Genomic DNA, 251,613 nt, shown 5'->3' on the forward strand with positions numbered 1-251,613 from the left:
TGAACTGCGGGGTTGGAGAAGACTCTTGGGAGTCCGTTGGACTGCAAGGAGATCCAACCAGTCCATTCTGAAGGAGATCAGTCCTGGGTCTTCACTGGAAGGACTGATGTTGAAGCTGAAACTCCAATACTTTGGCCACCTGATGTGAAGAACTGACTCATTGGAAAAGACCCTGATGCTGAGAAAGATTGAGGGCAGGAGAAGAATGGCACGACAGAGGATGAGATGGTTGGATGGCATCACTGACTCAATGGACACAGGTTTGGGTGGACTCCAGGAGTTGGTGATGAACAGGGAGGCCTGGCATGCTGCTGTTCATGGGGTCGCAAAGAGTCGGATACCACTGAGCAACTGAACTGAACTGAAAATACATGTAATTCAGTCTTAGGTGATGAAATAAGGAATAATCATTTAATTATAGGAGGATTTTTTACTTCTTAAAAAATATGCTTCTATGGAAAGAAAACTTGACTTTTTGAGGTCCCACGTTTTCAAGTAGATACTTTTGTAACCCTAGACCCCCCAGCATAGACTACAAAGCTAATTATAAGAAATAATAAAAACGTTTTTGAGACCACAATGATTATAAATTTAATTGAATGTAAAGCCCAAAGGAAAGGGATCCAAATGCATTTATGGAAATGGCATTAACTCAAGGAAAATAATCCAGGAAACTGAGACAGGAGGAGAGGTTCCCAGAAGCCAGTAGAGAAGAACCATAGCACTATAAAATCAGAACATGTGAGCAATTTCTCCCTGAGTGCCTGGAGGAATAACTCTACAGATGGTGGTCACACCCTGCTGACCCACCAGCTCAGGGCACCTACCAATGCATCTGAGTCAGTCCAGAAGAACTTTATAAGACCGCTGACCCAAACATGTACTCAGTCGTGTCCAACTCTTTGCGACCCCATGGGCTTTAGCCCGCCAGGCTCTTCTGTCCATGGGATTCTCCAGGCAAGAATATTGCAGTGGGTTGCCATGTCCTCCTCCAGGGGATCTTCCCAACTCAGGGACTGAACCTACATCTCCTGTGCCTCCTGCATTGCAAACGTACAAGGGAGATTAATAGCACATCTGACAGCGGGGGCCGCTCCCAGAGGCCCTCAAGCCTGCTGAGTAGGGACTGCCTGTGTTGGGTGATTTTCACGTCCAGAAAGTGGGTGCACCCAACCGGCTATGATGTATCACCATTCTAGTTCTTCCAGGTCACACAAGTACAGGACATACTCTGTAGTAAGGAACACCAACACTCTGACACAGAGTCATGAGTCATTTTTCTGCCATGAGGTAGAAAAATCAGATGCTATAAATCATGACTCTATCAAGAAGAAACTGATCCCTCACACTGGGATTCTACATCTAAACACACAGTCTTGGAAACAAAGGGAAATTTTTAACTGAAGTGTTACTGAACAGCTTTCTACTGAAACTTGCTTGGTTTCTGCATTATCTATGTGAACTTTTTCAGACTTCTGTTCTAAGTGATCACAAATACAAGCTGGACAATCTGTGTTGTGTAAGGGGAGATGCCTTTCTAAAACTTTGTCACTGAACTGCCCAGATCAGTGAGGAAAGCTTCTTTGTAAACAGGGTGTTTATATGTATCTTTAATCAAGACAACTTTTTCAATAGGAAACTGAAATCTGGGTAATGAGCTCACAAAATCTATACATACTTAACAAACATCTCAATGTCAGCACGTTGCCGATGTCTTTCTGGCACGTGCCATTTGACCCTGTCACATAAATCACCTCTGAATTTCATAGGAACATAATTGTTTTTCAGACTTTGTAGCAACAGTAGCAGAAGCATGTCTAAGTCAACTTCATGACCACCATAAATCTCCTCCCAGCAGCGGGAGAACTTGCTCCAGCATTCTGGACAGGAGAAATCTGGGTCTCTAGCAGGTTATCAGGCTTTTATTCTCTTCATATATATTTCCTGTGTGGTGAAGGAAAGAATCAGTGACTTTAGGCAACCCTCCCCAGAAGAGAAGTGGCTACTCCCTAAGCAGATTGTCAATATATTCGGCTAAGGCTATTTGAAACCTACTTGTGTAAATCTGAGGTTTATGATGGTTTTGTTTGTTTTTAAGAATTCAGATAGCACAGTGCAAATAAGAGAAGCAGAGGGAGAAGAACTATTAGTGGGCCCCATTAGTTCATTCAGCCAACATGTCTTTAATACCCTGATGTTCCCAGGACTACTTACATCAGCACATAATAGAGAGGCTGGAGTGCAAACCAGAGCACATGGTCTGGGATGCATGAGTCACTACTTTATCTGATCATTTGGAAAATTACTGTGCTCTGCTGCCAGAGCATAACAGCATTCCTGAAGGAGGAGAAACGCTGAACCTTCCAAAGTTGAAGTGCTACAGCAGCCTGTTTCTGGGGACAGCCTCTTGCTTTGTTCGTAGGTTGCCTGGTTGAAACTGTAGGAAGAATGTGAACTGTGGACTAGAAAGAGCACCAAGAAAATCTGGTTATTCTAGAAGTAAAGAGACACGGGAAACCACCTTGAGATATCACTGAGCTCCACACTCCCCAGCAAATCTACATTAAAGATGAGAAAAACCTGTATCATTGACTTTTCCTTAAACAATTCAGGAAGGATGTATTGTATTATTCAAAACTTCAGAAATAAATTCAACTATTAACTTTACTGTTAAATGCTTTCCCCTTCTTTCCTTTACCTAGATTCCTTTGAAGAAAAATTTTTTAAAATCCAAGTCATTTATAGAATGAGATTCTCATATTCATTAAAAGATGCTAAAAATGACTGTACTCTAGTTTTACTAAGGGAACATTATTATCTATTCATTATTTTTCCAGCTTTGGAGATTAAAACAGTTTCTCTAATCCTGTAACCTCCTCTTCCTTACAGATACACAGCCTGGACCTGCTTCAACTTTCTTGTCTTTGCACACACACTTCTTTTGAAATGAAAACTAATAACTTTCTATTTCAAATAAAACAAAGAAAGCAAGCAATGAAAACTCTCAGCACTCAGATTTGGATCATAGGTCTTGAGTCAGCTAGTACAACCTTATTACACTTCAGACAAAAGCAAAAGACCTTTGATAAGATTCTAGAGTATGTTTGACAGGGGTAGCGGGGAGGGAGAAGGAAGGAAGCAATGAAAAAGGCTTGAAATTCTCCAAAATTATAAATCCCATTAAGCCTTACTATAAAGTCCCTCAAATTAATGTGCTCCTAATATTAGCATTAAATGAGGTTGGTGTATTGAGTATAACTATTTGCATAATGATGACAAAAATCAAAGTTTTAGGGAAGCAAAATTGACTCATTTTGAAACTTAAATTCTAATTCCTGAGCAGTTTCTGACTAATGAGCCTGAACAAGTCAGAACTGTCCTGGCCCTCTTCTTCAACAGTGGAAAACAGATTATGTAAAATGTTGGGGGAAATTTATAACATACACCTATGGTTTCTTAAACTTTCCAAATAACCACACTAGGGAGGGGTTCATATATCCTCCAGTAGTCCTAAGAGCTTAGCCTGAAGTTGCAGGATGCGAGCACCAAGTTTTTTTGGAAATTTCCCATTTTCTCTGTAACTTTTATATGTACTTCCAACTAGATTGTTGTTGTTTAGTTGCTAAGCTGTGTCCGACTCTTTTATGACCCCATGAACTACAGTCCACCAGGCTTCTCTGTCCATGGGATTTCCCAGGCAACAATACTGGAATGGGTTACCATTTCCTTCTCCAGGGGCTCTTCCCGACCCAGGGGTTGAACCCACGGTCTCCTGTGTTTCCTGCATTGGCAGGCAGATTCTTTACCACTGTGCCACCTGGGAAGAGCATTTCCAATTACATGCTGTAAAATATTCATCTCTTTTTAAAAATACACATGCTCTAAATTACTGGCTAATTAAAATCATGGTACTCCATTGAAGCTACCAGCTAAGATGCTGTACTAAAATGACACCAAATACAGTTGTTAAACAAAATGCTTCTCTCTCATGTAAGGGTCTGGAGGCAAAAGCTTGTCAAGGGCATATCAGCAGTACTGCCCCATAAGCACATTTGGGGACCAGCCTCCTTCCATCTTGTTGCTCTCTATCCCTTAAGGCATCATCCTTATCTTCTCAGTTAAAACCGTGTGTGTGATAGTCACTAAGTCATGTCCAACTCTTTGTGATCCTGTGGACTGTAGCCCGTCAGGCTCTTTGGTCCATGGAATTCTCCAGGCAAGAATACTGGAGTGTGTTGCCATTCCCTTCTCCCATCAAATCTATGTTTTAGTCAGAATGGGCAAAGAAAAGTGAAGATGAATATAATTTCCACTCACTTTCATTGGTGAGACCTAGTCACATGGCTGCAGATTGTGAAAAACCACAGTGTCTTAAGTGGATGGCCATGTGGCTGGCAAAAATGAAAATAAAAGTGATGCTACAGAAATATATACCATATCTGTCTTACGAATTTACATACCTACCAACTGCAATATTCCTCTAGGGATACCTTAAAAATGTGTGATATATAAGAAATGGCTCTGTAACTGTTGCATGTAAAGAGCCAGGTAATAAATATTATGGGCTTCCCAGGTGGTTCAGTGGTAAAGAATCCACCTGCCAAGCAGGAGATGTGGGTTCGATCCCTGGGTCGGGAAGATCCTTTGGAGAAGAAAATGGCAACCTACTCCAGTATTCTTACCTGGGAAATTCCATGGGCAGAGGAGCCTGGTGGGCTGTAGTTCATGGGGTCGCAAAAGAGTTGGACACAAGTTAGCAACTAAGCAACAAGTAAATATTACAGGCTTCCTGGGTACATGCTCTCTGCTCCAACTACTTAACTCTACTACTGTATTGCAAAAGCAGCCATGGACTGTATGACTATATGTAAATGAAAGAACATGACTAGTTTTAGTCATCTATTACAACACAACAAATTACTATAACATTAGAAGTTTAAATTGACATGCATTTATTACCTTACAATTACCATGGATCAGGTCCAGAGTCAGGGTCCTTCATATAGGCTCTCACAAGGCTGCAATCACAGTCAACTGGAGTATGCTCTCATCTGGAGGCTTGACTGGGAAAGAATCTACTTCCAACCCACTCCGGTTGTTGGAGGATTTATTTCCTTGTGGCCGCAAGACTGAGGGCTTAGGGCTTCAGCTTCCTGGTGGCTGCTGGCTGCCCTTAGCACCTAGAGGTCACCTGTAGTTCCTTGCCATGTGGTTCTGTCCAGAGTCCCTCTTACAATATGGCAGCTGGTTTCTTCAAAGTCAAGAAGGGAGAGAGTCTCTAAATGAGTTTGGTATCATGACAGAATTTTATGTAATGTAACAGTCACAGGAGTGACATCCCATTACCTTTATCATATTTTATTGGCTAGAAGCAAGTTAACAGGTGCTGCCCACACTCAAAGGGACAGGATTTGACCTGGGTATAAATATCAAAAGACAAAGATGACTGAGCGTTTGTCCACCAGAGCTGTGTTCCAATAAAACTTTATAAAAACAAATGGTGGGGATTAGGCCCACAGGGCATAATTTACAGACACCTGGTAAAATAAATAAGGTGCAGAAGCCATTGTTTAAGGTGAGAAGAGGTAAGAAATCATTGAATAGCGTTAGAGAGGAAGAATCCTCAGAGCTAGGAGAGCTATGGAGAAAGATGGTACTATCTTATAACATACCTATTACCTTGTTATTTAAAAGAATTAAGAATGGGATAGTTGGGCAATATGCTCAAATCTAGTTATCATAAGATAGAGTTGTTATTAGAACACTAATTAACTACAAAGTGAAGGGGCTTCATAGTAAGCTTTCTCCAGGTTTAATTCACACTTTACATGGAATAATTTCAACAGAAAGCCTAGTCATTTTCTTAGTGATTATGAAAATGACAGTGAACACTTATGATTATTGTAAATCAGGAATTATGCTAAATGTTTAATTTGAAATATCTCATTTAATCTTCATAATAATTCCATGTAATTTAGATTATTATTATTCCCATCACAAAGATTAGGAAACTGAGCTTAAGCAAATTAAGTAGCACACAAGGCAATAAAACTAGTATACGACTCTTAGTCTGTCCTGAGGTTCTAAACACTTAAATTTTACTTGGAAGTTTAACGGGAAGTCTTTGAAGTTTTAATGCAGGGAGGTAGTGTAAATTAACATGGCTAATGTTTGTAGTGATAGGGATGGAATCAGAGTGTCATACAGTGAAATGAGCCAGAGAGAGAAAAATATATATCATATATTAATGCATATATATGGAATCTAGAAAAATGGCACAGAGGAACCTATTGCAGAGCAGGACTAGAGACACAGACATGTGGACACAAGGGGGAAGGGGAGAGTGAACTGAACTGAGAGAGCTGCACTGACATATATGCTGTACATACACAATGTCTATGTACAACAGATAGCTAGTGGGAAGCTGCGATATGGTACAGGGGGCTCAGCTTGGTGCTCTGTGATGACCCAGAGGCATGGGACGGGGTCGGAGCAGGGGCAGGAGGGAGGTTCAAGAGGGAGGGGATATATGTATATGTATAACTGGTTCACTTTGTTGTACAGCAGAAACTAACACAACATTGGAAAGCAATTATACTCCAGTAATAAGAAGAAGAATATTAGCTCCGTGTGGAGGCTGGACTGAAGTGGGGCTGGAGAAAGCAGGGTAGTCAGGGCAAAGATGATGGTAGCCTGCAGAAGGCAGTACCCTGGGGATACATGTGTAAGACATTAGGTGATAGCAGTGGAAACAGTGGCTGACTTTCTTTTTCTGGGCTCCAAAATCACTGCAGATGGTGACTGCAGCCATGAAATTAAAAGGCGCTTACTCCTTGGAAGGAAAGTTATGACCAACGTAGACAGCATATTGAAAAGCAGAGACATTACTTTGCCAACAAAGGTCTGTCTAGTCAAGGTTATGGTTTTTCCAGTGGTCATGTATGGATGTCAGTTGGACTATAAACAAAGCTGAGCACAGAAGAACTGATGCTTTTGAACTGTGGTGTTGGAGAAGACTCTTTGAGAGTCCCTTGGACTGCAAGGAGATCCAACCAGTCTATCCTAAAGGAAATCAGCCCTGAATATTCATTGGAAGGACTGATGCTGAAGCTGAAACTCCAATACTTTGGCGACCTGATGTGAAGAGCTGATTCACTGGAAAAGACCCTGATGCTGGGAAAGATTGAGGGCAGGAGGAGAAGGGGACAACAGAGAATGAGATGGTTGTATGGCATCACCGACTCAATGGACACGGGTTTGGATGGACTCCGAGAGTTGGTGATGGACAGGGAGGCCTAGCATGCTGCGGTTCATGGGGTCACAAAGAGTCGGACACGACTGAGCAACTGAACTGAACTGAAAACCACTCCAGTATTCACTTGTCATGACATTCCAACCACACTCATCTTTGGTTCCTGGAATGTGCTGAGCCTTTTCCAGTCTCTGGGATTTTGCACTGGCCATTCTATCTACAATGCTTTTCACTCTATTCTGCTACGGCCTCATTCTAACTCATCCTACAGGACTCAACCAAAAACTCACTTCGTTTGAGAATCCTTCCTTGATGCCCCATATAAATTTGGTCCTATCTTTTATTTTCTCTTAAAAGAATCCAATTATTTTTCAACCCATACTTGTTCACAATTTATTACATTTTGCTTGTTTTTATACTGACTGTCTAACACATTACACTTCAAGAAGCCAGGAAGTGTATTAGTTTTGCTCATCATTGTTAGCACAGTACCTAGAGTACGCACAGTTCCTGCCACCATAGGCAGTCATACAATATTTGTTGAGGAAGGAAATAAATAAATAAATGTCTGACTTCACTTAGCTACTGGGCAACTGTTTTTCACATTTCCTGATTTTAGAAGAAATTTTCCTCTTCTATATCTCTGGAATTATCAACATAATAAATGCCAAGTAATTAGTGACACTCCAATATCCAACCCACTCTCACTCCACACTCTTCCCAAAACCCACCCCCAAACTGAAAATAATGTTGAGAATGAAACGTACAGTAGGAAGAAGGGCTGATTAAGTTGGCTTGAGGCAGGTGAATTTCATTTATTGTTGGTATGAGCATAAACTGATATGAACCTTTGGGAAAGTAATTTATCAGTATGCAAAAATGGCCTTAAAATAAATATAAATTAAAAAAACAAATACAAAGAGGGATGTGTGTTTACATTTACATGAGACCTATGAAATGATAAAAACCAAATGTTTCCAATGAGTTAGGTGGGTACTCCTGGGGAGAAACCTTTTTTTTACACATTTAAAAAAAATAGGCAATTTTATATTTACAATAAAATTCCATTAAAAGTAAAAATAAAAAGTAAATCTTTATACTTTTGGCATAATAATCCCACTTCTAGGAATCTGTATTAATTAATAAAATAATGAAAAAATGTGGTCTAGGGTTTATTTAAAATGATCTTCACCAGTGAGTTCTTTAGTATTTTTTAAAATTGAAAATCATCTAAATGGCCAACACTGATAGGTTGGATAATTAATAATTATCCATTCAAATGAAGAACTACTTAATGATAGTAGAGAAAGATATGTGAATAGAAAAAAAAATAACTTTCAATAAAATCTACTGAAATGTCATTAATGGCCATTTCTGAAAAATGAGAGTATATAACTTTAGGTTACTCCTTTATGATTTTTTGGTGTTTCCCAATTTAAAAAATCAGATTTTCTAATCAAAGAATTGCAAATATTATTTGCAATACTTCTTTCTAACAAGTAATTATATTTTTATTCAATCCTCATGACAAGCATTCACATAAAACATGTTTATCTGCTGAGAAAGAAGGTTTCGGTTTCTACTTGTCACTCCACCCACCTTATTTCTGTGAAAAAATAACACACAATAATCTTTGGGAATGATACCTTCTTTTTTACTTGTGTATCATAACAATGGTAGTGACTGAAGAAGTAAAATTATCTGCAACTAAATATGCTTCAAGAATAATTATGTTCTTAGCTGGAATTAGACCTCCAATGACCTATCCTTCCTTCAATGCCTTTGGTCAGACTTTCCTGAACTAAACTAATGGAGAGAAAACTATTTACCACTATTTTAAGCTACAATAGAAAATTTCATTATGATGTGTCACATTTCACTTAGATACCTACACTGGGAATTAAGTCGGCATCATATCAATGAAAGTGTCTACCTATTCATATGGTCACTGTCAGGAAGGCCTCACAAAGTCAGCTTGAAATGATGGATGTCTATTTGTACATAGGAAGAAGTCTGAAAGAATATTTACCAAAATGTTTATAGCAGTCAGGTACATTCCTCTGGGGACCAGCAGAACAGTGCATAAAAATATAAGACAGGTCCTGCAAGCTATATATGGAAACAAATCCTGTTATATTATAAAAGTGTCTTCTAGATATGCTATCGATGGAAGTTTAACAACTTTTCAAATCAATCAACTATGGACAGCCACTATAATATTTACATTCTGAAATAATCCAAACACCCAATCCTTCTAAGCAACAACATACAAACACACATATAAATAAATAAGGGCATAAATTCCATATACTGAACATTTATTTGGGAGACATTTAACATTTGTATTACTCAGATACCTCATGTAAGGACTGTGATTTAAATTCAATGGTTCTGTTTAACCATAGGCTATTTCTGAAATCAAATTCTTTCATGTGAAGTCATATTTGAATCTCTGTTGTTCTCGCTTTCTCTCATTTTCTCCTTCTCTCCCGTTTTCCTTCTTTCCTCCCTCCCTTGCTGTCTGCCTGTCTCCCTAGAAAAAATACAGTACAGACTTTTCATTCATAAAAACTTCAAGTGATTATTTTCTGCTGCCAACTATACTCATATGTATATATAGCCATAGCATAAAATACTGTGCACTTAAGTTCAACTAATTCTAAGACATAAAAATCTCATTGATTGAAATTAATTAACATCTTTACAGAAAGAGAATATAAAAATGTTTTAAAAATTTAAGGATATTCATTTAGCACTCATTACAATTATTTTTATTCATGATCTGAATCTGTCTCCCATGCTATGAATTATTATTAATTTGCAGTACAAAGAAAAGCACACAAAAATGTAAACTGTTATTAAATCATTAAACTCAGAGAAAAAAATTAAGCACACAGAGATGCTCATTAGAGTTGACTTATAAACTAGTACTAGCTTCTTTAAAATTTCAAAATATACTCATTATATTAAAGGAAAAAAAATGCCATAATGTATTTAATTGAATGTGGCTACTGTCTTATGTTTATTAATGTAATTAATGACATTCTGTGTTCTAAGGTACACATTATATTGTATCCACAGGTCCTCCTTAATACACCCAAGTATCATCAAGTATGTAGAAAATAAACAGGTCAGGCAAAAAAGCAAAAAATAAGCAGTAAAAAACACATGATAGCCACTTTTGTTTCCTTTAAAACAATGTTCTTAAACAACTGCTTGCTTTTGGCACACAGAACTAGAGAATGTATATTAGAACATCGGTACTCAGAACAATGATCTTCCTCGGCTGTTATTTGTCTATGAAGCAATAAGCCATATAATTTACAAGAAGAAAGCAACTGAATCCTTCAGAAAACACAACCTGGCAGTTAATCTTCAAAGTAAAATAAGGAGGTGGCAGAAGTGTGATAGAGAAACCAGTCTTCAAGAACATCATGTAAGGGAATCCAGCTGTGCTTGTATGGTCTCTAGCTGTTTACAGAGACAAAAAGAAAAAGAGAGAGAGTTGGTGAAAGGAGAGAAACTCATATGAAGTGTTGTTTAGAAATATGCAAATGAAGGAAAAGAATGCAACTGGTAGCTCTGCATTTTAAATCTACTCACAGAGCAATAAATACACCACTTGGAAAATTTTTCTTTTTATGTGAAGCTATTAGAACCCCAGCTTGTGAAGTTTCCAAATTTGTAAAGAAGGATTTCTAAATACTATTGCTTAAAATGCACCTAGCTGTTTTATTTTAAATGATCACTACATAAAATTTGTATGGGGTGTTGGAGGGGAGGGTGGTAGAGGGAACAGTGCATTTTCCTGGGTTACAAAAATCAGCATTTAAAAAGAAACATGAAATATCCTCAAAGATAAATCTTTATAGACCTGGTTTGTTCCTTTTCCCTTGGGCCAAGAAATTAAAATATTTAACATTATCTAAGGGCCAGTGTGGCTAGATACTACACAGTTTATTACTCAATGCTTTACATTAAAACAACAATCCTATTGTTTTAATTAAAACCATATCCATTTTCTTTCTGATTTAGTCTGTCAGATCTTCCTCATCTCAGCAATGCTTCCTACTGTGAAACACGAGGTATTCACAAGGGAAGTTTAAGGAACTCAAGCTCCATAGCTCCATAATAGGGCATTTAAAAATAAGAATTCATGAAATAGAGGAAACATTGTGAAAAACCCCCATATAGGAAATTATTGAAAAAAATACATACCTTGTTATAGAAATCAAACAATTCCTTGTGACTGAATTCCACAAGAACTTTCTGCAGGCTCTGTAAAGAAAAGAAAGGAAGGAAGGGAGAAAGAAAAAAAAAATTTAGTTTTATACAGTTTACACTGCATTTCTTTTCTCTCCAGCTAGCCTCAGAATATGCCATATTATTCTCTGAGTGGTTTAAAAAAGGAAAAAAAAAAAAAAAACATCTTACCTGGTCTACTCAACCCCACTGTTCCAAGGACTCAAAATATACATTTAATAACACTCCACTGTAACAAAAGGTTTCAACTCTACAGGGGTATCTGTTCTTTAAGTTGATTTCCACAAAGGTTAACAAAATACAGGCCAACAAGGGAACACTTTCATTATCTATTTTTTTCAAGACAGAGATAATACATGAGATTATATTTCATCTTTCTCAGCAGTCCATTTGAAATCTGGTAAATACCATTACACAAAGACACTGGCGGCAGCATATCTGATTGAACTCATCCAGCCATTAATGCCGTGCACCAGCACAGCTGCTGCCTCCAAGCATCAACCAACAGTTATGATCTTAACCTGCTGAGATGGTTACCTTTTTAAATGCACAGACTCAGCAAAAGTTAACAATTAACACAACAGCTTCAAAGCTGGGACTTAAACATGCTCCTTCCTTTCCCCTCATATGCAATAGAGAACTCTTTAAGGATGCTACAGATACTGAGTGATATTACGTATGTACACAGGATGGTGGAGTAGAGGGCAACATTTAACTCAACCCACCCCAATCTGCTTGGGGTTGATTTTGTAAACTGAGGAAACAAACTAGTTTCTGAAAAGTGTTCCAACATGTTTATTTTACTCAAGGTACCTTTGGGAAGTGAAAATTAACGAGGAGAGAACATCAGGAATGTGTTGCCCACTCCGACCACACTGTCGTGCTCATGTGACGTAACAGGCACCATGAACTGAACAAGTGGAAAACTGCTGCCAACAGACATTGATTCATGTGCTTAACTGCCTACAGTCATTGCCAACATTATATTAATTCCAAGTTTCTAGGCTCACTGTTTTTTGGTTTTACTTGTTTTAATGATTTCCATTTCTATTTAGAAAGCCAACATTTTTCAAACCAGGTCTTCTCTAGCTAACTTCAGGAGAGTCAATGGGGCTCTGCTCAGAAATGGCACGTCCCTTTAGATGTATGTAGCCTAAGCACACAGGCTCAAATTCCTTTCTTTGGTTTCTCTTACACACTCACATAAGTACTTAAGTTTTAAAATGAATGAAGCAGCATACTGGCTTTAAAGCTGTATCCTTTACAAATGATTTTTTAAAAACTATCAATTTTTCAATCATATTAGAAAAATCAGTTGATTAATTGGCTCATAACATGAAACCTCCAAAGGCTGAACCAGCATTATCCAGCTATTCCATATTTCCTCCAGCAGTTAAAGAGATGATAAGCCTAGGTTTACCCTAGGGAAAAGTGAAGCAAGTTCATTTCTTTACCCCCACAGCCAAAAGTTAGGAGAGACTGAAGACTGAATCAGCGTGTAAACAACTGATTTGCTGTAACTTAGAGGTAGCAGCCAAGCTAGGCTCTTGTTTCCTCTATTTTGTTTTGCCATCTTTCAAGGTGGTATTTTCTAGTCATGTTACATTTAGGAAAGGAAAGGAAGGTAACTTAAAAAAAATACTTCTTAAAATAACAATATCTGAAACAATGTGTGTGTGTGCGTGTGCGTGATGAGTGTGTGTGTGTGTGTGCATGTGCATAAGAGTGTGTGTATATATAGAGAGATGTTTATTTTTATACACACACATCCATCCATAACAGTAGACTCTAGGTACCCTTGGGAGACTGGATCCAGGACTTGCTGTGTATACCAAATTTTGTGGATGAAGTCCCATAACTGCCCCTCCAGTTCTGTGGCTCCCAATCTTAGACTCAAACAACTGCAGATGATGTAGTGCCACAGCATTTATTGAAAAAAACCCACATGTAAGTGGATTACATGTGGATTTTTTTCATCTGCATAGTTCAAACCTGTATTGTTCAAAGGTCAACTAACTTGAGCGTCTTGCCTTACTGAAATAGCTCCAAGAAGGAAAAGAACTGATACCTTGATATAAAACTCCCTATGTTTGGCATAACAACTGGTAGCTATTAACCATGGTGATCACTTCCCATTAGACATACAATGACTTAGAGAAGACCATGAGAATATGAAAAAGTGAGGGAATGGTTTTGTTTCATGTCTATATGTAAGGAGGATTATCCTAGATTTTAAGAATCTGTGTTTACCAAAGGGGTAGCCAGGGGCAGTGGTTAAAAGTTTTAGGGAAATAAGGATGGAGATGAGGTGTGTAGGATAAAAAGGAAAGGGGAGTGGGGCTGGCCAGGGTCCAATTTCCCACTATGTCATGTTCTAACATGGAAACCCACAGAGTCCAAGAAGATTAAATGCAAATCTGACCTTTCAGGATATTATAGAAGTACTTTACTGAGAAAAAAGTATAGATCACACTTCATTTAACAGTTTGGTAGCTTTATTTATGACTTTAAGTTTAGAATGAACGATGGCCTCCCTTTTTACTCTTCCTTCAGGTTCCACAAATATTATGAGTACACCTGATCAAAATCTTTCCTGGGATTATACCATTTTTAAGAAGAAAACACACACTTGAGCTTTCCTTGAGAATATAACCAGAAAGTCACAAATTTGCTTATCAAACGAGAATAAACTCTTTAATTTCATTGTTTACTCTTCAGAAAATGTACAGAAGGTTCAAATCATTATGTTGTACACCCAAAACCAATATTATGTTATGTAAATTATATCTCAATTAAAAAAAAAAAAAGTCACATGGGTGGTAGCATTTGGCTGGAGAGAAGGAGCAAATCATCAGGAGACCCTTAGAGGCCAAATTTGATTTAGCCAGTGTGAATGATATGAAAGTCTGGCCAGTGATGGAATGCAAGGACTGGGGGTGAGGGACAAATAATTAGGAACAGCCTTTTTCTTGGGAGGTTTCCTGGCAGTTCTCCTAGCTGAAAGGCTACTCATGGGCAGTATGGACTGACAGGCTTGATCTGATTTAAAAAAAAAAAAAAGAGCAACAAGAAGACTTGAATAGGCACTTGCAAGAAGAGGATATCCAAACAGAGAAAAACATGAAAATATATGTTGAAAGGGATAAAATTATGTATAACTATCTTGCAAACTTGTCTGGAATTATTTACTAAAGCTGAATATTTATATACATCCTATGACCCAGAAATTCAGTCCTAAATATTAATATTGAGCTCAAAAGAAATATACACATTTGGGCACCATGAGACAGATGCAAGAATAGTGACAGCATCATGATTCAAAAGAACCAAAACCGGAAATAATAAAAATTTGTTTCAACAGAAGAATATGTAAGTGAATTGTAGTACAGGAATACAATGGAATGTTATTCAAACAGATAACAAACTACAGCCAAATACAGGATCATTCATGACTCTAACAAAACCATGTTAAACATTAGGAGTGGGCACAGAAGAACATGTGTGACTAATTTCGTGCATAAGAAGATTCTAAAAAAACAACAGAAAAGGTTTTAGAAACACTTAGGTGGTAAAACTGTAATGAAGCAACAAAAATATTATTGAAGTATCACAACACTGATCACCTCTGGGTGACTCGACAGAGGAGGCAGTAACTGGGAGAAAGCATAAGGGAGGCTTCTCATTTCTTCTGATTATTATTATTACAAATTAGGCAATAATTATTTCTTGATCTTGGTGTTGGATATAAGGGTGTCTCCTTTTTTTGACAAATTACTGTGCTATTTTTCTGCGTGTGTGCTATATTTTACCAATTAAAAAAAAAGCACTGTTATGTGTTAAATTCATGCATTTTTATTCAATAAGTTTTTATTAAAGGTGTAAAAAGTCTGTTCTAGATACTACATAAATAGCAAGGAGCAATAGAAATCAAAATCCCTCACATTCTAGTTGAAGAAAGCAGACAATAAGAAATGTAATAAAAAACAATAACAACAATAATAAAATTATCACCATAATTCACAACATACACATAGAAATGTTTATTGATGACAAGTGCTGGGAAGAAAAAGCAAGAAGTCATGTGTGTCTGGGGGTAGGTAGGTAGAGATTCAAGGTTACGTGGTCAAAAAGGGTCTCAAAGGGATGATAACATTGAAGATTTAAGAGAAGATTCTATCCCATGGAATAGGAGAAAATATTTATGAATCATTACCTAATACGAATATGATACCCAGAATATATAAAGAAATCCTACAATTCAACAATAAAAAGAAAAACCCCTGTGGGTGGGTCCTAATCCAATATGACTCCTTTCCTTATAAGAAGAGATGAGGATACAGACACAGAAAGGAATGGCTCTATGAAGACAATGGAGGAAGATGGCCATCTATAAGGCAAAGAGTGAGGCCTTAGAAGAAATTAATCTTGAGGACACTTCGATCTCAAAATTCTAGCCTCAAGAACTGTGGGGAGATAAACTTCTGTTATTATAAGCCACCCAGTCTATGGCACTGTTATGGCAGCCCTAGCAAACTAATACAGGCCCCACCGTCTCTTCTGGGATAGAAAGAAGAGAAGATCTTTAGCCTAAGAGCAATGGAAAGTCGTTGGAGAACTTCAAGAATGATGTAACTGTATTTACATATTAGAAACTCACTTCAGCTTTTATTTGTAAATGGATTAGAGCTGGACAAACTAGATGTGGAGAATCAACTAGGAGGTTATATTGCATTTGTCTAGGCAAAGATAGCGACGGCAGCAGTGATAGAGAAAAGTGAAAAAAAAATTTTAATGGTTTAGAGGTAGAAGAGATAGCATTCAGGAACAGATCTGGGTTGGGGAAGGAGGTGAAGGAATAGAAGGAGTCAGAATGACTCTCAGGTTTCCAGCAAGAGAAACTGGCGGATGCAACTGAGATAGGAAACTCTACAGAGGAGCAGATTTGAAGGGAGACTCAAAAGCGCAGTTTCAGACACAGTTAGTTTGATAGTCTGTGATATTCCCCCAAAATATGTGAAATAAGCCTGGGAAGCCAGAAAAAGATACACACTTGGGAGTTAATGATATATTGCTATTTAAACCAAAGAAGACTGCCAGGAGAAGAAAGCAGTGTGAACAGGGAGGGCAGCCTGGGACTGACCCCTTCAGAACACCGATATTTAGGGTAAGTAGGTGTTCCGTAACTGATGATTACCACCAGGTTCATAAATGTTTTTTGCATGGCATGTGAAACTGGAGGTATTTATTACATGAATCCAAATAATTTAGTAAGTTGGCACACAGGCAATAAAACTGGGTGGCCTGCCTTCAATGTTCCAGTAAGACTCATTAAAGTCACTAATACTATTAACTAAATACATACAGACTAGAAGATTTACTCTCTTTCTTCTGCTTTATATATATGAGAATATAACCAAGAGCCCATTTAGGAAATGCATGACTTATGTTGTCTAAGCTGGTCTCATGCATTAATACCAAACAGACTTTCCGCACCCTATCTGAAAACACTGCAAAGTGAAAATGAAGGTACAAAGACTGACATTCTGCCCATTTCTGAAAAGAGAAGGAAAATGTATTTGTTCACCTATTTCCTCTATTTTTGATTTGTAATCCTGTCTATGAGTACCTAGATAATGTTGCTTATACCCATTAGCAAAATTCCCATGGAAATAAAATTTAGTAAGGTCTTCAGAGAGGTCTAACTTGATGGAAGCTGACAGTAAGAATATCATTTGCTTTCCCATTTGTGAGAAATTAGGAAAATATACATATTTTTCAAGACAGAAATGCATTAGTCCTATCACAAATTATCTAATAATAAACTCTAAATAATATAGACATAAACTAGATAAGAATTAAACCAAATTTACATTGCTTAGCTTTTAAAATTAAGTAGGACATCAGAATTAGAAACCATACAATTATATTTATACCTAGAAAATCAGGAGTAGAGGATTCCAGTAAAAGAAATACTACTAATCTCTTGTCTTAGTTAAACCTAAAAATAATTTCCTAGGTACTTAAAGAAATTTTCTCCTCAGTTACAGAAATGGACAGATATAAAATTTAAATAATATTTTAAATTCCACTGAGTGGTTTACAAAACAAAAATCATTAGACACCATTTTTTAAATAAATATATCTATAAATTATACTCTATAACTATATACAGTTACAGATCACTGTAAAAATATTCCACTGTCTCTTATTATTTGCTGACTATCTACACTATTACTGAATAGTCAGTGCCATTCTACTCATATATATGAGCATTAACCATTTCTACCACCCATAATATTCAGTAATTCAATAAACATTTAAACAGTACTGATGCAGAAATGGATAAGCCATAGGAATGAGTACACTCTTGACCAAACAAAGATCCTTTTCTAGGTAGGCAGGTTGTCCTTTATAGCTAAGCTTCCAACTATAAGAATGTACATAGAATAGTGAGAAAAAAAGGATTCCCTATCCATTATCAGACCAATGGAATTAATCCTGGCAACAAAAGGGGTACTAGATGTTATAATCAGCTTGATTCAGAGGATGCCAGCTTGAAAAGGTGCGAGTAAAACATTCTAGGTAGAGGGAAAGAGCAAATTTCCATTTTTCTGCAAGGTGGTTGAACTACACAATTGCCCAAGGTTCTTATCAATTCTATGACTTAAGGATGCTGACAGGCAACCTCCATAAACAAAGTAAACTGGGGAACTGAGGTAGAGGACAACAAAATGTCAGTAAGAAAAAGCTTTAGCAGTAACCTAACTCAACCATCTTATTTAACAGATGAGAAAACTAGTCTCACAAAGTTGAAGTAACTCATGCAAAGTATGCAGCACTGGAACTAGTCATTGTTCTTTCCACTACATTATTATGGTAACAAGATAAAATAGCGCTTTCACCTGTGTATCAAGCTAACTTACAGAAAAAGACTTCTCCCCATGAATTTGCACAATTATTTCCCTTTTCTAATTCATTATATAGAGAAATACATAAATGCTCTACTGAGGGTAAATAAATAGTTCAATAAACATGGCTGATAAGGTGCCAAGTAAGAGATGTAAAATGTGAGGTTCAGTTCAGTTCAGTCGCTCAGTCGTGTCTGACTCTTTGAGACCCCATGAATCGCAGCACGCAAGGCCTCCCTGTCCATCACCAACTCCCAGAGCTCACTCAGACTCACGTCCATCGAGTCAGTGATGCCATCCAGCCATCTCATCCTCTGTCTTCCCCTTCTCCTCCTGCCCCCAATCCCTCCCAGCATCCGAGTCTTTTCCAATGAGTCAACTCTTCACATGAGGTGGCCAAAGTACTGGAGTTGCAGCTTTAGCATCATTCCTTCCAAAGAAATCCCAGGGCTGATCTCCTTCAGAATGGACTAGTTGGATCTTTTTGCAGTCCAAATGTGAGGTTAAGATCTTAAATTTCTCAAAAATTTGCAGGAAAAAAAAAAGCAACTCTTTGTCTCTGTTATATTATTTTTTAAAAAATCTACTGTGAAAATTTCACAAAGTTAACATAATTGCCATGTTTAAAATTCTAATTCCAAACATATAAACAATGTTAGTCTGAAACATACAATGTTAGCCCGACGAATATAATACATCATACAGAGAAACACAGCAAGAAAAATTACTACTTTCACCTGCATATGGAACTGATTTCTGTTGCTCCCTCAAGTCCTGTGATTCCAAAGTCTCTTCATTACAATACTGCCTGGCCTAGCAGGATCCAAAATCTCACAGGCATTGGCCCCGCTGTTTGAGGAGGGCAGTGGGCAAACTGAAAACCCTGAGCTTGTATCCAAGTTTGACAGAAGTTATAAAAGGACAACTGCAACAAACACATGGAATCCAAGCCATGAACAGCATCTCCACAGGGTCAAACCAACCTAATTATAACTTGTCTTCTTCCAATCTTTGCAACGTAAGGTTTGACCAAATGCTTATCTGTTTAGGAATAATGGCAGTATATAAACAGCGAAAGCAAGTTTCAAGGTCATGAGCATGGCATTCAAGACTTCCACGACCTGACCCATGACTCCACCTCATCTCCTAACATCCTCCTCACGCACTGCATGCCCCAGCAGTAGCTGTAGCATTCTGCATGCTTCAGGTCTTCGTTCATGCTGTTCCCTGTCTTCTCCCAGTAATGCTCCCAGTTGCTCTTGGGTGTGCGTGTTGACATACATACATGGACATATACCAGCTATTTCATTTGGCTAGATTCTTTAATACTCAGCTCAGTTGACACTGCAGCACCCGATGTATATTTCTATCTTTCCCTATTTTATTTTAAAGGGTATCCCAGGTGGCTCAGTAGTAAAGAATCTACCCGCCAAAGCAGGAGATGTGGGTTTGATTTCTAGGTTGTGAAGATCCCCTGGAGAAGGGAATGGCAACCCACTCCAGTAATCTTGCCTGGGAAATCCCATGGACAGACGAGCCTGACGGGCTACAGTCCCTGGAGTCACAAAAGAGTAGGATACAACTTAGCAACTGAAACAAATTTTTTAACTCTTTTATACTGTTTTGACGTATAGTCAATTAACAATGTTGTGACAGTTTCTGGTGGACAGCAAAGGGACTCAGCCCTACATATATATGTATCTATCACTGTTGTTTAGTCGCTAAGTCATGTCCAACTCTTTTGCGACTCCACGCGGTGTAGCACACCAGGCTCCTCTGTCCATGGGATTTCCTAGGTGAGAAGATTAGAGTGGGTTGCCATTTCCCTCTCCAGGGGATCCGCCCACCCAGGGACTGAACTCACATCTCGTGCCTGGCAGGCACACTCTTTACCACCGAGCCACCTGGGAAGCCCACCAGGTATCTATTCTCCCACAAACTCCCTTCCCATTGTATGCAATCACTTACATTTATATTGGGTTGGCCAAAAAGTTTGTTCAGATTTTCCCGTTATCTTACAGGAAAACCTTTTGGCCAATCAAATACCGTTGATGGTATGCTGTTCAAGAGAGGGGCTTGCCCTTATTTGCATCTAACAGCTTAGTACAGTACTTGATCATAGTACTTAATAACTTAATAGATGTTTATTAAGCTTAATTTTAAGAAGGGGAGGTTGCTAAATTTAAATATGTTCCCTTTCACCCACTGGGAGAGGAAAATAATATATATGGAGAGTATCAGAATAAATGGATTTTGTCTAACTGACGACAATGTTTTCCAAGTATTCTACAGTGTTTGCCCCCTATGCTGAGAGTAGTTTTCCAGGTCTTATAACTCTCCCATACTCAGTAAATACGTGGACCAAGTAGTACAATAATTAAATTCTAAGAACTGATTCTCTACTTAGCTTGAAGGCTTCTTCCTCAAACAAGTGAAAGCTGAAGACAGGAGGTTTTGTAAATACATACTCAGCTAAAAACACAGTAGTTGTGGCTCTCAACATAACAATGAACCATTTTTGGCCAGAAACTTTTATTTAATATAAAAATCATGTAAAATATATACGAAATATTGTCACTAAATGTTTAATCAGGGATATATACTGCAGCTTTTAGAACATTTACTCTGTTATCTGTATATGCTCTCTTCATTCTGGCTAAAATATTACTTCATTCTTGTGTAGACAGAACAATATGCTTGGCAATCATATCATCACCATATTTTTTCTCCTCTTAAAAATTAACAATGTGCTATGCCTGAGCAGATCACAAACTTGGAACCAATCAAAATGTGGCTCCTATAGTATTCATTAACTATAATTTATTATGTGTATGCTGATATGTCACTATGATTTTCAGCTTTGGTATTGAAATATTTAGCTATGGTTGCTGAATATAATCAGCAAGATAAGAGGTTTTGAATATGATTACATGAAGCTTCTTAAATACAGTAAGAAATTATGTTAAAAAGAGCACTGATAGCAAAAAATGGAGCTTTTTTCCTGTAATAAATATTATAGGTGATGTTATCTTTTTCTGAAAATTATACTTTATTCTAATTATAAGTACTTATCTGATTACTAAAGCATTATCACTACAGATTTAGGAGTAGTGACATTACTTAATTTCTCAAAACATATGCTAGCATCCTAGCTGAGGGATTCCGGGTAAACTAGATACCAAATGGAAATCATATTATGTTTTCAATGTGTAGTTTTAAAGACTATGAGCTCAGTATCCAAGTCTGGGTTTCTCCTTTGTTCATAAAGTCACTTTACCATACCGAGAGTAAATTCACAGAAATTTGGATGGTGCGTGTGTACTTTCAGCAGCTACTGCACACTTTGCATCCTAAATTAAGCAACCTAACGTAATTCACAGTGCTAAAAAAAAAAAAAAAGCAATTAAAAACATATGTTGGTTTAATTTTTTTTCCATCTCATACTGTCAGGTCAGTTGTCAAGGTTTTAAAAAAGAACCAACACGTGCACCTAAATGAGCATTAATTTCACAATTCAGTTACAATTTACAGTTCTTACCACCTAGCTGGAAGCTCTGCGTCTGCATACTAAAAAATGTAGGTTCAACATTTGTTTCATGTTATGAAGGGCATTGGATTCGTCATTGGATTCATGTAAGGGGCATCTGAAAACCTATTGTTAACCTGCAGCATAATAATAGGAAACCCCCTATTTCACCCTCAACACATGTGGGCCCAAAACCCTAAAGACAGGCAGGCACAGTAACTAATTTGATTATGAGGTTAATTTAAGGCAACAACCATCTAGAAGAAATTGTTAACTTGTAATCATGTTGTTCCATTACAAATTTTTAACTTGTAATGCTGACAGATGAAGACTGAGCTGATTTTTTCCCATCCACATTAGTCCCCTGCTAACCTAATTACCTGATTATAATTTGCAAATTCCTCTTGGAATCATCAAATGAACTAATAATGCATACTCTAAAAATGAAACGGTTCTAACAAGCTGGTATTTTTCTATACTCCTAAGTGTATCTGGAGTTCATAAATAAGATTTTCATTTTACATTTAAAATGTAGTGTCTAGGGGTTATTACTATGAATTCAAAATAGATAGCACTGGGAGATTGTTCAGTCTGTACTATGGTACTTGAGCAAAGGGTGGAATGTGAGCTTAATTTTTAACTTGGGAAAAATAACAACATTGGAGAATTTAACTTATAGTCTTTTAACAGCCTTATGGAGATGATCATACATCATTTTGTGTGTGTTCAGTCACCCAGTCATGTCCAACTCTTTGCAACCCCATGGACTGCAGCACTCCAGGCCTCCCTGTCCCTCATCATCTCCTGGAGTTTGCCCAAGTTCATGTCCATTGCATCGGTGATGGCATCCAGCCATCTAATCCTCTGATGCCCTCTTCTCCTTCTGCCCTCAATCTTTCCCAGCATCAGGGACTTTTCCAATAAGTTGGCTGTTTGTTTCAGGTGAGCAAAATACTGAAGCTTCAGCTTCAGCATCAGTCCTTTCAATGAGTATTCATGGTTGATTTCCTTTAAGATTGACTGGTTTGACCTCCTTGCTGTCCAAGACACTCTCATACACCATTCAATGCACCCACTTAAAGTGTATAATTCATTGGTTTTTTAGTATATTCATAAAACTATGTAACTATCACAACAATTAATTTTAGAGCCTTTTCATCACCCCAAAAGGAAGCCATGGGCCCTTCGGCTATCATCTACCAAACCTCCCTCCTAACCCCTTGTCCCAACAGCAATCTACTCTCTGTGCCTACAGACTGCCTATTCTGGAAACAATATAAAATATAAACAAATCGATTCCTAATGCACGCTAATATTTAAGGAACTGGCTATTAAAAAAAAAAAAAAAGTAGAGCCTTGCAAAAACAAAACCTGACAAGTGTCTTGAGAGGTAGGATAAAAACTCACAAAGTGCTATCATGGACCCTAAAGAAAGATAAAAGAATTTTAAGAAGGAGCAATTCAAGTGTCAAAGGCTCCCCAAACCCAACTGAGAAAAGGACTAGGAAGTTTTTATTTTAGACTCAGTGATAAGGAAGATGCTACTGACATTGGCCAAAGTATTTTTGGTGTTTTGGTAAGAAGAAGCCAACACCAGAGGATTAAAGAGGTGCATAGAAAATGAAGAATTCAAATGAATGTAGACCAGGGGTTGGTAAACTATAGTCCACAGGCTAAATGTGGCTTGTTGTCAGTGTTTATAAATAAAGATTTATTGGAACACAGCCACACTCATTTGTTTATGTATGGTTTATGTACGGTCTGTGGTTGCTTTTGTGTTAAAAAAATATTTACTATTTGGCCCTTTGCATAAAAGATGTTTGCCAATCCCTACTGTACACAAATGCCTCAAATTATTAGCTCTACTTAACAAAAGTGACCTAATAAGCATTCCTATTCCAAATTATGTTCACTACTACTAGTTTAAAAGGACCTGTTGTTTATATGCTAGTAGAAGAAAGTAAAATCAGCTGTACTGAATAAAGCATAATTATTCATTTCAAGGATGAAATTTCAGGCCCTCTTCACTACCATTTGATGCACTGCTGTTTTATAGGAAAAGCTAGAGACAGCTACAGACTGTTAGAAAATCTCTTTGGAATAAACAGAATGTATCACTTAGCAGCTCCTATTTATATAAATTTTCAAACAACAGTAACATCTCACATCATGCAAACTTCTTTAAAAGAAGAAAAACGTGATTTTAAAATTGGTAGTTTTAAAAAAGTAAATTGTGCCTCCAGGTTTATCCTTTATCTAAATTTGATTAACAAAAAATGTTTTGAATGAGTATTTCCAAGCATTTTAATGAATTATATATTCATATAAAGTCTATAAAATATGCTTGCATGTCAATTTTAACACTCTATAGTTTATCTACAAAGAGAAATAAAAGCCAAAGGTTTGACTCAGAAACATTAAAACTGGACTGTTCGGCTCTTGCCTGTTACATGTGATGTCTGCCTGAAATGACTCATAACATAATAAAGCTATACAGTCTGGTTTAACATTTTGTATCTGTTGATGATTAGAGAAGCTATATGCCTCAGAAGCCTAGTCATTAATCTTAATGAGCTTTGTGACCTAGGCCAAGCCAATAAAACAAACCTTTAAATAACATATTAAAAAGTTCTCAATAGTAATTGTGAACCTGAAACCGTTTTATATAATTTCTAGCATTTCACAGTTCTAGAAAATAAACAGGGGTTCCAAAGACATTTCTTAACCTGGACGAGAAAAAAATGACAGAATGCTAAGAGTATCCATCAAATATCACTTTTTTTTTTGACAGGTCACATACAGCTGCTTCAAAAATCACAGATTAATGGAACAGGGAATTAATACATAGATTATCCCATAGGTGACTAGAATATAACTTTATTTAAGAACAGGTTAAATTTCGTGTAGCTCCAAAGTGATAAGGGCCTTAAGATAATGGGGCTTCAGAAGCATCACTAGGAACAAAGCTAGTGGAGGTGATAAAATCTCAGTTGAGCTGCACTCAATATGCCAGCAAATTTGGAAAACTCAGCAGTGGCCACTGGACTGGAAAAGGTCAGTTTTCATTCCAATCCCAAAGAAAGGCAATGCCAAAGAATGTTCAAACTACTGCACAATTGCACTCATCTTACACACTAGCAAAGTAATGCTCAAAATTCTCCAAGCCAGGCTTCAACAGTACATAAACCATGTACTTCCAGATGTTCAAGCTGGATTTAGAAAAGATAGAGGAACCAGACATCAAATTGCTAACATCTGGTTAGATCATCAAAAAAGCAAGAGTGTTACAGGAAAACATCTACTCCTGCTTTATTGACTACACCAAAGCCTTTGACTGTGTGGATTACAACAAACTGTGGAAAATTCTTCAAGAGATGGGAATACCAGACCACCTTATGTGCCTCCTGAGAAATCTGTATGCAGGTCAAGAAGCAACAGTTAGAACTGGACATGGAACAACAAACTGGTTCCAAATTGGGAAAGGAGTACATCAAGGCTGTATATTGTCACCCTGTTTATTTAACTTATATGCAGAGTACATCATGAGAAATGCCTGGCTGGATGAAGCACAAGCTGGAATCAAGATTGCTGGGAGAAGTATCAGTAACCTCAGATACGCAGATAACACCACCCTTATGGCAGAAAGCGAAGAAGAACTAGAGAGCCTCTTGATGAAAGTAAAAGAGGAGAGTGAAAAAGTAGGCTTAAAACTCAACATTCAAAAAAATAAGATCATGGCCTCCAGTCCCATCACTTCATGGCAAATAGACAGGGAAACAATGAAAACAGAGAAAGACTTTATTTTGGGGGGCTGCAAATGGTGACTACAGCCATGAAATTTAAAAACGCCTGCTCCTTGGAAGAAAAGCTATGACCAACCTGCTGCTGCTGCTGCTAAGTCGCTTCAGTCGTGTCCAACTCTGTGCGACCCCAGAGACGGCAGCCCACCAGGCTTCCCTGTCCCTGGAATTCTCCAGGCAAGAACACTGGAGTGGGTTGCCATTTCCTTTTCCAATGCATGAAAGTGAAAAGTGAAAGTTAAGTCGCTCAGTCGTGTCCGACTCTAGCAACCTCGTGGACTGTAGCCCACCAGGCTCCTCTGTCCATGGGATTTTCCAGGCGTAAGTACTGGAGTGGGATGCCATTGCCTTCTCCTGACCAACCTAGACAGCATAGTAAAAAGTAGAGACATCACTTTGCCAACAAAGGTCTATCTAGTCAAAACTATGTTTTTTCCAGTAGCCACGTATGGATGTGAGAGTTGGACTATAAATAAAACTGAACACCAAAGAATTGATGCTTTTGAACTGTGGTGTTAGAGAAGACTCTTGAGAGTCCCTTGGACTGCAAGGAGATCCAACCACTCCATCCTAAAGGAGATCAGTCCTGAATATTCATTGGAAGGACTGATGATGAATCTCAAACTCCGGTACTTTGGCCACCTGATAAGAAGAACTGACTCATTGGAAAAGACCCTGATGCTGGAAAAGATTGGAGGCAGGAGGAGAAGGGGATGACAGAGGATGAGATGGTTGGATGGCATCACCGACTCAATGGATGTGAGTTTGAGCAAGCTCTGGGAGCTGGTGATGGATAGGGAGGCCTGGTGTGCTGCAGTTCATAGGGTCGCAAAGAGTCAAACATGACTGAGCGACTAAACTGAACTAAACTGAAAGTTATAACAAGTGATTTTCACTTTCAAGTCAGCTCTAACAAATATAAAATCAATAAGGCTGGTGGAATTTACCCAAAAGCTGTGACCAAAGACTGAGTTGTGTCATGTAGTTGGAAAAAGTTAATGATTTTGTAAAAATACAGATTATTTGTGTGGAGCAATGTTACCTAAAGTGGGGTGAAACAATCATTTAAGAGTTTCTCTTTTAGACATTTATGAAGACACTGGCTTAAATAAAAGTTTGCAGAAACTTGTAGAAGTAGCCAAGGACAATGCTGCAAATCAGAACTCTTCCAAACAGACAAAGGCTCTTTTGAGATGGGCCAGACTAATTGGAAAGCATATTAATGGTAACAGAGCTAACTGATGCCCTTCATAAAAGATGATCTTCCACATGGGTGGCTTAGGATTAAGAACCACATTACTGATCATGCTCTCAGTTTGGTCTTGGTTTGAAATGGAGAGCACTTACATTTATGCAGCAGGAACTAGATATGAGATAGGTTCTGAAGTATATGAAGTACATTAGGCAGGATTAGTAACACTTGCATTTGGGAATGCTTACCAACATTATTATATTAAAGAAAGCAGCAACCCTTCCCCTTTCCTTCCCATTTCACAAGCCACTACTTGGTCTAAGCACCAATTTCTCAAAAATTAGAAAGCTGTATTTGCATTGCTTCTTGACCTTTTGGTTAAGATCAAGTATAGAATGTTGAATTTGCATACATTTTTTTTCTTCAATCTCATCATTCTCTAGATCATGCTAAATACAGATGCCATATTCAGTTTTTTAAAGTGCCACTTTTATCAAGTTGCTCTTCTAATAAAAATGGTCAGTATCTCCCTCATTACCAACACTTAAAGGTCTATCTTTTTTTGACTAGAAGTCAAAGCTCTCCATAAACTTCTCCCAGTATACCTTTTCCTTTCTAACTATGAAATATTTAAAATTTACAGGGACTAACAGAGCTGATATTCAAGTAATCCAACACCCAAATATAATTTAGGTTCCCACTCTAGTCAAGGCTCTGGTTTTTCCTGTGGTCATGTATGGATGTGAGAGTTGGACTGTGAAGAAGGCTGAGCGCCGAAGAATTGATGCTTTTGAACTGTGGTGTTGGAGAAGACTCTTGAGAGTCCCTTGGACTGCAAGGAGATCCAACCAGTCCATTCTGAAGGAGATCAGCCCTGGGATTTCTTTGGAAGGAATGATGCTAAAGCTGAAACTCCAGTACTTTGGCCACCTCATGCGAAGAGTTGACTCATTGGAAAAGACTCTGATGCTGGGAGGGATTGGGGGCAGGAGGAGAAGGGGACGACAGAGGATGAGATGGCTGGATGGCATCACTTACTCGATGGACGTGAGTCTGGGTGAACTCCGGGAGTTGGTGATTGATAGGGAGGCCTGGCGTGCTGCGATTCATGGGGTCGCAAAGAGTCGGACACGACTGAGCAACTGAACTGACTGACTTTGCCCATAAAAAGAGTAGATAAAGAATACAATTAAATTTGCCACCAAGCATCTCATCTCTTTACCTTTAGAAGAAGGATAAAAACTGGCAGAAACAAAAATACAAAGAAGGAAATGAGAAACAAACAAAAGACTTAAAAATGTACAAATATAATTCTTAACTACATCAAGATTAGAATGATTTTTTAAATGCCCTCTAGTTATTAACCTTAGATTAGAAAGTTGAAAATAAAGGGGAAAAATGGAAATTAATATCTTTTACCTTCACTTCAAATTTGTAATAGAGGTAAAATTAGACCTAGTATTTGGAGATGGGACTTGAATATACAGAAATGGAATAAAGAAGAGTATTCACTATTTCTCCCATTCCTGTTCCTTATTTCTCTAGGTAAAAAACTAACACTGGCAAGACATAGATCATTAGGGGTAGAAGATCATTATCTTCTTTAATAATCTATATGTATATGAGCAAAGATGGATTACAATCTAAAGAACCAAAATAATTGTTAAAAAGCATTTCTCAGTACATAGCACATTCATGGAAAGTTGAGAGGTGCTTATTAGGAAGAGGCTAAAATGGCTGAAAAGAATCAACATACTGTATTTAGAGGTGCTTTTATAAAAAGATAAGGGACAAATCTAAAATTAAAAAGACATCATTTTATTACATAAAAATCATAAAAAGCAACATGAAAATGTCTGAAAAAAGATACTGGACAAAAATATGGTTCAAAATAATTCATTTTTTTCTAACTTAATCTAAGTAAGATTTTTATTTACTGCCTGAAATCCAAAGGTCAACATAACCTATAAAGTAAAATGTGAAAATCATTAAGGAGAAATCACAGTCTGCATAATGACCTCAGTATAACTTGGTTCACAAAATGGGTTAGGAAATCATAAGTTTGGTGAGTGGCCCAAATTTCTCCAACTGTATCAGCCTTCCAACTGGCAAGCATGTAGGAAGTCTTTCTTCTAGAAATACTATGTTCAGATAACACTATTACACTGCTTTGAAGTACAGGATATTCATGTGTGACCATTCACATGACTAAAAATAAAATTTTGTTCTGAGTACAACTCACTTTAATGATGTACTTTAAATATTGTCAGGTTATAGAAAGAGATTTAAAGAGCATAATAGGAGTAGTTCTTTAGAAGGTAGATTTATTTCTGTTGCATCAACTCAGACCTATTTATTCAGCTTAAAGGAGTATCTTCTAAGATAGATGTAAAACACTAAAATCTATAAAATATTTTATAACATCATTATAAAAAAAAGAAATGTTAAATCTTGTTGAGATTTCATTTTGGATAATCACTTTCCATTCAAATAGTAGCCTACAGTTAAAAAAGAAAATGTAAAAATTCCATTTTTAAATAATCTATAATTTTAAAAAAAAATCTATAATTTGAAGGTGGTTCAGGCAGTAAAGAATCCACCTGCAGTGTGGGAGGCCCTGGGTTCTATCCCTGGGTTAGGAGGATCCTCTGGAGGAAATAGCTACCACCCCAGTATTCTTGCCTGGGTAATACCAATGGACAGAGGAGCCTGGCGGGCTACAGTCCATGGGGTCGCAAAAGTAGGACACAACTGAACAACTAACACTTAGACTTTTGACTGATATTTTGAATCTATAACTTAATACCAGAAAATTGAGTTTTCAAGTTTAAATGAAAATCTACGCATTTTATTTAAGGGTCTGTGTAAGCACAAAGATTTTTCTTTTCCACATATTCAATTTAACGTTGGCCATCTTAAGTTTTCATTTAGTTACAGAGTAAAAATATATTTTAAATATTCGATGCAATTACTAAATATGCTCTCTGACCATGTTTCAATGTCTCATGGCCATTCTTCTCTTCCTCCTTCAAGCCATCCAATTCTGATCATGAACTTCTTTTCTAGAGTTTAGACCCTCCAAAGATTCTTCACTATTCGCAAAAGTTCAAATTTCCCAGGTTGCTACTTTAGTCTTTATATAATGCAAGTTGAATCATCCTCTTCCTGCTCCCTCTGCAAGGATGCCATACAAATGTGCCAATTACTACCTTTGAACACCTGTGTATTTTCTTAAATCAATGCCTTTATCCCCACTTCCTCTTCAGTGAGAATGTACTTCTCTAACTTACACATGGCAAAATCCTGTGATTCTTCAAGGCTCAACTGAAGCCCCTCTTACATGAGGCCTTCCCCCATCTCCCACACAGGTCTCCTTCTGAGTTCTTCCCACACTTCAGCTAGTGGTACGGCACCTAACACATTCTACCGTGTCCTGTACTTTCCCTGTGAATGTACCATCATTTGTCTAGCAGGACGAAAGTTGCTCTAGGATAGGATCTTAAGTGTGTGACCACTGGTATCAAACTGCTTGTGTTTCAAAGCCATCTTCAGAAGTCACTATCTTGAACAAATTATGAAATGCTCTCTGCCTGTCTCCTCATTTGTAACATGGGGGTAGTAATAGCACCTACTTGACAGGGGTTCAGTTCAGTCATGTCTGACTCTTTGCAACCCCATGGACTGCAGCACGCCAGGCCTCCCTGTCCATCACCAACTCCGAGTTCACTCAAACTCACGTCCATCAAGTCGGTGATGCCATCCAGCCATCTCATCCTCTGTCATCCCCTTCTCCTCCCGTCTTCAATCTTTCCCAGCATCAGGGTCTTTTCCAGTGAGTCAGCTCTTTGCATCAGGTAACCAAATTATTAGAGTTTCAGCTTCAGCATCAGTCCTTCCAATGAATATTCAAGACTGATTTCCTTTAGGATTGACTGGTTGGATCTCCTTGAAGTCCAAGGGACTCTCAAGAGTCTTCTCCAACACCACAGTTCAAAAGCATCAATTCTTCGGCACTCAGCTTTCTTTATAGTCTAACTCTCACATCCTTACATGACTACTGGAAAAACCATAGCTTTGATTAGATGGACCTTTAATACCTCTGCTTTTTAATATGCTGTCTAGGTTGGTCATAACTTTTCTTCCAAGGAGCAAGCATCTTTTAATTTCATGGCCACAGTCATCATCTGAAGTGATATTGGAACCCCCCAAAATAAAGTCTGTCATTGTTTCCATAGTTTCCCCATCTATTTCCTATGAAGTGATGGGACCAGATGCCACAATCTTAGTTTTCTGAATGTTGAGCTTTAAGCCAACTTTTCCACTCTCCTGTTTTACTTTCATTAAGAGGCTCTTTAGTTCTTCTTCACTTTCTGCCGTAAGGGTGGTGTCATCTGCATATCTGAGGTTATTGAAATTTCTCCAGGCAATCTTGATTCCAGATTGTGCTGGACAGGGATATGAGGATGAAATACGTATTATGTATAGAAGCACTTAGGTCAGATGCCTGGCCTGGTATTCAGTAAGAAATCAATGATGCTTGTCATCACCATCACCCCATCATTTTTTATGCTCTACACACGGACCTAGCCCAGGACCTTGAATATAACAAATGTTTAATAAAATGCTTATTAAATTGAATGGAATCTTTTTTGTCTTTTCAAGTCAAGTGGGAAATAAAGCCATGTGGAATATACTGATCAGGGAAAACCAAAATCTCTCTTAAATGTAACATTTTACATGAGCAAGTATTAATAGTAGATTAATAATTAAATACTCAGAGTTACGTAAACATTGCCAAAATAAATTGCATTTTCAGTAAGGGTGTAAAAACCTTTAGATCTCACCTAAATGCAGGTTACAGTTCTGACAGCTATTTTCATACCTGTGGGCTGTCAGAGAGGCCCTTTCCAGATACATTTACATATACATTAGTTGATCCTTCAAGGACTAGGATTTGAACTAAGCGGCTTCACTTAGACATGGAGTTTTTTCAAACACTATGTAGTCGGCCTCTCCATTGGAGGGTTTCTATCCATAGGTTCTGCACCCCGAGGGTTCAGCCAACTGCAGATGTGGAATCAGCAGATACTGAGAGCACACTGTGAGACTGGAGCATCCTCGGAGTTTGGGAGCCGCAGGGAATCCTGCAATCAATCCCCCATTGATACCAAGAGACAACTGTACTATAATGAAGGTCGATTTCAACAGTACTATTAGAACTGCATGAAAAATCCTGACTTTCCAAGAGAGTGATAAAAAGCCAGTAGGTAGAGAATCACATTTTAGGCAGGAGTATGTGGAGGATAGGTCTCCTTTCCCACATAACACTGAAAGTGAAAGTCATTCAGTCGTGCCCAACTCTCTGAGACTCCATGGACTGCAGCCTGCCAAGCTCCTCTGCCTATAGAATTTTCCAGACAAGAATACTGGAGTGGGTAGCCATCCCCTTCTCCAGGGGATCTTCCCAACCCAGGGATCGAACCCAGGTCTTCCATATTGCAGGCAGATTCTTTACCATCTAAGCCACCAGGGAAGCCCAAGAATACTGGAGCGGGTAGCCTATCCCTTCACCAGGGAATCTTTCTGACCCAGGAATCGAACTGGGGTCTCCTGCATTGCAGGCAGATTCTTTACCAGCTGAGCTACACATGACACTGGTTCACACTAAAACCACATCTTCCAGTTATTCTTAGATGTAATGTCTTCTGTATACAGACTACCAAACAATGCAAAAGTGTGTTACTGTTTTGTGAAGTAGATAAAACGTCTTGAATAGGATGAATCTATTTAGATCCATTTTCACTGGTGACCTAATCCAGAGATTAAAACATAATGTTAGTATGAGAAATATTTTCACTACGTGTTTTCACGAATATACGAAAACAAAATGAAATGCCAAATACTGTGAACATAGTATCTTAGGTTTTAAGACATGAACTCATGTATGTTAGCACTATCTGTCATTTACACAGTACAGACTTGCTTTCAGTTCAGTTCAATTCAGTCGCTCAGTCGTGTCCGATTCTTTGAGACCCCATGAATTGCAGCACATCAGGCCTCCCTGTCCATCACCAACTCCCAGAGTTCACTCAAATTCATGTCCATCGAGTCAGTGATGCCATCCAGCCATCTCATCTGTCATCCCCTTCTCCTTCTGCCCCTAATCCCTCCCAGCATCAGAGTTTTTTCCAATGAGTCAACTCTTTGCATGAGGTGGCCAAAGTATTGGAGTTTCAGCCTCAGCCTCAATCCTTCCAATGAACACCCAGGACTGATCTCCTTTAGAATGGACTGGCTGGATCTCCTTGCAGTCCAAGGGACTCTCAAGAGTCTTCTCCAATACCACAGTTCAAAAGCATCAATTCTTCTGTGCTTAGCTTTCTTCACAGTCCAACTCTCACATCCATACATGACCACTGGAAAAACCATAGCCTTGACTAGACAGACCTTTGTTGGCAAAGTAATGTCTCTGCTTTTGAATACGCTATCTAGGTTGGTCATAACTTTCCTTCCAAGGAGTAAGCATCTTTTAATTTCATGGCTGCAATCACCATCTGCAATGATTTTGGAGCCCAAAAAAATAAAGTCTGACACTGCTTCCATTGTTTCCTCATCTACTTCCCATGAAGTGATGGGACTGGATGCCATGATCTTCATTTTCTGAATGTTGAGCTTTAAGCCAACTTTTTCACTCTCCTCTTTCACTTTCATCAAGAGGCTCTTTAGTTTCTCTTCACTTTCTGCCATAAGGGTGCTGTCATCTGCATATCTGAGATTATTGATATTTCTCCCGGCAATCTTGATTCCAGCTTGTGCTTCTTCCAGCCCAGCGTTACTCATGATGTACTCTGCATAGAAGTTAAATAAGCAGGGTGACAATAATACAGCCTTGACGTACTCCCTTTCCTATTTGGAACCAGTCTGTTGTTCCATGTCCAGTTCTGTTGCTTCCTGACCTGCATATAGGTTTCTCAAGAGGCAGGTCAGGTGGTCTGGTATTCCCATCTCTTTCAGAATTTTCCACAGTTTATTGTGATCCACACAGTCAAAGGCTTTGGCACAGACTTGCTTTAAAGAAGTAAATATTCTTTACAATAGCAAGACAAATCATTCAACCAAGCCTTAGAGTAACAGGACTGACCATGTTTTGCATTTAGATGACACATCTTTCAAGTTGCTGAAAACGTTTTGCAAAATCTCACAGAAATGTTCTCTCTCCCCACCAAGCTAACTAGGCAAAAAACATGCTAAGAAAAGCAAGTGAGAAATTAGCAATATGGTGCAAGGCCCAGACCCAAAAGTCATGAAGGAGATCATAATGCTGTCTCCTGTTTGCCAACAGGTGGGTCTCAAGATTGCAGGCTGGTATTTTCAAATTAAACTTTGATTTGTCTTTTACCTGGCACTGCAGCTAATGCCCTCTTCTCTCCTGATAAGACAGGAGACTGAGAATAGTAGAAAATCAAATCTTTGCATGCTAAGTGCTATGGTGGAGGTAACAGTGATGTGTGGTGCTGTGGAATGAATTGTAACATGACAGAGCTAGATTTTAATGAAGGAATATTCTGACTAGTGAACTTTCACTAAGCAGTAATTTTTTAAAATACTAAAAAGAATGAACTAGAATATTAAACAATATTATGGCTTCAAACATACATTCAAAATTTGACCTCAATTACTGTTGAATAAATCTACAAAATAAAACCCTTCTTTTCCCCCAGCACCACGGCCTGCATTTTAATCACTAGGATTCATCCAAGGAAAATGTATACCTGAGAAAGCAGAGCCAGAAGGATCCTAAATGCCAGCAAGTGGTTGGGACCTGAAACTGTTAATTTGATTTAGGGACCATGCTATTATTAGTTAAAGGCTCTGAAGGCAGTATTTTAAACACCAGGGTATAGGCTCACACTCTGGACAATGTCCAGCTCTCTCTACTCTTAATCGTCTCAAGGACTGTTTTAAAGTAAGTCAAATATATCCAGTTTTTAAAACATGCTTTTAAAAGTCCTCAAAGAGCAAAGTAAGAACTACTCACTTTCTAAAACGTGTGTGTGTATAAATAAAAGCCTGCTTATATATTACTAAATTTCTATAAAAACACAGAAATTTTTAGTCATGACAGCCAACTATGAAAGCTTATTTCAAGTTTTTTTTTCCTCGCTACATTAACTGTTCCTATTACAGTGACTAAAGAAATAATTTTCAAAGCACTGTTTATTAATTTTATACTCATTTTTAAAAAAGGAAACAATGGTTCCTGAAAATACATGGTACATTTTAAATGCAAGGTTGTAAAATATTTGACATAGAAATATTGCCAAATATTGTACAAATGGGCCTAACTCGTACCTTAAATTATTTTGGAAATAAGCACTGAAGTCATAAAAAATTATTTTCTTTCAGTTGGTGCAAAATGTAAAGAACAGAATTAATAGGCATTTTATCTTCAGCTCCGTTAAAGTAAAAGAATGGGGATGCAAAGCCAAGAACTTGACAACTAACATTTAGACAGTCATCCATTTTATAATGAGTTGAGTTACACACTCTCAAATAATTAACACTGAGAAATCTGGCCCTAAATTCAGTCTCCACAACTCTAAGAAGATCAAATCTTAACTGCTAATGATGAAATCGAAGCATAAAAATGTCTTGTTATAGTACTAGCAAATAGGAAACTGAAGAATTATGGATATGATTAAAAAAAAAAAAAAACACCTATATAGGTCACTTCTGCATCCTTTTAGGTCTAACTTTGAACCCTTTAATGATTGCTCTCTTAAAATTTAATTTCAAAGGACAACAAAAATAAATTTTTCCATAACTCCAAGTGGGATGAAAACTCCATTAACTGCTATTTGGACAGTTTTGAGGAATACAGAAATACTTAACATAATAGGTAAGAGTGGGAGAAATGAAATCATCAACACCTAGACTCAAACAGAAAAAGATGAGAGGAAACGCTGATTATGAAAGCAATGTAACATCTAGAAGTTGAAAGTACCAGCTCTTGAATCAGGCTGACTGTGTTCCAATCCTGGCTCCATCACGTGTTAGCTGAATGGCTTCACCCTAAGTAATTAATCTCTCAGTTCCTCACTTTCCTTTTCTGTGGCTGGGAATAATAAGAGTAACTAATCTCAGGACTGTAGCAATGATTATATGACATGAAAAATGCTTGGCATAGTGAATGACACAAACTAAGTGCTCAACAAATATTAACTAAAGTTATTATAAAACTAAGGAAAAAAGAACATTTCTGAAGTCAAAACACTAAGAATGACTGGCCAGAAATACCAGAGGTTGATGAGACATCAAGAAGATGCAGAACAGGAGCACTGGGTTTGCTGTAACTATAAATAAGAACAATTTAAGTTAATAAGTGAAGATAAAAGTCAGGCACTAAAAAATCCATGCTGATTGATAGGAATGAAGAAGCCAGAGATATGGATTTATATAAAATATGTCCATATTTGTGAAAGTTAAAAATCAAAATAAAATTGAGAAAATAAAATAAAATGAGAAAAGGATACAAAGAAAAGAAGAGGCCAGAGTCAAGTATTTTTGTCAATAATCAGAAAGATGCCAAATAAATGCAACGAAATGAAAAAATTTCTAGTCATGATAATATATTTTTGGAAATACTCAGCTATAGGCTATACTGATCAATTTGATAAAAGAGTTTTACTAAGATATGATAAAAATACACTGAACATTATCCTAATCTTACTAAAATGATAAATGTTAAATAAAAGCATCACCATCCCCCTACCCCAACAAGAATATCCTCCCAAAACTTGTAGAAGAACCATTTATACTTGGTATTACCCTAGAAGGATTAGTAAAACCTTAAAAGGAAATAGCAATTGTCACATCAAGATTTTCAGATTCAGTATCTCCATAGGCAAACCTCTTATTTCTGATTGTATCCAGCTTTTCTGTTCAATAAACAGTTTTGAACATTGTAATCAACTTCTTTTTAATCAAAAGCAGTCATATTGACAAATTAGGTAGTACTGAAAAATGTGATTCATTATGGCAGTTTTCTTTTTAAGTATGTTTTTAATCAGTTTTGGATGCAGGTGCACTTTCAAAAGAAAAGGAACAAATTTCTACAAGTTACTGAGGTCTCTAAAGTAGGAATTGGTTTTGCTAAAAAAAATGTAAAAGACAAAAATGAAATCATGAAATTCACATACAAAAGCAATCTTAATGATTTATTAATAATTTCTAACTTTTAAAAGAGAACGCTACTCCACGTCTTCCTATTTTTAAAGAATTTAATGAAAAAACATATAGTACATATACAATAAATAAAACACAACTACATAAATAATGTTTATTCTCTTCTAAACACTTATTAGCAAACTTTATTTCAAAAACAATTATGAAAAATATGACATTCAAGTCCTAATTTAAAATTACATTCATTTTCTTAAAAATGTAATTAGTTAAAATGAGGTTATAAAAATCAATCTTTCCATTTTAATAGGTAGTTAATTTACTTGTACAGATGGTTATTACTTTGTATGACTATTAATATAATACCTGATTTTTGTTTTTTACTGAATCTTGTCTAGGACAAAACAGTAAAGTTCTTTTATAATCCCCATTAAACTTCCTAAGGTTTACTTCTTTTAACATTGCTAAGTTAAAATTCATCAATAAAAATGCTGACAAGTCATGTGACTTTTGAAAATAACATGTCCACTTAATAAAATGGGTCAATACTGAATATAGCAAAATGATCCATTTGTTACCATAATAAAAATACCACTTATGCAAGTTCCTCTTAAATAGGATGATGAACAATAAACATTGCCTAAGAAATTACTCCAAAGTCAGTAAGCTTTGATTTGTTTTCTGGGGGGAAGAAAAATGAACTCATGAAGAAGGTTAATGACAAATAAATGGCTTTTATAAACTCATTAAGTACTATAAACATTCAGTACATTTTCCTTCTTTTAAAATGTTGATTAGTCTCCATTAAATAGTTTTTTTTCAGTCTGTCTTCATTTTGAAATCTGTACTTTTAACAAAAAATAAGGACACATTTACCTCTTCCCCTTTCCTTCAAATTGTACACACACAAAAAATATTTTTTAAAGGAAGAAACATTGATAGTGCAGTAAAACAAGAAAGAATACCACTGCAGGCCAGAAAATCTGAGGAAATTCTATAAACTAAAAATCAGAGGAGATTTAATTAAAAGAAAAAAAAATCAAATCAGCAAAACTAAATCTAAAACAAGCAAAAAAGATTGTAGAGCCCCAGAGAAACGTAGAGCGTACAGCCGACAAAAGCATGTGTGTCTTTTCTCAAATGTGATTTCTATCTGTGCAGAGTCCCAGAGTAGATGGTGGGATGAGAGAAACAAAGCAAATAAAGGCAAGCAATTTATGGGAAAACACTCCCAAACCTACAGGTCAAAATCCTGCAACGGGAACACCCTGCCCAGCAGTGCTTCCTCCTTTGGCCCTGCAGTCACTGGATGAAGACTTCTGTAATAAGAATCTTATTACCCGCCCCCGCCCCGCCCCTGAGGGATGGAGTCTCATCTGATTGAAGAGTATAAATACTCTCCAGGCATGAAAACTCCTCCATCTATGCTTTCAACCACACATACTAATAACCAAGAATCACTAACCATTTAAAGAAAAATTAGCAACAACGCCATTGAATTTAAAATGAGGAAGTATCATTCAGGCGGAGTAGAAGACACAGAAGAAAATTTTAAATATAGTTGGCATTCTCAGTGGAATGAAAAGACTACATCAACAACAACAAAACAACAGGCTATTTTGAAAAAGAGTTATATGTAATTAAAAACATGCCTGATAAAGCAATGATAAAACAAAGCCTAAAAAAACAGACTGATAATTTAAAGGGTTCAGCTAAAGGAAAAATTACTGCATTAGACAAGGACAAGAGATCCTCCATAACCAATGTAAAATGAAGAAAACATATAAAGAGAAATGGAAGGTAGATTTAGAAGCTCCAGTAGATTTAGAAACTCCAGTAAAATTACCTAGCAGAATGACAAAACAGAAAGAACTGGATGAAAAAGTACTCAGAGAAATAAAGGAAGAAAAGTTCCTTCTTACCTAAAGATAGATTCAGGGGCAGAGGCATCTGAAGAACACTAACAATTAAAATTAATAACTACACTTAATCATATCCTAAGTGTACTATCAGGATGCTATGGATATAAATTTCAAAATCTTCAGTGGGGGAAATAGGCAGAAGGAAGGAGAAAATGGTTATTTACAAAAGTATAAAAGCATATTGCTATCAGAATTATTTCTAGCAAAATCAGGTAACAGAAGTCAATAAAAAGTGAAAGTGAAAAGTGAAGTCGCTCAGTCATGTCCGACTCTTTGCAACCCCATGGACTTTAGCCTACCACGTTCCTCCGTCCATGGGATTTTCCAGGCAAGAGTACTGGAGTGGGTTGCCATTTCCTTCTCCAGATGATATTCCTGACCCAGGGACTGAACCTGGGTCTTCCACATTGTAGGCAGACGTTTTATCATCTGAGCCACCAGGGAAGTCAGAAGTCAATAAAGGAGTCTTCAATTCTCAGACAAAATTATTTATATGTAGAATTTGGTCAAGCCCTATTAGAAATCAAGCAAGAGATTAAATACACATTTTTCGTCATGCAAAGACTCAGACCTCTTCATTGCAGCCAGTGAAGAGGCTGCCTGCAATCCAGATCTGGGTTCAATCCCTGGGTTGGGAAGATCCCCTGGAAAAGCAAATGGCAATCAACTCCAGTATTCTTGCCTGGAAAAATCCCATGGACAGAGGAGCCTATCTTCATAGGAACTCTCCTATGACAGAGTTCATAGGGTCGCAGAGTTGGACATGATTGAGCGACTTCACTTTCTTTCTTTCTTTCAAAGACTCAGACTAGTTCAAAACCTTCAGGTACAATCTAAATGAATTATTGGAATCCCTTGGTGGTCCAGTGGTTGAGAGCCCGCCTGCCAGTGCGGACCTGATCCCTGCTCTGAGAAGATTCCACATGCCGTGGGGCAACTAAGCTATACACCACCGCTGCTGAGCCCATGCTCTAGAGCCTATGAGCTGCGACTACTGACGCCCACGCACCCAAGAGCCAGCACTCCCTAAGAGAAGTCACCACGAGAAGTGCACATACCACAATGAAGAGGAGCCCCGCTTTCTACAATTAGAGAAAGCCAGAGCACTGCAAATATTTATTCACTCAGCACGGCCACAAATAAATATTTTTTAATATAAAAAAATAATTATTAAATAATCAATTCTAGAAAACCAAAAAATGAGGAACATGTAAAAATACAAGAAACTGTAATGTCCCAAAGCAGTAAAACCAAATTTACTAAATTACTAAATTAAATTTTGTAAAACTAAATTTAAATCATTACTGATACATAATGTTAAAAAGAAATAACAATCTGAAATTAAAGTACAAAAGTATTTTAGAATGACTGTCAGGGAGGAATACAAGCATATATATTAAAACTCCAGACATTTTTAGAAAAGAATAAGAATACAGAGTAAGAGAAAAGCTTTTGGATGTTCTCAAAATATTCCTTTTATTCATTTACACAAAGAGATGCTTGACAATAGAAAAAAGGATCTAATTTCTATGCCTTTAGATTTAATACGAACTTGCTTTTCTTTACATATACCCACACTTGTACATCAATAAGCCCTTACTGATGAGTAAACGTCACCACTGTACTGTTCCAAAAGGTTCTAAACCCTCTTTAAAACTAATTAGACCAAAATGGTTATATACGGCTTTGAATATCCTATATGGAATGGAACCATATAATGAAATCAGGTATATGAATTTCTAACTCAGAAAGTTTCAGTAATAATTATTGGAAAATTACTTCCCCCAAAGTTCATTTGACCACAGAAGCTTTATATTAGAGTTACATTATGTTAAAACAGTCCATATATGAGAATATTCAAACTATCTCTTAAAATGTTCCGATTAGAATTGACCTGAACTACAACAATAGTTTTCATTTTGTTCAGTAAATAAATTTGATGTCTTATTTTTCTTCCTAAGAAATTTACCTAATTTTGAAAAGAACTGCTGCTACTGCTAAGTCACTTCAGTCGTTTCTGACTCTGTGCGACCCCATAGACAGCAGCCCACCAGGCTCCCCTGTCCCTGGGATTCTCCAGGCAAGAACACTGGAGTGGGTTGCCATTTCCTTCTCCAATGCATGAAGGTGAAAAGTGAAAGTGAAGTCGCTCAGTTGTGTCTGACCCTCAGTGACCCCATGGACTGCAGCCTACCAGGCTCCTCCATCCATGGGATTTTCCAGGCAAGAGTACTGGAGTGGGGTGCCATTGCCTTCTCCGAAAAGCACTTGTATTTACAAAAAAGAACTCGAAGACCTAAACTGGCACCATGATTTCAGGCAGAGGGTCCACTGCTAAGAATGTTCATGAAAGTTAATTTTAAAGATATAAACAAACCTTCAATTTGCAATGTATTCATTAAGGACAGGCCAAGTGTCAAAAGCTGTTTTGTCTTCCTTGTTTTGTTAAAATGTGCCCTCTTGTGCATTTTCCTTTCATAAATTTCAGATGAAAATAAATAAATGTTTCTACAGCACAAGGTGTCTGGAAATGGGTTAATACAGAAATTTTAAATATTAAATAGAAGAAAAAAGATCTTTCTACTCAGTAGACAATAACAAGCCATATTTTCAAGTATCTATTAAGGGTCTTCACAAGATCTAAAGAACTTGTTTGTATCTTGTTTCTAAAGTCAAAATAAGACAGAGGGGGGAAATGCCTATCCTCCAACTTCTTGAAACATAAAACTAAGGACCATTAATTAAGACTTTTCAGATCTCAACTGTCATGAGAATGCATGGGAATGGTAATTTCTATAGCACCCAAAGTACAGAATACAAAAGTCTATTACAGATTAAAACCAATATCCAAAATATACTTCAGCATGATCATGTCCATGTTTACTGACCTTTAGGAACAACTATATTTTTCATACACTGAATAACTCCAAAATGAATAGAAGTTGGAAACTACCATTTAAAGTTTCCACTAGTCTCCAAGGTCCGTCTCATTTAGTGATACAAGATCATTTTGGACTTTTAAAACAGTATAATTAACTTTCTTTAAATTTTAGATTCTTTCTTCTGATCATATATCCATCCAGAAAGCTAGGTACAACATTTAAATCAAGTAAAATATTATAGACTTAACCACCCTTGGGATATTTTTCAAATGCTTTTGGAAATTTTTATGGAAGGTAATTAATTTGTCATGCATAGTTGGACAAATTTATTTAGCTGAAAATGAATACAAAAATAAGTCCATATGCATAGCCACGAAAATTTAAGGAAATGAGAAAAATTAAGATTGAGTCTAACTGCAATTTTCTGAACACTACAATTCAATTCACATAACTAAATGTTTTAAAGACAAGAAATATGTTCTTGTCTTCCACTTAAGGAGATCAACATTTTTCACTGCTTTAATAAAGCATTCTATATCTCTTATAGGCAAAAAAAAATGATATAACCCAAGAGGCCAAATAAATCTGAATAATATGTGCACATTATTAAATACCAGTGTTAGCTTATGCTATCATTAAATTTAAGCTAAGATTATGAAATATAAAGACTAACTGTTCCTAAATCATATCCCACTAATATATTAGCAAAATTAAAACATCTTGGGAGGAAAAAGCAGTTTTTTGTAGCTTTCTAAGACTGATTTACCAAAAATGAATTACTCTCGAAAATAAAATCTGCTTCCACTTGTGAAAAATCTGTCACATTGCGGACAAATATTCAATGAACAATCAAAATGATGATAAGAACATAGAAATTTAAGCACTTGTAATAATACGAGGGCTTCAGAGACAATAGACACATAATAATGAAAACAGATTTCATCTGTCTTCTTGCCTCCTTGGCAGCATTAACTTGAGCCCTGTATACATCAGCGTGTTTGGACATAGGCAAGCTTCACTCTAGAGCTACAGTGAGCGTGCAGGAAGCCAGCTGTGAGGTTGCAGTCCCTCAAAGGCCAGAATAATGCAGACTTACTTGTAGAGTGCCAAGATGCACAACAGAAACCTTACTCCTTCCCATATGGATCACTGCCTTCCTTCTGAGATGAGGCTCTGGTTTCTGGCCTGGGGATGAGAAGTGCAGCAGGGGAGCCAACTGTTCTGGTTTCATGGACAGACCTTTGATTAATCCTCCTGTTTCAGCTCTACGTCTTCTTCCTGCCCGACTTCATACTTGGCAGATTCTCAGTTCAGAGGCTCTTTCAGGCTCAGACAGGCTGGTCAGTTTCCTCTCACCTCCTCTGTAGCCTCCTCACAGCTTGCTTCATCAGTCATCTCACTCCCATCTTTCCTTCTCCCGTCATTTGTTGAAAACTTAACAAGTACTAGTGAGTCTCTGATTTTCTTTGCTTCATCAATCTGTTCTTTCTGTGCTTCTACGCTTCTATTTTAGTGACGTCTCAGGAGGGACAGGAAAATCAACATGTGTGCTCAGGCCTCCATCTTACCCTACGTAGGACTACTTCTTGAGCTTGTCAACAAGACTACTTCCATCTGGTGAATATAATTATACACAAAAACCTTACCTGCTCACGTGTATAATAGAATAGCTAACTTTTCTGAGATCCCCCCAAAATTTAAAACTTCACAGCATTTCAATTCAATATAAATTGTCTACAAATGGGAAATCAGGCATTTTTATACCTGAAGGGTAAAAATTTACTATTATGACACTCAGTGCTTAATTAAGAAAACGTAATCCATGTAGTGAATTTCAAAAAGACAGCTTCTGTTTCAAGTTCAAAGGATTCCTTACAAACTAAAAGATAAAATGCATTTTTTCCCCAATTATCTCAACAACTGAGTAATTATCAATAAGCTGCAAGATAATGAAAACTAGATGTCTGAAAGTAAATATTATGCTCCCCCCACCAAAAGAAGGCATAAGTAAAAAGGATCAACTACAATTGCTTAGGGAAGTTTGGGGGGAATATATAGTATCATTATTCATAAAATCAAATTTGAAAAAATAGCAATAGTACAATCCTTAAAAACTGTGGAAACATATTAACTTTATGACAAACATACCACTGAATAACAAATATGACTGTTAAGTGACTTATGTGAAGCACAATTAATTGAATCAATATGTTGATTTAAACTTTACTGCCATTGTCTCATTGCTGGTTCATAAAATCAGATGTGGAACTGGTCTCAAGCCCAGAAACCACAAAGAAACAAAAATATAATAAGAAGCACAAGTCATCTAAAGGCAGCTTAAAATCTGCACTGTATTAAACACTTTAAGATTTTAATTAAGTATAGAAAGAGAAAAACTGTTTTTTAAAATCACAAAATAATATAGTTTACTTGATGTAAATCCACAGACCATCTCAGCCACACTGGAATATCTATTAATCTTTTAGAATTCAAATTTTATGCAGTGGAGAGGGAGGGAGGGCCATGGTGGGGCTGGGGAGAGGAGATAAACTGACCTCAAGTATCTTCCTCATTTCAAAATTCTCTAGTCAACTTCACATTCTCAATTCTTTATTTACTAATACTTCAACAGTTTATTACCATTACAAATAAAAGTTACTTTTTACTTATATCATGATAACTTCAAAATCCTACATCAGACAAATACGTTTAGATTTAAAACCCAATGTTAAGACAAATGAACACTAGAATATGAGACTCAGCAGTTCACCATGGCCAGGTCATCTGATCTACCCAGATGTCTGACAGAATGCTAGGGCACAGTAATCACTGGAATAATGTTTCGGAACCTACTTGTTGTCATAAGACAAAAAGTAAAGAATTTTTCAATAAAAAGGAAGGACCTGTAATCATTCATATATTTGACACAGCCCCAACCACACGAGTCCTGAATATACTAAAGTAAACAGAATAACAGGGTAGGAATTTTGACTTTAAAGGAAGAAGATAATGAACTAACTAGTCTAATATTCCTTCACTACAAACAATAAAAATTGGTAAAGACAGTATTACTGAAATTTACCACAACATAAAATTGTAACAATGGATATTGTACTATTTTTTAGTTTTTGTTTTAGTGTTGTTTTAAAAGATTGGTGGGAAAGTAAAAAAACAAAAAGTAAGATGACTTGTATAGCCATGCTACAACAGTTCTCAACTTCGACTCTAACAGAACCAAAAATTGTAATACAATTTTTCTGTCCTCTGAGCCACTCCCAAAGATGCTGTGCATCTTGAGGCCAGGGCAGATGTATTAAGACAAAACAAAATTACATCAACAAAAAGAAAGCTGCAGAAGGCTATCCTGATGCCTATCTAGGAGCAGGCACACCTGGTCCAACTTATTTTCTCTTAACCTTTCCCAAGTCTTTGTCGTAAAAATCTCCGTTCTGTGTCTGTCATCCAGTTTCCGTTCCTAACTTTCATGTTACATTTTTTCTAACTATTCCTCACAGAGGTGCCTTGCAGTTCATCTATATCAGAACTGAAACTTTCAGTGTTGTCCCAAAGCTACATGGAAGTCAATTTATGCACTCTAAACTTTTATTTATGGAGAATTCAAGGTCACAGAGGTATAACTGTTTAATGAATATTCTGATGTGAGCACAGGACATAGGGGTAAATACTCAGGTTTTGATCCTTTATTCATTGAAGAAAAGCAATACATGACAAAAAGCATGAAATTCTGGTGAAAAGTAGCACAGGTGAATTCAAAGATCAATTTATACCTGGCAGACTTCAGTACCCCAAAATATACTGGTTTGAAACAATCTGAAGGAAAAAAAAAACACAATCTTTTTTTTATCAAAAGCAATCTCTCAGTGATAAGAAAGTCTTCATCAGTTATTACAGGGGATCTCTTACAGTGGCCTTTCATGAGCACCCCTCTTTGGAGTTAAAAAGATTACATGGTCTAGAAATGGCTAGATGCATCATAGTTCAGTTTGAAATTCGTGTTTCAAATCTGTGTTTTACATTTTTGAGATACTTACAATGCTTTTCCAACAGATTTCATTTTACTTCAGTAATTCCTAATTTCTTACCTATTTTGCAATTAGTAAGCTCACTATCCTAATAACTACTACTGCTCTTATGACACTAACATACACAATTTACCAACTTTCAGACTATGTATGAATGTTAAAAAATGTATTATACTCTAGAAGTTGCCTTTAGTACAATAAATTTTAACCATATCAAACTTTTGCCTTTGTTTTCCACTCTTTACATCCAAACTTAAAACTTTTTACTCCGGCTCAAATGCATTAAAATTGCACCTCCTCAGAATTCAATTTTTCTGATAACTGTTTAACTTTTAAAAACTCATACCTAATATGGCAAAAATCATCACAATGATGTAAAGCAATTATTCTCCAAACAAACAAACAAAGAAAACTAATGGCTACATAGTGGAGGTTATTAGGAAACCAGATGCTTGAATAATTCCAGGAAACTTATCTCATTCTTGGCTGTTTTGAAACCTAACTGCTGCTAAGTCACTTCAGTCGTGTCCGACTCTGTGCGACCCCATAGACGGCAGCCCACCAGGCTCCCCCGTCCCTGGGATTCTCCAGGCAAGAACACTGGAGTGGGTTGCCATTTCCTTCTCCAATGCATGCAAGTGAAAAGTGAAAGTGAAGTCGCTCAGTTGTGTCCGACCCTCAGGGACCCCATGGACTGCAGCTTTCCAGGCTCCTCCGTCCCTGGGATTTTCCAGGCAAGAGTACTGGAGTGGGGTGCCATTGCCTTCTCCATGAAACCTAATTAATAGGTTTTCTTCAAACTGTTTTTCTTGGGACCTTACATTCACATAAAGGTTAAAGAAAAAGTTCATAAGACTTTATTTTTGATACAGAGGAATATTCTAACACTAAAAGGATAATAATTTAAGAACCAGAATAGCTCCTTATTTTCTTTTTTTTGCTGGGGGTGGGGAGGGAGGTAAAGATTTCAAATTAAATTGTCAATATATGTATAGATTAGAAGGTCGAATAAACAGCCAAATCTGAGTGTTTAGAGCTGCGTTTCTTTTCTTTTAAAATATGTCAATTCTTGCAGAAAAAAATATGTGATCTAATTCTAAAACACCATTTAAACAGTTTAATATGGGGACTGCCAATCCCACATATAAGAAGCTTTCTGAGACAGAGAGAGAGAGTTGGAGGATATTTATTTGGCTTAGTGACTAAAGCCATCTTAAACCACAAACTTACATACTGAAAAATAGAACAATTTTTTTTAATTTTTTAAGTTATTAAATAAAAAAGAAGGAAATCTGTGCAATTTGTATTCTTTAACTTTTTGTGATTAGTTTCTATCTGAGCAAATCTTATAAAAATAAGAAAACCTTTAGACAAATATTTAATGTAAGGAGATGTCTGTTAAATTTGAGAACTCAAAGCAGGGAAATAAAATGATTAAATCTACATTTTGGAAAAAAAAATCAAGTATTTGCTGAGTCTGCCATATGCTTAACTAATTTGAGACCTAAATTATGGTGTGTGAAAATTGAGGAAATAAATTTTCTCTATAAGGCAGACAGCCTTATAGAAAACATGTTTTCTCAAATTTATATCAATTAAAAATTTCCAAATAAAGTTTTCTGATTGGACTATCAACAGGTTAAGTTTCCTACTCAACAGTTTAAATAACTTACTTGATAATACTATTTGATTCTAAAAAGGCTGACATAAAATGTAGTGTGTATAAATCAGAAAAAGCATAATACTGGTTGTATCATAATACTGCTGCTAAGTCGCTTCAGTTGTGTCTGACTCTGTGCGACCCCATAGACGGCAGCCCACCAGGCTCCCCTGTCCCTGGGATTCTCCAGGCAAGAACACTGGAGTCGGTTGCCATTTCCTTCTCCAATGCATGAAAGTGAAAAGTGAAAGTGAAGTCGCTCAGTCATATCCGACTCTCAGCAACCCCCTCTACTGCAGCCCACCAGGCTCCTCCATCCATGGGATTTTCCAGGCAAGAGTACTGGAGTGGTGTGCCATTGCCTTCTCCAATCATAATACTAGCGTGTGGAAAAAAGGACACAACTCCTTACATACTTACCTAATTATTTTCTATTTTCTTTTTTTTTTTCCTCTTTTATGTAAAAGTGAGTATATTGTACACATATGATCCATATAAATAAATTACACATATATAGAAGGGGGCATACACCTAAATTTTTATTGATAGAGTATATAATCAGGGAAGACTGGAGTAATACAATAAAATTTTCCAACTATAACATTGGAAAATATTCATGACAGAAGATTGTAATTACTTCTTAAATACGGCACAGAGAGTAGGAGCCATGAAGGAAAAGATTGAGAAATACATCAGAGAAATAAGATCATATTAAAATTAAAAATTTATTTTCCTCAAAAAAATGCCTTAAGACAGAAAGCAAGCCACAAAGCATGAAACTATAATCTACAATCAACAATGGATGTGTCTAGGATATCTACAAATAAATATGAAAAACAGCAACTTGATAGATAATAGACTTGAAAAAGCACTCTATATAATGGGTTTCTAAACGGTCAATATACATATCAAAAAGTGCTTAACTCACTAACAATCAGAAAAAGCAAATTGAAAGCTCATTGCAACGTCTCTCTACAAACTCACCAGAACGGCTGAAATTAAACACAGTGATAATATCAAGTTTTGGAGAAGAAATGTATCAACCACAGCTCTCATACACATCTGGTAATAAGCAAATTGGTACAGCAACTTTGGGAAACTTGATTATCTACTAAAATTGAACCCATGATCTAACAATTCACATCTAAGTATATGTTCAACAGAGATGCATGTGTATGTGTACCAATCATAGTACAAACTCAAATTTCCATCAATATGAAAAATGGTTACACACACCATGCTTTGGTCACACAATGGAATACTATGCTGCCAGGAATGAACTGGTGCTATACAAAACATGGAGGAATTACACACATGCCATGTTGTGGGGAAAAAGTACCCAGAGACAAAACAGTGAATTCTGACTGATTCAATTTACACAAAACTAATCCACGATATTAGGATAGATGGGAGAGTGATTAACTTTGGGAAGCAGGAAAGGGGCAGTGGTTAGGAATCAGAAAGAGGGCTTCCAGGGATGCAGATAACACTTCCCTTCTTCAGTGGTTGGTGGTTACACAGGAGTGTTCATTTTGTGATAACTCACTGAGCTGTATGTATGTCATACTTCCTTAAAACATACGGAGACCAAAAGCTAACTTTAGCAGCTTTACTCTGAAGATGAATTTATTATTTTCTTAAACATGGGCAAGTTTTTCTTCTAACTTTTCACAGAATCCTAGAATTGTTTTAGTATAACAGCTAAAATGTCCTCATGCTAAAATGTCCTCATGCAAGAATTGTTTTAGTATAACAGCTAAAATGTCCTCATGCTTTAAAAATCATCATTAGCAAGTATAGTATTTATTTTACTATGTAACTTAAAAAGTTTATGTAAGTCTTTTAAAGTCTATATTACTTAAAAAGTTTCCAAAGAAATCAATCAGGAAATAACAGTTGAACCTGAATACTGGAGTAATTACTTGAATATAATTCAGAAACTAAAAAATAAAGACGATAAAAACGAAATGTTTTTAACAGAAAAGTTCAGTTGGAGATATATAGAACTGTTTGAGATATATAGAAAAATAATTTCTTCTAAACTGAAAGAAAGGCAATGCCAAAGAATGCTCAAACTACCGCACAGTGGCACTCATCTCACACGCTAGTAAAGCAATGCTCAAAATTCTCCAAGCCAGGCTTCAGCAATACGTGAACTGCGAACTTCCAGATGTTCAAGCTGGTTTTAGAAAAAGCGGAGGAACCAGAAATCAAATTGCCAACATCCGCTGGATCACAGAAAAAGCAAGAGAGTTCCAGAAAAACATCTATTTCTGCTTGATTGACTATGCCAAAGCCTTTGACTGTGTGGATCACAATAAACTGTGGAAAATTCTGAAAGAGATGGGAATACCAGACCACCTGACCTGCCTCTTGAGAAACCTATACGCAGGTCAGGAAGCAACAGTTAGAACTGGACATGGAACAACAGACTGGTTCCAAATAGGAAAGGGAGTACGTCAAGGATGTATATTGTCACCCTGCTTATTTAACTTATATGCAGAGTACACCATGAGAAATGCTGAGCTGGAAGAAGCACAAGCTGGAATCAAGATTGCTGGGAGAAATATCAATAACCTCAGATATGCACTGCCCTTATGGCAGAAAGTGAAGAGGAACTAAAAAGCCTCTTGATGAAAGTGAAAGAGGAGAGTAAAAAGGTTGGCTTAAAGCTCAACATTCAGAAAACTAAGATCATGGCATCCAATCCCATCACTTCACGGGAAATAAATGGGGAAACAGTGGAAACACTGTCAGACTATTCTTTGGGGCTCCAAAACCACTGCAGATGGTGATTGCAGCCATGAAATTAAAAGACGCTTACTCCTTAGAAAGAAAGTTATGACCAACCTAGATAGCATATTGAAAAGCAGAGATATTACTTTGCCAACAAAGGTCCGTCTACTCAAGGTATTGGTTTTTCCAGTGGTCATGTATGGATGTGAGAGTTGGACTGTGAAGAAAGCTGAGCGCCACAGAATTGATGCTTTAGAACTGTGGTGTTGGAGAAGACTCTTAAGAGTCCCTTGGACTGCAAGGAAATCCAACCAGTCCATCCTAAAGGAGATCAGTCCTGGGTGTTCATTGGAAGGACTGAGGCTGAAGCTGAAACTCCAATACTTTGGCTACCTCATGCGAAGAGTTGACTCATTGGAAAAGACTCTGATGCTGGGAGGGATTGGGGGCAGGAGGAGAAGGGGACGACAAAGGATGAGATGGCTGGATGGCATCACCAACTCTATGGACATGAGTTTGAGTGAACTCCGGGAGTTGGTGATGGACAGGGAGGCCTGGCATGCTGTGATTCATGGGGTTGCAAGGAGTCAGACACGACTGAGCAAGTGACCTGAACTGAAATGAAACTGAAGGACACTCCCTCCAATGCAAAGAGGTTATCTTAATCAGTGGTATACAACTGTGTCAAGCTAAAAAGCCCCTTCACACTGAACTGAATTGTATATGGGAGCTGGAGAACCACATATTTCACCGCCACATTGCAAAAGGTAGCAACCCTATTTCTGACATGACACAGCCTGTCAGGACTATACATTATATTTCAGAAGTCCAGGTTATGTTTGCATAGTTGTTTTGCTACCAGCAGTAAGTAAGTTTAACCTGCCCTTTATGATTTATCTGTTGTCATACTGGTTTGAACCAAACTGAGTCAAACCAAAGCAACTGTGATTAGAAATGAAGGGCTCTGAGGTGTCACAAGTGGGGGCCCAGTAGTGGGTATATACAGAACATATACAAGTTGAATATTTCTGTCCTAAAAAAGTTTTTTATATTAAAGTATCAAAATCATGATTTAAAAATGGTATTTGTCTTTCTCCACCTAGTTAAAAAAAAATTCAATCCCTGGTGTTGAGACTTCTCCCTTAAAATAGCCTTAGTGTAAATATTCAGAAATAACAATGCTAAGTAAGCTGAAAGAAAAGACAAAACCAACTTTGACGTTGTTGAACATTTCCTTAATATCAAATTATAGAGTACTGTGTGTGCTGTATACTATTAAAATTGCTTTACATACATTAATTCATTTCATCCTCAAGCAACCTATGAGATACAGAATGAGACAGAGAAATTAAGTACTTGTGCAAGGTAACAAAAATGACATTTGAACCCAAGCAATCCGATTGTAATTTCTGCTCATAACAGAAAAGACTGGTCAACTCTAGCTAAAATGTATATCCATATAAAATAGTGAACACAGGAGCATTCATAATATTCATTCATTCAACAAATACTTAACTGAGTGCTTAAGACAGGCCAGGCATTACTCTAGGTGTTTCAAATTCAACAGTTTATAAAACTAAAGTTCCCTGCTCCTGTGGAAGTTTTCATTTGGTGGAAGCTGACAATAAATAAGTAAAATACATAATCTGTCTAATAAAACATATGGCTTGTCTGAAGCCATGGGGCATGAGATACACTGGAAATATGTTGCACTGTTATTCTTAGGGTGTAAAGAGAAGGTTTCGCTGATGAGGTGACATCTGAGTAAAGATCTGCAAGAAGTGAAAGGATAAACCATGAGAATATCTGGGAGTGGAACGTTCTAGACAGAAATATCAACAAGTACCATATTCCTGAGGAGAATGTGTGCATGGTATCTTCAAGAAACAACAAGGAGAAAGAATGTCTGGAATACAGTTAAGTAAGAGGGAGGTGATGAGGTAAGAGAGGGAGAGGGAGAGGCTTTATTTACATAAAGGCACTGTGAGATTTTGGCTACTGTTTTCAGATAGGGAGCCATTTAAGGGATTTGCACAGACAACCAAGACTGAACTTGGGGCTTTAAGGGTTCTAGAAGAATCTGTGGTAACGGGAGAAATATTTTGCATTAACGTTAAGAGGTGAAAAGTAATGAACAAAAACAGAAGGGTCATAATCAGTGAGGTTAACATTTCTAAAGGGTCAGGGTCTTTACTGACAGAGAGAAAGGGAGAGAAAAGAGGCTAAAATTTCCACCAGCACTGTGGCTGGGAAGAATCCAATCTGAATAACATCTGTTATGGAAGCCAAACAGAAAGTGGAGGCAGACACGACAAAGGAAGATAGGGAAACTCCCAGCAGCATGAGAGTCATGTAATGGGTTCCTCCTGGAAATACTTACAGGGAAAGACAGAGAGTGTCACTGAACAGCAATGCCAATCAACAAGGCAGCTTTGCTAGCTAACACTTGCAAGCCAGGCATTTAAAAGACTTGCCTGCTTTAAAAACAGGCAAAAAGTCCTAGATAGCATGAAAAAGAATACGATTTCAATTTTGTAATAATCATTAAAAAAAGGTCACATAAAGAGAAAAAAATACCCCCAGTTCACATATAAATTCTCGAGGGAGTAATAATCTAATGCATATTGTTTTGAAGATGGGTAAAATTATTACTTTAATACCATAAAACGGATGAGTAAGGAATGATATAAGCTGCTTATGCAAATATATTTGAAATGAAGTAAAATTCGGTGTTCAAATGGAGAAGCTATTGAAGTGTCCAGTAATGATACATTTAAATAAGGCAATTTGGCTGGAAGTGCATTCATCTGTAAATAATTTACACACAGATCGAGTTATTAACTAGCTAAAAAAAAAAGTATGAGTTCTGAAAGCATACCCAAAAGGATAATTTCAGCTCTAAGGACAAAGAACGCAGATTTTAAAAGGGTCTTAGAGTTCCTTTCAAGAAGAGATTCTTTGAAGTATAAATGGCTGGTAGGGGCACAGGAAGAAGCTGACATGGAGCCTTGGGAGTCCTGGGAAAGAGAGGACACAACTCTACTAACTCAGTCACTCAGCAAAGAGTCTGGGTCTCGGCCATCTCTGCAGGTCTGAGACTTTTCATTTTGCTGGAAAACCCTCCCCTGGTCTAACCAACTAACCAACTGTCTACATCCCAACCGTGAACTTCCACCTTGAAGGTACTATTTTTGTAAGACGACATAGAGGTCAATCATTTCTATATTTCAGATCTGTGCTTTTTATACCTATTTTGCAGTTTTCTCCATTTGTGAAATGTGCCAAAATCTACTCATTTACTTAAAAAAAAAAAAAAGACACAGGTACAATGAAGAAGAGAGAGTATGAGCTAATAATAAGAAGCTCATCGGTTAAAAACATTAAATGGAGAACAGGCTGATAATGAATACTTTTAATTCCTTTGAGGAAGCTTTCTGGTTCTTCAGGATTCAGCATTATAAAAGCTGTAATTCCCTTTGACTGCTAATCATAGGATTGCTGCTTGTTTGTTAGATTTTGAGTTTCAATTTGAATCAGTTGCCTTCCTGGATAATAACTGCTTACCTGTCACTTATATTTTTGGGATATTTCACTGTATACTTGGGTTAGAGTCACTGCTGCTTTCCTCTCATCACCTAGTATGTTTTATTGGAGATGCACTTTTAGAGTTCTTGCAAGTCTGCCTCATCTATCTTTGCTTTCACATTTCACAGACAGTTTAGCTCAGTATATAAACTTCTAGTTTCAAAATCATTCTCCTATAGAACCCTAACAACATTTTCTCCACTATGGCCTAGTATTCAGGGCTGCCACTGTGACGTGTTAATAACTGTCTAATTCAGGTTTTTTTGTTCATAACTTATTTTTCTCTTCAGGGTCTCAGGACTTTCTTCTTTAGTGTCAGTAGACTAAAATGCCAAAAATATGCATTTACAAGGGAGTATTTTATATTCATTCATTCTGTTTGATACTTGCTCAGCCCTTCTATCTAAAGATTAATACCTTTGTTTAGATCTTATGATTTTGTAATTATTATTTCCTTAACTTCCTCTCTGGATTTGACATACATTATTTGTGCCCATTCATTATCTTTGAATGTGCTTCTGTGTTTTGTTCTATTTCACACTTTATGGTCTTTAAAAATAAGAACATGTTATAGTTTGTTAGAAAGTGAGAGATGCTACTGAAATGAAAAAGTGGAGCACAGGAAGTAAGTTCAGGCGCTGGAGGCAGTGGGAGAGTAAGGTTGTGATTTTTGAACAGGATGATCAAGGTAGGCATGCCTAAGAAGCTGACGTGCAAGCACTGAGAAAAGGCTACATGGCTGTCTAAAGGAAGAAGATTCCAGCGAGAGATACAACCAGTACTAAGACTCTAAAGCAGAAAGTTCCTGGAATGCTGGAGGAACCGTAAGACGACCAGCACAACTGAAGTAAACTCAGTGAGGGAGACAGGGTGGTAGAAAACAAGACCAGAGAGAAAACCTCGAGGGGACCACGTCATTTAGGATTTTGTAGACTACTGCAGAGACCTCCCAGTATGTGTAAAAGGGACTTCCCTTGTGGCTCAGCTCGTAAAGAATCCGCCTGCAATGTGGGAGACCTGGGTTCGATCCCTGGGTTGGGAAGATCCCCTGGAGAAGGGGCCTGGGGAATTCCATAGACTGTGTAGTCCCTGGGGGAGCAAAGAGTCTGAAACGGCTGAACAACTCTCACTTTCACTGCATGGTAGAACAGTAATGGTTAAATTTGAGCATTTCCCCTTTGACTGGTAGTATTATTAAAAACAGATTTAATGTTCCAGTTATAAAAATTATGATTTATTTTTACTTTATTTCCACTGTAATTTCAGGAATTTTGACAAAAAACAATACCCCATCATGCTTTTATTCTAAACTATAGATGTTACAAGAAAAAAAATGTATGCAATATTTGAAACTTAACTACTCTGAGAAAATATTCCCTGCTTTTTATTACATGGTCAAATTATTATTCAGTAAAGTTCATTTGGTTATATTTATTTAGAAAAAAAGACACTTTGCATTTTTTGTAAATCAGCAGTGATGCTAAATCCTACATCTCTCGATTTGTACCAATACCATCATCTCCTACTGAAAAGAGAGGATAACAGGAGAAACCTTGGGAAAGATTAAATGACAGCAAAGCTAAGGGGTCAGACTAGAATATCTTAGTTGTTTCAAAGCAATTTTCTCGGTTGTAATCAAAATAAATTTAATAAAGCTAGAAACAATCTGCCCCTAGAATGTTATAATCTCCTGTTTTGAATAAATTCATATTTTCTGGAAATCAATATGGCTCATGTTGCACACAAATAAGGTCTGAAAATAGTAACACCCCAGAGCTCCAACAGGATGCCATATCCTTGAACTTTTTAGATCAAAATGAAAGTCTATTTCCTGGAAGAAATGATGCTTCTGAGCAAGACATTTCTTAAAATACTATTTCCAGAATTACTTGCAACCACCATAATGAAACATTAAGTCATCAGCCTGATTGTTAACAGCACTGGTGACATAGAAAAACTGCTCATATTTACTGGACCACATGACAATTAAGAACAGAGCATTTTTATGATTAATAGTTTAAAAGGCAGGAGTTTTCAATGAACTAACCGGAGCAACTTTCAATTCTTTGATAATTGCCCTGACCAGTTTTAACTAGATTAAAGTAATTTGAAAATGTTTCTCTAAAAGTTACATCTGTTAATAGTTACAAACCAGCTTAAATTCCCATTAAGTTTTATTCAACAAATCTCAAGATTCTGCTCTGAGAACCTCATAAGTACCCACTATTCTATAACAGGATTAGCAGTACATTTCCACATTATGTTGGTTTGGAAAATTTTTTTAATATGTAGGCTCCCTAGGAGTTCATTTTCAACCAAACAATATCAACCCACTTAAGCCATAAAGACCCATTTCCACTGGCAACAATATGAAAACCAAAACGTATTACATGGGGCAACTCCCAGGGAATAAGCCCAGCAAAGCACAGAACCAGGATTGTGAGGGAGACTCAGCTTTGATAAAATACCACTGAAAAATACTTAAACCAGACATCATTTCTGTTGTTTACAAATACAGGTCTGTTTAACGTCTTCAGTTGTTTAGGCTAACCATTTAGATGATCCTAAACTTCCTTGAAGCCTTTGCATTTAGCTTTCCAAGTATTTGGTTCTGGTTTTGCTTCAAGCTTAAAGTAATTCTAGCATCCTATAGCAACACATTGCAACAACAAGTTGATTTTTAACAATGTCTTCTATATAGAGATCAATGTTTTTAACTGTTGTCTCTTTAAGAGAAGGGAACAGTAAAGTGTGTCTTTACATGTCAAACATATTCTCAGTCTGTATGAATCATGGCTTTCAACCAAAAATGTGATACTAACATAACTCTTCATGCAAGGATCACAGTAGATTTTATATACTTGTAGTTAACAATTCTCACAAGATTTGTTGGAATTAATAACACATATTTTTGTAAAACAAACCTCTATTTCTCCCATCCAAACCTATTCCCCTTCAACTTTGTTTCATAAAAATGAGCACAAGGAAGGGCAGACAAACAAAAAGAGATCACAACATGAGACAGGGCATGTACGTTCTTACATTGTACAAAGGGAGGACAGACGGCAAATGAATGAAGTGCATCAATGTGAGAAAGGAGCTGAACAGAGGCGAATGCAGAAAAATAGGGGAGGAAATGGAAGAGGTAAGATGGAGAAAGAAAGATAGATAAGCGGGAAAAAAACACAGGAAGAGAAAGGAGAGATTTGGAGGGCAAAAAGAAAACAAAATGAAAAAGCAAAAAGAATGGAAAGCCTTCAAAAAATATTTGAAGGTCCATTTAAGGTGGACCTTAATAAGCTGATAAAATTCTGATTAAGTTGAAGGAACTTACTGGGAGCCACATTTGATGAAACTGCTTGAATTTTCAAATACTAATTAAAATGTTTGTTTTTAAAAAAACATTTCCTTTAATCCTCTCATTTATGTTTATAAAATAATGCTATAGACAGGAATTAAGGACACAGCCAGAAGTGACTATGATATCCAAGAACTTTTGGGGAAAAAAAGAGAAAAAACTTGACATATTTTAAAATTATAATAGATACTAACCATACTATGTATAAACTGAGAAAAGTGAAGTTGTAGCTACTATATCGGAGAAGGCGATAGCACCCCACTCCAGTACTCTTGCCTGGAAAATCCCATGGACGGAGGAGCCTGGTAGGCTGCAGTCCATGGGGTCGCAAAGAGTCGGACACGACTGAGCGACTTCACTTTCACTTTTCACTTGCATGCATTGGAGAAGGAAATGGCAACCGACTCCAGTGTTCTTGCCTGGAGAATCCCAGGGACGGGGGAGCCTGGTGGGCTGCCGTCTATGGGGTCGCACAGAGTCGGACACGACTGAAGCGACTTAGCAGCAGCAGCTACTATATATTGCAACACACAGTATCCTAGATATGATTTCAGAGCTTTTAAGACTACTACCCTAAGGCTTCCCTGGTGGCTCAGTTGATAAGGAATCCACCTGCAATGCAGGAGACCCAGGTTCTATTCATGGGTCAGGAAGATCCCCTGGAGAACGGAATAGCAATCCACTCCAATATTCTAGCCTGGGAAATCCCATGTGCAGAGGAACCTGGCAGGCTACAGTTTATAGGGTCAAAAGAGTCGGATATGACTTAGTGACTAAACCACCATACTACAGTTAGAAGAAAGCCAAAAACCATGTGATTAGGGAAAGCATAGTTAACAAAAACACAAATTTTAAATTTCACTCTTTTGAATTGAACTGGAGAATTTCTTATATTCACTGCCAAGAAAAACCACCTAAGAAGTGAAAACCTAGATACCTTCATTGCTGAAATACTGACTTTGAGGAAAATACAGTTCAAAACAATAAAATAGAAGAATTCCCATTTGCCAGAGAGGGTATGATTCTCCAAATAATCTGATGTTTAAGAACTTAAGAAATACAGTTGGGCCAAAAATAAAGTAGCTGACACTAAAAAACTCTTATTATGAAAAACTGCAACAGAAAATTCCAGATGAACTAGCAATTAACTATTTCAATTATAGTTATTTCATGTCAATTATATTTAGCCAAAATTATAGCACTATATCTACCACAAATAGGCTGTAGAATCAGCTTGATCTTATTTTACAAGGCTCTAAGAGCTGGCTTAGAAAAGACCCTGCTGCTGGGAAAGACTGACGGCCAGAGGAGAAGGGGACGACAGAGGATGAGATGGTTGGATGGCATCACCAACTCGATGGACATGAGTTTGAGTAAACTCCAGGAGTTGGTGATGGACAGGGAGGCCTGGAGAGCTGCAGTCCATGGTGTTGCAAAGAGTCGGACACAACTGAGCAACTGAACTGAACTGAAGAGCTGGCAAAACCATTTTTAAGAGTATGGAGAAATAGGGAGTACTATTCCAAGCTAGCCTCAGAAATAACCTTAAAAAAAAAGGAATTAAGGACTAAAAAAAAAAATTTTTTTAATGCAATTTAAAACTGTATCTGAAATCATTAAGTGGTAAACTGGGAGGAAGGCAATGTCATTTAACACTTGAAAAGCTGTTTCTTAAAAAAAAAAAAAAGAAAAGCTGTTTCTAATGAGGATGATATACCACACACATATTATACCTACATATCACATTGATATTTGAACTGATTCAAGTAACTTCAAGAACTGTTGATGGTGTGGAGAAATGAACAACACGGTTTTTTATATTAGTTTTCTTGGAGAAAAGTATATGGCAGAGATGGGGCTGTAAAAGAGGTGGGCTTTTTATTTTTAACTTGTATACATCATTGGATCTTAAAGATCCATATCCACTGGACATTTAATGATAGGAATGTACCCCATGTTTACTGTAAGAACTAAATGCAATAACAGATTTTTTCAGTTCAGTTCAGTTCAGTCGCTCAGTCGTGTCCGACTCTTTGCAACCCCATGAATCGCAGCACGCCAGGCCTCCCTGTTCATCACCACCTCCCGGAGTTCACTCAGACTCACGTCCCTCGAGTCAGTGATGCCATCCAGCCATCTCATCCTCTGTCATCCCCTCTTCCTCCTGCCCCCAATCCCTCCCAGCATCAGAGTCTTTTCCAATGAATCAACTCTTCGCATGAGGTGGCCAAAGGACTAGTATTCTAATAAATAACAAATTCATATATTTTATTCATCCTATAAGTGTTTAAGAGTCTACGATGTACTGAGAAATAAGTGAAGTTCTAGTGATATGGTAAAAAAAAAAAATGTCAATCTAATGAATCAGACAGATTAATTTATTAAAACATATTAAAATACAATGACATATGATAAATGTACAACAGGTCTGGAGGGACAATGGAGAAATACCTAAGGAGAGGCACAGAAGAGAGAGTGTTTCCCAGTCAAAGCTGAGTCTTAAAAGTATCTTAAGAGCATACTAAAGGAAAAAGTAAAATTATCTGTTTCCAAATGACTAAACTCTAGAGACTGCACAAAAAAAACTGAAGAGAATAAAGAAATTGAATAAGACTGCAAGATTAAAAAAAAAAAAAATCAACATGCAAAAATCAGTCACATCTCTATACACTAAAAAGGAACTATCCAAAACAGAAACTAACAACAACAACAACAAAACATTTATAATACCATCAAAAAGAATAAGATAGTTAGGAATAAATTTAACCAAGGAGGTAAAAGATTTGTATACCGAAAAGCACAAAGCATGATGAAACAAATTAAAGAAGATACGAATAAATGGAAAGACTCGGAACATTTAATATTGTTAAAATGTCTGTGCTACCCAAGGTGAGTCACAGATTCAATGGCATTTCAAAATACCAATGCCGTCTTTACAGAAATAGAACAAACAACCCTATAATTCGTATGGAAACACAAAAACCCTGGAGGCCCAAAACAATCTTAAGAAAGAAGAACATGGCTGAAGGCATCACATTTCCTGATTTCAAAATATATGATAAAGTTACAGTAATTCAAACAGCAAGGTACTAACATAAAAACACATATACAGACTGATGGAAGAGAACAGTGAGTCCAGAAATAAACCCATGCATATATGGTCAACCAATCTTCAACAAGAGTCCTAAGGAGAAAAGGAGAGTCTCTTCAGTAAACCGTGTTAGGAAAACTGGATATCCAAATGCCAAAGAATAAAACTGAATCCTTATCTCACACTGTACACAAAAATCAACTGAAAAGAAGTAATGCTTTAATCATGAGACCCAAAAATGTAAAACCACTAAAAGAAAATTCAGGAAAAAAACGCTTCTTGGCAATAATTTCTTGATAGGACACCCAAAAGACTGGTCACAAAAGCTAAAATGGACAAATGCAGGTACATCACACTAAAAAGCTTCTGTACAGTAAAGGGAGGAATTAAAAAGTGAAAACAGAAACTTACAGAATAGGAAAAAATATTTGCAGACCATGTATCTGATTGAGGAGTTAATATTCAAAATATAAAAGAAACTCTAACTTACTAGCAAAAACAATGAAACAGAAAACAAGACCCCAAAACTATAAATTACTAATTAAGAAAAAGGCAAAGGATCTGAATAGACATTTTTCTAAGAAATACTTACAAACGACATGGACAGACCTAGAGATTACCACACTGAGTGAACTAAGTCAGATAGACAAGTATCACATATTACTTATATGCGGAATCTTAAAAAAAAAAAAAAAAAAAAGGTACAAATGAACCTATTTGCAAAACAGAGTCAAAGGTGTGGAAAATATGTGTGGTGGGGGGGGGGATAAATTGGGAGACTGAGATTGACATATGCACACTACTATACATAAAATAGATAACTAATAAGAACCTACTATATAATATCACAAGGAACTGCACTCAACACACTGAAATAAACTATGTGGGAACAGACTCTAAAAAAGAGTAAATCAATTTATATGTATAACTGATTCACTTTGCTGTAGTGCAGAAACTAATACAACCCTGTAAATCAATTATATTCTAATAAAAATTTTTAAAAAGAATACTACAAATGGCCAATAGGTATATAAAAAGATGTTAAACATCACTAGTCATCAAGGAAATGCAAATCAAAACCATAATGAGACAGTTAACAATACTGTATTACACACTTAAAATTTGTTGAGAGTAGATCTCACGTTAACTGTTCTTACCATGATTATCAACAACAACAAAAATCTTCTAGACCATTACCACTGAGAAAGCAATAAAAAAATAACATAAACAGAACGTAATGAGGCTGCTTTGCTACATGGTCTCATTACACAAAGTTAAGCAGATGATTGTGCTCTTTGAGGCCTACTTTCTAAAAAATACGATCCAGAATACCTAGATATTGGAAAAATGAACTGTATTTAGAATATATAGAAGACTTACTGCAAAAATAGAGTGAATGAATTTTTAGGATATTAGAAGCAAAGAGAGAAGGCTATTTTAACTTTATGTCACCACACAGAATTTCACATCACACAGGTATTTCTTTTCACGTGCTGGACAAATAACTGTGCTTGTATTTCTGTTGCACAAACAAATCCACACGTGATTATATATTGTCATATTTTGTTCTCCAGCTGTTTCATATATGAATGACTTGTCTCCCAAATTACATGATAAACTTCTTTAGGGCAAATTATACTGTCTTTTCCTTTTGTATCTATTAGCAGCTAACACTGTGTTGGGCTATAGAACTGCTCAATAAATGCTTGTTGAATTGAATGGTACCCTTAATCACTGCCATTTCTTTTTTCTGAAGTACAGTTGAATAGATTTAATGCTGTGGTGCTGTCAGCTTTTATACTTCATCCTGCTTCTGTGACTACCTTGCTAGGAAAAGGCAAATTCAATCTTCACATTTGTTCAATCAATGCTGCTCCTGCCAGGATTATCAACAACAATGACAATCAATGCTAAATCAAGCAGTGAGTTTTATTACACATGAATATCCATCACCTAGAGATTGAACCCAAAATATCTACGTTAGATAGAGTCATTATTAGTCTGTACCTGATTCAAAACAAATGATCAATCTTAAATATAAGTTCACTACCTGTATCTCATTCTGTAAGTAGGAATAAAAAAAATAGTAAAAAGGGAAATAATAAAAATATTTTTTAAGTTAATAAATTATAAATGTCCTCTACATACTGGCATTTTTATGCCTAAATGTGAAGACAAATTAGTTTCTTATAAAGTGAAATTCTTCTACTCTAAACTGCAACATCTATAAGTACACATTTATTTTATACTATTTCACAGGAAGATAAAACAATCAACCTTAATCCTATCAGAAGTTGGAAGTCAAAATCAAAAGTATGATTCTCAAGTTAAGTTAATCTTCAAAATATAAGGTATGTCTTACTGCTTATTTACTGCAGTGAAGAATTTTTTTCTCTACAAATGCAAAGATTAAACTGAATTAAATAGTTAAAGCTTGCTTATAATCAAGGCTAAGTTATAATATATAACATGTAACTAACAAAGATATAACATGTAACTAATCACAGTGATCCTAGAGGTCCTATTTTAATAAGCATGAATCAGAAAAGCAAAAGGATCAGAATCCAGACATAACTGTCATTCACAATCCTACAATTTATGACAAATCACAATTTATGCAACCATGAAAAGATTCATTTAAAATCATAGTGGGACTATATTATTTCCTCGGGTTTAATTGAAACTTTGAAGGAAAAAAAGAAGTATCGGCCTATTAAAGGTTCTTTGACAAATCTATTTTACTGAACCTTTTATATATATAATTCTTTCTCTTGAAATAATGGAAAAAATTACTATATATGAACATGAAAAATGAGATATTTCCTTTCTTCAATTACTTTGCCTAAATAATTTAAAATTAACATCTAGTTAGTGTTGTACAAAATCAACAACAATGAATAAAATTTTTTTTTAAACTCTGGCCTAGAATATGAATAATGTTAATATAATATCAAGTGGTGGTTCTGTGGCTTACATTAGATCTCATTTCCCTTAACACAGTTTTTAAAGGTGAATTGGAAATGTATTTTTCTATCAAGCAACTACAATGATTTGGCTGAAAAACTCTTATCTATACTAACCTCCCATGGCAAAACTGAGAATTTCTTTCTAATTTAAGGTAACCAGGGATAAGGCCAAATTGAACAGTTAAGAAAAGAGTCACAGTGACAGTAACTATATTCATATTTATTGCTACAATGAAAAAAACACCCTTCTAATCCTGATTCCCATAAAAGATTTTAAGTTCCACTGAAATGTAAGCACGTGTGTATTATTCGGATGACACTTTATTCCCTCTCTCACTATGTTGACATTTATAACATGACCTAGTTGAGCTAAAATTACCATAGTAAAAAAGTAGCTGCATTGTGATAAGTGATTTTACCTAGACATGCTGTCTGGTTCCCACTGGTATACACACACTGACATCCTAGGGTGAGAAAGACTAATTCCTTCTACTTGTCTTTTTCATGACAAAAGGCACTGATAATGACTTTTAAAGTTTCTTGCTTACTAACTGAAAAGCTATGAATGTTCAGCATCACCAATCAAATCAGAAAGCTAAGCCCTGAAGTATCACAAGATAAAAAAAAAAAAAAAATCCTGAGGCCAATACCTTGGGAAATGAAGATAAAAGAAATGAAATCACATAAGTGGGTGGTCTTAGTATTTCGGGTCACATTCCCTACTCCACACAAGTAATAGTGGACCTGCGTCTGGGAGGCATATGACACAAAACATAAATATGGAATTTCTTTTCATTCCAACCCCAAAGAAAGGCAGTGCCAAAGAATGTTCAAACTACCACACAATTGCACTCATCTCACGTGCTAGCAAAGTAATAACTCAAAATTCTCCAAGCCAGGCTTCAACAGTACGTGAACCCAAAACTTCCAGATATTCAAGCTGGATTTAGAAAAGGCAGAGGAACCAGAGATCAAATTGCTAACATCTGCTGGATCACTGAAAAAGCAAGAAAGTTCCAGAGAAACATCTACTTCTGCTTTATTGACTACATCAAAGCCTTTGACTGTGTGGATCACAACAAACTGTGGAAAATTCTTCAAAGATGGGAATACCAGACTACCTGACCCGCCTCCTGAGAAATCTGTATGCCGGTCAAAAAGCAACAGTTAGAACCGTACATGGAACAACAGACTGGATCCAGATTGGAAAAAGAGTACGTCAAGGCTGTATGTTGTCACCCTGCTTATTTAACTCATATGCAGAGTACTTCATGTGAAATGCAGGGCTGGATGAAGCACAAGCTGGAATCAAGATTGCTGGGAGAAATCAATAACCTCAACTATGCAGATGACACCATCCTTACGCAGAAAGCGAAGAAAAACTGAAGAGCTTCTTGGTGAAAGTGAAAGAGAAGAGTGAAAAAGCTGGCTTAAAAGTCAACATTCAAAAAACTAAGATCATGGCATCCAGTCCCATCACTTCGTGGCAAATAGATGGGGAAACAACGGAAACAGTGACAGACTATTTTCTTGGGCTCAAAAATCATTGCAGATGGTGACTGCAGCCATGAAATTAAAACACGCTTGCTCCCTGGAAGAAAAGCTACAACCAACCTAGACAGCATATTAAAAAGCAGAGACATCACTTTATCTAGTCAAAACTATAGTTTTTCCAGTAGTCATGTAAGGATGTGAGAGTTGGACCATAAAGAAAGCTGAGGACCAAAGAACTGATGCTTTTGAACTGTGGTGCTGAAGAAGATTCTAGAGAGTCCCTTGGACTGCAAGGAGACCAAACCAGCAAATCTTACAGGAAATCAGTCCTGAACATTCATTGGGAGGACTGATGCTGAAGCTGAATCTCCAATACTTTGGCCACCAGATGTAAAGAACTCACTCACTGCAAAAGACCCTGATGCTGGGAAAGATTAAAGGCAGAAGGAGAAGGGGATGACAGAGGATGAGATGGCTGGATAGCATCACCAACTCAATGGACAAGAGTTTGAGCAAGCTGCAGGAGCTGGTGATAGATAGGGAAGCCTGGCGTGCTGTAGTCCATGGGGTCGCAAAGAGTCAGACACAACTGAACAACTGAACTCACTGACTATTCTGTTAAATTATCAGGGACTATGAACTGAACAACATTTCTGTGCTGATAGCACCAAATTAAAGATATAAAATAAAGGAGTCTTTCAAAGAAACTCTGAAAGATAGAAAAAGGCAAACTGAAAAATATCTATAATGAACTGCTGGAGAATAAAGAGGATGAGTAATCACAATTTGCCAGAAAGTTATTAAAACTACTAGTAGGAATAATAATGTCTTCTCAAAGGAATCCAAGACATGTTGATTGAAAATGCAAAGCTCCATTAATGAGAAAATTAGGTAAGAGGCTCAGTGCCCTGAAATAAAGAGAAAACATCTTCTGTCTGTGGACTGGATTCAGTACTTAAGTAGACACTTTTCAAGTATCATTCTAACTTATGCCAAGGATAAGTGAAACTGTAATACAGATATAAATGGATCCCGTTTACCACTGCTGTCAACTAGGAAGGCTTTTTAGAGTTAGAGGGAGGCAGATAGAGTATGCGTTAGAGCAGTAAATTTACCTGTACCTTGGCCTAGGGCACAGAAACAATGTGAATCTGTGTGAAATAGATGTGAAATTAGAGAAAAATCTGAAAATAGTGTTTAATGTTTAACTGTCAAAATCAGCAATTTGCCTATATGTAAAGCCCCTAATACCATATTAGGGATTATAATCAATCATACAACTACTATTCTCATGAACAGACACAGAATTTAAGTGCTAAAGTTACTTTAGAATTCAAAGGTACCTTGATGTCTATAGCAGGATAGTAGAGCTGGCGACATATATAAGCTGTGTGTACTGACCTGACTTGCACAGGGACCAGAAGCCTAAGGGAAGCAGACTTGAGAGCAGGGTGGTAGGAGAGGGTAGAGAAAAGATAAGGCCGAACCTATGGGAATGTCTATGTCTACAGACTATGTTTATGTCTATGAATCTATAGCAAAAGTTGTTTTCAGAAAGGACTCTGTGAGACATGGAGTCCAAGCATAGTTATGATAAACTATGATAAATGTAATGCCATTTTACATGCTCCAGAATTTATATCTGTGAGATTATCAAGAGACAGCGTCTCTAATAAGAAAGCAGCTACACAGGGTATACATTACAGAGGTGGTGATGAGGGTGTGCCCTCACGCAACTGCAAGAGAAGACAAGAGTAAAGGAACGTGTGGAGCCTGTGTGCACTCGTGAGAGAGCCCTGGGGACTATCAGAGTAAACTAGGGATACTTTACAGGAAGGTGGATGCCTTGCATCATTCACGCAGGACATGAGCCAATATACCTGAGTTATTACCATTAACCTGACTGTGCATGGATCTCCAGAATGGTGAGACATGGAGACACTGAGGTTGGGCATAATGTATGTCTTGAACCTCTGAGAATGTTCTTATCTGACAGATGTGACAAAGTTAAAAGGATGATTTATAAAAGAGTAGAAGTCAGGGAAGGAGTACATACCCTACAAGAGACGTATTATTCCAGAATGCTTAGAAAAGCAGTCTTCTCCCCTATGACCACTTGATAGCATCCTTAATGGTACTGGCGGTGGGGTGGGGGGAGGTGGTGAGGAGGGGAATGGTTATCTTAATGATGATAACAGCCATAACAAATGATATTTGCCTAGTGCCAGCTGCTGTGAAAAATATTAATACTTTATTATTCGTTAACTCAATGAATTCTCACAATAATGTTATGGTGTTGTTGGTGGTGCTATTATTAAACTTCCTTAATTAATAATGGAGCTGAGCTTAGAATTTACCTTACATAAAAGGTAAGTGGTGGTGGCAGCAGCTTAGGGGCATTCTGGCAGGACCTCTGGCAACCCAGTCCAGTATTCTTGCCTGAAGAGCCCCATGGACAGAGGGGCATGGCAGGCTACAGTTCATGAGGTCGCAAAGAGTTGGACATGACTGAACAACAACAACAGCCCCAGAAGCATTCTGTTCGGCAGCTTCTCTGAGAGTGCACAGAGGGGAAACCTGAGCATATCATCAGCCAAAGCTAGCAGCAGCAACAGAGCTATGAAATTAAACCGTGAACTGCAAGTGCCCTGCATAGAGCTGTGTAGTACCTAAAGTGTTTCTGCTATATGCTGCAATTTTCCAACTTTTCTACCCATACCAAGAAGAGTCAGTACTTTTCAGAAAAAGGGCAGAAGATGAATTTGCTCAAATTCAAGTGACTCAGAGTGAGGGTAAGAAAGGAAGATCACTTATGTCTTATCGGGCTTACCTCTTGTTTCTCCTCAAACCTTAGGAACTCAACATTCCACATCTTGAATGAATGAATGAGAGGGTGGATCCCACAACTTCAAGATCCTTCCCACAACCAAATCACACTAATATATTCAACTGTCTGTATCCATTTCAAACCCAACCACTCCTCAGCTTCTAAAAAAGTGAAAATTAGAAAATTATTTATCATTTGAATTATAAAAACTCTCTTAGTAGTCCATAGGAAACAGACTACATGACAGCCTCAAGATAAGTAATAAATGATAAGCATACATGACACAAAATGCTACAAATGAGAAGATCGAATACAAAATGGTCAAGCTAATTTATGCACAATCATTTAAAAATGATAATTCTTTCACCTTTAAGCAAAAAATTTTTTAGTTGTTAAGTAGTCTGGAACACTAGCACTTAAAGTTTTAAGATACATTTATAGTCTAGTGTTACATTCTGAATGCCAAATTTAAGTGGTAAAATTAAATTATGGTCACATCCAATATGTAAGACTAGATGATTACCTTTTATAGGTTCTTTCAATTAATTAATCACACTTTACAAATCCCCTCCTCTCCCCCACACACAGACTCTAGCTTAAGCTGAGCTACTTGCCCAAAAACTTTAACTTTCACTCAAGCAGTTGGTTAAAAGCCGAACGCTTATCATGAACCTGACAGAGTGCTTAGGGTCTTTTACTCTCATGAAATTTAAATTTTAGAAAGACAAAAATACAAGAAAATAGGCAAAGTAAGTGCAAGCTGGTTAAAAAAAAAAAAAAAGGCAGGAAACTAACAATGAACTGGGACAGACATGGTGCTCAGGGTATGCCTCACTAAGAATATAACATCTGAGTTGAGAAAGTGAGAGAAGTAAACCATGTGCAAGGCCAGAAAAAGAGTTCCAGGCAGATGAAAAAGGATGTGAAATAAACTACAGAAGAAAAATACTACCATTTGAGGAACTAGAAGGACATCAATGTGATTGTGGTCAATGAACAAGATCAGGCTAGGGAGCTAGAGAACTGGGCTCAATCATAAGCCACAGAAAAGAATCCAGTTATTATACTAAGGACAATACAGAGTTACTGAAAAGTGTTTTATGCAGGGAGTAATGTGATTTAAATAACATTTTAAGAAAGTCAACTTTAAACTGTGCATAAACTGTGTATAAACAAATTAGAGGGGCTCCAGTAGGAGTCAGGAAAGTTAAACAATGATAATACTTTGAAGTAGGTGTCAGGAGATACAAAAAGATGAGAGTAGATTCAAGACAAAATCTGAAGAAAAGAAGACATAAAGCTAAGAAATGAATGGAGATACAGAAAAAAGGACATAAGGAATAAATCCTAGGTTTTTGCCTTGAGTAATTTTAAGGTAATATTATACCAAAAGTTCTTCAAGACAAATATCCAAGTCCTAGCACACTCAAAGGGTCATTTAGGAAAAGAAATAAGATTTAGAACAAGTATTTTAAATAACCCACTAATTAAATAAAGAAGGATGAAAAGGAAGGAGGAGGAGGAAAGGAAGGGGACAAAAGGAGGAAGGGAAAGAAAGAAAGAGGGAGAGAGAGTGGAATCCCTCCATCATTTGGGGCATTTCAGTGTCCCCACCATACCTCACAATCATGTCTAAGCTGATTCCTGTTACTTACTTGCTCATCTCCATATTTATTTTCCATTTACAGATAATTTGCATAAAGTAAGCATGCTCTAAAATGAAAATTAATGTTGGAATTAATTTCTTCTACAGTTGTTAGAAAAACCACAAACTTACTGATGTTTCATTCTAAGTAAAAGTTTAAAATATGAACTTGCAGGATTTCCCTGGTGGTACAGTGGTTAAGAATCCACCTGCCAGTGCAGAGGATAGGAGTTCAATCCCTGGACTGGGAAGATTCCACAAACTGGGGGGAGAAGGGGTAAAATAAGCTTGCACCCGCCTGCCACAACTACTGAGCCCACGCACCTAGAGCCCATGCTCCACAACAAGAGACGCCAATGCAATAAGAAGCCCATGCACCACAAATAGAAAGGAGCTCTTTTTATGAAAGTAACACTTTTTATGAAACTACATTAATAGAGATAACATGTTAGACAAGCTAGAGAGACAAAAGGCCCACTTTCATCAGAAAAGCACATTCCCACATGTGAATGGGAGGATTAATCTACATCAAATACTAAGGATAGTAACATACTGTTTACTGATTTAAACTGGGAGTAATTCAACAAATTCGGAGAAGGCAATGGCACCCCACTCCAGTACTCTTGCCTGGAAAATCCCATGGACAGAGGAGCCTGGTAGGCTGCAGTCCATGGGTCGCTAAGAGTCGGATATGACTGAGCAACTTCACTTTTACTTTTCACTTTCATGCATTGGAGAAGGAAATGGCAACCCACTCCAGTGTTCTTGTCTGGAGAATCCCAGGGACGGGGAAGCCTGGTGGGCTGCCATCTATTGGGTCGCACAGAGTCGGACACAACTCTAGTGACTTAGCATCAATTCAATAAATTGATTGCATATTAGTAGGTACAAGGCTAACCTTAGAGAAAATATAAAAATGGTTTTGAACTCTGGTGTTGGTGAAGACTCTTGAGAGTCCCTTGGACTGCAAGGAGATCCAGCCAGGCCATCCTAAAGGAGATCAGTCCTGAATGTTCACTGGGAGGACTGATGTTGAAGCTGAAACTCCAATACTTTGGCCACCTGATGCGAAGAGCTGACTCATTGGAAAAGCCCCTGATGCTGGAAAAGAGTGAGGGCAGGAGAAGAAGGGGACAACAGAGGATGAGATGGCTGGATGGCATCACCAACTTAATGGACGTGGGTTTGGGTGGACTCCAGGAGTTGGTGATGGACAGGGAGGCCTGACGTGCTGCGGTTCATGGGGTCACAAAGAGAGTCGGACATGACTGAGCGACTGAACTGCTAATAGAAGAAAGTATCCAACAACACAGTGTGACACAAAATGTTCCTTTAGGAATAAGAATATTTGCACTGTTTTTTAACTCCCCCAATTAATATCACCAAGACCAATGCCAAGCAACTTCCAATCACATGCCTAGAAATCTAACAGAGGTGAAGAATGAACAATGACCTTAATTAATTAGACTATTAAACACACACGCACACACCTGAACATGCACGCAAACACACACGTACAGACACACCTTACAGAGACTTAAGAGTCTACCAGCTAAAATATAAATTTGCTGTCCCTTGAAAGTATATAAACTGTCAACATGAACCTGGGAGAACTGAGGTGTAAATGAATATTTTAAAACTTCACTCAAATTTCACTGAATGTTTAGTGGCTTTAAAAAAAAAAAGTATCATTAAAATCAATAGAGATTAATATGTTCAACTTCTGGTCACACTAAGTGTCAGAGATAACACTGATAAAATATAAGATTAATACAAACAAACAAACTACATTAAGACACTGGAAAGTATTCAAAAGCATATATAAGGCTGAAGAGAGTTCATTTTAATTTTGAAAAATGAAAGTAGAATGGTTAAGAGTTCATGGCTTACTCGTTCCCAGGCACTGATCAAGCCTCACAGCTACAACTATAGTTGCAGAAAATGGAGGGGGGGGAAAGGCAGCCACTCTAGCTAAACATGTTAGAAATTAAGAGTTTAGGGCTGGAAAAGCAACTGAAAATTTAAAGAGGAAATCCTGACAGAAAGTCAACCTCAGACCCAAATTCAGAACGTAAGCTACACAGATTCCTGGCTGGTATCAAAATTACACATGAACACAGGAGGCCCATAAAGCCTGATAAAAAGAAGGAAGAGAAAAAAGTCAGATTTTTCTTCGTAATGATACTATTCACTGAGTTAATTCATCAGTTATTTGTAGTCTGAGTGTGAGAAAGATGACTCTGGACAGACTTAACTATCAGAGGAGAGAGCCCAAAGTCATCACAGCTACTATCATTTAGGAGGGAACCCTTAGAAGCAAAGAAACAATACAAATGATGAGCACCATTTTAGCCCAAATCTTGGGGCTAATGGCCAAAGTTTGTAGTCACAAGAGAGACCTACAAGGGTTTGGGCTATTTAAAAACAACAAGAACAACACTAACAGGAAGCTGTAAAATGCACAGAAGACAATATTTACAATTTCAATTCAAGCAAGCCTGTATGCTTAGTTGCTCAGTCATGTCCAGCTCTTTGTGAGCCCAGGCTCCTCTGTGCACGGGATTCTCTGGCAAGAATACTAGAGTGGGATGCCATTTCCTACTCCATCAAGCAAGCCTACTGGTTTGAAAACTCAAGGTCCTCTAAAGAATATGACAGAAGGCTGAGTTACTTCAACATAGAACCTACAATATCCAGTATAGGAGCAAGAATTTCCAGACATGTGAATTAATACTCAGCAAAAATGTATACCCTGGTCTCAGAAGGTGAATTTAGCAGATAAGTAATTCAAAGAAGCTATGATCAAGAAATTTAAGGAAAACATGCTATTAGTGAGTGAATACAGAGGAAATCTCAAGGGAAAAAAAAGAAACAAAAAAAATTTAAAAAAAGAGAGAGAGACTCCAGACCTGAAAAGTATAGTAACTGAAATAAAATACCCCCAAATGAGCACCACAACAAAGTGGAGATGGTAGGGGAAGAGTCAGTAAAACTGAAGTTGGAGTGATAGAAATTACCCAAGCCAAAGGTAAAAGAGAAGAAAGACTGAAGTAAGATGAACAGAACATCAGAGGCCTATGAGATAGTACATGTAATACATGTAAGTGGAATCTCAGCAGGACAGGTGATAAAAGAGAAAAAAAAAAAAAATCCAGAGATATAATGGATGGAAAATTCCCAAATTTGATGGAAAATATAGTAGGCTAAGGTAAACACAAGGAAAATTTATACTAAAAATAACACAAACTGCTGAAAGTCAAAGATAAAAAACAAATCTTGAAAGGGGCCAGAGAAATTCCATTAAGGGGAAAATGATAAGACTGACAGCTGAATTCTCTTCAGAAACTATGGAGCCAACGATACTGCAACAACACAGTCAAAGTACAGAAACCAAGAATTCTATTTCCAGGAAGTCCAATCCTTCAATAATAAAAATAAAATAAGTACATGTTCAGACAAAAACAGAGAATATGTTGTCAGCAGGCCTGAATAACAAGAAACACTAAAAGAAATTCTTCAGTCTGAATGACTGAAGGCAACTCAGGTCTACAGAAAAGATGGGTATGAGTAAAATATGGGTAAAAATAAGAGTATGCAAAAATTTTCCTTTCTTCTCTTAATTTAAAGAAGATATATGATTACTTAAAGCAAACGTTACCTCACTGTATGGAGTTTATGTTAATAATAAAGTATTAATGTTGGTTCATCAGTTGAATCAAAAGGACTCACTAAAGCAAGATATTAAAATAGGAGAAACTATGCAGGGAGAGATGGAATAGATGGAAACTCTACTTTCTGTTCAGTTTTTTGGTAAACCTAAAATTGCTATAAAAATAAAGTCTATAAAATTTAATTACTGACATAAGGTAATATAAAGGTGATTATATCATGACTCCAATTTTTAAAAAACTGGTGCAACAGCAATCCTAACATTAAGCAAAATCGTCTTTAAAACAACAACAATAAAATGTCTGTATTCTCAGACATATGTAAAAATTCCTAAGAAAGTTTCAAAACCAAACACTAGAACCAGGAAATGCATTTAGCAAAGTCACAGGCTACAGGGTCAATATTAAAGTATAAATTGGGAGAACAGGATTGACACATACACACTACTATAGAGATACTAAATAACTAATAAGAAACTACTGTATAACACAGGGAACCCTACTCAATACTTTGTAATAATATATTTGGAAATAGAATAAAAAAGAGTAGATATATGTGTATGTGTAACTGATTCACTTTGCTCTATGGCAGAAACTAACACAACATTGTAAATCAACTATACTCCAATAAAAATTAAAAAGTAAATTTTAGTGCTATATACTACCAACAATTCAGAAGTGATATTAAGAAAATAATTCCACTCACAGGAGCTTTAAAAAAATTCCTTAGCTATAAATTTAGCTACAAAAGCACAAGATCTACACACTAGGAACTACCAAACATGATTAAGAGAATTTAAAGAAAATGAAAATACATAGCTACATTCCATATTTATACACTGAAAGACTCAATATTGTTAAAGTGGAAAATTCCCCCACTTCATCTGATTAAATGCAATCTCTAACAAAATCACAATAAGTATATTTTTTTTTAGAAATTGACAAGCTGGTTCTAATTTATATATGGAAATGCTAATGTAAAGCAGGCAAAATAATTTTGAAAAAAAAGAACAAGGTCAAAGGAATTACACAACCCAATTGAAGAAACTTGCTATAAAGTTACAATAATCAGAATAGCGTGGAACTGGTCTAAAGATGAACTTCTACATCAATGCAGCAGAAGAGAAAGTCAAGAAACAAACTCTTTCATTTATGACAAATTGATTTTAGACAAAGGTGAAACCCAAAATCATCTGGAGAAAAGGTTAATTCATGTAAACATCTAACTGTTCCAACATTCCCTGTTGAAAGACTACCTTTTCCTCTATAAAACATCTAGAAGAAAATATACATACAAGAAAATCTTTTCGATCTTGAGCTAGGCAAAATTTTCTAGATATGACACTAAAAACAATCATATAAAAGAAAAATTTGATAAACTGGATCATCAAAGTTAAAAACTTCCGCTTTTGAAAAAGACATCATAAAGAAAGTGAAAAGACACACCACTCACTGGGAGAAAATATTTGCAAATTTGATAAAGTACTTGTATCTAGAATATGTAAAGAACTGTAATAATTCATTAATAAGAAGACAGTGCAAGAAAAATTTAATTCCAATACTCAAAACTAACCTTTTTAAGATCCACATAAGCTGTCTTACTATTTATTCTTTACAACTTTGGGAATACTTTCACGAGAACAAAGAGGTTTCAATTGGACTTAACTATCACTAGAGAGTAAGTCATCATAATTTCTTAACTGTGCTCTATGCCCTCCTCAGTATCCCAGGGAACATTAACATTTTCTTTCTCCCTTTCACCATATCTCTCTTTGGAATTATCACACACTTATCAGTGCTGGCTGATGCGCTGAGGCTTGCCCATATCCACCTTCTCGCTAAAGGGCATGCACAGATCAATGGACTCAGTACATCTCACAAACCTGCTACACAGTTTTGTTTTGTTTTGTTTTGTTTTGTTTTGTTTTTGGAGGGGCGTTGAACTGTCTTCCTGCCTAGTTATTTTCTCTCTGGTAAGAAAAACTCTGAAAAATAAACAAAAGACTCCAAAAATTCACCCTTATTTGCTTCTTGACTTGCTATCCATTTAAACAAAGAATGGTGCCTAGAACTAAAACATTACATCCAAAACAATCAGCTGGACCATCTCAAAGAGTTCACTAAACTGAAAGTATGAAAAAAAAATTAGGAATAATTTTATAAAAGCAGAAGATATCTCATTAACTTTCAAAATGCAGCAATATAAAATTCACAATGCACAGCCCAAGGTCAAAAGATGCAGATATCCTTACTTTTTCAGTTAAAGACTAATAATTAGTACTACAAATCTAGGAACGCTTCTTCATAAAACTTTTAAGGAATCTTGAACACAGAGGCTCTGACCAGGAGTTTGACTGACTAGCAGTGTAAACAAGAGTGACAGCCTAACCATGAACATCCTCAACAGTAAGATAAAGCAATTGGTGTTTAATTAGAAGACAGTCCCTTTAAAACAAACCAAAAATTTACAAACTATCATGGGATAGTAGGCAGGTTAACAGTACTTCAAAACATTAACAACCAAACATACCACAAATTTTAAAATATGATTGTTCACTTGATAGATTTTTTAATGAAATAATTGTGCATATTTGAAAATCTGGGCTAACAGGTGAATGTTAATATTATTTATTTAGTGTTGAGATAAATGCTTGGGAGAAGGGGACGACAGAGGATGAGATGGTTGGATGGCATCACCAACTCGATGGACATGAGTTTGAGTAAGCTCTGGGAGTTGGTGATGGACAGGGAAGCCCAGCATGCTGCAGTCCATGGGGTTGTAAAGAGTTGGACACGACTGAGCAACTGAACCAAACTGAAGGCTTGGGTTACATATGGATCCATGGATCCTCAGTAATCTCTCTCTCTTGCTTTTCTCACAGAATCCAAGGCCACAGTTCAGAAACTCTGATCTACACAGACATTTTTGTATCATCCCCTAACATTCCCAAAGTTTATGACTCTATGATGCCTATAATTCCTATGATTCTCTCCAAGAACAAAAGGGAAAAAAAGAATCAAAAGGCAAAGATAAGTACGGTCACCTTGCAGTCATTCACTCATAAGTAGCTTAGAATTCCTTGGCTTCCCAATGGAATGTTTCAAAACCCATGTAAGTCTCCTAAAGAACATGAACACAGTGGAATATGTTCAAGAAACTCAGTTCCTGGGTTTCTTATATGAGACTCTAAGACTTGACTCTTGTTTTATAGATAACTATAGACAACTATTAAGTGCACTGTTATGTCTTATTTTCTAAACTACCCCTTTCATGAGGCTTCTACTGATTAAGAACCAACAATAACTCTCACAATTGCCTATATCAGAAGATTCAGCTTTGATGTCTGGCTTTCAAAATTAGGATAATCTGGATTCTAGCCACACATTCAACAAATTTGAGATAACCTTAAGACCAAAACTTGACAAAAAAACAGTATAAAAAAGGAAAAATAGAGACTAATTTCATTCCTTAATTAAAAAAAATTCTAACTATCAAAATATTATCAAATTCACGAGTATATTTAAAAAATCAGAAATATAAATTGAGTTTACCCAAGAATAAGATGATGGCTCAACAAGAGAAAAATAACCAACATAATTCCCTACTTTATAAAATAAGAAGCAAATATCACAGGGCACAAAATCCTAAGACTGCTTCAACAGATGCTAAAAATTATTTGGTATTTTTACTAGCTATTTGTTTTAGTTTCCTATGGCTGCTGTAAAAAATTACCACAAACTTGATGGCTAAAAACAACAGGAATTTATTCACTCACAAAACTTGAAAACAGTGACACGGAGCCAACATCGAGGTGTCGGGGGGCTATGCTCCCTCCAGGAATCTATTTCTTGCCTCTTTTGGCTTCTACTGACAGACAGTATTCCTTGACTTGTGGCCATCATCATTCTGGTCTCTACCTGAGGGACACCACCAGCTTCTCTTATGTCCACTCGTGTCAAATCTCCCTCAGCCCTCTCTTATAAGGACATTTTTTTACTGTATTTAGGGCCTATCCAGACGATCCAGAATAATCTATCTCCAGACATTTAACTTAACACTACAAAGATCTATTTTCCTTATAACATTACAGGGTCCACAGATTAGCAACTGATCTCTTTGGGGACCCATTATTCTTTAAAAAGAAAAGACAAAGCAATTTTACTCTCTATTAGTTGGTTAGGGCTATCATAACAAGCTACTGCAGATTGGGTGGCCCGAACAACAGACATTTACTTTCTCACAGTTCTAGAAGCTCAAGATGTAGGTGCCAGCATGGTTGGTTTCTATTGAGGCCTCTCTACTTGCCTTGCAGACAGCTGTCTTCTCGCTTGGTCTTTTCTCTGTCACATGCATGATCTCTTCTCTGTGTGCATGCAATCCTGGTGTCTCTTCCTCTTCTTATGAGGACATCTCTTATATTGGTTTAGGGACTCACCCTTACAACCTCATTTAACCCTTTAAAGCCCCTTCCTATCTCCAAATACAATCATATTAGAGGCTATGGCTTCAGCATATAAATTTGGGGGGAACAGAATTCAGTCCACAAAGCTCTCTAAGTAGGTTCACATCAGGGAGGAGTCAAGGACCTACTCAAGGCTAGCTAAAATTTTCTAACCACAAAAGAATGAATGGAAGTTCTATTTGAGTCTTTAATACTTTACTACCCAAGATTGGGCCTAATGGGTTCTTACGGTATCTATTCCTTCTTATATCCTTCTCTCATCAAGATACTGCTTCCTGGAAATATGGTTCCACTTTTCCTGTTTTCTGAAAATGTTTCCCAAACCTCAATCAGAAAAACTCCTTCCTAAAGCTAGCCCATATTCTGTTCATGAACTTTCAAATAAAAATACTGTAGGTTTTGTCTACCAAGTTGGGTCAATTTATTTAGAAAACTGTGTTATGTTGTCATTAGCAAGTATCTTCAGAAACTGTGTAAAGCAAAACCATTTTTGTGAAAATTTATAAACAACCCAAATCTACACAGGAATCAAAATCTGTAAGTTCACTGTTAAGCAGTTGATTTTGGGTGGTAGAATCAGAGTGGATTTTTTTTTCTTTTATATCTCAGAATTTAAAAACTCTTTCATAAAAATATACACATCTTTGGGTTTTTTACATGGCTATTTAATGACTATGTTTACTCAAAAGGACCTTCAAAAGGATCTATTAAAATCTATCATCTGCACCCCCTCTGCATCTTTCTGAATCTTAGTCCTAATTTAAATGTTCATCTTTTCTGTACTAAAGATACAGCACAGAAATTATAAGCTATAATAAAAACTTAAATAAAATATAGAGCTGCTATATTTAATTTATATCCACTTTAGAAAGTTCTATCTGGACATATATAAAATTTACTGGTGATTAACTATGAAGTTTGTAATAATTTTGGTGAAAATACAAGTCTTAATTAAAAACACAACCTAATATTTTGGAAATTGTTTCAATGAGAACATGAGATTTGTCTTATGTTTCTACTGAAAGCATAAGAACAAAACTTTCTGGTTCATATAAATATTATATACATGCTATGTGTATTTTATGTGATCAGCCTTTCCTCACTCTTGTAAAGTATATCATTCAGAAGTAAAAAATCTCCTGAATCAACAGAAAATCTTACTAACAAATACTACAAAATTTACACTAAAAATTCAAATTTTCCCCTCAATGTAAAATCTTCTGATCAGTTTGCTATCTATTCCTTTTCCAACAATAAAAACTTTTAAATAATGGCTAAAAATATAAATCTAAGGAAAAAGAATTGCCTTAAAAAATGCTTCTTCTATATGCAAAAACCTTGTGTCAAAAATATTGGACACTGTGTTCTTTTATGATTAAACCTCTAATCTAACTGGGAAAAGTTATTAATGCTATAATGGTCTGGGTTGCCTTACTTTAAAACAACTGTCCCTGTGGCATCAATTCTGTAAATGATAAGGCTTCTCCTTTCCCCAGGGGCAACTTCAGGAGTGACTTTTCCAGTCTGAGCTCTATATTAAACAGGAAAAATACTGTTTTTCTTCTACATACTCAGTCTATCTTCTAATACTCAACCAAAATTTCCTTCACAGAGGAAATCTTCATTTGAAATAAAAAAACACACACTAGATTGACCTAAACAATTAGGCCATATTAAAATAGTGATTATAAGGAAATGAGAATAAGGAAAAAAGCCATTTATTTTTAAATACAGCACCAGCACTACATCTGCATAGGCTTCCCTGGTGGCTCAGACGGTAAAGAATCCACCTGCAGTGCGGAAGACCTGGGTTCAATGCCTGGGTTGGGAAGATCCCCTGGAGGAGGGCATGCAACCCACTCCAGTATTCTTGCCTGGAGAATCCCCATGGACAGAGGAGCCTGGAAGGCTACAGTCCATGGGGTCACAAAGAGTCGGACACAATTGAGCAACTAAGCACACACCTGCATAAACAAAATATGATATCTTCACAAACTTTTAAAAACTGCTCCCTTCTATAAAAGTTAGATGGAGTAGGGTATCACTTAATAGTATTTTCTATCATATTCCCTTCAACTAAATGAACTTGACTATAAGGCACTAATACTAGCTATAACATTTAAAATATGCTGAGGTATTATCTATTATATAGACTTTCTTCATAGGCTTAGATCTTTATAAAATGCTCATTATACAACATTTTCATTTCTTTTTCTCATATTCCACAACACACAAATTTGATATCATTCACAGAATTAACTAACCACTATTTTAAAACAAGGTTACAGCAAAATTAGAGAGTGCAAAAGTAGAATTATGGTATATCTACAAAATATACTCTCTCTAAAGAAACCAAATCAAAGTAAAAACTATATTACAGATGGCTTAACTACCCAAATTATTAAGAAAAATAAGGAAACATCTCTAGTGACAAAAAAAAAAGCTATATAGAAAAGACCTTCAGTATTTCAACCAATTTTCAGTCTAGTAATTGGTGATGAATAAGAAGAAACAGAGGTATAAGAAATCTACTGCACTCACCTTTTACACAGAGTTATGTAATATAGGTCACATTTCTCCCAAATGATAGAAAAGCTCGCTGACAGGATGGCATATATTTCACTGGGAACATTTCCGTATATATATATAAAGGCCTGGGAGCCTAGACCTTGATTTAACCACAGATAAATGGGGAAATGGAAACACTGAAAAGGGAAGGGATCAGAGATTCACCAGAGAAGGCAATGGCACCCCACTCCAGTATTCTTGCCTGGAAAATCCCATGGATGGAGGAGCCTGGTAGGCTGCGGTCCATGGGGTTGCTAAGAGTCAGACACGACTGAGTGACTTCACTTTCACTCTTCACTTCCATGCATTGGAGGAGGAAATGGCAACCCACTCCACTGTTCTTGCCTGGAGAATCCCAGGGATGGGGGAGCCTGGTGGGCTGCCGTCTATGGGGTCGCACAGAGTTGGACACAACTGAAGTGACTTAGCAGCAGAGATTCACAGATATCAATGCAATTCAACTTAACAAATACTGAGCACCTATTACTGCCTGGTTTTAAAGGTCTCAAAGAACACCTTGAACAAGCTACTCTGTTTCAGTTTCCTCATCAAAATGGCAGTATTATTTATCTCAAATGAAGTAATATGATAAAGTGCCAGTAACAAGTCAACACCCCTACTAATTCTAGTATTTTCACTAATTAACACAACCATTGTGCTCTGTTTGGTGACAGAATAAAAATCTTGTCCTTAAAATTTTAATTCCTAAGTCAGCAAAATAACTCCACATTTGCTCATTAATGTAGTGATAAATTTTATGACCTTGGGTGTTCGAATTTTGAAATAAATTACTCATTGTCTAATTAAAAATATTAATTAATGTCAGATCATAATTACATCTTCTAATCTTCTTGTTCATCTTCAACTCTAGAGTTCCACTTTCTAGGAAGTTTGTTTCCCTTTAGGCAACACAAAGATCCAAGGAGCAACAGCTAAGTTTTAAAGAATTCTGATTCTATCACCAAGTCCAGTTCAAATAGGACAAAATATTCACATACCCTCATAATAATCAACCATGGTTTAGTCTATATATGATACTACCATTTTCTGTATGATAAGATCCTATTTCTACAGAACGTGTTAGGGTTTAGTACTTCCATAAAAGCCAGTATTTTCTTTATAAAAAAAAAGATAGATATTTTCTGAATATGAAAATTTTATACAGTCCAAAACTTTTTTAAAATTGTTCTACTCCATGAAAAAACTGCATGCAAAATATGATAAATCCCTTCTTTCCCCCTTTAATAATGAACTCAGGTACATAAATAATAAAACTATGCAAAGCATCATTCACATTTTATCAATCACATTCACTCAGTGACACTGCATTTGCATTAAAATATGAATGCACATAAAAAGAAATACCACTATATTATGAAAAGGCCACAAACGTTCTGGACTGTAAAATTAAAATAAGATTGATAAATAAACACATGTGGTATCCTCATTTCTCCAGAGGTACATGCTGTATATCAAGGAAATGAGATGGCAAACGTTTACTCTATATAAGACACTTCTGAAAAGGTTTCAAAATGAACCCACTGGTACTTAACCCTTCTTGGGTTACAGACTTGACAGTACTCATAAATGACACAGACATCTTCTCAGAAAAAAAATGTGTATGTGCACATACACAAAATGTAGCAATTTCAGGACTTTCACAGACCTTCTGGAGACAGAACCCATACAGATTAAATATCCTTACACAGACCTTTGATATTCAGTGAGTATTTTCACAGTGACCCAAAGGGTCAAGGCCGGTGGTAACTGGCCATTCTGTAGAGGCCCACATTTGAATCAAACTAAAATAAAGCTGGAAACGGATATGAAATAGCAAATCACCCAGCTAGTGAAGGAGCCTGGCATTCACCTCTCAGTTTGACTCTGGCATCTTTACAACTCATTATTAGTAGAATAAATATCAAGGAGTGCTTGGTGCTAATCATTAATATATTCAGAAGGTCTTTGAACTTCTCACAATAAAAAGAGTACACTGTGCTTTCATATCCTAAGCCTCCTTGGCAAGTAATATCACGAGTCTCTAAAAGATAACAAGAAATAAAGTATACGATCTCCATAGATAGCTATTTGTTAACATATTTATTAAATTCACATCCTCTAGAAGGAACTTTAATCATAGTGTAGTTTATAGAGATAAAAGATACAAACCCAATCTTCTAAGAGAAATCAATATGATACACCAAGTTTATTCCTGAAAACACTGACCACAAAGAACTGTGACGGATATTTTATTATAGACACCCTAAAACAAGTTAAATATCAGATATATTTACACAATTCTTTATTTCTTATAAAGTTCTAATTGGGTTTACTGATAGCCTTCAATGTCTGTTCTAACTTACACAACAATTTCATGTTAAAACAATTAGAAATCCATTTAATTTTCTTAAAGAAGATTGGGATGAGAAAATGTGATTTGCTGTACCGTGCTTAGTCATTCAGTCATGTCCAACTCTTTGCAACGCCATGGATTGTAGCCTACCAGGCTCCTCTGTCCATGGGGATTTTCCAGGCAAGAATACTGGAGTGAGTTGCCATGCCCTCCTCCAGGGGAGTCTTCCCGACCTAGGGATCAAATCCAGGTCTCCCACACTGCAGGTGGATTCTTTACCATCTGAGCCACCAGGGAAGTCCAAAATGTGATATATTCATTATCTATCATAATTTCAACAAAATACCCAGAGTATTTCTTGAAATAGTGTACAGTTGGAATGATTATTTTTTAAAAATCAGAACTTCTATTACACCTATAACCTTGGCCTACCATTTTATATCTTCCATTACTCACCTCCTCACCCCAAGATCCTTTCCGCCAGGACAACATGGCACTTCAGTGCCTCCTGTCATTGGAACCTCTTTTTTTAATCTTCATTCCTCTTATAAGCCCCAAAAAGCCCCAGCCCCAAGCAAAAAGGGCCACCACCACAGGCTTAGATATGCGGGTATATTCATTCTTACTCCTCACAAGACAGAAGGGTGCCTGGGGAGAGGATTACCACTTTTACTCCTAGAACTTTAAGAGGGGAAAGTACAGTTGACCCTCCATATCAGCAGGTTCTGCATCTGTGGGTTCAATCAACTCCAGATCAAAACACTTGTAAAAAAAATTACAGAGTCCCCAAAAACAAAACTTGAATTTGCCATGCACCAGCAACTATTCACATAGCATTTACATTGTATTCATAACCATTTACATAGCATTTGCATTCTATTAGGTATTAAAAGTAATCTAGAGATGATTTAAAGTGTATGGGAGGAAGAGTGTACGTTACATGAAATACCACACCTTTTTATACAGTGGACTTGAGCATCCGCAGATTTTGAAATCCACAGTAAGTCTGGTAACCAAAGGACAAAGTTTAGGGCTTTTCAAATTGAAACTCTAGCTATATTTTTCCATCAAACCACTGCTAAAGATGCTTGTTTCACTCCAGGTACTATTTATATTACTCTGAGTTACATTATGAATCTCATCAACTTTGAGAGCTAAATCAGAAACTCAAATCATATTTATCTAATTGTTTTTCAGGAGAAAGAAGTTAGAATTAAAATATCAATGGCTTCCTGAGTATGCTGTGTAACTCTACTAAGTAGTTTACACAAATTCTCATTTAATCAACAAAATGAAGTAGAAATTATCTCTATTTAACAAGACCTAAGAAAACCAAGGCTTAAATGGGTAAATTATAACAACTTGCCAGGGCTAGAATTCAAATGCAGTTCAAGTCTCTGCTCTTAGCCACTACACTTCATTATCTTATATGTATATTTAAAGTTTCAAATATCACTGTATAATATAATCTTATATCATGAATTGTTGCATGCAAGTGTGTATATAAAATGCAGTTACAAACAGATATGCATCAAACTTTTCTGACCTTCAAAATCGATGTATTTTAAAATTTCCACATATTTGAAAAGCAACTGAAAAACTTCATCTATGTATGTGATTTGAGCCTCACTAGAAATTCCTTTACATAAATTTATATTAATACACTAATGAATAAAAATAGCAAGCTAAATAATCATTACCAAGCTCTTTCACATAACATGATTTCCCGGTAATGTCCAGTTCAGTTCAGTCGCTCAGCCATGTCCAAGTCTTTGCAACCCCATGAACTGCAACACACAAGGCCTCCCTGTCCATCACCAACTCCCGGAGTCCACCCAAACCCATGTCCATTGAGTCAGTGATGCCATCCAACTATCTCATCCTCTGTCGTCCCCTTCTCCTCCTGCCAGCATCAGGGTCTTTTCCAATGAGTCAGCTCTTCATATCAGATGGCCAAACTATTGGAGTTTCAGTGTCAACATCAGTCCTCCCAATGAACATTCAGGACTGATCTCCTTTAGGATGGACTGGTTGGATCTCCTTGCAGTCCAAGGGACTCTCAAGAGTCTTCTCCAACACCACAGTTCAAAAGCATCAATTCTTCAGCGCTCAGCTTTCTTTATACTCCAACTCTCACATCCATACATGACCACTGGAAAAACCATAGCCTTGACTAGACAGACCTTTATTGACAAAGTAATGTCTCTGCTTTTGAATATGCTATCTAGATTGGTCATAACTTTCCTTCCAAGGAGTAAGTGTCTTTTAATTTCATGGCTGCAATCACCATCTGCAGTGATTTTGGAGCCCCCAAAAATAAAGTCTGACACTGTTTCCACTGTTTCCCCATCTATTTCCCATAAAGTGATGGGACCGGATGCCATGATCTTCGTTTTCTGAATGTTGAGTTTTAAGCCAACTTTTTCACTCTGCTCTTTCACTTTCATCAAGAGCTTCTTTAGTTCTTCTTCAGTTTCTGCTGTAAGGGTGGTGTCATCTGCATATCTGACATTATTGATATTTCTCCCGGCAATCTGGATTCCAGCTTGTGCTTCTTCCAGCCCAGTGTTTCTCATGATGTACTCTGCATAGAAGTTAAATAAGCAGGGTGACAATATACAGCCTTGACGTACTCCTTTTCCTATTTGGAACCAGTCTGTTGTTCCATGTCCAGTTCTAACTGTTGCTTCCTGACCTGCATACAAGTTTCTCAAGAGGCAGATCGGGTGGTCTGGTATTCCCATCTCTTTCAGAATTTCCCAGTTTATTGTGATCCACACGGTCAAACGCTTTGGTATAATCAATAAAGCAGAAATAGATGTTTTTCTGGAACTCTCCTGCTTTTTTGATGATCCAGAGGATGTTGGCAATTTGAGCTCTGGTTCCTCTGCCTTTTCTAAAACCAGCTTGAACATCTGGAAGTTCATGGTTCACGTATTGCTGTAGCATGGCTTGGAAAATTTTGAGCATTACTTTACTAGCATGTGAGATGAGTGCAATTGTATGGTGGTTTGAGCATTCTTTGGCATTGCCTTTCTTTGGGATTGGAATGAAAACTGACCTTTTCCAGTCCTGTGGCTGCTGCTGAGTTTTCTTAGCAATGTATCAGGCATTAAAACTGAATTTGCTTAGTTAATGGCAATTTCAAATAACATAAACTTTTATACTTCATTTTATTTCCCCATACCTCCAGTTATACTCTTGCAGAAGAAAGAAACTGTAGTACAGTATTTTCTCAGTAGAGATACTTTATAAGGTATGAGAATATTTTAGTCTTTATACTTTCATTGAAGGCAAAAAAAGAGGATGGCAGAGGATGAGATGGTTAGATAACATCACTGACTTTGAGCAAACTCTAGGAGACAGTGAAGGACAGGGAAGCCTGGTGTGCTGCAGTCCATGGGGTTTCAAAGAGTTGGACATGACTTAGCAAATATTTTCATTACATTAAAAATTAATACTACTGTATTTTAAATTTTTACACAATTTTTATTTCTTTGCAATTTTTCTTTTTAATATGCACTGATTTTTGAAATTTATTAATCTTGGCAAGATGGAACTGTCATGTTACCATTCTGACTGTTATATGATGTCAACTTTTAAAGAAACCTACTTAACCAGCTAGAATAGGCCATAATACGGTTTCACTTTGTCACTATTGCAAATGTAACAATCATCCTATTGTTACTGAACTCAGGTTCAGCTGCTCACTGCTCAAAAGCCAATAGTGGAGAGGCAAATGTTGGCAGAAAGAAAGTTACTTTAATAAGAAAGCCTACCAACTAAGGAGATGGTGGACTCATGTCCCCAAAACCAACTCTAAAGATTCTGCTCAGCTATGTGATTTTTAAAGGGAAAAGGGGGAAGTGATCTCAGTTAATCATTGAAGCAGATGGTTAGGTTCTGCATCATTTTCCATTGTGTGCAGGATGGCTGACAGTTAACTATCTTTCTTCAGATGTTATTATGCCCATGCGGTCTGCCTGCAGGATTGCTAAGGGGGCTGCTGGAGTTAGAGAGCAAGGCATTCTTTAATTAACTACTTAATTCTTCACTCCTACTTCTTTCAGTCGAGGGAAAGAATCAACAGGTTAGGCAAGGTATTGTGTGCATTTAGTAGAATGTAAATCAGGAGTTAGGTTAAATGTTACCTAGTGATCTCATTTTTATACTTAAGGCTTAACAGGGACAAAAATTGACAAACAGGAAAGGGGCAAAGAGCTAAAAGAGCTACTTACAAATCCCTACTTGTCAGACAACATTTCATTTCTATGCGATTAGGGGGAAAAGTCCATCTTCCATAATTTCTTCACACTGACATACGATGTTGTATAACTAGAGTGGAAGACAGGTCTGTGGTGCCTCTTTGCTCACAATTTTAGTTGCCTTCTTATATATACAGGCAAAACAAGGTACAATTATTTTGATGCCCACAAACATATAGATTATTAAGAGCAATTGTGTTAATTTCATTCTCTGAAGATCAGTTCTTCAAATAGTGCTAGCTATAGATTCAGTACTGCTCACGATGGAGCAGCTTATGTTCCGGTTACAGTTTGGTCATGGTGCAGTTAGCTTTTTCCCTCTGATGGTGGTGATAGCATCTTTAAAACAACTAAGGAATGTGCATCAGACACTGAGTCTATTACTCTATTGTCCCAACCATTAACTGCTCAAGCCTGCTCTTTTGTGACTCAGGGATGACTGAGAGATTTCTGTTTCTCTACAAACAAGAGGCCAGGGACAAACAGAAGCCTTTGTACTTTGGGGAATCCTGCAGGGTTCTGCTCAGTTCCACCATATATGTACAATATTTGCTCAGGTTGACATCTGGAAGGATAACCTGCTGGGCCATAGGGTTTGTGCATCTTCAAACTTACTAGGCATCATACAGCTGCTTTTCAAAGAGGACTGTACCAATTTACATTGACACCAGCAATGTATACAAGTTCTAATTTCCCTGCATAAGTATTTGGCAAATATCAGACCTTCACATCAGAGAAGGAAATGGCAACCCACTCCATTATTCTTGCCTCAAAAAACCCGTGGACAGAGGAGCCTGGTGGGCTGCTATCCATAGGGTCGCACAGAGTCAGACATTACTGAAGCTACTTAGCATGTGTGCATGCCTTGGAGAAGGAAATGGCAATCCACTCCAGTACCCTTGCCTAGAGAATCCCATGGACAGTGGAGCCTGGTGGGCTGCCATCTATGGGATCGCACAGAGTCAGACACAATTGAAGCGACTTAGCAGCAGCAGCAGCAGACCTTCACATCTCTGTCAATATGATGGTTGTGCCAACACTATCTCATCCATGTTTGTCACCTGACATTCCATTGGTTCATCAATGATATTATTGATATAAAATTTTATTTTTCTTAGTGTTGACACTGTATTGTAATAGTGTTTACATTTTTTATTGATCACTTCCAACTTGCTGTGATTCAAAACATTTAAAAACTCAGTTTGTAACTTTTGAAATAAAATTTCTCTCTCTTAAGGAATGTTCTAGTTTGCCATAAGTTATGACTATATCTGTTAAAAAGAGTTTAACCTCTTCGTCATTAAATTACCTGGTTTTTGAGGAAACTATTAAATAAAAAGAAATTATTTCATCCTCTGCTCATTCAAAGCAGTTTATACATCAGTTATTTCACTTAGCCTAATGTTAGCTGCTCCTTCATTAAGTTAATTCTTTTAAGGCTAGGACTGTCATGTTGCACTAATGGCATGTTGTACTATCTTTAAGATATAAAACACCAGAGCACCCTAAAAGTCTCTCCTCATTCCCCTTCCAGGGCCATCCTTTCAAGGATAAACACTATCCTGACATCTAAAAACAGATCTGAACTTTATATAAGTAAAATTATATAATATGTGTTATTTTGCCTCTGACTTCTTTCAGTCAACATTATATTTATACAATTCATTCACAATCTAACAATACTATACTTCATATATTCTCAACGATGTATAGTATTTTGTTATATGACCATACTACAATTTATCCATTGTACTGTTTATATGGGCAGTTTCTACATTTGCGCTCTCGTGAATAGCACTGCTATGGACACTGTCATTCATGGCTTTTGGTGAATATATATATCTGCATTTCAGTTGGGTATATACCTAGAAGTGGAATTTCTGAGTTATATGGTATATGTATGTTCAATTTTAGTAGATAATGACAAATAATTTTTCCGAAGTGGACTACCAAAGCCTAATTTTTGAATTCATTCATTCATTCACTCATTCCCTAATTAAAAAAAAATATGCTAAGCAGAAAATTGTTAGATGGCTCACATCAAGTTTCTGTGTCTCCACAGCACTTGTTCCTTCCTGTATTCATTTTCTTAAATACCTAAGGTGTGCCAAGCACTGTTCTACATTTAGTGACCACTGGATTAATAAGACAGATTCCTCACCCTCATGGTACTTACATTCTAATGGGAAACAAACAATAAATCACAGGTGATAAATAAGTTTTTTAAAAAAGATATAATATCAAAAAGTGGAAAGCTCTACTAAAAAAAATAAAATGAAATAAGGGGAAAGAATATGGAGATGGGAAACAGGGTCCCAATTTTGATAAAATGTGTCAGGTATCTCTAAAAAAAAGTGAAATCTGATTTGAAGTAGGTGGTAGTGAGAATAATTACATTTAGCACATATTCTGAAAGTAAGGTAACAGGATTTGTTGACAGATTTGATATGGGTATGGGGTGTGAATACAATAATTATGATAGTTATTCATACATGTTTGGATGAATAACTCTATCTAATAATAAGTCTGTAGTATGAGTACCTGCCATCAGATACACACTCATTTATTAGGTGGTTTTTAGACAGTTGTTAAAGTACTGAGTATATCTTCTATAGTAATACTTAGAATGTATTTCAAATCTTCCTCTGTTGTCATTCCAACAATCAGTCAACAATAACTCTGTAAATAAATATTCTTCTTCTTAGAGGAAAAAATTTACAAATACCACAAATAAACATAGACCCCACTCCAGTACTCTTGCCTGGAAAATCCCATGGACAGAGGAGCCTGGTAGGCTGCAGTCCATGGGGTCGCTAAGAGTCGGACACGACTGAGCGACTTCACTTTCACTTTTCACTTTCATGCATTGGAGAAGGAAATGGCAACCCACTCCAGTGTTCTTGCCTGGAGAATCCCAGGGACAGGGGAGCCTGGTGGGCTGCCGTCTATGGGTCGCACAGAATCGGACACGACTGAAGCAACTTAGCAGCAGCAGCATATCTGTATGTATTTACATATATATGTGTGTGTATACATAAGTGTGTGTGTATATAAAGATTATATATCTATAATCTTAATAACATCAAGTGCTTAGAAGGTTTCTTTATTTTGTTTTTTTTTTGGCAGTGCCTCATGGCATGCAGGATCTTAGTTCCCTGACCAGGGATCAAACCCATGCTCCCTGCAGTGGAAGTGCGGATTCTCTTTTTTTTAATGTTGATAGTCATTTTACTTATAATTGCCAAAATCTAGGCTAGGCTTCAAAAATACGTGAACCAAGAACTTCCAGATAATCCAGCGTCTTAATCCACACTGGATTAAGAAAAGGCAGAGGAACCAGAGATCCAACATCCACTGGATCATAGAAAAAGCAAGGGAATTCAAGAAAAACATCTATCTTTCCTTCATTGACTACACTAAAGCTTTTGACTGTGTGGATCACAACAAACTGTGGAAAATTCTTCAAGAGATGGGAATACCAGACCACCTTACCTGCCTCCTGAGAAACCTGTATGCAGGTCAAGAAGCAACAGTTAGTATCGGATATGGAACAACGGACTGGTTCCAAATTGGGAAAGGAGTGTGTCAGGGCTGCGTATTGTCACCCTGCTTATTTAACCCATATGCAAAGTACATCATGTGAAATGCCAGGCTGGATGAAGCACAAGCTGGAATCAAGATTTCAGGGAGAAATATCAATAATCTCAGCTAGTGCAGATGACACTACCCTTATGGCAGGAAGTGAAGAGGAAGTAAAGAGTCTTGATGAGGGTGAAAGAGGAGAGTGAAAAGGCTAGCTTAAAACTCAACATTCAAAAAACTAAGATCATGGCATCCAGTCCCATCACTTCATGGCAAACAGATGGGGAGACAATGGAAACAGTGATAGACTTTATTTTCTTGGACCCCAAAATCACTGCAGATGGTGACTGCAGCCATGAAATTAAAATATGCTTGTTCCTTGGAAGAAAAGCCATAACAAACCAAGAAAGCATATTAAAAAGCAAAGACATCACTTTGCCGATAAAGGTCCATCTAGTCAAAGCTATGGTTTTTCCAGTGGTCATGTATGGAGGTGAGAGCTGGACCATAAAGAAGGCTGAGTGCCAAAGAACTAATAATGCTTTTGAACTGTAGTGCTGGTGAAGATTCTTGAGAATCCTCTGGACTGCAAGGAGATCAAACCAATCAATCCTAAGAAAAATCAACCCTGAATATTCATTGGAAGGACTAATGCTGAAGCTGAAGCTCCAATAATTTTGCCGCCTGATGCCAAGAGCTGACTCACTGGAAAAGATCCTAGAAAAGACTGAAGGCAGGAGGAGAAGGGGATGACAGAGGATGACATGGTTGGATGGCATCACCAACTCAATGGACATAAGTTTGAGCAAGCTCCAGGAGATGGTGAAAGACAGGGAAGCCTGGCATGCCAAGGTTCATGGAGTTGCAAAGAGTTGGACACGACTGAGCAACTGAACAACAAAAAGGAAAACAAGTATCCTTCAACAGGTGAATAAACAAACTGGTACATTTATAAAATGGAATACTTTCAGCAACAAAAAAGCAACAAACTACTGATATATGTAATGTCTGGAATGAATATCAAGAACAATACACTGGAAGTGTGGATTCTTAACCACTGGACTACAAGGGAAGTCCCCGAGAAGTTATTTTTTTAGTTAATATGTCACTATTTCAATGAATGAGTAGCTAACAATAAAGACTGACAAACAGATCGATCAATAAAAAGAAATTTTAAGTACAAAATTACAAATCCTTTAAGAGGTACCTTGAGGAAGTTAAAATTTTAAATGTTTTAATGAGCATACTATGACTTAAGGTAAAATTTCACTCCCTGTGCTAATTACCAATTGCCTCTGTATTTTTAATGTTAACTTTTTCTCTTAGTGTTTTTATTTGAATTCATAACAATTCAACAGGAGATAAGAAATTTGGGTTGAGATTCAATAATACCAACACACAGTAGCCTATATTAACCATATGAATGGAGAAATAACACATAAGTCTTTTTGATTCTCCTAGTCTATTTTTGCTCTTAAAAATGAGAATTGTCTCGCATGCTACATCCTAAGAACTAAAAATGGCACAGAGTGCTCTATACTTGGTTTTGTGTTGCCAGGAAATACTAAGTGGAAAATCAGTCTTAACAGACAGATTTGTCACATCAAACAGGCATCTTATATGATTGGTAATCAGGTGACAACCTTTTGCTCTTTAAAAAAAAAAAAGCAATGAAAATATTAAGGGCCAAGTATACAAAGTCTTGTGGGCTTCCCCAGTGGCTCAGCAGTAAAGGATCTGCCTGCAATGCAGGAGATGCAGGTTTGATCCCTGGATGGGGAAGATCCCATGGAGGAGGACATGGCAACCCACTCCAGTATTCTTGCCTGGAGAATCCCCGTGGACAGAAAGCCTGGTGGGCTACAGTCCATAGAGTTGCAAAGAGTCGGGCAAGACTGAAGCAATTGAGTATACATTCACACACATACAAAACCTCAGGATGTACTTATCCGGAAAGTTTTACACTCGATCTCCAGTTTTTTGTACAGGAAGGAAGAAAAATAAATGAAAATGAAATTTTCCATACAGAATTATAAGCAGGAGACTTAATCATTTATTAAATGAGTCAAAATAAAGCATATAATATATAAATTGCAAATAAAAAGGAAAAAAGAAAATATGGCTTAATGATAGGATGGTCAATAAATGTAATCTAATTGTAGAGCTTCAAAAGGCTTCAGAGTAAGACTTGGAAGAAAGCAAGGGGCTATGGGAAAGAAGTCAAAAATGAGCATGCTAACATCACAGAAAACAGAATCAAAAAGCAAAACAAAAGTAAAAAATTTAGAAAATTATTATTCACAATAAAAGAAATTCACAAAGCTTAATCCAACAAATGAGCTACACTGGAGAAACAGTACACAGTTGAAACCGTAAAATACAGTCTAAACTGTGGACGCTTATTTTACAAAGGGTTCAGTTGAACTTGGTACACCCCTGCATCTAAAGGCTAAGACAGTAGAACAGTTCTGATAGTCCTATTCTCAACCACACAGCCTGGTGAAAGAAAGCTATATTCTCCTCTATTGAGAATGGAAATTGTTTCAACTTATTTCAGTTATTAAATGTCTACTGTGCAGACTGCTATGGTTTCCTCCCTTCAAGGTATTTACAACAAGAAACAGATAATAAATAACTGAAAAAGATACCCAGGAGTCACACTTCAAATAAGCAAATGAACAATCCAAAGAAGCAACATGTCAAGGAAGAAGTAACTGTACATCACTGCCACCATGTGACAAGGGTCATGAGTGTTACATGGATAGAAATGTCTGGCCAAGAGATGTTAAATGAGGAAGCTTCCAAGACATGATAGACTTTCAGGAGCTTTTCGAAACAGAAAAGTTGACCAGAGTATATTTCAGAGGGCACTACACTGGGAAAAGGCTCTAAAAGTGAAATAGAAACATTATAACCAAATAAATAAAGCTAGTCAAATCACTTTTTTAAACAGGGTTAGAGATACTAAACTATAAGTTTCCTCTCCTAACATCTGTGCTAAATGTTTTACATGTATTACCTCATTTAATCCACACATTTTTCTCATTTAGAGCTGTTATATTCATTTTAGCAAGAAGGAAATCAAAACCAACGATGAAGAGACTTGTCCAACATCACCAGGAAGTGGTGCAACCAAGAGTAAAACCCAGGCAGTGAGACTCAGGAATCCTGATTTATGGACCTTCTCTACTAATGGTCCATAATGGCTGAAATGATTATGGTCACTTATTGTCAGAGCTTTGTATAATGTCTGGGTCACAGTAGGTCCCTGATAAATAATGGCCAAAAGAAAGAATGGGAATGATAAAGGTGGGCAATGTGATACAGAAAAACTACTGATTTCCCTCCCTCTCTCTCTGATAATGCAATGTTCCAAAAATCAATGAAGAAAACCTGATGAATAAAACACCTGTATCATCTTTATGCAATCTCTTGAAAGACTAATAAGAAGGATCAAGGAAGTCAAGAAATCGCTAATCTTACTGATGTCCTTTCCTGATATAGAGGATTATTCATTTCAGTGGATTGACTTGGATATATAGATATATCTAAACTATCAGTTAAAATAAAATACAATTCACATTAATTAAAAATACAGCTATTGTTATTTGTAATGGCTAAAAATGAAGTGTTTATTCCAAGATTACAGGAGTAAAAAGAACAAGTATTCTAGACTTGCATATAATACAATAGACATGGCAATGCAATAATTGCATCTAATTCGAGTAACTCAACTAAAAGTCAAAAAAAAATGAAAAAGTACTTTTAGATTCTCTCTCAAGTTTGCTAACTTTAATTCTTAAAAAATAAAAAAGCATATTAAAACAGGAAAAGGGAGAAGCTAGATTGTATCTCTGCAGTTATTTGGACACACTTCTATTTATAATTTGGGGGAAAGGAAGGGAGAGGAGAGGGTGATTGCGTACTCATGCCTGCCAGCCCAAAACCACAGGTTTCCCCTGCTTCTCAAAGAAAAGTCAAACTAAATACTCTACTGTGGTTGGACTATATCCCTGATTCAAACATCCACCAAAGAGGTTAGTTTGCTTTTGACAGTCTATCTCCCTTAGGGTGAATATAAATTTTTATTCCACCAATTCTGCTTTCAGAAAAGCTCTCCCCAAATATTCTCCCTCCTTCGAATACAGAGCAAACATCCACTTTCTACATTTTTCCAGTGCTAGAGATCAATGATAAATGTATGTGTGGGTTCATTTACCCATAAGGGAAATGGAAACTGCTGTTCTGACTCGAAGACTACTCCGTGGAACAAATGGATTAGGAAGTATAGACAGTTCCAATGACCATAAATTCATGATAAATCTGTAGAAAATGCCTTCATGAATTCTGCAAAATACACAACCATAAGCCCACCAGAACTCAATGTGAAGTGTCTGGTGACTGACATCCTGAATACCTGACATGCAGATAACTGGGCAACAAATAATAACCTCAGTAAACAATCTCCAGAATTAAGAACAATAAAATGTTATTCAACTTTATGTCTAAATTGCTTTTTGTCTTTTAGATACTACCATGTAAGTGATGTACATAAACAACGGAGGGAAAAGAATCAGTGGAGGGGAAATCAAAGCGTTTTAGAGAAATAAAAAACCCTGAGAATAACAGGAAGCAAATATGTAATTGAGCAGGTCAAGAAAACAAAATAAAAAACAAATAGATGCTAAAAATTTTTTAAACCAAATTAAAAGTCCTCAAGTTTTCTTAATATCTGTGATGTTAAAGGCAAAAAAAAAAAAGTGGTTTAACAACTTAAATTTATCTTCACCTTATATTTTTTTTGTTATTTATATTTTCCAAGGTATGAAACAGAATAGTATTTGGAAAGGAATATTAAGTATATACATACAAACAAAACACACACATATGCATGTGTGTATATATACATATATGTGCATATACAAATACACACATATCCAAATGTATATGTATACATATGTGTATTTTCTCAACAAATCATCTTAACTGAATATGTAACTTTTTCCCCAACAGTAGTACGGCTAATTAAGATTTAATGTACTTTTCTGCTTCAACAATTAAATGAGAGGACTGCACAGAATTGTTTTGTACTGCTAGGAAAACCATACAATGGTCAGAAATGTGAAAATAAATTTCCACGAAAAATTCTGTTTTCTTTCATAAGTTTGAAGAACATTTTCACTTATGAATAATCCTCCTCCTCCCTTTAATTTGGAATTTAAAACTTATGTTGTAGATTTGAGTGTTTCAGAGAAAGAAGATTCTGGACACACCAGATGTATGACCATCTAGGAAACTGATTATTTAATGAAATAAAAAGAAGAACTACAGAAGCTAGGCAGCCATTTTATTAACATCTGATCTAGCAGCATCTAACAGAGATGACAAGTTTTATCATGCATCTTTAACCACTAAATTCACAAAACAAACAGAAGGTTTACCATGGGAGGTACAGAGTGATCAGACTATATCCTCTAGTTACTCTTCCAGTAAAACAGCATGTGTTGTCTAAAATTGCTATGGGTACATGGGAGCTCATAAGAAAAATGAAGTTTTAGTCGAATGTCTTCTTTAATATCCTATACTACGACCTCTATAGTAAATGAAAAGTTCACATACAAACAACCATTATGAGTAAGATCAAATATTAACATTAAGATGGAGTACAATGATGTTCAATTTTGCAACTATGGTGTTGAATCCTTATTAAGCATGTAAGCAGTTTCACCGCATGAGGGTTCTGTTTGCATGTTACAATTGACTTAACATATTCTGTTATTCAAATGAATTTAAGAGGGAAAACATTTATGTTCCAACTCTCCTTCTGATTATAATATAGAGAATGATGGCAGATATTTCTCTAAATAATCAACATAATCAGGAATAAGATCCAAAAGAAAACTTAAAGCAGAAGGTACAGAAAAGAAGGGATGAGAAAATATCTAAGTGAATATGAGATAAGAAACAATAACTTAAAAAAAAAAAAGAAAGAAACAATAACTTAAGACTCATTGTAAATTTACCTAATATGAACCATTCATATTACCGGTAGCTCAGACGGTAAGGTGTCTGTCTACAATGCAGGAGACCCGGGTTTGATCCCTGGGTTGGGAAGATCCCCTGGAGAAGGAAATGGCAATCCACTCCAGGATTATTGCCTGGAAAATCTCATGGACAGAGGAGCCTGGTAGGCTACAGTCCATGGGGTTGCAAAGAGTCGGACACGACTGAGCGACTTCACTTTCACTTTCAAGAAAGTGAATTTAGTGCAGTAGAAAGAGAATTTGACTGAGAATGCAAAAGTCAAGTTCTAGTCCCATCTCTGCTACTTACAGGCAGGGCAACTTTGTTGCTGTTGTTCAGTTGCTCACTAGTATCCAACACTGCTTTGGGACTCCACTGACTGCAGCACACCAGGCTTCCCTGTCCTTCACAATCTCCCTGTTTGTGAAAACAGGAGTTTGCTCAAACTCATGTCCATTGAGTCGGTGATGCCATCCAACCATCTCATCCTCTGTCATCCCATTCTCCTCCTGGGTCATTGCCAGTGAGTCGGCTCTTCCCATCAGGGAGCCAAAGTATTGGAGCTTCAGCTTCAGCATCAGTCCTTCCAGCGAATATTCAGGGCTGATTTGCTTTAGGATTCACTGGTTTGATCCCCATGCTGTCCAAGAGACTCAAGAGTCTTCTCCAGCACCACACTTCAAAAGCATCAATTCTTCAGTGCTCAGCCTTCTTTATAAAGGTCCAACTCTCACATCCATACATGACTACTGGAAAAATCATAGCTCTGACTATATGGACCTTTGTTGTCAATGTGATGTATCTACTTTTTAATACACTCTCTAGGTCTGTGACAGCTTTTCTTCCAAGGAGCAAGTGTCTTTTAATTTCATGGCTACAGTCACCATCTGCAGTGAATTTGGAGCCCAAGAAAATATAGTCTGTCACTGTTTCCATTGTTTCCCCCATCTATCTGCCATGAAGTGATGGGATCAGATGCCATGATCTTAGTTTTTTGAATGTTGAGTTTCAAGCCAGTTTTTTCACTCTACTCTTTCATCTTCATCAAGAGGCTCTTTTTTGTTCGTCTTTGCTTTTGCCATAAAGGTGTTGTCATCTGGCTATCTGAGGTTATTGATATTTCTCCCGGCAATCCTGATTCCAGCTTGAGCTTCATCCAGCCCAGAATTTTGCATGATGTACTCTGCATAGAAGTTAAATAAGCAGGGTGACAATATACAGCCTTGACTTACTCCTCTCTCGATTTGGAACCAATCTGTTGTTTCATGTCTGAGGCTAACTGTTACTTCTTGACCTGCATACAGATTTCTCAGGAGGCAGGTAAGGAGGTATGGTATTTCCATCCCTTTAAGAATTTCCTAGTTTGTCATGATCCATACAGTCAAAGGCTTTAGCATAGTCAATGAAGCAGAAGTAGATATTTTTCTGGAATTCCCTTGCTTGTTCTATTATCCAGTAGATGTTGGCAATTTGATCTCTGGTTCCTCTGCCTTTTCTAAATCCATGTTGTATATTTGAGTGTCTCGGTTCACGTACTGTTGAAGCCTAGCTTGAAGGATTTTGAGCATTACCTTGCTAGCATGTGAAGTGCTGCAACTGTGCAATAGTTTGAGCATTCTTTGGCGCTGCCCTTCTTTGGAACTGGAATGAAAACTGACCTTTTACACTCCTGTGGCCACTGCTGAGCTTTCCAAATTTGCTGGCATATTGACTGCAGCACTTTAGCAGCAGCATCTTTTAGAATTTGAAATAGCTCAGCTGGAATTTTATCACCTCCACTTGCTTTGTGGAGTATACTGATACTTTCTAAGGCCCATTTGACTTTGCACTCCAGGATGTCTGGCTCTAGGTGAGTGATCACACCATCACATGGTTATCCATTAAGACCTTTCTTCGTATAGTGCTGTGTATTTTTGCCACCTCTTCTTCACATCTTCTGCTTCTGTTAGGTCCATACCATTTCTGTCCTTTATCGACCCATCTTTGCATGAAATGTTCCCTTGGTATCTCTAATCTTCTTGAAGAGATCTCTAGTCTTTCCCATTCTATTGTTGCCCTCTATTTCTTTGCATTGTTCACTTAAGAAGGCTTTCTTATCTCTCCCTGCTATTCTCTGGAACTCTGCATTCAGTTAGGTATATCTTTCCTTTTCTTCTTTGCCTTTTGCTTCTCTTCTTTTCTCAGCTATTTGTAAGGCCTCCTCCTAGGAGCTATCTGTAAGACAACCATTTTGCTGTTTTGTATTTCTTTTCCTTGGGAATAGTCTTGATCCCTGCCTTCTGTGCAGTGTCATGAACCTGCTTCCATAGTTCTTCAGGCACTCTGTCTATCAGATCTAATCCCTTGAATCTATTTCTCACTTCCACTGTGTAATCATAAGATATTTGATTTACGTCATACCTGACTGGCCTAGTGGTTTTCCCTACTTTCTTCAATTTAAGTCGGAATCTTGCAACAAGGAGTTCATGATCTGAGCCACAGGCAGCTCCCAGTCTTGTTTGAGCTGACTGTATAGAGCTTTTCCATCTTTGGCTGTAAAGAATATAATCAATCTGATTTCAGTGTTGACTATCTGGTGATGTCCACATGTAGAGTCATCTCTTGTGTTGTTGGAAGAGGGTATTTACTTTGACCAGTGCGTTCTCTTGGTAAAACTCTGTTAGCCTTTGCCCTGCTTCATTTTGTACTCCAAAGCCAAATTTGCCTGTTACTCCAGGTATCTCTTGACTTTCTACTTTTGCATTCCAGCCTCCTATGATGAGAAGGATATCTTTTTTGGTGTTAGTTTTAGAAGGTCTTGTAGGTCTTCACAGAACCATTCAACTTCAGCTTCTTCAGCATTAGTGGTTGGGACATAGACTTGAATTACTGTCATACTGAATGTGTAACTCTGTGTAAACCAAAAACCTTCCTGGCAATTGCTTTAAAGACTTAAAACCAAACAGCAAGCTGTCATTCTTCTCATTTAATTTTGCAGTGTAGTCAGAGTGTCAGTTCATGACAGTTCATGACAGTAAAATGATTTCCACAGCAGCCAATCAGTGTCAATACAGTATATTTACAATTCTTTATATTCAGTCAAAGGCAAGAGACTGACTTCTAAAGGTAGTCACCTACTAAAAGCATACACCTCTAATATACAGCAAGGAAAATACCAAAATGTACTTGAAATTACCCTGCTCCTTCTATGTTCCTCTTATCTCTCCAGCTATGACTACTATTAATGTCTTTCTCTTTAAGACAAGCAATGGACATTTCTGAGGATAACTTGACTTAAGGCTGTGAAACGAAGTTTAAAAAAAAACTCATCAAAACTGTAAAAGGTAATGCATATATGTGGTTGCAGATATATACATATATACATATGTATGTCTCAAGCTAAGACTATGCGTGTGAGAGAGAAGAGAAAGTTAGAGAAGAGAAGCAAAGAGATCCATCTGAGACAACTCTCTTTACATCTCTGGTAATCAAGCCTTTCACAAAATAACCACGAGGAAAGCATCCATGGCTCTGGCTCTGAGCTGAACTGACTTGGGGATTAGAGTCTATGATAATGGAGCAGGACCTTATGGGGCGTTCCCAAGACAGAACCTCACCCTTATCCTCTGCTCTAGTTACTCTCTGAAGTACCTAGATAAGAGTATCTGATGCACATTTTCTGAGTTGTTTGACAAATGCTAAAACCACCACAAAAAGAAGTAAGAACCACTTGATGATCGTGACCACAAAGCTCCTCCCGCGCCACCCCTCCTCAGATCAATCAGTGCCTAAGGGCTAATAATGCTAACCCCTGTGATAGCACCCCTTTTACCTCACAATTATCCAATCAGAGAATTGTGCACGAGATGACCACAGACCCTGGGATGCCCCTCCTTCACTTCACCTTTAAAAATGCTTTGCTGAAACTCCTGGGGAGTTTGGGTGTCTTTAGCCTAGCTGTCCTGACCTCCTTGCCTGGAGCCCTGCAATAAAGACTGCACTTCGCCAAAACCCGGGGTCCACAGTTTGGCCTTAGTGCAAGCAGACCCAAGTTTGGTTCCAGCACACAACAATTTCAATTCTACTCTACTAATAGTTCAATATATAACACAGGCAAATCACGTAATCTCTCTGTGCTTCAGTATCTGAACTGGACTCTACTCAAAGGCTGACTGGCTCTTTCCATAGGTGCCTACATTTGAACGCACTTTTAGAAAAGATAGGAAAAGTAGCAGAGTTCTTTCACAGATTTTTCTATTTCTATAAAAATAAAATTTATAATTCTTATTGGCAAGAAAGACAAAAAAAAGAAAAAACTTGTGTACGTGAAATCAAATGACACTTTAGAAAGTAAAAAAATGTTGCCTAAGGTGTTAATTTCAGATTAAACTGCAAAGTACATTACCATCAAGTGGAAGGGGATGAATGGAATGACCTTTTATGGTCTCTTCTAAAACTGAAGACTATGATTGTGAACTAGACTCTGCAAAATGTGGCAAACAACCCCACATATTAAAAATACCACAAGTGTTTGGACCTCTCTGGTAGCTCAGACAGTAAAGAATCTGCCTGCAATGCGGGAGACCTGGGTTCAATCCATGGGTCAGGAAGATAACCCTGGAGAAGGAAATGGCAACCCACTCCAGTATTCTGGCCTGGTGAATTCCATGGACAGAAGAGCTTGTCAGGCTACACTCGATGGGGTCGCAAAGAGTCAGACATCACTGAGGGACGAACACTTTGACAAGCGTTTACTGCAAGAAAGATTAAAAAAGGATAGGTATTTATTTGGCAGAACAATTACCCTTCCTTAATTATCAACTTCTGGTATAAATTACTGACAATCTATAAAAAGAAAACTTCTATTATCAAGATGTTATTTTTGCACATATTTAAAGGACAGGTATAGTGATGTTTCTAAGCTTTATTTAGAAAATCATATGTCACACAAATAATATCCATTATTTCTTAGGTTTTGCTTAGTGTCTCCTTTTCCCTGGTAAATTTGAAAATCTATCCTTTTATATATATAGAAAAGGTATCCTTTATATATAAAGATAAAAATTAATCACCATTTACAGTATATCACTATTTTTCTGATCATTATATTAGGTGGTGAGAAGCCATCCACACACAGAGATATAGTATTTCTGTGATTAATAATAGCAGGAAGGATCCTTGAACAGAAGTATGCCATGTACTGTCTATAGCCATAAATAAAATATCTTTCTTACAAGTAAGCCACTACAATATCAACTCCATAACTCTGACTTCTTAATATTGTGTGATAATCACGTAAATTAACCAGAGATGGGAATGTTGGCTATTAAGATAGAGTTGGCTACTAAGTTGGCTATTGAGAGTTGGCTATTAAGGTTTTTATACTAGAAAATCATCATTTTAGCTATGTGTGTCTTAGATTATTCATCTATGAATTTATTCTCATTAATAACAAAGCAGTTGAATTCTCTGCCTGCTTACCATAACCACTTTTCCTCATGAGTCAATCACCCCATCACTGTAAAGGGCCACAAGTTATGACAGGACTTTTAAAGCCAAATGTTAAACACCTGACTACAAAAACAAAGCAAAAAGCCTTGAAATTTCATCTGTGTCTTAATTAGGCTCCAGATCAAGCAACACCTCCACAAATAAGTCACATGGCTATGACACAACTTCTTATGGCCATCAACAGTCTCTGCAAATATATTTCATTCTGCTAGGTACACTTTAATTCTAGTATTTTATGAAATAGATTCTGATCCTTACTTATTTGTCTGGCCCTCATAAAGGGAAAAACTAAATATAAACAACAACAACAGAGCAAAGAGAAGCAAATTCCTCTGAAGAATGACTTATACAAAATATATTTTCTTCAATTTCAAGACCATTTTCCCCATAGAACCAATATTATGAACAGCAGTTAGACTTTTTGACTCATTTGTAAAATCTGATGTGAACCTTAATGTAACTGAACTACAGAACCTTTTCAAACTCCTAATCCTAGGTAGTTGGGAACCATTTGAGAACAAGGGTGGCCAAGGACAGTATTTATTACTATTGTTACTACTAGTGGGAATCATAATATCCAGGAAGCTATCACTTACCAAGTACCCACTATGTGCTAGGTATTGTGTTAAATGCTTTACTTGCCTCATTTATTTTTCATAGCTACTCTATGATATATGTATTATTTTTATCCTATAGTTTAAAAAAAATGAGGATTTGAAAAATTAAGTGACTTGCCTAAGGGCACACAGTTAGGAAGTTGCAAAGTCATACCCAGGTCCACATGGCTTTCATGCTATCTACCACTTTGCAACATTGCTAAGTTTCAAAATACTTACTTTCTTTTTCAGAATCAAAATTTCCAGCCCTTCAGAATAGGTGATACCAGCTACACACTATAAGAAACCTTTCTGATCTAATTTGCACTGGATATAAATAACCAAATCCTACCAGAAGTAGCATTTTCATCTTTTCAAAAGGAGGCAATTTAATTCAACTGAACTTAAAAATGGTTATGTTAGATAGTGAAACAAGAGTAACCAGAATAGCTTGCAATAGGAAGCAGATGAACCCTTCTGGAAGAGGACATCCATACCTGTCTGACTAGCATCTTTTCTTTTTGGGAAATATTACAATTCCATTCAGTGCGATACTGACAAAGCCATCAGTCATGGGGCCTTCCATCCCCTAAACCTGGTGGCCATAAGAACTAAGCAAGGTCAATAGTTATTTGGGTCCCCACCCCCACATATTTAATTGTCACGGTATTGAATAGTCATTCACATTCATCTGAAGCCTGGAACTGTAAGAATGACAGACATTAGGACACACAGTCCACAGGGAGCAGTTGCCAGAAAACAAAGTCATCACAGAGGAAAGTAAAATTGAACAATGTGGAGACGAAGCCCTGGTGATATCGCTTGAACCCCTGCATCCCGCCATGATTAGGTTAGAGATTCACCTCTTGTTTCCTAGTAGCTATTTGAGCCAGTAAATTTTGATTAAGTTAATGTGTGTCAGATCTCTGACACACAAACCCAAAACAATCTCTACTAACATGGGTTTCTGAGAGTTTGCTCGTGAGGTCATCTTCCTCCTGGAGTGCTTTCATTAGTTCTTTTCTTTATCCATTCCAAGCAAGAAGGAAATAAAATTACTTCCAATTTCAGATTAAGGATAATTAGCAAAGGGAAAATATAAGGATACTGAATACAGTTTGGACTGTTAAAGGCAATATTAATATATACATTTTCCTATTTAAAATATTTATGTGCAAAAATCTGGAAATAGCCATGACTCTCATCTGTAAGCCCATATTTTCAGTCATGACGTTTGACAGAAAACCACAATGTTATAATGTCAAAACTTTAGAAAGTTATATAAAAGGCAATAATAGAGCATAAAATGTAGCAAAGTGCTTATCACGAATCAAATTCAGCAAATGTTTGAAATGTGTTTAATTTGACTTTTTATTTTTTTTATTTTTTTGGAGAGGAAAGAGGGGGGAAACTACTTTTTGTCTTTTCCTCCCCAAACCCTCTGGCATCGACCGACGGACTGTGAAAATATCACACTACCTAATTTGACTTTTTAAAATATACATTTTATAGGACTTAAAATATTCTTTTTAAGTTTTTGTCTCTCAACTTGTATTTTACAAGGAAGTCATACAGAAAGCAAAAATGCACCTAGCTCAAAGTTTTCTAGAATTTAAGGTGTGAATTTTCATGCTCATTTCTTTCTGGATTAGTTCTTCACCTTCAAGTATTAGTTGCTTTTTCTTATTAATATTTCATGTACAAAAGGTATATGCAACATATAAATAAAAAGTTAACCTTAAACATATGGTGGCAAAAATCCATGACTCCAATTCAAGATAATTTAGCATGTACATTCCAAAGAAACTAGGACTCTTGGTTGCCAAGGACAGATACCTACCCCCTAAACTAGCATAAGCAAAAAAAGGTAATGTACTGGCTCAAAGGATTAAAAGTGTAGAAATGGGAACGGCTTCAGGCATAGCTGGATTTAGGCTTCAAGATACATCATCAGGACTCCACAATGTTCGATTTTGCTTTCCTTTGTGATGACTTTATTCTCCAGCAAGTACTCCCTATAGACTACATATGTCCCACATGGCTCTCTCTCCCCATCCTCTCAGTTCTACTTTCTGATATGTTGGCCTCCTTCTCAAATTGTATGTGATGTGCGAGGCACTGTAGTACTTGAAGCTGCTACAGCCATCTTTCAATGCACACTGATATATACTCATCCAATCAGCCCTTGGTGCCTGTAACGAGACACAGTGTGCTGCCTGCTTAGGTGTAGGTCACACACACCATGTCTGAGTCAGCTGGTAGGTGTGGCCTTACCCTTAAGAGCAAGGAAGGGGTGGATTCTTCAAAGGAAAATCAAAGGGACATTTTTCAGAATACCAGAAATACATCCCCAATACAAATTACCTCTTTGGAAAATAAAAATGATGCGAACAAAAATAACAACTACAAAAACAATGCGAAGGTTTTTAGAGTGCTGAAAATATATGCACAATTTCTTGAGAAGTGTTCTTAATTAGATGCTCGTTGTTTCCTTCTGATACCACTACTGAAATAATTAAAACTTATATTTTCCCCCTTTCAAATTCCCTTTTATTGTGTTAACTGAAACTCAGGGTTTTGACAGCTGTGGCTACCAAAACAAATGGAATATATTTCCAAATAGTTAAAGATTAAGCCCAATTATTGCCACTAATAATTGTACCAGAGTTCTTGGCTGCAAGAACAGTGCAATTTCTGTTAAGTTAAGCAGAAAAGGACACATAAACAAGCTGAAGAAATAGACTTGGGAAACAAGCTGGAACTAAAGAGCACTAGGAGGCTAGAACTGCCACCAAAATCCACGCTGAAGGAAAGAAAAGTTGGCTCACGAAGCCTCTGCCGAGAATGTTGGCACCACTCCCACTGCTGGTCCCAGTGCTTCATCTGTAACTGTCCCCTGTTTCTCTGTATTGCTTTTTTCAGATGTGAAGTTTCACGCAGAGTTTTCTAGCCATCTGAGCATAAATCATGTGCCATAACTCTAGCCGTATCAAGAGCTGTGAGAGGGATGATCTGTAGCATTTTGGCTTCCACAGTAGAAGTAAGACTTTAGGCACTTAGAATAAACCCTAACATATAAACAGCCCTTGATAAATGTGATTTATTATTCTCATAAAAGCATGGCTTAAACCACTATGTGGCAAATAATGTTTTTAACATGATACTATATGACTGATAGATCATCTTCATTAAAAACAACAAAGGTATTTCCCAAATCACATAACTATTGGTAAAAAACAGGTAAAAACTGGACTTCCATGATGGTCCAGTGGCTAAGACTTCACACTCCCAGTGCAGGGGGCCTAGGTTCAATCCCTGGTTAGGGAAGATCCCGTATGCCACATGGCATGGCCAAAAAAAAAAAAAAGGCAAGAATTGATTATTCTGAATCAACTCTTGGCTCCAATGCCAGTAGAAAGAATTCCTGAAAAATAAATTCAATCTCTTTCCCCTCCAAACATATTCTGCCTCTACAACATAATTAAGTCAAATAAGCTTAATAAGGGGTTTCCCTGGTGGCTAAGATGGTAAAGAGTTCACCTGTAATGTAGGAGACCTGGTTCGATCTCTGGATTGGGCAAACAATAAGCAGGAGACAATCAAAATTTGACCTTCTGGGGTAGATTATGGCAGGTCGTGGACAAGTTATTAATATTTCTTTCTCCACCATGAGTATAATGGGGGCGGGGGTAAGGTAGCCAGTCACTTACTGCAAATTAAGTACCAATGTTCATCTAGGTTAGTTTCCATTACAGCTACTGGAAACTGACCGAGTCAACATTCTGTTGTAATCTGACAAAAAGATGTATCTCACTCGTAAAGAAACCCATCCAGAACATGGATCTATACACTTAGAGGGAAAAGCTGTCACTTGGCTCCTATATTACCACACTACTTTTTTTTATTATTACAGGATAAGAGTCTATTATTATTTTCTTAGAATTTCACCCAAGGCATGGAGCTATAATTTAAAGAAAATAAAGTATAAGATATAAAGGAAATATTTAAGAGGAAAAATTGACTTACAATATACAGTCGTTTTAAAGTACTTGGAAGCCAGCAATTTAACTTACAGAAAAGCTATGTTTAAAAAAAAAAAGACAGAATTTAATTACTACAGTATGTTTTCTCAACTCAGTTAAATAAACTACATTCATTCCTACATTTCTATTGTGAGTCTGAATTAGAATATGCTAGGAATATAGTTACATGTAAATGCCAATACATGAAGTAATTAGAGATCATTTAGTCTACTTAGGGGTGATTGTTCAAATTCTGTCACTCTTCTTCATCATAGTCATATGTACATAGGTTGATAGCGATTATTTTTACAGCAATAAGGGAGCTGTGGAAATAATATAATGGTTACTTTTAAACACTAAATATCTTCAGAATTTCACCTGACACTATTTACTAATCCATAATACATGGAAGCAATCTCTGTACATATGTGCAATATTCAATGGTACTTAACTGTACATACTATTATCATTTTGGGCAGAAATGAGAAATTTACAAAATGAGTACAACATCACTGCTATCCACTCCTTTATATACTCATTAATTTATCTTACATACTTGTAGCTATACTTTCAGCTGTCAAATAGTTCTTCATTACAAAAGTTCTATAACATTTTATTTACTAGAGTATTAGGGGCTGAAAAAGTCTAATAAAAGTCTAAAATATAGGAAGAAAACAGAATTACTGTTGTCTCTTTTGGATATATACATTTCTTAACTGCTTTTAAAGTATATTTTATTTTTAGGGAAAAAATTTTAAATAGATAAAAATCTTCTATCTATATGTTAGCTTTTCATTTAGGGGCATACACTTAAATTGCAGTCCATAAACACATGATTTAATTTAAAAGTAACAAAATACTCGGCTTCCTAATAAAAAAGTTGGAAATTATTACATATTTCTAGCTTTTTAAAAAGCAAAAAGCAGCAGAGGATGGTAAAGAAAGAATGTACATGCTATACAGCTATTACGCACTACAGTACACTGCTTAGTACCTCCAGTAGAGGAGCTAACTTCTGAACTTCCACTTAAAACCTATTACGCTGTCAATAAAAAGAAGTTCTTAATGTCAGAGGCCTTCTGATCTACAGAGCTATGGAGAAATAAAGTTGTTCACTTATTCAGTCATTTCTTCAACAAATATTTCTAGAGCTCCTTACAAATATCAGGCTCCATAACCAATGAAATACCTACTCTCTAGAAGCTAAGATTAAAAGATATACAAAGAAAGACATTAAATAAATTACTAGAATTGTGACAAGGGCTATAAAGAGAAAGGTATAAAGTAGGAGGACTACATCAGGTCAGATCTGATCACGGAAAATCTCTTAAGAAATGATATTTTGATAACTGAACAGTATGCTCAAGGACTTGGGGAAGTCAAGGAGAGAGTCCTCTAGGTAGAAGAAACAGAACCTGTAAAACCCAGAGAGGCAAGAAAAAATTTAGGTATGTCTGATGAAGTGAAGGAGTACATATAACGAGAAAAGAGGAAACAGAATGATATGAATATAACACTGGGGATATGAGACTCTCATAAAGTAAAGATAAAGTTGTTAAACACTATTAAGCAGGAAGGTAAAATAAATTTACAAAGCAGAAACAGCACTGGAATGGTCTAAAGACCATGAAAATAAACATTGTGTTGAAAAAGTTTGTGAGACTATGAGAAAGAGGGTGGGATCTCAAATAGCAGATGGATTCCTTACTTCCATTTGATGCCTGGATTCATTTGAACACACTTAAATGTCGATGGTATGACGCCAACAGAGAGAATAATGAAGGAGAGGGAAGTAACTGGTAGAGAAGGAACTCAGAGCTCAAGAAATTATTAGGCAACTCATCATCATTAGTCAGTGTATTATTTTCTCCAACACTTAATGCCTGATGGCAAAGTAAAGTCAGATAGATTTATTCAGAAGCAGAATTCTTGCTGGTGAGTTCAGGGAAGACTAGGACACTGAAAAGAGAGTAAGTGACGGATTTGAGTCTTAGATAAAGAAGAAAACGAAAACAGTAAGGGTCAATTCAAATTTTCGCTTCTGCTTCATGGGGCTTCCCTGGTGCCTCAGATGGTAAAGAATCCACCTGCAATGTGGGGGACCTGGGTGTGATCTCTGAATTGGGAAAAGCCCCTAGAGGAGGGTATGGCAACCTACTCCAGTATTCTTGACTGGAGAATCCCCAAGGACAAGAGGAGCCTGGCAGGCTTGACTATGCTAAAGCCTTTCACTGTGTGGATTACAACAAACTATGGAAAATTCTTAAAGAGATGGAAATACCAGACCACCTTACCTGCCTCATGAGAAACCTGTATGCAGGACAAGGAGCAACAGTTAGAACCAGACATGGACAATGGACCAGTTCCAAATTGGGAAAGGAGTATGTCAAGGCTGTACGTTGTCACCCTGCTTATTTAACTTATGTGCAGAGTACAGCATGTGAAATGCCGGGCTGGATGAAGCAAAAGCTGGAATCAAGATTATAGGGAGAAATATCAGTATCCTCAGATATGCAGATGACACCACCCTTATGGCAGAAAGTGAAGAGGAACAAATGAGCTTGTTGAAGAAGATGGAAGAGTAGAGTGAAAAAACTAGCTTGAAACTCAACATTCAAACAACTAAGATCATGGCATCCGGTCCCATCACTTCATGGCAAATAGATGGGGAAACAATGGAAACAGTGACAGGCTTCATTTTCTTGGGCTCCAAAATCACTGCAGCCATGAAATTAAAAGATGCCTCCTCCTTGGAAGAAAAGCTATGACAAACCTAGACAACATATTAAAAAGTAGAGACATCACTTTGCCAACAAAGGTCCATATAGCCAAAGCTATGGTTTTTCCAGTAGTCATGTATGGATGTGAGAGTTGGACCATAAAGAAGGCTGAGTCCCAAAGAACTGAGATTTTTGAACTGTGGTGCTGGAGAAGACTCTTGAGAGTTCAGTGGACGGCAAGGATATCAAACCAGTGAATCCTAAAGGAAATCAACCCTGAGTATTCATTGGAAGGACTGATGTTGAAGCTGAAGCTCCAATTCTTTGGCTGCTGCTGCTGCTGCTGCTGCTGCTAAGTCACTTCAGTCATGTCCGACTCTGTGCGACCCCATAGATGGCAGCCCACCAGGCTCCCCCGTCCCTGGGATTCTCCAAGCAAGAACACTGGAGTGGGTTGCCATTTCCTTCTCCAATTCTTTGGCTACCTGATGCAAAGAAGTGACTCATTGGAAAAGACCCTGATGCTGAGAAAGACTGAGGGCAGGAAGCAAAGGGAACGACAGAGGAAGAGATAGCTGGAGGGCATCACCAATTCAGTGAGTGTGAGTTTGAGCAAACTCTGGGAGATAGTGAACAACTGGGAAACCTGGTGTGCTGCACTCCATGGGGTCGCAAAGAGCTGGATACGACTAAGCAACTAAACAACAACAGAGTTCTCAAGAAGGGCAATTAGGAGAAAGTAATCAGAGGCAAGATGTCTGTTTTAGTTATTTCAAAGTTGGAAAATTTCTGATGATGGCCCACAATGTGCCTCTGCATGTGTGGAGATCAGTCCCAGAGCTAAGCAGGTCAAGGAACTTTTCCACCAGGAGTGCCCTCTTTGCATAGAAACCTTCTTCTATGATGGTTTGTTGGCTGAGAACTAAACCAAGAAGACAGCCTGGGAAACTCCTCCTTCCTCCTTGCTACTAAGGCTAAGGAGAAAACAGAGTAGCACCTGAAAGAAAGGGAAGTCAAGAAATAGTATGCTTGAGTCTGTTCTTGTTTTTCCAAACTTTTTTGAAAAACACTGATTCTTTTGTGATCTAGAGATCTCTTCCAGAAAATTAGAGATACCAAGGGAACATTTCATGCAAAGATAGGCTCGATAAAGGAGAGAAATGGTACGGACCTAACAGAAGCAGAAGATATTAAGAAGAGGTGGCAAAAAAAAAAAAAAAAAAAGAAGAGGTGGCAAGAATACACAGAAGAACTGTACCAAAAAAAGCTTCATGACCCAGATAATCACAATGGTGTGATCATTCACCTAGAGCCAGACATCCTTGAATGTGAAGTCAAGTGGGCCTTAGAAAGCATCACTATGAACAAAGCTAGTGGAGGTGACGGAATTCCAGTTGAGCTATTTCAAATCCTGAAAGATGATGCTGTGAAAGTGCTGCACTCAATATGCCAGCAAATTTGGAAAACTCAGCAGTGGCCACAGGACTGGAAAAGGTCAGTTTTCATTCCAATCCCAAAGAAGGGCAATGCCAAAGAATGCTCAAACTACTGCACAATTGCACTCATCTCACACACTAGTACAGTAATGCTCAAAATTATGCAAGCCAGGCTTCAGCAATACCTGAACCATGAACTTCCAGATGTTCAAGCTGGTTTTAGAAAAGGCAGAGGAACCAGAGAACAAATTCTCAACATCCGCTCGATCATTGAAAGAGCAAGAGAGTTCCAGAAAAACATCTATTTCTGCTTTATTGACTATGCCAAAGCCTTTGACTGTGTGGATCACAATAAACTATGGAAAATTCTGAAAGAGATGGGAATACCAGACCACCTGACCTGCCTCTTGTGAAACCTATATGCAGGTCAGGAAGCAACAGTTAGAACTGGACATGGAACTGGACATAGGAAAAGGAGTACATCAAGGCTGTATATTGTCACCCTGCTTATTTAACTTATATGCAGAGTCATGAGAAACATCATCAGAGTATATCGTTCTTCCAGCTGGGCTAGAAGAAGCACAAGCTGGAATCAAGATTGCTGGGAGAAATACCAATAACCTCAGATATGCAGATGACACCACCCTTATGGCAGAAAGTGAAGAGGAACTAAAAAGCCTCTTGATGAAAGTGAAAAAGGAGAGTGAAAAAGTTGGCTTAAAGCTCAACATTCAGAAAACCAAGATCATGGCATCTGGTCCCATCACTTCATGGGAAATAGATGGGGAAACAGTGGAAACAGTGTCAGACTTTATTTTTTGGGGCTCCCAAATCACTGCAGATGGTGATCGCAGCCATGAAATTAAAAGACGCTTACTCCTTGGAAGAAAAGTTACAACCAACCTTGATAGCATATTGAAAAGCAGAGATATTACTTTGCCAACAAAGGTCCGTCTAGTCAAGGCTATGGTTTTTCCAGTGGTCATGTATGGATGTGAGAGTTGGATTGTGAAGAAAGCTGAGTGCCGAAGAATTGATGCTTTTGAACTGTGGTGTTGGAGAAGACTCTTGAGAGTCCCTTGGACTGCAAGGAAATCCAACCAGTCCATCCTAAAGGAGATCAGTCCTGGGATTTCTTTGGAAGGACTGATGCTAAAGCTGAAACTTGAATACTTTGGCCACCTCATGCGAAGAGTTGATTCATTGGAAAAGACCCTGATGCTGGGAGGGATTGGGGGCAGGAGGAGAAGGGGACGACAGAGGATGAGATGGCTGGATGGCATCACCGACTAGATAGACATGAGTTTGAGTGAACTCGGGAGTTGGTGATGGACAGGAAGGCCTGGCGTGCTATGATTCATGGGGTCGCGAAGATTCGGACACAACTGAGCGACTGAACTGAACTGAACTGATTCTTTTGTTCAAACAGTATCTTCTACAGAAATACAAAAGGTAAAACAGGAAAATGAAGGTGGAAGTGGAACCAGGGGCCCATTAAACTCCCCTTGCCCATCCTCCATCTTTCCCAGAGACCTTAGAGCACAAATTGACTTTCTGTTCAAAGTGGACAAAAGAGTAAAAATTCCACACCTTCTTAAAACACACTTCCTTGTTGGAGTCATTATGGATCATTAGGTTAAGATAGTATAGAGATCTATGAGCATAAACCTCTAGTAAATCATGAAGAAATATTTTCACACCTCCCTTTCTATACTTACCAATAGGATCTATTTGTCTTTGCAGAAAAATCTGTATGTGCCCAAAGTTTCATTAGGCATTTTATGTATATACTTGCATTTAATTATCTCAAGATTCTGGTAAATAAATATTATTTCCATTTTGCAAAACAAGAAGTTGAGGTCCAATGAGGTCAAGTAACTGGCCCACAGTTACAAAGCTATTAAGTGAAAGGGTCAGGACTCAAAGCATCTGATCCCAAAGCCCCAGAGTCCATTACATCAGACTGCCTCCAAGTTCATAAATGTTACACTGTTCCTCTATTACCATTTATATATAAACTTCCCTGGCTAAAAGCCCATAAAATGTTTTCTCGTTAAAAAACATTAAAAGCAGCTCAATCCTTGAGAATTATCATGTAACTTTTAAAATCTAATAATAGCACAAAACAGAGTCATTCTAACAGATCTCTGCTCAATCTATTTTCTTTTGGTAAATAATGATTCTCTTCACTGCTGCTAGAATAAAAGTTGATGCTGCTAAACACTAAAGAGTGTTCTTTATGTACTGTTCTACATCTACATGATTATGAGGTTCTATCCCAGAGGTGAGGGTAAACCAGCAACATTAATCCAGAAAGGCTGGCTGGAGGTGAAATGACAACCAGTAAAATATGGCTATATAAAACTAACAAAATTCATGGAAACAAATTTTGAGAAATAATTACTAAAAAACAAGATCATGAGAAAAAGGAGCCCAAGTTAATTTTAATTATTCTAGAGGAAAGTTGATTTTAATCAAGAGCTTCAAGGGAAAAAAAGTCAGATACATAACTAAGCAAAATAAAGGAAGTATGGATACATAACTAGGAAGTAAACACAAAAGAACTAACATGCTAGGTTTTTCTTTAATGTAGAACTATGGACCAGGTAGGAATAGCTGTCATTTTTTTACACGTGACTAGAGTAATAAATACATCTACTGAACTTTCAAAAATAATTCAAGTAAAATGAGGTCCTGGGCTATCTTATTATCCATATAACTACTTCCAATAGTATTTCTTCTCAAAAGCATCATGAATTTAATCTTTTCATATTTGGAACGTAGGAACAAGACAGTCAACTATATATTATTAGCTGTAAATAGGAGACTGATCAAAATAATTAAAATTTATACAAATTCTAAAAGGAATTTACATTTGGCTTGAAATAAGACCAGTCTCCTCTGTAATGCATGGAAATACAATCTCAAAAATGTTCTACCCCATTTCTGATCAACACTAATACTATTTAGGTATAGCACCAAAAGTGAAAGTGTTAGTCACTCGGTTATGTCCGACTTTGCGACCCTATGGACTGTAGCCCAACAGGCTCCTCTGTATATAAAATTCTCCAGGCGAGAATTACTAGAGTAGGTTGTCATGCTCTCCTCTTGAGGATCTTCCCAACCCAGGAATCGAACCCAGGTCTCCTGCATTGCAGGAGGATTCTTCACCATCTGAGCCACCAGGGAAGCCTAGGTATAGCCCTACTACTGGACAATACTTGACCACACTAAAGGGAAAGAGATCTCCTCACATACCACAAATGAACTGCTTTGTAGATTATCAGCTTTCCAGAAAGTCCAAAACTGAATGAATTAAAATTTATATTTATTCATTCACTTATCATTCAACTATAGATAAAATGTTTACTATGTGTTCTGGCATTGTGGTTCAGTTCAGTTCAATTCAGTCCCTCGGTCGTGTCCGACTCTTTGCAATCCCATGAATCGCAGCTTGCCAGCCTCCCTGTCCATCACCAACTCCCGGAGTTCACTCAGACTCATGTCCATCGAGTCAGTGATGCCATCCAGCCATCTCATCCTCTGGTCCCCTTCTCCTCCTGCCCCCAATCCCTCCCAGCATCAAAGTTTTTTCCAATGAGTCAACTCTTCGCATGAGGTGGCCAAAGTACTGGAGTTTCAGCTTCAGCATCAGTCCTTCCAAAGAAATCCCAGGGCTGATCTTCAGAATGGACTGGTTGGATCTCTTTGCAGTCCAAGGGACTCTCAAGAGTCTTCTCCAACACCACAGTTCAAAAGCATCAATTCTTTGGCGCTCAGCCTTCTTCACAGTCCAACTCTCACATCCATACATGACTACTGGAAAAACCATAGCCTTGACTAGACGGACCTTTGTTGGCAAAGTAATGTCTCTGCTTTTGAATATGCTATCTAGGTTGGTCATAACTTTTCTTCCAAGGAGTAAGCGTCTTTTAATTTCATGGCATTGTGGTTAAGTATGATGAATACATACTCTTGTGAACAAAACACCAATGTCTGTTTCTTTTAAATGTAAACAGTGTTCTCTCAGAACAGAGCTTTCTTCTGCAAGAAAGTCACAAGTTTAAATTGAACTTGTGAGTTTAAAGACTACTTGGAAAGTCTTTACCCTTATTAAATTCAAGGACGTCTATAATTCACTTTCATAAGGATATGGATTATTTAAATCCTTCGATGGTCCCTTGGAGATCTGGGAAATATCACATGAAAAATAAAAACAAGACTGATTTTCATTTTAATGAGTAGTCACTGAAATTCTAAAGCATTGAGCGAGCTAAACCTAGTTTTTAAAAACTATTTTAGGCATTTACATTTTATTCTCAAGGAGTCTGCTAAGATTTTTAGGTCATAGAAACTGTTTTTTCCTTTCAATTCTGACACTGTCCCTTTAGTATCCTCTATGAATACTAACATTTCATATTTTAACTATCATGTTAGATATTCTGTATCTATGGTAATTATTTTCTATACTCTCTGAAGAGCCAAAGGCCTCTCTTACCAAATCTATGTGATTACATATTATTTTATATTTTCACTTACCTTCTGGACAATCTGCCTTTTTTCCATTTGATTAAGAATTTTAATCTTTCACTTGACTTTTAAACTTTTTAATCTTTGTGGGTACCAATATTGCTTTAAACACCCCCAAAATTAGGGAATTTCTTAATCTTCCTAGCAATAATGAAAGCCCTTTCTGTGTAATCTTACTGTATAATCTGACTTTAATGTAGCAATGATTTTAATTACCTTAACTGACTGCTTCTTCGACCAAAGTTTCAAAACACAGCTGAGCTCTCCCTGACCCTACACACACACACACACACACACACACACTTCTCATTTCCATAAACAAGACCACCATTCATCCATTTACATAAACCAGAAAGCCAAGGATTGCCCTTAATTTCTCTCCTCTTTCTGCCTTACCTCTTCCCCAAATTTATAAGCGGGCTAGTCTACTTTCAGTTCCTAGAATAAAGATTTTCATCTTGCCTTAGGGTCTATAAATATTTAACTGTGTCTACTAAAATAATACCCCACTCCTATCAGTAAACCTAGTTCCTTCTCTTTTGAAGTTTCAACTTCAATGTCATCTCTTCAGAGACCACCATAGCTAACAGAGTCTGGTCTCTGACACTCAGTCTTCCTCCCCTTGTTTGTGCCCTTCATAGACACACTTCGACTGGCAACTACATCATTTGCCTGATTCCCTATTTATCTATATATGGCCCCCAGGAGAATGAAAGCTCCATGACAGCAAGAGCTATGTGAGCTATGTCTGTCTTACTCTTTATCTCCAGTTCTAAATATGCCTAGCCCTTATTAGATATTCAGTGAACATTTACTGAATAAATGAACAAAGAATAGAAAGTTTAGATGAAAAAATACTGAGATGGTGGCCAGGTTCATAACACAATACCTTTGTGGTAAACAAGACCACGCATGCCCAGAAAGTGGAAGATCACTTTCTTAAGTTAAAAAGCCTTCCTTCTCAGTCTCATCTGGATAACTTCAAATGGGTCTGTCAAGATCTGTAACAATGGTCCTCAAAGTATGTTCCTGGATCAGCAGCATCAGGATCACAGTGCTTTTCTAGAATGATAGTTCTCTAAAAATGTTTGTTGAATTCAACTGAACAGACCTCCTATTATTATTTCCTTCTTTCTTTATGTGGATTTTCATGATTAACGGTGCTCTAAGCCTTTAAAATTAGTGACTCAGAAGTAATACACACCGTATGTATGTGTGTGTTAGTTGCTCTACATAGGTTTACACTATCCTGACTTCTACTAATTTCTTCCACACTAGTTACAAATTACTAGCTTAGTTCTAATTCTCTTTATTTTGTTGTTTCATACAAGCTCAAAACATGAAAGATACAAAACACAATCTTGGTCTGTAAAAAGGCCATATTTTTAAAGATCTCAATTTATCTGACAAAGAAGTAAAATTGAGAAATAAAATTATTTTGTGATTAAAATAGATGAATGGCAAGAATAATAAGGATGTCTAAACAAACATTTCTCCATTTTCTCCTCAAAATAACAACAAAAAATTCCTTTTTATATGACAAGAATAAAAACACAGTCAGCCAATAGGATATTACAAGATACATAATCCCCCTGCTGCTGTTGCTAAGTCACTTCAGTCATGTCCGACTCTATGCAACCCCACAGACGGCAGCCCACCAGGCTCCCCCGTCCCTGGGATTCTCCAGGCAAGAACACTGGAGTGGGTTGCCATTTCCTTCTTCAATGCATGAAAGTGAAAAGTGAAAGTGGAGTCGCTCAGTCGTGTCCGACTCTTCGCGACCCCATGGACTGCAGCCCACCCCAGGCTCCTCCGTCCGTGGAATTTTCCAGGCAAGAGTACTGGAGTGGGGTGCCACTGCCTTCTCCAAATCCCCCTAAATGTCCCAAATCAAAAGGACTGACTTTATGAAAATAGTTTTTAAAAACTCACTGTTTTTTAGTCAGGAAAATTTCTCTTTTTTGTTTTATTTTTACTATGTTTATTTTTCAAACAAACTGTATGATTAGATGCCACAAAAAGATAAAAAGCTCATGATTTCTGAAACATTTATGAAAGAATTACTAATAGAAAATGTCACAAGTTGTAATCTCATTTAGGTAATATTATTAACAATGTGAGGAACCACTAGAGTCTACTGTGAAAAAGTTAATCCATATATTCCAGAAAATATAGGATAAAAATGGAACTGGAAAAAAATGTCCATTTCTATTTCACTCACCTCTATTCCATTGGAATTTGGTGCTAAAAGTTCATTCTAAGCAATAGAGCCCTGACAATTACAAATTCAGCTATATTATGGCTATTAAGGGCTTCCCTCGTAGCTCAGTCAGTACAGAATCTACCTGCAATGGGGGAGACCAGGGTTCAATTCCTGGGTCAAGAAGATCCCCTGGAGAAGGAAATGGCAACCCACTCCAGTATTCTTGCCTGGAAAATCCTATGGACAGAGAAGCCTGGCAGGCTACAGCCCATGGGGTCACAAGAATCGGACACAACTTAGCGACTAAACCACCACCATTGCTATTAAATTTAAATCATATTCCATACCACTTTTTATAAACGTCATAATAAGTAGCCTTCCACTCAAAAACATTTATTTGTATAATTGAAAAATGTACACAGATAACCTGTCAGTTTCTAAGTGTACACAACTGGTACAAATGATTATTAACCCTGAATTAGAACAAAAAAAAAAACTTCATTACTGATTGTCCAAAGATTAAAGAAAACTCTCAAATGAAAACCTAAAACCATATTTTAGATTAAATGTTAATACATTTACGGTAAGCCTTCATTAGCACTCAGGATTAATCTTTTTAATATCAAGAAAACAAACAAGTAAGAAAAGCTTCCTTGGTCCTTATTCTTTGATTCAAAATATACTTAATTATACTTCAGAGCTGACTTACCACTATACAACCTACAGAGAAATGTGCTATAACTATACTATGACTCTATTATACTGCTTTATCCAAAATTCACCTTTTAGCTGAATTATTTGTTAGTCTCTTTTTTATTTTTCAGACCCAGTGGCATTCCTTTATTCTTTGAAGATTCTTTTATAAGGTAGATTCTACCTTATAAGGTTTATTGACTATACCTGAGTGTCAAGCACTGAACTAAGCTCTTTATTGACTTTATTTAATGATCACAGTAATTCTTACCTAAAAAGGTAGGTACTATTACTATTTCATTTCACATAAGAAAAAAACTGAGTCTATAAAATAAGATTCTTTACTCAATATAAAGGATGGTAAAGGATGAACTTCAACCTAGGTCTACGTGGGACCGAAGTCGATGGTGCTCGTAACTATTTTCCCTCCACATTTTCTGTCTCCTTTTTAGTTGCTTTACTTCTCCCTCACCCCTTCAATATCTTCTACTGTTTATTTCTATCCGTTTCTTTAGTAAGCTCATATATCTGAACAATTTCAACATGATCATACAGACAAGATTCTAAAAATCTATACTTTGGTCCTTTCAATTTACTGTTATATTTCTAATTCCCAAAGGAATATATTCACCTATATAACCTAATATTATCTTCAAATTCAGCACAGATGATTTCCAAAGTCCTTTACAACTTAATTTCACACACACGAAAAACCCAATTCATCTTAGTCCTCATCCAAGTGATTGTTTCTGTCCATGGAAATACTATTCTTCTATGTTCTTCTTTCCTTCATTCTCTGTATTAAACTAAAATCTATTGCTTTTCCCCCAGGTATGTCTTGTGGATTTGAATTTTCTATTTCATTCCTACAATCACAACCTCGTAACTCAACCTACCCTGCCTTTCTGCCCCCTTCATGCTCACCATCACAGAAGGATCTTCCCCAAATACAATTTGTATTAAGTCATTCTGTTTGAGAAATCTATATAGGCATTCCAGTGTCTACAGCATAAAAACAACATGGTTTTCAAGGATCTCCTTAATCCAACCCCAGGTTACTAACAATTACTACTACGTGCCTTCCACTCTCATTAGGCTGCTCTCTTTATTCTTCCCAAATCTCCTAAGCTCTCTGCCTTAGGGAACACTCCACCACCTACCCATTCCCTTCAGCATCTCACTTTTTCCACATGTCTTGAATGTAGCCTACTCCACATAGGCTCACAGGTGTTTCCAAACAGAAAACACTCAGCTACAGTCAGGAAATGTGGGTTCCAACCCTGGTTCTGCATGACCCAGGAGTGTGACTCTGGGCAGATTTTTGAGGTAACTAGTCCAGACTGCTATTTCTTCATCAGTAAAATGAGAAGCTGAATTAAATTATAAAATCTTTTTTGGTTTAAAAAATTTTTAACTCCAACAATATTCACTGTCTTACTATTTTAATGCTTAATAATATATTAAAGGTGTTATTTAATCTTCCTTACTAGATTATAAACTTCCCAAGGATAAAAATTATGTATTCTATGTTTCTGCAAACTCAACAAGATACAGCATAGTGTTGATAAATAGATCCTTAATAAATACTTGTGACTAATTAACTCTTTTAGGGTAACTAATACCCTTTTAAATAATAAAACCTTAAAATAATTTCATAATTTTCAAAATCATGAAATCAGGGTATGAGGAGGGGTTTATATTTTTCCTTTCCTTTTCTTCTGTTTTCTTCAATTAATTTAAGAAGCAAAAGATAAAACAGGATCTGAGAATTTCTTTTTTAGGAAGCCCATAGTAATGTATTTGCTAATGCTTAATTATAACCAGTATTTCAGAAAATAACTCTGTGGAAAGAGAGGCAAACTGTAGCTCACCTTTTTTAGGAATTTCTATAGCAAAACACTGTTCTTTATATATTGGTTCCTTTCAATTATTTTGTTTCTGGGATTATAAAATTACACATATAAACATGGAGACAAGATTACCTTTTAAAACTTCATTACTTTGTATCCCTTTAACATAGAATATCTGAAATCCGTATGTCTCTGGTCTAGGTGCCTTATAGAATACCATGCAACTGAAGCATTAAGACACAATATTACGTTTTTGAACTCTTAGGAAAGGGAGATATTTCCCTGAATACATTCTGGTGACTGCTTTCATCAATTAACTGTACCTGACCCCCCCTGAGAAAAAGTCAGGGCATCAAACTTTGTGTTAAAATCCTATTATCAAACCAGTTCTCCTTAAGGTTACTAGAAAAAGCAGAACCAACTACAAAAAGCCTTATCTAGGCTAGAAAGCACACTACCCTAGTGGCTCAGGTGGTAAAGAATTTGCCTGCAATGCTGGAGATCCAGGTTTGATCCTTGGGTTGTGAAAATCCCTAGAGAAGGGAATGGCCATCCACTCCAGTATTTTTGCCTAGAGAATTCCACAGACTGGCATGCTGCAGTCCCTGGGAGTCAGACACTACTGAGACACTTGCAGCACTTTCAGCAGGCTAGAAAACAAATTTTGCCATAGAGGCTATATTTCCTGGTACCATAATTTCAAGTGCTTCTTAGGAATTAGAATGGTACAATATTTTCAGAGACAGGAACTCAAAAAAAAGGCACCATTATCCATATTATGCTGTTCAGTCGTTCATTCACATCTCAAAAAAAAGGCAGGAACTCAAAAAAAAGGCACCATTATCCATATTATGCTGTTCAGTCGTTCATTCACATCACATTCACATGTTTGCAACTGCATGGACTGCAGTATGCCAGGATTCCTTGTCCTTCCCCGTCTCCTAGAGCTTGCTCAAACTCATGTCTGTCGAGTCAGTGATGCCATCCAACTATCTTATCCTCTGTCGTCCCCTTCTCCTCCTGCTCTCAATCTTTCCCAGCATCAGGGTCTTTTCCAATGATTCAGTTCTTCCCATCAGGTGGCCAAAGTATTGCAGCTTCAGCTTCAGCATCAGTCCTTCTAGTGAATATTCAGGATTGATTTCCTTTAGAATTGATTGGTTTGATCTCCCTGCTGTCCAAGGGATTCTCAAGTGTCTTCTCCAGCACCACAGTTTGAAAGCATCAATTCTTCAGCACTCAGCCTTCTTTGTGGTCCAACTCTCACAACCGTACATATACTGGAAAAACCACAGCTTTGACTACACGGACTTTGTCGGTAAAGTGACATCTCTGCTTTTTAATATGCTGTCTACATTTGTCTTAGCTTTACTTCCAAGGAGCAAACTTTACATGCTAATTTCAAAAATCATAAATTTATATGCCAATTTAGGAAATCATTTAGGCCGCAAAGAGTCAGACATGACTGAGCAACTGAACTGAAATAGGAAATCATAAATATGCACTCATATGTGAATAAATGTGCATATGCAAACATATAAACAAACATTTGGGGATATCTTCAGGATATCTGTGCTGTAGCACAGAGTTCACTGTATATTATAAAACTTTACTGTATTTTATTTTACTGTATTTATATAACTTCATATATATATATAACTTTACTGTATTTAAATTAATATGTGGTACTTTTACAATAATTTTATAAGTAATTCAAACATTTGATATAACCACCTACTTTAGAAAAATATTTAAATACGTTTTCTTTATTTTCAATATTACTAAGTAATGACAGAATCTTAGATGTGGAAGAGAACCTAGAGTCACAGATCTAAGAAAGCATCACATAATAAGACCTAAGACTCTTGAGAGTCCCTTGGACTGCAAGGAGATCCAACCAGTCCATTCTGAAGGAGATCAGCCCTGGGATTTCTTTGGAGGGAATGAAGCTGAAGCTGAAACTCCAGTACTTTGGCCACCTCATGCGAAGAGTTGACTCACTGGAAAAAACTCTGGTGCTGGGAGGGATTTGGGGCAAGAGGAGAAGGGGACGACAGAGGATGAGATGGCTGGATGGCATCACTGACTCGATGGACGTGAGTCTGGGTGAACTCTGGGAGTTGGTGATGGAGAGGGAGGCCTGGCGTGCTGCGATTCATGGGGTTGCAAAGAGTCGGACACGACTGAGCGACTGAACTGAACTGAACTGACTTGATTTTTAGTACTGCAAAGAGTAAAGGAAGATAATCCAAAAAGAGGTGGTTTCTAATTTCAACTCCACCATTTCACTTAAGCAGTTGTCTCCTTTTCACCTCATTTTCCTCACTTCTAACTTGCTCTCCCTATCGCATAGTAATAATATACATTTAAATATTAGGGAAATGGAAGAACTAGAGAATTAAGTGGACTTCCCTCATAGCTCAGTTGGTAAAGAATCCACCTGCAGTGCAGGAGACCCCAGTTTGATTCCTGGGTCGGGAAGATCCCCTGGAGAAGGGATAGGCTACCCACTCCAGTACTCTTGGGCTTCCCTTGTGGCTCAGCTGATAAAGAATCTGCCTGCAATGCAGGAAACCTGGGTTCAATCCCTGGGTTGGGAAGATCCCCTGGAGAAGGGAAAGGCTACCCAATCCAGTATTCTGGCCTGAAGAATTCCATGGACTGTATAATCTATTCCATGGTAGACTTGACTGAGTGACTTTCACTTTCACAGAAATTAAGGTATTATTTCTTTACAGGTATAAACAAATGGAACTCAAATACTTCTCAATTATAGGGTGTATTCTTCTGAATTTTAAGTTATGAAAATGAAAGTGAAGTTTGCTCAGTTGTATCCAACTCTTTGCGACCCCATGGACCATACAGTCCATAGAATTCTCCAGGCCAGAATACTGGAGTGGGTAGCCTTTCCCTTCTCCAGGGGATCTTCTGAAGCCAGGGATCGAACCCAGGTCTCCCACACTGCAGGTGGATTCTTTACCAGCTGAGCCACCAGGGAAGCCCATTTCAATTTTAAGTTATGGCAAGTGAGTATTTAAAGCTAAGTGTGCCGAGATAGAGTTTATTTATTCAAAGTAAAGCTTTTCTCCAAAGGGGAACTCAGCTCTGTTTCCTAAGGAATCACCCTAAAACTGTAGGACTGAAGAAAAAGCACTTAAATATTTTCTACCTAGGACAGATACCATGAAGTAGTCAGTCTGAGCAAATATGTTAAATTTGAGGGAAGTCCTATGCTTCTGTAGAACCAAAAAGCTAAAAAGGCCTTATAATTCAAGGTAGTAAGTTTAGAGAAAGGAAAAAAAGGCAGCATCAACATTCCTGCAAAATATAACTAGCATCAAAATAGAATTTTTCCTCATATAATATCTCTCCCTCTCCCTACCTCGCTCACTCTTGCTATCACTGAGGTAGTTAAATAATATGCTTCCTACTCCTGTCATAATCAAAAGCTTTTCTCTGCTTTTCTCCCCACTTCTATCCAGCCTGAGATATTAACTTAAATCAGATTTCTCTCTATAAAAGTGCCAGTTAGTAAGCCAATATGGGATATTGCCTTAACATTTTACAGACTTCTCAATGCAATATATAAAGTGGCTGGGCTAAGAGATGCTTTTTCCCAGTCTTGGATTATTCTTCTATAAGCTCTAGACATATCATTACTATTTTCAGCACTAATCACCAGCAGCTAAATTTAGATAAAATTCACAAAACAAAGCACAGCATTTTGGTTTATTTGCATGAGATGGTATAAACAAAATTAAAGGGGACTTTCCCCAGATGAACTGGCCATAGAGAATTACAATTATTTCTGGGGAAATAGGCATATTTGATCACTTATAGAGTTCTACTCTTGGAATTAGGAGGCCTGGTTCAAGTCCTTAAGTCTACAAATAATAAGAAAATAACACTGCCCATCTTTACAAAAAAAACCTCATCTTTGCATCTTACTTTACAGTTTTTAACATATTTTCCTCTTAAAGAATCATGACCAATAAAAACAGACTCAAGTTCATAGAGCTACAGGTTCTAGAGTCAAACCTGAAGCAGAAATATTTTAATGTGCTGGCTTTTCCAGCCATATAGTGTGTAAGTGTGACACAAGTGATGCAGAATAGCTTCCAAAGAGCAAAAAAGTGATATGCATAGCAAGTGTGCCACCAGAGTTTGCCACTCTTAGCAGTGGAAGTCCCCAAACCTAATATGATTAAAAACAAACAAAAAAAAGCTATAAGGGCGGGTCATCTCTCTGGGACGGACACATGGTAACCAAGCATTACAGACTAAATGTTTATGCCCCCAAATTCACATACTGAAGCCCTACCCCAGTGTGACTGTAGCTGGATGAGACCCCTACAGAAGTAATTAAAGTTAAATGGAGCCATAAAGGTGGGGCCGTAATCTGAAAGAATGAGCATCCTTTTAAGAGGCACCAGAGAGCTACCCTGCTCTCTCTGAGCACATACACTGAGAAAAGTCCATGCAGGACCTAGTGAGAAAGCAGATGTATACAAGCCAGGAAGAGCCCTCTTGATGCTGTTCAGTCACTAAGTCATGTTTGACTCTTTGCGACCCCACAAACTGCAGCACGCCAGGCTTCCCTGTCCTTCACCATCTCCCAGGGCTTGCTCAAACTCATGTCCATCGAGTCGATGATGTCATCCAACCATCTCATCTTCTATTGCCACTTTCTCCTCCTGCCTTCAATCTTTCCCAGCATCAGGGACTTTTCCAATGAGTCAGCTCTTCCCATCAGGTGGCCAAAGTACTGGAGCTTCAGCTTCAGCATCAGTCCGACTGATTTCCTTTAGGATTGATTGGTTTGATCTCCTCGCCGACTCTTACCAGAAACTAAATTTACTGGCACCTTCATCTCGAACTTTCCAGTCTCCAGAACTACTAGAAATAAATATCTGTTGCTTCAGCCACCTACTCTGGGCTATTTGTAATGGCAGCTTTAGCAAACTAATATATATGTACATAAGACCTATAAGAATAGCTAATTAGTAATAAGAGGCACTTCGTGGCAAATAGTGGAGAAGGCAATGGTACCCCACTCCAGTACTGTTGCCTGGGAAATCCCATGGATGGAGGAGCCTGGTGGGCTGCAGTCCATGGGGTCGCACAGAGTTGGACACGACTGAGCAACTTCACTTTTACTTTTCACTTTCATGCACTGGAGAAGGAAATGGCAACCCACTCCAGTATTTTTGGCTGGAGAATCCCAGGGATGGGCGAGCCTGGTGGGCTGCCGTCTATGGGGTCACACAGAGTCGGACACAACTGACACGACTTAGCAGCAGCAGTAGCAACAGCATGGCAAATAGATGGGGAAACAGTGGAAACAGTGACAAACTTTATTTTCTTGGGCTCCAAAATCACTGCAGATGGTGACTGCAGCCATGAAATTAAAAGATACTTACTCCTTAGAAGAAAAGTTATGACCAACCTAGACAGCATATTAAAAAGCAGAGACATTACTTTGCCAACAAAGGTTCGTCTAGTCAAAGCTATGGTTTTTCCAGTGGTCATGTATAGATGTGACAGTTGGACTATAAAGAAAGCTGAGTGCCGAAGAATTGATGCTTTTGAAGAAGACTCTTGAGAGTCCCTTGGACTGCAAGGAGATCCAACCAGTCCATCCTAAAGGAAATCAATCCTGAATATTCACTGGAAGGACTGATACTGAAGCTGAAGCTCCAATACTTTGGCCACCTGATGCAAAGAACTGACTCATTTGAAAAGACCCTGATGCTGGGAAAGATTGAAGGTGGGAGGAGAAGGGGACGACAGAGGATGAGGTGGCTGGATGGCATCACCGACTTAATGGACATGAGTTTGAGTAAACTCCAGGAGTTGGTGATGGACAGGGAAGCCTGGCATGCTGCAGTCCATGGGGTCGCAAAGAGTCGGACATGACTGAGCGACTGAACTGAACTGAACATTTACCAAAACTATGATATGGTCAACTGTATTCCTAGTGAAGACTGTCCTTAGAGCCAAGAAACAAAACCTGGGGAGCTTGATGAACAGGGTATTTTAATGGCCTGAAATATCCTTCTCACCACAGGCAACTCCCTCAACAATGGAAGAAGATTATTCAGACTTTCCTGAGTTAAATTTCCTCTCCTCATGCACTGACAATTATAGTTCTTGTCTCAGAAATCTCTCTGAGCTTCAGCAGTACAAAGCCACTTCATCAGCTTCAAAGGAGCACATACTTCTTTAAATATGTTGATAAACTGAAGAAGTTAGAAGCTACAGACTAAGATAAATATTGACTTTATCAGTGACTTTCCATATTTTAGCCATGATTCATTTTGTGTACACAGAAGATAACTCTCAGAGGGTAAAGTATTTTCTTCATTTCCAAGTTTGTAGGGGGTGCTTCAGTCTAGCCTCCAAGAACTTTAAAGATTCCAGCATTCAGACTGCAACTTTTGTTCATTCTAGTTTACCAAGAGTATGTTATAGCTTATTAAGTGGTTGTATAATATGTAAAATGTTGTATTTGATCTGTACAACATAACCCCTTCTAAGAATGTATATACTTTTCCCCCACAAAATTATAAAACTGAGTTTCTTAGTAAGCAGTAAAGCCCAGAAAAACACTCTTTTTTTCCTTTTTTTTTTTTTACTACTTTATATATTGTGAGTAGATAAATGAAGCATCCCAAAATTTCCTTGAACTAAAGATATCTGTGGTCATTTGTAAACAATGACAGCTTTTATAATCAAAGTTTTAAAAGCTAGACAGGTACTAGTTAACTTACTGTTTTCATTTCATTAGCAGTCATGACATGAAGATTTTATAACCTGGGTATGCTCATTAGGACTTTTTCTAAATTAATGAAATTTCATCACAGATCTACCCAAAGCTTTGTACAAACCGTTATCTATTACCCACACTTACTTGGAGGTAGAGGGAAACTTAATCAGTAATTTAAAATGTAGATTAACCCACAGTTTGTTTCTATTAGTGAGGGAAAATAGAGTAATCTCAATCAACCCTTGTGTAGCTATAAATCCATTACTTCAGTGGGAGGAGTCATTGACTCACATACAAGACATAACCAAAAACAAACATAAATTTCATTCAAACAGAAACTGGGTGGGTTTTTTTCTTTGCACATCATTTAGTTTCTGAATTAAAATAAATACATCATTTAATCTATCTCAGAAAACACAGAAAGTATTCTATACCAAAAAAAATGGTTTTAAAAGTAAAATAGCACTATTTGGTGAAAGTACTTTTTAGTTCAAGAATGTAATGTCACATAATAAACCCAACCATAAACTACAAGTTATTCACAAAATAATTAAGACCTTCTCCTCACATTGGTTCAAGGGTTTTTTGTTTAGAGTGTGTGTGTTTATTTATTATAAGATGCTTTCAAGAAGAAAAAAACATTTAAAAAATAAAACTTAGGAAGATACTTTAAAAAGATCTAAGCAGACCACTAGACAAGATGTTCTAACAGATACGGTCTATCTTTTGACATTAAAAGCATTTGTATATATCTTAATTGCTGTATTATTTCAAAATTTTCTCACTGAAGTAAATAATTATTTCCTTTAACTGATTCTTTAAGTAAAAAGATTCCTCTTTTCTTATCTGAACCTCTGAAGAAGTAGTAAGGAGTCCCAGTGGAGGCAGAGATTTCTAGGAATTAAGGGAGGAATATAAATTGGCCAGAGTAGAACATGACTGAGTGACTAAGCAGGAAACACAGGTTTGATCTCTGGGTAGGGAAGAGCCCCTGGAGTAGGAACTGGCAATCCACTCCAGTATTCCTGCCTGGAAAATCCCATGGACAGAGGAGCCTGGCAGGCTACAGTCCATGGGGTCTTAAAGAGCTGGATACAGTTTAGCAATTCAGCAACAACATGAACAGGCCAAATTACCATCAGCTGCCTGGCCCCCTCACTCCAACAACATTTGCTCAATTTTTGTCACACACACACACACACAGAAGGGGCGCGAGGCGGGGGAAGATGAATGACTGTTGGAGACAAGGTGCTGCATCTAAAATAGATGCTCCAAATTAGATCCTACACGTTGTCCTCCTGCGATAATTAAACACTGATCAGGACACGCACTAGTATCTCTTCCAAAAGACGTATGCTTCTTAAATCTCAGGCAGATTTGATGAGAGCGTACAAACTGTCCTTTCAGATATCAAGGTGCACATTTTTGCTGCTCATTATACTGCTGTGATATCCATACGTTAAAGTCTTTAACCAAAATTAGTTCTAAATTAACCAACTTCAATTATGGAGAACGATGAATATACATAATCCATCCAGCTGGGCTTGGGCATGGTTACTCTCCACCTCCAACAAATACATTCTTTCTTAGAGCAAAGAAATTTACCAAAAAAGCTACTAGGTTAGATCATAGCCTATGCTGCTGCTGCTGCTAAGTTGCTTCAGTCATGTCCAACTCTGTGCGACCCCATAGACGGCAGCCCACCAGGCTCCACCGTCCCTGGGATTCTCCAGGCAAGAACACTGGGGTGGGTTGCCATATAGAGACAATGGCTACCAAAGCTCAACTGAATTGTAAACATACACACTATATGTATGTATTGCTATTGCTAAGTCGCTTCAGTTGTGTCCGACTCTGTGCGACTCCATAGACGGCAGCCCACCAGGCTTCCCCATCCCTGGGATTCTCCAGGCAAGAACACTGGAGTGCGTTGCCATTTCCTTCTCCAATGCATGAAAGTGAAAAGTGAAAGCAAATCTGCTCAGTCATGTTCGACCCTCAGCGACCCCATGGACTGCAGCCTTCCAGGCTCCTCCATCCATGGGATTTTCCAGGCAAGAGTACTGGAGTGGGGTGCCATTGCCTTCTCTGATATGTATGTAAGATACATATATATCTTACATACAAGATACAGTTGACACTGTATATACATATTTATATCTATATGTATGTCACTAAATGAGAGCTACTTTGCATATGTTTGGTCCAGGAAAATTATTTTACACAGAAATTTCCGGGTGTTTAAAGCAATTTGAAAAGGTTCTCTAAAATAATCAAGAAACACAATTGCTCATAAACCTGAAAAAGGGTATCTAGGTCATCTATTTCAACTGTCTACACCAAGGAACATTTCCTTTGACTGATTTTATCCAACTGCCATGGCATCAACTGTTGTCACTGCAACTCAGTGCAAACAGGGACTTCAGCGGTTAGATATACTCTGCTTCAGAATTCAAGGTCATTAATGTGACCCTGGGGAAATCATACTTTTTTTTTTATCAGACTCTGAGTTTATAAAATAAGGATTAAAATGTTCCATAGAAGACAAAGAGAAAATAAAACAGTTAAAATGCACTGGGTCCTCATAAAGTTGTCTTTGTCATAATAATAGCAACAAAAATGAAAGACAATGATATTAGCTATCTTAGCATTTGGTTCTGATTATCACTTTCTAACCATGACTAACTATGCTAGTCACTTAACCATCTTTCAGCTTTCTCTCATCTATTAATCTTAATAAAGTATTAACATTCATAGTACATACATAGTTAGAAACATCAATGGTAATAACGTGTGAAACCACTTTAAAACAAAAAACAAAAAGGTTCGATGCATGATACAGGATGCTCGGGGCTGGTGCACTGGCATGACCCATGACCCAGAGGGATGGTATGGGGAGGGAGAGGGGAGGGGGTTCAGGATGGGGAACACGTGTGCACCCATGGCCGATTCATGTTGATGTATGGCAAAACCAATACAATATTGTAAAGCAATTAGCCTCCAATTAAAATAAATAAATGTATATTAAAAAAAGAAAAAGAATCACAGATATAGGAAACAAACTTCTGGTTACCAAAGGGGAGAGGGAAGGGGACAAATTAGGAGTATGGGATTAACAGATACAAACTACTATATATAAAATAGATGAACAACAAAGATATACAGCATAGCATGGGGAATTGATTATACCCATATCTTATAATAACCTGTAATGGAATATAATCCGCAAAAATACTGAATCACAGTGCAAAAAAAATAAATAAATAAAACAAAAAAGAACACATATGTGAATTACTGTTACTGTTATAAGTATAATAATGAGATTGCAAATTTTTGTAATACTTTCCTAAAATGTGTAATATAAATGGGGCTTCCCAGGTGGCACTGGTGGTAAAGAATACACCTGCCAATGCAGAAGATGTAAGAGAGGTGGGTTTGATCCCTGTGTCGGGCAGATCCCCTGGAGTAAGAAATGCCACCCCACTTCAGTATTCTTGCCTGGAAAGCCCCTTGGGCAGAGGAGCCCGGCAGGCTACAGTCCATGGGGTCACAAAGAGTTGGACGCGACTGAGAGACTGAGCACAGCAATATAAACGATGGGTTCTTCACCACAGTGTTTTGACCACCGCCTGATTCACTTCACTACAACAATAAAATTTTAAATCTTCCAACTTTTCTCAAAATTGGATTTTTCTTTATGACTCAAACATGTATTAACTCCACTATTCAACATTTTAAAATCAATACATATGTATTAAACTCCAAATATGTACAAGGTACCATCTCATACCCATTTACTAAGAGGCTCATCAAACTGTAGAGTGCCAAGGCTTTTTCCTTGCTTCATTTTTTTCCTCTTGGATTTACATTCAATTTAAGTGGTAACTTTACTTGAGATTCCCTCTACGCCCAACCAGTTAAGAAAGAAGAAACTAAAAAAAAAAAAAAAAGAAGAAACTAAATTTATTCAGCTCCTATTATTCACTTGGCACTACATTTACATTTATATTATCTCAGACAATCCTCACAACAACCATAGGAGACAGGTATTCACACCCCATTTTAGAAATAAAAAAAGATAACAACCATAGCAGAGAAAAAATTTAAACCAGGTTTGCTGAATGCAAAGCCTACGATCTTTCTACTAAGTTAGCACTTTCCGGATTTTCAGATTTCATAAACCAGAACAACACACACACACACACACACCACCGGTGGTCCTCATGTGCTAGCAACATTTTACTTTCTAAGAATTTATATGTATTTTAAGTCCTACTATCTACCATCAGCATTACTGTATAAAAGAGAAGGATATTAACATTTAACAAAAAGGAAAAGAAAGACAATCTCAAAATAAGATGCAAGCCTTCTGAAGAAAGAACAGTTGACAATCTTACAGATATTTTCACCACACAATGGACCCTCCGACTGGCAAGTGAGAACAAATGCACTAAAGCAAGCTGCTTCCCACAGGAGTGAAGCAGAACCTAAAACAGTGCCCTACTCACTTTCCCGAACTTCAGCACAAAGTGAAAAGAACGCACGTTTCCTAAGGTTCTTATGCTCCAAGACCCTGAGGACAAAGACAATTTCAGAGGCTTAAAAGTAAGTTAAAGAAGCTTCTGATATCAAGAGATCAACATCTGCAGTATTATTATGTATTTTCACAGACAGCAGTCCTTATTACAGGTTTTTTCCTTCAAACAAAATCTTTATATCTGAAGCAATTGAAAGAGTGGTTAAAGAATACAGATCTATTACCTCACATTTACTAAGAGACTCATCCATCTTCAGGTGCTTTCCTGTCTTTCCAGCCTTATCTACCACACTTAATTAAAGAGTGCAAGGACCTTGTCTTTCTCATGTTTTGAGGCAGGATCTGATATTTGGATGCTAAGTTACCATTTGAGGGTCAGTATATAATGAATTGACTAGCTCAATGCCAGAAAAAGTATGAAATATAAATAAGTGAATTTAAACTAAATTTTCATAATAAATTTACATTTTTAAAAAATTCATAGTTTGTCCTTCAACAGTGACCAACAGGAAAAATCAAAATAAATCTGAGACACATATAACCTAAGTACTATAATCTCTTCCATACTCTCTTTTTTTTTTTAGTTTTTGTTTTTTTTTAATTGGAGGCTAATTACTTTACAATATTGTGGTGGGTTTTGCCATACATTCACATGAATCAGCCATGAGTGTACATGTGTTCCCCATTCTGGCCCTCCCACCCACCTCCTTCCCCATCCCATCCCTCAGGGTCATCCCAGTGCACCAGCCCTGAACACCCTGCCCCCATCTCTTCCATACTCTATTTCTAATTCATGTACTCACTGGGCAGAGGATAGGATCAAGAGTCTAAGGTGGGAAGCAGACAGACAGAGGAAGATAACTTGCTCTTTGCTGTCCAATGGCACTTGGAACTGACTTACATAATTCATTACCATTTAAGAGCAAAGTTGGACCATAAAGAAAGCTGAGCACCAAAGAATTGATGCTTTTGAACTGTGGTGTTGGAGAAGACTCTTGAGAGTCCCTTGCAAAACAAGGAGATCAAACCAGCCAATTCTAAAGGAAATGAGTCCTGAGTATTCAGTGGAAGGACTGATGCTGAAGTTGAAGCTCCAATATGTTGGCTACCTGATATGAAGAACTGACTCATTGGAAAAGACCCTGATGCTGGGAAAGGTTGAAGACAGGAGGAGAAGGGGACGACAGAGGATGAGATGGTTGGATGACGTCACCGACTGGAAGGACATGAATTTGAGTAAGCTCCAAGAGTTGGTGATGGCCAAGGAAGCCTGGTGTGATGCAGTCCATGGGGTCACAAAGAGTTGGACACTACTGAGCGACTGAACTGAACTGAATCTATCAGACATCGCATTAGGTACTTTACAGCCTCCAATCCCTGCTCCATCAATATTCTACCCTGAATTGTCCTAAAAGTCTTAAGAAAGGAGCATACTCACTAGACACTTGAAAATTCTAAATGATCACTTGGCAATAAAGTTCAAAGTTTTATGAAATAATTCTTTTAGGCCAACAATATTAGGCAAATCCTCTCTTTTAGGGATTAAAGAGCATCCTGATTGCTTTACTACATTTTATATGATGCAACTGGGTTATGCATCTACATTTCTCAAAGCAATCTACATTTCTGCCTACAGTAGGCATCTACATTTCTCAAATTTTATACATATATATAATATCCCGATTTGTCAGTGATTCCCTTTAAGGTCATAATACAATGTTATTGAAATAATCTACTCATACAGAAAATGAAATGCCTTCTAACTGGTTGGGTTTTTAGTTTAAGCTACAAGGGAGGTAAATCATTGTGGGCAACAGATATAGGTTTTCATCTTACTGAAATTTAGTCACTGGATATAGTCTTCCCCGACTCAGACTATTCGTTTCTTTTTTCACTCACATTTAAGGCCTAATTCAAATATATACTCCACAGCAGACACGTCCCTATGAATCTATATAAAATCAGTACCACACATGGTATATCAGACTGCACTATGAATAAACCTCCCTAATTCAACACTTATTTGTAAGTTTCTAGTAGGGGCACCCCACTCCAGTACTCTTGCCTGGAAAATCCCACGGACGGAGGAGCCTGGTAGGCTGCAGTCCATGGCGTCGCAAAGAGTCGGACACGACTGAGCGACTTCATTTTCACTTTTCACTTTCTTGCATTGGAGAAGGAAATGGCAACCCACTCCAGTGTTCTTGCCTGGAGAATTCCGGGGGTCAGGGAGCCCAGTGGGCTGCCATCTCTGGGGTCGCACAGAGTCGGACACGACTGAAGCGACTTAGCAGCAGTAGAAGCAGCAGCAGTATGTCAGGCACCATTTTAGGTGTTTAACATATTTTCCAATTAAGTGTATTGTTTCCAAGCCTTTATCTATTATATCCAAAAGAAAAATTTAAGTCTATCCAAAAAAAAACTTGAATATACATTTCTATCCACTCAGCACCTATCACAGAGCTTGGTACATAATGCTTTTTGAACAAACATTCATACTTTATTAAGAATATAGATTTTAGGAATATTAGTCATTAAAAAAAATAGAATGAAATACTACCATTTGCAGCAGTCTGGATAGACCTAGAGAATATTATGCTCAGTAAAAGAAGCTGCAAAGAGTTGGACATGACGAGGAGGCTGAACAACAACAACAAAAATGAGTCAGACAGAGAAAAACAAATACTGTATAATATCACTTATACATGGAATCTGAAAAATAATACAAATGAATGTATTTGCAAAACACAAACTGATTCACAGATACAGAAAACAAACTTGTGGTTACCAAAGGGGAGGGAAAAATGAGGAGGGACAAATCAGGGATTTGGGATTAACTGATACAAACTACTTTATGTAAAACAGATAAGCAACAAGGATACACTGTATACACAGGGAATTATACCCATTGTCTTATGATAACCTAAAATGGAGTATAGTCTGCAAAAATATTGAATGACTAAGTTATACACCTGAAACTAATACTGTAAATCAACTATACTTCAGTTAAAAAAAAAAAGACTACACATTTTGTTAACAGAAATATATAATTGTATTCATCTAAAATATAAAGACTATAATTTGATCAGAATCTTCAAGTTTATTATTTTAATGCAAAATTTGGTTCTTGATTTTCTTCAAAAAATGAAATTTATATAAATATTTGCTTAGCTCCAACATGTTTTCTACATGTCATATCCTCATTTCTGACCTTTTTCCCATTTTATATAGAAAATCAATTGCTGAAATAATTTTGTCTCTAAATCAGAGAGGGTTATACATATTAAACACTTTGTTAAATTGGAGTCAGACCTGTGTTCAAATCTCAGCTTAGCTGACTCAGCAGCCATATGATCCTGCTCAGTTTCCTCATTTATAGAATGGAGATAATATCTATTTCACAGAGTTACTGGGAAGAGTAAATCAGATGAAATATTTTAAGCAAGGGCACATAGTAAACATTCAGGAAATAGGCAGCTGCTGTTGCTATGATATAGATTTGTCCCTAACTCAGAAATGATTACAGTTTTACTTTAAACCAGTGGTACTCAAACAGATGTGTCTAACAAAGAACACAAAAAATACTTGTACAACTTATAAAAATATAACCTAAATCCCATACCTCATTCTGAGATTTGTTGTTTGTTGAAGAAGAGAGGAAGTAAGGTATAGGCACACAGAGTTAGAAAACGACCCTCCAATGACTTTGAAAACACTATTTTAAATATTAAATTTATTAAACCTTTCATATGAGTCCATCTGCAACTCCATTTATTAATAATCAAAATGTTTGATTTGTTAACATGCAAAATTTGAATTTTCTATTTACCATTAGACATATTTTGTTCAATAAAATAGCTGTTTATACAACAAGCTCTCTTAATAGTAACTGCTTAATTAAAATAACTGTATTGCTTTTAAATCCACACATAAGATTAACTGAAGGTCTACTGTGTGGCTGACATTGTTTTAGGCACGTTCCTGCTCTCATGGAGTTTACTTTCTAAGACAGGGGCACAGAAAATAAAAGTAGTAATAAATAGTTATGTTAGGAGATGACAGTAATGTAAAGAAAAACAGAGTGAGTTAAGGGGGATAAAGAGTGATGGGAGAGATGCTGCAATTATTTGTAAGGTGTTTGGGGAAGGTTTCTCTCTAGAAAGATATCTGCTGCTGCTGCTGCTGCTAAGTCACTTGAGTCGTGTCTGACTCTGTGCGACCCCATAGACGGCAGCCCACCAGGCTCCTCCGTCCCTGGGAGTCTCCAGACAAGAACACTGGAGTGGGTTGCCATTTCCTTCTCCAATGCATGAAAGTGAAAAGTGAAAGTGAAGTTGCTCAGTCGTGTCCGACTCTCAGCGACCCCATGGACTGCAGCCCACCAGGCTCCTCCTTCCATGGGATTTTCCAGGCAAGAGTACTGAAGTGGGGTGCCATTGCCTTCTTCAAGAAAAATATCTGAGCAGAGACCTAAGAGAGGGGAAATAGCAATCCATGTAGCTAACAAAGGAAGAAGCATTCTAAAAGAGGAAATAGAAAGTGCAAAGGCCATGAAGTGTACCAGGAAAAACAAGGCAACTTCTGTGCATAGAGCAGAAGGAACAGACAGGAAAGGTATCAGATGAAGTTAATTAAACAGGCAGCATGGGGTCATGAGGGCTTTGCCTGTGGCTCAGCAGCAATTCGGGAGACCTGGGTTCAATCCCTGGGTCAAAAAGATCCCCGGGAGGAAGGCATGGCAACCCACTCCAGTATTCTTGCCTGGAGAATCCCCATGGACAGAAGAGCCTGTCCTCTGTGGGTTACAGTCCATAGGGTTGCAAAGAGTTGGACACAACTGAAGCGAGTTAGCACGCATGGGGTTATATCTGATAGGATCTTACAGGCTATACTAAGGCCTTTGGGTCTTTGAGTTAAGAGAAGCCCTTAGAGTATACTAAGCAGAGATATAACATAATCTGAATTACGTTTAAAAATTCTGACTGCCACATGAAAAATAAAGTACACAGAACAAAGGTAGAAGTGAGGAAGCTAGAGGCACAAAAGACAGACTCATGTCAAACGTAAATGATTAGCCACAGGAGAAATAAAATTTCCTGGACTTAATTAATGAACATAGTGACCTAGACCCTCTATTCCCAGAGACAAGATTGCAAAAGACGTTAGCACCTGTTACATGTCAAACACAACAAAACTGTTTGCCAACAAATCAGTCAGGCCTCAGGAAGAAAAAAAAAATCACTGTTTGCAAGGCAAATGATACCTCACTTACAAAAGGTCTTTCCGTATTGTACATTAACCCTTAAAACTTTAGATGTGCACCCCCAATGCTCCCAGATTCATCAAAGTCAAAACTCCAAAGACATAGGAATACAAACATTCTACTTCTAGGAATGGGAGACTCAGACTAACCCTCCCACTAAGGATTAACTAAGAAAATTTACCAAAAGATAATTAAAAGCAAAAATTTAAAAACATTTACTTGAAGGCACTGGAGGGCTAACAGCAAAGTAATGATTTACAGTCGAGGATCCAGGAGCAGCCTAGAAATAAACTCAGCCTTTGGAGGCACTTCTCCCCTCCCCTTTAAAACAAGTATATACTCAAATGGCCAATAAAAGGGGGAAAAAAGGAAAACCATCTTATTAGAAATTCAAGTAAAGAAATACTAAGACCACAATAAAATACCACTGGACAATCACCAAAATAGCTAAAAGTAACAAAGATGCATTACTAAGTTCTGATGACCATGTAGAACACAACTTTTACACACTGTTGATATGAGTATAAACTACAACTACTTTAAAATTAAACATGTATATGCTTCGGAAGATTGCAAAGATGACTCCAATTCTCCACCCTTTACTACAGACATTATTGCTAAAATGTAACTCTGCAGCATCTCCCATCAATAATTAGAATCTATTTCCCTACTCCTTAGATTTGGCCTGTAGGTGTGACTGACTTTGGCCAATAGAATATGTTGAGAATAATAGTGTGCTGGTTCAGCCCCAAGGTTTCAAGAGGCCTTGTGCCAGTTCATGCTCCCTGTGAATCAAGCAAACAAGCCCAGGCTAACCTGCCAAATGGTGGAAGACGTGAAGCACGGTGACCTGAGTCAGCACGGTGACTAAAGCCATCGTAAACTAGCCTGCTGCCAGCAAACTGCTGACACATGAGCTTCAAACTACCTTGCCCATACACAGACCCACGAACAGAAATAAGTGGGTACCGTTTTAAACCACTGTTTTGGAGTGGTTCCTTCTGCAGCAATAGCTAACTGATGGTACCAGAAAGAGGTACAGCCATAATTTTAAACATAAAGTATATAATACTGTTTTTGAAATCAAACAGTGGCCTAAGGCTTAAAAAATGGTGAGCAAACTCTTAGCAAAAGCTGAAAAAGGTTACAAAAATTTTCGCTGGAGGCTGAAAACAAATGGAAACTTATGCCATGTAGTAACAAAATAAATGGCAAAAACTGTGTTGCCTATAGTACTCCGAAGATGAAAAAGTTACTTAATAAACATTTAGATTTGTCTCAGATCTCCAGGCAAGTGTTAAAAGTCAGCTGGTTGTTCTCAGCTGTGTATGATAAGGTAACAGGGCAAAAAAGAGATGAGATAAAGAAAAATGTGATCAACTCACAAGCAAAATTTAGAAGGAATAAAGAGGGGCCAGGACTTGTTGGGCTGAAAAATAACAAGTGCTTCTTACCTCCAGTCTCTCAGCTGGCAAAACATTTTCCAAACATATAGTCTGGGACTGCAGGCCAAATCAAAATGTAAAAACCCCTTGTAAATGTCTCTACGAGAAAAATGAAGGGGCCTACAAGACCCTCTCAACTAAATAAAAAGCCTTCTATAGTCTTAAAGGAGTTGTCTCACAGTCTGACAAACCCAAAATATGTCTAGAGAAAGAAATGTTGTCTCAAAACAATTTTAAGTGTGACTTTGGCATATATCATAACACCCAGCAATTCCACTCCCAGGCAGATACCAACAGAAACAGATGCTCCTATGCAACAAAAGGCATGTATCAGAATGTTCATAGCAGCAGTACTCATAATAGCTAAAAACTGGCAACAACCCAAATGCCTATCAACAATGTAATGAATATAAAATGTTTTAATTGTAATGAATAAATAAAATGTGATCTATTCATATAATAATATGCTATACAGCAATGAAAATGAACAAACTGTGTACACAGCAATAAGAATAAACATCAAAAACATAATTTTGAAGCAAGCAACACAAGAAAATAATGTAATACCTTTTAAATAATGTCAAAAATAAAACAGTCAATAAAAACAAACAATATTATAGAAGGTACACTACGTAAGAGGGAAAAAGAAGAGGAAACTATATAGGACAGGCCGAGAAAACTTCTGGAAAGCTGGCAATAAGTTATATCTGGAATGGAGCTGGATGGTAGTTACACAGATGTCAGCTTTGTGATTAACTGTAAATTTGCTTTTTATGCGCTTTTCTGTACATACATAATTCAGCATGCATAAAAGACGTGCATCAGAGAGGCCACAGGACAGACTGCGACAGCCAAAGAACTAGGAATGTGTCCAGGTCCGAGAGCACGTTAGACAGAACTATTCTGTTTAAATGACATGCTCTGCAGAGATTTTATTTAATTCATGTAATCAAAGCAACACTGATTCATTCTGTCAGCCTGTTTAAGACTGAAGGTGCAAAGAGGATTCCCTGTGTTTGCTTAACGATTCAGTAAAATCTAGCAGGCACTATAATATGAGATGAACTGTCACTGTCTCTCATCAGGAGCACCATTCACTTTCAGTAATAGTTTTTTTAAGATGTGTGTTCAACAGTGATTCAAAAACTCCTGCTAAATATTATTCCTCCATCATTTATCTACTTCTTCAGAAGTTCCTTGTTAAATCTTACTGTGATGAGAAACGTTTGAGCACAATTGCCTCCTAGGCCCACTAGAGCTGAAAGCAAAAGTCCTAGACTTTTTCGACCAGGGAAAGTCCAGAAATGAGAGAAGCCACAAGAGACTGAGAGAACCTTCCCTCAAGGTTTCAGTAGGTACCATAGCTGACGATCAGCCTGACTTTGGTGAGAAGAGATATGTGTAATACAAAATAATAATAAGCTATACTTAGAAACTTCTCTTAAAGAAAAAGGCACCATTGTAAAAAAAAAAAAAAAAAGCTGAAAAATCATGCATCAGAACTTGTATTTGTTCAGTTTATATTCTACAGTTTTTGAAATCTGTAACACCAAGTATAAAAGAGAGTTACAGACTGACTCGGTTAAGAGAATACTTTTCTTTAAAAATCTAAACTCATTAAACAAGAAAAAATCAGCTTGAGCTCAGTTCAGTTCAGTCACTCAGTTGTGTCCGACTCTTTGTCATCCCATGGATTGCATGGATTGCACCTTATGGATGGATAGGGAGGATTGCCAGGCCTCCCTATCCATCACCAACTCCCAGAGCTGCTCAAACTCAAGTCCATCTAGTCAGTGATGCCATCCAACCATCTCATCCTGTGTTGTCCCCTTCTCTTCCTGCCTTCCATCTTTCCCAGCATCAGGGTCTTTTCCAATGAGCCAGTTCTTCGCATCAGGTGGCCAAAATATTGGAGCTTCAGCATCAGTCCTTCCAATGAATATTCAGGACTGAATTCCTTTAAGATTGACTGGTTTGATCTCCCTGCAGTCCAAGGGACTCTCAAGAGTCTTCTCCAACACCACAGTTCAAAAGTATCCAGTCTTCAGTGCTCAGCTTTCTTTATGGTTCAACTCTCACATCTACACATGATTACTGGAAAAACCATAGCTTTGACTAATTTCAGCTTGAATTACCAGATACTAACTTTAATTAAATTTAATTTTTAATTTTTTAATTAAAGAATGTACCAGTTAGCTGATGTTAGTATTGGATATGCTATAAGACTATTATAAATAAAACTTTAGATTTTCCTATAAATCTTTAATTGTGAAATGGGCTACAGGGTTGGTAGCATTATATTCTGAAAGACCATTACAAATCAAATAAAATGAAATTTTAAAATGCAAGCTAAAATGCTGAGCTCTGTGGTAGATTTAATTCTCCAAATATAAACACAGTATCTTTTACCCAAGAAGCCCCTTTTTCAATATGACCTCAACACTTCACCCGTACAGAAGTGTGGTCAGTTCCCCTCCCCGCTGAAGGCAGACCTTGTGACTGCTTCAACCAGTAGAGAACAACAGAAATTATGCTTATGTGACTTCTGTGTCAAGGTCATAAAAATGTCACGCACTTCTACCTTCAGATGCTTGCTCTTGAATTGAGGTGGCTGCTGCTGCTGCTGCTAAGTCGCTTCAGTCGTGCCGGCTGTTCAGACGGCAGCCCACCGGGCTCCCCCGTCCCTGGGATTCTCCAGGCAAGAACACTGGAGTGGGTTGCCATTTCCTTCTCCAATGCATGAAAGTGAAAAGTGAAAGTGAAGTCGCTCAGTCGTGTCTGACTCTAGTGACCCCATGGACTGCAGCCTATCAGGCTCCTCCATCCATGGGATTCTCCAGGCAAGAATACTGGAGTGGGGTGCCATTGCCTTCTCTGAATTGAGATGGAGACTGAGTTAAAGCCTTAAGGGCACTGAGTACAGTGTTAGTGGGAACCTCAAAGGCCAAGAAGGCTTTCTTCATGGCCAGGGATAAAACATCCATGTGCCAACTCAGGAGACCCAGGTTCAATGCCTGGGTCAGGAAGATTCCCTGGAGAAGAAAATGGCAGCCCACTCCAGTGTTCTTGCCTGGAGAACCCCATGGACACAGGAGCCTGGCGGGCTACAGTCCACGGGGTTGCAAGAGAGTCAGACACGACTGAGCGACTAAACAACAACAACAACAACAGAAAAGGCCCAGAAGGGGTTGTTGGTGAGGGTTTAAAAGTACTAAAATGTGATTGGAAGCTGCAAGAAAGAGGTTCCTTGTTTTGTTTTGGAGAGACGTTTAGAAATACTGTTGTTCGAAAGTGGGAAATGTTCCTAATTAACTCAATGACTAAAAGTGCCACTGGGCTTCTCGTTGCATGTAACACACGAGAGGAAAGAGATGAACTAAAGAATGAACTTTTAGGGCTTCCCTGGTGGTCTAGTGGTTAAGACTCTGTCTGCCAATGCAGGGGACATGGGTTCGATCCCTGGTCTGGGAAGATCCCACATGCGTAGGAGCAAATAAGCCTGTGTGCTGCAACCGCTGTAAGCCCATGTGCCTAGAGCCTGTGCTCCACAACAGGAGAAGCCACCGCAATGGGAAGCCCACACACCACAACTAGAGAGTGGCCCCAGCTCGCCACAACTAGAGCAAGCCCTTGCACAGCAACGAAGACCCAGCATAGCCAAAAATAAATAAAATACATCTTTAAAAAAAAAAAAAAAAGAATGAACTATTAGCTCCAAAAGAGCGAGGACTTGTTGGGTTAAACAGTAAAGCTATGCCAAGTTACAAGCGCCTCCAGGTGACAAAAGTATTCTCAAATAATGAAACGGCTTTCAGGTAAAGATCAAATCCAGAGTAGGGCTGTATGCTATGTTAAGACTTCTGAAACAGCTAAGACAGAGCCTCATAGAAATGTTCAGACTGACAAAAGACCTTATAAAGTATATTTGTTTTTCTTTTTTGCTATATAACTAATTACCACAAACTGAGCGGCTTAAAACAAGATGCAGTTACTAGTTCATAGTTCTACAGGTCGGTAGTTGAGACAGGCTTGGCTGGCCTCTCACTGGGTATAATCAGGTGTCAGGCAGGTAGGGCGTTTACCTGGAGGCTCCAGGAAAGAATGTGCTTCCACGCTCATTCAGGTTGATGGTGGAACCTAGCTCTTGTAGCTAATGGTCAGTGTTCCCTGTTTCCTTGCCGTCAACCAGAAAACACTCTCTTCTCCTAGGGGCTGCCCTCATTCTTTCTTACCAGTGTCTCCATCCTCAAACCAGCAACACACAGAGTCCTTCATACACCTCAGATCTTTCCGATTTCTCTTCAGCTACCAGCCAGAGGAAGTTTTCTGCTTTTAAAGTGAACAGCTGATTGGGCCAGGCCCACCCAGAAAAAATCTCCATAGCTTAAATCAACTGACTTGGGACTTTAAATTTCTGTAAAGACAATTATTTGTTTTAACAAATATATTAGTATAGTGAAAGGCCTATAACATATTTAAGAAAAATGTAGGATAATAAGAGCAAAAGGCTAGGGGTTGAGGGAAATGGGTGTACTGTGAAGTTCTTATCAGTTCCCGGAACTTGAGGCTAAAAGAAAAATGTGTCCCCTATTCCCACGTTTTAGTGTATATTTTAAGGGTTAGTATTTCTGCAGAACATTATTGAGAAATTGAAATTTACATTTTAAGTTTAAACATTTTCTTTATACCAACCACAGAACATTACAATTTTACTCTCCTGGTTTTATGGAAGCAAATTCACCAATAATATTTTTAAAATCTACTTCTTAGCTTATGTTATTTTCAATTGAGGGAAATGCCATGTTAAACAATTCTCTTGACTAAGTGACAATCATAAGTAATTTTAAATTAACTGCAGTTTACTGAAACTTCTTTCACAGAACACTGCTGTGACTGGTATTGTCTTTCAAGGTCACTAACGTAACTGGGTAAAACTGCACAAGCAAATTTCAAACCAATTTCAGAAGAGCCAAACGTCATGCTGAGTTCACATGATAATTACTGACACTGCATGCTGCTAAAACTATTTCAGATGAAGTTCTTACAGGACTTAAATAATCTAAATTTTTTAGAAGCAAGTCAGTGGCTGTTTTTTGTAAATAAAAGTAGTCACAGAAAATAACTTTTCTCTGGTTAAAAATACAAAACTGGAAGATACTTTCACTTAATTTTTTATATCTTCATTATAGATGTAACATTAGGCTGACCATAACCTTCTAATTTCTATTTTATATACACTTTCCCATAATAACTTATACTCTTACCTGATCTGTACATTTTGAACTTTTTTATTTTAAAATTGAACAGGTAAAGTCACAACTCTTATGAAAGTTCTCCATTCATCAAACATTCAAAGTTATATTCTCCCACTTATAAGGAAAGGCACAGGCTTTCTATTAAGCATGCAGCTTTATTTTTAGTCAGATTGTTTTACTGTACAGCTTTATTAACATTTTTCACTTGGTTCAAACTGCTAGCGAAAGGTCACGAGCACCAAAGAACAAAATTCAGCAAGGTCTTCTAATAGACCTAATCTTCCCTTAAACATTTTGTCCCTAAATTTATCCAAAAGATAAAAAGAATATTAAAAAAAAAAAAAGGATAAGAAGGAATTATTTTCTTTATGCTTTCTACTTTCACAACTAGTTCCACTTTTGGCAAAACTTAACAATAAAAAGGCCTTATAAACAGCTTATAACGGCCTTATAAAGAGCTAGGCATTTTGATTCTCCTGCCCTAAACTGGAAAGATCTCTTTAAGAAATGAAGATATCAATGTGCTATACTGTAACAGATGCTTTTACACTTCCTACCATATTTAAGGGGTTCCCAGGTGGTGCAGCGGAGAAGGCAATGGCACCCCACTCCAGTACTCTTGCCTGGAAGATCCCATGGATGGAGGAGCCTGGTAGGCTGCAGTCTATGGGGTCACGAAGAGTCAGACACAACTGAGCGACCTCACTTCCACTTTTTACTTTCATGCATTGGAGAAGGAAATGGCAACCCACTCCAGTGTTCTTGCCTGGAGAATCCCAGGGACGGGGGAGCCTCGTGGGCTGCCATCTATGGGGTCGCGCAGAGTCGGACACGACTGAAAGCGACTTAGCAGCAGTAGCAGCAGGTGGTGCAGTGGTAAAGAATCCGCCTGCCAAAGCCGGAGACAAAGGAGAGGCAGATTTGATCCCTGGGTTGGGAAGATCTCTTGGAGGAGAAAATGGCTACCCATTCCAGTATGCTTGCCTGGGAAATCCCATGGACAGAGGAGCCTGGCTAGCTACAGTCCATGGGGTCGCAAAGGAGCACACGACTGAGCGCACATACACTGTATTTAATTCCAGAAAAACCTTGGGAGGTTGCTATTATTGTCCAAACTTTCAGACCAGAACTTGAGTTTCAATCAAGTAAGTAACCTGCCCAAGATTCTTCAACTAGTCCCCAAAAGGTAAAGAATGTGATCCCAAAGTCTGTGATCTTTTTACTACATGTCAATGCCAACTCCAAAGTCCTCCACCTTATTCTCTATTATCTATCAAATGTAATAGTTTTTAGCTGGATGGTAGAAATCACTGGGATCCAGAAAAATGTCTTGTCCCAGGACACACACTGATTTAATAAGGTGTGTATTTAGTAACAAAGACTAAACCTCCCTACAACAATATTAACAAGGGGACAAAATTAAAATTAAAATCTTCAGTCAGACCTTTTTAAATATAAGAAATTAAATACCACAGTTGTTCTCAAATCTTTTGGTCCTTAAGTTAGGAGGATAATTGATTTTCTAATTACGATACTAATGAATGTGACATGTTTTAATGACCTAAAATGAAAAATTAATAGGTGATTAATACTATGAATATAAATAAAGGCAAGCCCCTACTGTACAAAGCAGTATAAGTAGCGCCTACAAGAACAGAAGCCATGGGAGATAGTCATGCCTGAATCTAAATCGAATTAAAACAACTTGGCTTGCAGCAACAGAACCCTACTCAATACAACTTGAAGGAAAACAGGGAATCATACTAGAATTCTTCAAATTGGCACCAACTAGGTCAATACAGTCACATGTCTCCCAGTCAATTTTAAAGTTAGTACCTATCATCTATACTATCTTATCCTTTCCATTTTTCATTTGGACACACTGAATATTTGTTTACCTACAAGATTTTTATAAGATTATACTTACTTGACAAATATAGATTATCAGTGAATTTATGTTTAAGAAACTTTTCTCTAACAGGCTCTAATCCTATAAATCAGTAAGAGATTGGTAACAGGTAGGTGACCTTCTTTAATGTACATAGTAGTACTTTTAAATTCTAAGACAAGAGAACTTGAAGAATCTGAATGCGTAAGTGAGTAAAACATAAAAGGGACAAAGCACATACGAGTCATCAGTTAATAAAACACAATGACATATTTATGTGAATTTAACCACAATTCACTTACATAACTTCAACTATACACTTTGCAAACAGAGATAGAATACTAATTTAAAAATGCAAGCAATTAGATCCACCATTCCTTGAACAAGGGTAAGTCCTGGAGTCAGTGTGAGTGTGAGATGGAAAATGTGAATCTTGTTTTCTCAGTCAATGCTAGCTGACATCTCATGTGTGCTAAGGTGATTCTAGGGCTAAAAGACAAAAATGCACTCCAAATCTAAATGACCAACTAAAGAAACAGCAAACAGTTCCAACAAACTTCTGAAGAAAAATAATATGACTGAAACTGACTTACTAAGAAATCTTATGTCGACAGCCCATGTGGTACTTTTCTAAGGAATTTCCTCTCCCTCCTCATATTAGAGTCTTATCTCTATTAGACCACCACCTTCTCCACTGACCTTACAGACCGTAAAATCCATCTCTCCATAAGCCTCTGTATATGTAAAAGAAAAAAATAAAACAGAAGAAACCATCCATCACTCTTTTTAACATTAATATGCAAAAAAGAAAAATAAGTTTTATAGGAGAACCTGAGAGAAATGAGGATTAGGGGAAACTATGTGGGTTAATAAAGGCACTCTTTGAATGTAAAGACTTGGGCCAACCTGAATTACGAATTGCTTAACATAAATTAATTATAAACTATCTGAAAGAATTTTTATGTCACAGAGTTTCAATAATTAGCTAAAACTACTTGTAAACCAAACTTCCCCAAAAAGAAAATTGCAGGTGAAAAGCATTCTCAAGTAAACAGGTCAAGTTTGTCCTCCATCAACTGACACAAATGATTGGTAAACACAATCCGGTTAGGAAATGTTTATACTTTTATGCAAAGTGGCTACCGTTAAGCTGCTAAGTATAAGGTTCAAGCTCTAAATTCAACATCTCATCAGCAATTAAATAGGAGAGAATTATATACTAAAAAAGATAAAATATTATATAATTTCTACGGCTTCACATTTCTGAAACAGTTTCCTGAGGCCTAACTCACATTCCAGCACTGACAAAAAATGATGATGTTTACACTTCTTTGTTGTTATTGTTCAGTCACTAGGTCACGTCCAAGTCCCTGTGATACCAGGCTCCTCTGTCCTCCATTATCTCCCAGAGCTGGCTGAAATTCCTGTCTATTGAGTCAGTGAGACCTACTAACCGTCTCATCCTCTGTCATCCCTCTTTTTGCCTTCAATCTTTCTCAGCATCAGGGTCTTTTCCAATGAGCTGGCCCTATACACCAGGTGGCCAAAGTATTGGAGCTTCAGCACAGTCCTTCCAATGAATATTCAAGGTTAATTTCCTTTAGGATTGACTCGTTTGATCTCCTTGCAGTCCAAGGGACTCTCCAGAGTCTTCTCCACCACCACAATTCAAAAACATCAAATCTTCAGCAGTCAGCCTTCATAAAGAAGGCTTATATAGTCCAACTCTCACATCCATGCTGACTACTGGAAAAAAACACAGCTTTGACTATATGCACCTTTGCCAGCAAAGTGATGTCTCTGTTTTTTATACACTGTCTAGGTTTGTCATAGCTTTCTTACCAAGGAGTATGCATCTTTTAATTTCATGGCTGGAGTCACCATCTGCAGTGATTTTGGAGCCCAGGAAAATAAACTGTCACTGCTTCCACTTTTTCCCCTTCTATTTGCCATAAAGTCACAGGACCAGATGCCATGATCTTAGTTTTCTGAAGGCTGAGTTTCAAACCAGCTTTTCACTCTCCTCTTTTATCCTCATCAAGAGACTCTTTGATCCTCTTCCCTTTCTGCCATTATAGTGGTATTATCTGCACATCTTAGATTGCTGTTATTTCTCCCAACAATCTTGATTCCAGCTTGTTAGTCACCCAGCCCAGCATTTCACATGATGTACTCTGCACATATGTTAAATAAACAAGGTGACAATATACAGCCTTATCGTACTCCTCTTCCAATTTTGAACCAGTCAGTTGTTCTATGTCCGGTTCTAATGGCTGCTTCTTGACCCATATACAGGTTTTTCATTGTACTCTACAATGTGGTTAACCAACAAGGCAGCTGGAGGTTAGGTGACAGGCTAAGGCCTCCAGGTCCCCCACACACTGCTTGACTGCCCCAAGAGAGAAGAGGTCAATCAGCTAACCTGTTACCTACTCACACTTCAACTGAGCAGTTATAATCTAGAAAAATCCAGTACAGATTCTATTTTACTACCAGCAATGCCCTGATTCCCAAGTACTATGAGTACTTCACCCAGACAGCCCTGCCAGAAAAGAACAGAAACAACTCTCAATGCAATCCTGTATCAAGGTCATTCTCTCACCTCTCACACATGGCAAATGGAGATAAATCACCTACCCTCAAGAGAGTTTCATGACTATCAAAACAAAATGTTTAAGAACAAGATAAAACCATAATGACTATGAGAATAGGCACTACTCATGGACCTCATTAAAGACAGATGGCAAAGGAATCACTGTGGAAGCAGAGTGGCTACTTTATTAAACTGTACATTATTTTCAGTCCTTCTGAGCAAATTTAAAAACGTGACTTATTGTTTATTAATTTCAAGGGTCCAATGAGACAAAGTATAAAAGCACATAGGATACCTGGCATATATTAAATGGTCAATAAATGTTATCTATTATCATTATCTTCTTAACTGTTTAAATGTGGTACTACCAGACATAGTGCTTACTCTCTATGCACTGCAGCCATCAAGACACTCAGCTTTGATGAGCTCGATCTACCTAGAACGTCTAGAATTCAGAAAAATATAAAGTGGCAGTACTTACAAAAGAGACAATGAGATAGCTTGGCCACTTGCAAATTTCATATAATTTCATAAAGAAATTAGTTGTCCTCTCATAAGAACTGACCCAAGGCAACTTATGAGTTTACTTCTTAAATAAACAAAATTTCTTTATGAGAAATCTTTATTTTTTTTTTTAGGAATTACCATTAATTAGATCCCATTTTAAAACATATTTTTAAACTGTTCTTATTATTCTATGTAATAGTCCTATGCTGCTGCTGCTGCTGCTAAGTCACATCAGTCGTGTCCAACTCTGTGCGACCCCACAGATGGCAGCCCACCAGGCTCCTCCGTCCATGGGATTTTCCAGGCCAGTATTGGAGTGGGTTGCCATTGCCTTCTCTGAATAGTCCTATAGGTAGTACTTAATTCATAAAGAACATATGTACCATAAAAGAGAAGTGTAAATACACTTAATGGCAGCAGTCTTATTATATTATTAGTCATTAGCATGCCAACCTAAAATACCTAAGGACTTGACTATAACTAACTCACCAGTGAATACACAATACCCATCTCAAAGCTAAGAAATGTACAAGTTATATCTAAATATAAATTTGTCAATAAATCTATAAATTACTTACCTGTCTACAGCAAAATATTTGATAAATCTAAATCATTCAATCAAACTACTTTAGGTACATGCTTACAGTGTTCATATTTTCTTGCACTTTAGAGTCAAAGAAAGTCAACATACAGTACAATCAGTTGAAAAGTAGAGAAAATACCCAAACAAATAAAATGTGGATAAAAATCTAAACATTATTTACATGAGGAAGAAGAAATTTTCATTTGTTAAAAATAAGACTATCCTATAACTGCTTCCCTGGTGGCTCAGTGGTAAAGAATCCACCTGAAAATGTAGAAGATGTGGGTTAGATGCCTGGGTTGGGAAGATCCCCTGGAGAAGGAAATGGCAACCCACTCCAGTATTAACTGGGAAATTTCACGGAGAGAAGAGCCTTGCAGGCTACACTCTATGGGGCTGCAAAAAAAGCCAGATACGACTTAGTGACTGAACAACAAATCCTATAACCAGTGACAGATTTTTAGTAGATTATTTCTTCTGTTACTGAAGCATTCACAAATAATATCATCCTCCTCTTTTCTTGACTAAAAAGGATGATTATAATATGCCTACCTCACTGGAGTGCTTTGAGTCTCTGTAGAGTTTTGAGCCTCGTAGCTAAAAGCTACCAAGTAAATACAAAGTATTATAATTGAGACTAGTTATATAAAAGCAAAGATGGTTTAATATAATAGAAAATTACATTTGTAATTGGCACAATGCCATACTATCCCTGTGGGCTTGTTCTTTCAGAGCACATACTCTACAAAACGTCATTGTGGGTGAAAAAAAAAATCCCACAGGGAGTTCAAGTAGACTATAACGTAATATGAGTAATTAAGGAAGTGGCATTCTTCCTCTATATTCATTCGGGAATCTTTTCTACTAATTAAAAGAAAAGAAACAGTAATTTGTTAAAAAAAAAAAAAAATGATGGCTACAGATAATTCAATCTCAATTCCAACAGCCTGGTTACAAAGGACAATATTGTAACACTGAACAATTTTTTAAGTAAGAGCAAAATACTATATAAGCCATCAAGCCAGTACTCAACTGTCTTCTAAAGTAATCTTTTCCTAAAAATATTTTCCAGAATAACTTATATTCCTTACACAATGCTAAACTATAGGACTTCAAATTCAATTTCAATTACACTAAGTTCCTACTATGTGATAGTCATTCTAATAGGCATTTCAGAGGTATCTCATGTAATTCTATCAATAATCTTAAGAGGCAGGTATTACCAACCACACGTTCAAATTGAGAAATTTACTGCAGAAAAACTCAGATTTTTGACCACAGTCTAGAATTTAAACTCAATCATCTCACTTTAAATCTTATGTTCCGCCCCCCAATTCTGTCAGACTAGGGTCTCATCTGGCTATGCCACTAATCAAGTGATAAATCCTTTAACCTCATTGGGTCTGAGTCTTATCAGTAAACTGAGAGGGTTAAACTATTCCTAGTCAGCCTCTGTCTCTCTAAAATGTACTAATTTAATCCTTTTAAAGTACACAAGTCAGTGGCTTTTCTTCCCCTAAGAAAAAGATTTTTAAGGTACATATATATATATATATATATATATATATATATATATGCCAAAGCCTTTGACTGTGTGGATCACAATAAACTGTGGAAAATTCTGAAAGAGATGGGAATACCAGACCACCTGACCTGCCTCTTGAGAAACCTATATGCAGGTCAGGAAGCAACAGTTAGAACTGGACATGGAACAACAGACTGGTTCCAAATAGGAAAAGGAGTACATCAAGGCTATATATTGTCACCCTGCTTATTTAATTTCTATGCAGAGTACATCATGAGAAACGCTGGGCTGGAAGAAGCACAAGCTGGAATCAAGATTGCTGGGAGAAATATCAATAACCTCAGATATGCAGATGACACCACCTTTATGGCAGAAAGTGAGGAGGAATTAAAAAGCCTCTTGATGAAAGTGAAAGAGGAGAGTGAAAAAGTTGGCTTAAAGCTCAACATTCAGAAAATGAAGATCATGGCATCTGGTCCCATCACTTCATGGGAAATAGATGGGGAAACAGTGGAAACACTGTCAGCCTTTATTTTTGGGGGCTCCAAAATCACTGCAGATGGTGATTGCAGCCATGAAATTAAAAGACGCTTACTCCTTGGAAAGAAAGTTATGACCAACCTAGGTAGCATATTAAAAAGCAGAGATATTACTTTGCCAACAGAGGTCCGTCTAGTCAAGGCTATGATTTTTCCAGTGGTCATGTATAGATGTGAGAGTTGGACTGTGAAGAAAGCTGAGCGCCGAAGAATTGATGCTTTTCAACTGTGGTGTTGGAGAAGACTCTTGAGAGTGCCTTGGACTGCAAGGAGGTCCAACCAGTCTATCCTAAAGGAGATCAGTCCTGGGTGTTCATTGGAAGGACAGACGCTAAAGCTGAAACTCCAATACTTTGGCCACCTCATGCAAAGAGTTGACTCTTTGGAAAAGACTCTGATGCTGGGAGGGATTGGGGGCAGGAGGAGAAGCGGACGACAGAGGATGAGATGGCTGGATGGCATCACTGACTCGATGGACATGAGTCTGAGTAAACTCCGGGAGTTGGTGATAGACAGGGAGGCCTGGCGTGCTGTGATTCATGGGGTCGCGAAGAGTCGGACATGACTGAGCGACTGAACTGAATATATTGTAGCATGAATCAGGACATCATTTCTTTTTATGGCTAATAATACTCCATTTATGTATATCAGATCAGATACTACCTGTTTATTCATTCATCCATTGATGGGCATATTTAAGTTGTTTCCACCTTTTGGGATGCTATTATGTACTACTATAAACATGCACATAGATGTACTTATTTGAATCTTGTTTTCACTTCTTCTGGGTATATATCTAGGAGTGAAGCTGCTGAGTCATCTGATAATTCTATATTTAAACTTATGAGGAAGTAACAAACGACTTGCCATAGTGGCTGCACCACTTTACATTTCCACCAGTGATATATGAGGGCCCTAATTTCTCCATATCATCACCGACACTTATTTTATTTTTTTAGTTATAGCCATCCTAATGGGTGTCAAGTGATATCTCATTGTTTTGTGTATCCCTAGTGACTAACAATGTTGAGTATCTTTTCATGTGCATGTTGACAATTAGTATACCTATTTTAGAGAAATGTCTGTGCAAGTCCTTTGCCCATTCTTTGAGCTGTTTATCTTTTTGTTGGTGAGTTTTAGGAGTTCTTCACATATTCTAGATAGAAATTCTTTATCAGATATATAATTTGCAAATATTTTATCTCATTCTTTAGGTTATCTTTCCTTTTTCTTCATAATGTCTTTTGATGCACAAATTTTTAATTCTGATGAAGTCCAATTTACCTATTTTGTTGTGCTTTGGGGATTATATCTAAGAATCCATTGCCAAATCCACTTAAGGTCTCTTTTTTGCTGGAAAATTCCATCAGCCTTTGCTCATTCTATAAATAAAGTTGCATATGAATAATTCTATTTGTTTTATTGCTGATAGTTATTAAAGGGTGATTTTCAGAGCTTTTATTATATTGCCCTTACCAAAGAAGTGGCAGTATTTTAAGTTTGGATAAAATTGCCCTTTAAAGATGGATAGGTTGGAACTCCTTCAGATAAAATGGAGTAACTCTGAAAGAAACTGCACTTTTGCTTGTTTATTAAAAAAAAGAAAGAAAGAAAGAAGGGGAAAGAGGGGAAAAGAAAGGAAAGGAGGAAGCAAATTCTCTTCATTTGAGAACGTCATCAGTTAGTAATCACACATAGACAATTTTAAAAGGCACCTTAAACTATATGTTGAAACATGATTATTAGAAAAAACAGTTTATCCTGCAATAAAAAGTAAATACTGTAGCAGCTATCAAAATGGTCTCTAATACATGGATAGCATTTCCATGATCTACCTCCCTCACTTCAGCCAATATATTAGTATCTGTCAACTGGCTTAAACATGGCTTTAAAGCAAATATACTGCTAAAGAATTACTAGACAAAATAAACCATATTTACCAAAAAATAGAATATTCCACAGCCATTTAAAACCTCATCTATTGAAAAAGATATTTATAATGTAATATTCCATGAGGGGGTGGGAAATACTTTATAATTGATAGATTTGGAAAGCTATATGCCAATTAAGTATGTCATTCAAAATTATTATCTTTAGATAGAATTATAGACGAATTTTATTTTCTTACATTTTCTGATTTTTCTACAATGTAAATTACTCAAGTAAATCCAGCAAAATACAAAGGAATAAAAAAAAAGAGATAAAACTAAAATTCCCTAAAATAAGTTTGGGTAAATTGCCCTTTAAAGATGAAATTAATAAGTAAGAATTTCTGTCTACACATTTACTTGTTATTACATTTCATCTTCAGCCATTATGTGTAATCTGTCAGCTATATGTTTTGGTTAACTAATCACAACAATAACAACAACAAACGTACAGAGTTTCACCGAAGTTTTAACAGCACAGTTACAGAATATACGTAAAGTTTACGTAAACTCCAGAGAACACCAACAAAAGAATTTTTAAAAGCTTAATATGATGTTTTAAAAACTGTGTATGATATGTTACCTCATTAATTAGACATGGGGACCAAACCTTCCTGAAACAAGCAGATTATCAAAGTTTGTAAAAAATTAGATTATATTAATTCTCTCTGTATTTGCTAGTAGCAGGAGGTGAGATAAGTGACACAATAATTGCTCTACCAACCCTATTCCATCTATGGCCCTAGTTATGTTCCCACTGCCTATGGATACCATTCTCCATTAAATGATATGGTGACTGAAATTGGCTATTTTCTGTGCACTAACTGAACAACTATCTTCAGATCCTCAAAAACACCATTCAGCTCTAGAATTAAAACACAGAACTGATGATGCTGAGTTAATGTTAATGAATTTAGCGTAATGGGGGTCACTGGTGATCACCGTGTGGGGCAGGAGAAGGAGGTGTTTCAAGATGGAGGGCGGTGTTGACTACTATTCAGAGGTCTAAAGATTCAAACAAAAAAATTCCTGCGTGATCCTGGAACTAAGGCGTCTGAGGGTCCTCTGTACCCCAAATGACTCTGACGAGGGTGCAGCAAGGGTTCCAGTTCTATCATCAGGCAATTTCTCACTCGCCATCATGTCACCCCCAACATACACCAAATCCTCACTTTCCAACTGACCCGATTTAGAATCTATGGTCCATCACCAAAATCACTCCCTTGTATGCAAAGTCAGTCCTTTGTCCCTTTCTCTCTTCATCTGATATACTTGGCAAAGATGAAACCCTGATTAAACCTAAGTATCTACCTACTTCACATCTGCACTAGAGCAACTAAAAATGGATGAAGGAAAATGTATACCCTTCCAACAGTTCTCATTTCAAATTCGTGGTCACAAGCTCAAATGGGCAATGAGCACTGGTAGGTAACAGTGAAACAGTCTAAAATAACTAGGTTGTTCATTTTCCCAATATCCAAAATAACTACTTCATACCTTTTCCTCTGTTCTCAAAACTCCAAGACCTATCCACTCCCCCAACAAATAACTACATTCAGAAAACAGAAGCAATCAGTTACAGCTTTCTCTCCTACCACCAAAACGACCTACCTGGTCCATTCTCTTTGTTTTTTCTGTTACAACAAATAGTATGTTCCTACTCTCATCACAGTCCAACCATTCCATTTGTGCTCTGGTTCTCTTCTCACTTTCTTAAGGAACTCATACCCTTCTCTGTCCAGGAGCGTCAATTTTTCCCCCAATAGACGTGGCACTGGCATACAAACCTTCTCTAATATCTTCTGCCACTGAATCCACATTCCTCTACACTGACTATTCTATTTTGCTTTCACTTTCTTACCTCATTTTCTTTCCTCAATTTATTCCAATCAGGATTCTTTTCCCTCTCAATTGTTACTGAGATTACAATTGTCAAGGTTATCAGCGAAGTCCATCTAACCAAATCCAACAGTCATGTAGATGTCTGCTCTTCTTTTCTGACCTCTGAATAGTATTCAATATCGCCCTCCATCTTGAAACACCTCCTTCTCCTGCCCCACACGGTGATCACCAGTGACCCCTATGGTGCTAAATTCATTTTTTTTTTAACTGCTATGTAGTGACTGTAAGTTCAGGCTATTGTGGCAGATGAACCTAAGTTCAAATCTTGCCTACATCACTTTTTAAAATCCAATCTGAAAGTGAAAGAGTCAGTTGCTCAGTCATGTCCGACTCTTTGTGACCCTATGGACTGTAGCCTGCCATGCTCCTCTGTCCATGGAATTCTTCAGGGAAGGATATTGGAGTGGGTAGCCATTCCCTTCACCAGGGGATCTTCCCAACTCAGGGACTGAACCTGGGTCTCCAATCTAGGGAAAGATATTTAACCACTGAGACTAGGTTCTCAATCTACAAACTAGGAAAAAATATTAGTACCTAATTCCCAGCTGTGAGGGTTAAATTAGTAACTTTCATTCTCTCTTTTACCTATTACAGCATGTAAAGTAATTCACCCTCCAAGAACTGCTCTCTCCCTTCAGTTGCTGGCTGCTCCTTTCCCAATCACTGTGAAAAGCTCCTCCAGCTCTATTTGCCTTTTAAATTTGGGAATTCATAAAGGTTCTATACTCCTTCCCTAAGCAACTAAGCTCTTCCATCTCATAACTGAAATTATAATCAAAACCTCAATGATTTCCAAGGTTCAATTTCTGATGTATCACCCGCCCCCTACCTCACCAACTGCCATGCAAAAATCTCTACCTGCATCTCTCAGCTATCTCATACTCAACAAGCCCAAAAGATAAGGCTCTCCTTTTTCATGTGTTCTTCCTCCACCTCAAATTCCCCTTTCTGTTGCAGTCTCCAACTCCTTGCTGTCAGTTTCCACAGTTTCAGTATTTCCTCTTTGTAACAGTTACTAAACTTACACTTACAGGCTTAGAATATGCACTCCCTTTTAGACCATAAGCCCCACGATGGAAAGTAAAATCTGTCTATATCAAAAATACCTTGCCTAGTATCCCATGCATGCGTGTGTACGTGTTCAGGTACTCAGTCGTGTCCAGCTCTTTGCGACACTATGGGCTCCAGGACACCAGGCTCCTCTGTCCATGGGATTTCCCAGGCAAGAATACTGGAGCAGGTTACCATTTCCTCCTCCAGGGATCTTTCCAACCCAGGAATCGAACCCATGTCTCCTGCTTTCTCCTGTATTGGCAGGCAGATTCTTTACCACTAGGCCCATCCCATGAATAATAAATGTGTTTAACAGTGTTTCTTGAATTGAATTTGAGATATTTTAGAAGTTTGCTTATTTAACTTACTGAACTTACCAGCATTTTAGTTGTTTAGATGTCTAATTCATTGCTAACACTTTTATTTCAAAATACTTAAGCCACTCATTTACATTAGTATTATTTCTAACCCATAAAAATATTTTAAAGAAAATTTAAAGGTACTCAAACATACTATATTTGAGGAATTCTACAATTATCAATTGCCACTGGATTTCAAAAAATAAAGAGGTTCAGAAGCTAGGAAAGGCAAGTGAGGGTAATACTATTTGTTTCCCTACTTTGGAATTTCACAAAATTTTTGAAAAGAATTTCAGTAAAAAGATGATTTTTTTAAAATTATGAAATGCATGAATGGGGTATTCTTTTTTTAAAAGGATTTACTCCTACAAGACATTTTTATCTAACTATCACCATACTCTTTGTACTAATACTTTGTTTTCACTCAAAGATATATAGTGTCTAAAACAATATTTTTGCTAGCTTAGAAAGTCTTATTATAGATAAATACGGACTTTCCACGAGGCAGCCTAAAATACAGATAAAGGGTTACACATACACACTCTTCACACACATACAAAGGGGTTCATTTTGTGATATCAAGGAGTTGTACACATATAATGTGAATACTTCAGTATACTTGAATACTTAAGATCTTTTAGAAAGTCACATTATCAGGAAACTTAAAAATAAGCCAAAAAAAAAAAAAACCACTAAATTGAGGAAAGACATCTCTGTATTGCTCTCATTTAGAAAACATGACACCTTAAAGGATACTATCACTGAGAAATTCATCACAATGAAAAAGGATAGAAAACAAAATTAGGAATCAGAAAACTAGAGCTACAAAGTCTTAGAAATATTTAAATAAGTAAATATGATTTCAAAGAATCAAGCTTTTTTTTTTTTTCCAAAGTACATGTTCAATTGTCTACCAAACAGGGGCTGTTTTATTTTCTCTAAGCTGCTAGAATATTTCATAAGATTGCTTCCACATGTTATTTAATAATATAGAACACATATAACAAAAGCTTGTTTAATGTGTATACTACTGGAATAAAGAAATTATAAATGAGAGGGCTCTATAATATTATAAAAATACCTGGGCTTTCACTGGTCTCCTAAAATTATCCAAAGTATAATAATTAACTAGTTATCAAAGAACTTCTTTTTGAGATAGTAATGTTATACCTTTCTCTAGAAAATTTTAAATCTCTCAAAGGCAACCTAAAATGCTCCTAAAATGATTATGAAAAGCCTATTATCTAATTATAGTCAGATCTTTTTTTTTTTTATTTAGACCCTTCACCCAGCAATTATACTTCTGAAGAATAACCATAAATTCCAAAGATGCTTTATTCATTCATTCATTCATTTGAATATGGAAAAGATCTGTTACAGAGTTAAGTGAAAAAAGCAGAATAGAAAATCAAAGAAGACTTGCAAAAGAAAGTATCTATTGAACAAAAACTGAAATAAAAGATGTCTGCATAGTCGTGGTAAATCTGAGTTTTTCTTTCTATATCTCTAAAATTTTCACAATAAACAATTACAACTTAGGTAATTAAAAAAGACCCCAAAAAATCTTTTAAAAAGATAAGCAATATTCATCAATCATTTCATGTCAAAAGTAAAACCACCGACCCATCTCAAAATTTTTATGAACCCTGAATAAAACCATCCCAAATGACACAAATAAAAGTTAGTATCTTGATACAAACCTGCTCATTAGACAAAGCTCATTTTATAAATTTCTGGTCAAAATCAGTGAGTAAAATACCCAAGACTTTACAGAGTAACTTTTCAGATTTTAAGATAGTATACTGTGTAAAAAGGGAAAAAATTCTGACTGATGAAAGTGATTATCTTCTCATACCACATCTAGTATTGAATAGTAATAACAAAACTTCAATTCTTTTTCCCAAACCAAAAGAAAGCATCACTATTTTTTTTAAAAAATCACTCATAACAAAGGTATAAGAAAAAGCAACTGGAAGGTCATACAGCAAAAATAACAAGCCTATGGGTGAAAAGTGAAGTGGGTTCTAGAATTATACATGATTTTAACTGGCTTTTTCCCTATATTTTCCAAAATGTCCGTTATAAATATATGTACATCTACTGTAACAGAGAAAAAATGAACTTAAATTATCAAGAGAATATGTTGAAACATATTCACTATACATATATTAATAAAAATACAGCATTTGTAAAATTTAGACCTGCTCATCAAAGCAGCTCAGAAAAATTTGAAGGTCCTTCAAAATCAGTCACTATGAACACTGTCCTTAAGGAAATCAAAATAAACTTCTACTACAAAGAGCTCATGATTTGAACCACATATGCTTTTCTCTTACTGAAAAACCTGATATATACACAGCTAAGGATGTGTTTTTAATGATATACCCTATTTCTTTGCTCATAACACATCAACATCAATGATGTCACACAGCCCTTACAGTAAGGTCTGTCAATACCTACAGCCTCTACTGACTGGGATAACATCAAAACATACAACCTTACTTACTATACAAAGGAATATATTAGTGTCTTTCATTGACTTAAGTGTAAGATTGTTTCAACTTAATCAAATAAAAAGAAAATGCAAAGGAAATTTAGAATCCACATAACTATAGCTTCATGAAGAACAACAATAATAAAACAATCACTGCATTTTAGAAAAGCCCTCAACACCCTGAAACATATATACATATTACAGGATAAGTGTTAAATTATTAAATAAGCAAAATGATACAGTATCCTAGCAATAAGTATAGCATAAGACTCAGAAATAAAACTGCCTGGCTTCCAATCCCAACTTTGTTTATTGTGTGTTAGTCGCTCTGTCATGTCCCACTCTTTGTGATCCCGTGGACTACAGCCTGCCAGGCTCCTCTGTCCATGACATTTCCCAAGCAAGGATACTGAAGTAAGTTGCCATTTCCTTCTCCAGGGGATCTTCCTGACCCAGGGATTTAACCCAGGTCTCCTGCATTGTAGGTGTATACTTTACCAACTGAGCTACTAGGGAAGCCTTATTTATTAGTTAGGAATAATCTAGGAAAATAAATTAATTATACATGTCTCCATTTCTCCATCTATCTATAAAATACAGATAATAATAAGAATTTATTCGTGGAAGACATGTTTTAAATATTAAAAGAGGCAAGCCCACATCTACATAGAATAAGCACTAAAAAAAGGCTTTTCCCCCTTTTCTCAATCTAAATAGAATTTGTCATACATTTTGCAAATAAGAATGAAGACCTCTAATTTTTAAAATTAGTATTAAAAGTCCTAAGTTCACTGGAGATCATAATTAACCTTCTACAATGTGAGCACAATCCAACTGAACAGTTAGATAAAAGTCTAGAAAGCTTTCTTGTCAATATGATTTTATCTCAGCTGTTTCAAAATAAAGAAGAAAAAAAGAATGAAACACAAGGATTCTTTCTTAAAAGATGTACAGAAAGAATTTAGAATTGCTGTATTAACAAAATATGATTGTTCTCAACAGCAAATTTACTGAGGAAAATGAAAGATTAACAATAAAATTCAAATATTTTAGTGTTTTTAGGATATTCAAAGTTAAAGTGCTGATGCCATTCAAAATTACCAGATCTGTTACGTATAAATTGCTATTCTCTATAAACAAAGAAATTTCAACTGTCTATGACTAGTCTGGAATTAGTTATACTCTAATACAGCCATTCAACTATCTTTGGGAATATTGTATTCTCTTCTCTCATAAAGAAATTAATACAAGTGACAGAAGGTAACCAAAAAATCAACAGTGTGGAAGGCTTTTTAATAAATTTCATTTTGGGAAATGATCACATATAAATTAGCAAACATTGAAATCATAATGATTTCATTTATTTGTTCTGTACATATCTGATTAACAGGCACTAATTTTGTTGATGGAAACAAGAGAACTCTATTGTTATATACAGATTAGAAATGTAAACACTTAGCATTTCCCACAACTACTGACTTCACAAATTACTTTGAATGTTATTTCAAATAACATTTTGAGTGCCAGAGATTAGGTAAGCAAAGAGCTCTACTGCCCCCTAATGAAATAAACCAAAAAAAAAGCCAAAAAACTCAGAAAACTTGTTTTGAGCTATGTGTGGAACAGGAAAATAATCTTACTTTGCTAAATGCAATAGACAAACACTATGAAAATTAACTGAAAACGACTAGAATATCTATCAACATACTATAAGAAAAGCTAGGATCATCCAGTTTCCATGATAAAATTAGTAGCAAAACAGGAAAGCCTTGAGACAGAAATGTTCTAAGAGAAAGGAGGTCAGTACAACAATGTTATCTAAAGTGATAGCAATTAAAACTTCACTGCAGGCTACCCTTTTCATGTGTATGTTGGAAGGGAAGAAGAGAGAGATTCTTAGAAACCACACTTTACACTGAATTACAGTAAGTTTTCAGTTTAGCAGCTTAAAAGTAAATACTACCAAAATATTCTCTTATAATTTGCACTGATTCTAATCCTCTCAGAATTATTTTAATAATGTGTACTTTCAAAATAACTACACTATAAAGCATACATATGAAAGAATTTTACCTGTTTCCTGTTTTTAAAAAAAAGATGACAATTTCTTAAGCACGACAACTTTGTTCTTCATGATACTCTGCATCATACACTAACCAATGATAACTTTCAATATTCCTTTTAATAAAAGTTCTCCCTTCCTTTAACCAATCTGGTATTTAAAACACATTCCATACTCGTAGTTCCTTTAACCTAATATTCTAACCTGTCTAGAATTTCCGAATTCTCATTTCAGAAGAGAAAAAAGAACAGAATGAGAGATCATAAAAACATGGAGAAAAAGCAAAGCCTCCCAGCATCAGTTCATGGAGGGCACAGTGGTGTGGTAGCTCACTGTCCCTTTAGAGATGGGGCACACATCACGTGGAGAGGGCATGTTTCCATCTAGGTTGATCATAACCGTACCTTCCATTACATGTCTACTGTTTACAAGGTATAAGGAATAGGGGCCAAATCCATAAAAATGCCACAGGAGAGACAGGCAATACAGACAAAGAGGTTCACTTAAATCTGCATACAAAAAGAAAATAACTTGTATATTTGTGTGCTGCAGCTCTCTTCCCAGGCGCCTGTTAATGAAAATCGTTCTCTAGCTGTACAAGTCATGCATGTGTATGAGTGCCAAGTCGCTTCAGTCGTGTTCGACTCTTTGTGACCCTATGGACTGTAGCCCACCAGGCTCCATGGGATTCTCCAGGTAGGAATACTGGAGTGGGTTGCCATGCCCTCCTCCAGGGGATCTTCCAGACCCAGGGATCAAACCAGCATCTCTTAGGTCTCCTGCACTGGCAGGAGGGTTCTTTACAACTTAGCCTGCTGCTGCTAGGTCACTTCAGTCGTGTCCGACTCTGTGCGACCCCATGGACTGCAGCCTACCAGGCTTCTCTGTCCATGGGATTCTCCAGGCAAGAACACTGGAGTGGGTTGCCATTTCCTTCTCCAATGCATGTAAGTGGAAAGTGAAAGTGAAGTCGCTCAGTCGTGTCCGACTCTTAGGGACCCCATGGACTGCAGCCTACCACGCTCCTCCATCCATGGGATTTTCCAGGCAACAGTACTGGAGTGGGGTGCCATTGCCTTCTCCCTACAACTTAGCCTAAGGGTAATCAAATGTCTGTTCAAAATTTTAAAACAGCAACAAACAGCAAAATACAAATGTACTCAAGCCTATGTCTCAAATGAGTTGGATCTCACATATGTAGAAATTTCCTGAATAATATGAATTAAAAACTTGACTCTCTTACTTGAAGCATTACTCGTTCATGCCTACTGCCTAAAAATGTAACTGACACAGACACATTTTGAAGACATAATAAAGAAGCTGGGAGGACTCAAGCAATCCAAAGTCAAGCATCCCAAAGTCCATCCCTGCCAAAGTGGTGATGTTTAAAAGATACCCAATAGAGGGGTCAAAGACAGTACCCTTCCAACCTATAAATTCCACATAGCTACTCAGATTTCACATACAAGAGTCATGAGAAATAAAGTGAAGGTACATTGGAGAACACATACATGTGTGTGTGAATGTATAGGTGCATGTTTTCCCTCATGGAGCAGTCCCAGTCCGTACCAGTGAGCTCCAGATTAGTACCCTAAACCTAAAGGAATGTTTTCCTTAGTTCACAGGGTGAAAAAAAAAATAAAGGACTTCCCAGGCCATCCTTTACCTCCCTGTGCCCACTAAGCACACATATGAAAAACATGATCAAGAAATAAAAGGGAGAAAGGTTGAAAGAAAAGAGGAAAGGTTAATTTCCTTAAGAAATAAAGTTGGTAACAGCTTTGGTTTAAAACAAAGAGATTTATTCATTAGCCCAAAAAAACTTTTCGTGGTGATGATGATGAAGATGGCAGCGGCCAGCATTTATAGAACATAATGTACTTACTTCACAAACAATGAGTATTTGATCTTCCTTAGAGCTCTGTGAGGCAGAAAATACTATTCCTATTTTACAGATAAAGAAACTAAAATTCATAAGGATTAGGTAACTTGCCCAAGGTTAGACAGCTACTAAATTGCAGAGCATATTTAACATACCAGTCAATTCAACACTTAATTGTTACGTTTATGTTATTTTCTGGTGAAAATGTGTGAAATGAAATGACTCTTTGGAAACATTGTAATAAATTAACAAATTTTATGTATGTATGTGCTTGTGTGTCTTAAGATCCAACTCAAATGCCTCAAAATTCTGTTGACATGTAACTAGACATAGGCACTTATGCCAGTTCTTACGAAAGACAGAAACATACAATCCATAATAGTGGGTTGGCCAAAAAGTTCATCTGGGAAAATCCAAACGAACTTTCTGGGCAACCCAATAAACAGTGAAAGTGCTAACAAATAAATAATAATATACACACCCTTCAATGCCCATTATTTCAATAAATAATATTTCTTTCATTATTATCCGATCACATACAGTCATAATAATCTCTTCTTCAGATCTTCCTAACTCATTCTCACCTCTATTTCACTTGTCTTAAAATGAACATTTTCATTTATTTGAGGAAAAAAGGTCACTCCCTCTTCTCGCTATTAAGGATACTCAATTATAGTAAAAAATATATGTATGTAAAAAATAGCTCTGGTTGACATGTGAAATATACATTTCTTTAAATGCTGTAACAATAAAAACTATTCCATAGCAACTCTTTAACCTCTGATAACATGTTGAAGTTTTCTGAAATTAATACTAAGGAAGAAATCACCATGCAGTATAAAACTAATCCAAAACTCTATTTTGTAAGAGCTGAGATTTAAACATAGCCACAAACATACTATACATACACAAACACAATTCAGGTCACCTTCATATTCCAGGCATTGGCTGGACAACAATACTCCCTCTGCCATATGTATGCAGGTTAAAACACAAAACCAGAAATATTCACAAATACCTAAAACATTAAAATTGTAATTTTATTATGACTACCACCAATTTTTTCCCATTGCAGAATTCAAAAGAATATGTTATAACATGTTCTTACAAGAACGCCACCTTGTAAGCAAATCTGGTTTCTCAAATAAAAAAAGTGAAGTGTAAATCTGACATCAAAACTTGCACAAATAAAGATCTGTCATTTTGTTAATCCTTGTCTACTTTTAATTAAATTATTTTTTAATTTTCAATCCAGAGAGCAAAGACCCTGCCAACAATAAAGTACAAGACGTAGGAAACAAAATACATCATTTCAATGGGATACTCTTTCTCACCTTCGAATCTTCATTGCTCACTCCGAGCTGTAACACAGCTTGAGGAGATTTTAGTTTTGCTTCAGCAGAGTGAGCCATCTGAAGGTTAAGCTGCCATCCAACCGTCTCAAGCTACAAAAGACAAGTGTAGATTGGAATCAGATGGTACAGAAGGAAGAAAACACTCAACTTAAAGCAAATCTCCAGTCAGCAGGAATGAACATGGATAGCCTGGACTTTGCGGAAAGTCAGTTCCTGGGCTCCTTCAACCTGCACACTCTGCACATTCTCCCTTTGGGCTCGTTAGATTGGCCTCATGCCATGCCTGTCAAATTCAAGCCTAAAACTGGTCTTTAAATACATTCTGTTCTAAAAATAAAAGTTCTGAGACTAGGCAATGAAATACACTAAAGGAGTCAATGGTTTTTAAACAGTAAATTACTATTTTAAAACAGTGTATTTTAAAGCCAATGGTGTTTAAAAATAGTTATAGCATATATATGTGATAACTACTGTAAATGACCTCCCATTATCTTTCAAAACTCTTTGCAATAAGTAGAACAAGGTAAAACTTTTTTTTTTTAATTTAGTGGGAAACTGAAGTGCCCAGATGGTAAGAGGTTCACACATTTAGACACAGTTAGTGAGACGGGAAGAGAGCCAGAAAAAGAATTGATATCTACTTACTAGTGAGCAGGTGTTATCATGCTTTCCAAAGTATTCTAACCTACTATGGTTCCCAGTTATGACAGAAACTAATTAGAATACTTCCTTTGAATTTATTAATTAACACAACAGCAAAATTTAATCAGGAAGGCAAAGACAGCAAAGAGACTAAAGCAGTTTAAGTTTCAAAATATTAAGCAACATAAATGCAGCTTTATTGAACATGACATATTACTGATTTTTCCAACATCAAAACTGTAAGTATAAAGTTTTAAATCTTATTTCCAGTAAATCCAAAGTATCAATACTTAGGGTAGTTTTGTGACATGCAATTGTCATATACCTCTGACAACTCGACTCTAGTCATTGATTTACTGAAACTACCTCAGCTACACTGGTAAGAATGGCAGACTCAAAACAATTTTTACTTAACTGGAATACTAATTGCTAACTTGAAAGACTGTTCAACAGCTAGAATCACAGCAATGACTCAAAGCCAAATTGGAAAGAGAGCAATGAAAGTATTATCTATTCGAGAGAGGATGTGATGAGAAAATAAAGATACAGTTCTGTTCTTCCTGGCACTGAACCTTTAAGAGGTTATGGGTAAAAAGAGCAAAGATACTGCAGAGACATAATCCATAATACCATAAGTAAAAAAATCAATTTAATGGTACATATGAAGCAAGGATCCGTAATGTACTGATTTTTAATACTAACTATAGTAAAACAGTCTCTAACACCAGCTCACTACTATTTTCAACAGTCCACGGGGTAAACACAGACTCAGATACGACCTAGCAGACTGAACAACAATTATTTTCAACAGAATCTACAGGCAATAGATTCTCCAACATAACAGGAAAAAACACGACACAACTACTCTCATATATCCAAGCATTTTGATACACAGTCTTAATTGAAAAACATCCTGTAGGTATTCATATGAACCTATAAGACACTGTTTTGATCTCATTTAACTAATCGTATACCTGTCCTTTAAGCACTTAAGATAAACGACAAAGATAAATATTAAGTGAATAAATTAAAATATGGTCCCACTATGGTCAGGTCTTTGCACAAATGAATGTATACTTAGTCACTGCATAGAGGTGGGATGGGGCAATTAAGATCACTGAACTTAAAGCTTATGCTTTAGTTCATACTTAAGCCACTACTCACTACCTAGGTGGCCCTAATAATTAAGTCACAATCTTTCAAGATCTCAGTTTCCTCATAGGAAGTGGAAATAAATCTATCTGAATTATCTGCTTTTTTCCTGAGTTATTGGCAATACTAAATAAGAAAATGCATATTCAAACTGTTTTGGAAACTCCAAAGCATTATAAATATAAGGCATTTTGATTACCTAATTTTTCCTATAGTATTTTTAATAGTATCTTTTAAATAGAGTAGACACTCTATATGTTGAATTGAACTGAAGCAAATAAAAAATACCAGCAAAGGTAATTTTAAAAGCATCATAACATGGGAGAGGGAGAAGGTGGGATGATTTGGGAGAATGGCATTGAAACATGTATAATATCATATATGAAACGAATAGCCAGTCCAGGTTTGATGCATGATACAGGATGCTCGGGGCTGGTGCTCTGGGTTGACCCAAAGGGATGGTACGGGGAGGGAGGTGGGAGGGGGTTCAGGATGGGGAACACGTGTACACCCATGGTGGATTCATGTTGATGTATGGCAAAACCAATACAATATTGTAAAGTAATTAGCCCCCAATTAAAATAAATTTATATTTTAAGAAATAATTTAAAAAAAAATTCATTTGGTTTTTTGTTACTTGTATTTATTCCTGTGCATGTCTTGTATCTGTTGATCATTAAATGCTATATTTTTTCCAAAAAAAAATTAAATAAAAGCATCATAACTACAAACATTGTTGACTGACTTTCTTAAATTTTAGAGCCTTTTCTATTGTTTTGTGATTTAAAAGCATTCATCCCATGCCCACAAGAAACAGTAACTTAAAAAGTTAAAAAAAGGAAATATGTAGTTGTTGTTCAGCCACTAAGCCGCTCATATGTAGACATATGCACATACACACACCCATACATAAAATCTCATATAAAAAGAGCAGTATCCAGAAACCTCAAATGAAGAGGGAATAAAGGAGAACTACAATTTTTTTTTTTAATATTTTACAGTTACACAGAGCAATAAGAAAAACAAACCTAACAAAATCTTTCCAGTGAAACTAGGAGACAATACCAGCACTACTCTTATTATCCCCATTTTACAGATAAAATGTGTCAAAGTAAACAACTGGGGAAGAGAAGAGTAGATGGAGGCTCCTTATGCTTGTTACTACTGCCACTTTTCTCTAAGCCAGAAATTATATCAAAATCAAAAGTTACAAAAATTAATTCTAGTAAAAATCATCAATGGATACTAAATTTAAGTGGAGAAGGTCTGATTTGAAATGAATAGTCACAAAGCTTCTTGCCCACAATTGCTTTTTAGGTACAAAAGAAAAAAATAATTATGCAGTAGAAAAAAAAGCAAAACATCTAAATCCAAGAGATCAAAATTAACATCACCAAGCAGTGGCAAACAGACAAGCTGTGCCTCCAGGTGTGATATCCTGCAAATACCATTCACATTTTTAGCCAAATTATAACTAAATTTGATCCTGAAGAAACTAACAGAAAATATAAAGATAGACACAAGAGGAATGTACACTTGAAAAACATCAATGTCCTAAAAGACAAAGAAAAGTTGAAGAAAGAAGAAATTTCTTAAACTGGTTAAAACATATATTATTTTCTGGATCTATAATAGACACTGGTGATATAAATATGAATAAAACAAAAGCCTTTTATCAAGGTGAAAATGTTATAGTACACTTTAAGTATTCATCTGAGACGCATAACTAAGAAACAAATACGAAAGTTATCAATATTTTAATTACATAGGAAACAAAATCTAGATTGAATTTTTACTTAAGTTAGCTAAACTACATTGCTTCTATTTAAAAGAAAATTCTGTATTGTGTATATCGAACATATGTACATTAAAATACCAGGAATCATTTGAATATAATTAGACATCTCACATCCAAATTTAAATCTGAGGGTCTTTCCACCTTAATCAACATTGTACATTGAAATGTCACCTACATAACATAAAACACAAGGAAAATGAGCCACTAATATTTTTAATGTTTTCTAACCCATGCCAAAACTGTTTAAATGATAGTTCTTAGGCATCTCGCTTACATTACTTATTATCTGACAATGTCACTAAGATGTCAGTTCAAAATAGGTATAAAGACTTCATTCTCCCTCTAACATCCAGGTAACAACTCCAAGCTTAACTTCTGGTAACTGCTTTGTAAATCACAATTCCAAGTACATGCAAAATCAGTCAAAATTACTCTCTTAAAATGAAAACGTAAAGTTAATCACCATACTTTAACTACTGGTTTCCTATAATAGTAGCCTCTGCTTGGATCATATCACATAGTAAGAAACACTTTTTTATGTTGCAAATTGATATAAATATACAAAAGCGTCACAAGACAATTTTTTACCCAGAGCAATGATACATATATTCTATTAAATTTCACTTTTAAAATACTAATTCAAAAACCCTCCATATTGATTTTATTACCCACTAAACCTCTAACAGGTCAAGCCATCTAAAGTAGGAAAAATATTGCTCAGAAATACTGAAATGAGTTTTAGGAATTATGTGTGTGTGTATTCATGAAACAATTACTGTTTACTATAATAAATCATGAAAATACATAAAAACAGAACTGTAACTGCTAAAAGAGAAAGCACTATCTATATTCTGTTGCTATAATCCACATTTATAACTAGTAAATACTATAAGCAGATATTCCATATACAATATATATATGGCTTATTACAGAAACTATACATTATTATTTATACTTATGTAAAAACTGGAAGTTGACTAAACATTTAATACAAGAACATTAACCTATTTTTTAAGCTTAGCTAAATACTTATTCCCCAATTTCCTTGACCACTTCTCTTAACCTCAGTGATTTCTTCCTATACAATCTACTGACTAATTATAGGAAATTCCCCACTTTAAAAAAATTCTAGTTGGTTTATTCTGTGTTTTCTAAAATTATACACATTGAATGAAACATAAAATAAGAACTTTTTCTAAATCTTTCATACAGGGGAGAAGGGCATTTTTCAGTTCAATGTAATCTGCTTAATAAGGTTAGCTTTTAGAAGCATTTCTCCTTATAAACCTATATCACCAAGAAAGCAATACCTGCTGGGAAAATCAATTTATGAATGTATAAGAGGTCATAATTATGATCCCTCAATAATGGCATGTGTATATGAATGTGTATATAATTAAACCTTTAAAATAACAGATTCAGAGTACTTTTACATTTGTCTAAAATAGAGAAGTTTCTAGTATTTCCATTACAATCAATAAGAGATTTATTTTCTTAAGCAATATATGTACCTACAGAGTCTGCCAAAGGACACAAGACGACAGCATCAATTTAGAAGTACATTTTATTGGAAACGTTCTATTACTATAAACCAGTGAACAATAGGGGCACTGATGTTTATACCTCAAATTTTTACCTTTTTCCTTCAAAAGAAAACACTGTCGAAGAAATGAAGAAGGGTATTTAGGTCCATTAATCAAATCAGGTATTTAGGTCCATTAATCAAATCAGGAACATTTTAAACAACCTGTCACTAGGAGGCCCTCCAGGAGATGCCAAGTTTTACTCCCCATCTTTAAGCTGGCAATGCCCAATTTACAAAGTCAGATTCCAAAAAAAAAAAAATCTATTTGTTTAGAACTTAGAACAAATTTGCAAATACAATGAAAGTGTAAATGGGGATTAAATTACCAAGTAATTTAACAGAAGGAATAGAAGTGCTTCCCTCCTTTTGTTCTAACCAGAGGAATATCTAAAATTCAAAAACTAATGAAGTAAATTCCAATCCCTAATGGCTAAAAATAAATAATACCTTGGCATTAAGACAAATCAATCTCCAGCATTTTATATATGTGGTTTTCTTAACTATTATCTACATCAGATATCAGCCTTAACTCAACAAGCATACAGTTTGAAAAAAAGCCTGTCGCTTTCAGAAGATTCCCATCTTTATGTGAATTCTGTAAGTTGATGAAACCTATGCTTCTTTTCAGTAGAACCATACTTTCATCCTGGTTTTCTATCCATTTTTAAATAATAATAGCAAAATTAGATCATTTTGACCTGTGCAAATAAAAAAAAAAAAAACTTAACTATTACCTGAGACGGGAAAACTACAGGAACAGTTTCAAGAGGAACAATCCAAAGAGCGGTTCATTTTTTAAAAGTTAAGTTTGAGATGCCTATTCTACATCCAATGAAATTATCAAATAGGCTAGAGAAAAAAATGTTTTATTAGAAAATAGTTTTTAAACTCAGAAGCCTGAATGTGATTGCCAGGCAAGTACAAAAGAATAAGAGAAGAGCACTGGGGACTGAGTCCTCGCACAATACAAAACTTAGAGGTTGTGGAAATGAGAAGACAGTAATGAGTATGACTGACTAAAAGATGCAGCCAGAAAGGAGAAAATCAGAAGAGCATGAACCTGACCTTTATACCATCACAGATGCTGGGGACATAAAAATCATCAAACTAAAATCTCTGCTCCAGGCCACGTGATGAAGACAAGCATATGCAAAAACAACTTTGCCATAACATGTACATAAAAATCTTAGGTAATCTGCAAAAAAGCTACTAAAACTAATGGCTGATTTCAAGAAAGTTATGGCAAAAGATTAACATAAAACATCAGCAGTTTTCAACATACTAGAAACAAACAACTGGAAATTACAAAAATGAAATTCTATCTATAGTAGCAACCAAAATCAGGCAAATACACAGTGTCTTAGTCTGTTCAGGCCACTAAAACAAAATACCACAGACAGTATAGCTTAATAACAAGCATTTATTTCCCACAGTTGTGGAGCCTGGAAGTCTAAGATAAGGGTGCCAGGAAGGTTGGGTGAGGGCCCCTCTTCCAGACTGCAGACTTCTTGTTGTATCCTCACAAGACAAAAGGAGGCAAGGGAGTTCTCTCTTTATAAGGGCATTAATCTCCCTGATTACGTCCCTTCCTATTAACTAATTAATTCCCAAAAGCCCCACCTTCTAATACTATCACGTTGGGGGTGAAGTTTCAATATATGAAATTTGAAGAGACACATTCAGTCTATATCATAAGGATAACTTTAACAAAATTTGTGAAAATTCTGGTCATTAGAAAACTACAAACATTGCTTGAATAAATTAAAGAAGATATCAATAAATGGAGAGATATACCATGTTCATGAATTTAATGATTCAATATTGCTAAGATGTCAGTTCTTCCAAAAGTGATCTACAGATTTAGGGCAATCCAATTAAATTCCCAGCAGGAATTTTTTTTTAATAGAAACTGACAAGTTGATTCTAAATTTTAAATGGAAATGTAAATGACCTAAAAGAGTTAAACCAATTTTTTTTTTCAAAGACTTGGAGGAATCATATTACCTAACTTGAAGAATATAAAGCTACAGCAATAAAGACAAAGGCAAAGGATAGACCTAAAGACTCACCAAGTGACTTCTAATGAAAGCACCAAGGTAAACGATGCTGGAACAACTAGATATCTGCAAGCAACAAAACAAAAAACAACCTCTACCTAACAAATGGGCTTCCCTGGTGGCTCAGACAGTAAAGAATCTGCCTGCGTGGGAGACCCAGGCTCGATCCCTGGGTGGGGAAGATCTCCTGGAGAAGGGAATGGCAACCCAATCCAGTATTTTTGCCTAGAGAGTTCCATGGACAAAGGAGCCTGGTGGGATCACAAAAGTCGGACGTGACTGAGCGACTAACACCTAACAAACACCACACACAAAAACGAACTCAAAATGGATCACAGACCTAAATGCAAATGCTAAAACCATCAAACGTCTGGAAGAAAACATGAAAAGAAAACCTTTGTGATCTTAGGACAGGCAAAGATTTTAGAGACAGCCATAGAAGAATGACGGAGAAGACAATGGCACCCCACTCCAGTACTCTTGCCTGGAAAATCCCATGGACGGAGGGGCCTGGTGGGCTGCAGTCCATGGGGTTGCTAGGAGTCAGACACGACTGAGCAACTTTACTTTCACTTTTCACTTTCATGCATTGGAGAAGGAAATGGCAACCCACTCCAGCGTTCTTGCCTGGAGAGTCCCAGGGACGGGGAGCCTGGTGGGCTGCCGTCTATGGGGTCGCACAGAGTTGGACACGACTGAAGCGACTTAGCAGCAGCATAGAAGAATGAACCATAAAAGACAAAGGCTATAAACTGGACTTCATCAAAACTAAAAATTCTGTTCTTCAAAAGTCACCATTAAGAAAAAGGTAAGCCACAGACTAATAAAATATTCACAATACATATATATACCTGACAAAGGACTTGTATTCAAACTATATAAGAATTCTTACCACAATAAGACAAAAAAAAACTCGACAAAAACAGGCAAAGATTGTAATACATAATTCACAAAAGAAAACAAATAAACCAATAAACACATAAACACAATAAACAAATTAAAAGATATTCAATCTCCTTATCCCATTAAAATGTTAAAATTTTAAAGAATGGCAATACCAAGTGTTGGCCAGGATATGAAAAATTGCTGGCTGGAATGTAAAATAGCATAACTTCTTTGGAAAACTCTTTAGCAGTTTCCTCATAGTTAAATACACACTGACCCTACAACTCAGTCAATCCATCCCTAAGAAATTACTCAGGCAAAGTGAAAATATATGCCCATAAAAAGGTATGAGAATATTAACAGATTTATTCAAAATAACCCCAAACTGAAAACAGTACAAATACCATCAACAGGTGAATGGATAACAAATTGTGATATATTCATATAATAGAATACCATGCAATAAAAAATACCAACCCACGATTTAAAAAAAAGAACAAACTATTAACACATTCAACAAGAATGAACCTCAAAATCATACTCACTGGAAAAAGCCAGAGAAAAGTACATGTATATGATTCCATGGATTAAAAATCCAACAAACATCACCAAGCAAATCAGTGGTTTCCTGGGGCCAGGGTTAGAGGAAGAAAGAACTGCCAAGGAGCATGAAGTAACTTTTGAGAATGACGTAAAAGCTCTGTCTTTTGATTATGACAATGATATCATAGATATACCTCTATCAAAATTCACTGAACAGTACAATGAAAAGGATATAGATTTTACTATGTAAATTATAATTTATTACTGCAAGGAGATCAAACCAGTCAATCCTAAAGGAAATCAGTCCTGAATATTCATTGGAAGGGCTGACACTGAAGCTGAAGCTCCAGTACTTTGGCCACCTTATGGGAAGAACTGACTGAATGGAAAAGACCCTGATGCTGGGAAAGATTGAAGGCAAAAGGGGAAGGGGACAACAGAGGACAAGATGGCTGGATGGCATCACCGACTCAATGGACATGAGTTTGAGCAAACTCCAGGAGATAGAGAAGGACAGGGAAGCCTGGCGTGTTGCAGTCCATGGGGTCACAAAGAGTCAGACACGACTGAGCAACTGAACAACAACACGCAACATTTTTTCTTAACAGACAGATGAAATATACGAAAAGCTGTAACAGAGGACCATATAGATGCATTCAGAGAACATCTTCAACCTCCTTGCCATCCTTTAGTCATTGGCAAGAAGGGGAGGCAATAAGCTTCAAAGAAGTCCCACTACTACTAGCCTCCCTGAGAAAGAATTCTACGCTGTCACATCTATAAGCATACAAAGACAAGGTCAGGATCTCAGAGATGACCACTGTGCAATTCAGTACTGACATCATAAGAGGTATAAATGCTTCATTACAAATACTGCAACATAGGGATACTCTCTAACCTATACCCTCAAGTTTAGATGCTCCCGAAGTCAACATAACATCACTGCTGGGGTGGTATGAAACTTACAACAATATTCCTTGACTCACAGACTTGGCCAAAATACCTAACTAGTCATCATATCCAAGTTACCAAAGTCAACATAGCATCACTGCTAGGGTGGTATGAAACTTAAAATTATATTCCTTGACTCACAGACTTGGCCAAAATACCTTAACTGGTCATCATATCCAAGTTATAAGGTGATGAGGGAAAACATCAATGAATTATCTTTCAGCCTGTTTTCCACCTCTGCATACCATGGATATATAACACAACAGTACAAGATTGAGGACACTGAAATGTCATTCAACTAATGCTCTCACTATTGGCACACTCTGAAAAAGTACATCAATTCTATTTAGCAAGTGCACATCTTTGAATACTATGACATAAGAGTAATTTTGCTAATAGCCCAGTTCTTTGGCATTAGTAAAATCTTTATTTAATTTGTTAATGGCTCTGGTTTTAGTCAATTATTTATAAAGCATAGAACACATTTCTGTTTCAAATTAGACTGATTAAGGGTCTTTTAGATCTAAAGTTCTTTAAACTGATTGCTGCAGCAACAGCTAATGACATCACCTTTTTTCCCTGGAGAATTTTCATTCCAAGCTAAAGCAATTCTTATTATATACATTCCCACTTTTAAAGAGGAAAAATATAAACGACTGAATATAGTTTCCAGTGAAACTCAAGAATCATGAGATAAATGAACCACAAAAAGTTTCAAGTACACCAAACTGAAAACACAAAAAAGCACTGCTGCTGCTGCTGCTAAGTCGCTTCAGTCATGTCCGACTCTGTGCGACCCCATAGACAGCAGCCCACCAGGCTCCCCCGTCCCTGGGATTCTCCAGGCAAGAACACTGGAGTGGGTTGCCATTTCCTTCTCCAATGCATGAAAGTGAGAAGTGAAAGTGAAGTCACTCAGTCGTGTCCGACTCTTAGCGACCCCATGGACTGCAGCCCTCCAGGCTCCTTGGTCCATGGGATATTCCAGGCAAGAGTACTGGAGTGGAGTACTATTGTCTTCTCCAAATGAGGACTAGGAAACACAAAATATAATCCATACCCTTCTCTCTTTACTGTTCTTTCCTCCACCTATAAACACAGATATTCCTCTTTAAGAGAAAACCTTATACACAGAACCTCAAAATAGCACAATTTGTAAAAGCAGGGATACTGTCCATTTATTCAGCCAACAACCAATTTCTGAGAACCAAGTCCCAAGGGTCATTTAAAGTAGTGAAAATACAGTAGTGAACAAAACAGACAAAAATTCCTGTCCTTCAGGAATTTATAGTTTAGTAGTAGAGATTGACAATAAAAAAAAAATAAAGTAAGTACAATGCATAGTGGGTCAGATAAGAATAATAAGTATGGTAGAAAAAAAATGAAGAGATTACCATAAAGGTAGAAGCACTTTTCACTATGATGATTACAAGAAGGCTCACTGATAAACATGGTATTTGAGCACAGGGCTGAAAAAGATAAGGAAGCCAACCACATGAACACCCAAGAGCTTCTGAGGTAAAAAGAATAAAATTATCCCAAGTGAGCCAGGTGAAGGTCAACAAGATAGCAGACCAAGAGGGGGTTACTGATCACGTAGGGTCTTAAAGGCAACTGTAAGAACTTGGACTTCTATCATAAGCAACATGGGAAGACTGGTGGATGTGAACAGAGGAGGGACAGAATAAGACTTACAATTTAAAAGAAGCACTTCTGGAGTTCCTAATCTGATAATGGTAGGAAATAGTTTATATGACATAAACTTCCCTTGCAAATACAAAGCACAACCTCTAAACAAGCCAGCTTAAAGAGAGACTTGAAGGCACTGGAGAATAACTAAAAAGCAAGCAGAAGTTAAAGGGAAGGGATCCACACAACATGACAGATTCACATTCCTTTGCCTTTTTATATTTTTATGACTCTTCCCAATCCATGCAGCATGGGGTGGCTGAAACTCATATAGAAAGCCTTAGATTTGGCTAAAGGGTCAATCACCCCCTTCCTAGACATTTACTCAAGGGAAATGAAAACATATGTCCACAAAAAGACTTGTACACAAATGTTAAGTGTTAGTCACTCAGTCATGTCTGACTCTTTGTGACCCCATGGACTGTAGCCCACCAGGCTCCTCTGGCCACGGGATTTTCCAGGCAGGAATACTGGAGTAGGTTGCCATTTGTTAACAGTACTCTTATTCATAATAGCCAGAAGCTGGAAACAATCCAAATGTCCATCAACAGGAGTACAGATAAACAAATTGTTTTCATACAAGGAAATATTACTCAGCAACAAAAGAATTACTGATACAACTAACAACACAAATGAATCCAAAAAAACATTATGTTGAGAGATACTATACAGACACATTTATTTAAATTCATTTATACTATTAATAAGACTAAGAACATAAAAAAAAATTTTTTTGTGATGGAAAGTGAGTATGAAGGTGGAGAAAATTAAAACTGGACCTGTTTCAGGTGATGAAAATTTTCTCCTCTTTTGATAAGAATAATGACTAAAAGGACATATATAATTTCTGAAATTCATCAAACTAAACATTTAAAATATCTGCATTTTTTGCAGGTAAATTATATTTCAATAAAAAACAGCAAATGAATATAGGAGCATTTAAACCTAACATTGACGTTCAGGCAATTCCAGCACATGGAAAAACTATGGTTTTCTTTTGATTCTTAACATGTCAACAACTAAAGTAACAAAGAGGGAGAAATCTGACTTGTATATGGATATAATTACAACAAAATACCTCTCCTATAAATGCAGATGATAATGTTAAGAAGCATTTAAATCTTGAAAAAGGAGACTTCCCTGATGGTCCAGTGGTTAAAAATCTGCCTTCCGGTTAAGGGGTGCCTGTATGTTTAGTCGCTCAGTCGTGCCCAACTCTTTGCAACACAATGGACAGTAGCCATTCAGGCTTCTCTGTCCATGGGATTTTTTCAGGCAAGACTCCAGGGGATCCTTCTTCCTGACCCAGGGATCAAACCGTGTCTTCTCCATCTCCTGCACTGGCAGGTGGACTCTGGATGCGGGTTCAATTCCTGGTCTGGGAATTAAGAGAACACATGCCACAGAGCAACTAAGCCAGTGCACCACAGCTACTGAGCCCATGTGCTACAACTAAGATCCAATGCAGCCAATAAATACATAAATCTTGAAAAAAGCACTCAGATATGCATTCATAGCTATATATTTAGATTTAGCTCTATGAAGTATGCTTTTTCTGTTCTCTTTATAGTAAAGCCCTTCATCCATTCTTAGAATTCCAAAAGAAATGAAACACGAATACTAAAGAAAACAATAAAAGAATGCATCAAATTTTTAAAAGGTCAAATCGAAATTTCTAATTTCTTATATTGCATTTAAAAAACAGATATTTAACAGTTAATAAAGCAAACAATTAGTTGCTAAACTTAACAGTGAAGTAAATCTTACTACAATGGGGGGAAGAGAATTAAAGAGAATTTTTTAAAAGACTATTTAGAACATTATTAAGAACATTACCCATCCATTTTTAAATGCAGGTTTCTCAAGAACATGAGAGAAGACATGATGAATTTTCACTATATAATGAGATGAGTAAATATTATAAATAAATTTGTCATATAATTGGTAAAGTTAAGAACACTATTAACAGGAGGAGAAAATCACATTACACACATTTTGAGCATTCAAAGCAAATACAACTGTCAAATATATCTTTTAAAACTCCCTAATAAATATACAACTGCATTTTAAGAAAAAGAATCAGTATATGTAGGCTTTAAAGAGCAGGCTACTCACAGTGCTAAAAATATGCCTTAAATATATTTCTCATTATCAAATCTATTACTAAGGAACAGGTGAACTCTAATACAAAAATATTTTTTAAAAAAATCATAAAACAACTCAATTATTTCCCTTAAGGTCTCAGAAAAAAAAGAGATGTGTCTCAATAATATTTGACATATAGGTTACATTTTGTATAGTAGGAATATACATAAAGAAACTCTTACCAGAATTTTAGGACTACAATTAAACACAGTATTCAAGTTCTGTCTGAAAGAGTATTCATAATTTAATAAATTTGTTACCACACAGGCATTGTAACAAAAATCAAACAGAAAACCCAGGTAGAAGGACACTGCTAACATAATCAACACTGGTGAAAGAGCAAAGAATACAAATTCCAATAAGCTGTGGTAACATTTCAGTCTCTGAAGGGTTAAGACAAAGTGTATTAAAAAAGAAAAAGGAGATGGGATAAAATTTTAAAATCCTTTCAATCATATCCTGAAAAAAGCTATCAGATTAATTTTTAATCAGCTTCTCACTTATCAGATTTAAGTAACAGAAGATGAAAGAGGTGTTTTAAAAAATTGAATTAAAAATAAGCTCTTTTTGATTTTTTAGCTTGTTATTTAATTGAATCTGACTCTCTCTGAATTGATAATTACTTACATAGATGTTCCACTGCAAGCATGGCACAGACAGTTCCTGAGACCCTCTAAATTACTATAAAACAACAATCAGTCTCTGTAAATACAACCTTTGCCCACTGTAAACTACTGCCATATATTTTTGTTATAATTTAATATATGACATGATTTATTTTCATCTATGGCTATTTTAGTCCCATATCCTAAATAGTCATCAGGGCAAAAAAAAAAAAAAGATAACATTATAGCTGCAAGAGATGCCATGACATAAAAGGAACAAGGCTTAATTAAGAAAGGGGCCAATCTGACTACCATCTCAGCTTCACCATGGACCACTTGGGTTAACACAGTTAAGGCACACTTTCAAGTTTTATTTCTTTTTCAAAAATACAAAACACATACCTACTGTGTAAACCACTGTGCATAATGCCTGACAGAAAAATTCTGCTGCTAACATCTAGGTGGGAGAAAAACACAGTGGTTTAGAAATGTTAACTACTTTGTCAAATCCCAACTCTACCACTTATTTAGCAGCTTGACCATGGATCAGTTATTTAATCTAAGTCTCAGTTTAATTTTAAATATAAACTAGAACTATTAATGAGTTTTACAAGCTATTACTATAAAGCACTGAGTAGAATATTTGGCCCACAATAAACACAAGAGATGTTTGCTATTATTATACAATCTTAATTAAGCATTGAAGGCATTAAAATAATGCATTGATATTAGCTATCCTCTCATATACTCTGTATTGGCAAAAGGTAATTTTCTACATTCTCAGGGACCAATGTACAATTAATCACGCTCTTCCAACTATTTTTTTGCATAATTTGTATGACAACTGATCAAACCACTTCTTAAGACAGAAGTTAATGTAATACAACATAACACAGGGAAAAAACATTATTCTTTAAAGAGTAACAAACTATCATCCAGAAGATATTAAACAATGACTTACTATTGGAAGTGAAAAAGAGTCCTAAGATGAGCTCAGGGAGGACAGAAACCTCCCATGGAGAAGAAGGGCAAGAGTTCGCTTGATCTTGATTTTCAGTATGAATAAAGACCCTGAAAGCAGAGCTTCACATCCTTCTGACCTTTGGGGTTTTAAGCAGGAAGTGTCAGAAAAGTTAACACAGGGATAACTGGCTTGCAGTGGCTAAGCATTCACAGCAATGTCGCTTTTTGATCCTTCTTTGTCAGCTCTTCCTATCACTGAGAGGCAGGATTCACCAAGTGTTGGATTGTTCACTCACTAATATGGAACGTGAGTTGGGCTTAGACTGTTATGAGATAGGTAAATTTTACTCTACTAATGATGTGCTGTTGCCATGGTAACCCCGCTCTGTAGGAGAGGAACCACAGGTTCAGACATTTGGCATATGTGCTTGGCTGAAGAGCCAATAGGGGGAAGCCACCATCTGTAGCATTATGATCACTTCTAGGTCAGAAGCCGACCCCGGGTCAATTGATATGGCTGCACCCCGGGAGCCTCAGTCATCCTAAGCAAGCCTGTCTCCACACCCAGCATCCCTTGGGGCACAGTGTGCCACACCACACGTTGGGACTGGGGTCTGGTGTGGACAGCCCTTCACCGTGGGACACAAAGCATGGCCAGAAAAGTGGCTACCCCCTGGCCCATCACACACCATGCGTTCATGGGCAACTTGGTGCTAAACCATCTGTAGCTGACCTGCTTCTAGGTCAGGGTTTCATACCTAGGACAGCAGCTCCCTCATTGTGATCTATTTAAAGTCAGCCCTTGACACAAGGTTTTGTAAAAATTAAAAACAAAAAAGAAGCAAAAAAGAAGTGGAAAAAAAAACCACTTTTAACTATACAAGTATACTGTACTTATATAAATACAAGAAAGAAAAACAGAAGAAAATTATATAAATATAAAACAGGAAAATACTCAAAGGCAAGTGGATTTTTTTTTTTTTTTTAATGAAGATGTTTAAAAAAAATTTCAGGAACAAAGAATGGAAAACAAAATCTGGATAAACCTTTAAAATAGGATAGGAGAAAGCAGAAATTTAAATGATGAAAAATGAAGCAGTGGTATGGAGCTTCACATCCTTCTTGAGAGCTCTTGAATGCAGAAGTCAACAAAAAGAAAAGGAAAGGAATGAAAACAACACAGGGGCATTTTGTAAAAACCCACAGCTAGCATCTTACTTAGGGTGACACACTGAATGCCTTCTCTCTAAAACTAGAAACAAAGCACAACAAAGTTCAAAGTTACCAATCCTATTCAACATCATGCCAGAAGTCCTAGTCAGTGCAATAAGGGAAGAAAAACAAAAGCTGAGCAAACAGGAAAGCAAGAAAGAAAACTCTCTCTTCATGGACAATCTGACTGTAGAGAAATCACAAGGAAAACAACAAAAAAACTGCTATAACTAAAGAGTAAGTTTACCAAGGTCTTGAATACAATAACAATAAACAAAAATCAATTGTGTTTCTATATACTAGCAGTAAACAATGGAAACCCAAATTTTTAAATCAGGACCATTTACAACAACTCCAAAGGGGGAAAAAAAAGGTTAAGAGTGTTCAACCCTAACAAAAATGGAGATATACTCAATACTCTTAAGAAGTCATTTCTCTACAAAGTGATCTATAATTAAACATCAGTTCAGTTCAGTCGCTCAGTCATGTCCAACTCTTTGTGACCCCATGAATCACAGCACGCCAGGCCTCCCTGTCCATCACCAACTCCCGGAGTTTACCCAAACTCATGCCCATCGAGTCGGTGATGCCATCCAGCCATCTCATCCTCTGTCGTCCCCTTTTCCTCCTGCCCCTAATCCCTCCAAACATCAGGGTCTTTTCCAATGAGTCAGCTCTTCGCATGAGGTGGCCAAAGTACTGGAGTTTCAGCTTTAGCATGATTCTTTCCAAAGAATACCCAGGACTGATCTCCTTTAGAATGGACTGGATGGATCTCCTTGCAGTCCAAGGGTCTCTCAAGAGTCTTCTCCAACACCATAGTTCAAAAGCATCAATTCCTCGGCACTCAGCTTTCTTCACAGTCCAACTCTCACATCCATACATGACCACTGGAAAAACCATAACCTTGACTAGACGGACCTTTGTTGGCAAAGTAATGTCTCTGCTTTTCAATATGCTATCTAGATTGGTCATAACTTTCCTTCCAAGGAGTAAGCGTCTTTTAATTTCATGGCTGCAATCACCATCTGCAGTTCTCAATCAAAATTCCAGAGGGTGTTTTGCAGATTTTTTTAAAAGGTTTTCATTAAAAGGTAAAGAAACTAGAATACCCAAAACAATTATTAAAAGGAACAAAGTTAGCAGATTAACAATACTTGATTTTAAGACTTACAACAAAGGTATAGTAATTACAGCAGCATGATACCAGCAATAAAGACAGACAAATAGATCAATGAAACCAAAAAGAGAGTCCAGAAAGAGACACACAAATATGTCAAATGATTTTTGACAAAGGAGTTAAGGCAATTCAATAACAAAAGGATGTTATCAATAATTGCACTGAAACAAATGAGACATTAATATCAGAAAAAATATAAGAACTTGGACCTATACCTTATATCCTACATAAAACTAACTCAAAATGGATATTAGACTTGAATGTAAAACACAAAACACTTAGAAGAAACACTTAGAAACACTATAAAACACTTAGAAGAAAAAAAACAGAGAAAATTTTTGTGGCACTGCATTATGCTACAAATTCTTAGATCCAAAACCAGAAGCAGTATTAATAAAAGAAAAAAAATGATAAATCAAACTTCATCAGATTTTAAAGCTTCTACTTTGCAAAAGATACTATTAGAAACTGAAAAGGAAAGCTATAGACTAGGAGAAAATAACTGCAAATTACGTATCTGACAGAGGACTTAAAAATTCACAAAACTTAACAGAAAGAAACCAAACACCCTCTACAAATTGTAACACCCAAAAAACCAAGAACAAAACCAAAACCCATGCATTTTGATATGCTGGGATTTACACTTATAATTGTCCTTTATATTTATATTACTATCATTCTTTATCTGTCATAATGTAGAAATACAGTTACATAAAAGGTCTGAACAGACACTTTACCAAATAAGCTCTATAGATAACAAGTACATAAAAAGATCATCATACTTTGTTACTAGGGATATGTAAATTAAAAACGTAAGCTACTATTACAAACCTAACTGAATAGCTTTAATATAAACTGATGATATCAAATGCTGACAAGGATTTGGAACTACTGGAACTCTCATATAATGTTGGTGAAAATGCAAACTAATACCAAACCTTCACAAATAATTCCAGAAAATAAAAGAGGAGAGGGGAACTCACTTTGTAACCAGATGCCAAAAAAGACATCACAGGAAAACTACAGACCAATATCCCGCATGAACACAGATCTTTACCAAAATATTAGTAAAGCAAATACAGCAATATACAACCAGGATTATATACCAGAACCAAGTTAAATTTATCCCAAAAATGGTTGAAAATCTGAAAATCAATTATGTAAAACAACATATTAATAGAAAAAGGGGCAAAATCTATATGATCATCTTAATCTCCATCAAGAGTAACCTGGAGGTTCCCAGGTGGTGCTAGTGGTAAAGAGCCCGCCTGCCAATGCAGGAGACTTAAGAAAGATGCTGGTTTGACTCCAAGGTGGGGAAGATCCCCTAGAGGAGGAATGGCAATGCACTCTAGTATTCTTGCCTGAAGAATCCCATGGACAGAGGAGGCTGGTAGGCTATGGTCCATAGGGTCACAAAGAGTCAGACACGACTGAAGCGACTTAGCATGCACACACACGCAGAGGTTATTAAGGAGCTTTGTGGTACTGCTATTATTTTATATTTTTTCCCAAAGAGTTCATTTTGCTTACTATTTGGTATTCAACAAATGCTGAGCACTTTCTGCATACAAGGCATTCTGCTAAGCCCTAATACCAACACACAAAAACAAATAGGCATGTGATTCAGTAATAATAAGTCTGGGACTTCCCTGGTGGTCCAGAGGCTAAGACTCTAAGCCCTCAACTAAGGGGGCCCTGGTATGATGCCTGGTCTGGGAACTAGATCCCACAACCAAGAGTTTGCATGCTGCAACTAAGACCTGGCACAGTCGAATAAATAAATAAATGCTTTTAAAAATTATAATAAGTCTTATACATAAGATACACAGTTAACGGAATAACCAACTCTGACCAAGGGCTCAGAAGGAAAAAATGGTCTCATTCCTACCCTAAAGTTACAGAAGCATATTTGAAATTGGGAATTAAAATTAAATCACATTGTGGTAGCAAATATGCATGGAAATACTTTTATAGGAATATCATATACATACTTTTTATTGCCTGATTTACCTCTTTACAAAAATTATCACTTTAAAAACTTTAGGTATAATAATTTATGCCATACATTACTTTAAAATATCCTTTGAATAATATATCCTGTACCTTGTGGGGAGCAAGAATCCTCTGCCTGAATTTTTCAATTGTTTCTTGACCCATAGAAGACCACGCACTGGCAAAAGCTTCTGCTTTGTCTTGTCTAAGATGAATGCTCTCTAACTGCTGCTGCAAAGCGGCCGGCTTCACATTGTGATACACTGCCTGGTAAAGAGGAAAAAAGCTACATATATCCCTAATGTTCACACAGAGACCTTGAGCTATAATTAAATACAACATTACTTCAAATAATTTAAATTTTTAAAAATTTTATATTTCTATTGCATAAATTTTTTATTATTTTACAAATAACAATATACACAACCAAGGGTGGAAAATTCAGAATTAAAGGGCCCAAATTATTCACACTAAACTTCATTTTTGCCTGTGGTTTAAGTAATACTAAATCTACTTATCAGAAAAACTTCTTTGCTCCAGTTATGTAAATGGTATCCTAGTTAAAATTTAATTTCCTTATTTCACTTAATTATTTCAAATAAGCACACAGTAGTTTTGTTTCCCAACTAACACAATTTTTCCAAGAAACACTTTCTCAAAACCATCTTCATCTACCAATTTCCTAGGTAAATACATAATAAAAAATTGAAAACTTTTTTCACAGTGATACCTGTTCTATTTTTTTACATTATGATGAAACAATTTTCTCATAAACCCCATGCTGCTCTGTCCTGTCTGGTTATCCTTTTCTTCTATGGAAGGTCCACTGAGGACAGATCTGTAATCTGTCTAAGTCTGCATGTAGAAGAGCCTAGCATTTTGTCCTCAACTGTATCTGTTCACTAGAATGCCCAAAAGCTGCAGTACTGTTTAAATTTTTATTTCACAAGTATTCTTCTACTTAATCAAGCAACAGGAATTTATTAAGAATCTACTTTAAGATTCTTAATAGATTTAGCCTACAATGTGCTACAATGCACCAAAAACGTGATCCTAGCCCCCTGCAAATTCAAAACCTAGTGAAGGAGATGTAACTGACATACATGAACTCATGAAAAGACTAACAATGGGCTCAACCATGATGAGCCAAGCATAAAAGGAATCAAAATAATGGGAGGACTGTGAGGATAAGGGGTCCAGGCTGCAGTGGGAGGAGATGTGATCTGAAGGGAACTTAAACAATGAACTGAATTTATATGTAAAGAAGGGATGCAGAAGGGCAGCTCAGTAGGAAGAAATACTATATAACAAAACGTCCTTTGACAACTATTTCTTTTCTAAATGTTTTATTTATCATCCTAGTCAAATAAATTCTCAGAATCAATTATTAAATTTCTTAAAATGTGTGCATTTTTGCAAATTACTATACCAAGTAACAATAAATTTAAATCTTTTTCAACTGTCTTAAGTCAGTGCAGTCTTGATTTACAATGTCAAATATTAATACTTTACTCATGCTATTCAACACTAAGACTGTGTTGTAGAATGCAATCCCATGAGAAAAAAACACACATTCAAATACTTTTTTACCACATCAAAATTTTTGATAAAACAGATTCACAGCTTTTACCTGTACACTTTAGAAAAATAAGCTAAAATGCTATAGATGTCACAGCGATGCAAACATGTAGTAAATAAAAATCATGGTTAGGCCGTTTGGGGGCAATAAAAATACCTGTTCTAAAATGAATGATATTGTTTCAAGAACTAGGTGAAGATCTTGCTTCTCTAGAGAAAATGCAACTTGAAGTTTTTCTTCCTCTTCTTCACTGAAACTACTTTCAGCCTACAACACAAAAAGCAACCTATTAGCATACATTCAGGTATTCAAAAAGCCGATTCATTTGTTCATATGAAAACGAGAACTTGAAAGAAAAAAGTAAATCCACCATTGAAATAAACTGATGTGTCTGTAAATTTCAATATCTTAAAATCACAGAACAGTTCATTATTTGGATCTTGCCAAACAAATTTCATTTTTTTAAAAAAATCTTAAGTTCTACGACGTATAGGAGGTGGAAAATAATAACATGAAAAATAGACATTTAGAAAACACAATACTACAAAGTAAAGCCCTAAAATGTTCTTCAGTGGCTAAGTCATGTCCAACTCTGCCACCACATGGACTGCAGCATGCCAGGCTTCTCTGACCTTCACCATTTCCCAGAGTTTGCCCAAACTCACGTCCATTGAGTCAGTGATGCCATCCAACCATCTCATCCTCCATCACCCCCTTCTCCTCCTGCCTTCAGTCTTTCCCAGCATCAGGGTCTTCCCCAATGAGTCAGCTCTTCACATCAGGTGGCCAAAGTATTGGAGTTTCAGCTTCAGCATCAGTCCTTCCAATCAATATTCAGGACTGATTTCCTTTAGGATTGACTGCTTTGATCGCCTTGCTATCCAAAGGACTCTCAAGAGTCTTCTCCAGCACCACACTTCAAAAGCATCAGTTCTTCAGTGCTCAGCCTTCTTTACGGTCCAACTCTCACATCCGTACATGACTATTGGACTACTGGAAAAACTATAGCTTTGACTAGATGAACTCCCATCACTTCATGGGAAATAGATGAGTAAACAGTGGAAATAGTGTCAGAATTTATTTTAGGGGGCTCCAAAATCACTGCAGATGGTGACTGCAGCCATGAAATTAAAAGACGCTTACTCCTTGGAAGGAAAGTTATGACTAACCTAGATAGCATATTCAAAAGCAGAGACATTACTTTGCCAACAAAGGTCCATCCAGTCAAGGCTATGGTTTTTCCAGTGGTTATGTATGGATGTGAGAGTTGGACTGTGAAGAAAGCTGAGCACCAAAGAATTGATGCTTTTGAACTGTGGTGTTGGAGAAGACTCTTGAGAGTCCCTTGGACTGCAAGGAGATCCAACCAGCCCATTCTAAAGGAGACCAGTCCTGGGTGTTCTTTGGAAAGAATCATGCTAAAGCTGAAACTCCAGTACTTTGGCCACCTCATGCGAAGGGTTGACTCATTGGAAAAGACTCTAACGCTGGTAGGGATTGGGGGCAGGAGGAAAAGGGGACGACAGAGGATGAGATGGCTGGATGACATCACCAACTCGATGGACATTGAGTTTGAGTGAACTCCGGGAGTTGGTGATGGACAGGGAGGCCTGGCGTGCTGTGATTCATGGGGTCGCAAAGAATCGGACACGACTGAGCGACTGAACTGAACTTAACTGAACTGAGATGGACTTTTGTCAGCAAAGTGATGACTCTGCTTTTTAATATCCTATCTAAGTTGGTCATAGCTTTTCTTCCAAGGAGCAAGAGTCTTTTAATTTCATGGCTGCAGTCACCATCTGCAGTGATTTTGGAGCCCAAGAAAATAAAGTCTGTCACTATTCTCATTTTTTCCACATCTATTTGCCGTGAAGTGATGGGACTGGACGCCATGATCTCAGTTTTTTGAATGCTGAGTTTTAAGCCAGCTTTTTCACTCTTCTCTTTCACTTTCATCATTCACTTGTAACACTATAAATCAACTATACTCCAATATAAAATAAAATCTTTTAAAAAATAAATAAAACATTGTGGGGGAGAGCACCTTCTCTGTACTAATACTAACCAATTATAATGGGTCCCAGCAACTTTTCTAAGAGCCCAAGCAAAATCTTCATTTAAGAGAATAGCATTTTAAGATAGAAAATACCTGGGAGTTCCTTTCCCTTGTTAGCTCTTTCTTTCCTCCCCTAAACACACCCCAAAACCTCTCCCAATATATGACCTTACCCAGCATTAAGCCCCTGTCAGCATTTATAAGAGGCAGGATTAAAGAGATAAAATCTGTTAACCTTAAGAACCTTTATCTACATCCTCCATTACCTAGCAGCAAGATTCCATCAGATAGAGAGAAGGCAACTAGTTTGAGCCTTAGTATTACTTTGTTAAGTCAGTGGATTAAGGGATGCAGCAAAAGCAGTTCTTAGACAGAAGTTCACAGTGATACAGGCCTTCTTTAAAAAACAATAAAACTTTCAAATAAACAATCTAACCCACCACCTAAAAGAATTAGAAAAAGAAGAACAAAATGTAAAGTCAGCAGAAGGAAGGAGCTAATAAAGATCAGAGAGAAAATAAATAAGAATTTTTTTTAATAGAAAAAAAAATCAATCAAACCAAGAGTCGGTTCTTTGAAAGGGTAAACAAGATTTACAAACCTCTGGCCAGGCTCATCAAGAAGAACAGAGAGAAGACCCAAATAAACAACATAAGAAATCAAAGAGAGAAATCACAACTGTTACTGCAGAAATACAAACAAGTAAAACAAACAATCAGGACAGGAAAGCCTGGCGTGCCACAGTCCATGGGGTCGCAGAGTTGGACATGACTTAGCAACTGAACAACAAAACACATTTACTGAGTATTTTCTATGCACTACACAGATGGTCCGTGTCCTCAGGTGTACTATGCTCTAGTTAGAAAGACCTTACAAACAAGTATTCCACTAATTTCCATTTTAATGAGTTCTGCAAAAGCATGGGTTACTACAAGAGTACACATAAATCAAGAAATCTTTTTGATAATTTTAATATTTTCCAAAACTTACACATTACACACATTACTTTCATAAGCAATATGTGAAAAACAGAAGTGAGGCATCTGAGTACAACCTCATGGCTAGTCTTCCTTCCATTTCCAAAATAATCTCCTTGATCCAAAGACTGGTTTTTCACACATGAAAAATGTACACTATTAGAACTGCTTTCAAATAAAAATACTTTATCCCCACATACCAAAAACAACTTTCCTAGTTGCTGCCTCTCCCCAACAGCTACATGGAGAAGATTCAGAAGTATCATGAGTCCCTGCCTTGATGGCTTAGGATGAGATACAATTTTACAACTGCATTCTTGTAGTGAAGCAGCAGTGAGGTGAAGCTTAGAACTCTTAGAAGTGCAGCTCAGAACTGTCACATTTTTGGTTTGGGGAGGTCAGTCACCGGAACTCCAGTCTCTTCTACCTATTTTCTGACTAAGAAAAGCATGAACCCAATTTGGCTAAAATGTCAGTCACTTACCTCAAGACCAATGTTTTGATTTTAAAGTTCCAGAGTTTCTGTGACTACCACATACCTTCTTGAAATAATGACCTACAGTACCAGAGTTCTATCAATATAAGGAACAGAATAACAGTATTACTCACATATAATCACCGAACCACATGTTGCATTAAATTCATTGGATATGTACAATCTAACTTCCAAGTGTGTCGAACTGATTCCTTTTAACATACAACAAATGAGGTGTTTTTGACAAAATAAAGACAGTGACTGGGCACACGTAAAAATAAACTTTAGTGTCCTCAATATGTACAAGAAAGGCAGATTTTTTAAAAAGAGAGCAAAAAAAGGGACATTCTCAAGATCTCCAGGAGCATTATATTCATAAAGTGGTTTGGAGTTAAGGAGATCAAGGGAACATTTATCTCCCCCCAACCACTAGTACATGAGATATGTATTCTTAAAATAAGGTGGAGCTTAAAATATGTGAACAGAACAACAAATGCAGAATACAGCTCCAAAACAAAGTTCCAAACACATATTCAACATCTTGATCTAACAACAACCCTGGGCAGATTAAAAATTAAATGTAAGTCATGGTATTTGCTTCCAAACAGCAGCAGGTTAACTTCTTCCTCTATACCAAAAGTAACCCACACATATCTGGGCAATTAAAAAGTTAAAGAGATATATTCATTTTTATGCTCTCAATGGGAGAAAAATTTAAGACCCAGGTTTATAAAATCAGAGATCAAGGGTCTAAGAAACTTAAATTTTTAATGGAAAGTGGATGTTAATTTTCTATATATTTAAAAAGCATACACCATAAACACAGAACTTCCCTGTAGCTCATACGGTACAGAATCTGCTTGCAAGGAAAGAGACCTGGGTTTGATCCCTGGGTTGGGAAGATCCTCTGGAGAAGGGAATGGCAACCCACTCCAGTATTCTTGCCTGGAGAATCCCATGAACAGAGGAGCCTGGTGGGCTACAGTTGGTGGGGTTGCAAAGAGTCGGACACAACTGAGCGACTAAGCACAGCACACATAAACATATATATGTACAGGTAAAAAGTAAAACCAATACTTAAAAAGAATAAGTACTATATGGACTGACAAGGAAAGATTTCTGGTAAAAGTGATAAGCGGAAAAGGTAAACAGCAGGGCAATACACACAGTACAATGCCACTTATGAAAACACTTATTTACAAACTAAACAGTTCTATGTGTACATGCATACACATACATGGGCACATCTGTATTTATTAATACTTGAAAAAAGATCTGGAAAGATAAAAATCAAATCGACAACAAAGACAGCTTCGAGGGAGGTGTGATGGTTTTCTCATGTCTGCAGATTCTTTAACACGCCTCCATTCAAAAGATGGGAGTTCCTCTTAAGTTCCTCTTCCTTGAATATGAGTCAGACTAACTGACTGACTTTTAAGAAGAAGAATAAAGTGAAAATGAAGTTATGTGATAGTCAAGGTTAGGTCATAAAAAGGACAGCACCATCCTCTCCTGGACCACTCATTCTAGAAGAAGCCAACCTCCACCCGTGCCAGGAGCAAAGGCCCACATGACAAGGAACCACAGCTGCCGCCAGCTAGCCATATTAGAAGGAAATCCTCCAAGCCCAGTCAACCCTTCAGGTAACAACTGCCTCCACCAGAAGCTGGGAGCAATTTCATGAGAACCCCAAGTCAGAGACGCCCGGCCAAGCCACTGCTAAATTCTTTACTTAGAGGAGTGAGAGACAATAAATGATTATTGTGTTTTAAGCTGCTAAATTTGGGGGAAATCTGCAATTCAGCAATAGATAACTAGCACAGGAAAGAACTAAGGTGGAGAAAGAAGCAAGAGTTAACCAAGGGGGCATTTCAGTTCATCCACACTGTTTAGATGTCTTAAACAAACACTCATAAACTGTGAAATAGTTTGTTATTAAAACAATTTAAGCATTCTATTTTGAACTTTAAAGGCACAAAAAGAGCAAATCAAAAAATCCATTCTTTCAACATTTCTTTTTCTTTTTTTTTTGAAGAATTCTTTTTCTTAACATGCATGATGAGTGAACTAATCTCAGTTCCACACATTGTTAAAATAAGGTCATACTCCTCAGAAGGTTATAGAGAATTTCTACTCTATGAAGGCAGAATATTATCAAAATAATCATAAAGGCAATTGTTTCCCTGGTGGCTCAGCTGGTAAAAAAATCCGCCTGCAATGAGGGAGACCTGGGTTCGATCCCTGGGTTGGGAAGATCTCCTGGAGAAGGGAGGGCTATCCACTCCAGTATTTTGACCTGGAGAATTCCATGGGGTCGAAAAGAGAGAGACACAACTGAGCGACTTTCACTTTCATTTTCAACTCAGAGCATGGCTTTAGAGAGAAGAGGCGCCTTTGGTCCAAAATCCAAGCTCTGACTTTCATACACAGGCATACACACACGCCACCACTGAGGAAGAACATACGGTACTGGTAGTCTGCATACGCCATAATTTAAAGTGTACATATATAATTTTAACCTGATAAACTTAAATTGTAAGAAGTCCTCCAGCTTATATTAAGTACAAAATAAATGCATTTTCAGAGATAAGCTACCCTTTTTATTTTTTTGTTCAGAGATGGGGTGAATTCTTCTTTGTTCAGGACTGTGCTGCACATTATTAACACATTTAACATCCCAGGGCATTAAATGCCAGCAGCACCCTAAACACATTGTAACAACAACAAAAATCCTCACGCATTTCTATACGCTGGGGTTTACACCTGTGATTGTCTTTTATGTTAATATAACAAGACCTCTCTATCATAATGCAGAAATACAGTGGCACCCACAAGTCAATCTATCAAATAACTTTTAAAGTTTTAAAACATTTCTGAAATGTATGGCACCCATTCTAGACTTTTGTAAACAAAGTATACTGGATTACACTGTGTGTTAGTTGCTCAGTCATGTCCAACTCTTTGCGACCCCACAGACTAGCCCACCAGTCTCCTCTGGCCACGGGATTCTCCAGGCAAGAACACTGGAGTAGATTGCCATAACCCTCTCCAGAGGATCTTCCTGACCCAGGGATAGAACCCTGGTCTCCTGCATTGCAGGCAGATTCTTTACCATTTGAGCTACAGGGAAGCCCTATGTTATTGAAACAGTTTTAAGGAAAAATATACCAAGACACAGAAAAAAAAAAACTTACAGGTACCAAATGAGGATGTGGAGGGAGATAAATTAGGATTTGGGGATTAACATACAAACACTACTATATATAAAATAGATAAACAAGGACTTACTGCATAGCACAAAGAACTATACTCAACGTCTTATAATAACCTATAATAAAAAATAATCTGAAAAACAATACATATATATATCAATATCTTTGCCTTACACTTGAAATATAACATTGTAGATTAACTATATTTTAATTTAAAAAAAGGACATATCAATAGTCTTTAACTTTTTTCTTCTCCATTGCCAATAAACTTGGGTATAAGTAGGTGTAAGTTTCATTGTGATGTTCCAAATACACCAAACTCCAGAGGCTACAGGTTTTATTTCTCTGAATGAATAGTTATATTTCAAAGATTCATTTGGATTAGTTTCTTGTAATGAATCAAGTATTTCTTATGTCTGATTTTCATAATTCTTCTAGAACCTGATAAAGAAGTTAACTAAGATTGGTGACCAAGTAGTGAATTACTAATCATCAATATTTTCAAGATAACCACACCCTTGAAATAAAAGTGGAAGAGAAAGATTATATACTGGTTGACAGCAAGACTACAGAATTATTTTTAAGAGGAAGAATGAAATCGTGATATCAGAATTTTCCCAAAGCATGTTCCACAGAGTCTTAATCCCAAAATAAATACCATGATAAAACAATTCCATGGTCAAATACATATGGGAAAAAAAATACATATGGAAAATTCTGCACACAATAGTCACCCTTAAATATTTACTATTAATGCTACCATAAAACATACTCTGATAAGTTCCATAATATTAAAAAAAAAAAATTGTTTTGAATGAAAACAGAACTTCCCAAACTTTTGACCTTAGGATATTCATCAAATTTTCTGGAGACTCAGTGTTCTCCAGTATTTCTGGAGAAAAAAACCGTGCAAAAAGTTATTCAAGTGGAAACCTGGATTTGCAATAGAATCATAAGAACAAATTATAATCGATAATATTGCAAACATACAAACCTTCAGGTGAAGTTTTTGAAGAATTCGGGTTAGCAGTCGTGGAAATCTTCCTATATCTATTTCATTTATCAGGGATACTGCTTTTTTCATGCTAAAGAAATTCATAAAACAAAGTTTTAAAATATGTTTTCCTCAAGTGGTACTGTCATTGCTCTAAGTACAGCTGACTGTAAGTTTTCATTTCAACAACTGATTGCTATTAAGCTAAGTCTGAGTGAAATAAAGAAAAACAGATGATGGCCAGCGAAGAAGACAGGACATTTCCAAAAGATACCCCATAAGTATCTCTGTTGAAAAGGTCTATTTGGCAAATTTTCTCTTTCTTCTGGGCCAGACAAACTACTTGGGAAAACTTGCACTCTGTGGGGGACAATATCAATTTAGGAGTGGGAGTTTATGTATCCATGTAACTCAAAACAGAACTCTGAAAAGAGTAGGGGGAGGGAAGTGGCAGTTACACCAAAAACAGATAAAAAGACTGATGTTTTGCAGATACGGGAATTAAAAAAAAAAAAACATTAACATACAATATAATTCGGGGTCACTAAGTGCACAGTTGTTTTAAAATCCTGCTTAAACTGTTAGTTAAGTCGCTCAGTCATGTTCGACTCTTTGCGACCCCATGAACTGTAGCCCATCAGGCTCCTCCATCCATGGGATTCTCCAGGCAAGAATACTGGAGTGGGTTGCCATTTCCTTCTCCAGGGAATGCTTAAACTGTAATCAACTTTAAATTATGTGATAAGAACAATTCTACTGCACCACACTGGATATGGTTTACTGACGTGGTGTGTTACCCAGGACACTGGTGTGAGAAAAGGAATTGGCTGTCAGAACGCAATCAAAGAAGGAAAAACTTCAAAATGACAACTCTCTTCAAAAAGATTCTTGTCCCGTCACAAGATGGGCTTCCCTGGTGGCTCAGACCGTAAAGAATCTGCCTGCAGCCAGTCAGAATGGCTGCGATCCAAAAGTCTACAAGCAATAAATGCTGGAGAGGGTGTGGAGAAAAGGGAACCCTCTTACACTGTTGGTGGGAATGCAAAGTAGTACAGCCACTATGGAGAACAGTGGGGAGATTCCTTAAAAAACTGGAAATAGAACTGCCTTATGATCCAGCAATTCCACTGCTGGGCATACACACTGAGGAAACCAGAATTGAAAGAGACACATGTACCCCAATGTTCATCGCAGCACTGTTTATAATAGCCAGGACATGGAAGCAACCTAGATGTCCATCAGCCCATGAATGGATAAGAAAGCCGTGGTACATATACACAATGGAGTATTACTCAGCCATTAAAAAGAATACATTTGAATCAGTTCTAATGAGGTGGATGAAACTGGAGCCTATTATACAGAGTGAAGTAAGCCAGAAAGAAAAACACCAATACAGTATACTAATGCATATATATGGAATTTAGAAAGATGGTAACAATAACCCTGTATACGAGACAGCAAAAGAGACACTGATGTATAGAACAGTCTTTTGGACTCTGTGGGAGAGGGAGAGGGTGGGATGATTTGGGAGAATGGCATTGAAATACGTATAATATCATATATGGAACGAGTCGCCAGTCCAGATTCGATGCACGATACTGGATACTTGGGGCTGGTGCACTGGGACGACCCAGAGGGATGGTATGGGGAGGGAGAAGGGAGGAGGGTTCAGGATGGGGAACACATGTATACCTGTTGCGGATTCATTTCGATATTTGGCAAAACCAATACAATATTGTAAAGTTTAAAAATAAAATAAAATTTAAAAAAAGAAATTAAAAAAAAAAAAAAAGAATCTGCCTGCAATGCAGGAGACCCAGGTTCAATTCCTGGGTTGGGAAGATCCCAAGAGAAGGGAATGGCAACCTACTCCAGTATTCCTGCCTGGAGAATTCCATGGAGAGAGGAGGCTGGTGGGCTACAGTCCATGGGGTGCAAAGAGTCGGACACGACTGAACAACTAACACCATGCACAAAGAAGTTATTCTCCAGATTCAGTGATACTTCTGCACTTTTCTGCATCCACACACCACGTGCACTATTATTTATCTTTCATTACATGGAATCATTTTTGCCTAATTTTAAAACAGAACTTTATATCACCACTATAGACCACCGACATTACCTACCATTAATAGATATGAACTAAATATATAAATGAACAAAAGGTAAATAAAGGGGAAACAAAAGCAATGTTACCAAATTCTGGTCAAATGCTGTTCCCAGCCAAAAAACTCCTGGCCTGGGGCCTATTCGATCTTGATTGAAAAGGTGTATTAACACGTGTTAAGTATTAATGACCACTCAGGACCAATGGGAGTCTTTCTCGTAATCAGAAAGTCTGAAAAGTATTGAAAAAGGAAACGGAACACCTCTTCACGTGATTTCAGAACTACTCCAGGATGGCTTGGGTACCAGTGATACCAGCCTCGGGGAACAGTGACAGTGACCAGACACTGACGCACTGACTTCAGCTGTCGGACAGACTGTAAGCCCAGGCAAGTGAACCACGGGGCAGGTGGAGACGCCCAGGGTCCCGCATTCCCCCGGGGCCCACACAGAGACTCCGCCGGCCCGGCGCGCCGACGACAGACAGCAGCAGCATCCTCGGGCCGGCCCTGCCCGCGCCACCCCGGTGACCGCTGTCCCCCCGCGCCCAGCCTGGGCTACCTGGGGCTCTCCCGCAGAATCAGCGCCGCGAACGCCGCCATCCTTGAAGCTCCCTGGCCCCGCCGCCCGTGTCAGATGCCTGGAGCCCAACCAATGGCGGAGGCAGCGGCGGACGGCAAGCCGGAAGGGCCAAGCCTCGCCCGGGCCGCGCCGCTCTGCTCCTGCAGTCCTGGAGGGGCGAAGGGGTTTTCTCAGTAGTCCTACTCCGCGCCACTCTCGCAGTTCCGAGTTAAGGCTGTACACATATTAATTTACTTGTAGATATATATTTACCTATTTTATATATACACATACCTGGATATGGAGTGTGAATATTTTTAGGTATTATTTTATTTATGATATTTAGGTATTTTAGGTATGTGTATAAACATATATTTAGGAGTGCGTACTGCGGAAGTTAGTGATGGACAGGGAGGCCTGGCGTGCTGCAGTTTATGGGGTCGCAAAGAGTCGGACACGACTGAGCGACTGAACTGAACATATACAAATAAATTTTTTTGGTGGGGGAGGAAAAGTTTAAGCACCGCCTGCAGTGTCTGGCCTGCGCTGCAGCTGGGCGAGCGGTGGAACGCTCTCCGAAGGAGCCCAGGGCGGCTCCAGCGAATGACCGGCGCCACCAGCCCTTCCTGTCCCCTAGAGCTCTGCAGTGCCCTAGCGAAACCTGTGCTCTTAATACCTTTATTCATTCAGTAGTGTTGTCTGAGGGGTTTCCCTCATGGCTCAGTGGTAAAGAATCTGCCTGCAATGCAGGAGACCTGGGTTAGATCCCTGGGTCAGGAAGATCCCCTGGAAGAGGGCATGGCAACCCTCTCCAGTATTCTTGCCTGGAGAATCACCATGGACAGAGGAGCCTGGTGGACTAAAGTCCATGGGGGTCACACAGAGTCGGACACAACTGAAGGACTAAGCAACAGCAGTATTCTTTGAGCACCTACTGTGTGCCAGGCACTATGCTAGACACTCAAGATACAGAAGACCAAAATTCCTGACCTCGGGGTTGATCAGCAGTTAAATGGGCAAGTATTCATTGCCCCCCTCATTGGGGATCAGGCACTGAGCTAGGTACTGTATATAGTAGGGCAGGTGAATTCCTGCAGAGACTGATAGCTTACGGTGAACAATGTTGGATTCCTGATTGCCGAAGAAGATTTAGCTTCAGAACCAGGGACCAGGCTTGATCACTCAAGAGCTTCTGTGTAGCAAAGTTATAGTAAAATATAAAATGGGACAGAGAAAGCTTCTGGCATAGACATCAGAAGAGGAATGGAGAATGCCCCCTTGCTAGTCTAAGCAAGGCAGCTATATACTTTTTCAATAGGTTATTACAGTAAGACGGTAGGTGTTGCGAGAGGACAGACACACTGAAACCATAATCACAGAAAACTAGCCAATCTGATTACACGGACCACAGCCTTGTCTAACTCAATGAAACTAAGCCATGCTGTGTGGGGCCACCCAAGACCGACAGGTCATGGTGGAGAGGTCTGACAGAATGTGGTCCACTGGAGAAGGGAATGGCAAACCACTTCAGTATTCTTGCCTTGAGAACCCCATGAACAGTATGAAAAGGCAAAATGATAGGATACTGAAAGAGGAACTCCCCAGGTCGGTAGGTGCCTAATATGCTACAAGAGATCAGTGAAGAAATAACTCCAGAAAGAATGAAGGGATGGAGCCAAAGCAAAAACAATACCCAGTTGTGGATGTGACTGGTGATAGAAGCAAGGTCCAATGCTGTAAAGAGCAATATTGCATAGGAACCTGAAATGTTAGGTCCATGAATCAAGGCAAATTGGAAGTGGTCAAACAGGAGATGGCAAGAGTGAACGTCGACATTCTAGGAATCAGCAAACTCAAATGGACTGGAATGGGTGAATTTAACTCAAATGATCATTATATCTATCACTGTGGGCAGGAATCCCTTAGAAGAAATGGAGTAGCCATTATGGTCAACAAAAGAGTCTGAAATGCAGTACTTGGATGCAATCTCAAAAATGACAGAATGATCTCTATTCATTTCCAAGGCAAACCATTCAATATTACAGTAATCCAAGTCTATGCCCCAACCAGTAATGCTGAAGAAGCTGAAGTTGAATGATTATATGAAGACCTACAAGACCTTTTAGAACTAACACCCAAAAAGATGTCCTTTTCATTATAGGGGACTGGAATGCAAAAGTAGGAAGTCAAGAAACTCCTGGAGTAACAGGCAAATTTGGCCTTGGAATACAGAATGAAGCAGGGCAAAGGCTAATGAGTTTTGCCAAGAGAACGCACTGGTCATAGCAAACACCCTCTTCCAATAACACAAAAGAAGACTCTACTCATGGACATCACCAGATGGTCAACACCGAAATCAGATTGATTATATTCTTTGCAGCCAAAGATGGAGAAGCTCTATACAGTCAGCAAAAACAAGACTGGGAGCTGACTGTGGCTCAGATCATGAACTGCTTATTACCAAATTCAGGCTTAAATTGAAGAAAGTAGGGGAAATCACTAGACCATTCAGGTATGACTAAGTCAAATCCCTTATGATTATACAGTGGAAGTGAGAATCAGATTTAAGGAACTAGATCTGACAGACAGAGTGTCTGATGAACTATGAACAGAGGTTCGTGACACTGTACAGGAGACAGGGATCAAGACCATCCCCATGGAAAAGAAGTGCAAAAAAGCAAAACGGCTGTCTGGGGAGGCCTTACAAACAGCTGTGAAAAGAAGAGCAGTGAAAAGCAAAGGAGAAAAGGAAAGATGTAAGCATCTGAATGCAGAGTTCCAAAGAATATCAAGGACAGATAAGAAAGCCTTCCTCAAAAAAAAAAAAAAAAGAAAGAAAGAAAGAAAGCCTTCCTCAGCAATCAATGCAAAGAAATAGAGGAAAACAAAAGAATGGGAATGACTAGAGACCTCTTCAAGAAAATTAGAGATACCAAGGAAACATCTCATGCAAAGATGGGCTCAATAAAGGACAGAAATGGTATGGACCTAACAGAAGCAGAAGATATTAAGAAGAGGTGGCAAGAATACACAGAACTGTACAAAAAGATCTTCACGACCCAGATAATCACGATGGTGTGATCACTGACCTAGAGCCAAACATCCTGGAATGTGAAGTCAAGTGGGCTTTAGAAAGCATCACTACGAACAAAGCTAGTGGAGGTGATGGAATTCCAGTTGAGCTCTTTCAAATCCTGAAAGATGATGCTGTGAAAGTGCTGCACTCAATATGCCAGCAAATTTGGAAAACTCAGCAGTGGCCACAGGACTGGAAAAGGTCAGTTTTCATTCCAATCCCAAAGCAAGGCAATGCCAAAGAATGCTCAAACTACCGCACAATTGCACTCATCTCACATGCTAGTAAAGTAATGCTCAAAATTCTCCAAGTCAGGCTTCAGCAACACATGAACCATGAACTTCCAGATGTTCAAGCTGGTATTAGAAAAGGCAGAGGAACTAGAGATCAAATTGCCAACATCCGCTGGATTACCAAAAAAGCAAGAGAGTTCCAGTTCAGTTCAGTCACTCAGTCGTGTCCGACTCTTTGCGACCCCATGAATTGCAGCATGCCAGGCCTCCCTGTCCATCACCAACTCCCGGAGTTCACTCAGACTCATGTCCATCGAGTCAGTGATACCATCCAGCCATCTCATCCTCTGTCGTCCCCTTCTCCTGCCCTCAATCCATCCCAGCATCAGAGTCTTTTCCAATGGGTCAACTCTTCCCATGAGGTGGCCAAAGTACTGGAGTTTCAGCTTCAGCATCATTCCTTCCAAAAAACACCCAGGACTGATCTCCTTCAGAATGGACTGGTTGGATCCCCTTGCAGTCCAAGGGACTCTCAAGAGTCTTCTCCAACACCACAGTTCAAAAGCATCAATTCTTCGGCACTCAGCTTTCTTCACAGTCCAACTCTCACATCCATACATGACCACAGGAAAAACCATAGCCTTGACTAGACGGACCTTTGTTGGCAAAGTAATGTCTCTGCTTTTTAATATGGTATATAGTTTGGTCATAACTTTCCTTCCAAGGAGTAAGCGTCTTTTAATTTCATGGCTGCAGTCACCATCTGCAGTGATTTTGGAGCCCCCAAAAATAAAGTCTGACACTATTTCCACTGTTTCCCCATATATTTCCCATGAAGTGATGGGACCAGATGCCATGATCTTCGTTTTCTGAATGTTGAGCTTTAAGCCAACTTTTTCACTCTCCTCTTTCACTTTCATCAAGAGGCTTTTTAGTTCCTCTTCACTTTCTGCCATAAGGGTGGTGTCATCTGCATATCTGAGGTTATTGACATTTCTCCCGCCAATCTTGATTCCAGCTTGTGCTTCTTCCAGCCCATCATTTCTCATGATGTACTCTGCATTTAAGTTAAATAAGCAGGGTGACAACATACAGCCTTGACGTACTTCCTTTTCCTATTTGGAACCAGTCTGTTGTTCCCTGTCCAGTTCTAACTGTTGCTTCCTGACCTGCATACAGATTTCTCAGGAGGCAAGTCAGGTGGTCTGGTATTCCCATCTCTTTCAGAATTTTCCACAGTTTATTGTGATCCACACAGTCAAAGGCTTTGGCATAGTCAATAGAGCAGAAATAGATGTTTTTCTGGAACTCTCTTGCTTTTTCCATGATCCAGCGGATGTTGGCGATTGATCTCTGGTTCCTCTGCCTTTTCTAAAACCAGCTTGAACATCTGGAAGTTCATGGTTCAGGTATTGCTGAAGCCTGGCTTGGAGAATTTTGAGCATTACTTTACTAGTGTGTGAGATGAGTGCAATTGTGCAGTAGTTTGAACATTCTTTGGCATTGCCTTTCTTTGGGATTGGAATGAAAACTGACCTTTTCCAGTCCTGTGGCCACTGCTGAGTTTTCCAAATTTGCTGGCATATTGAGTGCAGCACTTTCACAGCATCATCTTTCAGGATTTGAAAGAGCTCAACTGGAATTCCATCACCTCCACTAGCTTTGTTCGTAGTGATGCTTTCTAAAGCCCACTTGACTTCACATTCCAGGATGTTTGGCTCTAGGTCAGTGATCACACCATCGTGATTATCTGGGTCGTGAAGATCTTTTTGTACAGTTCTGTGTATTCTTGCCACCTCTTCTTAATATCTTCTGCTTCTGTTAGGTCCATACCATTTCTGTCCTTTATTGAGCCCATCTTTGCATGAGATGTTCCCTTGGTATCTCTAATTATCTTGAAGAGATCTGTAGTCTTTCCCATTCTGTTGTTTTCCTCTATTTCTTTGCATTGATCGCTGAGGAAGGCTTTCTTATCTCTCCTTGCTTATATCTTTCCTTTTCTTCTTTGCTTTTCGCTTCTCTTCTTTCCACCACTATTACCTTGGACGTGAGGTATCTCTTCATGGCTGCTCCAGAAAAGCACAACCCTTGATCCTTACCTTGGATGAGGGTACTCCACGTTCAACGTCAGGAGAGGTGGTGGGGAGGAGATACCCCTCTTCCAAGGTAACGTCCAAGGTAAGAGAGTTCCAGAAAAACATCTATTTCTGCTCTATTGACTATGCCAAAGCCTTTGACTGTGTGGGTCACAATAAACTGTGGAAAATTCTGAAAGAGATGGGAATACCAGACCACCTGACCTGCCTCTTGAGAAACCTATATGCAGATCAGGAAGCAACAGTTAGAACTGGACATGGAACAACAGACTGGTTCCAAATAGGAAAAGGAGTACATCAAGGCTGTATATTGTCACCCTGTTTATTTAACTTCTATGCAGAGTACATCATGAGAAATGATGGGCTGGAAGAAGCACAAGCTGGAATCAAGATTGCTGGGAGAAATATCAATAACCTCAGATATGCAGATGACACCACCCTTATGGCAGAAAGTGAAGGGGAACTCAAAAGCCTCTTGATGAAAGTGAAAGAGAGTGAAAAAGTTGGCTTAAAGCTCAACATTCAGAAAATGAAGATCATGGCATCTGGTTCCATCACTTCATGGGAAATAGATGGGGAAACAGTGGAAATAGTGTCAGACTTTATTTTTGGGGGCTCCAAAATCACTGCAGATGGTGACTGCAGCCATGAAATTAAAAGACGCTTACTCCTTGGAAGGAAAGTTATGACCAATCTAGATAGCATACTCAAAAGCAGAGATATTACTTTGCCAACAAAGGTCTGTCTAGTCAAAGCTATGGTTTTTCCAGTAGTCGTGCATGGATGTGAGAGTTGGACTATGAAGAAAGCTGAGCGCCAAAGAATTGATGCTTTTGAACTGTGGTGTTGGAGAAGACTCTTGAGAGTCCCTTGGACTGCAAGGAGATCAAACCAGTCAATCCTAAAGGAAATCAGTCCTGAATATTCATTGAAAGGACTGATACTGAAGGTGAAACTCCAATACTTTGGCCCCCTGATGCAAAGAGCTGACTCACTGGAAAAGACCTTGATGCTGTGCAAGATTGAAGGTAGAAGGACAAGGGGATGACAGAGGATGAGATGGTCAGATGGCATCACCAATTTGATGGACAGGAGTTTGAGTATGCTGCTGGAGTTGGTGATGGACAGGGAAGCCTGGCGTGGTGCAGTCCATGGGGTCACAAAGAGTTGGACATGACTGAGCGATTAAAATGAACTGAGGGAGGAGGGCTATTTCATTTACCCTGTTTCCCCTTGTCTCACATTCAAACCATTTATCTCCAAAAGCAGTAGCTTCCCCCAAAACTCAAGCTCTTGAGTCAGGAGTTAGCATCTGTCCCAAGACATACATCTCCAAGTAAGCTCATAAAGTTAGTCCTGTAAAGGCTTCTGTGTACTTGTTGGATCTTCTAGATAGTTTGACCAGAATTGGTACTGTTTGAATTTCTACCAAGACTGAAGCAACCCTTCCTGGAAAGGTGTCCTGATTCTCAGCCTGTTCAGTTGCGAGCCCCAGATCCAGGGGCAAAGTAAGAGAAGAGGAGAGAGCTGAAGGTTTCACACCCAAATCTGTACTCTTAGGACATAAGCCTGGCATGTCTCACAGAGAGATAAAGAGAAACATATATGTCACTTCTACCCATTTCTCTTGCTTTCTACAGAACCAATCTAATTGTAAAACAGTATTATGATTGAAACCCTTCAACAGATCAACGTTCCCCATCTTCCAAAGGATACTGTGCCCATTCAGTATCACAGAAGAAGATCAGACGTGTGTTTCTAAACTCTGGGCATCAAACTTGTCCCAGTTTTTTAAAATAAATTTTAAAGAAGTGGTTCTGGAACTGCTAGCTCCAATCTGTAAGAGAGAAAAAAGCGGCATCCACAGCTGTGGCTTCTTTCCACCAGAGGCATCCCTCCCTGGTCTAGATGGGGGTGTAGACAGACTTTCCACTGAAGATTTCCTTCCCTTGTTGGACTTAGTCTGTCGCTTACCAACACAGGTGCCTTGCTCATCCCTCCCGATTCTACCACTGAGGTGGGGTGGAGATGCACCAAGGGTAGACCTGATGGCATCCCAAGTTGATTTAGTTCCTTACCACCAAGATCTTTGTTTGATATGCCCTTTTGTTCTGATGTGACCCGGGGTAGAGCAGAGTAGCTTTCCCAGAATATTTTCCAAGGGACTACTGGGGGAAGCTTCCATCTTATTTGTGCCTGTGTGCACTCCTGAGTACAGTCCTGACCACAGTAGAAGCAGTGAGTCATAAAGGAATGAACAACAACCAGGATATCTCCTCTGAGTGTTGCCACATCACTATATGTGAGAGCGAAAGGGTTGGCCAGTGAGGAAAAAGTGATTTTTGTCCTCAAGCTATTAGGGCCAATCCTTCCAGTTCATTTCCACAGATTCCACAGAAGGAATATCTAAGGAGTTGAGACAAAAACCACCAGAGAGCCTCCTCTGGCCCACTAAAAGCTAGTGCTACCAAAGGAAGAAACCCCTTGCACTTCCAATCTGACCAGATTCTGCAGTTCCCGATCTGTGTCCTCATGGTCACCAGCAGGGCTTTTATCCACATAGATCGGAGGCACAGCTGTGAAAAAGTCTCACTTTCAGGTCGCTGGCCCTTGAGGCAGGCAGCCAAGAGAGTGACCTCTACTCTGAGAGAAGTTCCTGGAGCTAGAGCTCCACCTCGCTCCCAGAAGTGCTCTTGTAACTTTTGGCTCCTAGGAAGGCTAGGCACTTCCATACATGGAGTCTAAGTAAAAGTACAGAGTAACAACATGGATCATAAGTCCCTTGAAAGTCTATGATCTGACAGATTAGGTTAGTAGTTCTAATTCCCCATGCAATTACGAAATGGTCAAAGAGACCAGGAAAAGGTGACCAAGAAAGGAAAGTTCGGTCCACACACAACATTTCTGGCCGCTCCCCTCGCAGGGACGTTGGGTATCTCTTGGAATTGGCAGGTCAGCATAAACCCCTGACAAGGCTCCCCTTTTTGGGACTGCATTCAGTCACTCAAGAGCTTTCTCTGTCCCTTTCATACTTTAATAAGATTGCTACACAAAAGCTCTTTACCTGGTCCCTGGTCCCAAAGCTAAATCTCCTTTGGAGATCATGAATCTGATATTGTTCACCATAAGCTATCAAGACTTTGATTAATATTGACGCATATATGTGGAATCTAGAAAAATGGTACAGATGAACCTATCTGCAAAGCAGAAATGGAGACACAGCTGTAGAGAACAAATGTATGGACACCAAGAGAGGAAGGGGAGTGGGGGGTTGGGATGAATTAGAGGATTGAGGTAGACAGGTATACACTACTATGTAAAAAAGTAGATAACAAGTGAGAACCTGCTGTATAGCACAGAAAACACTACTCAGTGCTCTGCGGTGGCAAAGAGGCGATCCACGTCTATACATAGCTGATTCACTTTGCTGCACAGCAGAAAGTAACACTGTAAAGCAACTAAACTTCAAAAAAATAATTTTTAATTAGATAAAAAGAACTCACGGGAGAGTAGAAAGACAGCACGACTTCAGGAATACCTTAGTCTCCCTTAGAGGAAAATACCAAGTGCATTATGAGGATTCAGAGGTGGGAAGAGTGATACGACATCCCCGAGGTATGATCAGGAAAGCTTCCTGGGGCAGGTGGCGTGAAGAAGCCTTAAATGTTAGGTTGTGGCATGTACATTCAATCTGATGAGAAATGGGGAGCCTTAAGTGTTTTCAAGCAAAGAAAGTTTTGTGATGAGAGCTGCATTTGTTTGTTTATTGAAAATCACTGTCAGCAGAATGGTTGTTGGACAGGGAAGAGGTAAGCAGGAAAGCCAGATAGGGAACTATTGCAATAACCTATGGAAAGCAGTAAAATTCACTGTAGCAAAATGGCATTGGAGAATGAAAAGACAGTGGATGAATTAGAGTTACATTTCAGCTGCAGAATCTTCAGGAGCTGAGAAAAGATTGAATTTAATTTCCGTACCTAATTATGTTTTACTTAAATTATTTAAATTAGTTGGCATTCCTAGAGCAGCCCTGAAACATCCTAACTGAAAGGAGAAGCCAGATTGCAAATTAAAAGTGAATAATCCCCACATGGATAATTGAGTCAATTATACAGCGTGTTGAACACATACAAATACATTTGGTTCCACAACACTCCACACACTTTCCAATTCATGCAGTATCTGAAAAAAAAAAAAAAGTGCATGTGAATCTACATAAATTATAGGTCTCTGATACAAACATAGATTACCTTACCCGACACCATTTTAATAGAGTTCCAGTTCCCTCAACTTTTGAATCATTTCCCTTATGTCTTGATTTATTGCCTAAAATAGAGATGCTAACAACTAAAACTATTTTGAATCTCTAGGAGGAAGAGGTGAAGTTTATCTCCTCCTCAGTTCCCATCAAAACTATAGCTGGGATTTTCAGCCAAGGAGCATCAGGGTGGTTTTGAGAGTCAGTTCGAAGGCAGGCTGATAAATCTGGGGTCTCTGAGGTGGGGAGAGAGGGGTCTGGAATTCTCAAGGAGGAGAAAAGAACAAACATCTTTTTTTTCCTCTACATTCCTTAGTCTTAGTTACATAAAACGTTTTTTTCTTTAAGCCCAGGACTGATGCTTACACAACAAACAACTATTTAAACTCTGTTCTAAGGATTATATAACAACAATGTATCCTGCTTGAGGACATGTTTCTCCTTCCTAAAAACCTTCTGGCTAATCCTGTAATCTTAAAATGTAAATTACGGGAGTGGGTATAGTAAAATCTTTACAACCTTGAGACATTCTTTGGATTTATTGTAATAACCAATTTAAAAAGTATATAACTCCCTTGCTTAGACTAGGGAGGGGGGCACTCTCCATCCCCCTTCTGATGTCTATGTCAGAAGCTTTCTCCCTTTTCATACTTTAATAAAACTCTGCTACACAAAAGCTCTTGAGTGATCAAGCCTGGTCCCTGGTCCTGAAGCTAATTCTTCTTCAGAGATCATGAATCCAACATCGTCTGAGCACTGAATTCATGTAACCTGGAACAAAACAGTTGACTGCACCAATTTCCTTTTATTGATCTGCAAAATGGAGGTGAGAATAACGTTTGTTCCCCTGGGCTGTGGTGAGAATTAAACAGCCTGATTTGTATGTACAAGAATCACTCTACTTTCCCTCATAAAACAAAGCACAGACTTCCAAGGTTTTAGCAAAATAGTGTCCAGTGGATGCAGAAAGGCCTCTCATTATTTTTCTTCATATTCACTGATTGCAGTGATCACTTTTTATCACTACTTTTTCCTATAAAGGCTTGATGCAGTGAATAATTTCACCCCCTAAATGAGACTGTCAGCCAAAATATTTCTGTAATCTCTGGAGTGTGTGTGTGTTAGTCGCTCTGTCTAAGTCATGTCGCTAGCCATGTCTGACTCTTCGTGACCCCATGGGCTATAACCCACCAGGCTCCTCTGTCCATGGAATTCTTCAGGCAAGAATACTGGAGTGGATTGCCATTCCCTTCTCCAGGGGATCTTCCCAACCCAGGGACTGAATCCAGCTCTCCCACATTGCAGACAGATTCTTTACCATCTGAGCCACCAGAGAAGCCCCAGTCTCTGGAGTATAGGCATCCATATCCAAAACTATATGGACAAGCCCTCGTAGTTGTCTTCCTGTTGCCACATGCTAGAGAACAGGATATGCACCTCTTAGAGCGTAATTCCATAACCACACTTTATTCCTAACCCTCAAACTTGTCAACCCATCTTTAGAATGGATCCAGAGCCTAGATTGTTGTGGAATCTGGAGTAGCGAAACACACCTCGGAGGACACTCAAGGCGGTAAAGCACAGTTTATTATGCCAGAGGGTCCAAGGGGAATCAGTTCCCAACAAGGACCCTGATGTTTCTGAGAGGCCCAGTTTTATACCCCCCGCTATGTGACAGGTTACATGTTAGCAACCTCTCTGTTGTATATGACTGAGTTTTACAACAAGTAGGTGCCAGGAGAACAAACAATTAAGGTTAAAGGGGGGAAACAATGATTATACATCAAGGGGGCTGTCTCCTTGGTTAATCTAATGGGGACAGCCTGAGCTCAACCACAATCTCCATTTGTCATCTGTAGAGAGGGATATCTCCAGGAGACCTGGTTTTCATTAGCAACTGTTTCCTCACTATTGGGCAAAGTTCATGCCCATTTCACATCTTGTCTTTAGGATGGATGACAGGCTTCAAGATGGAGTCTCTCTTGCTTCTCCCACACTGGCCCCAACATTCCCCCCTCCTGATGCTCATCTTATCTTTAATGATGGGGATCAGTCATGGATACGTATTGTACACGGGGACTACGTAACTGCAGCAGGGCTATCAGTCTGCAGGTTACACATTGAGTTATACACTGGAGAATACAAGGCCCCCAAATTAACATAATGATTAACAAAATAATTACAAAAAGATTTTTCCACCAATCACCTTTGATCCAAGAAAATATCAACGTCCAAAAAGGAGGATTATCGTTAGACATAGCTTATCTAGAGTGGCTGATACACTGCCAGATAAACCAGGAATATATACCCAACATTCAACTGTAATTATAGCAGAAGTCCCTCGTTGGGCGGCTGTAAGTATGTCTAAAGCCATCCGATTTTGAATCACTGCCCTTCTCATTTGTATCTGTTCTTCATTTAAAGCTTGGATTGCTTTTGCGTGATTGCCTTTGCCTTGGATTGCCTTTGTGTGTTTCGTGAAGTTAGTTAGAGCTTCTACTTTAATCATAATGTCTGTTGTTCCTATAGATGGTACAAACAAGGCAGCTATGTAATCATACCACTGAAACATGGACCTTGCCCACCACGCATGTAAATAAGGCAAATTTACTGCGGCTTGTTGTAAGGATGGCTTAATATGTCCATGAGCAAAGGCAAATCCTAAAGTGCAGCAGCTAACCCAACCAGCTGGAAGCCAAGGTCATAAATTCGATCCAGACAGCCATTGGGTGCCTTTAGGGGCCATCCATCAGATCCCAGGGTTGTTCTTCCAGTCTGAGCCAGGCCAGTGAGCTGGTAAATCTGGGCGATAGGTGACCTCTAATACTTGTTCACATTGCTCTGAGGACAAGTATCCCACATATTTTAATTATTTTGGATTTACGGGAAGGTCACCAAATCCAATATTCTGTTCCCTTTCCTCCCAACAGATAGGGGCAGGGACAACAGGCTGGCCTTTTTCTGGAGTCATCCAAAAATACTCATCCCATATCTGGTAAAATTGTTCAAAGTACCTGATGGATTGGTCCTTTTTACTGGCCATAGAGTTCTTATCTTTTTTTTTTTTTAAGTAAAAAGTATAGGCTTTTGTTACTTTTGTAAAGCTTGCATTTACTTCAGATGTCACCCCATGGCCTTGATCAATCAGATTAGAGTCCAGTTTGCACCAAGAAAGAAGTGACAGTTTATGAGTTACCAAAGAAAGAAACGTTTCTCATTGTTGTCTCAAAAAGGAACAGAGGGGGCAAAAGTCCCCTCTGTGGAGGGGAGACACCCACCAAGGAAGTCCATCCATCACTGACAAAGGCATGGCCCCACAAACCCAACAGTTAGAAGTGTTATGGAAGTTCGCATACGAGTGGGCCCAGGACAGGAACACATCATCCTGAGTTTGCAGTCCCGGTAGGGTGGTCATGCCAATCAGGAACAGCAGAATCATCTGCAGTGGTTCCATCCTGGATCTGTAGTCGTCAACAGAAGATGAGTCGGGTCTTCAGTGGTTCCTCTGGGTTAGTATGACTGGTAAGGTGTCCCTTTTCCTCCGCTGCTGTCTTGAGCTGAGTGTGGTAAATCCAGGGAGTGATACCTGCAACTTTAACTGCAGTGGGAGTGGTTAGTACAATAGCGTATGGCCCTTTCCAGGTGGGAGATAACGTCTGCCATTTCCAATCCTTTACCCATACTAAATCTCCTGATGAGTATGGGTGTATAATAATAACTAAAGAAAAGGGAATGCTTTCTTAAACATAAGGGGTGATATCATGGATTACCTTCCCCAACTGTTCCAGCTGCTGCCACACCTCAACCCCTCCTCGTTGTAATAAATTTCCCTTTTCTTCCCAAATAAGTGGGGGAGGCCTCCCAAACATTATCTCATGGGGAGAACACCCGTGTGGCCGGGGGGGTCATTCTGATCCTCATTAACACAATGGCAGCACGTCCATCCAGGGGCACCAGTTTCTTGCACCTATTTTGCCAAAGTCACCTAGATGGTCCAGTTCATTCTCTCAACCATTCCTAAGCTTTGTGGCCTATACGCTGTATGTAGCTTCCATTTAATATTTACTGCTTTGCAGACCAGTTGGAGTAAGTCAGCCACAAATGCGGGCCCATTATCTGATCCTATACTCAGAGGGAACCCAAACCTAGGAATAATGTCTCTCAGCAAGAATCAGGCCACTTCCTTCGCTTTTTCAGTCTTGGTGGGGTAAGCGTCTACCCATCCCGTAAAAGTACATATCATCACCAGTAAATATTTGTATCCTCAGCATGGCTTTGCCTCAGTGAAGTCCACTTCTAGATGTTCAAATGGAGCGGTCCCCTTTAACTGTATCCCAGTTCGCGCTGTCTCTTTTGGGGCTGGGTTATTCTTGGCCCAGGTCACCCATCGGCAGCATCTGCATACAAGGCTATTAGATGTGGCATGACAAAATAGAGGGCTAAAATCTCACAAGTCTTTGTTTTCCCTAAATGGGCAGATTGATGGAGATCTGTCACCAGTTGAAATGCCAACCTAGAGGGGACGAAGAGTCTCGCATCTGAGAGTTCCCACCATCCGTCCTCCCGCACTGTTCCCTGCTCAGTTTGTGCCCAGATGGTTTCTTCCTTGTCATAGACTCAGACTGCTTGGGCAGTTAGTAGGCTAGACATCACAGGTGTTACCATAAGTTTGGTTGCTATATTGTCTTGGGCGGCTGCTTCCTGTGCCAGTTGGTCAGCCAGATGGTTCTCTTTCGCCTAAGGTGTGTTCACCCTCTGGTGGCCCCATCAGAGGGTACGTTACTGCCACTACAGCAGGTTCCCATACTGCTTCCAACAGCAGCAGAAGTTCCTCTTTATTTTTTTTATTTATTTTCCAGTTGTAGTTAATGGCCCCCTGTACTTGTAAGGTAGCAAAGGCATAGTGTGAATCACACTTTACTCCTAACCCCCAAACTTGTCAACCCATCTTTAGAATGGATCCAGAGCCTAGATCTGCTGCCTCTGATCTATTATGTCTACTAAACCTGCCCAGAGCCCCAAAGTTTCTTCCATACTCTTGATGCTATTGCAAACTTCTGCCAAATTCACCTTTGTTTTTATATTATTATAATATAAATAAAATATATTTATAGAACAAAGTATATTTTGTTTTATATTCTATATATTTGTTTTATAAAACATAAAATTATATTTTGTATTATAACTCAGCATGTAACAGACTGAGCTACATGCTAGTGTTTCCCTGGGGGCTGTAATTGTAGGAAAGTAGGAACAAGTGTCCTTTCCATCATAGGGGCTTCCCTCATAGCTCAGTTGGTAAAGAATCCACCTGCAGTGCAGGAGACCCAGGTTTGATTCCTGGGTCGGGAAGATCCACTGGAAAAGGGACAGACTACCCACTTCAGTATTCTTGGACTTCCCTTGTGGCTCAGCTGATAAAGAATCCACCTGCAATGCGGGAGACCTGGGTTTGATCCCTGGGTTGGGAAGATCCCCTGGAGAAGGAAACAGGTACCCACTCTAGTACTCTGGCCTGGAGAGTTCCCATGGACTGTATAGTCCATCGAGTCGCAAAGAGTCAGACACCATTGAGCCACTTTCACTTTCAGGAACAAGGGTAGAGGAAGGAAGGAGGGAAGCAAATACAAGGTTCCATGTTATCCAGCTTATTACAGCTTCAAAACCTAGTTTATTTCTGAGAGAAACTATTTCAAGGTACTGTATCTTGCAATAGCCAAAAGATAGCAGTGGAGAGGAAATTTTTGTCTGCAAACTCTTTCTAATCTGCCATCTTATTTTGGTCCAAATTTGTCCAATGGCTCACGCCACCCTTGAGCTCCTGAGGTATGTCACCTGGAGCCTCTAGACAGTCACTGGAAAATCCAGAGCTTCCACAAGTTGGGTAGGAACTGTCCTAGGGCCCACGGCCCAATCCCTGCCCACACCCACCTTGAAGATCTCCCCAGCCCCTGCCCTACCAAGGCTGGAAGCAAGTGGCAGGGGCTTTAAGATCACAAGAATAATTCAGCATTCCCATGGGTCACATTATTTAGAAAGTCAGCAACAGCCTGAAGCCTGGGACACAGTGGGCTGAATGTATCTGTGGAGATATATAGCTGGAAGACAGTTTTACTCCTCGAATGGACTCTCAACACAAGAATTGGCTTGGGCCCTGAGTGCTTCATCTTAATTGATGCAGCTTTTTCAATTCACGTATGCCTAGCTGTTTTACCAAAATATCAGAACATAGGTTGGAGTGAGGTTGGTTACACCGCTGCCCTGTGTTCTGAGAACTAGGTATGACTTTGTCCCATTTGGAGCCCTCCCCCTTTTTTTTGGCTGTGCTGCACAGCGTGTGGGATCTTAGTTCCATAACCAGGGATCGAACCCTCACCCCCCGCACTGGAAGTGCAAAGTCTTAACCACTGGACAGCCAGGGAAGACCCTGGAGCCCCTCCTTTTTGATAATTTCCTTCTCAACGGCCCCATGGCAGTGTCCTGCAATGTAACCTCAGTTTGCCCACTAGGCATGACCTATATCTTCATCACTCAATGAAGTAGAGCCAAAATATGGGCCTTTTTTCCCCAGAAGTCTTCTCCAACTTATGTAAACCCTGAGTACATCAAGGAATCCAGCCCAAAACCATTCCAGCCAGAAATGTGAACAATTATCTTTGGAGGAAGAGTAACACCTACTCAACCGTTAGAACAGCATCTGAGCCCAAGGAGTCCAGTCTAGCTGAAATGACCTTTTAAGCAAGCTCTTAATCTATATTATCAAATTGAGGGGTACAGGCATTTTGTTACAACCTCAGATTATTCTGGCAATGGCTTAGCTAAGGATCTGGCCCAGGTCCTTAACTATGTAAAAGCCTGTAATCCTACAACTCACCTTGAGTTTCTCAGGTAACTATCAAAAGTTGTTTAGAGTTGCATCAGGGCAGAGGACAAGAACTGCCTGCCACCCATGCCCCATCCCCAGGTGAGGAGCAAATACTAAAGCCATATTCAGCTGCTTGGAACAGGCACTTGCAGCAGACACTGGCCCAGTTTTCTTCCTTCCTGCCACCTCCCCATTCCCACACCAGCCTCAGTGCCACTTTCTAGCCCTATTTTTAGCTCTGTTTTCAGCACTTGCCTCATAAGTGTAAGTGAATTAGTTGGGGTATAAGGGACAAACAGCCTCCTAGATGGTAAACATGTAATGTTTCCACATTTTCTCCCCAGATTCTCAGGGGAATGAAGTTTTAAAGTCACATATTCCAGTTTACGAGTTGGTTATGTGACTGTTCCTATTTAATGTAAGATAGGAATCAAGAAAGCATAAACGTAAACTATTGCCTGAGTATTTGCATACCAGGCTGTGGTGTAGAAGGAAGCAAGAAGCTTAGGGGGAAAGAGAAAAGAAGGAATAGTATCAGACTCCCTGGTGGTACAGTGGATAGCACGTCCCCACCCACGCAGGGGACGGGATTTGATTCCCAGTCTGGGAAGATTTCACTTGCTGCAGAGCACCCAAGCCCATATACCACAACTGCTGAGGCCACACGCCACAACTACTGAGCCAGTGAACCTACAGCCCATGCTCCGCAACAAGAGAAACCACCGCAAGGAGGAGGCTGCGCACTGCAACGAAGAGTAGCCCCCACTCATTGCCACTAGGGAAAGCCCACACGCAGCAACAAGGACCTACTGCAGCCGTAAAGAAATCAAGTAATTTAAGTACAATTTTTTTAAAAGAAGGAATAATATCAAGGGTGCAGGCCACATTTGTTCACACAAACAGTATTTATATTCACCCACCCTTAACTGGAGACTGGGGAAGGGAATGGGAGGGAAACTTTTTTTAAAAAGTAATAAAAATATACTTTGTGATATACGAACAGTTCCCCTTCCTAATCTGTTCTCAAGCTTAAAGTTGAAAATCATCTGAAATTATCACCCCTCCATTTTCATTTGCACCTAATTTCTTCTCTCAACCTCTCAGAGACCTGTGCCATTCTCAGGATTGATATTTACACATAGGATGTGTGAAACATTGAGTGGTTTCTTCAGTAATTTTCACCAGTGAGCACAGTCTGAAAAGAATTAGATGGTGCTTCCCATATAGACACGTCTGCTGCTGCTGCTAAGTCGCTTCAGTCGTGTCCAACTCTGTGCGACCCCAGAGACGGCAGCCCACCAGGCTTCCCCATCCCTGGGACTCTCCAGGCAAGAACACTGGAGTGGGTTGCCATTTCCTTCTCCAATGCAGGAAAGTGAAAAGTGAAAGTGAAGTCGCTCAGTCCTGTCCGACTCTAGCGACCCCATGCACTGCAGCCTACCAGGCTCCTCCGTCCATGGGATTTTCCAGGCAAAAGTAGTGGAGTGGGGTGCCATTGCCTTCTCCATAGACATGTCTACAGAGGCACAACTGCAGACTCCCCTTTACTCAGTGACTAGTAAAGGAAATAAAAACAGTAAACACCACAAATAGGCAATAGGAAAAAAAAAATCCATCCATCAACAGCAAGCAAACAGGGAAACACCAGGCAGCATTTAATAACACACTTGAAAGAAGCGTCTGCCAAGACAAGAAAGAGTGTCTGTATTGCCTAACATGCATCCTAGAGGTGATCCCCAAACTGCTGAAACAGTGCTAGGGAAAGAAGACATCTACAAGCCAGGAGAACCCTCCTAATAACCTCCAACTTGGGGAGGAAGAGAAGTTGGGGAGCTGTGTAAACTGCCAGCCAAGGAGAATCGTGGGACATCCTTAGAGAATATGTATCTGTGAAGACAGATGCAGGATGCTATGGGAGATGGAGGAACATCCAGGAACTAGTCTTCTGGTGCCCCGGGCGGAGGGGAAAAGTAGAACAATAAGGCAGAAAAGGCAGAAATATATGGCATACAAGAAACAGATGAAAAGTTCAGTCTAGAATAAGGTATAACGGAATAGAAGAAAATGCCATCTGCCATGTGATTGCTCAAGATAGAACTTAATACGAAAATAAATTCGGTGGAACAAGAGCTAAAAGACAAGCTTGATGAAATAGCACAATTAGATGTAAAATACATTGCAAAAGCAAAGAAAGAAATTGAGGGCTAAAAGTGCATCATTTCCTAATACATAAATAAGAAACTGGAAGAAAGAGAGTAGGCACAATTGCAAATTGAAATATTGACAGAAAGGAAGGGCTAACCATAGCTAATGCAAAGGAGAAAGACAAACACAAAGTAGATGCTGAGAGCAAAGAAAAGTCAACCTGGGAATAACTGTGTCCCTAAAGCAAGACTGAGGACAATAGAAGGGGGCAACAGAGGAGACGATGGTAGGATGGCATCACCCACTCAATGGATATGAATTTGAGCAAGCTCTGGGAGATTGCGGGGGACAGGAAAGCCTGGTGTGTTTCAGTTCACGGGGTTGCAAAGAGTTGGACACAACTTAGCAACTGAAAAACAACAACGAACAAAAACAGACACAAAGATACATTCAATCACTGTAATAAGGAGTCTGACAAGTCTGACTCCATTTTTTATGTGACTGCTGACAGCTTTCAAGCCCTCTTCCCTTCTGACCCACATCTGGGCAAACTGATGAAGATGGCCCATCCCTCCCTCCTTTGGCTCTGGCAGGACATTCAAACCACACAAGACCCCAGCTGTGTGGGAGAACTGTCCTCCTGACCCCCCATCCCAAGCACAATAAAACTCCAAGCCAGCCACCTTCCCTGCTCCCTCCAGACATTGCTGGACCTGTTGGGAGCCTGTTCTGCTCACCCCAGAAAGCCACATGATGTGAGTAACAAACCTTTTCATGTCTTCTTAGAGTGTGTGTATGATACCATCAGTCTCAACAGCAAACGAAAACTGGGTTGGGGAGTCTATCTCTCTTCTGTAAAATAGGCACAACAGATATACACTAGAACACAATTTCCCTATCATGTGGGGGAAACTGACTCTTTACTTTGATGAAAGAGTAAAATTTTTATCAGGAAGAACCTGTTATAGAATGATGATACTGGAGGGGAAAAAAAAATTCTGGTGAAATTATCACACTCTGAGTAAAAGGAGACATTCTTCAGTAATGTAGGTGAGGAAAATAAATCACAAGAGAAAAGAAATCAGCAAGTCTCAGACTGCTCCACAGCAATGTTTATCAAGTCTTGAGAAAGGCGTATTATGTTCAGCCACGATGCTATCCAATTATTAAAGCAAAAGTCAAATATTCTCAAATATGATTGTATTTGTAATTCTCAGAGTTCTTTTGGGAAAGCAGATAGTTAAAAATAAGCCAACCTAAAGATTAACAAAATAAAGAACACAGGAATGAATATGCGATAACATGTAGTGAACATTAAATCCATTTAGAAATAAGAGTTAAAATGGGAATTATGTTTACAAAATTAAATCTAAATATTTTAATGTTTGAAAATGTAAAATTAATATATAGCTAAGAGAACTAATTTATATAATGCACATGATAAGTGAAATAAAATTTTAGGAGTACAGATTTCTTAATCTTTCATGACATGGTATCAATCAATTCTATCTTAAGTGAACTATATCACTTAAAAAATAAATTAACTATAACTTCTTAATCTTTTTTTAATTTTTGCAAGGGTAACAACCTAGAGAGCTGTCATCTGAATATGGCTAATGGACTATGAAAATATTTTGCTCCCTCATTTTCTTTGACCTACTCAGTGATGACATAGGCAATGTAATCAGAGAGATTTTTATTTTGAAAACAATACTAGCAATTTAATATCCATTGCTTGCTTCACAAGTCATATTGCCACTGCTTCTAAAGCCACTTGAGTTTGTGACCTCTGCCTGAGAAGAATATTTTAGGAATACACATAGCTTTGTTAAAGAAACAACTTTTTAAAAAGAGCAATTTCTTCCATTTCTTTTCCTTCCTTATCCACTTTGATAAAGATTCTGTATAGCCATATATAGCTTTCAAACACTACATATAGATTGAGATCTAGAAAAATATCCATCTAGAGGTTACTGGAATTTGGTTCGGCTAATGTTTACAGTATTATTTCTGGTTGGTAAGATTTTCTATAATTTTTTACCTTCTACTTTGCACTCTGTACTGCTTGAATTTCTAATCAATATAAAAATAAGAAAGTCGTTCTTCAAAATATAATGAAAACAAAGTGAATTTGTTGTGCATTCAGATTATTTTTTAATATATTACTAAAAGAGGTCACATATAAATAAAAGTTCTTTGAGTGACCCAAGTATTAACACCATTCTCACGGTAATTTGTAAGTAGTATTAATTTATTAATTATTGTCAAAATTTACTTAAGATTTTGTGTTCAAGGAAAGGTCCAAAATAAATGATGAATACTACTTGAATTGAAAAGAATGCAATTGTACATCTCTCCAGTGTAACTACCTGCTATTTACACAAGATTTTAAAAGCTTTCTCTACACTGTTTAGATTAGTAAATTGACCAGACGGCATAGTTGCTATCCCCCAGAACAGTCAGCATAGTATTATTAAAGACAAAGCAGAGCTTCTAACCAGCCATATAGCCAGAGACGGCCCAACCTGCCTGGTTAGAGTCACATGTAACAGCAAGGGGTTTGTCTGACTCTTCGCCCAGTTTCCTTTGTTCCAACCACACACCTGTCCGTTCTCGGTTCTATATCTAGAATTAAGTAGTTTCTCTTTTGCAATCTGAATAAAGTATGGATTTTAGTTAATAGTAATGTATCAGTATTGCCTCATTAACTGTAATAAATATGCTATATTAACCTAAGATGTTAATAACTGGGGAAGTTGGGTGTTAGGTACATGGGAACTCCTTGTAATGTCCTTGCAATTTTTTTGTTTTCTAAAACTCTTTTAGGAAAAAATTATTTTTAAAAAACCTATTAACTATTTGCAACTTTTTGAATTATAAAGGAAACACTGCTGTCAAAACAACACATATAAAACTTAGAAACATCATCATCTCCTTGTGCTTTCTCAGAGCAGCATCACTAGAGCACCGGGATTGTTGGGGGTGATGTGCTGAGTAGCCCATTTCCTTCCCCAGGAAGGTGGGCTGTATCCCCTTCCTGGGATAGCTGCTGGGAAGGTTGCTATTGCTCTAAGCTGTCAGCCTTCTCCAGAGATCTCCTCTCCTAAAGAGCCCCATCCAGCTTAAGGTCACATCCATTTCTCAGGGCAGCCTGTCTCCAATTTCTTTTAGGTAAATGGTCCTACCATGGCCCATTTCAAACCAAAGTCTTCTCAATGAATGCACATCTGCAATGTCTCCTCTCCTGCTCCGGGACACGTCTGTGTCTCCCTGAGGTCAAACGGGGACAAGGTCAGAGCACCATTTCCGCTCCAGAGCTTCCTGGGGCCCGCTGAGTGCTTGGTCTGCCTGCATCACGGTCCTCCCTCTCCCTCCAGCTAGTCCTGCTTTCTTCCCACCCCTTTCCAGGTGCTGAACTCAATAGCCTTTCTTAACCAACTTCCTACATACCAACTGAAGCTCAAATTCTACTTCCCGGCGAACCCAATTGCAGCAGAGATTCTTATTGAACAAATTTTCAAGATTATTACTCAGTGGTTACATCAGGCACTTGAAGACAATACTGATGGTGATGATGGTGGTAGTGGTGATTATGGTGATGGGAAGACAAAGGAAAGGAAAAGTTTTTGTCTGATAGATTCTTGAATTTTATTTGAACAAGGGTTTGGGATATTTGTCAGGTGGGACTGAAAAAATTAAAATGATAGCCAAGCATTTTAATGAAAAGAATCTATGTTACTCTCTAGGAAATCCAGAGGACCTTTCCTAACCATGCCAACTTTACTTTCATATTCCCCTTAATACATAATCCATGATGTCTATCACCTTCATCCAATGTGCATTTATGCAGCATCTTCTTTGTGCTAAGCTCTGTGCTAAGGCTCTGGTGTCCAAAAAGCACAGTCCCAACTTCCCTATGCAGAGTACATCATGTGAAATGATGGGCTTGATGAAGCACAAGCTGGAATCAAGATTTCTGGGAGAAATATCAATAACCTCAGATACGCAGATGATACCACCCTCATGGCAGAAAGCAAAGAAGAACTAAAGAGGCTCTTGATGAAAGTGAAAGAGGAGACTGAAAAAGCTGGCTTAAAACTCAACGTTCAAAAAACGAAGATCATGGCATCTGATCCCATCACTTCATGGCAAATCGATGGGGAAATAATGGAAACAGTGAGACACTTATTTTCTTGGGCTCCAAAATCACTGCAGATGGTGACCGCAGCCATGAAATTAAAAGACGCTTGTGTCTTGGAAGAAAAGCTATGACCAACCTAGACAGCATATTCAAAAGTAGAGACATCACTTTGCCAATAAAGGTCTGTCTAGTCAAAGCTATGGCTTTTCCAGTAGTCATGTATGGATGTGAGAGTTGGACTGTAAAGAAAGCTGAGCACCGAAGAATTGATGCTTTTGAATGGTGGTGTTGGAGAAGACTCTTGAGAGTCCCTTGGACTACAAGGAGATCAAACCTAAAAGTCAATCCTAAAGAAAATCAGTCCTGAATATTCATTGGAAGAACAGGTGCTGAAGCTGAAACTCCAACACTTTGGCCACCTGATGCAAAGAACAACTCACTGGAAAAGACCGTGATGCTGGGAAAGATTGAAGGTAGGAGGAAAAGGGGACAACAGAGGATGAGATGGTTGGATGGCATCACGGACTCAATGGACAAGAGTTTGAGCAAGCTCCAAGAGTTGGTGATGGACAGAGAAACCTGCTGCAGTCCATTGGGTCACAAAGAGTCGGACACAACTGAGTGACTAAACTGAACTGAACTGACTTCCCTAGTGGTCCAGTGGTTGTGACTCTTTGTTTCCAGTGCAGGGGGCACAGGTATGATCCCTGGCTGGAGAAATGAGGTCCCACATACCAAAAATAAAATAAATAACTAAAAAAAAAAAAAAACACTGTCCTCCTGATAAGGAAGTTACAAACTGATGTAATGAATGTGAGGTCTAAAAAAAGACAATACAAAGAAAGAAGTACCAGGATTGATGTGAGCATGGGGCAGGGTAGATGTTCTGAATACACAATGATAGCCACCATTTATCAAGCTACACTTACTGTGTGCCCAGCATTGTTTTGAATGCCTTGCGAGCATTGTTTCATTAAATCCCACAACAACCCTGGTGGCAGGTCCACTCTCAGATAAGGAAACTCACAATGAGAGTCTGAGTGGTTTTCCCACGGTGATTCAGTAAACTGTGGGTCGAGCCAGGACTTGGATCCCATGTGCTAATTCAAGACCTAGGACTCCTAACCTTGGTCCTGCTGAGAGATGGAGAATGACTGAATCTAACAAAGAGTATGCAAGTGGGCTGAAGACAGAAACTCTGTGATGAAAGAATAACAAAAAGACCACAAAAGAGACTAGGAAATAACAGTTGAGAGGAAGGAAGGGAAATGGCACCCCCCTCCAGTACTCTTGCCTGGAAAATCCCATGAACGGAGAAGCCTGGTGGGCTGCAGTCCATGGGGTCGTGAAGAGCCTGACACGACTGAGCGACTTCACTTTCACTTTCCTGCATTGGAGAAGGAAATGGCAACTCACTCCAGTGTTCTTGCCTGGAGAATCCCAGGGATGGGGAAGCCTGGTGGGCTCCCATCTATGGGGTCGCACAGAGTCAGACACGACTGAAGTGACTTAGCAGCAGCAGCAGCAGCAGAGGTGGTTCAAAGGCAGAACAGAGCCAGTAGAGTCAAATACCAGAATAAAAGATTTAAAGGTCCTGGTGGCTCAAACAGTAAAGCGTCTGTCTACAATGCAGGAGACCTGGGTTCGATCCCTGGGTCGGGAAGATTCCCTGGAGAAGGAAATGGCAACCTACTCCAGTACTCTTGCCTAGAATATCCCATGGACAGAGGAGCCTGGTGCAGGCTACTGTCTGTGGGGTCGCAGAATCGGACATGAGATCGGCTTCACTTCACTTCAAAGGTCCATGGACTTTAACCACAGTGCTGTCCTTGGGAATTTTGGTTGACTAGGGGGAAGGCAGAACTGATTTCAGATAGTGAGTTGAGAAATGAGTAAATAAGTGACTGGGAAATGGACACCGTGAGTGTTGAATATTATTTCTAGAAGCTCAGTTTTGGGGAAAAGGGGAGGGGTCAATAGACAGGATCAGAGACTTTTCTATAACAGGTTTTGCTTTGGTTTTTCTAAGAAGGGAGAGACTTGAACATGGGTAGTGTGATGACACTGAGTTAACCTGCCTCGCTTCTCTTTCACCTTTTTTTGCAACAGCCCCTGATTTTATCTGAGCTAATCCCCTTCTCCCACTCTATGCTGTTTGATGGGCCTGCTGTACTGGGTAGGTTCTGACCCCAGGGACTAACTGACACCAGGACCAAAAACCAAAAATGCTTAGAGTTGATTCTCCCCCACAAAGATGAGGAGTCCAGCTCCTGTTTGAAAAAAAAAACCTACACGTGACTTTTCAGGCCTGACCATGGGTAGTTACAAGAGCTCTCCCTGGGTGCCTCACGGGGAAGGCTGCCCTCCCTGCCCTCCTGGCCTGGGTACACAGTCAATTCAGTTCAGTTCAGTCGCTCAGTTGTGTCCAACTCTTCGTGACCCCGTGGACTGCAGCACGCCAGGCTTCCCTGTCCATCACCAACTCCCTGAGCTTACTCAAATTCATGTCCATTGAGTCGGTGATGCCATCCAGCCATCTCATCCTCTGTGGTTCCCTTCTCCTCCTGCCTACCATCTTTCCCAGCATCAGGGTCTTTTCCAATGAGTCAGTTCTTCGTATCAGGTGGCCAAACGGGGTTTCAGCTTCAGCATCAGTTCTTCCAATGAATATTCACGACTGATTTTCTTTAGGATGGACTAGTTTGATCTTCTTGCAGTCCAAGAGACTCTCTAGAGTCTTCTCCGACACCAAAGTTCAAAGGCATCAATTCTTCGGTGCTCAGCTTTCTTTATAGTCCAATTCTCACATCCATACATGACTACTGGAAAACCATAGCCTTGACTAGATGGACCTTTGTTGGCAAAGTAATGTCTCTGCTTTTGAATATGCTGTCTAGGTTGGTCATAGCTTTTCTTCCAAGGAGCAAGCGTCTTTTAATTTCATGGCTGTGGTCACCATCTGCAGTGATTTTGGAGCCCAAGAAAATAAAGTCTCTCAATGTTTCCATTGTTTCCCCATCTATTTGCCATGAAGTAATAAGACCAGATGCTATAATCTCAATTTTCTGAATGTTGAGTTTTAAGCCAACTTTTTCACTATCCTCTTTCACTTTCATCAAGAGACTGTTGAGTTCTTCTTTACTTTCTGCTGTTAAGAGTGGTGTCATCTGCATATCTGAGGTTATTGATATTTCTCCCAGCAATCTTGATTCCAGCTTGTGCTTCATCCACCCTGGCATTTCACATGATGTACTCTGCATATAAGTTAAATAAGCAGGGTGACAATATGCAGCTTTGTTCATACTCCTTTCCCGATGTGGAACCAGTCTGTTGTTCCATGTCCAGTTCTAACTGTTGTTTCTTGACCTGCATACAGATTTCTCAGGAGGCAAGTCAGGTGGTCTGGTATTCCCATCTCTTTAAGAATTGTGATCCACACAGTCAAAGGCTTTGGCATAGTCAATAAAGCAGAAGTAGATGTTTTTCTGGAACTGTCTTGCTTTATCGATGATCCAAAGGATGTTGGCAATTTTGTTTCCTCTGCCTTTTCTAAATTCAACTTGAACATCTGGAAGTTCATGGTTCACATACTGTTGAAGCCTGGCTTGGAGAATTGGGTTTTGGAGTCAGAGCCTCTCAGACCTTGTGCTTTGCACATTTGCATTCCTAGCCCCAGGGCCTTCAATCCTTAGTCTCTTTATCTGAGGACTTGAGCAGACCTCTGCCAAACTCTCTTTCCTGGGAGGAGGAGGGAATCCTGAAGATAGATTTCCCCACTCTGGCTCAAAACCCAGTATTCGTCTACTCCTAATCCTCACCCACTATCCCCTACCCAACCCAGGGTCCATAAAGCTGTAGGAGACTCTTGTTCAGGATTTGTGGACAGTAAGATGCCCCCCAAGACTGCCCAGATCCACCTAATCCTCCACGGTGGGGAAAAGAGAATGGGGTGGCAGGAGGCTGGTGCTTTGTTTGGTTTTAGCCCCTTGCATATAACCGTACAAGGGAACATACCCCTTGCATATTCCCTTGTAGCTCAGTTGGTAAAGAATCTGCCTGCAATAATGCAGGAGACCTGAGTTCAATTCCTGGGTCAGGAAGATCCACTGGAAAAGGAAATGGCAACCTACTCCAGTATTCTTGCCTGGAAAATCCCATGGACAGAGTAGCCTGGCAGGCTACAGTCCATGGGGTTCAAGAGTCAGACACAACTTAGCGACTAAACAACCACCACCACCATTTTACCATCACAGTAAGTGATAATGACTTAACTGTTTCCTTTTTGGCTCCTTAATCGGCTGCTCTGACTCCTGACAACTCAGCTCTCTCTCCCAGCTCAGTGAGCTCTTAGCAGTTTGTCCTGAGGACACTGTCCTCTGTGCACTGATCCCCAGCTCCACAGAGCACCTGCTCTTTCCAAGGCAGGCTCTTGTTCAGTTCATTACCTCACATGTGGTGGGCCCTTTTCTGGCCTAAATTAGCCAGAACTGTTTGCAGTTGAAAACCATAGCTGACGTACGCATGTATAAATGCTGATCATGAAAAGCCAACAAAGACTAAGAGTGCAGAGATACAGAAAAGAAAGAGAAATCACAAAGATTAATACACTGGGGCTCCAGATGAATCAGGGGAAACTGGATCCAGAGGTCATTCCAAGTGACTGGACTTTGGTAGGAGAGAACATAGAGAAGTGGGGGCAAGAAGAAAATAGAGATTTTTATGAAGATTTGAGGCACGGAAGATAATCAGGATGTCAAAGATATCTGTGTTGGGAGACCTCTATCCTTTCTAAGAAAGATGAAACATTGCTTAGATGATGAAGAGATGGTGAGTTTAGATGGCTAAAGCTTAAATGGTTGCCATGTGAATGACTAAGGAGCTTGTTGGCCAAAGGAGGCATTGCCATGGGAACAGGCAACAGCATCAGTCTGCATAACTGGTACCTTCACCACAGACAGCTTGAGAAAGAGACATAGATGGAGTCACACATTTTATTTGAAATATTTTCTAAACTTGATATTTTTGCTAAATGTAGCCTTTGTTTTCAGGCTGCCCAGATGGCGCTCGTGATAAACAACACACCTGCCAATGCAAGAGATGTAAGAGATGTGGATTCAGTCCCTGGGTCAGGAAGATCCCCTGGAGGGAGGGCATGGCAATCCACTCCAGTATTCTTGCTTGGAGAATCCCATGGACAGAGGAGCCTGGCGGGCTAGAGTCCAAGGGGTCACAATGAGTCAGACACGACTGAAGCAACTTAGCACAGCACAGCCTTTGTTTTCAGTTATAACTTTGAAGCAAAAGAAAACACCAGAATAAAAATGTGTTTACCAAACTGAAAGACTGTCATAAATTTGGAAACATTAAATGGAGAAATTGCAATAAACTTTGCGGGGAGATCAGATCAGATCTGATCAGTCGCTCAGTCGTGTCCGACTCTTTGCGACCCCATGAATCGCAGCTCGCCAGGCCTCCCTGTCCCTCACCGGCTCCCGGAGTTCACTCAAACTCACGTCCATCGAGTCAGTGATGCCATCCAGCCATCTCATCCTCTGTCATCCCCTTCTCCTCCTGCCCCCAGTCCCTCCCAGCATCAGTCTTTTCCAATGAGTCAACTCTTGGGAACCCCAAATCTGTTTCAATAGTGGCGTCTCAGTTTTGTTCTCTGCATAAAACTTAAAGTACATATGACTGGCCACCAGAGGGAGCCAAAACCAAGCATACAACTTTTTCTGCAAAGCTTTTTAGGAAAGTGAATTATTAAAAACTGCAAAATGCAAATGCCTCATCTTCCAAGAATATATGCAAAAGTTGTAGAAATCATACAATTTAATGCTACTCTGATGCCAAATACATTAGAAAAAATTTCAAACTAGAAGAGAATTCTGAATCTCAAGTAGATCAAAAAAACGGCGTTCCTCCCTGCCTCCCTCCCTGTCTCTTTTTCTCTCTCCTCTCTCTGGGGCTGGGCTGTAGTAACTCCCCAAAGCTAAGTCATTTGTATTCCATTTCAGTGAAAACATTCTGTGAGTTGTATCAACACGTTCTCAGCCACTGCTACAGGGAGCATACTGGTTAGAGGTATGTTGACAAGAAACAGGTCTGACTCAGACCTCTTAATTCAGGCTTCAGGTATAACTTGGGAAAGAGAGGGGAAACATTTCTAGTGGGAGTTTGGTTTTTAAAAAATTGCTGCCATTAAATAGACATCTTTCCATTTTCTGCATAGGATGTGCGTGCGTTAGGATAGTTTGTTTATAAGCAAGAAAATCCTACTTTGGCTAACTTAGAGGGGAACAGAGTTTATTGAAAGGATATTGGTTTCTACTATCCTTTGAACAGTTTATAACTAAAATCTGGGAAATATTTTATACTGAAAATGATAATTAGAGTTTATTTTGAACTAACTTATGTTCACAAATTTGAAAATATGGATTAAATGGATAAATCCTAGAAAAATAAAACTCTCCAAAATTGGCATTAAGATAGAATAAAATAGAATATAACTGCTTTTATAAATGCATATATTATTAAATACCTTCTATCAAAACCAACCAACCAGCCAACCTCAGGTCCAATGGTTTCACTGGTAAGTTCCAGCAAATATTTAAGGAAACCACAGTCATCTGAAACAAAGCCTTCCAGAGAAGGAAAAATGGATAGGAATCCACAATTCCTTTTGTGAGATGAACGTTACCTCCATATCGAAGACCACAAGGGACTTCCACTTCCAGAGAGATGAGTAGAAGGACTTTTTCTGTTTCTCTCAGTAAGTACAGGTTAAAAGAATGGACATGATTAATAAAACAAAGGATGACTCTGAAAAATTGAGAGAGGTAGGCAGACTGAATAGGGACCTTGGATCCAAGAAATGACACAGTTTAAGTAGACTGGGTTTTCTTTCTACTTCATATATCCCAGGTTTAAGAAATTTTTTTCTTATTCATTTCATCCTTCAGTTCAGTTCAGTTCAGTTCATTCGCTAAGTCGTGTCCAACTCTTTGCGACCCCATGAATCGCAGCATGCCAGGCCTCCCTGTCCATCACCAACTCCCGGAGTTCACTCAGACTCATGTCCATCGAGTCAGTGATGCCATCCAGCCATCTCATCCTCGGTTGTCCCCTTATCCTCCTGCCACCAGTCCCTCCCAGCATCACAGTCTTTTCCAATGAGTCAACTCTTTGCATGAGGTGGCCAAAGTACTGGAGTTTCAGCTTCAGCATCATTCCTTCCAAAGAAATCCCAGGGCTGATCTCCTTCAGAATGGACTCGTTGGATCTCCTTGCAGTCCAAGGGACTCTCAAGAGTCTTCTCCAACACCACAATTCAAAAGCATCAATTCTTCGGCGCTCAGCTTTCTTCATAGTCCAACTCTCACATCCATACATGACCACTGGAAAAACCATAGCCTTGTCTAGACAGACCTTTGTTGGCAAAGTAATGTCTCTGCTTTTTAATATGGTATGTAGTTTGGTCATAACTTTCCTTCCGAGGAGTAAGCGTCTTTTAATTTCATGGCTGCAGTCACCATCTGTAGTAAAGTAACTGGCAGATAGCTACTTGTTGAACGAACAAATGAATGGTCACTAAGTAGCGTATCTATTAAGCACTCAGGGCCATTGAATTCACTATCAAAGAAAAAACAATTAAAGTCAGTCCCTGATCTCTTTGAATTTACTATAACTGATTTAAGCATTGGCCAATTTTAAAAGAATCATAGAGAGTGAGGAGGGAAATGCTGCCAAAACTACAAACTATAAACACAAAATAAGCTATTTGTTAGACATGAACATTGAAGATAAAACAATCATATTCCTTCCACAGAGTGAAAATAAAATTATTATGGAAAAAGCAAAATTTTAGTAAATCTGTGAATATGGAAAAGAATTTCCCATATCTAGGATTAAAGCATAAATTATGAAAAAGAAAGTATGAAAACTGGTTTGGCAACATAATATATTTGGAGTACTGTTCAAACTAACCTGGAAATTGTAGTATGTCATTAGAGACACCACAGAGAATGAAGGAAAAAAAACAGTAGAAGGGGGAAAAACAAGATGTAGAGATGTTTAATTATTTTATACAAAATGAAAAGTGAAAGTCACGTCCAGCTCTTTGCGACCCCATGGACTGTAACCCGCCAGGCTCCTCTGTCCATGGGATTCTCCAGGCAAGAATACTGGAGTGGGTTACCATTTCCTCCTCCAGGGGATCTTCCTAACCCGGGGATCAAACCCAGGTCTCCCGCATTGCAGGCAGACTCTTTACCATCTGAGCCACTAGGGAATCCTATTTTATACAGGATATATGCTAACAGAAAGCACTCAATGCTGAGAACATACCAAATGTCCATAAATACTAGACAATCAAGAAAGTCACACACCAAGGGCACCTGCTATAATAGAAGAGCCGCTTTACTGCGCTCCCAGGGGAGTGGTGGCAGCGTCGTCCACATGAAAGTCACCCCTGGACAAAGCAGCCGATTGTTTGCGTGGCCACACACTGCAGTCCTGCCCACATAAGTGTTTACATTTCCAGTGCATAATAGAACTACAATCCATGATAGCTACAAAATGTCCAAGTTGGCATTGTTCATTTTCCAGGACAAGCAAATAAATACATAAAGGAGAGCTTACGGGATTTTTCTGAGTTCACATCCCAACGTTCATATCTGTAAGAGATCCAGGATACTGGATTTGGGGGTTGGGGTTGGGTGTGGATGGATTGTCTCAGATGCTGTATGGATTCTCTTACAAATTAGATACAGGTAAACTATTCTGCAAATCAATGATCTATGACATTCTATTTGCATTGGATTTATTGTGTAAAGGAGTACTGAGTGACTTTAAATCCCTTGGTTAATATTTTAATCAACATGTGGAACCACTTTCCTTACAGTTTCTATACATATTCATGAAGACACACAGTCAACACTGAAAGATCACCAGGCAGAAAGAGAAAAAATCCTATTACACTGACATGACAATTTCCTTAATGTAATCAAATGGTACAGCTCTATTCCCTGTTAATCTGAATTCAGTTCAGAGAACTGAAGAGATTTGTACACTCTGGGATAGAACTAGACACTTACAAAATAAGTTTCTGACAATTCACATCAATTTATTTTTGCAATAATCATTTAGTGCAAGAGGCTTTAAAAAAATGCATTGAATTAGCATTAGATCAAGATGAAATAAACTGATTCACAAAAAAAAAAAAAAAAAAGGACTTCACCAAAGGTTTTACTAGGCTTCTTTAACAGCAGTATGAGATGTCTGCTTAATAAATATGTGCATTTATTTATTTTTTGCTTTACTTGGAAAACTTACCAATGTAATTTGCCAACACATGTTTTAAACCAGATCCTCTCAACTAATGTTTAAGACAGTAGAACAAGAGGAGACAAAAAGGAAGGGCAGTTTAATGTTCATTTGCCCAATTATTTTTTAATATGAAAATGAGTTTTCACTGGACAAGATACAGATATAGATTGAACGGTGAGGTGAATATGAACCACTTCAGTATCTATTCCCCCATTTCAAAAGTTTATCACTGAAAAGTAGTTTACCATGTTCATGCTGATTCTAAGTGTTCTAGATTTGAAGTGACCAAATACATGTATGTTAATAAAACTATTTTTAAATTAAAAAAATATATATAATAAGGCAGTTTTCTCAAACTTACCTGATCTTGAGACTTACTTGGGGGTGCTGGTTTTAAAGTATGGATTCCCGGGCCTCCTCCCTAGAGATTCTGATTCCCAAAGTACAGGGTGGGGCTAAGGAATGCACATCATTAGAAGCACCTGGATGAGCTTTACAATCAGGTCCATTAGGGACCTATGTGGTGTCACGACAACAACTGACCTAGTCTTAAGGTTCAAAACCCTGGGGTTGCCAGGGCTTCTGTTAGTCTTTAACTGAGTCATTGTAATCTGAGTCTAAATTTCCTCAATTGTTAAAAAAAAAAAAAGGAAGACTGTTTTCAGTCTATAGACTCTGAGGACAGGACCAGCTGAGTTCTACTCACAGCTCCCTCCCCACGCCTGGCACAGAACAGCCTCTTGGTTATTACCTATTGACAAATCCCTAGTTAAAGACAACCCGTAAGTTTCCTTTTCGACTTTAAAATTACATGATTCTAAAATAAATAAATAAGGAAACAATTCACTTGGTCAGTCATTTACAAAATAACAATTATTCTCAAAACAAAACATAATATAAACCAAAAAAAAAAGGCCCCCATTTCGTTGGACTGGTCTCAGGGCTGTATGTTCCTGATAGGCATTTCAAAGGACCTGACTAGGGTGATTTGATTTCTTCCTCCCAGGACTGTGATGGTTAAAGGTAGTGAATTGGGAGGACAGAGTACAAAGTTGAGTCTAGAAAATCCAGGAAATTCTGTGAAAAACAAAGTCAGTTCTCCTGCTGCACACATAGGAATACTGGCCTCACAGCAAACTTGCAGGATTTTTGTTACTTTAGTCCCAAAACATACTGTTAAGTAACAAGTCCAGAATTATCATGAACCTTCCCTGGCATGTGGATTGTACAGTAATAAGTACTTTTGAAAATGATTAAACAGGAAAAATAAACTCTGGAAACTATGTTTCCAGTCTCCACACAGCAGCATCAACCCCACCTGGGGAATGCAAATTCTTGAGCTCTGCCCCAGACCTAACAAATGAGAAACTCTGGGGGTGGGGCAGAAAAATCTAGCATGTTACCAGCCTCCCAGGTGATTCTGATGTACACTGAAGGATGAGAACCACTGAGTTAAACAGGACTCATAAAAACAAATGCAAAGTAAGCTGAGTACAAGTTTCTATAAAGCTCCAACAACGAATCAGAATCGAAAAAAAAAACCACATCATGTATCTACTCAGTTGGGTATCCATACACTCTGTTAGTCAACACACAAAACATGTTTCCACAGAATAATTCAAGTTTCCTCCTTTTGGAAAAAAAAATTCTGAAATACTGATCCTGAAATGAAAAAACAATGTAAACCAATGACCTTTAGGATATTCAAGTCTCAATATTTCCATGTTACAAGTAAAATACAAATTTTTAATAAAAATGTTGCCAAGTATTACCAAGTTTCATTTTTAAATTATTAAAATAATAATGATAATAAATGAAACTATGGGTATACAGTGCCAAATCGATCCAAATAGCAATTCTGATTTAAAACTGGTGATATGTGAGATTCTAAGGGTAACTAGCTATTAGAAATGTCTGAATCTATGTTCTTCTATGTCAAAACAAGCTCCCAGATACAGAATTCTGAAAATCCTCAAACTCCATCTCCTAAGGTACCAGCAAAGAGGAAAGAGATTTTTAATCTCAGAGCAGGGTAGTGATGGAGGTGCTGGTACTGAGATCCATCCATGGGCACGCTCTTGAGTTATCGGGGGGAGGAATTTCAGACATCACAACAGGAAGGTTAGAGAAAACTGGCGCATTCTGTGTGGGTCTATGGCTTCGGAGAACACAAGTCTTAAGTATGTTTTTTAAAACGTTTTCTCCCAGCCCTAAAATTCACCTAGGAGAAAGAGGCTGGTTTCAATGCAAAAAAGAAAAAACCGATCCGCCCCAAGGGCAGCTCCTAGTCGGGGACATCGAATGGCAGCACGCTGATGACCTCCCCAGACTCGGTGACGATGGCGCTGCTGGAGCGGCATTCGGGCCACGCTTGTTGGAGTTACGCTTGGGGCAGGGGTAGAAGCAGCCCAGGCAGTCCACAGGTCCGCGTTGTTGCAGGTAAGCCTGCCGCTTTTGTCATACTTCTCCATGACTCCGCAAAGAAGAACGACGCTAACAGGACAGTTAGCGTTCCCTTTGTAGCTCAGTTGGTAAAGAATCTGTCAGCAATGCAGGAGACTCAGGTTTGATTTCTGGGTCAGGAGGATCCCCTGGAGAAGGAAATGGCAACCCACTCCAGTATTCTTGCCTGGAGAATTCCATGGACAGAGGAGCCTGGCAGGCTACAGTCCACAGGGTGGCAAGAGTCAGACACGACTTAGCAACTAAACCACCAACCACCACCACCAACAGGCCTGTGCATTCAGAATAGATTTTTGTTTGGCAATCTTCCTAAATAAACTCCCTTTACTCTGAAGAAGCAGCACCCTAAAAATGACCCAGCAATACTTCAGAACATTATAAGGCAATGTGTCCTGGGAAATTCAGGCAACATGTACCCTTACCAGGGCAGTCAGGCTTGTCACGGAGAGTAAGGTTCCATTCTTCCAGCATGCTGGGTAATGTAATATCCAACCTAAGCCAGTTTTAAGGAACAGCTGATTGAAAGTTATTAAAAACTTCCTTCTACAAAAATTTTACTTAAAAATGTAACCATTCTTAATGGAATTTTTCCTAATACATTACATTCCCTTTTTTTTTCTTAAGAAAAAGCTGCTGCTGCTGTTGCTGCTAAGTCACATCAGTCATGTCCGACTCTGTGTGACCCTATAGACGGCAGCCCACCAGGCTCCCCCATCCCTGGGATTTTCCAGGCAAGAATACTGGAGTGGGTTGCCATTTCCTTCTCCAATGCATGAAAGTGAAAAGTGAAAGTGAAGTCGCTCAGTTGTGTCCGACTCTTCACGACCCCATGGACTGTAGCCCACCAGGCTCCTCCGTCCATGGGAGTTTCCAGGCAAGAGTACTGGAGTAGGGTGCCATCACCTTATCCATAAGAAAAAGCACTGGTGGTTAAGCCGCCAAGTCTTGTCTGACTCTTTGCAATCTCATGGACTGTAGCCTGCAAGGCTCCTCTGTATGGGGTTCTCCAGGCAAGATTACCGGACTGGGTTGCCATTTCCTTCTCCATATACCTAAAACTGGGCTTCCCTGGTGGCTCAGTGGTAAAGAATCTGCTTGCCATAACTACTCAAGCTAGACAAGGCTGTGAAATTATGACCTTCTGCATCCTTGGTCCCTAAGCAGGCATAACACCTCCTTCCCTTCTTGTTAGGTAATGCTGTTCCATGAGGCCCAAGAAGGGTACTTTCAGAGCTGTTTGATCTCAAGGCCACTTTTCTCAGCTCCTGGGGTGGATTTCTTGTGGCAACAGATGTTCCCCTCCACTGCCTTTTCTGTTCTTTTTTCTGACTCCAGTTGTGGTTCTCAGCTAAGCCTATTTTTAAATTCTGTCATGGCCACTTCATTTCCCCAAGGGTGGCAGCATTGTTGGGAAGCTGATCTTCGAGGTCTGACTACTGGTTCTCATCTGGGGGCAGAGAACAGTCGAGGGTCTCTCTGTGTGGCTCATCAGGGAATCTGGTTGCCTTTTTACGTATGTTTACAACATACACTTAGCAAGAAACTAATTTTCTAAATACTTTCGACTCAGAACTTTCTTTTGCACTTCCTTGGGCATTTCATACTGTAATAAACTCGGAACATCAGAAACTGAAATTAACCAGAATCTCTCTTATACCCAGCCAGGATGCCCCCAAATCGTCCTGCATTTCTACTTCACAGAAGAAGGGCAGAGGGTGGGACCAGACTCTGCCCACCTGCCTCCCTCTGGACATCTGCTCTCTCTGGGCAGTCCAAGCACTCAGATAGGTCCAACCCCAGATAGACTTGCCAGCATTTTCACCACCCATCAGCAGACTGAAACTTGGCCCCTGGGACGGCAGCAAGTGGGGCATTCTCATTTCTAGGGGTCTCTATCCTGGAAACTCTATATGGAAACCTGCCCCCTATAACATCATGGATGAGGCATGCCACCTAGCAGTGCCCGGGGATTTGTCCATTTTCATTGCCCATTCAGCAGCAGAGGAAACTAACACTCTCGAAGGGACTTCGGAAAAGATACCTCAGCCAGGAAGTGGCAGAGTTGAAATTCAAGCCCAGGGCTGAACGCCCAGCTGATAGTTGGGAGGCTGGCTGTCCTTGACCTCAGCATCTTCACTTTGAGGTTGCTTGTGCAAGACAGTTGAAGGCACTGTCCCAAGGAAGAAGCAATAAGAAATAACACTGCCCTCTAGTGGTGAATGGGGAAAGATTCCACTGAAGAAATTAAGGATGCTTGGTCAACTGTCATACTGTCCTTCGAAACCCACTTCGGCCACCTGATATCATAGATAATGCAACTAAGGTGAAGAGAACAGAAGGAACCCAGGAACTGTCACACAGCTAGTCCTGGGCTGTTGGCTAGATAGAAATGTGTTCTTGTGTCTTACTTTGTGTCAGCTGCTATGCACGGTACTCTGGATACACTGGGGAGAAAGATACAGTCCCTGGCTGTTATAGGCTGAATGGTGTCTGCCCAAAATTCATCTAATGAAGTCCCAAACCCCAGTGCCTCAGAACTAACAGTATTTATAGGTAAAGTCTGTAAAGGGGTGATTAGGTTCAAATAAGGCTGGTGTCCTTTTAAGAGGCCCTAGGGTTACAGAAGCACAGGGTAAAGGCCATGTGAGGTCACAGTGAAAGTGAGACAGTCTGCAAGCCAAGGAGAGAGGCCGCAAAAGAAATCACACCTGCCAGCATCTTGAGCTTGCACTTCTAGTCTCCAGAACTGTGAGAAAAGCAATTTCTGTTGTTGAAGCCACCTAGTCTGTGATACTTTATTAGGGCAGCCCTACCAAATTAATGGGCTTCCCTGGTAGCTCAGCTGGTAAAGAAGCCACCTGCAATGCAGGAGACCTCGATTCAATTCCTGGATCAGGAAGATCCCCTGGAGAAGGAATAGGCTGGTTACCCACTCCAGTATTCTTAGGCTTCCCTGGCGGCTCAGACAGTAAAGAATCTGCCTGCAATGCGAAAGACCTTCATTCAGTCCCTGGGTTGGGAAGATCCTCTGGAGGAGGGCATGGCAACCCACTCCAGTATTCTTGCCTGAAGAGTCCTGTGGACAGAAAAGCCTGGTGAGTCCATAGGGTCGCAAAGAATCGGACACGACTGAGCACACAGCACAGAGCCAATATGAGGAAAGAAACAATGAATGAAGGATTATACATAATTAAGAGTCAAACATCATGAAGCAATAGCAACAGGGAGTCTGACTTTGAAACACCAGGGGAGGGTGCCCAGAGGACTGTGAGCTACAGAGGTGAGGAAGTGAGTGGAAGAGGGTGCTACACACGGGGCACCAAAGCAAGGGCAAAGATTTCTGAAAGCAGGAGAAAGCTCGTGTCTGAGAAACTCAGAGGAGGTAGAATTGGGGGGGTGGGAAACAATTTGCAGAGTCCTTGAGCTTGGCAGAGTCCCCACCAGCTCAAGGATTATAGATGAAGGTATGGATTTGGTCTTTACCCTGAGAGCAATGGGGGTGAGGGGCCATCTGGAAGGGCCCTCCATCTTCTCTCACTTTCTCTCTCTCTCTCTCTCCTGCTATCTTCTAAATAAAATAGAGCTGTAACACTGATTTACCTAAGAGCTGTAGCACAGTTTGTCCAAGACCCGAGAGCTGTGATGCGCCGAGGGCTTTAATGTCCGTTGCTCCAAATCTTTGTTGTGACGAGACAAAGAACCGAGGAACATACACTCACGTGACAGCATGAAAGTGAAACGTGAAAGTGAAGTCGCTCAGTCGTGTCCGACTCCTAGCAACCCCATGGACTGCAACCTACAAGGCTCCTCGGTCCATGGGATTTGCCAGGCGTGACTTTGTTAGGCCAGATTTTATTAGAGTTGGTTGGGGTTTATCTTGATGGCAGTTTGAACACATTTAAATGCATTTGGGAAGAAACAGCAAAGAAGAAAATGTGAAAGATGCAGGCGAGTAAGGGGTTGAGACCCAGGAAGGGGCACCCGGCATTTGATCCATTACCTAGAGCCTGCAGGCTTTTCAGGGACTCACCAAAAAAAAAAAATCTTTGAGCACTAAAAGTTAAAGGATTGGCTCAAAAAAAATTTTTTAACTGCAGAATCAAAATATGTTTAATTAAATGTTATGTCAACTTCCTTTTGATAATATTTAACTTTCATAAAGATGGCATTGTATTTAAAAACAATTTGGGAGTTAGATTTTTCTCATCTTGAAAAATACTCCCAAAGACCATCTTTGTTTAGTTGCTAAGTCATGTCCGACTCTTTTGTGACCCTATAGACTGTAGCCCATCAGGCTCCTCTGTCCATGGGGATTCTCCAGGCAAGAATACTGGAGTGGGTTGCCATTCCCTTCTCCCGGGTATCTTCCCTACCCAGGGATCAAATCTGTGTCTCCTGCATTGGCAGACAGATTCTTTACCACCTGAGCCACCAAGGGAAGCCTGATGAGCATCTTAGTGCTCAAAAAAAAAAAAAAAAAAACACACACACAGTCAATCACAAATTAGAAAAGTTATTTGTAGCTAAGTAATTTTTAAAGAAAAACTTTCTTAAATTATTTTAAAGTTTTACAGCAAACATGTATGTATGTGTGTGTGTGTTTTAGATGGGAAGTAAACACATTTGAATATGTTTGGTACAGTCTGTAGTGGAATGTCCTAAAGAACATACAAAGGCCAGGGGCGACCTAAAAAACAGCCTGCAGTAGGCAGAGTATGTGACATGTGAGGGGCCAGCCTGAGAGAGGAGGAAGTTTTCACTAGGGTTGTTGGAGAAGATTGGCAAGCCCCCCTCTGCTGGCTCTTTTGTTCTCTGTGAGGTAGGAGATGAGTTGTTTCTTCTGTCTGTGAGCCAAGAAGGGGAGGGGAGGTGAAGGGCAGAGAGAGGAACATCAAGATTTGAAATTGCCATTTCAGAGAGGAGGAGGGAGACGGACTGGAAAGCAGGGAGCACCCAGGTGAGCACCCAGGTCACCAGGAGTAACCAGTCTGCCTAGTGGCGTGTCTTCAGGAGCACGGTCAGTCTGGAAGCTGGAACAGAAAGTACTTTCCTGGATTCACCAGGGCTTGGGGTTCAGTAGTGATAGCTTACAGAGAACAGGGTCGGATTTGTGATCTCTGAAGAAGATTCTGCTTCAAGACCAGGGACCTGGCTTGATCACTCGAGAGCTTTTGTATAGCACAGTTTTATTAGAGTATGAAAGGGACAGAGAAAACTTCTGACATAGACATCAACGGGGGACGAAGAATGCCCCCGTTGCTAGTGTTAGCAAGGGAGTTATACACTTTTAAATTAATTATTACAATAAATCAAAAGAATGTCTCAAGGTTGTAAAATTTTACCAGACCCACTCCCATAGTATACATTCTAAGATATCGGATTAGTCAGAAGGTTTTCAGGAAGAAGCTGTCCTCAAGCAGGATCCATTGTTGTTGTATAATCCCTAGTACAGAGTTTAAACTGAGTTGTTTGTTGTGTAATCATCAGTTCCAGGCTTACTTGTTTGTTGTGTGATCATCAGTTCCAGGCTTACTTGTTTGTTGTGTAATCATCAGTTCCAGGCCTGAAGAAAAAAGTTTTTATGTGACTAAGACTAAGGAATGTAGAGAAAAAGAAAAAAAAGTTTGTCCTTTCCTCTCCTTGAGAATTCCAGACCCCTATCTCCTCCTCGAGAACCCCAGACCCCTCTCTCCTTGGGGATACCTGGACTTCTTATCAATCTGCCTAGGAATTGACTCTCAGTAGGATGGGCAGGATGAAGGATCAAAGGTGGTGAGGAAGTTAACATCATTTGAGTGCCTACATCATGCACAAGAATAGACTTACATACACTGCCTCATCCAGAAGCATCATTATATTGGTTACAACACGTTTGGCTGCAATCAAGAGGAAAACTCAACTAACAATGGCCGAAAGGTATTTGTTGTTTACTCACCAAAGAGTCTAGGAAATTAGACCTAGAATTGGTTTGGAAGCTCCATGATGTCCTCAGAGACTTGGGTTTTCCTTCCCACTCATGCCTTCCCTCAGCAAGGGTTTCATTTGCAGGCTTGGAGCTGATGTTTGCACTGTGGTTGCCCCAGCTCACAAAGCATACCTTCCTCACATGACAGCACTCTCTGTGGGAAGGGAAAAGGATACTACTTCCTAGAAGGCTAGCAGTCTTCTACCTGCATCCCCTGGGCCAGAACTGAGCCAGGTGCTCACCCCTAACTGACACTGATCAACAGGAATTGGAAGGCTCCAGTCTAGTTTTAAATCATGACTCCTCTTCAGGCTGGTCACATACCAAGAATAGAGTTGGGATTCTGTTAGCAAGAAAAACAGAGGAATGGCTGTTGGGTAGGCCACCAACATTGTCTGCCACAATTACTATCCTCATTTTGCAGTTGAAGAAACAGGTTCAGGGAGGTTATGTGGCATGAGGAAGGCCATCGAGGGTCTAGAAATTGAGGTCTTTTTTTTTTTTGCCTTGTTTTCTACTTTTTAGGCACACCATGCACCGTGTTGGATCTTAGTTCCCCAAGCAGGGATCAAACCCACACCCTCTGCAGTGGAAGAGCAGAGTCTTAACCTCTGGACCACCAGGGAAGCCCCATGGGTCCAGAAACTAAGCCCAGATCTTTCTGATACCACTATGCTTTGCTTTATCAAGTCTTGCTGACTCCAAGACGAATTTTCTTTGCACAAATAATGGCTCCCAACCAGGACCTGAGGACATAGGGGTCAGTATAGCCAGTAATTATGACCAACCTAGATAGCATATTCAAAAGCAGAGACATTACTTTGCCAACAAAGGTCTGTCTAGTCAAGGCTATGGTTTTTCCAATGGTCATGTATGGATGTGAGAGTTGGACTGTGAAGAAAGCTGAGCACCGAAGAATTGATGCTTTTGAACTGTGGTGTTGGAGGAGACTCCTGAGAGTCCCTTGGACTGCAAGGAGATCCAACCAGTCCATTCTAAAGGAGATAAGACCTGGGTGTTCTTTGGAAGGAATAATGCTAAAGCCAAAACTCCAGTACTTTGGCCACCTCATGTGAAGAGTTGACTCATTGGAAAAGACTCTGATGCTGGAAGGGATTGGGGGCAGGAGGAAGAGGGGACGACAGAGGATGAGATGGCTGGATGGCATCACTGACTCGATGGACGTGAGTTTGACTGAACTCTGGGAGCTGGTGATGGACAGGGAGGCCTGGCGTGCTGCGATTCATGGGGTCGCAAAGAGTCTGACACGACTGAGCAACTGATCTGATCTGATAGCCAGTAATGAGGTCAAAGTTAAGTAGAAGAGGGAACCTTCTGGGCATTTATTTCCAGTGTAAAAAATTAATAAACAGAAATCTCAAATAAATAGTCAGGAGACCAAACACAGGAGACTCACACTCTGTTGATGATGATAGCAGAGCCCAAAGGGAAAAAGAAAGATTCCTCTTCCTTCCTGACAAAGACTTACCCAATGAAAAGCCATGGACTCTTTGTTTACTGTAGCCATCCCAGCTTCCTTTTCCCCTTTATAAAAGAGTTCTTCTTCCCTTGCAATGCAAAGACTTGTACATGGCTTCCCCCAGTAAATTCCCACAGACCCCAAATTGCAATTCTCTGCTGATCCTGAATAAGCCCACCTTGGCTGGAGAAATATCTGGCCGTCTATTTGCTTTAAGTCAACATTTTGGTGGCCCATAGAGGGGCCAGAGATGACCCATGCTGACTCTGAGACTGGGGAGCAAACAGGGGCAGCACCCACAATTGAGCCCACTGCCACTTGCTGTCTTTCTCACCAACCCTGGACTTGAAAGGTATATCTTTCTCCTGGATCAAGCTGACAACCTCTTTGCCTTTGACACTCTTCAGGCTTTGGAGTGGGGATCTACTTAAAGCTTTCATCTTTGCGGTTAAGGTCTTGTTTCTGTATGTGAGTCCTTGCTTGGCCCTTTGGTCTGACTTTTGAGATCACAGTGTTTCAGTTGAAGCTGGCTGAGAGGCTGTGGGCCCTTTCCTTTGGGAACAGAAGCTGCTTCACTGAAACTGCCAGTTCCACTGTCAGCATATTCTTTAGGAACGGGGGCACTTCTCTGGAAACTCAGAATGTCTCTAGCCTGGCTTCTCTGGGACCAAGGTATTTCCTTAGAATTGGATGATATCGTCTTGCAAGTTGTTTGAACTGAGTTGTTCGAGCTGTTTTGAAATTGTCCCTTTACAGAAAAACCTGTGAGTTATTCTCAGCTATCAGTTACCTGAATATTGTGAGGGTATCCTCACTATAGGGACTCTGGATGATTTTATATTTAAAAACTGAATCATCCTTGGGATTTCCCTGGTGGTTCAGTGGCTAAGACTCTGCACTCCCAATGCAGGGGGCCTAGGTTTGATCCCGGGTTGGGAAACTCATTCCCACATGCCACAACGAAGAGTTTGTATGCCACAACTGAAGATCATGCATGCATGCTGCAACTATGACCCGGTGCAGCCAAGCAAATAATAAATTAATTAACTACAATATTTTTTAAAGTAATAAAAATAAATAAAAACTGGATAATTCTTCATCCACATTTCAAAAATGGACCAACCTGACCAAAGGCAATTTAGAGTATCAATGACCATTTAGTGGAACTTTTGAAATCCTCAGACTTAATTTCCTTAAAACCACATTGGACTACAATAGCTCAAAAAATTTCCAGAACTGAGTAGTAGGTCTATTTTGAGGGTTCCCAATGTTATCAGGAGTCTGAAATTACCTCTCTGCAAAATAAGATTTTGAGATTAACTGAGGCAAACAAAGAAAAACAGAATGTTTCCCAAAGCCTGGGATTCTTCTTCCTTGGTTTGTCTCCCATTCTGCCTCTGGCACCATGCACTCTGTCTACATTGGTTCCATTCCAGCGCTGTCTTCCTCCTTCCCTCATATGAGTAACTCATACCTCCTCTGTACTCGCAAGTCTCCCACGCTAAATCTCTCACCAGCCTTTCTCTTTTCTCTGAAACTCTCTATACCTGCTTTTCCTTTGAACCTATCAAAACCTATCTCTTTAAAATTAAACCTCTTGAGGATCCAGCGGTTAAACACTTAATTTCTTATATTCCCTGGACTTAAATTGAACTTCAAGCCACAGTTCAATTTTACTTGAACTAGTTAACTGAATATAGTTCAATTTTACTTGAACTGGTTAATTGAACATAGTTCAATTTTTCATAGTTCAGTTAATGATTTTCCCGAGTAACTGAAAAACCTTACAGATTTGCTGAGGAATTAAATACAGTCATTCAAACTTACTTACCTGGTTTCTCTGACCTATATTAGCTAGTTCATATGCTTGTCAGTGAAGGCCAGGCCCCAGCACTGGATGAAAACCTGGATAAAAAACTGGAAAAATCATGAATGGTCTCTAGAATGACAACTGGGAGTCCACTAATTTATTATATGATTAGGCTTGGACAACCTTCCCACTCCAGTATTCTGGCCTAGAGAATTCCATGGATTGTATAGTCCATGGGGTTGCCAAGAATCGGACACCACTAAGTGACTTTCACTTGCACGTTTCACTTTTGGACAACTGCTAGGTGACTTCATCAAGCAATTTCTAGGGCTTTTTCAAAGCATATCAATTGAGACAAAATTCAAACTTGCCCACAAAAATCTGATGAACCTATTCATGACTACTACAATCAACTTCAGATTATTTTTTTGAAACATTTCTCATCTTCTTTCAGCTGTTGATCCCCCATGGGTAACTTATAAGTCTGTATTAGTGGGCTGAACCAGGTCCCTTCCCTTCTAATAAAAGGACCAAGATGAAGTAGGAAACTGTGTCCCCTCCAGATTGAGGTAATCTGGCAAACCAGCCCTCACACTCTACCTGAGTCACCTAGAAGGAAGACCACCAAAATTCTTAATCTTCAACCCCACAAATGAAGTCCCCTAAATAAAATTAATACCCCTGTGAAAAAGTATGTTAGTCACTCAGTCATTTCCGACTCTTTGTGACCCCATGGACACATGGGGTCCTCTGTCCTGCCAGGCTCCTCTGTCCATGGAATTCTCCAGGAAAGAATACTGGAGTGGGTAGACATTCCCTTCTCTAGGGGACAGTCTAGGGATCGAACCCAGGTCTTCCTGCATTGCAGGCAAATTCTTTACTGTCTGAACACCAGGGAAGCCCAGTACTGGAGTGGGTAGCCTTTCCTTTCTCAGGGGATCTTCCCAACCCAGTAGTTTCTGCTATTATTGCAAAGAGCCAGGACACTGAGAAAGAGGTTGTTACAGACAGATGGGAAGGAATCCACCTGCAATGCAGTAGACCCCGATTCGATTCCCAGACTGCATACAACTGAGCGAGTTTCACTTTTTACAGACTCAAACATGGCAGACAATATCAGCCCTCTAAACAGCCTTTCCAACTTTCTCCCAACTGTTAATGATGGGGCTCCAAGGAAGTCCAAGGGCTCTTCCCAACCCTCCCTCTGCCAGCTTGGAGAAACATTCCTCCAGACTTGGGATGGATCTCTTCTAGTTCAGTTGACATAGGAGCCACACTTCCTGTGCCCAACCCCACTACCATAAAGCAGCTCCTGCCTTGGAGGACTAATACAGTTCAAATAGTGGGGATCTCTAATGAACATCAACAGCTTCCTGTCCTTTAAACTACTCTTCTTTTGTCTAAGTCCTTTGAAAGATGTACATCCTTTTCTTCATAGCTCCTCCACTCATCCATTTATTAGGTCTAGACTTCTTACAGAAGTATCATGCCAGAATTTCTTTCTCCCCCAAAATGGAAATAATTCTAGAATTTGAGAGTAGTCATCAAAGTCACCCACCAGGTGAAGTAAATAACCCTTTGATATCTTTTATCTGTTCCATTTCTGATAGAATTAGAGCTTATTCTAGAAACATTGATCATTTGTCTCTATTGAATCAGCTACCATCCTCTTTATGCAAAATCTCCAACTAATGTTTGCAAAATCCACAGTACACTTCCCTTCAAGATCCATATAGACCCCTCAAAACCTCTCCCCAGAACTAATTAATACCCTGTAAGAAATTCTTCAAGGCTTAAGGCCCATAACAGTTGCAAGGCTCAAAGCCTCATTAGCCCTTGCATTAGCCCTGTAACACTCCCATTTTATCAGTGGGAAAACCTAACGGTCAAGGGTGGAGGTTTGTGCAGGACCTGAGAGCAACAAACACCCTATTGTTCCTAACCCCCATATGTTACTAACATCCATCCCCACCAGATGTAAATTTTTTACTGTAATTTATTTATGAGGTGCATTCTTTAGTACTCAAGCTGACAAAGCTAGCTAACACTACCTCCTTGCTTTCACTTGGGAAGAAAAACAATTTACTGAGTCCTTATTTCTTGCAAATCCTAAAGGCTGATCTGCATGGTATAAAGTTCCCTAAATGTTCTACCTTGTTGAAATGTATAGATGATTTGCTTCTTTTTTCTCTTTTTCAAGCTTTCTCACAGAAATAAAGCATCTACTTGTGAAAGCTTTTATGTATTTACTTTTAATTTTTTGTTTGTTTTTTGTTTTTATTTATTTATTTTTGGCTCCACTGGATCTTTGCTGCTGTTCCTGGGCCTCCTCTGGTGGCGGCGAGCAGGGCTATTCTTCACTGCAGTCTGTGCGAGGACTTATTATGGTGGCTTCTCTTGTTGCGGAGCACAGCTCTAGGCACGCGGGCTTCAGTAGTTGTGGCTCACAGGCTTAGTTACTCCCCTGCGTGTGGAATCTACCTAGACCTGGATCGTCCTCTGCATTAGCAGGTGGATTCTTATCCACTGTGCCACCAGGGAAGTCCTGCTAAAGATTTTAACCTCAAAGGGACTGAAGGTCACCAAAGAAAAATTGTAGTTTGTCCAAACCCAGGTTCGATATTTAGGACATCTGATACCAAACAAGGGCTACACTCAGGTCCAGATAGACTTCATGGTGTCCCAAGTTTCCCCAAACCAAATGCCAGCTGGGAGGTTTTCTTGGGCTAGTTGGTTATTGCCAAAATTGGATAACCAATTTCTTAAGGCCAAACCTCTGTAATATCTTTCTAAACAATAACAACCTGGATCCAATTTTATGAGAAGAATCAGACACCATAGTTTCCAAGGCCTTAAAGGAGAATCTGATGAACCCACCTGCTCTTGGACATTGCAATTACCAGATTCCCTTTTCTCTTTCTGTAATATAAAAAGGAGAATGCCCTGGGGATATTCACCCAAAAACATGGGACCACCATTGACCCTCAGGGTATTATAGCCAGTAACTGGATCCTATGGCATGGAATACTCTCCTTGGCATTAGAGCCATTACAGCCGCTGCCCTTTTGGTTAAGAGCACCAAGAAAATTACTGTGAGATTCCCCTTTAACAATCTTGGTCCCCTAGACAGTAGAAGCCCTCCTGAATTCTCATCACACTCAGCATTTCTCAGTCAGCTGCCTCCCCTCCTATGAAGTCGTTTTGTTAACTGCTCCTTACATAACTCTGTTATGCTCTAATAACTTTTAACCCTGCTACTCTTCTCTCTTCCGACACACAAGAGACTTCAAACTGTGAGTTTCGCTTCCTCTTCAGAAGAAAAGTCTGATAAAATGAGTGAACCTAGGTTCCAGCAACTATAAGGGAGGATCTAGGATATTTAAAGCATGGGTTTGAAATCACACAGACCCGGTGCAAACCCCAGTTGCATCCTTTATGGACTATACAATGTTGGGGGAGTCACTTCCTCTCTCCAGGCTTGTTTTCTTTTAGGAGGTGGAAGTAAGTTGACAAATTGGTAGATAGCGGAATCCAGTCCTAGGTCAGGAGGATACCTGAGAGTCACAGGGAAGTTGGCAGATCTGAGAAACTAACTCTGTGGTTACCTGAAGAGGGCCAGGCTAGGGTGTGGATGATGGTAGCCCAGGAGCAGAACCCAGAGCCCTATCAGAGTTTTCAGATAGATATACCTTTGTTTTCCCCACCTTGCCTGGGACAGACCTTGACCAGCCCCATAGCTATCACCATATCATGACTGCAGGCTGAGAAGGTACTGGCTGGTTGTGGGTGGCTTCAAGCTTCAGGAGGTTGGGGGGTACGTGTGTCAAAAACAACTGCAGGGCAGTGGCTGGCCTGTGCCTTAGCCTCTCTCCACCACACTTTCTCCCCTCCCAGTACCCTAGGTACCAGGTTACAGCAGCCGTGAGTGGCAGCTTTTCTAGGAAGAGTCTTATCTGGACAGAGAGATGTACGGGGAAGTTCTCCGGAGATGCTCAGGACCAAATAGACCAGACTACACCAGCATCTCCTCAACTCACCAAAATAAGTTCAAGCTACACTTGGGCTTTGCTGCTTCCCTCAGGCTCTCAGTTCTGGCCCCAAAGAAACAGAAGCCACAGGCCAGATAAGAGACACAGCTGAGGGACACACACCCAGCCAAAGAAAGACAATACACAGGGAAACCTTATCCACAAACAGCAGAGTTAACCGACTAGGCAGGACAGGAAATGAAAATACACATTTTAAGTAGTATTCTAATCTAAAAGGCATTATAAAGGACAAAACAATTCCATTAGCAGCAACACGGATGGACCTAGAGACTGAAGTAAGTCAGACACAGAAAAACAAATATCCTATGATGTCACTTACATCTGAAATCTAAAAAGAAAAAGGTACAAATGAACTTATCGCTAAAACAAAAATAGAGTTACAGATGTAGAAGACAAACTTATGGTCACCAGGGGGTAAAGGGAGGAGGGATAAATTGGGAGACTGGGACTGACATACACGTGCTACTATATATAAAATAGGTAACTAATGAGAACCTACTGTATAGCACAGGGAACGCTACTCAATACTCTGCAATGGGAAAAGAATCTAGAGAAAGAGTGGATATATTATTGTGTAAATGTATAACTGATTCACTCTGCTGTACACCTGAAACTAACACATTGTAAATCAACTCTACTCCAATAAAATGTTTAAAAATAAATAAATGAGAAAGAAAAGAGTGGATTGGGGAAATATGAAGGAGGAACAAGAATCACACAGAAGAACCAACTATAGAATCAGACATTGCTGGTGCCAGCCGGCAAAGTCGATCAGGTCCCGAGAACGTGCACGGTGGGGCTAAGTAAGAAACTAAAGCAAGAGACTACAACAAAGATGGGGTCGAGAGGTTCAGACACGTCTCCACGAAGGGACGCAGTCTGACCCCAACTTTATTCAGCATCTTATATTTATACAGAAAAGCGTGAGGAAGACAAGACAGTTGACATTTTTTCTTGGTTGGCCTATACATCTTACAAATAGTCACAAGAAATCTTGAGAGCATGGGAATGGCACCCTGTTATTGTTTCTTACACCAGATAACATTTCCCTGTGTGTGAGAAGTTTGCACAGAACTCCAGGTGCCGGCAGTAAATAAGCGCCTGATTTCTGGGGTGGCGGGACAGAGAGCTATGTTTGCAAGCAAACCCTCAAGGACTGAGGCAGCTCCCAGAGCTGTGTCCTTCGGACAAAGGACCCCGTTCTCACCGGCAGCTCCCCGCAAGACATGAAAAATATCTTAGATGAAATAAAGACTTCAAAGAGTGGAGTAAATAGTAGAGCAGACACAGCCAAAGACCAAATAAGCAAATATGAGGACCACATTGAGAAAATTTCCTAAAAAGCATGAAGAAGATATAGACGTCTATTTTTAATATATATAGATATAGATTTGGTACCTCAGCACAAACACACACACACACACTTAATACAAAAGTTTTAAATCTATATTTTTAAAACATCTATATTTCTATATCTAAATTTTTAATATCTATCATGTTAAAAATACCTATATCTTCTTCATGCTTTTTAGGAAATTTTCTCAACGTGATCCTCATACTTACTTATTTGCCCTTTGGCTATATCCACTCTGCCATAAATTGATTTCACAATTCACCAATGGCCTTAAACTACAGTTTGAAACACAGGACTGGAGACATACTCTTAGGTTCCCCTGCTAAGCCTTATTCACTTCTCCCCAGAGGAGTCATTTGTTTGAAAGGGGTTTGGGAGAAAGCAGTAGGTATGCTCAATCCAGATGCTTTTGGGCTCTTCTGCCCTGCCCATCTGTAGGTGGGTCATGATGCTCTCCCTCTGCTGGGGAAGAGACTGGCCCTGTAAGGTTCCTAGAGAGTTTCTATTCTCATATCAGTGCCTATCCCTTCTCTTTGGTGCCTCTGCCATCTTGGCTGTTAATATTCTTAATATTCTCCTGCCTTTGTTTGATGTGCTATGTCATTAATCTGGTGGGTAATCCATCTGTTTCATGGAAAAGGATTAGCAAGTCTATTTTAACCCCACATCTAAGCCACTTTCTCCAATCCAGCATTTATTGACAACAAAGATGACATTTTTTCTCTCCATTTGAACATCTTCTTTGTCTTACTTCTCCATTAGTTCTAAACTTGGAGACAGGAAACATTCTTTATTAACCAGGTGTTAAGGACTGAATGGATGTATCCTCTGAAAAAGGATTTGTTGATGCCCTAACTCCCAATGTGATCCACACAGTCAAAGGCTTTGGCTTAGTCACAATAAACTGTGGAAAATTCTTCAAGAGATGGGAATACCAGACCACCTGACCTGCCTTTTGAGAAATCTATATGCAGGTCAGAAGCAACATGTTCCAGTTGGACATGGAACAACAGACTGCTTCCAACTAGGAAAAGGAATACGTCAAGGCTGTATATTGTCACCCTGCTTATTTAACTTATATGCAGAGTACATCATGAGAAATGCTGGGCTGGAAGAAGCACAAGCTGGAATCAAGATTGCCAGGAGAAATATCAATAACCTAAGATATGCAGATGACACCACCCTTATGGCAAAAAGTGAAGAGGAACTAAAAAGCCTCCTGATGAAAGTGAAAGAGGAGAGTGAAAAAGTTGGCTTAAAACTCAACATTCAGAAAACTAAGATCATGGCATCTAGTCCCATCACTTCATGGGAAATAGATGGGGAAACAGTGGAAACAGTGGAAACAGTGTCAGACTTTATTTTCTTGGGCTCCAAAATCACTGCAGATGGTGACTGCAACTGTGAAATTAAAAGACGCTTACTCCTTGGAAGAAAAGTTATGACCAACCTAGACAGCATATTGAAAAGCAGAGACATTACTTTGCCAACAAAGGTCTGTCTAGTCAAGGCTATGGTTTTTCCAGTGGTCATGTATGGATGTGAGAGTTGGACTGTGAAGAAAGCTGAGCACCAAAGAATTGATGCTTTTGAACTGTGGTGTTGGAGGAGACTCCTGAGAGTCCTTTGGACTGCAAGAAGATCCAACCAGTCCATTCTAAAGGAGATAAGACCTGAGTGTTCTTTGGAAGGAATGATGCTAAAGCTGAAACTCCAGTACTTTGGCCGCCTCATGCGAAGAGTTGACTCATTGGAAAAGACTCTCATGCTGGGAGGGATTGGGAGCATGAGGAAAAGGGGACGACAGAGGATGAGATGGCTGGATGGCATCACTGACTCAATGGACGTGAGTTTGACTGAACTCTGGGAGATGGTGATGGACAGGGAGGCCTGGCGTGCTGCAATTCATGGGGTCGCAAAGAGTCGGACATGACTGAGCGACTGAACTGAACTGAACTGACTGAACTCCCAATGTACAAAGGCTAACAGAGGTTTGCCAAGAGAACACACGGTCATAGCAGACACCCTTTTTCAATAACACAGGAGATGACTCTACACATGACATCACCAAACGGTCAGTACTGAAATCAAATTGATTACATTCTCTGCAAGTGAAAATGGAGAAGCTCTATACAGCGGGCAAAAAAAGACCTGGAGCTGACTTTTGCTCAGATCACCAGCTCCTTATTGTAAAATTCAGGCTTAAATTGAAGAAATCCAGTAGGCCAATCAGGTATGACATAAATCAAATCTCTTATGATTATACAGTGGAGGTGATGAACAGATTCAAGGGATTATATCTGGTAGACAGAGTGCCTGAAGAACTATGGACAGAGGGTCACAACATTGTACAAGTGGTGACTAAAACCATCCCAAGAAAAAGAAATGCAAGAGGCAAGGTGGTTGTCTGAGGAAGCTTTACAAATAGCTGAGGAAAGAGAAACAAAAAGCAAGGGAGAAATGGAAAGATATACACTACTGAAGGCAGAGTTCCAAAGAATAGCAAGGGGAAATAAGAAGGCCTTCTTCAAGGAACAATGCAAAGAAATAGGGGAAAACAATAGAATGGGAAAGACTTAAGAGATCTCTTCAAGAAAATTGGAGATACCAAAGGAACATTTCATGCAAGGTTGGGTACAATAAAGGACAGAAACTTTAAGGACCTAACAGAGGCAGAAGATATTGAGAAGAGGTGGCAAAAATACACAGAAAAACTATACAGAAAGGTCTTAATGACCCAGAAAATCACGATAGTGTGATCACTCACCTGGGGCCAGACATCCTGGGGTGTGAAGTCAAGTGGGCCTTAGGAGGCATTACTACCAACAAAGCTAGTGTAGGTGGATGGAGTTCCACCTGAGCTGTTTCAAATCCTAAAACATGATGCTGTTAAAGTGCTGCACTCAAATGTGTCAGCAAATGTGGGACTCAGCAGTGGCCACAGGACTGGAAAAGGTTAGTTTTCATCCCAATCCCAAAGATGGACAGTGCTAAAGAATGTTCAAATTACCAGACAGTTGTGCTCATTTCCCATGCCAGTAAGGTTATGCTCAAAACCCTTCAAGATAGGCTTCAGCAGAACTTGAATCAAGAACTTCCAGAGTACAAGTTGGGTTTACAAAAAGCAGAGGAACCAGAGATCCAATTGCCAACTTCCGTTGGGTCATAGAGAAAGCAAGGGAATTCTAGAAAAACATCTACTTCTTCTTCATTGACTGCACTAAAGCCTTTGACTGTGTGCATCACACCAAACTACGGAAAATTCTTAAAGAGAAGGGAATACCAAACCCATTGGTATTGTTTGTCTCCTGAGAAACCTGTATGTGGGTCAAGAGCAACAATTAGAACTAGACATGGAACAACAGACTGGTCCCAAATTGGGAAAGGAGTACATCAAGCTTGTATATTGTCACCCTGTTTATTTAACTGATACAGAGTACATCATGCAAAATTCTGGGCTGGATGAAGCACAAGCTGGAATCAAGATTGCCAGGAGAAATAACAATCTCAGATATGCAGATGATACCACTCTAATGGCAGAAACGAAGAGAACTAAAGAGCCTCTCGATGAAGGTGAAAGAGGAGAGCAAAAAGTTGGCTTGAAACCCAACATTTAAAAAACTAAGATCATGGCATCCGGTCCCATCACTTCATGGCAAATAGAAGGAGGGAAAAGTGGAAGCAGTGACAGATTTTCTCTTCTTGGGCCCCAAAATCACTGCAGACGGTGACTGCAGCCATGAAATCAGAAGATGACTGCTTCTTGGAAGGAAAACTATGACAAACCTAGACAGCATATAAAAAGCAAAGACATCACTTTGCCGACAAAGGTCTGTATAGTCAAAGCTATGGTCTTTCCATTACTCATGTACTGATGCCAGAGCTGGACTAGAAAGAAGGCTGAGCACTGAGGAATTACTTTTGAAGATGCTTGAGAGTCCCTTGTATAGCAAGGAGATCCAACCAGTCAATCCTAAAGGAAATCCATCCTGAATATTCATTGGAAGGATTGATGCTGAAGCTGAAGTTCCAATACTTTGGCCATCTGATGTGAAGAGTTGACTCACTGGAAAAGACCTTGATGCTGGGAAAGACTGAAGGCAGGAAGAGTAGGGGATGACAAAGGATGAGATGGTTGGATGGCATCATCGACTCAATGGACATGAGTTTGAGCAAACTCTGGGAGATGGTGAAGAACAGGGAGGACTGGGGTGTTGCAGTTCATGGGGTCACAAAGTCAGACATGACTAGTGAGTGAATAACAACAACAACCCCCAGTGAAATATTAGTGATATTATTTGGAGGTGGGGCTCTTGGGAGGTAATTAAATTTGGATGAGGTCAAGAGGGTGAGGCCCTATCATGGGATTAGCATCCATATTAGAGAGAGAGAGCAGGACTTGCTCTCTGCCATGTGAGGACATAGTGAGAAGGTGGCTGCTAGCAAGCCAAGAGGACTCTAGCAGGGAACTGAATCTGCTGACCCCTTGATCTCGGATTTCCTAGCCTCCAGAACCGTGAGAAATAAATTCCTGTTATCACCTCACCTCTCTATGGTATATTGTTATGATAGCCCAAGAAGACTAAGACATCTGCTAAGATTTAACACTATTAAATGGTTCCAGGAAGTCAAGCAAGATAAGAACTAAGATTTTTGTTGTTGCTAGTGAATTTAAGGTTCTTGCTTCCTTGTGAAAGAATTTGGAGATGAAGTGAAAGGTAAGAAGTGAATTTATTTAGGCAGAAACACATCCCACAGACAGAGTGTGGGCCATCTGGGAAGGCAAGAGAGGAAGAGAAGGAGAAGGGGAGGGAGAGTCTTGAACTATTGATACCAAAAGCTCAACTTCTCTGTACACTGGTGCTGAATCAAATCACAGAGATTTTGGGGTGAAGTAGAAAAGAGAAATCACTCAGTTGTGTCCGACGCTTTGTGACCCCATCAACTGTATAGCCCATGGAACTCTCCAGGACAAAATACTGGAGTGGGTAGCCATTCCCTTCTCCAGGGGATCTTCCCAACTCAGGAATCGAACCCAGGTCTCCTACATTGCAGGAAGATTCTTTACCTGTTGAGCCACCAGGAAAGTTGTAGCTCAGTTGGTAAAGAGTCTGCCTGCAATGCAGGAGACCTGGGTTCGATCCCTGGGTCGGGAAGATCCCCTGGAGAAGGAAATGGCAACCCACTCCAGTATTCTTGCCTGGAGAATCCCACGGACAGAGGAGCTTGGCAGGCTACAGTCCATGGGATCGCAAGAGTCGGACACGACTTAGCGACTAAACCACCACCACCAGAAAAGAGAAGCTATATTAGTTTGCCAGGAAAAGGGGGGCACAGTGGGCTAATGCCCTCAAATCTGTGTGTTTCAACTTAGGGAAAGTAAAAGTTTTATAGTAATTGTTCAAAGAGCATGGACATTCTTCTGATAGGTTGATGGTGAAGTAAGTTGGAGTCAGCAGCATCAACCTCCACGGCCAGCTGATGCTGAGCAGGGCCCTGTGGGGCTCCTGGGCATGAAGGTCCTTTTGTCCCCCATATCCTATAGGCAAGACTCCAGCCTTCACGACCTTCTCTCAGTTCCAAACAGCAGAACAGTTGCTAATAAAGGAGAAAGCAACAAAACCACCTAATGCAAGATTAAAGGACCAGAAAGGCTCCTCAAGATTAGGAGACTAGACCATCTAAGACCCTGCACACACCCTAATCTTGTCAGCAAACCCACCCTTTTGAAACTTTGCAGAAGAAAGAATAGACTATTACTGCCTTGATCCTTATCACATACTCCTGCCGACTATATAACCTTTTCCTACTCACCAGGATGGGGTACAGTTCTTGAGTCCCTAGCCTGTGTTCCCCCTTTGCCTAGCAAAGTAATGGAGCCACCCTTTCCTTCTCCTCCATAATTGTGATAATTGTGTCTCCATATTTCTGTTTGGCATTGGTGCACATAGAGCCAAGATTTTGGCAACACAACTGGTCTTGGGGTCTACATCCTTGTAGGCAGCATACCATGTTAATCTTACTTACATTTTCCCACCTTGAGGGGGTTTCATTATCTGCAAAATACCTCAAAGATAGGGTTGTGTGTATCCTTTGATAGGGAAACAGGACCTTGCCATAAGGCTGCTCTTGACTGTTTCTCCCTGGTATCGAAACCCCTCCCTTCTCTAGTTAACAACTGCTTGAATCTGCCCATTGGAACTCAGGGAGGGTCATGGAGGCTGAATGAAGGCTGTTTCCTATAATCAAAGAAGTGGGGGACACAGAACAGTCTTGTGCCCAGGAGCCCCAGTGGCCCCTGCATGGTATCAGTATTAGTTTTTATAGGCTTCGTAATTTCATAGGCTAATGAGTGGAAGGATTATTCCAGTTTTGGGAGGGAAGGGGCAGGGATTTCCAGGAATCAAGCCACTATCCACTTTTTGGCCTTTTATGGGTAGCCTCAGAACTGTCATGGTACTGGTGGGTATATCACTTAGCATATGCTAACATATGGCTGAGCATATGATGAGGCTCAAGGTCTACTGGAAGTCGACTCTTCCACCATCTTGGACCTAGCTGGTTCTAACCAGTCTTTGTCATGTCTTATGGCTAATGGACTACAGTCCATGGGGTCCTAAGGGTGGGACACCACTTAGCAACTAAACCACCAACACTGGCAACATCTTCTCCCCTCTTATTTCACTACCAAGGGATTTAATGAGTTTGTTAGAGACCCTGTTAAGAATAGTTTCTCTGGATTGGTGGGAGTGAGGAATAGAAAATGCACATTATCCAGAAGTGGGTCTGAAATGGAAAGGAGAGGCAGAGGAAACAGGAGAGATCTGAGCATACCTGTGGGTGACTAGAAAAAAGCCCAGAATGCACCCTGGTCTATAAAATGGCTTGAAGCGATTTACAATAAAAATAAACCCATTCACCCCAGAGTTTCTCATGGGGTTCCTCCTCTTGAGTAGTCCGGGCCCGTTTCTCCTGCTTTTCCTCCTTGTGCTACACCCTGGAAACTTTGGCAGTCACTGGGGGTCATGGGACAAAGTGGTCAGGTCTAAACACTGATTCCCTGCCCCGGCTGGCTTCATCAGGACGCTTCATCAAGAGACTCCAAGAGAGCAGAACCCCTGGGAGCCAGGCAGCAGCCAACAGAAGGCAGACAGTACTAAAAGTCAGGGACCTGGGTTCCAATCCGGCCCCTGCCACTCCATAACCTGCCATCCCATTGCAATTCCTCTCGGAGATCATGAGGGATGCCCAGGAAGCA

The 251,613-nt window shown here is 38.4% G+C and overlaps 1 protein-coding gene, 1 long non-coding RNA gene and 1 pseudogene across 3 annotated transcripts in view; 1 reads left to right on the forward strand and 2 right to left on the reverse strand.

Moving 5' to 3' along the window:
* LOC133251044 (uncharacterized) overlaps positions 1-2,667 on the forward strand; it is an 18,364-nt gene extending 15,697 nt beyond the window's left edge. Inside the window, exon 2 of the long non-coding RNA XR_009737502.1 lies at positions 1-2,667. This exon is cut by the window's left edge and continues 2,462 nt beyond it. This is a non-coding gene — a long non-coding RNA (uncharacterized LOC133251044).
* A 6,886-nt stretch (positions 2,668-9,553) lies between these two features.
* On the reverse strand, positions 9,554-195,220 carry COMMD10 (COMM domain containing 10). 2 transcript variants are annotated; one of them, XM_061423007.1, is made up of 7 exons: positions 195,097-195,220; positions 192,427-192,517; positions 184,869-184,979; positions 183,245-183,400; positions 163,711-163,821; positions 11,471-11,530; positions 9,554-10,723 (listed from the first exon to the last, which is right to left on the reverse strand). In XM_061423007.1, exons 1-7 carry the CDS (start codon positions 195,135-195,137, stop codon positions 10,685-10,687), a joined length of 609 nt encoding a protein of 202 aa, XP_061278991.1. In that variant the 5' UTR covers positions 195,138-195,220; the 3' UTR covers positions 9,554-10,684. The 2 variants fall into 2 exon arrangements, with proteins under 2 accessions (XP_061278991.1, XP_061278990.1); XM_061423006.1 differs by lacking the exons at positions 9,554-10,723; positions 11,471-11,530 and adding an exon at positions 126,407-143,950 and having other exon boundaries at positions 195,097-195,207.
* Positions 195,221-229,504: 34,284 nt separating this feature from the next.
* Positions 229,505-229,705, reverse strand: LOC133251999 (ARL14 effector protein-like; annotated as a pseudogene).
* Between the last annotated feature and the right edge of the window lie 21,908 nt (positions 229,706-251,613).

The sequence above is a fragment of the Bos javanicus genome, chromosome 7, assembly GCF_032452875.1.
Source record: "Bos javanicus breed banteng chromosome 7, ARS-OSU_banteng_1.0, whole genome shotgun sequence".
Lineage (NCBI taxonomy): Eukaryota > Metazoa > Chordata > Mammalia > Artiodactyla > Bovidae > Bos > Bos javanicus.

Coding starts and splice junctions, on each gene's coding strand:
- COMMD10 (XM_061423006.1), bottom strand. CDS start 195,137: ATGGCGGCGTTCGCGGCGCTGATTCTGCGGGAGAGCCCCAG. Junction 184,980..192,426: donor TTCAAAAACTTCACCTGAAG/GTTTGTATGTTT, acceptor TTTGTGTTGTAG/GCTGAAAGTAGTTTCAGTGA. Junction 143,951..163,710: donor TGAGCAATGAAGATTCGAAG/GTGAGAAAGAGT, acceptor CGGCTTTGGCAG/GCGGATTCTTTACCACTGCA.